The sequence below is a fragment of the Trachurus japonicus genome, chromosome 8 (genome assembly GCF_045865225.1).
Source record: "Trachurus japonicus isolate A0001 chromosome 8, Traja_1.0".
NCBI lineage: Eukaryota > Metazoa > Chordata > Actinopteri > Carangiformes > Carangidae > Trachurus > Trachurus japonicus.
The window spans coordinates 15,441,289-15,729,646 of NC_140914.1; the positions used below are offsets into that span (position 1 = coordinate 15,441,289).

At 41.6% G+C, this 288,358-nt stretch overlaps 10 protein-coding genes and 2 long non-coding RNA genes across 13 annotated transcripts in view; 5 read left to right on the forward strand and 7 right to left on the reverse strand.

The window, feature by feature from the left end:
* The first annotated feature begins 51,083 nt into the window (after window positions 1–51,083).
* On the forward strand, window positions 51,084–53,567 carry LOC146982913 (somatostatin receptor type 2-like). Its single transcript, XM_085784199.1, has one exon. The coding sequence runs from the start codon at window positions 51,131–51,133 to the stop codon at window positions 52,241–52,243; it is 1,113 nt and encodes a 370-aa protein (XP_085640325.1). The 5' UTR covers window positions 51,084–51,130; the 3' UTR covers window positions 52,244–53,567.
* Window positions 53,568–57,373: 3,806 nt separating this feature from the next.
* On the reverse strand, window positions 57,374–83,138 carry LOC146982914 (ubiquitin carboxyl-terminal hydrolase 22). Of its 2 annotated transcripts, XM_085784201.1 has the most exons (14): window positions 82,658–83,138; window positions 81,706–81,738; window positions 69,369–69,501; window positions 66,543–66,656; window positions 66,335–66,436; window positions 65,048–65,214; window positions 63,299–63,458; window positions 62,569–62,674; window positions 61,209–61,367; window positions 60,007–60,133; window positions 59,085–59,176; window positions 58,532–58,594; window positions 57,933–58,082; window positions 57,374–57,851 (listed from the first exon to the last, which is right to left on the reverse strand). In XM_085784201.1, the coding sequence occupies exons 1-14, from the start codon at window positions 82,775–82,777 to the stop codon at window positions 57,809–57,811; spliced, it is 1,569 nt and encodes a 522-aa protein (XP_085640327.1). In that variant the 5' UTR covers window positions 82,778–83,138; the 3' UTR covers window positions 57,374–57,808. The 2 variants fall into 2 exon arrangements, with proteins under 2 accessions (XP_085640327.1, XP_085640328.1); XM_085784202.1 differs by lacking the exon at window positions 81,706–81,738.
* Window positions 72,210–191,548, forward strand: LOC146982915 (uncharacterized). Its single transcript, XR_015036282.1, has 5 exons — window positions 72,210–72,236; window positions 164,946–165,044; window positions 178,575–178,747; window positions 178,865–178,925; window positions 190,456–191,548. It is a non-coding gene; the product is annotated as an uncharacterized LOC146982915 (long non-coding RNA).
* On the forward strand, window positions 89,984–90,847 carry med9 (mediator complex subunit 9). Its single transcript, XM_085785408.1, has 2 exons — window positions 89,984–90,118; window positions 90,349–90,847. The coding sequence occupies exons 1-2, from the start codon at window positions 90,039–90,041 to the stop codon at window positions 90,566–90,568; spliced, it is 300 nt and encodes a 99-aa protein (XP_085641534.1). The 5' UTR covers window positions 89,984–90,038; the 3' UTR covers window positions 90,569–90,847.
* Window positions 92,510–93,942, reverse strand: LOC146982917 (dexamethasone-induced Ras-related protein 1-like). Its single transcript, XM_085785410.1, has 2 exons — window positions 93,559–93,942; window positions 92,510–93,435 (listed from the first exon to the last, which is right to left on the reverse strand). Exons 1-2 carry the CDS (start codon window positions 93,827–93,829, stop codon window positions 92,912–92,914), a joined length of 795 nt encoding a protein of 264 aa, XP_085641536.1. The 5' UTR covers window positions 93,830–93,942; the 3' UTR covers window positions 92,510–92,911.
* On the reverse strand, window positions 104,739–134,794 carry LOC146982918 (uncharacterized). The gene is made up of 3 exons (XR_015036349.1): window positions 134,703–134,794; window positions 128,945–128,995; window positions 104,739–104,990 (listed from the first exon to the last, which is right to left on the reverse strand). It is a non-coding gene; the product is annotated as an uncharacterized LOC146982918 (long non-coding RNA).
* On the reverse strand, window positions 151,263–155,104 carry LOC146982919 (transcription factor Sox-8). The gene is made up of 3 exons (XM_085784200.1): window positions 154,378–155,104; window positions 153,836–154,071; window positions 151,263–153,691 (listed from the first exon to the last, which is right to left on the reverse strand). Exons 1-3 carry the CDS (start codon window positions 154,791–154,793, stop codon window positions 152,931–152,933), a joined length of 1,413 nt encoding a protein of 470 aa, XP_085640326.1. The 5' UTR covers window positions 154,794–155,104; the 3' UTR covers window positions 151,263–152,930.
* A 9,443-nt stretch (window positions 191,549–200,991) lies between the features above and the next one.
* Window positions 200,992–258,367, forward strand: LOC146982920 (ras-related protein Rab-26-like). The gene is made up of 9 exons (XM_085784205.1): window positions 200,992–201,456; window positions 203,388–203,498; window positions 223,265–223,306; window positions 226,445–226,511; window positions 232,424–232,476; window positions 254,299–254,364; window positions 255,197–255,253; window positions 256,150–256,226; window positions 257,730–258,367. The coding sequence occupies exons 1-9, from the start codon at window positions 201,262–201,264 to the stop codon at window positions 257,827–257,829; spliced, it is 768 nt and encodes a 255-aa protein (XP_085640331.1). The 5' UTR covers window positions 200,992–201,261; the 3' UTR covers window positions 257,830–258,367.
* Window positions 258,350–272,396, reverse strand: LOC146982921 (arf-GAP with dual PH domain-containing protein 1-like). The gene is made up of 11 exons (XM_085784203.1): window positions 272,001–272,396; window positions 269,832–269,962; window positions 268,993–269,084; window positions 267,948–268,030; window positions 262,688–262,800; window positions 262,165–262,311; window positions 261,721–261,804; window positions 261,326–261,388; window positions 261,161–261,232; window positions 260,695–260,923; window positions 258,350–260,598 (listed from the first exon to the last, which is right to left on the reverse strand). The coding sequence occupies exons 1-11, from the start codon at window positions 272,089–272,091 to the stop codon at window positions 260,570–260,572; spliced, it is 1,134 nt and encodes a 377-aa protein (XP_085640329.1). The 5' UTR covers window positions 272,092–272,396; the 3' UTR covers window positions 258,350–260,569.
* A 1,196-nt stretch (window positions 272,397–273,592) lies between these two features.
* rnps1 (RNA binding protein S1, serine-rich domain) lies at window positions 273,593–278,511 on the reverse strand. The gene is made up of 7 exons (XM_085785597.1): window positions 278,501–278,511; window positions 277,550–277,726; window positions 276,689–276,874; window positions 276,494–276,599; window positions 275,567–275,720; window positions 275,332–275,473; window positions 273,593–274,058 (listed from the first exon to the last, which is right to left on the reverse strand). The coding sequence occupies exons 1-7, from the start codon at window positions 278,509–278,511 to the stop codon at window positions 273,953–273,955; spliced, it is 882 nt and encodes a 293-aa protein (XP_085641723.1). The 3' UTR covers window positions 273,593–273,952.
* Window positions 278,512–278,655: 144 nt separating this feature from the next.
* LOC146982923 (uncharacterized) lies at window positions 278,656–283,213 on the forward strand. Its single transcript, XM_085784219.1, has 4 exons — window positions 278,656–278,882; window positions 279,816–280,479; window positions 280,615–280,728; window positions 282,068–283,213. The coding sequence occupies exons 2-4, from the start codon at window positions 279,838–279,840 to the stop codon at window positions 283,049–283,051; spliced, it is 1,740 nt and encodes a 579-aa protein (XP_085640345.1). The 5' UTR covers window positions 278,656–278,882; window positions 279,816–279,837; the 3' UTR covers window positions 283,052–283,213.
* An 888-nt stretch (window positions 283,214–284,101) lies between these two features.
* LOC146982924 (cytochrome P450 2K1-like) overlaps window positions 284,102–288,358 on the reverse strand; it is a 4,474-nt gene continuing 217 nt past the window's right edge. Inside the window, exons 2-9 of the mRNA XM_085784222.1 lie at window positions 287,957–288,116; window positions 287,655–287,804; window positions 286,325–286,485; window positions 285,631–285,810; window positions 285,297–285,438; window positions 284,681–284,862; window positions 284,375–284,516; window positions 284,102–284,289 (exon numbers count right to left, since the gene is read on the reverse strand). Coding sequence (XP_085640348.1) covers window positions 284,102–284,289; window positions 284,375–284,516; window positions 284,681–284,862; window positions 285,297–285,438; window positions 285,631–285,810; window positions 286,325–286,485; window positions 287,655–287,804; window positions 287,957–288,116 — 1,305 coding nt within the window. The remainder of the gene's footprint in view (window positions 284,290–284,374; window positions 284,517–284,680; window positions 284,863–285,296; window positions 285,439–285,630; window positions 285,811–286,324; window positions 286,486–287,654; window positions 287,805–287,956; window positions 288,117–288,358) is intronic.

Below are 288,358 nucleotides of genomic sequence, written 5' to 3' on the forward strand. Positions count from 1 at the left end.
TAACAAACTTAAGCCTTTGTATAAAGGATGAAAAATTATCCTGAGTGAAATTTGCCTAACGGGACCAAAAAAACTCCACAAATTGAGAGAAAGAGAGGGAGAGAGTATACGAGTGCATGTGTGTCTGTTTTTCAAAGCTGTTTACTTCATTCTGGATTCATGCTGGATTCCTCCATCATAATGCAAAGTAAAATGCTCCATTTCACAGTGCCAGGGAGTTCTGACCACAAGAATGAAAGGAAAGTTACTCTTTAAAACCATTTTCATCCAGAGAACATCTCTTCGAGCGCTGAACAAGACAGTGTGTTGACATATCAAACCAAGGGCTGTGCTCGGCTCACACTTTCTGGGACAACGTTCATATTGGATAATTCCACTGTGCATAATTTACTGCAACTGCCAATGTTCTGCAGCAATTTCAGGGAGTAGTGAACTGAAAAACAAAGTTTGGGTGGTGATGGTGGACGGTAATGTAACATGGTCGACTTTGACCCTCTCAGAGACCATCAATCATTTTTGACTTGCACCATTTCTTCATGACAGATCTTTTTCTCACCTCAACACCCACTGTTTCAGTCACCTAACCAGGGTGTGCTGGCAGGGGAGCACCACTGCCTATGTGAAAAAAAAGTTGTGGCCATGTAAAATTGGTGCAGTATCTGATGTGAGTTCAATATTGACTCTCTTTTAGCTCAACCCCTGAGGCAATTGTCTGGTACCTTCGCTACTAAACCCTCCACTGTGTTGACCATCCAGTCACTAACTGTGTGTCCATGCTGTTTTGGTGTTGTACCGTTGGTTTCTCAAAGCTTTTTCACTGGAAACATCTGCTGTAGCTGAAAACAACAATGTGAAAGCAATGAGAGTGAATCAAAACATGAATACTGCAGGCCGGGTGGCTGAACAATGTGCTGCACTGGCTTGAATAATACTGTATTGTGAGTTCACTGTCACAAGACTGAGAAGGAATAAAGAAATCTATGGGGTATATATCACTCACTGAATCCCTTCAGTATTTCCATTGCTGCACCTGGAGGAAATTAATTTAGCTAAGCAAAACAGTCAAACCCAATAGTACCTTTCAGCACCATTTTATCTGCCAGACTACACTATTCATACTGGACTATTCACAGCTGTGATATCTCTGAATCCGTGCGTGGAAAGTGAGGAAATCTCTGACTATAGGTTGTATACAGAAGACAACAGTGCATCTGTGTAAAATGATGTTCTCAGCCAGGTACATCAACACACTATTCACACCTATACATACTCACTATGCCTTCGACACCTGCCACCCATTCTGCCGACAAGACCAGGACGAAAGCAGAGTGGGCGGCAGGGAGAGAGGGAAGAAGGGAGGGGTGCTATTGTTGGCAAACTCCTGCAGTTCTGTAGGCTGGGGAATGTGTAGAGGTGGAGAGGGGAATTAAAGAGAATAAATATTATTCTTACACAGAACTGCTTTGAATCAGCACTGAACACCATATTTAAAAGCTCAACAGACTGGATGAGATCATGCGATGAAAAATGCTGCTATGGTGACCAGTACAAAAAGAGAAAAGAGGGGAGAAAAAACTCAGTAGTAACAGGATAAAGCAGAAAGGTCAACAGTAATGGAGACAGAGAGAGTGAGCAAGTGAAACATCATGTTGAGACAGTTATTTCGCCCTTTGTCAGGAGAGATACAGGGAGCGGTTTAACTCGGGTTTGTACAACTTAAGGGTTCTGTCACAGGTTCATTGAATCTATTAGAGGATAAAGTGATTTCAATAGGGAAACCTGCAATGGAACGTTTTGTCACGTCTCGCCTTATATTTAGACACACAATCATCATTTATCAAATGCACAACAAATACAGGTGTGGCAGCTGTTGCTAGCAATGAAACACATGGGATAAACAGAACAAGTCTATAGTCATATGGTAGAGAGATCTAGCAAATATCTTCCCAGATTTGTTTTTCCTGGTGTGACATGGCTGAAAGGAGTGCTCTTCTGCTGTGAGTGTGGACCGTAGTATATAGTAATACTATACTGTACTTCTATAGCAAGTAATAAGTCTTGTCAGTGACTAAATAATCTCACTGCTCTGGGACTTTTGATCATATGAAATGAGCTTCATCATTAGATGGATCATTAGATAAAGTTTACTCAATCATCATGGATGATTGAAATAATGCGACTGATAACACTTCAGAGCCCGGTTCCTGAGGGTGTGCCGTGCTGTGTAGTATATCCCTGCTCCCAACCTTGTTGGCGACAGACGACAGGTCATCAAAACAAAACACAATGTTGGCCTGTTTAGAAAAAGTATGTGAAATTGATATAATGTACACCAAGCATGTCCAAACTATTTCATAAAGGGCCGTGTGGCTGCAGGTTTTTGTTCAACCAAGCGCACACAATTAGACCAACCAACTGGATTAAATTAAAAATGAGTCACGTCCGTTGTGCTGCTACTTCGTTTGGAAAGAAAACCTGCAGCCACACCGGCCTTTTGTGGAATAGTTTGGACATGTCTGATGAACACCATCCGCAATACAAGTAAAAAATGATCAGTATGTGCCGACCTCTCTCACAGATGATCAGTATCAGTAGCAATCGGCATCAAAAGTTCCATGTGTTTAATCTCCAAAGAGATTATGATTATTAATAAGTCAATTTAGTCAGTTTCATTTTCAGTTATTAATGCCAAAAGAGGGCAAACAGAGAGTCCAAATGTTAAAAACAGCATTTCTAATCTGCTTCTACTTAGACCAGTGCTTAGCCTTTGCTAAGCCTAAAGCTTCTTCTAAAGCCCAGGTTGTTATTATAGCATAGCTGTTAGTGTAAAAAAAAATCTTTGATTGTTTGCTGACCTGCTCAGTTTCCAAAGTCAATTTGAAGGCTGGTATTCAGCTTATTTTTCCTCTTAACTGGACAGACTGGTCAGTGGAGCCCCAATAGACGCATATTAGATTAGTCATGTACAAGGAAGGGAGTTTGACTCTCTTCTTGAACTAATCAGGGATGTGTAATTTAATTCCTTTACCCTATGATGTAGGACCCATGGACTTGACTTGGGCTTTGAGTGCTGCCATTCAGAACGTAAATCAGTCATTTTCAAAGTAACATACAATTTAATTTGATGTGATATTTGTTATGTCAAAGCACTATGATACTGTGTGTTGTAAACTTCAGGGCAAAAGGTAGTAAAGAGTAATAAAGAAAGGAAGGAAAATAGGAAGGGCAGTCATTTTCAGTAACAAACAGCAGCTGAGAGGAATAAATGACAACGCTTTGAAAAAAAATAAAACCACACCATTCCTCAGTGTCATCACGACTCTTCTACAGACTATAAAATCATCACGCTGCTGATTCATGCTTGATTGACTCTTTGATTTCTGTTGCTTCTGTTTAAAGTGATCAAATCAACCACCAATCTTAAAGGATTGAGATGCTAAACCATTGGACCCCCGACATGAGTTCAGATATTAACAACTGTGTTTCAGTTACAGTAGCCCTGACAGTAACTGGCTGCAAACCACTGCATCCACACACTTCCCCATGCATGAGACTGACCAACATGCAGACAGAGGTGGACAGTGAGGCAGAAGTTTTGGCTTATCTGGTCATTGGTGGGGGGTGAGTGGGTGGGGGGGTGATGCCATCCACAAAGTCCTGGGTTACAGGGCACAGAGAGGGCAGTGTCTAGGGGAGAGAGGAACTGGTGAACGGGCACAAAGGGACCATTGGTTTGGTTGAGACGCAGCGGGAATCCAGTTGGAGTTCCGTGGGAAGAGTTGTGCTCAATGAGAAGGATCTCTCTCTCTCCCTCTCTCTCTCTCTCTCAGTGGGTTTGTGGCAGAGAAGTGGAGATGGAGACATCAACAAAGCCTTCACAAGCAGCCCTCAATGACTCAGTGCAGGCATTATTTCAATCTAACATGAGATATGCACCATTACAATTCTGCTGGCGGGGATGTAACGCTAATGAAACACAAGTTAATGAACACATAACATTTAAAAAGAAAAGAAAATGAGGTGCACTTCTGGAATATATTATCTGTAATTATTCACATGCACTTTTAATGGAGGTTTATTCATTATCTGTAATGCTGGACAGGCATGACAGAAGAGTAAAAAAAAAAAAAAAAAAAGCCTCACTCCCTATGGCCCAGTTCTCCCTTAATTTTATCTGTATCATCACCAAAGCCAACACATGTTGCAATCCAAAGCATGAAATAAAAGCATCAGTCCGGTCCAAAACTACTACAGAAATCCCATTGTTCTTCACCATGCAACACCGACCTCCCACAATCAAGCTCGACTGGGAACCTCTGCACTCGCAGAAATACACACATGTACCAGTCCAGCTGTACAGAGGTGGACATGGACAGTGGAGAAGACACTGAACACAACAACAAGAAAAAAGAGGGCAACTGGTGATGATCGAATAGAAGCTCAATCAAAACTGTTACTGTTGATAATGTTTCCCTAAAGAACACATTATGTAGCATATTGTGAGTGTATTTTGACTTTTTCAAATAACTTTTCATGCTGTCAGTCATGATGTCCAGAACATTTCTCAGCTGTTTTCATCTGTCGCTTCTTCTGTCTCCAGGGGGATGTGTGGATGACCCTTGTACGTTGTTTTCCTTGTCATCAAATGCCATGAGGGGCTTTTCTGTTTAGAGCAGTGCAAATGTCTCTTTATGTACAGTACTGTGCTCCTGCTGCCACGCGTGGTGCCAAGCCTAAGGACACTATACGTAGTCCACACGGTCCAGAGGGATATCTTCTAAACAGAGCTAATTCTCAATTTCCCCCCCAAGCCCCTTCTAGTGGGCATCCAACCAGCCTGCACTAAAAACAGAGGGAATGTCAAATCACCAGGTTGCTGAGTCATTAGACCCTCACTTGATTTCAGCTAAACTATGCACTGGTTGTTTTTTTTGCCTAAATTGATACTAATGATGACCGCAAGCCTCCATCTAAAGTTAACTGCTCCCCTCCTCGCCTCTTGCCCCCTGCAGCCTTCCTGTCCCCCTCGACTGCTCAGATACCTCCATGACCTCCTGGAATCTCCCCTTGCCTCCGTTCCACTGCACCTCCCCACCCTCCTGTGCCCTCCCTGGCACCTTTGCCCCACGGCCCGGCCTCATTCATCTAGCCACCCCTCTCCGGCCAGGGGAGCTGAAGGCCCTCTTTGTATGCGCTCCCTGGGAGATATTAACCCCCCGTCTCCACGCTCCTACCAAACAAAGGAAGCACTTACTAACCGCTAAAGCCTTAACAAACAGCGCCTTTCAAATGAACCCTGCTCCATGCAGTGCAAAGGGAGGGGAGCGCCCAGGAGAGAAAAGCCCAAATTATTTGCTTGTTTTCGCAGATTACAGAAAACCTGGTGGTGCTGTACTCGGATCCTGTCGGGATGACTTAGTGCGCCACTGTAGGATGTCAACTTGAAGTGGGAGTGGACGGAGAAGTCCACAGTCATTCCTCCAGGCTCTCGCACACCCTCCAGGTATCCGTTTGTCTTGACATGACAGTCCGTTGACGTATTGTCTGTCACTGTAAACTAGTACATCCTTAACCCTGACCATGAAACTCATTACAACTGCAACCAAAATCCTCACATTAGTATTTGCTGATTTACCTCCCCACTAGCTTCAGCATCAGTGCAGCGTTCCCTCAAGAAGTCCAAAATACAAATCACAAAAACCCACAACAACTCGCAACTTCTCCCTTAACCTCCACTTTCCGGTCATTTCCCCAGCATATGTCAAGTTGTACAGTAACTGCCACAGAGATATTATTATCATTATGTTCTGATATGAATTGTCGTATTGCCCAACCCTAAACGGCAACAGCAAGTTAAGATCGTAGAATTGTATGACACAACGTAACAGTGCATGTTGGAAAACATCTCTGGGAAGCATGGAGTTAACCGTACCAACACTACTTGTGTTGGTTTTGCTCATCACGACCCATCAAGGCAGTGAAAACACATAGCCATGTCTTACACAAACAGGCACATGCATAAATGCACAAATACACATACACACACACACACACCGAGTCCAATGAGTGAGTTTCTGGGCAAGTGTGTAATGCGGTTGAGGTTCACAACACAAGCCAAAAAACACCCAAACTGCCTCCCAGGTCTGAAATAAATCCTGCAATGACCTTTTATCCCCTCAGAAATGTGCACTTAATATGATGGGGGAAATGACTTTATGATGACTTTGCCCTCAAACGTGTTGGCGAGTGGACTGTTCTACGGTTCAGAGCGAGAGAGAAGGAGAAAAGAGGGAGAGAGAGAGAGAGAGAGGAGTCACAGAGGGAAGTAGATGGAGCGATAGAGTCCAGATGCAGCGTAACTATGGAGATAAGATTGTTTTGGCGCTTTGTGAGACTGATGACACTGCACACCTGCGAGGAACAAAGACACTGAAGAATCACACACATTATTTATGGATGACGTATTTCACCAGCATGTAGTTGAACTTCAGGTCAACAACCTCGGAGCGTTGCTGAGTTTACAGCAGGTCTCAGCAAACTGAATTGCAGGCATTCGCTATAATCATATTGTGCAATTACAGCAGGATAATCAAGTACAATATGGGCAATAAAAAAAAAAAGAAATTGTTTAATTTCATGATCAAAATTATGCCCAGTTTGACCTACATCTAATATAGCAGCAACTGAATCAGGGGTCAAATGGGACACTGTAAACTAAAGGTGGTTGCAATAAAGAGCTTTACAGCCATTGTCCTGCTGAGGTGATAACCATTGTTTAAGCTGCGCGGTATGATCCTTAATTGCACTGGTACGTGAAAATTGGTTTGCATTTCTTTTCTAATGGACTTCATGTACTCTTATTTTTCTCTGGAAGGATTATAGTATTAGTAATATTTTGTGAAGCTCAAAGTTTCACTTTATTGTTGGCATCTGTCTTTCCCTTCTCCTGAAAAGGTGAGTCACACATAGGCTCAGAGGACTCGTGGGTAAGCTGTCATCAAAAGGCTGCCTGTCCTCTGAAGGAGTGCCATCACCTTTCCAGCTGTCAGAGCTGAGCCTGCCACTGACTTCAGGCTTAAGGCTGGATGGTACAGTACAAACTGGTTGGCCAAATACAACATTAGCAAACAAGAAGATGAATAGAAAGGTTACATGTATCCTGTAAGTGATCCAAAACATACACATCTGTTTGACGCGCTAATAGAAAAGTTTCATTGTAACAGCAGACAATGAATGCGTTCAGTTGTTCTTTGCAGCGTGCAGTGTATTGTTCATCTCTGAACCGACGTTAATTGATATTCTCTCACATCAAAAAGTCAAATAAACTTTGCCTCATTGTCAGCACTGTCTGATGGAAATAACCTACTGTCTACACTCGTCAGACAGGGATATGGCACATTGTGTTAAAGTCCACCTTCCCACTGTGCGATCCAACATCCTTCTATCCACCCAAACACATGGTACACCCCCCTGTTCACAGGACAACATGAGACCCAGAAGGAGTGGACCGGCTCAGGTCCAAGTCACAGGAATCTTCCCACATCTGAGCTTTCTGCCAATGAATGAGGCTTTGTCTGCAGAGGAATGAGATCCATATCTCCCATTTGGCATCGCTCATGTCGTCACTAATCAGAAGCAGATGAGCAGACAAGTTGTGCTTTGCACCGCCTGTGTGTGTGTGTGTGTGTGTGTGTGTGTGTGTGTGTGTGTGTGTGTGTGTGTGTGTGTGTGTGTGTGTGTGTGTGTGTGTGTGTGTGTGTGTGTGTGTGTGTGTGTGTGTAGAGCTTAAGTGGGTTTTACTGCTGAGCTATGGAACATGACTGGGGTTAAAAACACGATTTATGTAGAGATCAGAACATGCTGATGTAAAACATGCACTCTGGTCTGTGTCACATTTTATGACCACTGTCAGCAACGAGAAAAAAGGGAAAAAAGGAGAGAAAATAAAAAAGTAATAAAGTCAATAGATGTGGTCCAAGCCATGTATAGGTACAGTATGTCTGTGTGTCCTTACAGCAAATAAATATACACACAGTAAAACCTTTGTAGGTTTGGCCTCATACAGTTGGAGGCAAGTGATGGTTTCTGGTGTCATCCAGTACAAATAGCCACAGTTGAACTGCAGCACCGCCACAGTGGAAGAACTACAGCTATCTGCCACCCATAGGTCATATGAGGAACAACCACAAACCATTTTCTCATGGCTCAAGAATGGAGATGGTTTTAGGGAACATGCTGTGTGCACTGTGCAGTGTATCGTGCTGCGGTTTGCTGCATAAACAATGTAATAGCAGCAATGTAACATGTGTACCTCATGCGAAGAAGCAAGTGAGGAAACAACTGTGAGATATTTTCTCCTCTGTGCACAATATAGAAGCTCCAAGTGTGAAAAATAAAAGAACCAGAAAAGTAATGAGAACACAAGGGGTTCAGATACAAGAACGAATGACATTAGCATCCAACAAAAAATAAGTGGAAACAAAATAATCCCAAAAACATGTTGGATGAAAAAGCCCAGATAAACACGCTCAGTGCCATAGCTCCATTTAAATATCCATTGGGATATATTTACAAAAGTGAAGGTTAGAGTGCCTGAAAAACACACTAACTCACAAGCAATCAGAGTTGAGCTGCAAGATTAAAGTCAGTCAGCTACGCCACATTATCAATGAGCTGTGTTGGGGTTAACTGTCTTGCTTAGAAGCGCTTCAGTAGGGCAGATGGTTGGAGGCAGAACGTTTTAATAAAAGGGTATAGTGCTTATATAACCACAGCTACTGCCAAACATCTCACTGCGCAACACAATGGCGATGACTGTAAGGCTGAACCTGAAGACATTTATCATTCAAAGTGCATTCTGTGGTTGGGTTTTCCACACTGACACGGGGTCAGCCGTGGTGCGGAGCGACTGACTGTCAAAGGTGACGCACAAATGGCCGACCTCAAAGTCCTATGTTGGAAGTAGATGGTTTCCAACCAGCGGGGCTTTTTAAAAGCAACTTTTCAGTTGTTTCTCAAACCGTGCCGTTCCCAAACTTCTCATGGCCACATTCATTCTGTACAAAGGATCTCTGTTCGCACTGGCCTCTCTCAGTATCCCTTTGTGAACTTAGTCGGCTAGTCCTCCGCACTGGAATGCTTGTTCTCGGGGTTAGGAGGTAAAACGCACACAGAGACACAAACACACACATACACACTTTCCCACATACTTTCAAAGACACACACATTTAGACGTAAGCAAAAGCCAAAGACAGGTCACTGGGCAAAATGGAGTCTCCTCTAATTGATACCTGCGGCCCTCATTGTCATTCCAGTTAACCGCAGCTCGTAATGTTTAACGATTATGTGATTCTCAGGGACTTGGATGGAAGAACATTCGTTCCAATGGAGAGAGAAATGGAGAGTTGGAGAAGGGAGGGAATATCTGAGAGAATGACAGGAGATGTGGAGGGAGAGAGAGAGGAGGCAGAAAGGAGTGAGAGCTTGGGAGCTTCAGACGACCTCTTCACCAGTAGAGACTGTATGAGGGGGGATGAATGTAGTCCTTTGTGCTGGGCAGACTGTGGGCTCCAATGTACGTGTGTGTGTGTGCGTGCATGTGTGTGTGTGTGTGTGTGTGTGTGTGTGTGTGTGTGTGTGAAAAAGAAAGAGAGCTAGGCGGCCCGGGCCTACAGATGTCTGGAGCTGCGCCGCTCGCCCCCAGCCTCCACAGGCAGCAAGCAGCTGTTGTCAGAGAGAGACAGGCCGCCCCGGAGAGACTGGGAGGGGGCCAATGGGCAGAAAACAAGAAAGAGCCTCTTTCACAGCCTGGTATGTCCTTCTGGATCCCCACACAATGTATCCTTTGAGGACCCAGAAGAATAACATTTAGATTTAAAGTTTTCTCATCCTGGGAAGTTTGGGTCAACTCGCCCAGTCCTCTTGCTCTCTAAACTGTTGAAGGGTTGAGGTGAGGGTTGGGGCTTAGGGACACGTGTGGCTGGAGCTGTGGCTGCAGTCCTCAGTCCAGCACCCAGAGATACTTCAGGACCCTTTGACTAATCCGGACAAGGAAATGTCAAATATGTTGTCAAATAAAATACAACTTTGATGATTCAGAGTGTTGTATTTCCATTGCCAAGTATACACATGTACAGTACCAAAGTCTTGACCTTATGGTGGCTATACTGGCAGATGACAATCCAGACAGTCTATCACCAACTCTAACCCAGACAAACGCAACCCGGTGTCAATCAGCCAGGGCTCTGAGTTCCACACACTCTAAACTCCCAGCAGGTGTTTATGAAATGTGCTACCAGCACCTGCAGAGTCAAGGGAACTGAGCCACTCTGTGTTTCCACCGCTCAAGTCAAACAGGGCACAACGCATTACTTGTTGTAGTACAGAATGTGTCTTGGCAGTTTTGTCGAGATATTTCCATAGAGGAATTAAGGAAGTTAAATACTAAGTGTGTCCAGGGAGGAAAGGTTTTCTCTGCGGTCTCTGTGAACAGGCTTTGTCAACTGGATGGGGAAAGGAAGGAAGCAAAAAAAAGGACTCTTTTTTTTCCCCCACTGAACTGCCGTCACACAAAAATCTGACCAGTTATTTTAATGAATCAGCCGAGTCAAATAAAAAGATTGAACTCACCAGTAACCTGGTAAAGAATATAATACATACTCTAGAAGCATATATATTAAGGATCAAATGGAGGACACCATAGGAAGACAATAGCACAGGTGAAACACTGTCATTATGCTGTGAATCAACACCGTGATTCATGTCCCTGACAGAATCACAAGCTGAACCACGAGATGAAACATAGAAACTATAAATAACTGTAATGTAATGTACTATAGGCAGGACTGCTCATAGCCGTCCATGGAAACACAAGAAACTAAGACAACAAACCACATATCTGTTCTATATATATATATGACATAATATCTTTTTTTATTATTGAGGGCATATGTGGAATATACTGTAGCTGGGCAAGGCTGACTGCTGTAATAGTAAAGGGCAGGGTGGCAAAAAAAAGATCATACAGTGTGAAGAACCCTGCCAAGACAAACATGAAGCAGAGTTGGGAAGTCACAAGGCTGCCTGCCATATATGCCCAGGCCTGACCAAAAAACACTGGCATGCTGAAGCAGGAGTTAAAGCCAGTGGATTAAGTTAAATCCACTGATTTGGTCTGGCTGTAAAGGAGACAAAACTAATAAATGTTGTCAGACACAATCCCAGAAAGTGGGATATGGATGTTAAACCAAACTGATGGATATGTCTTTTGATCAGATCTGGCTATTGCAAACACAGAGAAAATTTTGAGTGTAACACATAACTTTGAAAACAATCTGTGTCTCTTCCACCACATCAGCTCAAATATATACAGTATATATGACCAATGCTTCCAGGAGAACACTTTCTGATTTCTAAAATTCATTCTGCATCATAATAATGTGTGTATTTCATTAAAAACTGAAAATATCTCATGCCCACACCATGTGCTCATATATCTCTGCACACTGGAGGCATTTCCTACATTTGAACCCCTAAAAACTCACTCTCATTGCTTCTAATGCATGCTGGGCCCACCAACAGGCCAGTGAGTTTTAAGAAGTGCAATACTTACAGTACTCATATCATTACTTTTATACAACAGAAACACACACACACACACACACACACACACACAAAAATGTCCAGAAAATGACCCTGCGGTATACTGCTAATACATAACAGGAGAAAAGTGGTCCATGAAATATATATTAGAGAGTAAGATATAAAGACAATAGAAGAAAGAAAATACAAAGGGTATGCATGAATGACATTCAAATAAGTATTGTGACTCAGACTACTGAGTGAGTCATTGTCTGGTCAAGTTTCTGGGAACCGAAGTGAAGGAACTGTTCAGAAGAATTCAGTTATTCATATAAGGGTAGGGATACAGCAATAGGAAAAAAAGAGAAGTTCTGCCTTCAAATGTCTACTGTACCTTAGATAAAAAAAAGTATAAAAATATTTATAATAACTATAGGTTAAAACTGCATTATTGGCTATACATGTTCACCCTCGTATTTGTTATGGCCCCTTATATATTTACTTTTCTCCTACTGTGTTCACATTAGTAATAATTTAATACAGCTCTATCCACAATAAAGCTGTTTTCATTTACATGATTTTCAGGCTTGGATGTTAGACAAGAACACAAGTTTAAAAAATATATTAACTTCCAAGCTGCTCCCCTGCTGCTAAAATGCTGAATTTATAACCACAGTGTTGTCTAACAAAACCACCACTCATAAGTTACAGTAACAACAATGACTGCTGTAACTTCAGCTATATTTACTTTGGAAATGATCACTCAGAGACACTCAGGTCTAAGCCAGCTCCTGTACAGTCAGCATGATGAGGGGAAAGCCCAGCCTCCTGCATGCAGGGCAATACAGGCAACAAGATGTGGATGGTGATCCTAAGTGAAAACCGCCACCGCCATCATCTAACAAATCAGGTGGCATGGTTTCTGAGACTGTCCGTCTCTTGTCTCTAAACACACGCACACCACATGTTTGCCTGGCAGTGGAAAGACATCAAACATAGGTAGCATTGTAACCATGGTGTCATGTTTGACTATGAATGACTTGTCAAACATGAGAATAAAGGACCAGTTGTGTTCACCCAGTTTCATCCTGACAAACAAAGGATGCGGAGTAAAAACAATTGAAGCAATAATCATATTGTGGGTGGTATCACTGAACCTGTAGTTTACCCGTGCACGAAGGGAGACAACTGTAATATGTTTGCACAAAAAGTCATAATAGGCATATTAGAGGTTAAAATCCTGCTTCTCTTTGGGAAGCCAGCATTTTCATCCTCCTTTTTCTTTCCACAAATCCATTCAGTCAGCATTGAAAACGTGTTAAATAGGCTTCATACATTACAATCCAAGACAGGCATCTATCTTATATCATTGAGGACAAGCAGTAATAAACAGAGGAGCTGTGGAAAAGACAAGTGGGCAAACACAAGTCAGGGAAAAGAACAAGAGAAGGAAGGAGGAAGAAAGTCTGGAAAATATCTGAGACAACAGGAGAGAGTGAACTATGGGAAAGTAGAATAGCTCGACCACAAATAGGCCCTTTCACTGGAAGAATGTATAAACATACGATTGAGTTTCTTGGGAAATCTGGCCATTGCATGAATAGATTGTTTGTTTGTCAGCCACTGAAACGATGTGGGGAACAACACACACACTGTCTCTGTAAGAGACAGTAGTAAAAACTGAAAGCTTAATGTGGGGGGGGGGGGCATTCTATAAAACTGCTCTCCTTACATAGGAGTGGGCAACGGGACCTTGAATCAATATTGATTCTGTCACAGTGTGCACCATATCCTACTGAATCAGGTGGAGAGGAGTTAAAAGAGAAAGATGACACCGTCTGAGAGCAGAGTGATGTTCAGTCTAACTAGGGAGAATGAGATGAAGCCCTCCGTCACCTCGTGCTTCCAAACCCCACTGTGCAGATCTGGAAGCAGAGCTCAGGGCCCAGCGAGGGATCAGGACTGGTCAAGAGAGTACAGCAGCAAGAAAAACACTTTGCATTTCCATTTATGTCTAGTATACTGTAAGTTGTCGGGTCTTCTTTTATGTGTGGGTTACAGCTATTTTGACTTGTAGAAAACATACATGGAGTTAAACTGAACAATATCTGATATAAACCATTCTTCCAGAATAAATCTAACTACAGGTACAAGTACAGATATTTTTCTAACAGGACTGAGACCTGGTGTTAGGGTTATGGCTACAATCAGAGTCTAGGGTGGGGTAAGGCTTGTTATGATGGCTAAAGGTAGGAGTGAGGATCTTTGTGACGCATTGAGGAACAGATGTGTATGTGTGTGTGTTTTTATTGTGCAATATGGCTGAATGCATGAGACAGGACGTGCACTTGCACATGTATTTTGAGATGCATGCATAAGTGACGAACGTTGCCATTTGGAACCCAACTGAAGATGGAATGAGGAAACCAGGCAACAGGAGGTGGAGGAGAGGAAAGAGAGGACCCCTATGAGCTTACCAAACAGCCCAGGAATGCAGTGGTAAAAATGAGTTGGGCTCTCTGGCACAAGATGGCCCGTGTGACTGGGTTTAGATGATGGCCGTGACAAAGACTCCTTTCTTACTGACTTTAATAACTACAATACGCTGCGGAGCCACACACAAGCAACCACTTGTTATAGAAAATACGGATACACACTGACAAGCCAGTACTCCTATGCACACACACACACACACAAGAAACACACCCTTGGTGTACAGTAGAACAAACTTTCATTTCTATGTAGAGAGCTCACACCAACCAGAGTATGATGATCAATACACATAATAGAAGATTTGTTTTATATTTTCATGTCTATGCACTGATATAGTACAGTGAATGAATGCACGTGCTGGGTGAAGCAAACGGAAAACAAAGAGACGTCAGCTCTTTGCTACTTAACTGCAGCCGACTGATGCTTTTTCCAGATGACCAAAGTTGTGAGACAGTCAATTAGTCAAACTGACTCTTGGCTGCACTGGTCTATAAACACTTTCCACCCTCTAAAAACTGTCCCCCGGGGCGGATGGACAGAAATGTGGGACCTTGTGGTAGACTACAGGCCTCGACCTCACTTATTATGAAATGCATCCTGTTCAAAAGACATACTTGTTCTCTGACAAGATTTAGCCATTCAAAGAAAAAACATATTGACATTTCAACACAGTCTCAAGACCAGGTGGTGATGAAGTCTGGACTCATTAAAGTTGCCTTGGCTCAATACTGCATGCATCAAAAAATATATGGAAAATTAGTCGAGGTCATTTGACCTCATGTAATCTGAATGTTAAAGGCATCCTGAAGCGGATGTCAGAGCACCACTCAGTTCTGCATAATGATGATGCTGATGGTATATGGACTTGTCACAGATATTGATTGCTGCAGGATTTACAGTTTGCAAAAGAAATTCGAGAAACTATTTCATTTGGACGGAAAGTTAGAACACCCTGGAGAGCAGGACAAGTCTTCAACCATTAGTAATCATTATGCAGAAAAGAATATACATTGATTTTGTTGAAAAAATTGTTAGATAACATTTTCACATAAGTTAATTATTCATGGGGATATAGGATTAAGGATAAGAGGCGTCCTAATTCGAATTAAATCAACATATCACAACATTAAAAACTCATGATGCAACACTAAGAGCTCATGACGCCAAGGAAATGATTTTTTTTGGCACTGAAAGTTCTCAGGGTGTGGAGTCCATTGTCATGATTTTATTGCTCAATTATCCATCACTGTTTTATTGCACTGCTGCTTAGCACACACCACTTCTACACTGTACACCACAGTCCCACACCCACCGCTACCGCGCCCACTCCACATCCCCACCCACATCCCCCCACTCTCTGTCTTACCTCTCCACATCTGGATGGCGGTTTCCGGTGCATTCCACGGGGTCCCATGCCTCTAAGCCACTCTATTCACATCCCCCTAACTGGCTTGCGTGACATGCACCTTACATATGTGTGAGGAAAAAATTCCCAGACGTCCAAATGTTATTCCATGTTTTTCCCTGTTTTCAAAAAGAAAGATCTGAAGCTCCCAGCTGCTGGCCGTCTAGTGCACAGGGCACAAACCTGTTACAAGGGGGCTAAAATAGCTCTGTGTACTTGACCAGGCTTTCGCTCTAATGTATCCCATCTGGACTGGAAATAAAGAAATACCATTCACTCTTCATAAAGTTCCTACCTGGATCTATTACAGCTGATTTTAGTGGAACAGCTGTGAGAGCCCTGCGGCTTTCAGAAGTTTTAAAAGGTTTCTTATTTGAAAAATATGACTACGCAGTGAACTTGAAAACAGTGCTCTGTTCAGAAACGCTCTCAGATCTGAACATGTTGAAACTTCAGGCTCTCTTTGAAAACTTTGCTCCACTGACAGCCTGCGAAGCTTTAATGGGACATTATATCTGGAAGCAGTCGTCTGTCAGTCTTCATAAATCTCAAATTGAAAGTATTTACATAAAGAGTCAAGAAAATAAGATTAAGCTGTTACAGTCTTTGCCGCAGAAAGTATTGCATTTTCACAGAGATGACTTTAGAGATCTAAATATGAAACACAGTCAAAACACTGAAATGTATGAAAAGTATTCAGTAAGTTAAATATAGTCAAACACAACTAGGATATAAAAAGTATGCCATAAAAATGTGACATAAAACTGGATAGAAATATATATTTGACCTCCAAATTCCAGATTTCTCTTGGTATGAAAAGTGATGGAAACAACTCAACAAAATAATAATCTAGTCTGATACGTTTCAATGTGGAAAAGTTACATATTACACCTTTAAAAGATTTACCAGAAATGGAAATGTGTACGCCTGTCTTAATCCATCTTTAAAGCAGAAGTAAGCGATCCGGTCGTTTTGGCTAACTTCTTGTCAGCCGATGGAGTTAACAGTCCCCGCCCTCGTCATGGATCTATTGGTCCTCGTCCCTACGTCACCACATTCACGCCTATCCCTTGGCTGCACACACAGCCCTTCATGCCGTTCTCTCTCCTCATTGGATAAAGGTTGTAGGATACAAGGAAAGTTTTCTCCTCGGCTTACAGCAGAGCAGAGTGACTGATAGACCCATGTTTCGGACCAAACACTCTATATAAGTGATTGCCGTCGGAAGATAGAACTATTTAAGACTTATATTAACACAAATATTCCGCTTACTTCTGCTTTAAATAAAGTTAGAAATGAAACAGATCTTCACTGCTGCACAAAAGCTCAACGCCGACGTACACGTTTTACCTAACGTGCCTAAAAAGTAGTCTGACCTGCTGTATCCTCTCTATCATCAGCCCTTGCTTTCAAGTTATGGACATTTTCTTTTGCTGCCCATTTGAGACAGAAATATCAGAAGCTTATGGACTTTAGCCAGAATTCTTCCCGACATGAGCCTCTTTCCATTTCCTCCTGATCACTTTCCACCTCTGCTACCAGTTCGGGTGTTACCCTCAACAATAGTCATCTTGTCCAAACTGTCACCCTTCACATTCCTAAACCCATGTAATCCCAGCTCCACTACATCATAGTGTTACCACAGGTGACGAATATCTCCAGCAGACACAGTGCGCCCTTTGTTCCCGGTGTGTTTGGTTTTCCTTCTTAAAAACATGGGACAGCCAAGAATGGACACAGGCGCTGCTCAGCTACACGGGTTGGGATTCATTAGGAATTTGAGTCCAAGACAGGTGTAGAGCTTCGAGACTGATCCCCAGCACCTGTCGAGCACAGACCTATCAACTCGTCGGGCCTAAAGTCACAATATCTCATAGAAAATTCAGTTTGCGTGCCAGTGAATTCACACGTGTTAAATGTCAGCATCTTATTGTTGCCTTTATCAGCCACGTCATGAGTCCACAGAGGCAGCTCCAAATGGGAAAGTGCTATAAATGACTCCAACAAAGGAATTCTTTGTTTCAGCGCAGAGACAACGTATCATGTGCAAACACACTATAGATCTGTGAGGCTGAACGACTAAGATCTACACAAGTTAAGGGCCTCGTCTCGGATTTTATAGCATTGCCGATAAGAGGCAGGCGCTCAAGTTTTATTTTCTTATCAGGTGCACAGCCAGGATTTATCCAGTAGGTGGCATCACCACACTGAGGAGGGGGACTATCACTTATTTACTCACAACACACACTCTCACAGCCACAGATTTCTTTTCACGAGTGGTCAAACAGAAATGAGGAGTTTTCGGTCTTTGTCGTTCTATTGACGCACACACAGTTGTCACATGGGAAGAACTGTGTATGTTTTCCATATTCAAGCAACAGTGGAAGTGTCTACACGTGTGATCAAATTCAGACAGCAGTTACTGATGTGTAACAGGAATCTAAAATACATAAGGGTCATCGTAATAACATAACCAGTTTGTACCTCTGTGCACGGGTTACTGTGACTTATCCATCAAACATTAAAGCAACAAAACAGGAAATATACCCAATAGCCTTCTCACTCTCTCTGGACTCAAGTCTATCAACTCAGCCTCCTCCATCATTTATATTCCAATATTTCTTTCGACAATCTTCCATCTCTCTGTCCCTCTCAGATGGGGGGCTCTGATGATTTCCTCAGTTCTGTGTCATCAGAGTCGCTGTGCCATTGTACTCTGATAAATCACCCCTGGCTGTGTGAGCTCTGAAGCCTCCTGCCAGCATCCTGCTTCATTCATGAGCAATTGCTGCCTACAGTCCATTCCTTATAACACAACACAGCCTCGGTTCCCCCTAAAAAGACACAGTAAATGTTTATGGCAAACACTGCTGTTTATATCCGCAGGTATGAGGAGGTTTAATAAAAAGGAGGGAAGGACTGCAATCTGTAGTCAATCGTACAAGCACTACATACTGTCTATAGCACCCCCTGTTGAGAAATTCTATTATGAATGCATTTCTTCTACACCAGTTATTCACAAGCTTGGTATACCTGCAACCAAGGATTTTGTTTTGTCACAGTAATTGTTTTGTATTGTAAAAGCAAGACATCCTCAGCTCAGTGTGAACTGACTGTGTCTTAAATTAAGGGATACACATTAAATCAAACACTGACTTCACGGCTACAGTCAGATGTTAAGTTCCCTCTTTAGCTTCGCAATCTTTTGCACCAACACTCTCCACCTCTGCACTGGCTCCAAAGACGCCTGGTAAAACAGCACCACCACCGCCAGGGGCCATCTGTGCCTTTCTACATCAGACTTGCGTGCCAAGCCCCAGATCACCACACTGCTCTCTAAGTTTCTCACTGCATATTTGTCCAGTTCCTGCTCAGAGGCAGAACGTGTCTCTGGGGAGAGAAAAAAATAAAGTGGAAAGAGTGTCTAAATAATTCAACTTAAAAACTTCCATTTTTTGTTACATGAAAAGCTTTTTTTGTTACTTTATTTACTGAGATCCCCTGCAGGCGGCAGACTGAGGTAGATATGTGAAAGATCATCCCACGTTCAGAGGGATTCACCGGTTCAGTTGGATATCACAGGCAACCCGGTGAAGACATCCCACCCTTGTCTGATGCAGAGCTTAAAGCAGATATCAGCTTCACGGCCGTTTCGGCTAATGCTGCGTTCAAGGCAGGCTTTTGAAACCGTAAGTTACAGCTTCAAGTCACAACTACGACTTGGTAGCGTTCCAGGTAACCCGTAGCTCGTGTTTTTACCGTCCTGTTGTCTGTGAAAGTTCCCTATAACGGCCACTCGTAACTTCCGACCCGTGAACTCGTACCAGATCGAACTGGTATGACTTCACAGGAAGGAAAAACACAAAGTACGAGTTTCCTTGAACGCACCATGAGTTAGCAGCCCCCGCCCTTGTCAGGCATCAATTGGTCCTCGTGCTACGTCACCACATTCACGCGCATCCCTTGGCTGCACACACAGCCCTTCATGCCGTTCTCTCCCCTCATTGGATAACACTTGTATCCCACAAGGAAAATTTTCTCCTCGGGTTACAGCAGAGCAGAGTGACGGAGAGACTCGTGTTTAGGCTGAAATACTTCATGTAAGTGATTGCTGACGGAAAATAGGACTATTTAGGACTTATATTAACAAAAACATTCCACTGATATCTGCTTTAAAAAACACACAGAGGGGGACCAGTTTGTTGATAATCTCATAAATCTTTGAGGGCAGGCTGTGAGATCTGCGCCCCCAGATTGAGCAGTTCTCCTAGATAGATCTATAGGGCTTTTTAAAGCCATCTGCCTGAGGAAAATAAAACTGCTCAAGTGAATAGTGTTACTTGTTATTTTGAAATCAATACTGCCATAACTAAACATAACTAGGGATATGTGCTGTGTGTATCATGAGTTATCATGATATACTCCACTTGATACAGGCAGTGTCTGGGGAGCATGTGTGGTGTCTTCACTATTTATTTGCCGTTTCATCAGCTGACACAACTGCACCGGATGGAAGACGGGGAAGCAAACGCAGATAATGGCATTTTGATGGAAGTCTGGTTGTGCGGAAGCGCTAATCACACATCTCTGCATGTGCAGCCGAAGCTCAATGACGGTCCATCATCTGTGGCATCGTCAAAGTGCACTCCAAAAACACAAGTGCAATATAGCTAGCAAAGAAATTAAGGAATAAACAACCACATTTTGCATGAACAATGTGCTTCTGATTTTAAACGACAATGAGGAAGCAAGCTACATTGTTAAGTTAGACTTTCCATGTCCACTTACAGTATTGTCCACATGGAATTAACATGATTGAAAGAGAGGGAAATCTAGAGGGACGATATACTCCAACAAGCTGCAATTATGCAGTCTCCTGAGAATTGATCCAAGTAAATATCCTGCAGCCAAAACCACCATCTGCTTTTCTTCCTACAACTCCTTTCCCCTTCTGTTTTTATTATTGATTTTTAACAATAAAGCCTGGAATAGCCATGTGAGCTATGCTGATTGTATTGCAGTCAAATCTATCAAAATTACTCTGCAGCTCTTTGTTCATTTTGCAGACTGTTTTTTTTCCTTCAGGTCTCCAATCCCAAGGTTCAATGACACACAGAAGCTGAGGACCGCAGTCACTGAGAAGGGACGTCAAAGAAATATAGCAAACTTTACAGTAATTTCACAGCACGAAGGTTTCATCTGGGTCGCATGAATTATTCCTTGGTACAGTCCTTTGCATTTTCGGGCAAGTTTGGAAAAGACTTTCACCTCTCATAGCTGTGAATGTGTGATGGCTGCCTGTGTGTATGTTCTGGCCTCGCACATGGTGACCTGTACAGGATGTTCCTCCCCAACCAGAGCCTTGCCTTTATCAGCAATGTAAGTTATCATGGCTTTTAGTCCAATATCAATCTCATGCTCTGTGAGTCCAGCACTTTGGTCCCAACTGAATTATCTCACCTACTACTGGGAGGATTGCCATGAAATTCTCTACAGACAGAGGATACAACCTACTGACTTTAATGGTGAACTTATTTTTTCTCCAATACCAATGTGATTTTGACATTTTTGGCTTATGGTGAAATATTAGATAACCCATCATACAATTTTATAAATCCACTGTCCTCAGAAGATGAATTTCCTGGAGCAATCCCATTAGCCTCAGCTGCAAAGAGCATGCTAAACTGAGATGGTGGTCAGAGTTGTACCTGCATGCTCAACATCAACGTGTTAGCATTGTCATTGAGTGCATTGCTAAAGTTAGCTGTGCCTCAGCGGAGTGTCACAGAGCTGCATGCATAGCTGCAGACTCTTTGTCTTGTTTAGTCATCCACAGGAAGAAGAAAGAGCAACAGGTCAGACCTGTGGTATTCAACAGAAGCTAATGAGCAGTGTTTCGTTTTAATGACCCAACTTAATATAGCCTCCCTTCTTGCCTGGCATTTGGGTTTATAGCCAAGTAATTGCAAAGCTGTCACATTCCCACAGACACAGCAGACACTGTCATAAGCAGAGCTGGTAGTCACAGTCTTTCCTTTTGTCTGTTATAATGTAATACTCACAATGTATTAAAAAATCATCTGGATGAGCGTAAAGGTTAAATCCCACAGGAATATATCTGGTGGGAGTTCATTTGTTCACATCACTGAAAAAAATGAATGCAGGAAAAATTACTTCCTTGTTCTTATTCCTCTTGATACCCCCTCGCCCTTTCCCATGATGAACAGTTTGTCTATTGTGGATGTCATGTTTAACTACAGTTCAGCATAGACCCTTTTTTTTAGTTCTTCACCAGCTTAAGCAACAACTGTTTGCAAAGCCCCATTATCTGCAAAGAGGAGAGAAAGGAAAGCTTTTATTCAGCCCTGATTCTGAAAGGTTTGTGTAGCTCTCCCTACTCTCACTCTGCACATTGAGCTTTTACATCTAACTCACCTCTAATTACCACCCTGGGAGTATAAGTGAAACATGACATTAAGTGTGAATGTAATGTGTTATTGCTATTTACTGGTGTACCATTTAAATCACCCAGTTATTTAGCATTGACAGCAGTTGTAGAAAGACTGCAACAATATTGCTTTACCCACATTACAGTTGTAATTACCTGGAGAAATACAATACAACTGAGTATGAGGCAGTGGAGCAAGTGTATTCTATTAAGTTAAAATGTTAATATGGTTTATAATAAGGTTTAAATAGGAATTCAATTTTCAGTTGTTTAAATATGAAAATGATTACAGTATTTATTAATAAACCACTTATATATTATCAAATCAGCCTGAAGCGATAACATTAAAGTAAAGTTGTGATCAGATGCTTATCAAAAGAAAATTCTGGATTTTTCATATCAGTTTGACCTTAACTTGACCTGTTGCTCTCCCCAAACACAATATGTGCTTGATGATAATATCTCTCTTGCTTTCCAGCTTCACAGTGAGGGTCAGAGAACATTTAAAAATAAACAGCTGTCACGAGGCTGCCTTTGAGTTGGAAAAAGTCAAATGTGGATGACTAATGATGACAAACCAGGGCACTACATCATGACGTTGAGGCATTTGGCATTTGGCACTTGGCATTTACCTACCGATACCAGGAAACAACCCAAGGGCTTCGCCAAAGCCATTTTATCTACAATATGCAGGAAAGGGCTTCAAATAAAGTTGATAAAAACAACATTCTTAATACTCACAACTTTGCCTCAAGTGGCATTCCGTGCATCGTGGTTGTCAAACGTGATGAATTCATCAGGTTATCAGTTTCAGTATCAGTTTTTCCTCCAGGATTGGTTTACTGTAGCTGCGTTTGTCAATAGTGTCACCTCTCTGTTTATTGTTTTGACTCGACTTCAGGCAATAAGATTCAGACAAGATTCAATAAAGCGTAAGAGCAGAAGAAAAGATGCATTCAGGCAAATAAAGTTCCCAGTCGTAAAAGCAGCCAAAGAAGCTGATTGTCTGAATGCTGCGTTTCTGGTAATACTGAGCTGAGCTTGAGTTTGTCATCTGCTGGCAGCCTATTTGACACCAGGCCTCGTTTTTTTAAAAAGAAATTGAATGCAACAAAAAAGCAGGCCATAGGGTTGTGCTGATGGAATGATTACCGGTTGCTTGAGCCGTTGAAAATGTCAATCAAAACCCCAAATGTGATTGGTGGGCCTAAAGCAGTCACCAAAGCCATTTGGATACATCCTCTGGAAACCATGACAGTCTGTAGAAAAAGGAAAAGCTATCTATCCAATAGTTGCTGTCGACAGAACTTAAGGTCATAGCTAGGTCAAGAAGGCCATAAGAGATTTTAAGAGATTGCAGTAAATGTTAATAACTGAACAGTTCAGTGTGCTAGCAATTTATCAAGACATGTCAGGAATGGGTGTTTCACTGGTGGCCAGACAAGCATTCACGTGAAACCGTAATCTTACAAATGTAAACGTTATTTTCACAAAGTCAGCAATAATTTCTTAGGATGTCAGAATTGAACGACTCCTTGGGGCTTAGTTAATGAAAAAGCTAATTAGGTCAGTGAGGATGGAAGCACAGCAGAGCTCTATAAAGCATCACACGAGCGCCCACACAGCAGCTCGCTATAGGTGGCAGAGAGCGACAATTGTGTGCATCTTTGTTTGTGTGTCAGTATTTGTCCTCCAAAGTGAGTCATTGTTTAGACTGGAGAGAGTCAGCCTGAGTCCAACAACACACAAACCACAAATTCAGGCCAATAAGAAAAGAAAGTAGAGACAAGCTGTATAAAACAGAGAGAAAGCCAGTAACAAGCAGCCCTTTGACTGTTTTTGTTGTTGTTGTGTTGCTTTCTTTTCTTTTCTATTTGTAGAATAGACTGCCCACAGTCACTTTAGCCAATAGGCAAATGATTCATGATGTTATAAATCTTGCTCTGTAAAAAGTGGGACCACATTTTTTTGTTTTTATACAATGAAGTAGGCTAATGGATTTTTAGTGTCAAAGTTTCAGTCAATTAGGTGACAGATTCCACCATACAGCCCTTTATGCCATGTGGCAGCTTGTGCAGGCCTGCTGCTCTATGGCTGACTGAGCTACCAGAGCACAGTACAGGACGTCTACCCTGAGAGGCAGCTGGCTTGACAGGGAGAGAAGGAGGTGAGAAGTTTCCGTCACTTGCCAATTGACGTCCTTACAAAAAAAACACAGTAAGTTCCTGAATCCTGAATGTCATGGAGTTACCATGGTGATGACCCTGTGATGTCAGGAGTTGTTTTTTTTTTGTGGGGGGATTTTGGCACACAGTAGAAATCAGCAGCAAAGCTGTGTCTGGAGGTCAATTGTGAATACAATGGTGCATCCTGGTGGCTAAGTTGGTTAAGACACACAATGCAGTGTGTAGCAGAGCCAACCTGGATTCAGTGACATGGTGGATCTACTCTGCAACTACAAAACCATCCAAAAATGTCACAACTACTCTGGTTCATTCCTGGGTCTAAAGACTGCGCTATTTCTTCAAGATATGCAATATTAGAATTTAAGCTATAGCTTGACCTTAAGGTGATTAAACTCTTCGAGCCTCTTCGAGCAAATTTATCTGGTAATGAAGTCAAACAAATTGCACGAAGCACGGTTTCTTCCATTAAGTATCTGACTGGCTCCAAATGAAGAAGTGTAGCTCGCTCTTTCAAAATATTGATTTTTCTCTGCGGTGTGATGGGGTGGCTCACTTGCTGTCAAGCTGTCTCTCAGTCAGGCTGACTGCTGAGTAATGCAGTATGAGAACTGAGGATTTATTGGTCAAAAAGAGAGAATGACAGGTGTGTCGCTGAGACTGGTTATAAAGACCTTGGACGGTGTTGCACCAGGAGAAACTGTGGATCCACCACCACACCTGCAGAAAACACTTTTGGGATGGAAAAGCAAAATTAAAAAAAACAAAAACATTGCAAGCAAAGCCATGGGCTTCAACTCTACTGCATGAAAGATATAAATTATACTTGTGCACAAACTTTAGGAGAGAATAATGTTATGTATGAAGGCATGTGGACATATACGTATGTTGCATAATAGAATAAAGCTTTATTAGCAGATTAATGCAGGATATTACTAGGAAATTGCAGACCAACATCAAGCCTGCTTCTGATATTCTAAGCAGACGTTTTTAAATCTTTCCTTTAGCCAGTCTGTCACCTGAGATGCAGCCACTCTGCGATCTTAAAATCTCTAAGGGTTGAGAGGTATTACGATTTTTGCAAAATACTTGAATGGATTTCTTGAAGTGATAATTGTATTCTGTAGGTTTGCTGAAAAAAGCAGGGGGCATGCTGAAAGGAGATGACCTCAGCTATGACCTAATAGCAGTCCAGGTCAGCCTATCATGGGTTATGTGTCAAATAGAGAGAGGGAGGGCGTAACACCTGGTGAGAGGATACAGACATACAACAGTGCGCATGATCATGCACGTCTGTGTTTGTCTGTACAATGTAACTGTGACAATGTGTTCTTACTCTTGATAATTATATTCTGTTTGAATAATTGCACATCCACCATGTTCTGACTTTTAATATGACACCTCTTAATGTGCAAATTAAATCTGAGACCTGGTAGCATCAATCTACAGATAATCAGTTGAGATATTCAGTGATGGTCACTAGTCTTAGACTGTTACAGCTCATTCAAGTTTCTCAAAAAATACAGAAGATCCTGAAAATGTATAAATGATGAAAAGAGAATTTCTCTTTATGAACTGAAGAAGTGAAAGTTCTCGTAAAAGCCTTAAATGCATTCAGCCTTAAAATATTAAAAAAAACTAATACCACATCAGTATTCAGTGTAAAAGTGAATCTCAATAACAGACCATTACTAATTTGCAATAAGCAAAGATCCTCCATCACTACTTTGTTTATTACTCTCCTCACCCACACCACCTGGTTCCTCTCCATTCACATCTTTCCCTTCTTTTTTCTTTTTCTTGTTCCATGGGGTTCAATAGCTTTCTTCTGATTTACCCACACAGGAACAGATAACAGATCGCTACGCCCCATATCAGTCCAACTGGATGATAGCCTGCTGCTTCTGGCTCACTCACTCACTCACACCAACATCCAACAACCACCACCTGTACAGTGATGTGCACCATTAAGGAACAGCTCTGGTAATTGATACTGAAAGTGCCAATGTTGTACAAAATATCTAAGGATTTTCTTTTTTCTTTTAATTTTTTTGATTATATTTCATTATCAATTCCTTATATCCATAACCATCTCCCGCTTTAAATAGTGCCAAATCAAATAACACCATCACATCAGTGCATATTCTATGGATGAATGTCAGGCCATTCAGCTGTGGCTACATATCAACTCACAGCAGCACCATCATTTGGCACCTTTCAAGACAGTTTGTAACTCATGAGAGCCCAGGTTGATTCATCCTATGTTGCTGGGCAGCAGGCAGTAGATCATCATTAAGGTAAAGAGCACCAGCGTTTTGATTCTCCAGACTAGGGCAACAGCCAGGAGGGAAGATTACAGATGCTACTGACACAAGAGAACCTGCAACTTCTACGGGATGAAAAAAAAGTAATTGGTGCAATTATAGGCTAATTAAACAAATGAGTTTAGGAATCATAACAATCATAATAATCAGCATTTTGTGATTGTGAAAGTGCACTTAAAATCTCCAGAGAGGATTAAGCTACTAATTGATTGAACAAAATATTCATTCATGTTTATATTAAAAATATGTGTGAGCAACAGAGCTCAGCTGATTGTATCTACTATCAGTGTTTTTGGCTGCAGTTGGTGTCAGTTGCAGTTACACCAGATCCTCTGAGATGCGTTTGTCCGACTCCTTTGTCTGGGACTAGCCAGTTGTGACGGGTAGCGCTGTGGATCAAGTGCCTGTGAGTGAAAACCTGCCCGTCTACAATAATAAATGTCAAATACGTGAATATTATTTTGAAGACAAAGGGGAGACCAAAAAGTCTGAGCAAAACACCCAAGCAGGTAGAAGGAAAACTGCATCCGACACAAAATCTTCACTCTGCTGCCGACTGAACATTTGTCATTTAGAAAGAGAAAATCATTACAGGTGAAGAGAGAAGATGAAAATGGTAATAGTGCGACGCTATCATCGCCACTTTCAGAAAGCGTTATCTCTGCAGCCCTCGCAGATCAAAGCCCATTATTACACTGTTGGCTATGAACATGTTTGTGTTCTTCTGCGATCAGCTGCACAGCTGACTGGAGGCTGTAATGAAAGTGATTCTCATCAGGCCTTTTATCTGCTTTCATAATGAGTGTCAAGAAACACACCGTTAACCCTTAACCTTTCAGACACAGAGAAAGGAAACTGTCACCATTTCTCTTGCTAACAAAGACTGTATTTGTCTGTCCGGGGCCCATTCAGCTCCTGTGGTGGACAGAGGATGACGGCCGCTTAGGTTTGGCCAGTATCCTTTCCTTATGTTCTATGATCTTTGATGTGTGATAACATGGTCGTCCGGGATATCCGATGCTATAGCTGAGCCAAACACAGATGGAAATCACTGACAAGCATGAAGCCAAAAGGAGAACAACCAGCAAGAACATCTTTCTGCTGATATCAGTGTAGCAACAAGATAAACCAACAGTGTAAAACTCTGATATTGACTTCTACTGCTATTTTGTACCCACATCATGTACACCTATATAAATGTTAACTGCATGTTAAAGAAATAAGGTCTTATCTTATTCAATCTGGAAGCTCAATACTGTATGTCTTCTTCTGAGGAGTCCTCGTCTTACATATTATAGCAAAATGAATTGTTAAGTAAGGACAAATAACACAATGGATAAATTCTGTATATTCAATAGCTCATCATTTAATTTCACCTAAATACATTCCAGTCTATCATTAAAAAAATTGGTATCAATAGATTGAAAAATCAAAACACGATCATTTGAGGCACAGACTGCAAGACGGCAAGAAGCACATAGGCTACCTATTTTATGAATCTCCACTTCACTGTGACTTTGCTAATCCCCCTCCCCGTCAAAAGAAGAAAAGCTTAATGGATTGAAAAGCATTAAGAAACCATTAAGAGAAGCAAAGACAGCTCATTTATCCGTCCCCAACTTGTCAGACTGTCGTACTGAGCAGCAGCACCTCTCAGAGTGTGGCGAGCAATGCTTTTCATCAACGCACTGGGTTTTTACCCTCAAGACGCGACCCCCCACAAGACGACAGGCTCGGATCATCTCTGTCGTCATGGTTACAACAATTAACAGTTAAGGTTGTGGTAAGGTCACGGTTCGGGTTTGAAACTAGTACTTCCTTTAGGTTGGAAAACCTCTGTTGTCATGGTTACAATAATAAACACGCAATTAAAGTTGTGGAATGGTCATGGACAACAGGGAAAAAAATGGTAAAGAAACTCATCCGCGCCCTCATAACGCCTCTGTCGCTCTACACACACATACAACATCATGTGACCTCTTGTGACTGCTGTCATAATTACTACACTAGCCCTCGTCTACCAATCAGATGTAACACTAGCCCTCGTCTACCAATCAGATGTAACAACGGCTTGTAATAACCTGCTTGCAGGGACAACCAATACGGTTGTTTATCTTAATCACCTGCATCTATCAGGAGAGTAATAACACCCTCTAGCAATAAATCATTGGTATGTGTGTCAAGTGAATTTAAAGTGATTTGTCATGTTGACTATAAGAGATCAATTATTATCACATATTGATCAGTACCGTAGAGTAGGCCTACAACTGTATCAACTCTATTAATCATACATGATTTTTTTTTGTTCTCTTATAGTAATTAATCTAATTTAATATATATCTTTCTTTTTAATATTGTATCATGATTTTGTACAGTTTCCCCTACATACACAGGGTTCCTACAGCTTAAGCCAAGTTAAATTTAAGACTTTTTAAGACTTTTTTAAAGCCACTTGAAATGAAATTTAAGACCGACTTCATAATAAACACAAATGCAGAAAAAAGAAAAAAAAACACCACATCAATTACATAGGGTTAGGGACAATTTTACCCACTTTCCTATGTGATCCAAGGTAAAGTGACTGCTACGTGAACATTGGATTGTGTCTCTTTCCAGCTGTCCTTTCAAAATAAATGCATAAAAAGTCCGGAAAAAAAAAATAAAAATCACTGACTCGGGAGCTGGTGGCGGTGAGAAATTTAGCGTTGACGGCCGGATTATTTTGAGATTTGAGACTAATTACAACCATAAAATACCATTTACCATGTGTTAACATTTTTAAGACTTTTCAAAAATGGATTTAAGACATTTTAATGCCAATTAAGGCCTTGTTTTTAGATTATTGAATTTAATGCCTTTTAAGACTTTTTAAGGATCCGTAAGAACCCTGATACACACACTCTGCATCTCTGTCATAATAATTAGATTTGAAGGATCTTTGCCGAAAACCTCTGTTTTTATGTAGTAAATATCAGCAAATACACTTTTATTGTCTTTTATTTTAAATTGTCTCTCTTGGTTTTATTGGCCTTGTTCTAGTATCCATTCAATCCACACATAAATTATTTAGGTGAGGCAGCATGGACTACGCCTCTCTCTTTGTCAATATAATTTGTGAATTCACCCAAGATGCCCACTGAGTCAATCTTTGGACTTCTGGCGATCATCTGTCTGCAGCATAAACATTGAGCAGCCCAGAGCGCACTATAAGAACAGCAGCGAGCTGTATCATCTCTCCCAGATCACTACACAAATGTCTTCTGAAATCTAATGACTCAAGTCTGTCTCAACAGGTGTACTCCAGAGAAGCTAAATTACGCCCTTGGCATCCAGAGATATTGAGTTTGGTCATGCAGAGCACTACGTGAAATACATCTACGTAAAATATATAATTTGTCAGGCCATTAGAAAGATAGAAATGAGAATTATAATGGTATTCCGTGAAGACAACACATTTGTGTCTGAGGCTGCTGCACATAGCGTTTCATTTGAGACAGTTAAGACTGTAATAGAGCTTCATTTCACATCAGCAGAAAATATATTTAATGAAGTCTTGGTCTTTCTTTTCATATATAAAAAAATGATTAAAACTTTACTCCAGTTCATCTGAGTGAGTTGTTACAACTGTATTAAAATGCTGCATGTTAAAGAGGAACTAAGCAGGATTCTTCCCGTGGTTATGCTACAATTTATCTTAATTAAAAAGCTCTGGAGTAATTGTGATAGTTAACTACATGACTTGTGACTTGTTACGAGTGAGATTGGAGGCTCTTTGCCTTCCACCTGGCGTCTCATGGCTGAAAACCAACCTTGCAACATCAGTGAAGTATTTGGCCACCGCCCCGGTGTCCCAGCTCTCTTCTCTGTGGCACTGCGACACAAACACGCTCCGTAACCAATAATCTTTTGTTTATGACAGTTAAGACTACACAGATACACACGTCGTAACATCGTATGTGTTATATAACGTTATCCACCGCTCCATGTATTGATTTTTCTCCGGCTTCGTTGTAAACAAATGCACATGGCCGAGAGGAGGGTTAGAAAAACAGCAGAAAAGCGACCAGACTTGCATAGTTCCTCTTTAAGACAACAGGATGATTGTTGGTTTGCTGCTTGCACCAGCAAAGCATCACTCAGATGGGAGTATTCATTTCATTATAAATCAAAAACACTAAACTTGAAAATCATTTACAAATCTAAGAACAAATAAACAAATAAATAAAAAGAGGAGCAAGAAGAAGAGATGATTTCTATGATTCAGTACAGCTATCTTTGGGATGATGAATGAACAAATAATGCAGCAGCTGAGTCGTTTCCTCTTAGAGCAACCCACTGTCTCCTTCTACCTTTATTATCTGCCTCATCAGTCAGTCATCTGAGCTTTGTCACCTCTGTCATTTTAGATATGACCACGTTTTAGGATACACACTCTGTGTTTTGATAAGAAATGCCACAAGTAAAACTAAGGAGGATACATAATAATAATTATTATTATAATAAGAAATGTAAATAGTGTACACCCTCAAAATGGACCATCTGTTTTTTTCTTTTCTTATTTGTTAGCTTGTTTGTTTGTGTTTTCTTAACTAAACCAGCACAGCCTTTTAGGAATTCTGTTGGCTGGATGGAGTCTGGCCTTTTGGCTCTACATCTGCTGGACTTGATTAATGATGCCAAACATAGGTTTCACTCCCCTGAGTCTGAGCCTATTTCTTCTGACACCTTAATAAACTTCTCACCGAACACAGAAACATGACCGCTAGTAGTGCAAACACACACACACACACACACACACACACACACACACACATATACATATGCGCTGTATACAGGGAGGCGCAACAAGATTTGTCTCCCAGCAGGGGCAACCTCATTGGTAATAACATGTTTGAGAGTTGTCAGGACATGCCACCAAAGAGGTCACTTACACAATTTTTATTCTGCATGGACGGGGAAAAGTAGAGCACCCGCCTGCAGTCCCTCTAACTCTCAAAGCAAAGCAAAAAAAACAGACTAGCTGGTGGTTTTAGTTCAAACCATAGACTTTAGAACACACACAAATGAATTATTTCACTCTATGGACTTGAATATTTTCCAGCAAGTCACCTTATGCACAAGTGAGGTTCAATTGGACTTATTATCCTTTCAACGTGCGTGAGAATTACATCTGTACCAGTCAGACTAGCATGAAAGCATAAACATCAAAATAATGAACTTGAAATTCAACAGCTCTCAGACGGCAGAGTGTTCCTTAACCCCAGAGACATCTCTTCTCTTCCCACACATATGAAAGCAAAGCAAAAAAGCCTGTTGACATTTCAGAACTTTACCGTGGCTTTTTCTGTTTGCAAATAGAGATTGGAGTATCTCTTTTCATTTCAGCTTCCACTGAATGGGCTGTTGTTATAAAAAATGTTTTTAAAAAAAACCTCAGTGTCTGGACCCCTGATGAAAAGACGGAGAGCAGGGGCAGATCCACTCTGAGCATTGCAATCAAGGGGGCAGCACATTTTTCTGCTGAAGAGCCGAAAAGCATTAATAGAGTTGTTCCTGTAGGTAATTGGGATCAGAGGTGATGTGGGGTTATATGATGCGGGGCTTCATGGAGGCCAGCTTGATTACACGGATACACAGCAGTGGGAAACCGAGTCAAAATGTTTTCAAGCGCCAGAAGGATAAGAGGGACCTGAAGGAGTCGTATTGAATTCAGATGCAAATGTCCTCGTCGTGCAGGCTGCGTCCCCCTGTGATATAGCTTTATGCGCTGTAGAACGGCACAGTGCATGAAATATCTGTTTACAGTAAATACCATTTAACCAAGCGTTGTTCCTTCCCAACACAACGAGCAGTCACTAAGAGACAAGAAATTGAAGGCAACCACACAAATGACAATACAATTTTCTACTAAACAGCTTTCTATAAAAGCCTCAGTTAGGCCTTTATTGGTCATCTATCTTTACTGATTCTTGTAAAATATTAAAACAAAACGAATGGAGTGGCATAAAGAAAAACTCTCTGTCTGATAGTAATGCAGCTATGATCAATGTTAATAATTCAGAAATGTTTCTCATTATCTCATCGAGTCTACATAATAAATGTTAATTAATAAATAAAGGGCTTCCATCAAGTTTGCAGTTGTAGTCAATTAATGATCTAAAATGAACATCTAGAGCTTTAGTGAATTACTTATTGACAATGAACTAATATATTAGTTTCAGTTTTCAGTCACTGAAGAATATAACAAGTGTCTTTAGCCATTGAGGATGCTGAACAAATGGTAATGCTGTAGGTCTACTCGATGTCATATGTTTTCTCAACAGCCATATTTCCAAGCATTATTCCAATAGAAAAACATAGTGAAGAACCACTTGAAGCAAGCACACAGCCATTACTGCCCCTGATTGTTCGACTCCATGTCTGACCTTAATGATAAACCATCTGTGGCGATTATCACCAGCAGACCTATTACCCATCACCGCAGAGTGCATTTGCAAACTGGTAACACCGACTCCACTGAGACCTTATCACTGCCTGCAAAGAAAGAGGCACCGTGTTGAAAATAATACTCAACTACTGGGATCTAACTGGCATCGTGTCTTCTCCACAAACCCGTTCTGCTGATGAGGAAATTAATTTGTTGGGAGATACAGTTTACCACAACGCTGATCACTTTCACACCAAAACTCTGTTGCTCAGTCGGCTGAAACAATGATAACTGCCAACACCAGTGGTGTGTGTAACTACCACTAATTAGGCTGCATACACTAAAAAAAGACACAAAAGTGCAGCCATGGGAAGATATCTGAAAACAAACTTACATGCCAAAAGAAAAAAAGTCAGATGAAGTCATATAGAGTCTTTGGTGTTGGTATCACTGCTTTCACTCCCAATAGCTCATAATCTCAGCATGCTACCCCTCGTCTCTTTAAGCCTTTATAACAGAGACTTACACAACCCCTGCTAAAGCCATAAAACATTCTCTAACTCTTCAAATCTTCACCACATCGACTCTCTTGGCAATAAAGCAATTTGAGTTCCACCTCAAACCAGTGGGGGGTTAAGCTATGCATGCTGTGTCATCCCCAACCCATCAAAATACCAACATATTGTCTCCCCGGCCGATTTATCCATCTCGCTTTCAACAGCAAGCTTGCGCTCTCCTCCTCTCTTGGTGAGACAGAAATCCAGGCAATTCTGTCACTCTTGTTTTTCTTTTATACAGCCCATATGGTTTCATGATACTTGTACTCATTCATCTCAATGACGCAGGTTTATGTGTCTCACTGAAAGAAGACTCAGCCCTCCGCTCGCTGGCCTCAGAGCTGCTCTGATATACAGTATTTGTCACCATATGTGTGTGCACTCTGTACGCCAAGTCCTAAATGACTCTTGACGCCTGCTGTGATTTGCTATGTCATGGCGCAGTAGTTTTCTGCACTGATGTCCTGTTATTCATCTCAGTCACACATGAAGCCTGAATTGCACAGATACATCTTTTAAAATGTGTTTGAAAAAAAACAAAACACATTACATCCTCATGGCAATGCATTAAATATCTTTCTTTTCAAACAGATTATGGCCTTTTCTTTCAGTGAAAAGCTATACCTGAAAATGTTTAAACCAATCTAAATGGATGCACGAGAAACAGCAGAATGATATCAGCATGATGCCAGGGCTTAAATCCTCCGTCTATTCATTATGAAGGAATCCAAAAAACTACCCATTTGAGCTGCTATTGTTGCCTCAGGTTAATCCATGGACCATTACACTGGGGCAAATCGTGAAAAAGATTAACCACCACAGAGGATGGACATTGCAAAGGTCCACGGTAATGTGACCCTGGCTGTAATCCAAAGGAAGATGAAAAGCGGGACTTTGGATTGGAGCTACTATGAGCAATAGTATCCAACATTGATTCCAACATGAAGCCACAGTTTGACGTCTATTCTTAATATTGAAGATGGCACGGAGAAACAAAACAGAACACAGGAGATCACATTGGTCGTGACCTGCCAGGCTGTAACATGAGGGTGTCGCCTCCTTCTGCTCAAGCTAAACACATCACAGGCTCATCTAACCGACCTTTTATGCTATGGAGTCACCAAGGTCTCCTGCACCTAATAAATAGAGCAGGGTCACGTCTGGTGTTGTGTTTTCTTCTTTCAATTTCCACTCCTGAAGGCCCACCCATCCACATCATTTCACCTCAACAGAGGCAGGAATGAATGTCAGAGCACAAAAACTGTCACAGAGAGTTAGGTGGACATGGGCAATGAGCTGTTGATTCTTACTCAGCCGGTTCATGTGACAGTGATTTGAAAAGATTCTTATTGGGTAACATTTGGTCTGAGACGAGTGGGCAGACTGTTTCAATACAGAGGAAACCAGACAGCACTCACCACTACACCATATATCTCAGTTTCCTGTTGTCGCTGTTTACAAAGCTGTTAGTCGTGTACTGCAACAACACTACACGGATGATTGCAATTTAACAATTTAACATTTTACGCAACGAGCTGCAATTAAATGAAAAGTAAAGATGATGATGTTATTCATTTCAAACCAAACACCATCAGCTACAGTACAGCGTGCTTGTAATCTGTTTTGTTGAATATCATTCTAGGTTATTTATATTTCATTACAGCACCATTTACAAATCTCCTCCTCAATTACACAGCCCAGAACACATGGCAGGTTCCAATAGCAACAATGCTTTTGGTTAATTCAATATTAAAAGACTCATTAAGAGGCGGGGCGGGGCCTTATCGGAGCAGCGTCTGTTGCCCGAGGCGGCCGAACCCACCATCTCTGTCACTTGTGTATATGACAACCCACACCACCGCTGCCACAGGAAAGCAAGCCTTCTCAATCTCATGCTCGTTCTCTCTTACGCTCTCTCTCTTTCAGTTTGCCACTTGCCATGTTTCTGTATCTCCTTACACAGCCATCTGTTCCTGGATCGCATGTTTTGTGATCTGTGCTGCTGAGCAAACATGACGCAGACCTTATAAATATAGTTCTCCTAAATCCTAAGATGCTTTTGGTTTTGCATATATGAAATGAAACGAAACGAAACAATATATAATTACCTGTTCTATATAAAAAATATAACTCAACATACAATCAATCTGTATTAGGCTGAAGAATAATACTCCCACCTGACATATACGCACTCAGCAGGTTCAGCACTTTCATGTAAGAAAGAGGAAAGAGGATGCCTCCGCAGGGCAGGCGACAGCCAGAGTGTATGTGCACAACACTGTGTGGACTGTGTATGGCACGTACAGTAAACACATCCCTAATCTCTCCCTCAAACAGACGAGCGGAGCCGTTATAAAAGTGAAACCGAGCAGAGATCTTAGAAACAGACCGTCTGGGTTTATTTTGTGTCAGATGCTAAACGCTGACAAGTCTGAATAAAACAAGGACAGTTTTGAAGCAAAAAACATCCAACTGAAAAAAAAAACTTGTTCAGAGACTTTTAGAAAAATTAGCCCAATGCCACTCATTAAAGGAGAAGGAGAAATCAGCTTCAGATAGTTGTGTTTGGCCCCAAAAGTTGGGTTTCTCTTCTCTCTCTGTGGACAGATCTCATCTCCCTGCAGGATTCAGTTCTAGTCAAAGCAACAATTAGACGACCTTTTCACATCACTCAGCAAGTCACTGATTACTTTGAATTTTATGGATGAGCAATTTGAATAATTTTACTTTCACATGAAGTGGCAGACCGACAACGTTTAGTGCAACGAACTAATTCCCTAATCTCTCTGGTACAGCCAACACCACAGTGCGAATGAGCTTCCAGCAAAACCAGTTTCGCTGATGATTATTTGATGGAGCAGCCACATGTCATGGAGCCAATCACATCTCCAGACAAAGATAACATCCACTCAAAAGAATTTATGAAAGTAAACTTGTGCAACAGTAACTCAATGAAAAGCAGAGGGTGTTTACTTTTATAAACAGAAGCACAACTAAGTTTTTATGTTTTAGTTGGAGAAAGTAACATTACTCATGTGAGGCTTTATGGAAGTGTATCTTTGTGTGTTTGTGTGTGTGTGCTTGTATCTGTGCATATGTGTGTGTGTGTGTATGTGTGTGTGTGTGTATGTGTGTATACACTTATGGCAGTGGCATTTAAGCAGGATTAATATGCACATGCATGGCACCGGAGATAATCCCCATGGGGGCCACTGTGTGCACATTGTAAGCATGAATAAAGCCAGAGATGAAGACGACTCATCACAGCCGCACAGGCGGGCAGGTGGACAGACAGGCAGACAAAAGACCCTCACTTACGGCGGGATACTTTTCATCTAGCTTATTAAACTGGACACTCATAAAAAGCTCTTTCTTTCCTCTGCTGAAGTCCCTCTCCACCACCCTGCTTCTATGCAGCTTATGACAATTGGCTCGAGGTTTATTATACAAGTCTATAACATCTATAACGTGCTGGGAATGTCCATGTTACACTATACAAAATCACCCCGACATTTTCAACAGACAATTTCCAGTTAGGTAAAATTCCCACCCTATAACATCCAATTAGCTTTAAATGAATCTGTGTGTTAAAAGCCTGGGGAGTCGAAACTACAAAGCGAACATAAAAGACATTAAAAAGAAATGAACTGAATCATTACAAAAAGAAAAGTTCGTCAGTTCATCACAGAGGTTCCTGCTCCCATCTGCAGCATTTTACCATAAAGATGAGACAGCTAGAACTAAATGTTTAATTTAGATGCTGTCAACTCCGAATGCATGTATAAATGTGAGACAGATTTGTTTGTTATTACGTATTAGCCTTATCATTTTCATCAACTTTACTCTGCATCCTTCAGTGTTCGGCGTATAGGCTTTGCTGAATCGTGGCCCCTCGAAGACCACTTTCTGTTGCATAAACGGTAATGACACTTCGCTCTTGTACCTGTTTTTAACAATAATAATATAATGGTACAGGGTGATAGCTGCAGCTGCAGTTTTGAAGGAAGAAGAAACTGTTCCAGTGGTGAGTGAAGAGTGAATATGAGGGGGAGAACAAAGGGGAGGCATGATTTGACCAGGATGCTGGGGAGGGGATCAAGCTGAGGGTCGAGGATGAGGCGGATGAGGTCAGAGATTTGAAAGTCGTCAGGGAGTTGGAAACTAGAAAAGTGCCGACAGTGTGGCAGAGGTGCTGGTGAGAGGAGAGGGAGTGCAGGTGAGGGGGAAGTGAGTGAACCTGAGTACAAGTGTTGGTGGATGTTGGAGATATTTTCATTAAAAAACTGTATTAGGGAGTGACAGGTGGCAACAGGTGGAGAGCTTTATTGAGCAATGTGAACATTTGATGTTTCTTTCATTGGAGATTATTAGACCGGAGTAGTGGTTTGTTTTGGCTTGAGTGATTGAGTCCTTGTAAAGTGGGTTATGTAGGCTACATTTCTTCCGAATGGTGAGTCCAGTTTTCTTTTTTTTCCCCCTTTTCTATTTCTAAATTGCCTGGTTGAGTTTGTGATGCTGATGTTGTGTATTTTTAGCAGTTTCAGGCTCAGGGATGGTGCATTGAATCATGGCCATTTTTCATAATTGAAGTGCCAGTGGGCAGGCTGCACAAGCAGTCACACAGGCTCCGTATTCACTCACTCAACAACAGAGGAGAGATGAGGAAGGAAAGATGGGGTTTATGTTGAATTGGATCCTCCCAGGTGCTTCAGACAATCTTGACCCATTTTGTACGTGATACCAGCTCGGGTAAATTGTTACCTAAACACAGTCCTCAGATTTCAGAGGACAAGGCACAAAGGCTGGTAAAGGCTGCTGTTGTGAAACAGGAGTGGAAATGTTGGTTCTCTCAAGAGAAAGAGGGTAGCAGTCACAATTTTTTTTCTTTCTTATAGGTTTTCATGAAGTTTCTATTGTGTTTAGCTCAATTATTTAGATTTGCAGTGGTGTGGGTGTATTTATGTACTAGTGTTGTAATGGTCTTTGTTTGAAGTTGTTTATTTTTCGTAGGATAAGCCCCTTGAGTTGTAACAACTCGTTTACGAGGGGGTCCTACACACATAACATCAAGACATAACACAACTCAGCACAATACAATACAGACAATAAAAAGACAGACGTACAAGAAACACTTAGACAAACTGCAACCAACATTTGTACAAATGTTAGCTGGGATATGGTGACAGAGTCAATGAAAACATGAGCAAGATGTTTCAAGATAGGAGGATAGGACTTGATTAAAACAGCTTAGCGATTGAGATGATCTAATACCCACAGGTAAATGGGGTAATTGTATGATGTTGCACTTTTCACAAAGCACTTAATGAAATTATATTCAATTTTGTGTTTTGGGTGTGGGCTCCTGTTGTCTTTGATTTAGATTTAGATTTAGAATGATGTTCATGTGGTCACGTGTGATTAGCTCTTCCATGTCTCATACACTCATCAAAGGTTACTTGTGATATGTTATGCAACAACCCTGACAAAGGCCACACACATGGGTCTAATTAGGAAAACCTTTTTGCCTCCATGTTATACATGCTTCTATATTTTGCATTACAAAGGCATTTGAAGCAGAGTGATACATGCTTGACCAAAGACCACCACACTCAGCTCAAAGCCTCTTTTACTGATGCAAAGTTCAGGTTTTATGAATCTTGCGAGACCCCCAACAACATTATTGTCCTTTTCTTTATGGTGGAGACATTTAGCATGGAACAATGTGGAGTGACTGGTGGATGAAGCTAACTATAACCTTTGAAATACTGTTACAATAACAAAATGGACCAAGATGTCCTCGGGCATAAAGTGCAATATATTTTGATTTCTTGTATTACAGTATGGCATTTCATTACAAATGAAGTACAGAAAAGACGAAGTGGCACACCCTTAGGCAAACACATGACGGCTTTAATTCACAAGCCTATGTGCATATAACTGTAAAGACACAGAGCACGAGGTTTGTGTTTTTTTAAGCTTGTTGCCAAATACCTCGTTCTTCATGCGAATGCCTCGAGGACGTTCAATGAATCAAGATCAAATGCCCGAAGACCCGTGTTGTGCAGTGGGAGCTGGGGCTGCCTGAACTGATGATGTACTTTCTGAACATTGGCAGGTGTGTCAGTGGTGGTTGGTAGACGAGAGGTCTGTGTCGTGCAGATGGCTGTGCATTCTGTTTACACCTCTCCTCCAGAACAGTGCCGCCAGTCTGAATGATAATATTAATGGTGCCACTGCCACAGTCTCCGAAACACACACACACATACAGAGAGACAGACAGACAGACAGACAGATGGTCCTTTCAGGAAAATAATTCACAAAATCAGGAGTTGCCACTGCTGTCTTTACAGTCTCTGAACCCTGTGTCTTCAACACAATTGCTTGTTGTGAGATTTGTAATTTAAGGTTATTTAGAGCAATTATATCTATTATACAGGCACCAAACAGAACCATTTTTATTCCTTTACTTTTTATGTCTGTTTCTACACTGTCCTATTCAAAGTGATATTGTAAAAATGATGGGCTTACTTACTGTCAGATCAATGAGAGGTACAAGATGTTTTGAAAAGTGGAGGATGACAACACATTACATGCAGTCAAATGTGTTATTGTGGTGCTCAGTGAGGATTAGTGAGGATCAGAGCAAAAGGAGCAAATTTATACACATCTTAATCCAGTCAGTGACTACAAAAAACAAAAACCGGGTTGCACAGCATATTTCCGCTGCAATGCTGGGGAATGACCATGAATATGTGAGACGCATTAAGGTCTTCAGATTCAGGCAGTGTGACAGCAGCTAATTTAGTCAGTTTATCTCAGCATTTATTATTTTAACGTGAAATTAATCAGGATTTTTATTTTCTCTGTTTAAGTGTGGAGTCAGATAAAATCCAACTGCACAAAACATAACCAGTCCCAGTCAGTGCTTTATCATTAATAACATTTACCAAGTTTTAATCCATTTTCAAAGCAATGAACACAATTTAAGAAGTGAGCGTTGTATTATTCACTCCATTACTTTTACCCAAGGCTATTTAAGAATAAAATGTAGAGTCATACATCTTCATTTTGAGCCCAACAACAGGAAGTTTTCTAAATGCAGCACAAACAAACTCATCACACTGCTGAACTTTGAGAGAAGCCCAGCAGGTACCGGGAGAAAAATGGTTTTACTTTGCGAGACAATTAGCAATCTGTGTCAGAAGAAGAGTTCCCGCTGACAGTCAGAAAGACTGTCAATGAAAATAACTGGAATGTGAGTGTAAAGTGACTTTCCAGCATTCAGTGCACGCTCGTACAGTTGCAAAAGGCCTTTAATGGTCTGTTTTAGATGTGGAAGTGGAGGTGTGAAGCCCAAAGCTGCAATTTTCCATTATTTACTGGAAGCGCCACACAGCTCGTAAATGTGATATTTGGACTCGGCTGAGCTGGGAATCTAAAATGACACGTGAAATAAAAACAAAAAACACAGTCTGAAACAAGGAGGATAATCCACAATGAGTCTTGAGTGTAACATTACAACTCCTGCCTGGGGGGGGGGTGTTGTTGCTAGACACTGGGCGCAGAGTCACAGATGGCCGAGCGAGGTGGTCAGTGCCACCAACGGCTCATTCAGAGAGAGAGCACCTGAGAAGTGTGAGACGACGCCCGCCTCCCTCCCTCCATCAGCTGTTTTATCTATCATCTCCAGGCTCTGAAAAGGAGACTGAAAACCAATTTTGCCTTCATGAGATTAGAGAGCAGCTCATAGTGACCAGGAGCTCCACAACTCATCTTGTGCTCTTAATTCTCATTTCACATGTCATTGCCGTGTAGACTTGATATCTGCTACGTTTGTGCATTTACATGTCACAGGCTAAAGAAGACTTGGAGGAGCGAGCCCTACAGAAACTTAACTGAATGATGTTAATTTAGTGCAGTGATCCTATAACCCGAACCCTGCAGGGTGATGTTCTGGTCATATCTTATCATCTCATCATCTCATCTTCTTTTGGTGTGAATTTACTTGCAAATACTGGCTGTGGATCAGTGTGCAGATCCTTTACAACAATATTATACTAGCAATGCATGGAAGTGGTAGAGGAGAGATGTTGTTAAGTGTCATATCTAGGGATGTCACAATTACTTGTTTTCACAATTAATCGCGATATTAAATGCCACAATTAATTAATCGTAAAGATTCTTAAATACCGTCACTTTCCAAAAAAGATTATTTTGGAAACACAGAGGCAGATGTGCACAAAAGTTAAGGTAAATGTAAGAAATACTGGTCAATTTACCTAACGTAACATGGTAGAAATTTAAATGTTAGCGTCTCATTTGTGATAAAAAACAAACAATTAAAATAAACTTAAACATTTGGTATAGATGACAATTAATGATTTGAATATTTAAAACACTTCCCCTGGAGGATTAATAATTGGTTACATATGAATAGTAGATACTTAAAATATTTAGTGTAAAAATTTGTAATGTAATTATATTTTGACTGTATTTGATTTTACACATTCATATGTTGTGAAATTAATTAATGCGTAATAATCGTGATAATCGTAATACCGTGATTATTTCTCTGACAGTAATCGTACAAAGAAAATCTATAATCGTGACATCCCTAGTCATATCATATGCCAGTTAAGCTGTAGGAAAGCTGTTAGCTTACAGTAGCTCTGCATGAAGGCTGGACTCAAGGAGAGGCAGCTGGCCTGACTCATATTGCAGATCAATATAGGCTACTATATCTTGACTTTTAAATCTGTACAGAGCCAAAATGTAAAACAGTATCAGTACCATCAGAAAAAAAACTCTAGCTATCAAACATCAAAAGTGGTCATCATGCAGAAGAACGGCCCCTGTGAGGGTTGCATTAACATCTTACATGCAGGGGTGGCGGTCGCTGTAATTAGTGGCAATTCCACTGTGTTGAAAGTAATTTATTTAAACTAAGACTTCTTTCTCCCAGTATTTTCTTCTGTGCAGAGTGTCACAATATTTTATGAGAGCATTGTATTTTGCATGGCATTGGCAACTAAAATCCTTTTCAAAGTAACTTGTAAAGCTGTGAAATCCATGGAGTAAAATGTATGTCTTACTCTATTGTAAAGATGTCACGATTACTTGTTTTGACAATTAATCATGTTATTAAACGCCACAATTAATTAATCGTAAAGATTCCTAAATACCGTCACTTTCCAAAAAACACGATGGTGGAACCTTATCGGCAGATGTGCGCAAAAATAAAGGTAAATGCTCAGATACTGGTCCATTTATCTAACGTAACATGAATTGGTAGGAATTTAAATGTTAGTGTGTCATTTTTAATAATAATTTTTTTTTAAAAAAGCAAAACAAAACAAAAAACGATTAAAATAAACGCAAATATTTGGTATAGATAACAATTTATGACCTGAAACATTTCCCCTGGGGGATTAAGAATTGGTCATATATTAATAGAGATACTTGAAACATTTTGTATAAATAATGAGCAGTGTAATTACATTTTGACTGTATTTGATTTTACACATTCATAGTGTTGTGAAATTAATTAGTGCATAATAATCGTGATAATTGTAGTACCGTGATTATTTCTCTGACAATAATCGTACCAAGAAAATTTATAATCGTGACATCCCTACTCTATTGTTACAGTAGGCCTAATATTAAAAAACATCAAGGCACAAGCATTTTAATGAATAGTTTCATCTTAATAAAAAAACATTTATTTCAGTGATTAATGTCTCTACTACAACTAGCCATTAATCCTTGAAAGGGTGTGTGAGCCGGACAGTGTCACAGCTTTTGACTAGGAAGTTTGTAAAACTCTCTCTAAAGCCTGGCATGAGAAGTGGATGAAAACAATTTCAAGGTCTGTTAAATCCATAGCAAGACAAAAAGACAGCGTTGAGTACATTGGAAAGGAAAATGTGGTTCAGTGCTCTATACTGCTGTTAACCTTGGAGACACACTGCAGTAAAGACTTTGTGATGCCAATCCGCATACATCTGAAGGTTGTGAGCTGGCTGCCAAGCTCAGACATGGCACCGATGCTGAAGTCTGAAAATAGTCCAGAGCATTCAAAAGGCTTCATTTACATTTTAATTAGTATGTTCTAGTGGAAATAAAAACATATGTATCCATAACAAAAAGGAAAATCAAATTAACATAGCAGGAATTGAAACTCAAATAGAAAAGCACAAAGTGCCACCCGAAATAGAAATGCAGCCGAGCGTCCACAAGGTACCAAGCAGCACAATAAACATTGATTTCATGTCATGTCTTTAGATGTTCGGGTCTCTAATGTGTCTTACTCATAAAGCGCATTCTTCTGTTTGATCTTTAATGCTGTGAGGATGGATGTGATGAAAAAAGATTTGCTGCCTGCCGCTGTTACAAAAAGAGAATTAAAGAAAGCTTGGGATTGAATCTGAGAGCCTGAAAAAGTCAAATGGCTCAACCTGCAGCAAACACAATCAATCACACTTAACTGCCTTGGAACAAGCAGTTGTTTGAGCTCCCCTGCGTCGTAAACAACATATACAACAACAACGACAAAATGCTGTGAGCAACCACGGCTTTGCTTTGCCCGATAACAGGTTGTGACGTGGCCTCTGAGGCTCTGAGAGCACGGACCCAGCCGGGGCCAGGAACTGACCAGCTGTCAGCTGTTATACACAAACAGGCGACAAGAGGTAGAGCAGCAGCTCTGTACGTGTGTGTGTGTGTGTACATGTTGCAGAATTTAGCTCTCCTCACTGTGAAGTGTTTGTGTTATTGCTCACAGCATGATCAGGAACAGAAACATGTGTTCAATTACACTCGAGATGCAGCTGTGACACCAAACCCCTGTTCAGGATAATTAGCCATTTTGAAGTTTGCGCTGTCACTTCAACTTTGCCCACGAATTCAATCACAGGCTCGTTTCTAATCCAATTCTACATGAAGTGCAACCACCATACAGATTAAATGTGCAATTCATTTGGATTAAACACGCCAATTTGATGAATGTCATTGGCACATCTATTATGGGAAACACGAAATTAGTATTTCTATCAAACGCTCTTTATTCCAGTGAATCTAAAACAGATTCCTCAACATCTCTGCTCGTCTGAAAAGGCACAGACCCACACCGATTGATCCCAGTGTGGTCATCTCCTTCACTTTCACATCTGCACCTGCTAGAGACAACAACAGCAGCAAGCCTGTGCTTCATGAACTGCTTCAGGAAATCACCACAGCACACATTCCCAATCTTTTGAACTGACGTTTGACCGCAAAGTAAGCACTCATGGTGAATGACATTTAGCAAAATCAGATTATTCTAAATGGGGAGTGAAATAGTTGCAAAATTCACAATATGGCCAAAACAAAATATGAAATTAGACGAATTACAAAACCACAGACTATATATAAAGATGGACGTAGCCTCTGTGGCGTCAGCTATACGTTTCTGAGGAGGGGCTCAGAGTCATCATCCATTGCCGCCTTGTTGGTGGATTGTGCCCATTTTTGGATGAGCTGGGAGCTTGGCAAAGAATAATATGTGTGTCTGAGACTTCTGCTATTTCAGCCCCAGGAGGTTGCTGTTTGCTAAAAACTCACCATAAAATCCAAACAACACTGTAACACAGCCTTGACAGAAACGGTGCACCATGAACATCTCACATCTGGCGTTATCGTAGATCGTAGTTGTTTGAGAAACTACAGGAAGTTATGTCACGACGAAAAAGGCAAAAAACATCTAATAATGATTCACCTACAGATCAAGAGAGATATGTAAAGGGAAGGTTTTCAAGGGGCATGTAACAACAACAAATATATGAGGACCGTACCTTCCCTTCTTGCCTTTTGTTTGGGCCATCTGGGGAAAAACACCAACAGAGTGTCCTGATCAACATCCTCTAGAATCACCCAGTCACCACAACTGTGTTTCCTAGGAGCCTCAGCAGGCTTTATCACAGCAGCCAGCCTCATTTTATGTAAATAAACAGCAATGTGTAAAGAGTACACATAGGGAGGCTGAGGCTTATGACGATGAGACTGCTTTTATTTCTTCTTTTACTTGATAACAGTCACAATGAAGCAGCAAGAATGTGGGTTGTTGTTGTTTTTGCACCGTTTCTGGCTGGGTGACAAATTCAACTTGGATATTCTTCAAACATATTTCTGGAAGTTTTGCTTTCCTGAATTACTGTGCAAAATATATCAACCTGCAGGTAAACATAGCAACATGAATGCTCCTGAACTATTCTTGACTTTAGCAAGATATTTTTAAGGTATTGGAAAGTTGGACAGGCAAACAAGTTACAACGAGATGTCACCTCAGACAATACATCAACTGTATATAATAATTTACATACAAATCAATGAATTCAATCCATGACAACTGCAAGCCTTAGCATGAAACAGAAAAGACATATTGCTTTGATCCACCGAAGCAATATCCCCAACATCAAGTTTTATTCCTCTTGATTAATCTGAAAATAAGAAAAAGTTCCCTTGAAGCCACAGAAGGAACTACTTTTTCTTTTGTGCTTGCATATTGCGGCAATATCTCCCAATAGCCCTGCCTGGTTCATTTCTCTCTTGGAAGAATCATTACAAAGAAGCCAAAAGCATCAGTGGGAACTGCTGAATATTTTTTTGCAACCACCTCAGGCTACTAATTGTCAATTTAGTCCTGACAGGACGTATAATCAATGCTTTCAATTCAGGGCCTTGAACCAAATTGGTACTTGATCAGGCCTCGGTAATTAGAAAGCAAAATACAGACCTGAGCTTCGAGCCCTTTCCTGTATTACATCATCACTAATAAACAACCCAGGGCACCATCATGATTCCACTCATCATCATTCAATGCCAGTGTGTATTGACATGCTTGTTCCACTCTGGGCGAATCCTGATACAGTATGGCTCTTTTTTTTTCTTTATCTAAAAACTGCATCAACATTCCATCATGCCAAATGAAAACACACAAGTCTAGGTAAAATGTCAATGTTAAAATGTCACGTTTAAATCATTATATCGCTTTAGATTAGCCATATTGTACTCAACACAGAAATCAAGTTAATGGGATATTGATTGCTCCTCGTGGCAAAGGAACTTCTAATAAATGACTGTTTTCCCTACTTGATCTGTTTAATTTCCCTTGTGACCTTTTCACCTGCTGCACGCGGGGTTCGTGTAAACACCACACCTCCACACGATGGACCAGAGAAGCAAACACAAGCTCCCATCAGCGCATGCAATTGCTCTTCGGCAGTTAAGATGTACTTAAAAAATAACGTGGAACTAATCACTGTTTATTTGGCCCAAATCAGTTATTAAATTGAATAAGGACATACAGGTCCAGGGTGACACTTTTTCTAGACATATTTTAAAAAGCAACTCTTCTGTCAGTGTCTGCTAACTTACTGTACATCAAGGCTTTACTGCCTGACTTTGTACAAAAAACTAACTTGATCCCAACTAAGGTGACGAACCGTGTGAGGAAACTTTACACTTTTGATGCTAATCTGGAGTTTGTAGCGAGGGCTAAGCAGCAGCTGCCATGATCTGAAACATTCTGCATCAGTGGACTCATCACCAAGCTTGAATACTCACGTACGTGCAGGTACTGCTCTGCTTTTAGTTCAGCAGAACTCAGAAGACATTTGTATAGCTCATTTACAGTACTTTACTAACAGTTAGTCTCAAAGGGCTTTCTTTACACTGCATGATTACAACATCATCTGCCCTTGAGACCCCATATCGACTGAGGAAAAACACCCAAGAAAACAAGGGGAAAAGAAACGTGACTTTATGCAAGTCATGGCGTGGTCCCGGTTTACATTACATCAAGTTGTATTTGAAGAAACCTACTGCAAGCACATCAATTGTGGAGGTGAAACCATTGACAATTTACTAATTTAAAAAGATGTGTCCCCCTCTTGTATAAATAAAGTATATATCTATTTACCTATCTATCAAAGGACATAGCAGACGTTATCTGGTCAATGTGAGGTCAAAAACCAGCTGGAGTAAGACAACAACAGACATAAGGCCTCTGAGGCCTGTTGGCTCATCCACCCTCAACTTTATGCAACCATTAAAAAGCTTGCACCACACTAACGCCATCAAATGCTACAATCTCCTGCCTTGCAGTTTATCATCATAGCCACTTGTTGAGCCCTGCCGGGGTCATTCCTATGTTCCCACAGCCCTATGTTCCCACAGCCTCATGTTCCCACATTTCTAACTTTTGTTGTCACTGAAAATTAGGCCCTATGTTCCCACAGACCAGGTAGAGGCTAGACAGGCCAGATAGATAGAGTCCAGATAGGTAGAGAGAGTCCACTGGGAACATAGGGCCTATTTTGAGAAAAAATCTTAGAACTGTGGGAACATAGGGGTTTGACAATTAGGACAATAGCTGTTAAAATTAATCAAAAAGATCTCTATCCGTCAACATTAACACAGCAGTAACACAGCATGGCCTTCCCTCGTGCAACAGGGAACAACATAGCACATTCGCCATCATCCATTGATTCCATCCAATGAACTTTGCATGCATGTAACTGTCAATGCATCAGACTGGAGGAAGGAAATGGAACTGACCTCGCCACAGGTGTTGTAGAGAGGAGGAAGCTGCAGTCTGCCCTGCAGGTTTAAGCCGCTCCTGGGCGAATGGCTTCAGGTCTGGTTTGGTTCGTCTGTTGCCATCTTTATTAGCTGTCTGAAGAAAATCTGTAAAAATCCAACTCTTGGATGAAGCTGGCGTGGAGAGAGTGGCAGCCCCCACGACTCAGTCTGGCAGATGGAGAGACTGAACGGACTCTCAGAAAGTTATTTATATAGCCTACTTGTATCTTCTTGCTGACAGGACTCAGATGGCGAAGGGAAAGTTTCATTTGGTGCTTCATTTGAGGAACTCTTCGTGCCAGGGCGCTAGGTGGTGCCTCTAGTGGCGTGAGGAAGATTTAAAGCGTGACCGTGTAATACAGCTCCTCACCACCTGTGGCAGAGAGGTGGGCCTGGCCTGGTCCTGGAGTCCAGGAAAGGCCTTGAATGCAAAATAGTCCTGTTCTTACTTGGATTAGTTTTTATACAGGCGCAAAACTGGGAGATGTTTTGCACATACAAAGAAAAGGCACATTTTTGTCATGTGTGAACAATTGGTCAGTTCAACACATTTTGATGGAAGGGAAAATGAGTCTTGGGAGGTAATTACAGAGACACGTTCATCAAGTCAGTGTGAAATTTGCCAGACCAAATCAATTCTTCTGTAAGACCTGCTCTGCCCCGGTGACGTTCATTTGTTATTTGGTCTGTCAGCTTGAATTTGGCTCTTTAAAAAGAAAAAGAAAGAAAGAAAGACTTGGTGCCGACTTAATTGTCACCTAATCAAACTGTTCTGATGTAAAGAGTCTTCTCCTCCTTCTCCTTGGGCTTTCACTGAGCTTCAGTAAATATTAAGGTGCCATGTAAGTGCACGCTCCATGTAAATCCACTCTTATCTGTATGCAGAAGTGGACCATGCATCGGAGGAGAGGAGACAGCCTGTGTCTTCGTTCAGAGGTGTGAGCCTGCAGCACCTCCTCAGCGCAGTTCATGTGAGTCCTTTAACATCCTCGCGCTCTCTCCAGCTGGAGTCAGTCAGAGCGCGCGTCTCGGCGCCGGCGCGTCAGTAGCGGAGCGGCTTTACCCAGACCCCAGCGACAGGCGAGTGTGATTTTTATTCACTTGTCCGGGCTTTTTGTCCTCTTCTCCTCGCGCGCAGTTCACATGGTGGAATTATTAATAGAAAATGGAGAATTCACATTATAAGAGAGCTTTGCCACTTCGATGCCGGAGAAACAAAGTTGGGAAGAGGAATATTTGAAGATGGAGAAGAAGGAGCTCCTATAAATGCTGAAATACTTCAATCCGCACAGAACCGGCGTCTTTGGAAAATAGTGAGATGCAGCAATTACAACAGGTACAATGATTAGTTAAGTTGACTCTCATCAAAGTGAATGGAAAACTGTCAGAGACACACACGGTTAATGTGATTATTCCATTTCTAGTAATTTGATCATCATATTCTCTGCAGTGTCTATAGTGTCCAAAATTATAAAGGTCGTGCATGTGTATTGAAATGTGATGCCATAAAACGCAGACAACAATTCTCAGCTGGATCTCTGAATTTGTGCTCAGTATAACGAGAAGCTTGACCTCAGTCTGACTTTATTTTTCAGTGGACTAAGCTGGATTTGCATGACTAACAATGAGCAGGTAATGATTTATTTATTAAGCTGAAGATCCATCTTCTGCCCTGAAAGCAAAAGTTAGAGCAGAATCCATGGCCTTGAGTTCTGAGAGCGCAGGAGAAAAATGTTTCAGGAAAAAAATAGCCCAAGTTAAAGTGGCTCAGTGGGGTTTTTTATAGTGAGGCTACCTGTTGCACAGTGGGCACAGTGCTTCAACCACAGCTATTCAACCAGTCACAAGATAATATTGCATGATGGACAATAAAATATCATACCTACCAACTCTGATTTCTGACAGATTATATGTATGCTTCACTTTAGGATAAAAAGGAGGCATTCTGTTTTGGGTTTTTTTTAGTCTTTTTCTGTTAGCATATTTTAATGATATGCTTGTTTGTCTTATGCAACACAAGAAAAACATGTTTCACCCAATGTGTTTCCAACTGTTACATTATGCAATATTCTGTTCTGTTCACCTGACTCAGACAATGCAGACAACACGGGCAAGCTCAACCCTTTACTAACATGTATGTAGCTATAGCTATGTTAGTAAAGGGTTGTAGCTGCCTGTTCACCAGACGGTAGATGGTGAACATGATAATCCGTCATGATAAAACCTCTTCTGTTAAGTTGTCAGGCCATGTTTTTGCCTCCTGTGCATTGGCAATAACAAGCACTTCAATCTGACCGCAGCAAGGCTATTGGCAGTACAGTGATTTCCTTCATTCAATTACTTAGGCTGGGATTAATTTACATCCATGCACACCCCCTAATAAATTACAAAAAAATGTGTCAGCAAAGCATTCAGTGGAACCAGTCACAGCTGATTATTTAGCAGCATGAGAGGGATGAGCATTTCCCCAGGGTGAGCTTATGGCTGCAGGGTTTGTAGAGTTATTTCCCACGACAGCAAATAAACACACAGGGAAGGTCTGGACTCAGGTAGAAAACACAGTCTTGAATTCTGGGGTGTCTTTGTTAACACATGATATCAGTCAAATTTGTTGTCAGGAGGATCGAGATCTGAGATCTGTATAAAAATCTATAAACGTAAAAAGTAAAACTGTTATTCTGATTTATGGCTCCACAGAGATCATCATTGTGCCTCCTCACCCATGCGCTCTGTGTTATTGCGAACACCATGTGATAGCCACTCGTTACATTCCGGCCATTCGGTCCAACATACAACATCTGTTAGCAAGGGGTCTGAACAGACGACAGAAGAGAGATCACAGTCAATATCTGATGAAGCTGATAACTATGGAGCTTGCCTGTCTTCCTCTGGAGAGCATGAAATCAATATCAAAAATCAATAATTCAAGAGGTCTGTCTGCTCGACCGTGACTGCCAGGACTGTTAAAATCATTTATAATAGAGAGATCATTTTGAAGTATTTCACTCTGTTACTGACGTGGCTCTTCACATTTGCAGGTGGGATGTCATAACCAGTGAGAGAGAAAGACAGAGCGAGAGAGAGAGACTGAGGCATCATGGACTCCTGGATCTTCCCATCATCCCCTCCCAACCTGTCGGACCACCTCATGTATGAAAGCTTCATGCAGGTTAACGAGTCCGACCTCCATGGGAACTACACAGACCACAGCTTCAACAAAATCAGTACAGCGGTCATCACCTGCATGTACTTCCTGGTTTGCACCGTGGGGCTCTGTGGAAACGCCCTGGTCATCTACGTCATCCTGCGCTACGCCAAGATGAAGACGGTCACCAACATCTACATCCTCAACCTGGCCGTGGCCGACGTGCTCTTCATGCTGGGCCTGCCGTTCATCGCCATCCAGCTGGCTCTGGTCCACTGGCCCTTCGGCCCCGTGCTCTGCAGGGTGGTGATGACGGTCGACTCCCTGAACCAGTTCACCTCCATCTTCTGCCTGATGGTCATGAGCATCGACCGCTACCTGGCCGTGGTGCATCCCATCAAGTCCACGAAGTGGCGAAAGCCCCGCATGGCCAAGACTATCAACTTGGCGGTGTGGGGGGTGTCGCTGATGGTGAACCTGCCCATTGTTATCTACAGCGGCGTCATCACAAAGCACGATGGCTGCTTCTGCACCATCGTGTGGCCTGAGCCCCAAGAGGCCTACTACACAGCGTTCATGTTCTACACCTTCATCCTGGGCTTCTTCCTGCCCCTCATGGTCATCTGCCTTTGCTACTTGTTCATCATCATCAAGGTGAAGTCCTCGGGCATCCGCGTGGGCTCGTCCAAGAGGAAGCGCTCGGAGAGGAAGGTGACCCGGATGGTGTCCATCGTGGTGGCGGTGTTCGTCTTCTGCTGGCTGCCTTTCTACATCTTCAACGTCACCTCGGTGACGGGCACCATCAGCACCACTCCCATCCTGAGGAGCACTTTTGCTTTTGTGGTGGTGCTGGGATACGCCAACAGCTGCGCCAACCCCATTCTCTACGCTTTCCTGTCGGAGAACTTCAAGAAGAGCTTCCAGAACGTTCTCTGTCTGAAGAAGGTGGGAGGGCTGGATGAGGTTGATCGCAGCGATAGCCGGCAGGATAAATCTCGTATGATGAATGACCCGACGGAGACCCAAAGTACTCTGCTGAATGGTGACCTGCAGACCAGCATATGAGAAGAAGGTGATTGGACTTGGGCACATACACACACACACACACACACACACACACACACACACACACACACACATGCAGACAGCCATTTCTCTCAAATTGGAAACAGTCACAAATGATGTATCTGTGTGAGGTCACATCAGAGGGGAGATTATTAAATATTAAAACAAGGGGTTAAGGTAGAAACATGTCACTTATTAAAGAGGGCAAAGCACCAACAGATAAAAAATCAAGAGGATGTTGAACTGGACGTTTTCATTCTGCCTTTGGCACATTGTAGGGTCAATTTGCAACTCCATTATCACATAATCACAGGTTCATACAAATGTTTGCTTTGTGTTGTAAATGAAATGAAAAAGAAATCTGTTTGACTGTTTGTCCTCAGTGTGTTGACTTTGCAGTAAGGTAAAATGGACACTAACACCCACTTGCAAATGGTCTCCTGGGTGACCTGGAGACCCAGGATTAGTTTACAGCAGAAGGCCAGTGCCGAGTTTCGCAACGTTGTGCTCGTGTGCTTTCGCCGCCATCTCATCTGCGGGTCATTTAGCCTGGAGGCTGACACGGCTGTAAATAACAGCACAGAGAATGGAGGAAAGAGACTGTGTACAGACAGACATTTATATTTAGTGTCATTTAGTTTTCAAACTCTTGTAAATAAGTAATGATGTTTTCAGACATAGAGCATATTGAATGTCAGTGCCATTGATTCTTACGTTCTGTTTTCTAATTTAACAATTTTTGTTTTTTCATACAAATGGAAATGTGAATAGCAATGTTCAGTCAGTGGTCAAATGTCCAGTGCCGTGTCTTTTCTTTTCACTGTTTCATTATAGCTATATTCATAATTTATATTAAGTCAATGGCTTGGTCAGTATACCAAGCTAGCCACTAACCAAAGTGCTGCTAAGATGTATAGAAACTCTTCTACTATGTTGTACAGTGTTTCATGAAATGTTACAGTATGCCTGTTTCTGCTGGACTGTATTACTTTTCTTTACCATGGTTCATTTAACATTATTTGTGTATGTTATGTAATATTTTTGTCTGTAAGTACTTTTGTCCAAAATGCCAGGCTGCATGATTCTAAATTATTCAGTGTCAATGCTGAGCCGTGGCTCAGCCTCTTGTTTTTATGTCATCTGAGAGCAGACAGCCTGCTCAGATAACATTTCATGATTGATTGTTTAACTCTGATTTCCTGTGCACCAGTCGCCCTCGGGTAATAGTGCGTGCCAGAGGTCAGAGGTCACCTGGTGACTGACACACAGCTGTATTTTGCATAAAGTTGTTATACGATCCTAGAATTAGCACAGGGGGTAAGTTTTTAACTTAAATCGGATTTAAAGTCATTTTTAAAACAGATTTTGAGTTTGGTGTTGTTTCACTCTGCTGTATAATGCAACACACTATGTGGTAAGTGTCTGTTTGACTTCCTGGTTCCTCCTCTCGAGAATATGAGGGACTCCCCACAGAGAGCTACTCATACACACTTTTCCTGCTGACATTGACCCAACCTCCTCGTCTAATCTGTGGCATTTAGGAGGCCACATTTCGAGGGTGGTGTCTGACAGATGTGAACTTGTGAAGGGCTAGAACACTTATCCTCAAAAGGCTTTGGTGTTCCTTTATCATCCTCGTCATGATCGTCATCATCACTGTGCTGCCGAGTCCACACTTCATCCTGTCATCTTGTGGCTCCCTATGTGTTGCTGTAATCAGATTACTATGTGTATGAGTTATTAAACCTTTACCCGACATGTGCAGATTCTCCTTTATATGACGGAGCCAGTGACAAATAATGATTGTGCAAAGTATTCGGAGTGTGTGTGTGTGTGTGTGTGTGTTTGGACGAGGTAATACCCATGTTATGAGTAAATAAATCGGTTTATGGTCACATTACAGACTTGTTCAGGGACACATACATACACACACACACATCTCTAATATAATAATTCATAGGACTAGTAGAATATTATTTAATGTATTCAACACACACAAACAACTCTAGGCATGTTGTTTTAAACATGTGCATATAGTTTCATCATGTAGGACATGTGTATGATGTATGTATAAGGTGCACACACACAGACACACATTGCCCCCAGCCATGACTAATGAAATTCCATATCCAATTTCTGTCTCTTGTGATTTGGCCTGTAACATCTCATTGTCACTGAAAGACATGACACACCTTTAGTGTCCTTTATTTCCATAGCAACAGTGAATAAAGAGTGTTGGTCCCATGGTTAAATTCATTTGCATAATAAAAGAGAGAGGACTCGGGACATGAATTATGAATATAGAAATTATGGGAAAACAATAATACGCACATCAAGACCACTACCTAGCAGTGTAAAGTGTACAGTGAGTGTTAGTGTGCAGTAGAAAATATGAACCAGAGCAAACCAGACACCTTGCTTTAAGTAGCAGATATAGGCTATTAGAGAAAACTGGACAGTGTCAGTGGTTACTGTTAGTTAATGCAGACTGGATGTAGATGTAGTTGCAGATGTAGTCTTTTTAATTCTGACAAATGTCGCTCCTGTTTTATTTTTCATTTTTAAAATAGCATATTGCAGATTTTCTACCTGTTATTGGTGCAGTGATTTTTTTTTCTTTCTTTTCTTTTTTTTTTTACACTATGGACCTCTGTTAAAAGGCAACATGTGACAGTCATTGTTTAGACTTGCATTATGCATGTTCTTCCAATTTTGGTTCTGTTACATAACACTGAGACACCGTGTTTTCTGGAGCAAAGATTGTGCGTCGTTGTGTTGATGCTAAATAAAGAATAAGAAGCAAACAGTCAATTTTCTTTTGATGGAATATTGTGGAATGCCCCTATGAAACAAATGTATAATAATAAATGGTTGCACATAAAATCCAATTGAATATATATTTTAAAAAATCTTTTAATTAATAGTAAGATATGTTTACAATAAAGTTTGGATTTTTCACATCACAAATAATTCCAAAATAATTACAACTGATTACAAGTAATAAATGTACAAGTTTAAGCTTGTTCCATGTAATCTTTTGGGTTGAATTACTATGGAAATGTGCTTCTTGTTACACCAATTGTATGATAACATGCTCTAATAATGAGGTTGTTTAACTCGAGGAATATAAATTCCCCTTTTTCACATTATTTTGAGTCTGAAATGAAACAATCGTGAAGGTAAGCTAGATATTTTCCCAGACTGTGTTGTGCTTTTTAGTTAGACCACAGGGTGGCGGCATAGTCAAATACATAACTACAGTATATCTTCTCTAGGGGCCAGAAACACACCGAGCCTGGCTGTGTTCAGCCTGTCGGCTCCTGATAAACAGAGGTTGTATTCCCTTTACTGTGCTCATCGTTCCACCATGACAACACAGCGACTGCACAACAGACATCTTCAAATGCCACTCATGGAGCTGGTATGGCTCAGATACACTACTACAGGACTTCATGTCTGGGAAGTACACCGTCCCAATGAAGGGAGGGGTAAATGGAGACAAAAAAGAAAAAAGCACATACACATTCCAGTTTTGTTCTGAGTTTAATCACTGAAACGGATAATGAAGCTCTCCTCTTCCTTTTCGTTTCAGCTGCGTCCCTGAATGTCCTTGGGTGGCCTTAGCTGCTCCATGATACATCAAAACCATAGTGCGACCATTTTCACAAGTCTTTGATTTTACTGTTCAGAAACCCACTGTTGTCCTCTAGCTGAGGTTCTGCAGCAGACCAAAGGATATGCATGTTTGTGTCCAATTACAGAGCAGCTAAACAACCAGGGGTTGTGGCTTCTTTTCTTTTTTTTTTAACGTGGCGTTACTTTGTGATAGGTTAGGGCCCTCATCTTATACATGAGTGAATATTTTTATTCTGTATTCTTTTTAAAATACATACACAATCAGTGATATTCAAACAAAACATACCACAACACCCTGATGTGTATGTGCATTATCTAAAGTCTGACTTGACAGGATACTGATTGAATAGAGCACTGGGTTTACTGCACTGCAGAGGCAAGACACCACGAACCACACCGGTCTACACCAGCCACACAGTTGCCATGGAGAAGATTTACACAGATGGATTCAGAGCCAGGCTGTGGCTGCACAGTGCCCATATGCGTGCAATGTGTTTTACCCTCTATATATCTCAAATGATCGCATTCCCCATCCCCAAAATACAGAACAAGAGTTTGATGGGCAGCAGGCCTTGAGGCATTACCGAGGGCAATTCTTCACATTTTATAAGATCATGAGCCCAGTCGCATGCAGTGTTGTTAAATGGGCTTTTTTTTCTTCTTTTTTTTTTTGCACAGAGCATTCAAGGTGTTTAATGAGGAGAGACCACAGCATTCTCACATAATGGAGGACCTCATCTGGAGTTCATGTGTTGTATGTTATGTCTTCTCTTCAGAATGCCATACCAAACCCAAAGCTCACATTCAACATACAATTCATAAACAGCAAAGGTGAGCCAATTTAATCACCACCATCATTATACCAACAATTCCACAAGAATGAAAGTATAATACGTCCAAAAAACATTTCCAGTACCAGGACAGCGAGGGACATATGACTGTACTGAAAGTAAAAAAAAAAAAAAAAAAGACACTGAAAAGAACAGTAAACAAAAACTCAAAATTCAATGAGTTGCTAAAAAAAATAGATATTCCCTGCCCTCAACCAGACTTAAAAATAAAACAATCAACACAGTAAATAATGGAACATGAGCACACTCAGGTCCAAATCTGTTTAGTTTCCATGGCAGCGCTTCCCCAGCAACTGGCAAAGGCAGCGTCTCTAAGCTCTCCCATGTTTTCTTTGCTCTTAAAAATAGATGTATACTAGATTCATACAGTATTTCATAACTAAATTCACAAATGATAAGAATCATAACCATACCTTTAAAAATGTTCTTGCAAAGTTCATAATACGTTGATTTTATTTTGTTTTTTTATTTTGTTTTTTTGATGTTTTTTTTCTTTCTTCTTTTTTTTTCTTGCGTTCAGTCCCAAGTGCATATGACAACAACATGTCTTCCATCATGACTAAGTTAAATGCTTGGTCAGTTGAAACGAGAGCACCATGGGAGAGAGGTGGAGTAGGTGTGTGGGGGTGGGGGGGTGGGTGGGTTGGTTATAGGGGTTCAGAATACTGTAAGAAAAATCCAGATGTGCCCAATCAACATGACAGTCGGTCACGCTCAGACTGCCCCTGCAGCAGGAAGGGAAAGGAGGGGAAGAGAGTGAGGGGTGTGGGGGCCTCTTCCTTCTGCCTAAGCCTGGAACTGACGATGCCCGACTCTTCCTCCTTCTCTCCTCTTCATTCAGTTTTGTCAAGTAGATGCCAAGAAGTAGCTCAGTGCTTGTTTTTTTTTTTTCTTTTGAAAGGTTGCATGATTTCACACGTCTTTTTTTTTTTCTTTATTTATGTCCTCCAGAGCTGGAGGAGCAGACTGGTAGTCAAAGAGTTTCAGGTAGGTTTGTGTGTTTGTGTTTCATCCTGTCTCCAGTCCCTTGGCTCTCTCATTAGAAGCAGTGGTTCTTCGTGGTCAGTGGTCACAAAGACTACTCGTACTCGAGGAACTGTTTATGATAGAATAAGAGATACCTGCAGGACAAGAAAAATGCAGTTTAAGTTTCATACTGTAAAAACCTGCAGGTGTTGTTTATGGCTTGACTCTATGCTTACCCTTCACTATCGAGTACATCCTTAATGCTGGCCTTGGTGATTATGGCATCATCACATTTGAACCACTGGTCTTTGTGCTGGCGGATGAAGCTGGTGTAGTGGCCACTCTCTAATGTGCCTTGGTGGTTGACCACTGCAAACAAGGAATACCTGGGGGGAAAAAAAGGAAAAATAAAGAGCCCTGATGAGCTATGTCGATATCCTTTACTTTCATTTTGACACATGTATCTCACAAAGCCCATCGTAGTTCCCTTCTTTTATTTGCATGAAACCCTAAACAGTTGCTCTTTTCAGGATGCCTTGTATTCTGCCTCCTGTCTTTACCACAAGCAACCTGTCACTGGTATTAAGACAGTAAATTCCTGGCAAATGTCCTGGAAAATGAAAGCTATTGTAACAGCCATGGATGAGGAAAACTAAGCAGCTTTTAATAGGCTTCAAACTGATTTAATTTGGGGAAGTCACAGCCGGATGCCTCGGGTCATTAGCATGTGCTGCTGTGCAAGAGTAGAAATCCTGTGATGACAGCGCTGCAGTAAGAAAGTGACAGAATGTTAATAAATCACTTTCCTGTAGTACACATTTCCCAAGGTACTCACTTATTGTCGTTGTTTAATACATCGACCGTCTGTTGATACTGCCCGTTCATTCTGCTCTCTTTACTGCAGGTGACAAAAAAGAGGAAAAGACAAAGACACTTTAAATGCATGTGTGTGTGTGTAAACATGCTACACTGGCACATGCATCCACTAGGTGGCAGAGTTATCCTATCTATGAAAGCAGATCTCTTCCTGCCAGCACCACTAATGATCTTTCTGTCTCTGAAAACAAGTGAATGGATGCTACAGCCAGGGGTGGGGCAAGACTGCTGCTGCATGCTCTACTGACACTAATATATATTTATAGGGAGCATTCAATAACACTGTGTTGACATACATGCAAATGGGCACAACCACTGCAATTATACTCTATGTATATAGCATAAGAGCGTTTATGAACGCAAGCAAATTGTAGAGGTGCCGTTAGATACAATTGTGATTTCTGAACTGGTGGTGACACTGGTATGAATACATTTAGTATATAGGAAGATAAGCTGAGGGGCTATTTGAGAGGGGGGAAAAGAAAACAATATGACTTCCAAGGGAGTCTTACCTGGATGCCATGAAAGGCGTCATGTCCAACTCTAGAGGGAAGGAAACGTATGTAGTGATCTTCCTCCGCAATTTAGCAGAGTGCTCAAACCGCTGGAGATGGACAGAGACAGAGGAGAGGAGAGGAGAAGAGAGGAGAGGGGGGAAGGGGCAGCGAAATGGGAAGGAGAAGGGGGGGTGGGGGAGGGGAGAAGAAACATATTTAGAAATAACAGGAATCAGCATTACAACATACAAACTCCAACACATCTAGGTAAAAGATGGAAATGCATGTTTTCCGCTCTGGCTGTCACACATTTACGCCTTTGTAACAAGACAATAAAAGGCTTGGATTGATTTAGGACTATCCTCTTGCAGGCTGCTCCTATGAATATCATAAATACATTATAGGCCTCCAATACTGTATGATAAATAAAACATGGACAGTGGCGGACTGTACAAGTCATTAAAATCATAGGTGTCCTGGGACACTGTGTGAAAGGACTACACAGTGGGAGGTAATGCACCAACAACTGAATCATATTATGAACACACCTACGCACAAGCAATGTACCAGACAGCTAAGTCACTGCAAAATCTGAACTTTGCCTCCATCAGATGGAAGGCTGCATACACACACAGGGCAAAATGTATCAATTATTATATTTGCATATTGCATTTGTACATAAGAGTGCAACATTACATCAGCATGAAATAGAATAACTGTGAGAAATCAGGAAAGTATCTTGGAGGATAACATGAGACAAAAAAGAAAAAACACACCCTATTTAAAAGACGCTGCTATATCTGCTGAAGTGATGACTGACAAAATTAGATGTGCGAGGGATAAAAGCTTAGTGTGCCCTTAAATAACCAGATTGTCAGATGGTGGCAGACAATGTAACAAGTGATAATTGGCAGCACGTTGTCGATGGCTGACTCACTTTGAGATGGAAACATGCTACAATGGGGAGCTTCTTCATTGTCAGCTGTTTGGTGGATTCCTGGTAACTATGGCAACCGCCACACTTGATTTTGGCACTGCTTCCTAGATGCTCGGGCCGCGTAAACCTGCGGAGAGAGGATCGGAATGAAAAAGAGAAGAGGAGAGGATGTGTAAGAGCAGAGAACATGTGGGTAAAAGAAAGAGGAGAGGAAGTGAAAACTGGGAGAAAGAGGAAGAACGCCGTTTTGATTTCTGTGTTTTGTTATGTTTTTTTTTTTATGTCGCACATGTCCTTTAAATTTGCACCCAAACACAACTGTCTAGTTATAAAGCTCTGGCCCCTATTTGGGATACATCTGAGGGTCCTAACATCGAGCCTTCCTGGTTAGTTTTGGTGCAGCTACTCTGTATGTCGGTGCATCCAGCCCAGAGCTCTGCTGGTGATGCCAACGCCTCTATCACCACGGCAACAGCACCAACCAGTCCTGTACCTTTAAGAGACTTGCTGCAGCAACTAGGGGTGTGTGAGGAGCTGCAGTAAAAAAAAAAAAAAAAAGTCAGAAGGAAAGGAGGCGAGAGTGAGTGAGGGTGGTGGGGGGTGGAGGGGGCATGAGACGAATGCGAGAGGTAGAGAGGGCACGGGGGAAAAGGAATTAGGTGGAGAGGGGAGGGAATGAAATAAGATAAGGAGAGGAGGAAAAGAAATTACAAGAAAGAAGAGGTAGTGAAGGAGGTACGTGGGGTCACACCTGCTCTGCCGATGCGGTGATGGGAGAAGATGAGATCCTGAGATAACAGGGTTGTTGTGCATGAGCAGGCGCCATGTGACCCGATGTACAAGTGAAGGGATGAATGAAATTTATTTGACTACAAGTGGAGATATTCGATACACATGAATTTAAAGAGGCAGGGGAGGGGATGTGGGAAAATAAGCCTGCTGAGGTAAATTGGATAGAAAGTGGAAATACTGCTTTTTATATTTATTCATGAAATATATTCATGTTTTTCCTTTCAGAATGATGAAAATGATTCCTAATTGATTTCTGTGTTATTGTACTTTAGCACAACCGTGTTGATTTAATGGTTTTACATTTTCCAAAAAATGGGGATGATGAAGGGGAACACTCTTTTGTTCATTTAGATAAAGGCAGGGAAAAAAAAAGGCAACCGTACGGGTGTCAACTGAGAGTAAAGGTTTACCTGCGTAGGCAGTCTGTGAGCGTAGTGGACCCTGACAGGTGGCTTTCTCCATTGACTGTGCTGCCATCCCCTCCTGGGCTGAGGGGCCAGAAAGGCGTGGATGAGCCAGGCAGGTCCAGACTGATGTCCCAGAATGGATCTATCGTTGTGGAAACACCACTGGAGAATAGAAGGCAAAACAGAAGGGAACCCAATTATTACATTTAATAAATGGTGTGTGCTTGTGTGTAGGTTTGTGTGTCACCAAGTGCAGGCCATGATGAAAGGATGATGACACAGATGGCAACACACGTGCCTGAATTCGCACAGCCTCTCCAGATTCTGATCATGTTTTTGTTTAAGCCGGCTGGTAGATTGAGTGTGTGCATGTGCATAATATCCACGCTGTTCTGCCGGGCCCATTTGCAATTCAATGAAGTGTTACATCAAAGTAAATTGGCTTTACATAAGGAATTTGTATTATTGGAGTCCGATGACTGTGATGGACTGCAGCCTGGGGAAAATGGAGGCTTCCCGTGTAGAATGCACGCAATACACATAAATATATATGTATACGCAGAGGGAATGGGGCTGTCGCACATTATTACTGTTAATCAGATGAGTCATGGTGCTGAAGTACCCAGTAGTACCAGCAGGTGGCTGTTACGGCAAGTGATCATGCATTTGTGATGGTGAGAGAGCTGCCCTGCAGCAATATAGCACCGTTAAGGTCCCATTAATGTTTTTTTGCCTTAGGGGATGCATTTCATGTTGCTTCTTGAAGACCTTACCCATTAGTAATAGGTAGCAAACATGGTATTGTGTAATGATTGTGATGGGATTAAATTTATGGCAGAATGATACAAAAGATACCATCGCTAGCTCCACATCATCAGTCTGTCAGTTTTCTCACTGTGGAGGCAAGAAACGTTGCACTGGGCTGGGCAAGGTGCTTTGCAGTTCAGTGCAGCGTGCTAGTGCTAATGTGACAGGACAGCTCTAGGGGGCAGGCAGGCAACGCCTGGGTTCGCTGCTGTCTAGACAGCCCCTCTTACAGCAGCTCCGCAGGGACTGGGCCTTTAAATAAGAGCAGTGGAGACCAGCGGTTCGCTCACTCTGGGACCACGGGTGAAGTCCGCATTGATCAACCCAGTGGTGAGAGGTGACTAGAGCATCAGAGGATGGATGAATGGATGGATTTTGGATGAGTGAGTAAATGTAGAAGAGGAGGAGTGGGGGCGGGGATGTGATGGTCGAATTAAGATCAAAGGACAGCAAACATCTCGGGTGGAACCATCTTTCGGTTGATTTTCCTTTGCTTCTTTGATAAATAATAGTAAAAGTCTCAGTACACAGCAAACTATAGTGACATCCAACTTACTGGCAAACTTGACAGGTAACATCTGATTGCAGGCCACCAGTGAAGATTTGGTCAATGATGCAGTTACAGTGGTTTGGATTGTTGGCCTTCTTCCCATTGTCATCTCCTGTGGATCACGGACAGCAACAAAAATATCAACAGGCGAGTACACACAGAGACAGCCCTAACTAGTTTCTAGCACCTCTAAAGGACTCTGTCTGGCCCCTCTTTCTCACTTAACCGCTCCCCTGTAGCGGAGCTTCTCTGCACCCTGCACTCCACTTAACAACCCTGTATATCCAATCAGAGCAAACCTTACTGGAGGGCGTGTGTGGATGAGTCAGCCTGTCATTGCACTACAGCAGCATTGAAATCACGCTCACACACTGCTTATATGCTCACTGTCCCCTTGGTGCACTCCACTGTCAGACTCCTTCACTACGTTTCCAGAGAAGCAGTGAGACACCGTGCTCGGTGGGTAGATCTAAGGTACAACTCCACATCTGGCATCAGAAACAGTAGGTGGTACACTCCCAGACACACTCCACCCAATCTCTCAACTGACTCTCTGCCTTTTTTTATGCGATTCCTATTCAGAGTGGTACAAGGTGTAATCCCAGCCTGAGTGAGAATATTCAAGAATTCACACACCGAAAAAGTACATGCTTCCAAACTAAAGACGACTGATGAAATTATATAAATGATTAGGATATCAAATGTGATTGGTTACAGAGAATTAAGTGAATCTTACTGATGGTGTCCCCTTTGCAGTGCCTGTGTAGTACGTCCAGCGCTGCGATGAGGAACTCGTGGGCGTCTTGCTGCTCGTAGCCTGCGAGGTGACGTGCGTGAGTCCACACCAGGTGCAGCAGCCGGAAGGGAATGTGGGGCGAACGATGGCCCGAGTAGAACTGAGAGCACCGGGGAGAGAACAGAGAGGCGGTAGGGGGGGCGAAGACGAGAGGTGGTTAGAGTCCTAGATTTTCCACGTCGTTACTGGGTGCATTATATTGTATCACCTCTTTTTCCAATATTACCGACACATTGCATCATCTATAATTCATCGCTGAGCCTGAACACAGAAGTTCGAGGTGTTTATGTGACTCTTAACTGCTGATTTCTCTAGGCCGCGTCGCATAGGAATGACTTTCATCGCGTCACCTAACAGCTCCAGCTCTAATGACAGCACATCCTCCGAGAGAGAGAGACAGAGAGAGAGAGGGGGGATGTGAGGTGCAAAAAGATCCATGTGTAAAGCGCTGCAGAGAACTTTGTGCTGCCATGGGAATCAATGTGAGTGACAAGCCAGGTCAGGGTCATGGAATGTGGGTAAGAAAAGTAAGAGAGTTGAGCGGAGTGCGGGAGTTGGCGCAGTGCAAACGCTACAATGAAGATCCAACCGGAGCTCATTAATGCCGGAGAGAGGGCTCTCATTTTCCAACACGTAGCTGTCGCTGCACACCTCCACTTTATTCTCCACAGTTCCCTCTGAAGTCTGATTGAGCTGTGAGTGGGGAAAACATGCCACGCTGACGTCTCTTTTGAATCTTACAGACTCTGCTGCTTTTTCTGCAGTTTGAAGGTGGTTGACAATCGAAAATGCGCTACAAGATGAGGAGGAAACGGGGGAGGGGGAGGGAGGGAGAGAGAGAGAGGGAAGAGGGGATTCGAGCAGGGGATCAAAGCAGGCCGTGCCGCTCACCTTCAAAACTAAAAAAGCTGTGTGCGTGTGTATCTGCAGTCGGAACACAGCTTTTGATGACAATGAGTTGGAAAGAGGCAATGAAAATGAAAAAGTTGGGGGACAAGGTGAGGTGGAAAGTGTCCTGAATTTTCTGTCACAGGCACCGTTTATTAATCAATGACTCCCTCTCTCCGCAGCGACGGTGAATGGCTCTGTCTGTGTCTGTTCGTGTGTGTGTGTGTGTCGTTTGTTGGAGTGGGTGGGGGTTGGAGGGTGGCTCAACTCATCATAGAACCACTTACCATCTGTAGGCCCGTATATATATTGGGAAGTGAGAGGGTGGAAGAAAACAGCGAGGCAGTGTGGGAGCAGACCAGGCAGCCGTTACATAACATCCAGGGCCGATGAGTTTCTTAGATGTAAAATGCCAAACTTTTGTGTGTCAAAGAGGTGAGATTAAAAGGCTATAAATGGCTGCGCAACATAACTCACACTCACTGATCAGGTTCAATAAAAAAAAGGTGCAATTACTGCATTCTGCTCATTCATTTGTATGTGGCTCTGTACATTCCTTTCAGGCAGGATTTTTCCCTCCTCTCTGCCTCCCTCTTTGGACATGATAAGAGAGCGCAACAGTGACTCAGCCTTCTGCAGTCGGTTACAGTGTGAGAGAACATTCTGTATTATATAGCTGTTAAAAAAAAACAACTCTCAAATTACAGCTCAGCTTTGACCTAAATTATATGCTTTTCTTTGTCTTTGAAGAAGATTAAAGAAATCTATATGACAAGTTCACACAGGCAAACTGCATCATACCTCCTGAAAGAGCTGCGACATCTCACACACCAGACAGGAGTTTGATTGCATCTCGCACTTGTGTCTGTCGGAGAGGAAGAAGTCTCGCAGCAGTGGCGTGTGTGTTAGGGCCTGAACAATACAGTTCATGAAACACGTGTTGCCCAGGTTTATTAACCCTCGTAAACCTGCAGGACAAGAAGAGAGGAAGTGAGGAATGAGAACAACATGGCAAAGATTAAACCTGACAGCGCTTCTGATTCATACTGCTGTCAGTGGAGGCGATCTGAATCACCACCAAAGAATCTGAGTTCTGAGTGTTGGCCGTAGTCAGCTTGCTTATCACAAACAAAAAAGAAAAATCCTTTATCAGTTGCCAACAGAATTAACACATAATTAAAATAGACAATCAATCAGCATTTGTGTGATCAGTTGACCAGTAAAGTCTTTTATCAAGCAAAAATGCCAAATGTTGCCCAGTTACTCAACCTGGGTCACAAAATAACAATTGGCAGCTTAAACGCTGAGGATAATAATTGCTGCAGCTTTATATGGAATCACACATGGGCGATTGTTAAGACATAAAAGCCACTGGTGCTTTCAAATATTCTTTTTTTGTGTGGCTGGAAAGTTAACAATATGGTGTTGGGTCAGATCTGCCAGCAAAACCATGTGTATCCTGGAGCAGACCCCAAAGCTGTGAATGGATTCATTTAGAGTGAGAAAGTAAAGCTACGGCCCTTCCAATGGTGGCCAGTAGAACAGGTGAGACACAGTGAGGACTTGGGTCGAATCCAACTGAGCTAGGTTTGGTTTGGGAAGAGAGGACTCAGTGAGAGCTTAAACACTTCAGAGTGGTTCTCGGTCTACTGCCCAATCAGTGCTACCAACTGAGCCATTTGAAGATATTAAAAAAAAAAAAGGGGGTGAGGGATGGCGGGAGACAGTGGGCAGAGGGGAGGGTGACATCAGCAAAAAAAATGCATGAACCAAATCCGAGACATAAAAGGAGATAACTGGGGAGAAATCAAAGCAACAGACGACTGAGAAAATACAACAAGAGAGTCGACAAGCTCTGTGGAGACGCACAGACAAATTCAGGACCCGCCGTGGTGTGCATCTATCAGAGAGGGAACACTGTGTTCTACCCACCCAGTGCACTGCCTGTGGGACTGCCTGGTCCTGGGTATCGCACTTCAATGCATGAGCGATCCCCAGTGCACAAGTCGCACACATGTTTATGACACATAAAAATAAACTGGGGATGGAAGTGTAGTGATTAAGACACGTGGTCTACATGATGCCCACCTATGGTACAGTTCGTAGTGATTTTCCTCCGCTTTGGATTATGTCGTAACAACTCTAGCTCCCTCTTGGTCGGTTCCCACGTCGTGTATTTCTCTCCTATGCCTGTGGATACAATCACAGACAAATACCGTGTTGGGCACTGAGACATTAGATTGGCCTTATTTCAAAAGCTGCATTAAGTTCTCTGACAGAAAACAAAATGTTATACCTTGCAATTTCCAGGCTTTCCTCTGCTCCTCTTTGGCAATCTGCTCCATGTCTTTGTCGTATATGTAGTCTTGACACACAAAACAATATATTCCACCGTATAATAAGTCTATCGCTGGGAGCAGGAAGGATGGGAAAGAGAGGGAGAAAGATTGCACCATAATTACAAATAGATTTTTGGTTTCCAGCACAGTCACACACAGTGGGTTTTATATTTGACTGTCCAAACTAGCTGGAGCAGTATGGATGCGGTCAAGTGGCCGCCGCGCTTTTTTCCACCTGCATTTTTCACTCTCAACAGTATGTTTATATCTGATCCCTTTGTGCTGAGCACCCAGATGTGAGGGGAGCAGTGATGGAATAGGTGTATCTGTCTCCCACCCCCACCTGTGCTTTCAACTAACACACCACCCCTCTTCCATTCTCCAACTCCACGGCAACAATACTTCAGCTCTGTTGCCGTGACAACCTATTTTTAGCTTAACCGGACATTTTTCTGTTTTTGGTTCTACCCACACTGACAAAGTGAGCGAAGACATCATGTAGAAAATCTGACTGGTGTATGTTACCCTGTTGTCACAGTGCTATTTTTCTGTCTGTCTGTGTCTCTGTGTGCGTGTGCGCGTGCACAGTCTAGGGAAAAATATTGGGAGCCTCTGAATTGATCATTCAGATTATGTTCAGAAATGAATGCAAATGAACTGATTTCTAATTTTTTTAAAACGTATAACGAGGATTTTAATAAAATGGTTACGGAACAAAAAGGGGGAAATAACACAATCACAAAATGTACCATGGACACTTATTATTGATCACCTTCAGTGTTATTTGTTTGCAACAATGACAACATCTAAAAGCTCTTTCTTTCTTTTCTATATCGCAGTACAACTCCTCCAAAGGTTCTCAGTGGGATTTAGGTCAGAGCTCATTGCTGGTCAATTTTTCTTTTCTTTTTCAGCCATTCATTTGTGCTGCTGTGCGTGCACTTAAGGTCATTGTCCTACTGAAAGACCCTAGACCTTTGCCTCAAACCAAGTTTGTGAAATTAGGTAATACATTTTGGCCTGAAAACGCCTTTGTTGTCGTCCTATTCCTATTCTTGGCTTCATGTTGTCACCAATAAAAAAACTGTTCACAAATCTGCTCACAGAACACAGAACAAAGTTTTTGCACTCTTGCCATTTTTTCCTTTGATAATGCTGTTGTTTTTTTTCTATTTAGGATACCACTTCAGCTCTGAACTGAGACGGCTATAGCCAAGGAGGCAGAGCGGGTCGAAGGTGGTTTGATCCCCAGGCTTCTCGGGTCTGCGTACGCAAATGTCCTTGAGCATAACACTAAACCTAAAACTGTCCCATTCTAAAATCGGTGTGTGTGTATGTGTGATAGAAAAGTGCTGCATGAATGGTACCTGGACTGCACCTATATAGTCCCACATTCTCATCCATTCACCATTTCTTGGCCTTTGCCACTAAGTGTTCAGCATGTGGTTACAATCATCCATTGGTTAATTCAGGTCGCATGGCCGCTGAAAATTAAGCAGATCTTATTTGTTTTTCTATTTTTGTTTGAAGAACCAATTTAAATTCAACAAGCAGGTGCTAATAATTGTGTCCTCTGAATATTCTGATAAAATTGGTTCATTTGCATTCATTTCTGAAAATTGTTCTGAATAATGTCCTTAATTCTGCCCGGGACTGTGTGTTTGTGCGAGGCAAATCAATTAGCCTGAAATAAAATGATCATCTTTTCATGTAATCATCACTTTTACGGGTAAAGTACGGCCAATTTAGGTAACTCTGCAATGAATAGGATGCTACTTTGTGAACAACAGCAACCTGTTAATGAGAAAAATGAGGGTGACATCCAGAATGAAAAGAAAGATACAGTATGACTATGGCACACGACATTGGTGGGAATTCATGAATCTTGCTCACTTGAGTGAAGGACGACCCGTAGAGTAGGAGGACAAACGTTTGGAAGGAAAAAGGAGAAGATGTGAAAGGGATTCATAGAATGAGAGAGTGAAGTAGCTAGAAAAAAAAAAAAAAAAGAACAGGAAGAAAATAGAAAAGGAGGCCTCTGGAGTGAGGTTGTTAAGAAAAAAAGGTGAAAAAAAGAGGCTGAGAAGGGAGCTCTCTATCTGGCTGTCTAGCAGACAGGGGAGTTTGGATTAATTTGATTAGAGGTGGAGAAGAACAGAGTGCCAATGTCAGAGAGGCTCCTGTGGAACACTTAAAGCTAATTAACACTGTAGCCGTGCGCTTGGGGTATGTGCATGTAACCAAACTGTTGAAACACATTACATCACTTAAAGCCATTCAGACAAGTACCAAGCCACCCCGTTTCCTTGCATGTCCCATGTCAAGGTCATATCCAAACCATGCTAATTAGCGCCATTGTCTTATTTTTACTTAATTGGCATGCGTGTTTGAGGCTGGGCTCTCTGGTAGCTGTGGATTAGTAGTGTCTGCCCCTCCCCGTGCTGCAGCATAAAGGCGAATGTTGTAGCTTAAACCCATGACATTTGACTGGCTAAGGAGCTCCCACCAGAATGGTAATGTGCTGCGGTTAGTGTGAGGTTCAGCTCCCTGTCTGCTCAGAGGAGGAAGTTGCCCCAAGTAATGCTGTAATCCTTCACTGATAATGGCTGATGCTGCAGTGGACCACAGGGGTGCATGTGAATGGGAAGAATGACGTGATGCGACTGAGCCTTGGACATGATGCAGGACAATAAACTCATAGCTCTGTTGTGGGGGGGGGGGAACAATCTTCTTTTGCACGATAAAGCACTCGCTTAATTTTAACAAGCAGGCGCGTGACTTACCTAGATTGTGTCTCTTGTTTTTCGCGTGCTCGTGGATGTGTTTCTTCGTAAAACAGCCGAAAAAGACGCAGTAGAGACAGGAGTGGAGTCGGTTCAGGTGTGCGCCACACATGTGACAGATACACGACTTGGCCTGGAGAGAAAGACACACGGAAGGACAGGGGATTGGGGTGGAGGGAGAGAGAAGAGGAGGGTATTGGTGAGCAAAATCCTCTGCAGCAGGACAGAGCCCAGAGCTGTAATGTAGAGTGGCACAGGCTGACAGAGTGGAAGTCCCTGCCAGCTGAGTTAGATTTGTATCTTCCAGTCAGTCACACAAAACACTTTGGAGGATACGGTACTTGAATAGATCTGATATGAAGACAGACTAAAGACTTCTGGGCCTGTTGACAAATCCAATGCAGCTGAATAACAACATATTTCCACACTGAGTCTTCCGCTCTCTAACACATGCAGGGCATGATGGGATTTAATGCTTGGCGGGCAACGCTGAAGACGGAGAGCAGGATCTGTCTGAGGCGCGCGCCAGCAGCAGCTGGAGCGTGCGTGCGATTGGTTTGACAAGAGAACTCAGGGGTGACCGGAGAAATTGTGTTTTAGGATGCCTGACATCTTCAGCAAATCTGCAAAAAAAAATAAATCCCACAGGAGCACAGGTCCACACCTTATGCAGAGCAAAAACTTTACAACTGTGGATAAGGGTAGTAGCCCTGAGAACGGTTCGTTGTGCATGAGTGCCCAAGGTATTAAGACAAGGGAGGGAAAATACAAGTGTGGGCATGGTGTGCAGTGTCAAAGGTTCTGGGAAGACAACAGATAGGGATGAGTCCTGAATTTGGTACTTTTATTGGTGCCGACCGAATTCCCACAGTAATCCCAGAGTATTGATTCATGTAAAATCGAACGGTACCACATTTCGGTACCTGAACGCACCCTGAGACATAGTGTCTGGCTGATGCACAGTGCATTGTCCCTCCTTGCCCTGCTCTCTATCTCACAAACACGTTGACAAAGGAGCTGTCTTAATGACCTATTCGACTGGATTCGCTGGTTCGGGCCGAAAATGATTCGGGTCCAGTTGGGCCTTCATCTTCCTCTTTTTTTGGCCGGGTTCGGGCAGGGAATTAATGATAGAGAGTCTGGCTGCGTCGTTTCCAGGCTTCAATACTAGAACTCCACTGTGAGAACACTCCCCACCCAGGTACCAGGTATCAGTACCGTACCGTTTTAAATGTGAAAGGTACTCATCCCTAGGTACAGATGCTGCATATTAGTACAGGTACACATATGATTGAGTCTTTATAGCTGTGTTATGAAAGCTTTAAGAGGCATCTTCAAGCTTTCAAGTGATTGCACAGGTTTTCATTGTAAAACTATCCAACACTCATTGAACACGGTAACAATGGGTACCACAGGCATACAGGGCACATGTCAGCCTGCTTTTATGAGAGTACAACAGGAGAGAGTTTCAACAGCTGCTCTGTTGGTGAAAAGAAGAAACAGCTGCGACAAACAGCAGGAACATCTTAAGATGTGATGAGGTAAAAGAAGCGAGACACTTGATTCTACTTGGGTCATTTAACAAAAAAAAAGCAGTACATCAGTAAATGCAAGTCTCTTTTGGCAGTGAATACACACCTCTTTGCCTGAAGAGGTGTGTTGGTAAGATGAGTGAGAGTGCAGCAGAAAGTTGTCAGTGTGCCTGCGCTGAGAGAGAGAGAGTGAATAACAGAAGGGATGGAGTGAGAGGAAACAGATCTAATCAAAGCCTTTCAGGGTGCAGACCTGCTGCAATGAGTCGCCCACTCATAGAGAGAAGACAGAAGGAAAGGAGGTGTGACGCAAAGGTGAATCGACGCAAAATGAGAAAATAACTATTGGCGGGAGAGATTTACCAGTTTTCAGTTTCATGTACACTCCCACATAGCTGAAAGCACTGGCCATGAACTCTGTGGCCCTGCGCTGCATTGTCTGCCTGTTGCCATCTTTTAACAAGCGATACAATAGTATAACCTGACACCATCTGAACAAAATTTAAGCTCACTGTACCAAAGAAAAAAAGAGGCTATACCAGTCAGTTTCACTTCCTTCTCTTTGGATGACACATAACACAGAACAGTCTGTGTAATAGGATGACTACACAGCTAAAACCGAAACTTCATGTATTGAATGATAAAGCATTGTTGATCACATTTAACCCATGGAGCTATATGATTTGACTCAAACCCTCTACACTTCTTTTTTTTCAACACGAAGCTTAGAGGCTACCTCAAATACCAACTCAAATCCAAAAAAAGGAAAAAGTTACCATACGCAATCATACACTGACCACTTTTACAAGGTGTACCTAGTGCCTTAACTCCTCATGGCGTTGATTCACATGATCCATATAGACCTGATAGCATCAACATTCCTGCAGATTTGTCAGCTGCACATCCAGGATGTGAATCTACTGGATGAGATCTGGTGACTGTGGAGGACGTTTGAGTGAACTGTGGAAGGAGCCATCAGAAGAGGGGTGAACTGTAAACCATTTGCATCCAAATGTATTGTGAAATAAAGCACAAGTATGTTCACATTTACATTAATAGCAACATGCAGTGCAGTATAGTAAGAGCCTGGACACTTCTCAGCCTTGCCATCTCTGCCTTATAGTGGAAGACTAACATTGATAAAGTATGATTCAAACATTTGAAAACAGCGACCGAAAGGAGGACAGGTCGCAGGTACTGACAACGACCTCATTTCCATGTTGCGTGACACGGGAGGCACACACGGGAAATGATGTTCATTAATTTTTAAAGTGAACAAAAGAGCAAGAGTTGACAGGCGGACGACAACCGTGGTCACCTGTTGCGGTCATTTCCGGTGAGTGCACAGAGACAACACTATTCTGTCAAGATCCATGCACTGCCCTATTGCACACGGTGCAATGTTAGTTTATTAAGTTATGTATAACTATTACAGCAGATCACAGAGCAGTGCTATTGTTACAACATTTGGTATCTCTTGCAACAATGATAACATTGTAATACTACTGCCTTAAGCCATTTCTTTTAACTTATAATTACTGCTAAGTAGGTTTCATTTCTACAGATGGTTTAATAAACAGATGACAAAGTGTGTACTGCTTAGAATGTGTCTCATTTTCCTCATGTCCTCAAGTGAGACAGATTTTCAAATGAAGACTTGACTGTGCCGGGACCTGAATCTGCAGAGCTAGAGGTGACAGAACGGCGGGAGTGGACCGAAATGATCAGAAATTCTGATCAAGCATGTGAGTGCAAAGCTGAAATAACAGCCACCAGACAGGAGCGAGTCAGGATTCACTTGTTCATTTGCTCACATCGTGGTGCACTTGGGACGAGCGCGGCACGAAAAACTCCGGGCCTACGTTTTGGCTGAGCATTAGTGGGCGTGGGCTAGATTGTGATGACACTGCAGTAGTGGGGATATTCAGGGTCGCGGACACTAAGCTCTGTTTTTATTCAAATTGGTCTGTTAGCCAGGCAGCTCCGAAAAAGAGAAGGGACAGCGACCGACGCTGGGAGGGAGCCTTTTCCTAAAGGGGGAAAATGGTGAGTGATGGAGAGAGGAGAAGAAACAAAGTGTTGACCGACTCTTAAAGCAATATCAAGACTGACATCTACAGCAGGCTCTTTAAACTTTTAAAGGCAGAGCTCGTTTCACTGGTACCCAAAGAGAACAGAGGGGCACAGAGGAGTTGGAAAGGAATAAAGAGTCAAGCAGATTAAATTAAGTAAAATGTATAAAGTGAGAGTAGATATTGTGGAAACTAGGGCTGTAGCCAATATCTGAGTACTCGAGTACTCGCTCAGCTTGGGCAACATCCGAGTGCCATTTCACTACTCGGAGAGACACACACACACACTTGTTGGCCGTCGACAAACAAGTATTTGAGTACTACTCGAATAGTGACCCCGAACATTCGGATATGCCACACGTTGTAGCCCTAGTGGAAACACAGCTGAGTACATCTGAAATCCTAAATGCATGTTTTTTAGTTGCCTCTCTAAGCCTGTCCTACCTAAGCAGTGATGCCATTAATCCCCCTCCTCCTTCATTGCACCAGGACTCCAATTCAAAAACAAGAAACCCTGCCAATGCCACGCCTTGCCCTCTTCCTCACCCCCCACCCCCCTCCACCTCCTCCTCCTGCCTTAACACCCCTTGAGCGGGCAGAAAATCTATCTCTGCTCCAGCACCCACAGTTCACAGGCTGTCTATTCCTCAGTGTCAGCACTCTTGCATCTCGGTGCACCCAGGGCTTTTAATGTTCTATTAGATCAGCTATTGATCAGCCGCTGGCTCAGATGACTGGAACAAGTGTCGGACAGGTAGCAGGCTCGCGCTCGTGCTGCGCTAGGCTGCAACTCCCATCTGGGATGCGCTCTTTGAGGCCAGATAGGCTGGGGCTCCGTGTTCAGAGGGGAATGACCCACCAGTGTTACAAAGCTCTTGATTGATGGAGGAACAGATGCAGAGAGGCATTAGCTAGATGAGCAGACCCGCAATACATCTTTAGGTGAACATAAGATGGCTTTACATGCTTTGGGGAGCTCCGTGTGCCTGTCAGCTAACGGTGACCCAGGTGGAACAGCAATGAATCCCCCAATCCTGTGGTAGATATAGCTGCAAACATGTTCATCTAAATGCAGCAACAGCCATTTCTTACACCCCGTCTTCTCTTCTCTTCTCCCCCCTGCATTCTTTCAATCTGGCTGCGTTATCCCTCCTTCGGCATTTAGGTTAATGCATTCACATGTTCAAAACGGAGCCAGTGATGTGACGAGCTGCAACCGAGGAGGAGAGAGAATGACGACGATTATGATGTGGACAAAGGTCTGGCTCGATTGAGCACGCTCTTTGCTGCTGCAAAGAACAGACCGGGGAGGGGACGGAGGGAGGGAGGGAGGGAGGGAGGGAGGGAGGGAGGGGGGGTGGGGGGAGTCAATAAAGAGTAGAGAGTATGGCTATATGAGAGCAGTGACTCACCATGCTGCCTCACACTCATAAGCCTGTGTGCAGGCCTCAACGCATACATACTCATACACCATCAAACCTAACAATGGCTGACATGCGCACTGCAGACTATAAATAAGCATGGAAAGACACACATAATCTCTCAACAAGAAGATACTGTACACACATTGACTTTGGTAGACATTGGCCTTGAATGCTCAGACACATACATACATGCATACAGTCCTTTCTGATTCTATATTTAATATGAACAAGCCAGGGGAGGCTGGGGAAGGAGACTGATGGTAATGCTCTGGAACCGCGCTGCCTACTGACCCCGTGGGGCTGCAGCCTGTCAGTGCTTTGGCAGGATGATGTCGTTACCCCCACCCCCCTAAACCCACATCCCCGCTATCTCCACATGACAATGCCTAGCATGCGATATGCAGTCCCAATAAATAGCCCTGGAGACACAGTCACACACACACACACACACACACACACGTACAATGTAAATCTCACTATTCTCTTTTCAGAATTCCAGCTCTTTGTAACCCCTGTTGACAATGACATGCTGTGTGGTCTTTTTTTTTGTGAGAAATGTATTCCCAACTCATCCAAATGAATCTGAGTTATGTGTAGTTTGGCCTCATACTGTCACACACTGCTGTAAGGACATTATAGCTCAACCTGAGCCCCGGCCGATGGAGTGTAGCTTCTTGCAGAAGGAGGGGAGGGTTTGCTCGACTTGTGTAGGTTGCTGGGATAAAGTGGAGTTTGCAGTGCTTGTGATGGAGCTTTATAGGCGCCGTGCATGTGTGGATGTGATGAAGGAATCAATTACAAAGAGAGAGGCTGTGCTTGTGTCTTGATTTCCAGAGATCAAAAGATGTAGGGGGGAAAAAAAAGCAGAGGCAGTGGAGGGGTTTCCACTCACAAAAACACAATAAAAACCCTGGTTTATGTGTTATGGAAAAGAATCATTTCGCCCAAAACCGACTATAGACACATTTCAGGAAAGGACCAGTCAAATACACACGTGCTTGCTGAAGATGTGGGATTGTAGAATGACCAAGGCCATGAAAAAAATATAATGATATTGACAAAAGTGTAGAGCATGAGGACAGATTGTGCAGATAGATGGTCCGTGTTTGTCTGCACAGATGGTAAACAGTCTAGCAAAACAAGCTAAACAAAAGGCTGTGTGATCGTTTGTCAAACCTTAGAGATACCAGATGCCCACAACCACAGTGCTCCAACAAAACAACACACACACAGATGAAGGACTGTGCATGTGAGTGACTGACAACCACAGCAAACGGAGACTCCCCTTGGACTCAGATCTCATCAGATCACATGTTGATTACTTCTCTTTCCCCGTGGCACCAATCAGGCTCCACAAAGCCTAAAACCTTACCCCCAGGAAAACCAGAAAGCAGTTCTTACAGGAGAAGCACACTGGGGCTATTAGTGTGCAGGTCTTTAAAGTGAGTAAACCTGAGGGATAAATTAACTTATTTACTAACTACTAACTTATTTCGCCTTTTTCTGGCAGGGACAGAGATTCTTTTCCTGGCAATATGCCTTGTATGACTGAGAATTTATGCAAAAAAAAGGGGAAAAAAACTTCTTTTTTTTGACAAATTTTGCATAGCCTACAAGTAATTTACTGGCAATTTAAAACAGAAAAAAAAAGTAATGCTGTGATTTTTGCCAAGGTCATACAAGAATATTCCTTAACATGCGGAGAATATAATTAGCAGCTCTTGCAATTTGAATTTTACTCCGAACCATACTGTAATTTAAAAAATATTTTAACTCCTCGGACCTAATGTCTAGTCCCAAAGAAAAGCAGTCACATTGATTCAAGGATTTAACAATAGGGAATAATTGAGTGTCGACACTACAAGAGATTGATTACCTCTTGGTTTTGGGCTTGGTCGGCCCCTAGAGAGTGATTGACAGCTCATTAGCCAGATGGTGGTACGAAGGGGGGGCTGGACAGCAGCCTCATTGGCTGGCTCAGGCCATGACCAGCATGCTTTGTAGCAGTGATGTCTTTCCAGAGGCTTTTGGACGGTCAAATGAGTAACATCTCTGGGTGAAAGGACAGCAGCGAGGAGAAATGGTCAGTAGGAGGGAGGGAGGGAGGGAGGGAGGGAAGGAAGAGGGACTCAAAAGAGAACTTGTCTGAGGAGGAGGGGCTGAGATTAGATGGATGAACGGATGGATGGATGGATGAGCATATTCAAAACACAAAGTCAACCTCATTCTAACTCACACACATTTCAACTGTTACCAGGTCTCAGGTAAACTTACATTTTCATTTTACATACTCTATTATGTTATATTACCCCCCTTCAGAGATGAAACAAATGCCACTTTTTGATGAATACACCAGCCTGGTATTCTTCTCTACGTTACTTCTTTGAAGACAAAGTGTAACACTGTTACGCTGCCAATCAACAGTGTCCTGCAGCATCCGATGCAAATGCCTGTGCATATACTTGACCAGGATTGCTCCCTTGTGTAAGCCTGCCAAAGCATAGTTAGAGACCAAGCTCTCAGTCAATAGCAAAAAAAAAACTGTCTGACCAAATCTTTTCATCTTCTTAAGCATCTATTATAGGAAAATGCACAGCAAGGATGGAGTAGTAGTCAGAGTAGTCGGAAACTGGGAGGCGATAGCATGTGAAAGGGACACCACAAGGTGACACACCGAGCCCCAGATTACTCTGGGAGGAGGTTGCAGACCTTGTGCCATTTGTTTAGTCTGAGTCACTGAGCCACTGAGCCACAACTGACTGACAAACCAAAAGCCACATTAGACAAAACCTGGGAGTGACAGAAGGCACACAGACATGGAAGAAATAGGCCTGGATGAGAGCCAAAACACCAACGTCTGACATCACCAAACCTACACAGTGTTGGCTAAGAGGCTGTGATATAGGGAGGGAGGAAAAAGGAGGGGAAATGAGAGGATTAGAGGCTAGGCTATACATTTCACAGGATCTAAGAAGTCAGATGCAAACCTCCATGTAAAGGAAATTATATTTCAGTGTGCTAAATAACACTACAGTGAACAGTTTATGTAATTTAAAAAATTGTAACAGCAACAGTATTATAAATATCACAAGATAAACAATGCTAGCAATTTTGTACAAATTTAGTGGCATACTCAAAAGGTAACAAGAATCGGAGGCTGAACTAGGTTCATGAATAGAAAAAAAGGGAAAGCAAGCAAAAAGGAGGAAGAAGCAGCATGGGAGTGAGAGCAGAAGAGGAACAAGTGAGGCCTATGAAAAGGCTGGAGGAATAGATCCCGATGCTACAAACGTATGCTGATGAGTCAGGGAGCAGGCTTGTGATGTGATGGAGGCTGATCTGACAAAGAGATCTGCTCCCAGCACAGGAATCAGGCACTCTCTGGGATGGGCTGTGCCTCGGTGCTGTGTGTGTATGTATCTGTGTGTGTATGTGTGTGTGCATGAAGTGGGAGAAAAGGGGTGACAGAAGGAAGTATGTGTCATCCTTGAAAATCTTCCTCCCTCTGACATTCCCAACAATATCTGGCAAACGATTTCTCTCTCATCTTCTCTCATCACAGGCAGAGAGTGGGGTTTGAACTTGTGGGAACGAGTGGGGGAGGGGGTTGTGGCTCCTCTGATCATATATGATTTATCAAAACTAGAAGATAAAAAAAAAAAAAAAGTTGAGTTCAGTCAGCCCCTCTAATCACGACCCTTACCCTTTTATTCAAAGTGACAGCAAATTCTTCAAAGCAGTTATGGCTGTGAAATTCTACCAACCCCACCCACCCTGCTTTCATCTCATCCGATTTCCACTCCATCCTGAGATAATAGCTCTGGTTTAACTGAATGGCGGATTTCTTCATGGTAGCAGTGTTTAACTGGACACAGAACCTTCCCTTACAAATGCTAAATCGAGTCCATCCTGCTGGATGAAGCGGCACACAAAATAAATAAGCATGACCTTCATGAATATTTACACCATCCCTCCACCACCACCACAGCCATTCACAAAATATAAATTATGAATATGACTGAAGTCAGGGTCAGAGGAGGAATGAATTCAACTGTTAAAAGCAAATGCAGGTTTCTATCCAAGAGTTGTGCCGACATCCTTCTGTGCAAATCTGCTTTAACAGCAACTGGGGATCTAGTGGAACATGAATCTCAATTAAGAGAGGAAACATCCGAAATCTGTTCAGACAGAAGCAAACTAAGGCTCACGTGTCTTCCTCAAACAACGATTCACTAAACTCAGTAAATATCGCTGCAAAGAAATACTTTGGTTTAGAGAAAGGAGTCAAAGTAAGGATTCGGGAAGCTAGAAGGGGAAGTGGAACAGAACAATAGTTTCTCCTCTGACGTGGCGCTGGTTTTTGTGACATGATACAAACTGGCAGTTTATATGGGTGTAGCCCCTCTGGCCAAGTGGCAAAGCCAATCAGATCCTGCCTGCTAAACTGACAGCCCCCGAGATGCGCTACACCTTGACCAGTACAGAATATAATGAAGCACAGAAGCCCGAAAGGGAAAATAGTACAAGTTATTAGCCTGGATCTAATCCCCATTAACACCAAAGAGAAAAACACTATCACATACTTGTTCATGCTTGCCATCTCCCTTAGCGGGACAATTTTAATACACTGCTCAATTTGCATTTAATTGTTTTCTCTGTAGAGCATTTGTGTCATATACAATTATGGAATGATTTAGAGATAATTAGTGTTTGTGCACAGAAGACACGGCGGAATGTTTACACAAAGACCAGAAGGAAAACAATGACAAATTTAACGAGTTAAACCAACAGTTTATGGTTAACGCTAGTGTGCTTTTCATCAAGGACTAACCTGGCAGAGGGATTACTGTCCTAATATCTGAATAAAAAATAACAAGAAGTCCCAAGCCACACTGGGCTGCAGTTTCATCTCTGGTAATTCGTAACTACGGCTTTCATTCAGCTATTTGTTACCCATGTGGGTTTCAGTTTGTGCGTGCGGAGCAGGTGACAGATTTTCCACCAATGTTGCTTCACAATCGCCTGGGAATTGATTTTAGCTTGAGGTAGGGAGTATGACAGCTTGCAGGGAGGCTGCTGAGGACAGACGACGGCAAAGGAGAGAAAGACACAAGGAAAACAAGAGAAGGTGAAGCAATTCGGCATAAAAGGCAATGGCTAATGAAACCAAGACTGACTATAATGCCTGATGACCGTTTCCATCCCTCGTCACTGAATGACAATGTCTTTAAACTCTCCTCTATGCCCAAGGTGCCTCTTTACTACAGTGTTTTCTCTGTTTTAGTCTGTTAATGCACGACTGAAAGGCGAATATGCAGTAATCTATTCAAATACCCGTTCCAACGTGGCAACAAGGTCGGATGCAGGATTTGTAAGAATTTATTTTCCACAATGTAAAGACACGGGGATGTTATAGAAGTCTTAGCGAGTTAAAAATCACGATTCAGAGCTGAACAAAAACCCAAGACTGCCTCACCTCATGAGAATACGCTGCCTGTGTACCACTGGAGCAGCACAACACCTGCTCTGCATGTCAGATTAGTTAGGTGGCAGAGAGGCGGAGTGAGGCACAATACTCACACTCCCATATAGACATCCTGGAGGGCAATTAAGGAGCAGGGAGCCACCGCTGTCTCCTTTCTCTCTGTATCAGTTACCTGGTCCATTATTGTCTGGGTAGAGCACAACCACTAAGCACACACACTGTAACAGATGTTAGACAGCTGTTCCACAACAAAATCATGTGCAAAGCTAAAAGGATGGTTCTCGTAAGCAAAACTACCTCTTTGATGCTTACTGTCAAACAATTGCTGTTTGTCCACAACTGAACTGAGAAACACAATAGCACGATATAGGGCACGATCTCTCAAAGGAAGCACAGACTGACAAAAGAAATATGAGCAGTTACATTTCTGACAAAAACAAATATATGGAGAGGTTTGCCCTCACTCTTTTTACTTGCACCGCAGCCAAAATAGAGTTATTATTATTCTAAAATGGCACAATTTGATAAAGTGCATTATTACACAGCAGTTTTCCCATGACAGAGACTTAGTCAGGCTTATTTTCAGTTATGTAAGATTACTTTAAGATTCTGAGGCCACAGGTGTATTGCGACACAGTGGCATGTGAGAGGAACTAGGTGGTGCTCATTTCTAAGCCAAAAGAAAAAAAAACTGTGGACTGAAGGGAAACAGAGAATTTAAATACATGCCAGTATAGAACTATCAGTGTCTTTTAAACCTTCTCATGACAGTATAATCTAGAGGGTTTTGTAAAATGTGTAATGTCTCTGAATGTTTTCTAACCTTGAGGACTAAGTAAAACAGGAGAGAGAAACGTCTGTGTTTCTCTTAGCATGGCAGAAACCTAACAGGTGTTTGTCAGAGATGAATCTACAGTGAAAAAGTGATGGCTGGTGGTCATGGAAGACGTGACATTTGCAAAACGGTGTGAGGCTGGTAGTGACGGTGCTGCTGACACTGTGAGGCTTCCAAAAAACCAATACAGAAATGGTTCACCCCAAAAGTATCAGGGCAAACCAGGTTCACAACAGCTTAACACGCCCAGGAGGCTGGGCAGAACACTGTGAATCATTATGAAATGAGCATTAGAAAGCACCCCACCAGTCTTATCCGTGACAGACTGACTGTGCTCCTGCTGGTTCTATTACTGCGAGGTAGAGTGTGAGAAAGAAAAACACACACACACACACACGACAAATTAATATTCATTCTTGCTGCAGTGTCACCCACTACACTGTCTGATAACCTTTTCAGACTGTCTCGTTGACTTTTAGATGTTCTCAGGCACATTGTTATTCTGATGTACTTCAGGGGAAAAAAAGCATCAAATAAGACAATGTGAGCACCATGCTCAAACCGAAGCATGTCACTACAAGACTATGTGAGCGAAAGGGTCAGTGTCTATTCTGGACAAGCCATTTGCTTTGACATGTATAGGGACCCCCTCGAAAACGAGATGCTGCATCTCAAGGGGCTATCCTAAATAAACTTAAACTTAAACACATGTCCTCCTCAGTGTAGCTGAATTATGTTTTTGACCCGTCTGTTCACAGTCCTCCCTCCTACCAGGTAGTCTTACTGGCTGTATCACAGCAGATCCGATGTTGGGGCTGAATTGTTCCGCTACATAGTTTTACATCTAAAATTCAGTCCATTAAATGGAAAGGGACTGAGGCACACAGGGAGGTGAGCAAGAGGAGAGAAAGCAAGCCGGCTCTTGTTCATCTGAACTATCTACAGTCAGTATGTCAGTGAAGATGAGGAGGGAATAAGCATCAACTCACCAGCTCTGTCCATCCTGCATCACTCTGACGCACCTATTTTAGCACAACGACATAAAGATGTATGACATGTATAAGAGAGGCATGGATTTCTTGTGACAACAATCAAATTATTGCTAATCCACAGTGAAAATGAAGCTAGTAGTTTCAGACGTTTCATCCAAAAAAAAAAGAACATTATAGTAGAAAAAAAAACAATTCAAAAACAAGTTTAAGTTGACAATAAGGAAGAGAAATGGTGGGAAAGTGAGAGAGACTGCAACACAATCCAGTGATGACTTCACACTGTAAGAGAGCTATTCGGAGCTGTGTAGGCCGAGCAGGTGTGGGATGAGCTAAAAAGGAAATTGGCAATAAAGTAACGCACTGACTTCTCAGCATCCAAACTCCTGAGTGAATGACCAGTGCAAAAAAAAAAAAAAAAAAACCTCTGACCTGGGATGCCCAGGAGCGAACCGCTCATCTGTGGACCCAGTGTGTGCGAGAGGAGAGACACAATGGGTCCATTTGGTGAGGTAATGTTAGCCCCATGGCCACAACTCTCCTCAAACCCCAACTTTAGCCATCCTAGCTAACTGTACAGCATCTACCAAACAGGGCTCAGCTAGCCTAGCCGATTAGCTGGTGACAAGAATCGCTGAAAAGCTTTTTGCTACTGGAGACAAATCAAAGGTTGCAGTTTAAAAAAATTGCAATGAAGTTCGCCGCACTTCGCGAAGCAGAGTCTTGGCTAGCTAACTTACCGGTGATAACCTAGCTGGCTAGCCCTGGTACTAGCAACACTACTGCTGCTGCAAGAGTAGTTTCACTAAGAGCGTAGTTTTGTTCAACCCCGTTCAGTGATTGTGCTTCATGTGGGACATCATTTGCACCACAGTCCTGTGTCTGTATGTGCCACATTCAAATTATTTGACTGTTGTTTCTACAGCTAACGTTGCAGTTCCTGTGTTTTTACCTTGCGTCTCCTGGTTTCAGCAGTACCACTCCAAACAAAGCATTGGTATATGACTCGAAGATTTTGTTTCCAATTATCCACCTTATAACCGTTCACATGGGAGCACCCGGCCGGACTCATGACAGACAAAACATTCAGTTTGGGTTTTTAGGTGACAATGAGAAGTCTCCTGGATGATTCACTTAGCTAGCTGGCTAGCACGAACTGTCTGTCCAGAAATGGTTTCCGTTTGGAAATGGGACAATCGATGTAGTATCCAAAATGCTCCTCGGGCATCTGAACAAACACGGTCTTTGATTAACTAAGCTAGAAAACTGTTCATGTAGTCGGCTAACAGAAATACTACTTCACTAAAATTTCTGTTCCCTTTGCTGTTTTGACAGTTGCCTTTTCCTTTAACGTTAGCTCCACTTCCACTCTCACGATTAGTTAGCTTTCTTTCTCTAGTTAGCCTGCTAACACTCAACTACAGCTTCACAATGCCCGCCCAGCGTACACCGTGATTTGCCAACACAAAGAGATTACGTCACTACGTTGATTTTGGAGCACGTTTGGTGCGCTCGGTTTCAGACCCGGCGCGTCCCGAATGGGTGAATTTGGGATTTCAACTACGGGATGCATCGATGACGTTGCCTTGGCAAAAAAACACCTCCCGTACAAGCTAGACAGGAATATATAACCCATCCAAAAATTTACAACAACGTTATTCTGAATGGTGCAAAGCTGTGTTTTTTTTAAAAACAGGCGTATTGCCGACAGGTACCCCACTGTTATTGCCTTAACCTAATGTCAGTCATTATTTATAGATACTTTTGGGAGATATTCTTCCGCTGTTTCATAGATGCAAGTATTTGATATCACTAGTTATCACGTAAACATTAGTGTTTTTTTTCCCCCTGCAGTTCACTTTTGACACCTAAAGGAAAGATCTTAACCAGCAAGAATCTCCCCTACTTAATTGAAGGTAAATTAATAAAAGTGGAATGTCTTTGTATCATCAATGAAAGCCTACCACCTAGTGGTTATATTGTGTAACTCACAAGGCCACCCTTACAGTCAACTGTATATCCTCTATGGATAGATAGGACACATATGGCAATGAGACCAAGGCTTGTGTTGGCATCTCTCACCATAGGAGCCTCGCATCTCCACTGTGACTTCAGGTCTGATTAATAGGCCTACACTGGCATTAAATAGGCTACCACTTGATTAAAGGTGTCAGCCAAATCAGAATGAATAATAGCATGATGAAAATAAATGAGGATCGACCTCCTGCTGAATCACAACAATCTCATATCATCAGTTTAAAATGATACAAGCAAAACAAACTATTTTGAGCACTCTCATCAATGACTGGGTTTACATGGAAAACAAGCACAGAACAGTTCTTCTAGTAGGCTTAGGCTATATTATGCACTATAGAGTCTCACTGGACTTCTGAATGCAATTTCAGTGTGGCAAAAGGCAGCGACACAGTCTTACACACAATAAAACATTATGTTGGAAAGAACCGTAAGAAAGCTGGTGAGGAAACACAGATGTGTAAAATTACTGACGTTTGTCTAATTTGGATTATAGTCAGTGGACTGTAAAATTCATGTGGGGAAATCAAATTCAAATTGGTCAGATTTTGGCTTTGAAAACTAGTGTTAACAGTCTAAATCAGTATTAAACATCCCTGTTCCCCTACAGGAGCTCCTTCACATTCATCATTGGCTGGAGGGAAATTGGTGGAAATTTTATAATGGACTAAATCTCCACCTGAGAGAATGATTGCCCAGAGCAAGCAGATGGCACGAGTTTCTTTTCTTTTTTTATGATTCCCAGGCTGATTTCCAGATATTTGTGTCTGGCTAGCATGGTTTATGGATTTTCCCTCAGCATTTACTTGCTAAAAAAGAAAGAAAAATTGGTGTTTGGCCTTGTTCATCATGGGATACATTCAATGTGTTAGTGCTTTGTTTTTTCACTTGGGGGCAGTGTAAGTCTGCTTATCTGTGTTTTTGATCTCCAAGAAGAAACATTTCCAGCAGTTGTAATAATAACAGACAATTGGCTAATTTTATCTGTGAAATGACAACTGAGCCGCATATAGTATATTCTAAATGTACTGTAGGATGTACTTGTTTTAGCAAGTATGGTAGGCTACATAAACAGTCAAGTAATTGCTGGCAAGCAGGATACATCTCCATAATCTTCTTTTACCATAATTCAACCTTTGCGGGAAAGGACAAGACCTTTAATCAGTAAGGTCACCTGTTGTTGCAATGAAGAGAGGCACAACATGTCTGTCTTAAGCTCCGGTCCATTAGAATGGATGTGTCTCAGATGATTGTGTTTATTATCACCTGAATGAATGAAAAACAAAAAAAAACACTAGTCTTAGACAGTCAGGGAGGTTTAGGACAAGTTTGTTGGGTTTATCTCATAAAAGTATCTCTCCAGGATGTTCACATATCTTATGTGGAATTAAGAATAATCATAGCACTAAAATTGTCACACCGTTGTAGCTATGACTGTTTCACTGCTCAGAGATCTATGCCATTTAACAATCCCACCATTGTCCCTTATCTGGAATTTCAACCTGCATTCACATAAACATTAATTAATTAATTACATACTGTATATGGCTTTGCCCCTTTAATTTAATTTCATAATTTGAACAGTCAGTAGCTACACTGTTTGTTCAAAGCATGTGCGACTCCTTTGCAGGAATAGTAGCAGCTGTAATGCAATTATGGCACCAGAGAGGTCTAATAAAAACCAGGAGGTTATCAAGGTTCCATGGAAGAGAGCCTCTGCCTTCTAGGAAATGGCCCTGACAGACACTGGTGATGAGTATGAGCTAGTTCTATGGTAATATTCTGGAGTAAAATGAATCACATGCAGTCGTTCAGGTTGGTGGGGAATTATCCCATTGGTTTTTCTAATGTTTTTTTTTTTTTTTTTCAATAAAACTGACAGAAAGCTGCTGCACAATTGTTAAACCATGCCGTAACTGACCACACTGAAGGTAACGTATGGACACAATGCATATAGATTTTGAATGTCCAAGACCAGCTGACCCAATTATAACTTGACTCTTAATCCATTTTTCCCACATAAAGGACTTCATGACCAACTGACCCCAACACAGCCTCGTGTCTTTGCACTAAGTTGTGATTAGCAGCTGACAGGCTTCTTTATCAGTGGTAAGTTTCTTTCCAAGAATGTCTGGGCACATGATTGGAAAACTTTCCCTTGTCTTTTGTACAGGCACTCTAATTGATGTTAATTCTTATTATTTATTAGAATAATTTGAGTAAAACTAAATGAATAAAGTTCTTCTCCTGTCAAAAATTCTCAATTTTTAATGGCATGCAGCTTCAGTGACTGTGTTAGATCATCTTTCATATGCAACACACGCTAAGATTAAACCACAGATCATCAGGCTGGACATCTGCATCCTGCCAGTTCTGTGCTGGAGATGCTGGGAGGTGACACATCTGCTGGAAGCTAGCAGTAGCCCTTTTACGTCATCACAGAGCCTGGGTGGGGCGAGGCCAGCCACTTGGGGAGTGCTATGGAGGGGTTCAAGTGGAAGTGTCCTGAAGTCACCGAAGCCCAAAAGCTATCTAGAACTCCCCAGTTAGTCATAAAGGAGAAATTTAGTCTGAGCTTCACACGAGATTGTTTCCATCTAAAGTTCATACATGGGAATTTCTGTCCGGAGCCAGGACATATAAAAACTAATTGACCTTTGACCTTTCTCACAGCTTTTACTGTTGCTTAACAATTTTTTTTCACAAGATCTATACAAAATATCAACAAATAACTGAAAACAGACATGAGTAATATCATTGTGTTAAACAAAACGTATTGATATCAATGACACCTGCAAACTAGATCTGTGCATAGACTTGAATATTATTCCAGTAAAGTTAAATATATATATATATAAATATATAGTACATAGCTATATTATCAAGTGCAACAATAATCCAGAAAATCAATTAGACATTATTAAAGCAGAAGTAAGCGATCCGGTCGTTTTGGCTAACTTCTTGTCAGCCGATGGAGTTAGCAGTCCCCGCCCTCGTCCCCACGTCACCACATTCACGTGCATCCCTTGGCTGCACACACAGAGAGGACCGCCCCTTTATGCCGTTCTATCTCCTCATTGGATAAAGGTTGTAGGATACAAGGAAAGTTTTCTCCTCGGCTTACAGCAGAGCAGAGTGACTGACAGACCCGTGTTTCGGACCAAACACAAGTGATTGCTGTCGGAAGATATAACTATTTAAGACTTATATTAACACAAACATTCTGCTTACTTCTGCTTTAAGATTAACAGTAAACTTCAATATTACCATGTATTTAACAAGACACAAGTATTATATTTATATTTTATATCCAATACAACTACATAATAAGATTTTGGTGAGATACTTTTTGGCAAATGATTTCTTCCTTCAAAGGGTCAGTATAGCTGCACAAAGTAAACCAGTCAAAGACATACGTATCAGTGATTCTGAGTAAAACATAAGCAAGTTAACAAGCTTCTTCCTGTCTTGAGGTCAGTTCCCCAGGTAGGCTACCCCAGGTGGAAATGGGTCAAAGTAACCCTGAATGCATCTGGGTGAGACAAAAGGCACGATGAAAAATGTTGAGTGAAACAAAGTCTCATGTGCACATACTAATCGACACTTAGCTTACCTGAACAGGAAATTTTTACAACATTCAGCCACACACGTCATTTTACTCGGTGACACAGCTGTTATGTTCTAATATCTGTCCAATTACAGTAACAATACGCAAGTTATTCCAGACGAACATGGTCAGCTGTTTGTGTGGGATGAGATTGCTGGGTCATGAAATGACCCACTTTTCCGAACTCATAAATGTGAGGTGTCAGAGCTTTCCGCCTGACCCACATGATAAAACACTTGGGCTACATAATGCCACACAAACTCTCAACTGGGTCACATATACTAACTAGTTTTAGCGTGAACATTGCATGATGATTTAAATTTCAGGAAAGATAATGTACAACAGTACTTAGCTGGAGGTGTAACCCAAGAAAATATTTGAAAAGCCTCACGTCTCAATGTGTGCTCGAGTCTCATTAAAGCTACTCTTAATTAAGTCTTCACTGGCTGTGTCACGGCTCTGGTGCCTCTGCTGTGATTACTAACCAGAATTTGTCCCTACAGTATTTACCAGGTGTGGGTAACGTGTCTGTGGGAAGCAGAGGGGATTAACTTTCGAATCAATCATTTGATGATTCACATATAGCTGTGAAATATAGGTCAATGGTCTTTAGTTCAATGGATAAAATTGAATCCTTTAAAAAGAAAAGACCATGGCCGTGTACCTTAATTAACATTTACAGATTAATTACCAACATCATAAACATAATGTGTCATCTGTGACAGCGAGTGACCCTCCATTTGGAGTGAGGTGATAAGCAACTCAATAAAGACTACGCTAAACACGGTCATTACAAATATTACCTTACACTGACTTATCAGTTAAACACTGAGAGAACCTATTGCAAGGTAATTTATGTTGCAGGCTAATGTGGCATGTGAGTGGTAAAAAGATATAAAATGTAGGCTAGATTATGTCTGATATCACAGGATAGTGGGTCGATGAAAAAATGGACCAGGCAAGGTTTATATTTACTTTTCTTATTGGCATTCGGTTGATGCCCAAAGAAAGATAGGCTGATGCATTTGTGCATGTCTGTAGGCTGTTGCTTGGAAAACCAGTATAGGTACAGGAAGCTGCGGTGATGCTCACTCAGCTTTTATCCTGTAGCCCATTGATCTAGTTTCAACAGGAGGCAGTCATGTGTGTAGACAAGGAGAAGGGATACCCAGATAAAAATGCATGACCTGATTACAGCTCTTCACTGATCCATAGACCATGCATTTAGGGTAACTCATTGCGGTCAATTAGACAAGATTTTGTGCCATCACTCCCTCTAATATTTGCACAGCATACACGTGTTGCTCTGCATGCATGCAAGTATTGTGTCACACGAGCAGACGCAGGAGTCTGTACGTAGGTATAGATGCTTAAGGTTGCTAAGTAGTAGGATGTTAAGCATCTATTCTAACCCCACGCAGGTCAGGTTTGTTTGATCTGTGTATTATTAGATTGCCTGTGGCCTATTTCTCAGGAAATAGGCTATAGGTTATCTGGGGTAAGGGGTTTCTTTCGAAGGAAAATTCATTTGGGAAACCTCCCCAAATAGATTTTATTTTTTGGTCAAATTATTTGAAAATTGTCATTTAAAGTGAAAAAACAAACAAAAAAACAAACTTATACTTGTTCTGCCATTTGTTTTGTTTGTTTGTTAATTTGTTTTTGAAAAAGAATGCGGTGGACTATACCTCCCCAAATTGGGAACCATTAAAAACTATTGAAAAACTGATATTTTTGGGTCAAAATATTTTAAATACTATAATTTAAAGTAAAAAGGGCTTAACAGAGGTTGAAACATAAGCACTAGCTACTAGGCTACTTGATTTGTTTATTTGTTTGTTAATTTATTTTTGAAAGGGGGGGTGGAATTCAATTCACTAAATATTTTTGGAGTGCATAACGTAGACCTGTGTTATAGGCTACACGTAAGAGACTACATTCTAATCCAAGTCAACTAAGGTGAAAAAAGTTAACAAACTATAAAGTAGTCCTCATTTTTTAAATTTAAAAAAAAATCTTTTTAACAACTTTATTATTGCTTTACAAAATACATAAACAGTGCATAAAACCATATGATGAGCATCATATTAATAACAATTGGATAACAAATAGAGTGACAATAAAATAAATACATACATAAATAGAAATAAATAATAGCAAAAAAATAAAAAAATAAAAAGGAGAAGAAAAAAAGTAAGACACACCAGGGGATATGAGCAATGTAAATTAAATTGAATTAAAGATATTAAAGTGGGAGCACAGATTTACAGTTTTGATAGCTTTCTTGTTATTAGCAGAGGAAACTGACTTGAAATACACCTCCAGTTCTTTCATGAAAACACAAAAAATGGGTTTTACTTTGGCAAATTTACACTTGTGGATATAAAACTTTGCAAGAATTAAAATGAGATTAATCTGAATTTTTAATATTCTTTTTCAGCTGGAGCGTCACTCTTTATAAATCCTCTTTTTTTTTTTTTTTTTTTTTTTTTTGCTTTATTGTAAGCATAACATACTTATCCAAGCACATAACATAGCGTTAACATTATGCATTATACAGAGAGATAGAGGTGGACACAACCTCTTTATAAATCCTCAGGGCAAAAAATTATTTATTCAGTGACGCTTCCCGTGTCGTCATCGTGTCACTTCTGACGCAAACTATCTGCGCCGTCGGTCGAGCTGGTTCGTGATGGCGGTGTCTCAACCAAAGCTAGAGAAAGAGAGTGAGGATTGCTCCTTGCTTCCTCTGGTTCATGATATTATCAAATGGTGAGATGACTGACGTGTGTTAATATTTCATGTTTCCCTGCTGCCCTGTTGCATCTCGTTTACCTCATCTTCTTTCAGTCGTTGCTAAGGTCGGGTTGCTAAGCTTGTTATGTTAGCTAAAGCTAAAGCTAACGTTAGCTGTTGAATCAATATGCAAGTATAACATGTGCGCTATAACTCACTGTTGTCTTCGTTTTTGTTTTGTTTTTTGGTGTTGTTGTTTTTTAAAGTATGGACAAGGACAGTCAGGATGTCCACCAAGAACTGGCTAAACTGAAGGCGAAGATCCAGGAGGCCCGGGAGCAGATCTCCAACATGCCCGGGATAGACAGCAGTCCGGCGGAGCAGCAGCAGCAGCTGGCCACGCTGCGGGAGCAGGTCCGCACCAAGAACCAGCTGCTGCAGAAATACAAGAGTCTGTGCATGTTTGACGTGCCGAAAGCATCGTGAGACCGAAGGCTGGATTACTGCAGCAAGGACTCTGTTAAGATAATAATACATCCTCACCCAATGGGACAGATAAATAAAGGTGAGAATCAAGAGGACGAGGAGGTTTTAATGGACAAGGACTGATGTTTCTCATCGAAGTGGATGATGTTTCTGACCGTCACCTCCTTTCTATTCTTATTTTTGCAGCGTGGCATTTGTATTAATGTAATGTTTTTGGTATGTCATTTTCTTGAATTGTAACACTCCCACTTTGTAATAAAAATGAGTGATTAAGAACTCATCAACTTTTTTTTATGATTAGACTTGATTTGATTAGACTTGACTAGAAAATCTTCATGGTCCCAGAGCGGCAGTTTGGTTTATAGCAGTAGGCAACAACACAATTGGTATACATAATAAATTAAGGAATACATAGAGACTGACAGCTATGGATTTTAACATTATGAATTACGGTAAAATGTGAGGCACCAAAAGTCCATCAATTTAAATATTTGATACAATTAAGTTATCATTATTTACATCCATACAGGGGCGTTTCTAGACACTCTGGGGGCCCCAGGCACCTTGGAGGCCACAAACATTAGCCAGTAATTAATTTAAAAAAATCCCAAGCCATGATGAATCAATTTTGCATACTATGCACATAATCTGTGTAAACAGCCATTGGCAACATCATGTTGTCATTGATAGTCATAGATATCATGTGACCGATTCGCCTCGTGGGCTGTGACAACAAGTCTTGCAAAAAGAGTGGCTTAACATTATTTTATGACACAGCTCTTGAATGCTGCATATGATTACACTCTGATTCTACATTTTACAGTCTTTTATTACTGTATAACAGACCATTGCTAAGTAAAACAGACCACTGCTAGGGACGCCACTCTGATCAGAGCAGAAGAACTGTGCGGGATATTTACCTGATGTTTCATTTTTACTGTCATTAAACAGCTAATGGGAGAGTGGTGGCTCTCTGCCTTCCACACCGCTGCTGAAAACCAAACCTGCATCAGAGCCTCGGACCTGGTGTCATAGCTCTCGTCTCGGGGGCACTGCAAGTCCGCGACACAAACGTAAACTGTAATCTCTTGTTTGTGACAGATACGACTACAAGAATACACACATCGTAACCATAGACTGTAAAAAAAAAGAGATCGTAACATGTATATGATAATCCAAATATCCACTGATTGATTATCAAAGGCTTCATTGAAAACAAATGCACACAACCGAGGAGGGTGAGGAAAACAGCGGAGAACTGACTGGAGTTGCTGATTCGCCAAATAATGTAATTTATAAATCGTTGAAAGTCGTATTTTGATCAACATTACGTCTGAATTTAATTATTTCACTCACTAGCTGTGTATTGTAATAAGCATAATGTAGAGTTAGTCTGTTGTTATGGAGAAATAAAGACTAAACATCCTTCATCGTGATAGCTGTGCCTATAGGTCCCCGGTAGGCGCTCACAACGAAAACGTCACGTGACTGAAACCCGTGAACAGACCAATATCAGCCGTCTTTGGGGGGCCCCTTTCTAGCTTGGGACCCTATAGGCAGTTGCCTGTGTTGCCTGCCCTGTTGCAACACCTCTGCATCCATAATTCAGTGTAGAGTTATTAAAACATGAATTGTTGATAGAATAAAAGTATTCACATTTAACAGCTGGGCTCAGAGGGGCCAGAAATTGTTAATAAATAAATCTGAGTGAAAGTACTTGAACAGTATGAAGAGCGTGTTCAGGATTTGCAGGACTCTCAGTTCAGTATGTTCTGGTTATATAATTGACAGGAGGCATAATGTGATGCAAATATAAAAAGAGGCAATGTCTGGTAGAGGATAACTATAATAAAATCTACAGGACGGTTAAAAGCCAGAAGAGTAATTTGTGTAACTTCCCTGTGTTTTGTTTATAAGGAAAGAGAAGATGAAGACAGATTATGAAAGTAACAAGTCTTTTTTTATTTTATTGTCATTATTTTTTTCTTTTCTGCAAAAAGGTGACATAGATAAAATAAATACACATTCAGAATACAATTTGTTCATAAAGCAACAGACATTCAAGTTCAAGTTTGAGAAAAACAAATAGCAAAATGTAAACATTTTTTCTCAAGTGCTGCTCTTGGTAAACTACTGCAGAGGCAGATTTTTTTTACAATCATCTACTGCATCACTACATCACTTATCCCGGGCGTCTCAGCCCAGTATGAATCACAGTGAGCCGCCGTCTTCTCGGTGCTGCTCTACTCTGCAGTCATTGGGCTTGTGTGGGTCCTGTATTCAGGACGACTGGCCTCTGTTTCAACTGTGGAAAGTCTCTCAGAAAGTCTCTTTGAAAAGCTGTCAGCATATGATGCAGCCCTTCTCTTTGGTCTGGCTGCCTCCTACAGCTTTCTCCTTTATGTACATCAAGTCACTGTGCACGCTGGGTCTCCGCGCAAACGGCGCCACAATCCCATACGCGTTCCCGTCTTTGCACTTCTTACTTCTGAAGGACTTTCTGTGGAGAAGCTCGCAGTACTGCAAAGAAACTTTACAGTGGCGCCCGGGACTCATTTCGTTGGGCAACTTGGCCATGGTAAAAAGAGTCTGAAACATTTGGTCTACGTTGGTGTCCTTCTTTGCCGAGATTTCAAAGTAGGCGCAGTGCTCGTCTCCGCCAACCAACTGTTCGATCTCCTCCTCCTGCACCTCGCGGTAGAAGTCCCTGTCACACTTGTTTCCGCAGATGACCAGCGGGACGTCCACGTTCTCCTTGGTTTTGTTTCTGAGGCAGGACTTGGTCTCAAAGATCTGGCGCTTGAGACGCTGCACCTCCTGGAAGGAGTCTCTGTTATCCAGACTGAACACCAGGATAAACACATCACCTGTAAAAACACAAGAGAAGACACGATTAATACAAAGTCATAACATATTGAAAGCAATCAGTTAACAGCACGCAGTAGGCATTTCTTTTTTCTTTCTTTTTTTTTTTTTTTAGCTCAACTTACCGGTAAGAATAGAAAGCCTCCTCATTGCAGGGAAGGGGTGGTTTCCAGATGTGTCCAAAATGTCCAGCTGGTAAACGTCTCCCTTGATGCTGTAGAATTTCCTATGAAAGTCCTCAATAGTCGGCGTGTACTGATCATCAAACCTCTCGTTCAGAAATCGAGAGATGATGGCTGTCTTCCCAACTTTCGTGGAGCCCAGGATCACCATCCTGTGGCAGTTCTTGGCCGGTATGTCGAACTCATTCTCGGATGGGGACATTTTCTTTATCATGTTTGCAGCGGTTGCACGCGGCGGTGGACGATGCTGTGGGAAAGATGTGGTTTTTTAATCCTGTCAGGAGGAGGGGATGTGTGAGGGGTGTAACCTCGCTACCTCTCTATGGAGCTGGAGGAGAGCAGGCTGGCAATTTATGGGGGCAGATTGCCGCGCCTTCCCCGTGCGTCATGCGTCAATCTCCAGTTTGGAGAGCTGGAGCAAGACCCGAAATCATAATGTTACTATGGCTGTTTTTGTGCGTCAGCCTTGCCAACCCCTCATCAGCAGATAGACGGGCTTGTTTTCAGATATCATGCCTCAGTGTTTAATAATTTCAGCGTTATATTTCCATGCGTATGTGTGGAATAACTGTTTTTAATATGCAGATAATATTGTTAGAAATGTTAAAACCCTAAACCAAACTGGTTCCTTGTTGTGTTTACTTTATACTAAACCCAAGAGTTTAAACGGCATTAGACAAAACCATGCATGCATCTCACATTATACTCTGCAGACATCTTTCCTTTGCATCTAAAACCAGCTGAGGCAACACTCAAATTTCTTATACCAACGCAAGCTTCTTTATAAAGTCACTAGTAAGTAAACAGAGCAACTGCAATATCTAATGGGACCGGTAGGGAGCGCGTGTGTACATAGCACATCAGGCATATTGAAGCAGGGGAAGTGTGTGCGTTTTGCTCCCAGAATCCTCACATCACACAGTGTTTACCAACCTGTACTGTATTACTTCAAGTGTCTGTTGATTGCTTTATATTCCTAATTGAAGGATATGTTATTATGTAATCCATGCAGGTCTGCAGCAGTTAGATCAACATAGCTCATTTCTATTTTTAGCTCTCTGATTGCTGATTTTAATCTGTTTTACTCTTCTTATTTTTAGTCCACTCTTATATTTCATTATCAATTTCGTCATCACTGCTGATGCACTTTGAAATGCCCTAACCGTATGAGAGGCACTATAAACATAATGTTTGATTCAATTTGATCTAGATTATATTGTTACTCAGATCATTATATGCCATATCCATGAAAACATTATCCAGTACAGACGTATGAAGAGGTCTTAAGAAGATATTTAATGGATTCACCCAGTTTACCTTCACTCCCCTTCACTCCTTTCACCTTCTAAAAATAAAAGGTCGGTCAGAATGTCAGATCATCATCAGTGTGATAGCCTACATCGCACAAACGTCACAAAGAAAAAAACAACTAAAAACTACAACTGAAGAGGGGTTGTAACTGTGTAACTAGAGCCTGGAAACCATCCAATCCAATTTGTATCGACACTCTCATACGTGTTAATCGAAGTACCCCACAGATGGTCTAAAGATAGAAGTCACTGGTTGTGACTCAAACTAGGCTCATCCACTTTGCCACCTTAACCACTTATCACCTTTCTCTTAGCTTCTCACCTGTAAATGGGAATAGAGACGATTGAACCTCTAAGCAGAAAGTTTTGTGTAATTGTGCTCCTGACACCTGAACATGAACTCTATTATCATTTGCAGTAGAAAAGATCTACTACTGTATGCAATTAGATTTTATTAGTTCTGTCTGTTTTCAGATTTGTGACAGAAACCTGACCTGATGTCCACTGAGCCTGTTTTTTTATTATTATTATAACTGTGCTTATTATTATTATTATTATTATTATTATTATTATTATTATTATTAAGTTACACGTGTAATAAACATTACAATTTAATATGTATGTAAATCAAGCTTACTTCTGAAAGGACAAAACTAGATAACGTTTCTGATATATCTCCATTTTTGTTTTCATTTAATTTAGGGTGCAGTAACAGTTAGTTGACTTTGTGCTCTATTTATGGTTTAATTAGCCAAATAATTTTGAAATGTCATATTTTCAACAGTATCCACAACAGGTCATATGTCTTGGTATTTACCTTGGGTTCATGTGAAACCTAAAACTTGCCAGCATGGATGGCCTTTTTCAGCCCTCTGTGGGGCATCCAGGTTGAAACTAGATAGGTGTACTTAAGCCTGGTTGTTCAAGTCCTGAGCATTGGGGTTTGTGTAACCAGGGTGGAGCAAACCGGTGCTATACCTTTGACTATTGGTCAGTAACTAAGCCAGTGTGTTCCCAGGATATGTATAACAGGACACGTGCAGACTGGATCATCCAGCAGGGTTTTGCACTACTTGCAAGAAAACATGATGGAGGGAAATGTTCCCACCCGCACGACCTTACTTGTCTCTGTCCATTCTAGGTTGTTTATGTTTATGTCAAGAGTTTTGTTGAAGTACTTCTTTTTTTTTTCAAAGGAACATTTTTAAAAAAATCTTCTCATGATTAGGGTGACCAGATCCCCCCCAGAAAAACAAATATGGGACAATGCAGTTTTTATAGGACAACCATTGCCAGTGAGAGTCTAAAATGTTGATTCTTCCAAAAAAAAATAAACACACAGGCTGCATTTTCAAAATGATTGCATTGCAAGGTTGAAAATTTCCTTTCCAGAAATTTTGAGAGTGCCATGGAGGGAACTGCCAAAATGGGAATCAAACCCATAACCTTAACATCAGGAGTCACACATTGTACAGACAGAGCTAATCAGACAGACACATGGTCATCTGTCTGGTCACTGAGCTGTCAACCAGACTGTGTGCATTTGTGCGCATGGCCTTCGCCCGACGCAGACCCCCTTGGAGAGCTGGAGACAGTATGGCCTTGGTCTCAATTCATTTTCATTTTTATTTAATCATTTTTCACACCTCGGTAAGAAAAGCCTTCTGTTTTAAGAGTTAGAGTGAGATTATATAAATATGTCAGTCTTGCAGTGATGTCTTTTGAAACTAGAGCCAATTATGTTCAATGCTCAAAGCTGTTCAGTTCTGCGCAAAGCAGGACAGGTCACTGAATCTACCTATGGATACAAATAAAGTTACCTTGACCTTGATTCTACTAATGACGTTAAAGGCCATAAATTAAGATTAAGATGCATTTTACTGACCCCAGGAGGGGGAATTACTGGTAAGTGATTTCAAAGAATCCTGTTCCCATACTGGGAACCTCGGTGAAACACAGTAGTTTGAAGTGCAGTAAAAAGTATTACCACAAAGAAAACATAGATTTTAGATTTTAAATAGAAATTTGAAAAATGTTTCAGTTTCACAGTAACAGCTGACGTAGAACAGGTCATGGCGAAAATTCAGCCGGCTTAGTTTTTCTAATGTGTTTGGTCAGATGAAGAGAAACATCAACATTTTCACGACTAATTTACTTGAACTTCGAGGACAAAACCAACAAACCCTGACTGTGCACCTGAGAACTGGCTCAGGGTCAGTCAACACAAACACTCGCAGCATTGTATAATACATCTTTTAAGCATCTCGGTCTGAGAGTGTGTGTGTGTGTGTGTGTGTGTGTGTGTGTGTGTGTGTGTTTCTCGACTCATCAGTCTTGAGCCATATTTGTGTCCCAGCCTGTTGTGTTACTTAGCTGAACCCCAGCACATACACTGTCCTGGCAACGTGGCCCTCAAGCAGAGTAAACACACCAGCTGCAGTCCACTCAGGCCACAGCCAATCACACACATTAGACTCATTTCCTTCTCAGCCTTGTTTGCCTTCATCAATTAGTAAAGAGGACAGAAAAGACTGGGGGTAAAAAAAATGTTGTGGCCCTCTGTTAGGACACAGTGGTTCAGTTGATATGAAAACATTTTTTTTCGATCTGGTAATGGTAATGATGTTCCAGTTTTCAGTAGCCTATAGAAAGTGGGTTTGGATATATGCACATGGCCGTGGGTGCTGGGCTTCATATTGAGTAACAGTAGAGGGACGTAGAGCCCGCACACCAGTATCTGTTTCAGACTTTTATTATTAAGACAAACAACATTTCGATCAACAACGTGATCTTTGTCAAGTTAAAACAATGTGATGTGGTGGTCTCCTATACTGTATATAGAGGATGGTTCCCTCCACCAAGTGCAAGCCATTGGCATGATGAGATGGCCTCAATTGGATGATAGGCAGAGCCATTAACCAATATACATTGAGAAACAATGAAAGACATTTACAGAAGCATATAATATGCATGATACACTACATAGATCCATCTAGAGTCTCGATCATTATAATAATAATAATAATAAATTTTATTTATAAGCGCTTTTCCAAAAGCTCAAAGACACTTTACATACAATAAATGCAGTTAAGAACACAAGACATTCAATTAAAAGCAGCAAAGACAGTATAAAACATAGAAAACAATATAAAACACACACAGAAATTATGTATTAAAAGCTGATTTAAAAAGGTGTGTTTTTAACATGGTCTTGAATGTTGGGAGGTGAGTGCAGGTGTGGATGGGTTTGGGGAGTGCGTTCCAGAGGGAGGGGGCAGTGATGGAGAAGGCTCTGTCCCCCCAGGTTCGGTGCTTGGTCCGTGTGGGTAGTGACAGGATGTTTCCTTCGGATGAGCGGAGGTCGCGGGAGGGGGTGTGGTGATGGAGCAGGTCTGTGAGGTAGGGGGGGGCCAGGTTATTAAGTGCTTTGTGTGTGAGGAGGATGATTTTGAACTGTATGCGGTGAGTGATGGGCAGCCAGTGCAGGTCACGGAGGACGGGGGTGATGTGATCTCTGGAGCGGGTGTGGGTGAGCAGGCGTGCGGCTGAGTTTTGGATGTATTGCAGTTTATTGAGGAGTTTGGATGGTGAACCATAGAGGATGCTGTTGCAATAGTCCAGTCTGGATGTGATGAATGCATGGATGAGGGTTTCTGCAGCAGAGAAGGTGAGTGAGGGGCGTTATAGAATTCTGTAAGTTATACTGGATATGGGAAAATACTAAAGTTTCTCAATGTATATTGGTTAATGGCTCTGCCTGTCGACCAATTGAGGCCATCTCATCATGCCAATGGCTTGCACCTAGTGGAGGGAGCCATCCTCTATAGTCCACCACATCACATTGTTTGAACTTGACAAAGATCACGCTGTTGATTGAAATGTTGCCAGTTTTCATTCTAGCTAAATATTATATTTTTACCATTGAAAATATCATAGAGTCTGATGACGCAGATGTGTCGGACCATGGAGAAGCACTCTAATCTGTAAGCAGAGAAGAGCCATAGAGATTTTTATAATGTGTTGTGGGTTAAACTCATTTGCATTTTTACAGCTGAAGCATTATGTGGCCACAGCATGAAAACCAGCTGAAGAAACACACTGACAGATTTCATAAATGGTCCTGACGTTTACTGGCAGTATAGCACATATGCTAGAAACCTGACAGCAGAGAGCAACAGAAACTGTTTTGGTATTGTGTCATCACCACCGTCAATGGCAGCTCGCACATTACCCGCCACGTGTGCGTAACATGCTTGACACTTCATCAGCTCCTGAGAAGTCTAATTAACAGTCGACAAGAACATATGTGCATGCATACAGTAGGGATGTGTTGTGAGTGAGTGTGTGTTGGTGGAAGTCTGTGGAGCTGATTAATAAGTTTTGTTTGCTGCTTCTTGCTCAATAATTCAAAGATAGATGCCATACACAAAACACTTCAGTACAGTCCTTGTATGTAATACACTTCACTTGTGCAATTGCAACCAAATCTGACAGATGCACAAAAGCACTTCTAATCAGAGCTGCACAATTTATAAAACACATGATGAAACATGTTGAATTGAAATGTTCATCCATGATAAAATTGTTTTTTTTTTTAAATTTATTTATGTGCAGTTTCACGAAGAGAGGATTTTGGAATTATTTAAAAAATAAAACACACACACACAATAGCAACAATCACTGAATGGACAATGATGTCAATTACACCTTTTAAAGACTTTTCTATTCATGATATGACCACATACCGTAATTAAAGCAAATCACAGCCATTGACTGTACATGACTTATCTTATCTACATAATTTGATGTCAGGGATTTAAATGCAGTATGTAGGTGCAGTTTTTTGTGAAACTATTTTTGAACGTGAGGTTTTACTTCCTCAGGATTAACTACACTTGCTGATTCCCTGGTATAAACACCAGATAAGGTTAACTGTGACAAAGAGTTGGGGTTTGTTTTGCTCTCCGTTTCCTTTCTAAAACTCTCATCACACAGTGACAGCTTTCAGAAATCTTTGGCTCCATGTTTACATGCCCAACTTTGTTTGCAGCTAGCTTAAAACTTGATCTTTGCCACCTCTGAGACCAGATATAATTGACTAAATGTGCAGTGCCACACTGGCCTGCAAGCCTAATTGACAGTTTTTATTGGAACGTCCAAGAAAAGGGAGTTCTTAGAAATCCAATGCCTTACAGTATGTTCCACAGAAGGACAACATGTTTAAACCTCTCGGCAGAGTCATTCATGGTTAGTGGATTATAAGCGAGATAAGATCTTCCAGTAGCGGACTCCTGGTGTAAGGGAGACCATCTGATCTAGTACGCTGAGGGAAGCAGGGGTCATGCTGTGTTTACATGGCGTGAGACCTGTGGCAGTTGCGTGTCAGGCTGGGCCATGGTGCAGGGAGACTGTTGAATGAAGCATGAGCCATGCAGTTTCCAATACAAAGGCTTCAGGTTTCAGAGCCAATCAGAGTCCCGGCCTAAGCCCAGGTTTCGTTTGCAGACCACTTGTATGTTTTGATAAAGTGACAATCTGTCAACTGTCTTGTTATCTGCGACATGCAACATGATGTTGTGGTCCCTGCATGACGTACAACACAAAGTTGTAAATATGTGACAGAAAACATCACTTCGATATGGGAACCATGTGCCTCAAGTCTTGTGTTTTTAGTATTTCACATCGCTGACCTGTTTTTGTCCATGTGGCTACAATTTCATCTCACAGTGAAGGAAACAGACACAAAATATGATCCATGATGATGTGTCAAGGTAACTGTTTCCTTTGCAGACATGATGGTGAGGGTGTGATTTTTATGCAGTTGTTAAAACCATCAGCAGAGTATTTTTCAGCCTCTCTTTGCTGCATCAAATGATTTGACATTGTTGATAGCCTCACATACACTCAGCAGATGGTGGTTCAGGGGGCTAACCAGGAATTCTTCAGGTCACATGGTTGTTTTCCTGAGAAGAGCAGAGTAAAAACAGGGAAACATGTAAGCTTACATTGATTCTTGGATCTGAGTTTACCTAACAACCCTGCCCAGCATGCAAACAGAGAAAAGACTAACTGTTGGCTACATCTGGAACGCAAAAGTACAGCTGATCTAATCATGTATTACAACAAATGGCACATCAGTCCATGTGAAAGGGCTTGCTAATAGTGACAACCCTACAGAGGACCTGCTGTTCTCCTCTGCGCAACAGAGAGCATCATTATAGCAAAGCTCATTCTATGTTTGTACGTTTTGGACTCGTCTCAGAGATTCTTAGCCTCAACCACTGCACACAACCTTCCTAGCACAAAACAACTGTCTAAAATTAGCATCAAGCTACTAAACATATAGTAGCACTAAACATCTAAAAAAAAAAAAGTGGATAGTAGATAGACTACAAGCTAAAATATCCATCTTTTTTGGTGAAGTTTTTTGCAACATGTTCGCCATATTTACACCATAACATATTGTAGCTAGTTGTACTGCCCCCAAGTGGCCAAAAGTCAGTCAAGAAAGTTTTCATGATACACTTCCTGTTTTGTAGTACTTGTAGCACCTGTGTTGAGTTTCAAAATAACAACAGATCAAGAAGTGACAAGCCCAAAAATTTAGCAATGTGGTTAAAAAAAAAAAAAAAAAAAAAAACTAAAATTACAGAAAATGTAAAAAAATATATATATATTTCTAGTAGATGAATATGAATATTATTCTGTGAGCTTGAGTTTCTCCCCAAATAAGGTGCTATACCTCAGTTAACCTGTATGACAGTGGTGGATAACAGCAGTAAATGTTGTTTTTTGTGGATTGCTGTGTGTGCACAGATGGGGCACTCTCACTAACATGCGCCACCCTCCAAATGCAGACCGGATCAGACCTGTATGTCACAGATGTAATATAAGATCATTTGTTTCCGTGAGAGTCTGAAGACAAAAGAGCCCAGTGAAAAGCACTTTTGGAAAATTGGCCTTGGGTGCGTTACCATGTTTCCATGAGGCATTCGGCAGACTTGTATCTCGGGCAGTGCATGGTCAGTTCCAAACCTGTGTTACTTCCCTGAGCTGTAGTATAGTTGGTAAATGTGACCACCACTGAGTGATCTTATAAATGCTTAACCTTAGACGTCAGTGGGCTGCTGCCCTTTGCAGCACTGTTTACGTAACTCTAATAGCTTCACGCAGAGACAAAAAAGAACGGGAGGGGGAAGAAAGGAGAGAGGGAAAGGTAGCAAGTCTCTTGGCTAGGATTGATAGTCTAAATTCCAGCTCACACACACACACACACACACACACACACACACACACATACATACATACACACCTTTAATAGCAAATATTAATAACATCAGCCAAGCCACCCTCCAGGCTGTTATGTCAACATTTACTCTCCCCACCAACCTCTTGTCCCTCCTTGCCAACAAATATTACATAAAATCCCCACCTGGTACCTGAGGTATAAACATTTTGAGATGCTGTACTGGTGCTGTGTGTAAAATCTAATTAAACTGCAACACAGAACTCAATTTTATCTATTTATGTTAGCAAAAAAGTAGCTGTGCTTTGGAGGAAGAAATCGACACGTTAGACAAGTCTGAGTAATTCTCAAGTGCTGACTGTAATGGCAGCTAATTGACACTCGAAATGCTCCCCCTCAAAGCTTGAACCACGCAGCTGATAGCAGGTTTCCAAAGGTTGTGCAACAGGCCTGCATCACGCACTTCATCATGGCTTAATGCATACCATGTCCCAATTAGTAGCTGCTAAAAGCCTGCTAATCACTGTCTGTATCCAATATTACATGTGGCTTGCATACAAGCATGCAATGGGAAAAATCATAAATAGATAGTCACTCGTCGTAATTATGCAATTGAGGCTATCTGATGGGCAATCTGAGATATTATTCAACTGTTTGAATAAAATGCTTAGTTTCATCAGATTGCCAGCAACAACATGACGACTTGTTGCTGCTTTCCATCAGCAGTGATTTACAATGTAAATGTTCACATTCAGTGCCCTGTGTGAGAGAATATCTCTCCAGGTGCTGTCACTCAGATCAACAAAGCAGGATTTCATAACTCAGGATGAACACATGGCCTGTCCTGTCCATTTTCTCTGTTTTTGTTTACATCTTCACCGTGTAACCGGTGCCCATTCTGACTCAGTGTGAAGCCAATCCCACCAACTGCTGAGAGGGTTAGTGCTCAGTGGCCAGCATGGACATTCCTACTGTTTGGCTAATAAGGCTTATATGCACGTTCTTTTCAAATAATTGCATAGGCAGTATGCAGAGGCATGCTCACTACACCGGTACAGTTGGACTTAACAAGCTCTGTATGTGTGTGTGTGTGTGTGTGTTGATCTGTTGTGGCAATTTTTGCCTTTTTTGTTCTTTTTTTTTAGTTTTATCAGATGTGTAAACAGGAAGCACTCATAATTAGAACACACTCATGCGACACACACACATTTGCACACTAAAAACAAAACAACATAAAACTGTGAGTGACATTTATTTCCCCAGAAATGTCTGAACATTTGGAGCTGTCATATTCAGAGGGGAAAAAACACAACAACATGACCACTGGGGAGTGTAAGCAGCAGGGCATTATGTACAGTATATAGGTGCATATGGTAGGGAAGACTGGGTGAGAGGGTTGCAGGTGACTGCAGGGGCAGAGCAGCCAGCAGGTGGGAAACCAGTCGGTGACAATAAAAACACAGACGTGGCAGAAACAATGGATGGTATTGGATTTGGGAGGCTGACAGCGACTGTGTACATGTAACAACCTTCAAAAGGCCACATGTGTGCACAGAGGAAAGGCTGAAATAAACATGATTTATTTTCTGAAGAAAGGACCATTTAGAAAATGCACCGTGTTCAGACACATTACTTGAGGAGAGCATACTCTGAAACCCCAGAGTCATAATAAAAACAGCATCCTGACCTTTAAGTTTGTGACCAGTGTATGCACTCCACCATTAATGACTTATTTTGGTTAGATGAGCAGTTTGTAAAAGTACTGCATCAAGGAAACCACTTAGAAACTGCCCCTGAACTATAACTAATCTTGGTGGACTGTGAAAGCTGCAGTGTATTACTTTGATTTATTAAGCTGTTTCAGGTAAGGGTGATGGGCTGATGGATACATAGTCACTGGTAAATCTATTTTTACACTACATGCTCTCGTAGTGCTTATGTGATCAGTATAACAAATTACTCCGAGTCACTGTGATGCCAGCCAGGACTCTATTGATGGAATATATTATTGATATAAAGGATTAATTGAATGAAAAAGGCTTACCTTTAGGATGTATATGTAAGCTACATACAGTATATGTCACCTATAAGGGGACATATCATCACATAGCCTACTATGGATTGTATGGGTATATGAAGATATCCATTTATAAGATAAATGGAAAAACCCAGAGTAAAATTTGTATTTTAAATACATTTTAGGTCTATATGGTATATGTACATGCTGCAATCATGAATTGGAACAATATCTAAAATGTTTAATTTTGATTTATATAGAAATTTGTACATGGCTTCTGTGCTTTTATCAGTGGGGAGCATTCATGCATGAACAAGATCACAGGTAGCTAATGTGTTCAAAACAGCTTGAGACCATATGAAGAAGAGCCATCAGGGTATTTTTAACCATTTTAGTCAGCAGGCATGTGTACATGTTTGAATTGAATTATTGTGTTATATTTAATGTTACACTTTTAAAAACCTTGATACTATTTATTTAACAAGAACTTGCAGCATATATGTTTTCATACTGTAGCTAGATTAGTAGCTAGTAGAGTCAAATACTCAAAATATGAGTTAACAAGTAGAGAGTGAATGGGAAGGTGAATTCTTAAGAGCAAGGCTTCTCCCTCTGGCTGGCAGCTCTCACATGCAGGCCAGCTAATTAGTCCACAGCGAGGAAAGCTTGTCTGCTGCTGTTCACAGCAAGACTCTTCACCTTTGTACCTCCCTTTGTACCACCGGCATCGACAGACCCCCAGCGAGACACTATTTGCCTCCTCAGCCGATCCAGTCCTTTCCCCTGTCCAACAGCTGGTTTCCTGCCAAATGTCATACAATAAATCATTTCATGTACTTAATTTTGTGTGACTCTAGTCCCCTTGGCTGCTACCCACCTTTATTAAAGGGATAGTTCACCCAAAATTCAAATTGCACTCATTATCTACTCACCCGCATGTCGACTAAGGGCTGGGAGAATTTTCAGAGTTATCCGTGGCTTTAAAAGCACTATCCACCGCCATTATATGAAAATCTGTTGCCAGCCGGACCCCTCCTGGAACTCCAAAAGCATTTTGATGACTCTCCAAACCCTTCCTTGTCATGACGGTGAGTAGAAAATCGGTGAATTATTGATCTTGGGTGAAATATCCCTTTGAGAATCTAGAGAACAGGGAGGGGAAACAATCTATTTATAGTGAGCCCATGTCTAAACATAGCGATACAGAATGGTCAGGTGAGTAGGGGAGAGGAAACACCACAAACAAGATCCACATAACATTTTTTTAAAACTATGAAACATGTACACATCTAAAACCACAAAATGTGGGTGTAAAAATAGATTTAGACACAGATTAACCCAGGAACACAGGACATGACCTTGTAGTCTCTGAGGGACAAGGGCCCTGCTTCGTTAATGTTATTGACAACAACTTGTTGGGTTTTCTCACGCCTTCCGTCGAGGAAGCAGAGGCTGAGGATTCAGAGGTCGATTCATTCATCACCCAAGCTGAAATCACTGAGGTAGTCCGGAAGCTCCTCAGTGGCAAGGCACCGGGGTTGGATGAAATCCGCCCTGAGTACCTCAAGTCTCTGGATGTTGCGGGGCTGTCGTGGCTGACATGCCTCTGCAGCATCGCGTGGCAGTCGGGGACAGTGCCTCTGGACTGGCAGACCGGGGTGGTGGTCCCTCTCTTCAAAAAGGGGGACCGGAGGGTGTGTTCCAACTACCGGGGGATCACACTCCTCAGCCTCCCGGGGAAAGTCTATTCCAGGGTGCTGGAGAGGAGAATTCGGCCGATAGTCGAACCTCGGATTCAGGAGGAACAATACGGTTTTCGCCCTGGCCGTGGAACGCTGGACCAGCTCTACACCCTCCGCAGGGTGCTCGAGGGCGCATGGGAGTTTGCCCAACCAGTCCACATGTGTTTTGTGGACTTGGAGAAGGCTTTCGACCGTGTCCCACGTGGCATCCTGTGGGAGGTGCTCCGAGAGTATGGGGTCGGAGGCCCTCTGCTGAGGGCTGTACGGTCCCTGTATGACCGGAGCAGGAGCTTGGTTCGCATTGCCGGCAGTAAGTCAGACCTGTTCCCGGTGCGTGTTGGACTCCGGCAGGGCTGCCCTTTGTCACCGGTTCTGTTCATTGACGAGTGAGGGGAGAATGGAGCGCGAGATCGAAAGGCAAAGCTCTCGATTTACCGGTCGATATACGTTCCCACCCTCACCTATGGTCATGAACTCTGGGTCATGACCGAAAGAACGGGATCCCGGATACAAGCGGCCGAAATGAGTTTCCTCCACAGGGTGGCGGGGCGCTCCCTTAGAGATAGGGTGAGGAGCTCTGTCACCCGGGAGGAGCTCGGAGTAGAGCCGCTGCTCCTCCACATCGAGAGGAGCCAGCTGAGGTGGCTCGGGCACCTGTATTGGATGCCCCCTGGACGCCTCCCTCGGGAGGTGTTCCGGGCATGTCCCACCGGGAGGAGGCCCCGAGGAAGACCCAGGGCACGCTGGAGTCACTCGGCTGGCCTGGGAACGCCTTGGGGTCCCCCCCGGAAGAGCTGGAGGAAGTGTCCGGGGAGAGAGAAGTCTGGGGATCCCTGCTCCGACTGCTGCCCCCGCGACCCGACTCCGGATAATGCGGTGGACAATGGATGGATGGATGGATGGGTTTTCTCACTGTCAAAATATCTTCTGTGACAAAGGCCTGTGTGGCTGCAGACAGTAGACCAGGGCTCCTCACACAAGGTTATAGGAGAAAAAAGTTTGGGACTGAATAATGATCTGTTATTTCCCTCTCAAATTAAAATGATTTTTGTTTACACAGCTAATTAGTTTTCCAACCGAGAACATTTCTCCAGAAACAAAATGTTATGTAAAGTCACACCACGTTTGCAGCCCCCTGATTCCACAGAGTCCACTGACTGAATTTTAATTTGTGTGCAAAGTGATAATGCAATTTCTTTAACATAAACCACAATAACCTAGAAGAACATCTCTCTTCAGGCCACTCTTTATTGACCTTGCACTTGATGCCTTTATGTACTTTTTGACTGTGTGCACAGATCATTTTCACAAAGAGTTCACAGAGTACAAACTTAACATGGGTTACTGTTTCCAAGAAATAGTCTGTCTGGGTGAATTCAGGTAAAAATGGTTGTACTTCAATACACTGCAATTATAAATGAGAACTGTTACCATTATTTCCTGGAGATCCACTTTTAACCATTTTTACCCATTAGATAAGTGACACACTCCGTTGCATTTGATAGTTTCATCCAGTCTGGCACGGATGGTGAAAGCAGGATACTGAAGGCAGAAGAGGAGAAGCAGCAGAGAGTTAAGTGATAAGAAGACAAGGCCATTTCTGCCTGTCAGCCTCTCTATCCTTACTGCTGATAAATGCAAGGACAAGACCATGTAAACACAAATAAGTGCACAAATGCACATAAGGGCATATTTAGAGAGGTAGAGGGAAGGACAGTGTTGAGGGTGCTTGGAGGTGAGGGAATCAAAATAATCCAATATGTGGAAATGACCAAAATAGAATTTCCCTTTATGTTCCTGTTGCTAAAAACAGCAGGCGGCTAATGTCTGTAGATTCTTGGACCATGTGATAAATAAAGGGAACACAAGGCCATGTCCCACAATCTGTGTGTCACTGTCTAACTGGGGCCCATGGGTCCCAAACAGCCATTACCAACAACGGGAGCACACAGTGTGCTGTCTAAATGACAGACTGGGTCAATATTGGCTGCCTGTTAGCCTAGCCACTGCGCGAAGCTAATTATATATAATTGGTTCTTTGCTGCTCTGAGTGCATTAGTGGCTCAGAGTCCAACATAACTCCATGGATGAACCTTTTGGAGGAATTGATGTTGGTAATATGAGACTGGACTGAGGGGTAAACAGGTGCAAACATACAGCCATGACATGTACAGATGTACATATGCACCTATGGGCCTGTATGAACTCATACACACATGCAAATATTGAACCTGAGTGCACTCCATTACCTCAGCTCTGATCCTAACCCATGAGCCACCTGAGTTCGCTCTGCGTCATAGCCGCTTTCGTGTTCAGACTATCCTTCATTTCTTAATTTGACCAACCATGTTTATGGAGAATGATAGTGATCAACAACCCTGATGAGCAACACTGTGCATCAAGTGTTTTCTCTGACCTCGGGGAACCTGGCTACCTAAGCCTTACCGAGCACAAAGTGTACCGCATGTATCTCGCCACAGTGTGTATTACCTTGGAATACCTCATTGTTCCTGCCAAAGAGAGGATTTAATTACTTTGCTTTGAAAAATATGAATGAAATTCTTAGCCATGAATGTTCCAGGGATCCATTAAACCTGAGTATCTCAACAATTTTCAATTCCAAACTTCCCCAGATTGATGAATATAATAAAACCAACTTCAAGAAATGCAGTAACATGAAAAAAGAAAAAAATTACACGGACAATTTTGTGATCCTAAAAAAGAAGAGTGGAGGCAATAACGGTCCCTTCCAAAGCTTTGCTTTTTCTAAATAACCCACCTAAGCAGTAACAGCTGTTTGCTTTCAGTTACTTATTCTTAATCCAGAAGAAGCACGGTGAGTTCGGTGTCAAACTCAAACCCTTAACCCTTCCGGCTGTCTCAAGTGTTGAAAAGCAGCCAACCTGTTAAAGGACAATTCCAGGCGAATTCAACTCAGGGGTGTATTTTCTTATCATTTTAGGTCTAAAAGAAGGAATCTGAAGATTTTCAGTTTAATCGCTCCTGTTTTGCGGTAGTTGCGTCTGTCCCCGCATCGTCACGGCAGCAATGAATGGGAGTGGATGTAAGTTCCGCTGTTTAGGCTGTTTCCAGCCCTCAAAGCCGCAATTTTTTTCCACAGACAGCGTCAGATGGCGACTCAAACATGCACCGACAAGTTTATTTACTTCAAGCAAGCCGACATGTTTGTAAAACTAGATCTAATTCAAAGTCTCCCGGAGTCTCGCGCGAGCCTGAAGTTGCAGTGCTGGTGTATTCAGGCGCAGTAGGAGCTACCGTTTGTGTCATAAACACAGGAATATCAACTCTTTACTTGCTTCAAGTGTACATTTTTTTCCACAGACAGCGTCAGGTGGCTACTCAAAGATGCGCCAAGAAGTTTTTTTTACTTGAAGCAAGTCAAGAGTTGATATTCCTGTGTTTATGACACAAACGGTAGCTTTTCCCACTGCTCCTGAACACACCGAGCACGGCAACTGGGTCTCGCGCGAGACTCCGGGAGACTTTGAATTAGATCTAGTTTTACAAACATGTCGGCTTGCTTGAAGTAAATAAACTTCTCGGTGCATGTTTGAGTAGCCATCTGATGCTGTCTGTGGAAAAAAATTGCGGTTTTGAGGGATGGAAACAGCCTAAACAGCGGAACTTACATCCACTCCCATTCATTGCTGCCGTGGCGATGCGGGGACAGACGCAACTACCGCAAAACAGGAGCGATTAAACTGAAAATCTTCAGATTCATTCTTTTAGACCTAAAATGATATGAAAATACACCCCCGAGTTGAATTCGGCTGGAATTGTCCTTTAATGTTATCACAACTTTTCTTCCTCTGAAGTAGAGTCTTGTAACTTTATGATACAAAGTCACTGTAGCGTGAAGAAGGAGTTGTACTTTTCAAGTCAAAACTACAGTAGCATGGTCCTCACCAGTCTCTTGCACTTCATATCATTTGTCCAAAGAGACTGGCCACTGCTCTCCGATAACCCTAACCCATGTGCTGAAACTGGCCCAAATGCAATGAAGCTATCCCCTATTGCAATGAGAAGAACATCCAACTTCACCGCCATTACTGAACTACAACTTCCAACTTAGCACTTAACATCAACGTCATTGTTCTCAGCCACTCTCCCTGTTAGCTGATTGGGCTGTAGATATCGATGCAGAGGAAAAGCTGCAAAAGCATTTTAATCCCAGGCAGAGTAAGGGAAATGAAAATTGAGCAGAAGTATGTAGGGAGGTGGAGCCAGGCTAAGCCAAGGTGAGACCAATGGGCAAGACTGGTAAAAGAGCTACTAATGCTAATGCTAAATACCTCAGGAGCACTGTTATCTTTTGGGGTCCCAGAGGTGGTCTTATATTGCGTGCACAGTAGAATTATTCTTGCAACTTTCACAATTTAGACTTCATTTTTAGTTGTGAAAGTTATGAGAGAGTCAGAAGGTTACATTATTATAATATTATGTGAAACTTTATATTAGAAAGAAGTTCTCACATTTTTTTTGGATGTGCCTACATGGAACATATATTTTTCAAGAAAAACTTTCATATTAAGTTACGCAATGTGCACCGTTTGCCACAGGAACACTGTCTGGATACAGATGTCAATGGAAAGACAGGTGATGTAAGGCAGATGGTGAATTTGAATAAAGCATGTCCTCCCTCATTGTGTTAAGTGTGACAGCCCTGTTGACACTTTTACATGCAACATGTATGTACGGTCACGTGGTCGATTTAATGGTCAAGAGCACTGAGTACGTACCACATATGGACAGGTCAATTAATGTATACAGCAAAGAATGAACCACCCACAGTCAGAAATTTAATGACTTAATGACACTTGTTAGTCCATTTAAATAAGGTGTCAGATGTTATGTAATCTAACAAGCGAAGAGGTGGCAGAAAGTCACAATCAGTTTTTTTTGAGTCACAGTGGCAACAGCTGCTTTGTGTTGCTTGGTGACAGCGGGAAAAAAACATATTTGTGGATTAGATGAAAGGATGCAGCGATAAAGAGAGGTTGAGAGACAGAGAGAGAGAGAGAGAGCATGTTTGATGATACACTTACATGTGATTATCATGGCTATTTTGTAATGGTTAATCAAAACTAGCTGTGTCACACCTTCATCTACTTTCATTTCTCCTGGATTTACAGGGAGTCTTTGAAGATCAAAGAGATGCTGAAGAATTACTTTTTGTTTGTCTGCTTATTAATGAAAAGAAAATTACATAACTATTCAATGTCACATTGAGCAAAAATAAATAGCACTCCCACCAAGAAAATGATGAAAACATTCTTATATTTAGCATTTGCTACACATATCAATACTCTTTTCTGGTGTGTGTGTGTCTGTGTGTGTATTTTGTAAGGATGATGGATCAGCAAACACTGTGTTGTATATTACTTTAGGCCTATGTGTCCTTGGTGGCTTAGCTCTTGCAGTAATAACAGTTTGTTGCAGTGCATTTGAGTGGAAACTATTTCCAGGGACTGTCTGTCCACAGTGCTCACAATGGACAGACTGGAAATTAATGGCCCTGAACTCTTCTTTTTTTGTGTGTGTTTAACTCTTGCACTCACTCCTATTCACTTTTAGCATGCTGATTGCCAATAAAGGGGGGACACTACAGGTGAATAGTTTCGTCAGATGTTATGTTTAATATGTAAATGAGGCAATATCTAATGAAATATGCGCTAATTTCCAGAACCAAAATCTGAACAAGTCTTCTTTGTGTTCATGTACCAAAAGCTAAAAGAAAAAAAAAAGCTTGCTAAAACAATTACTTCATTTTAAGCATAACAGTGTCAAACTAGGCTGTGTTATTATTTCCTTAATGAAACACACTGTCATTGAAATAGCACAAAATTCAAAAAAGATATCAAACAGCAATAGAGTTATGAGGATGAAGTCATGGAGGGACTGACTAATTATTTCTCAGGCACTTGGCAAAAATAAAAGTGGCCCTAATAATAACATTAACAAGTACAATCTATACAACAACAGGTACCTTGAAATATTTTGATAGTCTTTTATGAACCTTTACAGGACATAGTCATCCTCAACTTCACTGTCATCTCATTGCACTGTTTATGTTTGTTCACTGCATTGCTTGTACCGCAAGTGCAAGCACTGTTATTGTGAGTCCTCTTGACCACTGCTTGTCCAAATTCTGTTTGTCCAGGGCAGTTTGGGAGAGAAAGGTGGGGGTAATGCAGTGAACAAAAGAACATAAACAGTGCAATGAAATGAGCAGAGTAGAATAACGGCCATCTGTTTTAATGGTCAATACTTTATTAAATACCATTCCCCCTACAAACAATATCCTGTCAGAACAAGAAGACACACAATAACAATGTGAACAGTATTTTTCTGCTTCACAAAAGGTCATTAGTCCGTTAATGTTGCATAATTTACTACATTTGTGTCTTCCTTTAGGATTCATGTTATAATATTTCTCTGCACAGCGGAACAAACATCAAGACAAACACTTACAACACACATTCTTATAACAGCAATCCATCCTGATGTATGGGATGCATGTGACAAAGTTAAAATGTGTTCTTTTATGTGCGCACAAGATGTACCATAACAATTAGCAGCCTGGGTTTGTAATGAGCTATGATTACACACTATACATGCAATGAGATCTTGTGCTAATCACCGTAATGACACTCGTTATCACTCACCAACCACAAACTGTGTTTTTAGCACATCTGCTGATCATGTGAGCATTTAAAATCTTCACAGGCTTTAATTAATGCCACCAGAACATTTAGCTAAATGTATCCTTCTCGACATGTTTTAATGCCATGGTATAATGACATTAACGGTGGGAATTGGGATCCGTGAGTAAAAAAAAAAAAAAACACACAAAGGCAAAGAAGAGAAGGATATGGCAGTGCATGATGTTTCAAAATTTTCTAATCCTTTGAATATCAAGTCATTCTCCAGAGATATATATATACGAAAGCTTGGTGTTTCTACAACTAATCCAGACTATGGGGTAAATTGTGACATTTCATTGTTTGCATATGTTTTTGTTTGTGTTGCAGATATCACATTTACATCATTTAATAGCAGACACGTGTAACTACATTGTATTAAATTGTGAATGCACTGAATTAAAATAGCTCCAAGATATAGACAGAAATGTGAAAAAATGTTGCAACCATCCCCATTCCTACTCACGACACCTGTACTTTTTTTTTCATTTTCCATTGCAGGTTCTCATTTTGTCCCACTTACATCATGAAACAATGATCAGTCCAAGCTATTTATGTGAACAAGAACACAACATTTGGGTGCTGATATTAACATTAATAAGGACTAGGAATAATGCAGTGGCTGGAACATACGCAGGAAGCGGACGCAGCCCTGGACACAGAGTTTCAGCCTCTACGGCAGCAACAGCAGCTGGGAGGGAGGTCTTTTATCCATGTAGCCCCTCAGTACAGCAGCAGACAAGGACACACCTGCCATCATATAAACCTCCGATGGTGTATTTCTGTCAGAAAAGTTCACTAAAGTGAAAGAGGCTTAGTATGCATTTGCATGTTTAAAGTCAGGCATGTTATGCTTCACTTCCCTGTTACAAAAGCTTGATAGCCCAGTTAACAGCTAGATTTACTCATGTCATTTAACATGAACCATCTAGGTCAAAAGCTAGAATATGACTGGACCTCATTATAAGCCTATTGAATTAATCCTCTCTCCTACTCTCTGTTCTTTGCAGTAGTTTAACAAAGCTCAATTCCCAATGCAGCTGTTGTCATGTGCATATTTTTCTGTTTAAGAGGTCATTAGATTTAAAGGTGTTTAATTGTCACAAAGTCATGCTGACAATCAAGAAAAAAAAATCTGAAAATTTAATGTAAAACACAAATCAGTAGATTATTTCTAGAGTATTTCACAAACTACCTAGGCTGTGTGTTTGTATGACTGGCTCTATTTAAACTTTATGCAAGAACAGTTGCTATTCTCACATTAAACTCTTTCCACTGTAGCCATGGTAAATTTAAAAATCAAATAAACATACCCCTTATTGTGCCATTACGTAACAACGGTAAACTGAAAATTAAACATAATATTTGTGTGCTCATTGCTGAAAATCTGTTTATCCATTTACATGGGTGGCACATTGTTATTGTGATCTTGTTATTCCAAAGGTTATATACTGTAAAAAGGAGAACGTTAGAATGAATCCACTGTTATCAGAGCTGCAATCTAGTGAGAAATACAATGTAAACGGCTGTCGCCTTGATCATAACACTCTGTTCTGAGAGGATGCAGCAGAAAGCACGGAGAGACACGGACAAATGAGACAAGTTCTGATTTTTCATAAGCCCAGTGGCAGTATCACAAGACCTTCATGCTAAGGTCATCACAAGCAAAGCATAATTAAAAGAGCAGAACATTATCCCAGGCGCTTAGCACGGCCTGGACCAAAAGTAGAACCTGTAGTGGAAAAGGTTAGGAGGAGAGGACGCCTAGATCTGGCTAACAAACATACACACAGAGAGAAACACACAGACACACACACTGGACAAGCTGTTCTCTCGCCTGACTCAGCAAGCCAAACAGCCTGAGGTGTGTAGGTGCGTGCACTCTTGTGTTGTGCTCGTCTTGGCACCTCGCTGATTCCTGTCTCCAACTGTGCTTTTTTTTTTTTTTTTCCTTTTTGTGTCTCCCTATCAGAGCACACACGCACGCACACAAAGACAACATACACATACTGTTCTTGTTTGCATTCAGCACAGGCAAAATCCCTTTTTCCATTATTGAGACAAAAAGGAAAACTGCAATGTCTGTCTCTCACTCGCTGCTCCGGACACCCACCTCCCCAGACTGCACACTCAGACCTCTTTTAATCCCCGTCAGTAATATGCAAGGACAGGTAACATCTCTGACTAGGTTGTTTCTTGTTATTCCCATTAGCCAGGGGTAGAGAGTTCGATTGAGCAAATGATAAAAACCTTATGTCTATGTATGAGAACATGCTATTCCTCTGCTTCAGTGGCTAAGCCTGTTGAAGTGTAGATGAGTTATTGGTGGGTGGCATGGGATACAGAGAAACAACTAATTTCAGACAATACACAGTCTTTGTTCCTCTCACTGCTGGGCTTCATTTGCTTGACATGTATACACTTTCATTGTTTAATATGAATATTTATTCTTGTGCCCATTGATTAAATCTCCAGCAGGTAGAATAAGCATCCGTCTTAAGGCATCATTCAGTCCTCTTCATCATGAGAACTGGTTCTTACATGTGATTACACACACACATAGACAAGCACGCATGCATGCCAGTGGTGCACGATAAAAACAAAACTTATCAACCAGCGCATCCAGTGATTCTCATTAATTAACAAGTCTGTGGCATACTCATACTGCAAAAAAGAGCAATGAGAATTATTCACAGGGTTGATTGTGGGGCACACACCAATGACTTATTTTGGAAATCTAAAACTCTAAAATTGTTTGATTTGGTGGAGCATAAAACAGCCCAAGTATTATATAAAGCAAGGAACTATCTGCTACCAAGAAATATTCATGAAAGAGAGCAAGGTTATGATTTAAGAGAGAAATCAAATCTAAAGGTTGGTAGAGCTCGCACAACAAAGAAAAGTTTCTGTATCACCATTTGTGGAGTAAAACTGTGGAATAATATGAGTACTGAAATCAAAAACATTTCGAGTGTAATCATGTTTACAAAGAGACATAAAGAAATGATTCTCCAGAGGTACATTGAATAATTCACACATGGTGTTTGCTTACTTACTATCTGGATTAAAATGTGTAATGTGTAAAATGTTTAATTAGAACAGGCAGAAAAAGAAAAATCAGTTTTTGAGGTAAAATAATGATATGTATTTGTCAAACATCTACTATGAGTCTAAGATATTAGGAGCCTTCGCACATGGTCCAGTCCAAGCTATTTGGATTTTTAAATTTAGAGGCTTGCTGTGATGCCACCATTAGGACAATTGTCTTGTGTTTCGTGTTGAGGACATTTGACATTTTGATTTGTCATCATCATCATCACCCTGGCTGGGTCTCGAACTCACAACCTCTGACACCAAGAACCAGCGCTTAACTCAGTGAGCTAATTATCTGGAAGTGAGACATGGTGTGTGTCTTCTCAAATAGACTCAGGGAGTCAGTGCCCGGGCAGCTGTTGTGAACGCAGATTTCTGTTATCTAAACAAAAATCTGTTAATACATAAATTGCATTTAGACAGCAAAATAGCTTGAGGACATTTGACATTTTGATCATCATCACCCGCGCTGGGTCTCGAACTCACAATCTCTGACACCAAGAACCAGCTCCTAACTCACTGAGCTAATTAGCTGGTAGGGAGATCTGCTGTGTAGCCTCATTTATCCACTCAGGTGAGCCAGTGCCCGGGCAGCTGTTGTGATGAAATGGTCAAAATGTCAATAATTCAGTCATCTAAACAAAAATCTGATAATACATAAATTGCATCTTGACAGCATGGAAATGTTGGTGATTTGTTTTTAATGATAAGTGTTTTGCTTCATAAGAGAAAATATGATGTTTAAAAATTCCACACTCACATTGACTGCAGTTGTTCCCATGAGAGCAGAATTCAAAATGTTCTCAAAAATTCAGTTTTTGAATTAAAATTCTGATATTTGCTAAACTTCATCAACCATGACTCCAGAATATTGTCATTTTTTTTCAGGAAGTTTGAAAATGTATTTAGCAAGAATTTGATGGTATATGTTTATAGTACTGTTTACAGTCAAACGTTTTCATGCACTGTAGGCTCAATTTTTGCTTAATCAAAAATCCGAGAAACAAGTTTTGTGGAGGACGGTCTGGAGATGCTCTGTAGCAAGTTTGGTGACAATTGAGCAAAAATTGTGGGAGGAGATACATTTTAAAAGTTTTACAGTTATTGAAAAAAACAGAGTGATGGACTTCATAATTTGTAATAAGTTTAAGTGGACAAAAGTTTCAGCAGTATTGAGGCGACATTGTGGTGAAGTTTCAACACTGTAGCATCTACCGTTGGTTTGGTAGGAATTTTTAAAGTTTTTAAATTTAAACGCTTATTGTGCCCCCCCTGGGAGGGGGGGGCACATGTCCTTGGAGTTGAGTGAATCTGGCATGGGACTGAACCTTTGTGCAAAGTTTGGTGAGTTTTCGCCCATGGGAAGTATGACTTCCTTGGAAGAAGAAAGAAAGAAGAAGAAGAAGAATTCCTAGGAATACAATAGTGTCCTGGCAGCTGCGCTGCCCGGACCCTAATTAGATAAGTTTATACTTCTTCCTACTCCTTTTCGCTCATGTAAACTGTAAGCTTTTGCGTATACATTTTTGCTGTTCACTTATTTCCTTATTATATTATTTTATCTTTTTTATTCTTTTTTTTTTTTTTTTTTTACATTGTCGTTTACATGGTCGAAATAAAGATATCAATCAATCAATCAATCAATCAATCAATTGTCTACACAGCACAATTGATTGAGAAGAACAGGATGACTGTAATATGGTATATATATATATATATATATATATATATATTTATTTATCCCTATTTCTTTTTTATCTATCTGACATGGGCTGTGCAATGACCACGTGAACTTCCTCTTTGAGGATAATAAAGTTAAACTTGAACTTGAACTTGATATAACTAAATACAATACAATAATGAAGCAACTTGTTGGTTTTGGCTAGTTTTGGCTCTGGCTGGCGAGTAACTTTTTTCATCTGGCCACTTGGCTAGTAGGTCAAAAAGGTCATTTCAAACCCTGATCACAGGTATTTATTTTTTAATTTTTAATTTTATTTAAACCTTTATTTTAACTAATTGGTCACTGAGGTTTCCCTCATTTACAGGGACGGCAAGTTTACAAATAGCAACAGAGCATAAATCCAATTACATTCAATAACAATTGCAGGATGATTTACAAAGGTCAGACACCATACGTAGTCACTTATAGCGCCATCTTCAGACGAACTCAGGCCCCGTCCCACTGTACTATAACACCCTAATTTTTTGTCAGTCAATATTTACTAGCTACATGGGACTGGGGTTACACAAGCTAGCATGTTTGAGATGTTTTGCCTCCAGCTAAGCCCCGCCCCCCAAAATATGTCACACTGTTTGCAAGCTGTGAAGGAGTCTATTGAGCGTTTTCACGTTAGAAATGTTAACATGAAGTTCATTCAGGATTATTAAGCCAAAATGTGCAACCAAATCATATTCCACCTCGAATGACATTTGCAGTGGAGGATGACACGCATGACAACTTCTTTCAAAAGCCTGACTCACAGATCAGAGGGTGAATGCTGTCACAGAAAATCAGTTATCAAACGATCGGGAAGAAAGACAATGTGTTCCTCAGACTGAGGCTAGATTCTCTGTTCACATAAGCGACTGAGGAGCTGTTCAGAGAATAATCAGAACGTCTCACATAGGCCTACACAGAAACACTGATTAAATCCTCAGACAGACTGAATGAGGTGGAGCTCTGCTGCTCCAAATTAGAAAAACAAACTACAGAAACATGTTTAGTTGAAGGGAACAACACATATTGGCACCAATATTTCATCATTTTGGGAATAATTATCATAAATAGGTACTGAGTAAACATCTGAAGAGACCACAGAGGTATGTAGATTCGACAGGTTTTGACTGATGAAATATTCATTTACAAGATATCGCTACACATGTTCCCCCAAGTCGTACTGCATTATTTCTAATAGTTAAACACCGGTCAGAAAATGTAAACAAAAAGCTTGCCTGGCTTGCTCATTTGTGTCACTCAGTTTTTCCTGCTTATTTTGGCTGCTACCAACAGTTGTTATGTTATCTAATACAGCCCCCCCCCCCCCCAGCTGAGCTACTGATGAGGCTTTTGGGAAATCTGCAAGCCTCCCTTTTCTTCATCTCTGTGTTTATCAGAACATGCCAAGACAGATTCTTTGAATAGATGAACTCCAACAAGTGCTGTGACAATCCACAAATGACACTGATTTACATTCAATAGCTACATTCCTCTTCAGTGCATGCTTGTTGTAGTTAAAGCTATTTTCTGGGAAAACTGCGTCCTGAGGGTTGTTTGTCCATTCTGCAATAAGGGATTTCCACTGTTCTGAGACTAATTTGACACGCTTACAGAAAGATACGTAGTCTGAGTTCTCAATGACTGACTGATAATCAAAACAATGGCTAAATGAATGCTGACCGTGTGAAGTATAGCCTGCGTGGCCTCCATGCTCATTCACTGCTTATGATTAGTATTGCATGTCTTGAGACGTCTTGTGCTGCTGTTCCTGTGATTGTTGTTGCTGGTGCTGCACTTGACCCATTATGTGCCTTGTTAAATATAATTTGCATATTCTCAGCTGGTAATGAGTCAAGATGGCCCATCTGTCTGCGAGAACCAAACGTTTCTATTTGTGATTAGTGTAGCAAATATGCACAGAGACAGATAGGCTATGATTTAATGATGTAGAGACAAACAGGGGTTTTTTGTTTGTTTTTAATTGGGGGCGAGGTGGGTGGTGGATGTCCTTGCCTTTGGTTGAATGTAATTCAAACAGCTCCTTTGCTTTTAGTTGAAATGTTGTTTAACTGCAACATTGGTGTGAGCGTATCCACAGGCAGCCAATTCATTTGTTAGCAAATGTAAGCTCTGCTGACACACCCACTCTCGTGCACTTAACCCTGCAGCATTTACAGTGCAACAGGTGGTTATCGTGGCAGAGCCTCTGTGTGAATCATCGTCGTTTGAAAGGCAGAGGAATACGCAGCCGGGAGGCAGACCCTGGAGCAGCTGAGTGCCTCACACCACAGACACAGAGTAAAACATACAGTCAAGCACATGGAAAGTAACGTTGTAACTCACTGCCTACTGAGCTGCTGACGTCGATCCTGTTCTCCAGCTCACACACAAGGACACGTGTCTGGTACGCACCGAGACTTCCACTGGGAGATACACTCAGGCACACTGACACACAGACACACACTCGCAGAATATACACACACACACACACACACACAAACACACGTGCACACAAAAAACAACCAATGACATACAGTAGTTAAGCTTTGCTTGTGACTGATCCATTCAAAGAAACACATTTTTTGGTTGAATGAACTGAACTTCCACAATTCGGTTGAGCTCTCAGTCAATTGTAAATTCTGTCAAAGCCACAGATAATGGTGAACACACACACACACTTTGGCCATGTTTTAATTCATGGGGTGGTACTGCATGGCTGCAGAACTGCTTTGCGCATAACTAATTTACAGTAGTTACGTGAAAACACAGCAGCTTAAGGACATTTATAATTTATAATTTGCTCTTATAATTAGCAATCTGGAATTAGCTCCTTTTACCAAATGCATAAATCATATTCAGCCCTGGTCTTATCATTAGCGTCTGACTTTTTTATATAACAATTTTCCGAATAAATGTAAAATAATTTTGTCAGTTATTACAAGACATTTCCAGCGGAATCAGTGAATTGTTTTAAACCACACTTGTGAGGATCTCAAACATGAACCTCAAGTGGTAGAAGCAGGCTTACTCACATGGCTTTGGCACCTGTAGGCCTATTCACACATATAGCCAGATTTCAACAAAACCTACCAAAATATCATGTTGGTTTTAATTGTTGGTTTGGTGGCTGTAATTCTGGTCTGTAGTCAACTTATTATCCTTTAATGCCGTCTTTGTGCTGCAGCACTGGGAGGATAAAAAGAAAACTGTGCTGCTTTTCCTCTTCTAGGAATATGGCCTGATAATTAGACTTAATACTTGTCCCAATGGCATCAGTATTGTCATGGGACATCTGGTGATGAGAAATCATCATGACTGTGATCAACTTAAGGAACAATTGTTGAAGCTACTCAAAAGATACAAAACACTAATGCCATTCAGCTGAGTCACAACCATGCCGCATTAACAAGGATTCAAACCCATTCTGCTGTTCACCCAATATACAGCAATGAGCAATGAGAAAAAAGTAAGTCAATCAAATCAAGGATGCTGCTTTGTAATATATACTGCAATATTACTGAATGATTAGTCAGCATTGGAGGCAGACTCATTCAAGACAGACTTGGCTTATATTGGATACTGGCTAAAAGATGTCCAGGCATCAGAACCACCATGCTACCCGCACCTTATGATTCATTAAAGGTTTCAGAAAGAGAGAAAGGTCCATCTGACCTGGCCTCTGCTCGGCTTTTTCACATAAAGGGGTTCTTTCAACAATCTCTCTAAAATAATGATACATTGAATAGATATTTCAATTGACTTTTTATTTTTTTTATTTTTTATTTTTTTTAAATCTTCAGTTAAAAGTGACTCCAATGGGCTCCATGCACAGCTCCACTACTTCCTGAATTTAAGGCAGCTCTTTTATTTCCTGTCTTACATTATTGGACAAACTGATTAATCCAGGTGTGTCTGACCATTGTGACTACTCAGACACACCTGGATTAAACAGTTTGTCCAATAATGTAAGACAGGAAATGAAAGAGCAGCCTTAAAGGACAATTCCAGGCGAATTCAACTCGGGGGTGTATTTTCATATAATTTTAGGTCTAAAAGAAGGAATCTGAAGATTTTCAGTTTAATCGCTCCTGTTTTGCGGTAGCTGCGTCTGTCCCCGCATCGCCACGGCAGCAATGAATGGGAGTGGATGTAAGTTCCGCTGTTTAGGCTGTTTACAGCCCTCAAAGCCGCAATTTTTTTCCACAGACAGCATCAGATGGCGACTCAAACATGCACCGAGAAGTTTATTTACTTCAAGCAAGCCGACATGCTTGTAAAACTAGATCTAATTCAAAGTCTCCCGGAGTCTCGCACGAGCCCGAAGTTGCAGTGCTGGTGTATTCAGGTGCAGTAGGAGCTACCGTTTGTGTCATAAACACAGGAATATCAACTCTTTACTTGCTTGAAGTGTACATTTTTTCCCACAGACAGCGTCAGGTGGCTACTCAAACATGCGCCAAGAAGTTTTTTTTACTTGAAGCAGGTGTTTATGACACAAGCGGTAGCTCCTACTGCACCTGAATACACCAGCACGGCAACTTCGGGCTCGCGCGAGACTCCGGGAGACTTTGAATTAGATCTAGTTTTACAAACATGTCGGCTTGCTTGAAGTAAATAAACTTCTGGGTGCATGTTTGAGTCGCCATCTGACGCTGTCTGTGGAAAAAAATTGCGGCTTTGAGGGCTGTAAACAGCCTAAACAGCGGAACTTACATCCACTCCCATTCATTGCTGCCGTGGCGATGCGGGGACAGACGCAACTACCGCAAAACAGGAGCAATTAAACTGAAAATCTTCAGATTCCTTCTTTTAGACGTAAAATGATATGAAAATACACCCCCGAGTTGAATTCGCCTGGAATTGTCCTTTAAGTTCAGAAAGTAGCAGAGCTGTGCATAGAGCCCATACAATGCCATGTGCATTTTCTCCTGATGCAGTTCTCAACATCTGTACATTATCTAACTGCCTGTCAGAGCAAAGCCTCTCAAGAGAAGGGCTAATTAGACACAGGGCTATTAGGAGACCATGTGGACCTGGAAACAGACGTCTACTGTCACGGAACAAATTACCTCAGTCACACTTGCAGCGTACTCACACCTATGCTCATTAAACACTGCTTAGGCTATTTATATAGCAGCACATTAACAAAAACTGAACTTCACCTCTTCTCGTTTTGCTGTCTTTCATCTGATCCTCTCTAATATCATCTAATCTCATTCAGTCTTACCTCATGTTGTCTTGACATACAGTATGCCATTTTACCTTTTCCCATTTCATGTCATCTCTCCTCGTCTTGTTTCATCTCATCATCTTGTCTCATTTCACCTTTCTTCATCTCATTGAACATATCGCCTCTCATTTGATCTCATGCCTTCTCATCTCATTTGATCTCATCTTGTTTCATCTCATTAAGTCTCTACGGGTCTCTCCTCATTTTATGAAACAGGACACCATGTCCCACTTTTTGATTGACTCTTTTGATGAGCAAAGAATTGATGTCCACTGGGCAGTCTCATCTCATCTCATCTCATCTCATCTCATCTCATCTCATCCAGATCTTCAACAAAAACAAAGACAGTCCCATCAGGCATTTGTGCTGATGACATGCAATCCTAATTAAGTAGTTATTCATTGTAATCACTATTCCCTGGCCCCCGGTATGATAGGCAATTTTAATTGTCTGTGGGAAACAGGTAAGCTTTAAATCCAGCAGCCAGTGGAACAAACATTTTCCTGTCCAACACTACAGCCATGAGGGTAAGTCGTCATTCTCTCAAGTCTGTCTCTCTAAGTAATTACTTAACCTTTCAATCATCTGTCAGTGGTGACAGCTAAAGTAGCTCAGTAGTCCATATCTGAACATTTTTCCCACCTATGATGTAACTGTTAATGTCATCTCTGAATCACCAGTTGAGACCAGAAAAATAAAGGTAAACTTTTAAAGTATAGTACCAGACGACATTTCCAATATTTCCAGAAGTTGATGACAAGGCCTAATAGGCTATCCCCCAATTCCAATCCGCCCCCTAAAGACTCAGGCCCTGAACCCTCACTGACTAAAGTGACGTCAGCTCTAAGTGACAGAGTGTGAGAGTCTGTGAGGGTCCAGATGCTGTAAACATGAATGGAACAGCACTTACCCACTCTCACGACACGTTACCTTGACAACAAAATGTTTTTAACTCTGCCCTTGGACCGATAAATTTACTGTACTTTCAATACGCACAAGGTGTGTGAGGTGGACGGACTCAAAACTAAATGTTCCTGGATCAGATCTGATCAAATCATCATCAATAATCACAAACTGCACGTTAACACTGACAGTAAACTTCTTCTTTTCTTTTTATTTATTCCTTTTTTTTGGCTCCTGTCCATTAACAATAAAGAGACTGGCGGAGCTCTCTCTGTCCACGTGTGTTAATTTCTTTTTTTTTTAACACTTGCGTTCCGACGGCATCCCATGTGTTATGGTTTGACTTCACAACGCTATGAACTGTGGGTAATTCCCCTACCCAAAGTCAGCATCGGTGCTGACTTACGGTAAGGGGGCAGTAAGGGCTCATTCACTGACTCACTGACTTGATGATCTGACAATGGAACAGCCCTCACACACTCACAGACTTCCCGTGAACGCGCCTCTAAGTCAGTGAGTCCGTGAGGGGTCGGATTGGAATTGGGCCAATATATTGTAGATGATGACTTTAATGGTGTTTTTAAACTGGGCAGAAGCTAGATACATAGGAAGTAATCCTTCAGAGTAATTTACCTTTACGATTTTCTAGGCAAACTAAACTAATCTTAATCGGTCAGAAACCAACCCTAAATGACTGATGGTTAGCCTCATATTTGCTACAAGTTTAAATAGGGAACTGTTAACATATGCGTTACAAGAACTTTTGACCACTAAGCACAGGATTGCTCAGATGTTTCATTATGCCATGTGCGGCAAAGTATGACTGCAATGACAATAAAGTTTGATTTGATGGAGACAGATGAAGATGTTTTTTTATCATGATTTTATGGCTTCTTAATGTGTGAATTGTGAAAAGTATCCAATATCACCAGTCTTTTGTATTGCACTGTATACAAACAAATAAATAGCCTAGATGTCTATTGTAGGTGTAGAGTTACATGAAGTACATATCAAATTCTTCTGACTGAGTATTTTCCTGTAGCTACATTAAGTTTTAAGTTGCATAGTGACCTCAGTACATAGTGGTCTCACACAATTGGGTCCTTAAATGAGCCTTGTTGAACATCTGTTGACCAAATGCTCAGTTACCATACAGCTGCAGGAGCGGTCCTATTCATCACAGGCACGTGAGTGTGCTGCTCTCAGTGACATACTAATACAACTAAACTCAAAAATCAGACCCGATCAAAGACCCTGTACTGTACATGCGGAACACATATGCACGTGCATGTCCGTGCAATTGTCTGCATGCACTGCAACACCTACATACACACAAACACGGCGGCGCAAGTAGGTGGATCTGCAGGTGGGTCAAGTCACTAACAGCAGGTATACAGCTGTGTCACATGAAGAAACCGATACGACACGTGCAGAGCTGGTGGTCATCACAGCACTGGAAAACGTTAGAATGTGTACAGTACTATATATATATATAAATGCGTGTGTGTGCATAACTCTGTTGCACTCATCTCATTAGTTATTGTCTGTGAGTGTGTATGTATGACTCTGTCACACCAGCATCACCCGCAATGTGCAGTGAGTGACAGTAATAGTGACAGTGGGTTGGCTGTGCAATGTGTATTTGTAAATTACATAAACTACAACATGTACGGGGTAAGCCCTGTCATTATGTCACAGTCATAAAGAACATAATGAATCATGTAATGAGTAATGGTGTTCTTTTAATGGAAAGCTTTCAGGCTGACATTTGCTGATCAATGTGATGTAAAAATGGAAGTTGCATTCCAGATGGATGACAATCTGTCCTGATGTTGCCTAACTTACAGCAGTCCAGACCGCACAAGAAAAAGAGATCGATGATGAGGAGGGACTAAATAATGAAATAATCGGACTTGCACGTGCAAGGAAGGTGTTAATACATGTGCATAACCATTTTGAGGGCATCACGTGCCAAACAGAGAACACCGAGGTTAGAGGAAGTAATTCATTAGACTGTGCATGGAAAAACATTCAGATGTTCTGTCTGGGATAATCAGCTGAAACTGTTATATTTGGTCCTTTAAGGACTCAATGTCAGAGCTTTTTATTTAGTTTAATTAATCCAACTACTAGTAGACCAATTAAGATGAACCATGACAATATTACAGTATGGGTAATGTCCATAGACTGTGGTAATGTCTAGAGATAAAAGGGAAATCTGGAAAGTCACTCTTTAGGTGGAACATGCCGTAGAACTCTGGAAATGTATTCACTGTGGCTTAATTACTTGTTATCGCATACAAAAAAAAAGGCAACTTACACACGTCATTCTTTATCATTTTGTTCACATAAACAATGTTTTAATTAATTTGTTACTGCTGACTGCTGGGTTCATAACAACAAACAACAAGCATCATGCACGTCAACATTATCTTGGTAATCATTTTTTATCGAGTGCCTCCCATAAGCAAAGCAAATCAAATATCCACAATAATGTTTGAGACACTGCTTTTTGTGCTGTTTTTGATCATCCTTTTCTATGCCAGTTCACTTGCAGCATTCTTTTATATTGTGAAGTTATATAGAAAATATTTATGAAGTTGAAGCTGCTTGTATCAAGTTGTTACCACAACAGTTTCTTCCAGTCAAGCAGTTGCACAAACTGCTTGTGAGCCACTGTTAAGCTTGTATTTCTAATGTATTTCCAGTTAGTGTTAACAGGTAAACTCTTTCCTGGCTAAGGCATAAAGCCACATTGTTTACCCTGCTCTACTTGAAGCCATTAGTGCTTTTCTTCCTGCCCCATCAGAGCACACATACCACACTACAAATGCTGCTGCAATTTTTCTGCTGAGGTATACACATAGAAAACATGAAACTATACTTCAGGGAGTGTTCTTCTCAGAGATTGTTTTTCCCTTTGAGATCAAGTGCACAGCTTTAATGCAGTGATTGACTGTGTCTCATTTATGAGACAGCTGTCTGCTGTTTGTGTTCTCTTAGACGCCGAGGCAGCAACAAAAACAAAAACAGCGTGATACTATTGATGGAGGGTTTTTATTGGAGAAATGTTGCAGTTGTGTCATTATAAAGTCAAATACAAATCTTTTGGTCTCCACTTGCACAACAGAGACAAGTCATGTTTCTTAAATTTCATATTGATCTTCACTCTCTTTCCAAGAGACGTGTGAGATCTCCGTGTTTATGCAAGGTAACTCAAATGTCCACTTGAGGCTGGCTCTGGTAGACTCCCATATTAAAATGCCAAACTTTACAACAGAAAAAAAAAATTTGGTCTCAGTAGCCAATTTTCTCCTTCATGATAATTACGCAGGGAGTTTTTTTATTTTTTATTTTTAATAAACTCACCCATTACAACCTGACTAAGGTTTAAAGTGACAGGGTGTCACCTTATGAGATGGGTGCCTCACCTAACTGCCAATTATTTGGCTCAGACAGAGGCAGCCCACTCACTTTTGAAACTGCTCTTTAGAAACCTGTGGGTCACATCAGGTTATGTCCATCTTCAAATAATCTATAAAGTAAAATTTTCCTGCCTCAGCTAAACATTAATGTCTATTCTATTCTACAAGTAGCCTATTTTATATAATGTTGTCCCTTTTCTGCTGATTTCATTAGGTGGAACAATTTTGGATAAAACACTATCTGATGCATTCATTAATGCTCAGTGCTGAAATTGAAAAATTGTCAATGGGCACCATAGGGCTATCAGGTCACTTTAATTGGGTTTGTGACACTCTTTGTGATAGCTGCAGGCACTGGGTCATGGATAATGCTATAAGCCATTTCGAACTGAAGTGTAATTTGATTAAAAAAAAACAACAACCTACAACTCTACAGTGGGAATACAACACTGGATAAGTGGTGGTGACAAATGACACACATGAGGGAAAACAAACCCTTAGTAGCTGTGCTCATGCCCTACATGTATGAGAACCTGTATACATCCCTGCATGTGAACCAGATAGATACACCTAAATATTTATTTTTTTTTTTTTTTTTAGAGACAAACAATATAAGACACATGTGGTGATGACGAAAGCAAAACAAAACAAAACAAAAAAAAAGCATGCAGGCTAAATACAGTATACAATCGAGTTATTTTATTCACATTTGAGTTCCATATAAATATAATTATAATCTCAGCCAACTGTTCTTCACTATTACAAATATGCTGCACCTTCATTTGTTGTCATGTATATAACCAATATTAAAGGGATAGTTCAAAATTTTGGCCCATTGCCATAATTGCTATAGTCATAGTAGTAGGTTTGTTACCTTTATTTGTCGGCTTTGTCGATTTTTTTTTTAATTCCAGTATGTTGTAATTGTTGCTACAGTACAGTAACCCAGTTTTTAACAGTAACTATAGCTGTAAGTACAAAAAAGGAACCTGAATTAATTTCTTTAAAGGTTCAGTGTGTAATAATTGGCAATGTTAAATGGCAAACTACTATATTACGCATGAATATATTTGTATAAGTGTATAATCGGTATAAAATAAAATTTGTTTGGTTTTCATATCCTTATAATTCTTATAGCAAGGGTCTTGAGAGAGCACGTTTCGAGTTTCACGTGCATAAATAAACCAACGAAGAATAAGGCAGAAAGAAAGAAGGAGTCGGAGGAAACAGCAGACATATTGTAAAATGGTTTCCCTCCATGCTCCTGAATACTCCCAGTCGTTCTGGTAAACAAGTTTTTTTGTCCTTAAAGGCCACTGTCACTTTGCTAATGGGAGGGGTGAGAGCCAGCAAGCGAGTGAGCGCTGCTGCTGCAAACTAGAATCTGAACACTACATATCATGGTTTTACCCCCATATTACAACACTGGACCTTTAAATACATTTGTGAATTATTCTAAGTGGTATCTCAGAGCTTTTTCACTGAAGTACAAAATATGAGTCTGTCACAGCCTCAATCAATATCAACCAGTTATTCCGTATATCTGCTTTCATCTGTGTTGACAGTGCAGTGAGACAATGAGCAGTGTGACAAGTTGTTAATTAATTTTTTGTCACACCTCACGTAGAACTAAAAGAAACTATTTAAAATGAAATCAGCTGCATCTGGTTTCATAGCCTGGTGCAGTTTGAGCGTCAGTTGTTTGTCAGTCACTGTGACTCACTTTGCTCTGGGCTCAGCAGCAGAGATAAAACTGCTTAAGTAGAACTGCTAACGTCTTCCTGTGCTTGGGAAAAGACAGGAAAATGTATAAGATGACTCATTTCTCTCTTACAATAGGCCTCTGAAAAAAAAAATTAACAGGAAAGGGCAATACAGATGCATCAGAGTATAAAGGTTAGGAACAAAAATGAACACTAACCATGTTTTCGTCTCCTTCGTCCCCCCTCTGCTGTCTGTCAGTTGGCCCTCTCTGTCAACACATGCATCAGTTTTAGTACACAGTTAAAAATAAAACTGAACTGCAGGTTTTAATGGGAAACTTCCATGAAAAGTGAGGTTCTCGTTCTTTTTATTATTGTCTTTAAAAGTAATGCAAACAATTTATTGTATTTAAGTGTTGTTATTTTGTGAATCCCTCTTTTTCACCATCTACTTACTTGTTGATTTGTTTACAAGGCTTCCAGAGAAGTACATACACTGAGCTCAAGTCAAACAGATTTGTAGTCTCCCATGGGATCTCTGGTTTGTTCCATTCAACAGTGCTGGAGGACAAAAAAATGCAATTGCCTAGCACGCAGTATCAAAATGCCATCTAGTGGCGTTGGGAGCAATAGCTACACATTAAGATGCATGATTTGAGGGAGAAGGTGGGAATTCATGTTAGAGACATAAAACTATCTACATCTTCTGTACATAGATACAAAATGAAGTTACCTGGATATGTAATTATTCCAAACCACTTGATTTACAATAGAGTGGTGTTTCGATAAAAGCATATTGATACATTCAATCAGTATTGATTGAAAAGAAAAAACTTCAGCATATTATACTCTATTCATTTGTGGAAAAAAACAATTTACCTATTTTTAGGTTCACGAGTTTCCAATAAAATCAAAGTAGCAGTTTCCCAGATGTTGAAAATACATGCCCTTTATTTACTTTTTCCTTTACCTTTTATTTACTTATCAAGGATAGACTGGAGAGCCAAGATGGGAAGAAGTCACACATCTTCAAGCCTAGATCCTGTGTCACTGGTGAGAATCAAGCAAGGTGCGTCCCTGCTGTGAGTCACACACAAAAACAAAAGGGGGTTATGTTTTCACCTTTGTCTGTTTGTCAGCAAAAAGTGCTGTTCTAATTTAAAATAAAAAATATCTTAAGAATTTAAAAAAAATATAAATATATATGCTGCTTGCTGTTCTGTATCCTGGAAGCATGTTTGTTTATTTCTGATCTGTTGTGCTCCGTTTTGTTGTATTTTTTTTGTTTGTTTTGTTTTGTAATTCTCTTTTTCTCTCCTCTAAAACAACATGCCATAGCTATTCTTGAATGTATGTATTTAAATGCTGAGTGTCTTGTAAGCCCATGTGGGCTGGGCACAAAAGATGTGCATGACACTTAAATAAAAAATAATCAATCAATCAATCAATCAATCAATCAATCAAATATATAATATAAGAAAGTCAGGACTGACATCAAATAACTTTTTTGGGGGGGTTGCACGTGCATCAGTCAGGGCCACATTAGAGCACAGTGCTTCACTTTCTCAAAGCCTCTGAGCATCCTTGGATGGCAGCTGAGGTTTATCCTCTCAGGTACAAGGTGTGTGTGTTTGTGTGCGTGTCCATGTGTCCACACCACAGGGGGCTGCAGTCACGTGTTGATTAAGAGTTTTTAAACCTCTTGAATTCTCTTGACATTCATGTGAGGGTCATTCATGCTCTGCTTCACTCAGGATCCCTGACAAAGGCAGAGGCTGGAAAAAGGCAGCACAAATGAATTTGTAAAAGTGTTTGGCTCATGAAACTTGAGGATTTTAAGGATGGGCCAGTTCGCATTATTCAAAGAGATCAGCACCTGCATTTCAAATCGAATAATAAACACGATAAATGGGCTAGTTAATATACCTTTTACACAAAATACTGTTGCTTAAAGCAGAAGTAAGTGATATATTTGTGTTAATATAAGTCTTAAATAGTTATATCTTCCGACAGCAATCACTTACATAGAGTGTTTGGACCGAAACACGGGTCTGTCAGTCACTCTGCTCTGCTCTGAGTCGAGGAGAAAACATTTATCGTATCCTACAGTTTTTATCCAATGAGGAGAGAGAACGGCATGCAGGGCTGTGTGTGCAGCCAAGGGACGCCGTGAATGTGGCGACGTAGGGACGAGGACTGTTATGGTGCGTTCAAGGAAACTCGTATTTTTCCGACCGTGAAGTCGTACCAGTTCGATCTGGTAAGACTTCACGGGTCAGAAGTTACGAGTGGCCGTTATAGTGACTTTCACAGGTAAAACAGGTCGGAAAAACACGAGTGGGTTGCCTGAAACGCTACAAAGTCGTAAGTTGTGACTTGAAGCTGTAATTTACGATTTCAAAAGCCTGCCTGGAACGCAGCATTAGCGAAAACGACCGGACCACTTACTTCTGCTTTAATGTTTTCCTCATTTAGCTATCTTTTAACTGTGTTTTTTTTATCTTTAGGCCTACATACAGTTGCCTACAGCTTATAAACATCCAACATCCAGTCTACACCAAGAGCAGCTGCTGTTTACTCTCACCTGGAGCAGAAGCACAGTATTGCATTGGGAGTTCTGATATAACAGTGCTATTATATAAGAGTCAGCAGGTTTCCCTACTTATCACATCTCCCCAACTCTGGAAGTGGCAAATTGAAGGTATGGCCAGGTACGATGGCTGTGACTTATGACTCACTCACAACAAACAAATGCTGTGAGTTCCCCAAGGAGAGGAAATAACTGCATCAGCTCTGTTTTGGTCTTCACTATTGATCCTAAACCAATAGCATTGTTTTTATTGCAAGAGACTTTGGGCCATGTTACATCATGTCCTATTCATTCATCTTGTACCTTTTGTTTATATTTCAAAAAAATATTGTTTTATAAAAGAACAGAAAGACGAAATGCACACACAACTATTTTATATAATAATAATTCGACTGAGTCATCTCCTTGCACAATTCCGCTGGTTATTTATTAAATTATTTTCCTGAGTCTTTTCTACATTACATGCTTAAGAAACGTGTTGTTTTCCTTTTCGTTTTGTTTTTGTTCCCGTCTTTTGTCATTAGTCATTAGTCAACATGTATGCAACTATGCATAAATGATATAGGCTAATTAAATGATATACAATACAAAATACATTATTGTGTAATTGTGTTATAGGTACAAATACAGTTACATTCAAATGTTCTAATAAACAATATGAAAACATAAGGATCTCATGCACCTGGTTGCCATATACTTTATACAAAATACAGATGTTTTGAAGATGCGTTCACACCGGACCTTTTATTTTTGTCGCTGGCGACAAGTTTATATATTAAAGGAGCTTGAGGCAGGATCAAGGAATAAAACTCATTAGCGATACGTCAGGGTTACTGCAGCCATCAGCCAAGCTGGTGCGGGAGCGTGCATCAACTCGACACAGCAGTGCAGCTGATGATGTGACAGTGACACTGGCTGAATTGGAAACGGCATAACGTTACTATACCAGTGTTTTCCATTAATCAGCCGCCACAGTTTCGTTTGGGTCCGCCGCAGCAGTCTCTCACAGAAAAAAAGGACAGCTTTCACTATCTCTCATCTCTGCCAGTCAGCCCCTCTACCTAGGGCTGGGCGATAAATCGATTTTATCGATTAATTCGAATTTGTACTTTACGTCGATTTATTTAAATGAAAATCGATTTTCTCTTCAACATCCACCACCAACGCTCCCTGCTGGGCTCCCGTAGTTCAGAGTGCGCGCGCCCCCGCAACATCTCTCCCGTGTTGTTGCTCGCTATGAAAGGAACAAGACCCAAACACTGTCACCACCATGTACCAGCTACTGCTAATGACTGCTAATGACGGCGGCACCAGTTGCCTGTACCCGACGTGGTCCGACTCTCCGACGCCCGACGGCCGGGCCAGTGTGTTCCTGGCTGGTGCGTGGCGGCGGCAACCGGACTGTCGGTGCGGCGGCGGCGGGCATCCCCAGGACAGGGCGCTGTGCGTCAGGGAGAGAAGCAGGGAGACACGGGGTCTAAAGCTTGCGGAGCCGCGGTGTGCACTGTGCAGAGCGACCGCTCAGGCTGCGGCGGTGGTGCTGATAGAGCGGAGTTTATGTTGAACAGGTAGCCTAATCTTTGTTTTTATTGTGGAAGTTGTGAATTCGATATTTTACTCCGCATTCAAAGCTGGCGCCGCGTTTTCTGCTGGCAGCAGGCTTGTTGCTCTGCTCTGCTCTGGGGTCGGGGGTAGGGGTGTCAAACCTGCGGCCCGCGGGCCAAAACTGGTCCAGCAGGGAGTCCAATCTGGCCCTCAGAATGAATTTGCCATGTGTGAAAATTACATAGAAGGAAGAAGAGGCATAATATTGTTGAAATTGCATGTATTTTTGTCAAAACATTTCAGATTGTTCATAATATGTTTTGTAAAAGAATAGTTCATTAACTGTAAACATCTTATAATACAAAGGAAAAAGTTCTTTTTATTTATAGTACCATATCATGCTATTATTTTACTGGTCCGCTCACTTGAGATCCAATTGTGCTGTCGTAGACCATAGCTTTAGGTGAGAGAGGGGGAAAATCGATTTAAATCGTGAATCGGATTTTTTGTAAAAAAATCAGAGATTTTTTTTTTAGGCCATATCGCCCAGCCCTACCTCTACCTGCTGTCTCTCTCACGACACACACGTCGCGCTTGGCTCTTAATAAACAGTAAATGCGCCATGCCGCGCTCATTGTACAGTGCGCAATTTACCGCGACACCCGGAGGTTGACCGCCCAGGCATCAGGTCAGCACACCGGCCTCTAAAAACCTGTGGGTAACTTACTCGGCTGGTTTTCTTCCCTGGGAGGAGAACAGAGGTTGCCCGGCCGATGAGCTCAGCTCCCCGGCTGCAGCCTCTGTGACGAGCCGCTGCTGCCGCTCGTGTGTGGCTCTGCACTCCTCCGAAAAATGTCGGAGCAAATCTACTTACAGACGTTATTTGGATAAACTGACAACAGATTGGGAATCTAAACTGTCACTTTCTCGCATGAAAAAATAGTAAAATTCAAGAAAGTGGCGTTATTTCTCTACTCGCTGCTCACATAACTGTTCAGGCTGCAAGACATCCGCCGACCGCCGCTGGTCGCAAGTGGTGGAAAGCCAAAGCTGTCGAGAACGCGCATGCAGCGTCGTTGACGTCACATCCGCGGACTGCGCGGGAAATTCGGACCCAGAATTGCAGCGCATTATGCAGCACACAGCCTGTTCAAGGCAACAGAGAGATACGCGAGTGGGCTCATTCTTTTTGGTTTTGAACGCTTCATCGCCCATTAGCAGTAAAAAACTTAAAACGCATGTGCATTTCTTCACAAATCTTGCCTCATGAACCTTTAAGTCAATATCAATCGCTCAGGCGGAAGATCGTTGGGGCTCCAAGCAACAGCGACGAAGCGATTTTTCCCAAGTCTCTGGCCGTCAGTCGCTTGTCGTCGCTTAGCGCTGATTGGCTGCCGTAATCTATGCGTAAGTTAACTATGACAACTACTGAAATCATGGAAACGTAAACTCCACCGGTCCAGCGGAGCAAAACCGGATTCACTGGAATCGCTTGGATGACGTCAGAGCTATCTGTTGAATTGCACCAAACTGACGAGTGACTGCAGCTGAGTGACAGAGCGATTTTTTTTGGAGTGACACGAGCGACAGCGACAAAAATAAAATGTCCGGTGTGAACTCAACTTTAGATGTGTGTAGCTGAGAAGCACAAGGATTTGCATTCTTAAATAACTCGATCTGGTTGTCCCTGTGTTGACTTTGGATTCAGAATGCTGGTAAATACTCACTTCTGCATCCCTCTGCTTGTCGCCATGACAACAGGGTTTCGAAAGGAAGCTGTTGCTAAGCGCTAATTTCAGTATACGGTGGCCTGAGTGCCGAATGAAACCTTTGCTCTCTACCTGTCTGTGTCATGCCTCCTCTCCTCTTCTCCTTCCTCTTCTTTCCTGAGCTCTCCTTTTCTCTGTGATTCAGAACACGTCCTGCATGAGCTGGAAACACAGAGCAACAATAATGAAGCTCACTTTGTTCATGACATCAGAATGTTTGTTTGAGAGCAAGACATGAACAATAGTGCACCTTTTGTATTTGCGGTAAAAAGGGTACAAAGTAACAGAAATTGTAGGCTACATGATTTTTCACATTAACATGCATTTTGCACTGCTAACCTCCATTTCTGCTCTTCTTGTTTCCACCATGTTTGCATGCTTGTCCCACGTTTTAATTGGTAGCCTATCATTTCTTGTGAGTTTGTTTTCTTGTATGTGCTTGATTCACTGCCCTGGATTTAATAAAACATAAGGTTATGAACCAGAGTTTACCTTTCATTATCCTCCCCTTCTCTTTCTGTGATTGGAAGTTTTCTTTTTTTACTTTTACAAATCTCCTCATCCAGCCGCCTAATAACAGCCATCTGGTCGGCATCGCAGGCCCATCATTATGGAGCAACCACATTAACGTCCGCACTTGTGACTCAGCTCACATTCAATAGGGCCGCCCATCATCTTCACTGTTATTTGCGAAAATGAACGAGCCTTTCTCCACAGAAAACCGATCCTGCTTCATTCATTTCCTCGTCTGAAATGGCGCTATAATAAAATATGCCCATGAATTAGGAAATGAAATCTCTGTTTACTTATGGTAGTAATGAGCATACTTACAGTAATTGTTTTCTTTGGATTCATGTCTATGTTTGGCATACATCAGTATTTATGCATGCTTCAGCACTGACTGCATGGGCACAGAAGTGTTTAAGTTGTAGGCTATTTTACAAAGCAAAACTGCAGGAGTGAATATGTTGTTGAGAATCTTATTTCTCAAAACATGCCAGGATCCAAAAAGTAAGTCGTTCAATCAAGGATATTTTGGATTGACTTCTGGTATGTTGTTCATATTTGTGTTGATTTAAACAATAAAATATTTTTTACAATAAACAAATGATTAGCTCTGTAATTCACCAATTACTGTTAATCTGGTAGGCCATTGCTACCCACTGATTTGGCAGTTGGTTATAGCATCACAGTGACAGAGGAAGTAAATGTGCTACATGGCCTAAGCCAGCAATGTGTGTTTATGAAGGTGATTTGTTTTACCATAATGCTGCATTACCTTGTGTGAACAGAGCCTTTGCATGTGTAAGTAGCTGCCTAACAAACAGCCTAAGGCCAAGGCTCTGAAACAAAGAGTGAATAGATGTGAGAATGCGTCATCGCCAGCATGTCCTAAGCACAGTAGTGGGTGAAGTGAAATTAAATAGATTTTGGAAATGATATCAAAACAGCAGTGTGGTCAATATGGTGAAACAGATTTTTTTACTTTTGATAATTCAATAAAGTCAATAAAGTCAATTTGAGAGGCCACCAGAGCTACTGCTTGTTGTTGATATCCCGCCTGTCTTTACACTGCACGGTTCAAGTGGCCCAATTCCGATTTTTTTCTCTCAAGTGGCTCAGATCGGATCTGTAACATGAATGTGTAAACGGGACAAATGCGCATGGAATCGGATATTGTCAGATCAGATTCAGGCCCCCGTTATATGTGGAAATAAATCAGATACAAATCGGATCTCTGCCAATGCGTCTGCAGTCTAAACAGACAGATCGGATCTTCCCTGGCAATGCGTGTCATACGTCATCAATGATAATATTAATTCACGTGCTCACGCGTCTCGCTGAACCTCTGTAGTCCGTGATTGACACGTGGGGCTGACCTGGACTACCGTGGCCAGCTGTGGCCAGCTGTAATCAGAATTTAAATGTGTACACAATGTATATGTGCAACTATGTGAGAATACCATGAATGAAATAAATCAAAATGAAATCACTGTCACAGGCGTTACAGTGTTTAATAAACTCGTCGTCCCTGTAAATGACGGAAACCTCAGTGACCAACGAGTTAAAATAAAGGTTTAAATAAATAAAAAAATAATTTTTGTGGTGTCCACGCGTCTGTTTTTTCCCCCTCACTAGTTCTTGTTTTCATATAGCCACTACAGTAACATTCATTTCTATGCGGATCGATACGAGGGAAAGCGAGGGAGCGCGAGATAAACACCAGATTTCACGTTTCACGCAGCCACTTCACTAACGTTATTTTGTAACGTTCACTTTGTAAGTGACGTGTTGGATATAAACTCTGAACACCAGACTCACCTTTGTTTAAAAATATTCTTATATTATTACGTGACAATTTCCTGAAATCACTAGTTTATTTCCAGCGGGTCGTTTCATGCAAGCACAGCAGGTGTAAATGCAGATTATCAGATCTGGGTCACTTCTGATAGAACATGTAAATAGACCGTCAAAAAAATCGGATATAGGGTGAATATGGGTAAACTGGGACACTTTCTGAAAATCTACCTTCAACATCCTTTTTGATTATGAACCAAATGTCTTAGCCCATCATATGATACCATTCTAAATAGCTTAAGATCTCTCCTATACTATGTAGAAGAAAAAACAAAGAAACATTAAACACTGGATGAATGACCCTTCACCCAAAAAAAATTGACCCAAAACCAAAATTTTGAGGCACTATTGGTAAAGTGAGACACCATATATTGGCAAACTGGGACACCTCCATTTCTATTTAAACACAATAATATAAACAACAACAATTAATTTCTAATGAATAGAAATATTAACGTTTTTATTAAAAATACAATTTTATTTTAAAATCTTTATTTTCCTTGTCCCTGTTCTGCTCTTTTCTGCCATTGGATTCTGAAATAGGATTAGGCCAATTAGCATTAGCCTACTAGCTAGCTAGGATAGGCTAGCTAAGCATCACAAGCATAATTTTCATTGTAGCTACCTTGATTTATGCAATTTAAGTAAATTTGTTTATATATCTAGCTAGCCATAGCTAAATTTATGGGGGATGAATAAAAGTGGAACTTATTTCTACCTTTAGAATGACTTAAATGATTGTCCCAGTTTGCCAATAACACTCTGTCCCACTTTACCAATAGCACATTGGTAGACTGGGACAGTAGCAAAATGCCACTTTAAAAAAAATGTAAGACTCACATGGATGTGATTTTTAAAAATTATGAATCACCATTACACCCCCTAACAAAATATATCACAATTACAAACTATCCACCAGTTTGCTTATTTCTAGAACACTAACATCTTTCAGCTAAGAACGCTATGTCATTTTAGCTACCACCCTGTTTCACTGTGGAGGTAGTTGAATATGGTGAGCCACGCCCCTGGAAGTGATGTCATGGACACAGAACCACTCTTTTTTAATCTCATACATACCTATGATTAGCTCAATGATGATTTTTAGTAATAGAAGTATACACATGTAAAGATAAACATGATTAAGCTTAACTGTCCCACTTTACCCATTGTCCCACTTTACCCATATTCACCCTAGGCAACAAATCGGAATTGGGCATCAAGACCTGCAGTGTAAAGACAGCCGACCGCCTGGGCGTGGCACTGCTGTCTTCTTGCAGTTGTTGGGGTCCGTTGCACAAACTGATTAATCCAGGTGTGTCTGACCTCACCACACTGGTCAGACACACCTGGATTAATCAGTTTGTCCAATAATGTAAGACAGGAAATAAAGGAGCTGGCTAAAGTTCAGGAAGTAGTGGAGCTTAGGTTGAGCAACTGGATATGACAGCATGCCAATAAACAACAACAGCAACTTTATCAAGTCGATTTTAGCTAGCAAGCTAACGTTAACGCTAGCTAACAACTCCAAGTAGAGGTGTTTAGCATTGTGTTTTGACTTTGGTTCCAAAAGCAAGGTTGCTTGTGGACATTAAACCGGGAACACATTTTGTGGACAAGGCCTCAACTCAACTTCTCTGGTGACGCTTTGGTCGCTCAGGTTGCCGGCTTTCATTGAAAATGAGTTAATTAGCTAATTCTGGCGTTTTTTAAGCTTGGGAGGCTTTGGGTGTGAAAGCAGTTAGAAACAGAGTAAAATAGCCACTCATTTATGTTTGATACTTGTGCTTAGTTTGCTTGTATGGTGTATAGTATGCCAAACTCATTTCACATTGATTGTAGAACATATGATTGGGTCCTATCCATTTCTGTTAAATAGGCTACTTTAAAAATGCACCATATAGCCTCTTGCTCATATGGTTGAACAATTTGTTAGTAGGTAATTAAGAGGAATAGGTCTGTTACTATGTTGGAGGCCAACTTCAGCAAACCAGTGCTTATTTCATGCAGCTGTTGGTCACATTGTAGCTACGATGTTGATGGTGTTGGTGTCATCCCCCCACTTAGCAGTAATTTATAACCATGCCTTCAAATTAATTGCAGTTGAACTGAATTGTCTTTTGGAATAAAACTTATATGTTGCTAGGTTCAGCAACAATGTGCAAACAAGACAGGTTACCAGGTTTCATTGTGCAGGCAATTTGATAATATAAAAGTTTAATGAGGCATCATCTATCATCACTGACATAATTTACCCATTGGAGCCCAGGAAATTAATGGATCCTATTTTTGTTTGGTAAATGCTGCTGAATAATAAAGAGCTAAAAGACAGGCATTTCTACAGGGTAATGTGCAGACAGAAATATCTTCATTTTATCTTGCGGCAATCTTGACTCAAAATGTGCCATGTATAGAACCCAGTTTGATTGCTTTTGCAAATTATTTGGTGAAAATTAATCATTCAACATGCATGTTGCACTCACGCACATGTTGAATTGGTGTTTTAGTCAAATAAAAACATTTTTCATAAAGAGATAGGCCTATAGATTGTTGTACTTTGCATTTTTTATTTTGACTGTTTGAAAGTAATGTCTTGTGATTGACATACTGCTGCCTCCACTTCAAGGCCTTTAAAGGGGACATTTGAAGCACTTTTGTGGTTCCAGAGGGAGCACCATGATTCATCAGATAATTTGGCTCAAGTTAAAAATAATCAACCCTATACCAGGCATCTTTGACTTTGTTCCTTATCTCTACAGGGTAGCAGCTCACAGCTAAATTGGCCTCATAATATCACACAAGTAATCTAGGTGGGGCAGAAAATATCTGTCACCTGCTTCTTGATTTTTTTTTGTTTGTTTTTGACAAGGTACAGTAATGTATGCCATCTTAGGCCCAGTAGGCCCATTCACTGTCAGTGCCAATATCTTCTCCTGGCTGAACGCTTTTGCTGCACCATCATACAATGTTTTCTACCTAAAATCCAAACATTTCCACTTTTCTGTTATTGCACTTTTCAGACCAGTCTCAAAACTCTCAATTAATCTGGGGGATGCTGTTTGACTGTGTCTTTAAGTTTCTTTGAATGCAGGAAATCGTTTTTGGTTGCTTTGGGGTTTTGTGTTATTAATTTTCCCATCTGAGTTAATTGTAAACACTTTTTGTCAGAGATACTGAGCTGAGAGATCATGTGGTATTTTGGTTGCTTGACTTTTGGGCTGGTCAGTGTCTGTAACGTCTGTAACCCGAGTGTGCAAAGATGGTGAGAGTAGGTGAGGAGTGTAGGAAGCATAATCACCTCCTGAGGTGGTTGTTGTTGTTTTTGTTGTTGATGATGATTATCGATTATCCCTGCCGTTTCAAGTCAGGTGTCAATTTGTCTTCAGATGTAATGAAAACTGTTGAGGGCTGAAACATGGTGCAAGAACTGTTGAGCTCAGTAACTGACCCGTAAACACAGAAGAACATTTTGCTGTATTTTACACAATCAACTGCTTAAACGATCCTCCAAAGTAAGTGAACTTGGGAGGAAAGGAAGTTGTGTGTAATGCATTCTTCTCAACACAGGGTGGAGCAACAGCTTTCAGGACAAAAATGAATTGGGTGGAAGTGCCACAGTGCCATCTTGTGGCAAACCCCTCACTGCGCGGCCACAGTCAGTGCCCAAGCCTTCTGAATGACTCCACTCATCTTTATGAAGAACATTTATCATGTACTTTATACAACATAGTCATGTAAGTACATATATTGTTGTCACTGTTCTGCCACAAATTTACATGAACCAAAACGATTTACAGCTTTGCTATGTACATGTTTAAGAGGGTCATGTTACTCAGCTGTGACTGATTTCTGTGGAAACTGGGAGAACAGGTGGAACTTGGCCTCCTTTGGGGAAATCGCCTTCTGCTGAGTAGATTTAACCACCTGTGGGTCTTATATTTTCCAGGAGAAAGTGAAGATGACACACAAATTCCCCACTTTGAGCTGTAAGCTGATAGTTTCTTCTGTTTGATTCTCCTCTCCCCCTGTCCGCAGAGAGGAAGTGTGTGTGCGGGAGATGGGTCATGAGGTGTAAAAGATACACTGGGTTTTGTGTGTTTAGCTGTTACAAGAGACTCTGCTATTACTTCTGTGTATAGTTTGAGTGAATGGTTTGAGTGGGTTGGGTTGAAGAGAAATCTGGGAATTGGGATGAAGAAAGTGAAGCCTTAGTCTAATTTTAGTCCATTTCCAGTCATTGTTGAATAGATGTTTTTTCAAAATTAGGATCATTTTAGATGGAAGTGGGGTTAAATGATTGTTCAGGGGAAATAAAAAGCTGTACAAAAATGTTTAAGGACAGTTTTGAGGGGATCGTATTTTGGAGGTTATGCCACTCACGGCATGGAGGTTTCTACCAGTCAAGAGGCTGAGCCTCAGCTGTTGTTATGAACTGAGGACCTGGGTGACCGGACAGCTGCAAGAGCCAAGAAAGCAAAAGTTATTACTGTGCGGAGCAGTTGTCCTGTCTTTGGCCACTGAGTGTTATTATAGCTGAAGGTGCTGAGGACACAAGTGAGGGCAGAGAGCTGCGTCCTTTAGGTCCCTCATGATCTCACTCACACGAACAGTACACATGAAGGAATAATATGTAAAAGAAAAACTTGGTCATTGTGATCAAATAGTTTGTGCAGGAAACAGGCAGCACCTTGTACCAATGAACACAGACAACTTCACTGAAATTAGATTTGTATTGCTAAACTAAATATATTAACTTTAAATATTTGATTAAACAAGCATGTGACATGCATGCACCTTCCCATCTTTTCAGATGCAATTTTAAGATATTACATGACTGTGGGTTGTATTTTGACAGGGACGCCAGAGATAAAGTGTAGCCTGCAAATGTAGGGGAAACCCCCTCGACCTTCATGCCAGAATGCGGCTTGTTTTGCGAGTCAAATCAGCTGCCCTGGAGATATTTCAGAGAAGAGAGGGAGAGGCGAGGAGGGTGGCAGAGAGTTTAGGATGAAAAGCAAGTGATACCTTTGTCATGGCAGAGCCAACCTGCCTAGTGATGAGCGATCATGAGTGATGTTTGGAAAGTCCCTGCCTGCAAAAATCTTAACGCGCTCCTTTACCTCGGAGGAAATTAACATCACATTTTGATGATGATTTTGTTATGTTCATTTTATTTATTTATTTTTTCCCGTCTTGTGATGGGGAAGTCCTCAGGACAGAGAGGGTGATTGGGCTTCGGGATGCAGAGGGAGTCTAGAATTATGGGCAATTGAAAGCTTTTCTGGACTGGGTTCAAAAATGCTGACGAAGCAAGACTAAACATCGCAAACCGCAGTTGAAAGATCTGCACATGTGCTGGCTCCCCCTCTACTCCTGCCACCCCGGGATTAGGCCCATCCTGGGAGAGCAGCTACATTTACATGTGCACAGGCAGGCAAACACACACACACAGACACACACAGACGCACACACACAATATTGGTGAAGGAAAGCAAAGCTGAGAATGAGAGAGGTAAGTGTCAAAAATGATTTTAAAAAATTAGAAATTGGAATCATAAAATTCCTGAGCGGCCACAGCAGCATAATAAAGTCAGGATCAACAGTGCAAGCCTGTGAAATACTTGTAACTTAGTCTATAAGTGGACATGAACCAAAACAATACAAAAATGAATTAATTTAGAAAAGGATTGTGTGGGTGAGGTTAATATTCCAAATGGATTTGTGAAGGCATCCAACTAAAAAAAGAAAGAAAACAGCTACTAAAATTAGATTCAATCACTTAATTGGGCAGAGGATGGTGTTTGTTGGTCAACATAGGAACTAATTCAAGTCATATTTTAAAAAATCAGTGTAACTGATCAAATCTAGATTGCAGTAGCTAACTTTGACCAAATTTTTGATACAAACTGTGCCACAGTCTGGATGGTTCACCTCTTGTGCTCTGGTCCTGGGTTGTTTTCTTGGTGTCTTATAAGCCCATGCGGGCTGGGCATACAGAAGTATGCATGATACAATAATAAAAGTCATTCATTCATTCATTCATTCATTCTGTGATGTCACTCATGTGTTTCTGTCACCCTTCTGAAAGTGTCTGACTCCACCTAATTGTTGAGTAATCAAAAAATTGGTAAATTAAATTGGTTTGGGTGTGTGGAGCTTAGACTTCGGCCCTTGCCAACTTGTGGCCGACCTTCACTCACCCACCTATTGCACGCACAAGTGGCACACCCTGAATTATGCAAACTTAATAACATTTCAGAAAATGAAAAAAGGTGAGATATGTACAGTAGCTACAAATCCAACAGTTGTCAGGAAAAAGAATTTTGCTCCAGAAAGCTTTTGGTAGTATGCTGTTAACCTGTTTTTGCCATAAATTTGGCCATTTTAACATGAGAGTATACAGTATTCAGGGATTGGCACCACCCTCAAGTGGTCAGTTGAGGAAATGCAGTTTTTAGCATTTAGACGACAACTTAATTGTTCAGCCCAGGAAACTGCTGCTTGGTCCTATTGTACTTCTGCAACTGTTTATTATTAGTTACACATGTCTTTGACATGTTGAAATTTTAATCAGTGTACAACATGTTTTTTGACATGAGTCGTATTCTAAACAATGGGTCCTATGCAGGAGTAAGCAGCTTTGACTCTGCTATTTCAACCATTCACATCCCCACACCTGCTACTGAGGTTGCAAAAAAATATAAAAATGTTCTTTCACAACCTTAATGTATTTTTCTTACATAACACTGCAGCCAATGCAAGTGCCATTATAAATTTGAAAAAAGAACTGACCGTCCGCCCGCTCCAGTGATTTCCTCTGCTTTTGTGTGGGTTTCTAACCTCCAGTAACCTTCACCATTTAGGTCTTGTTGCCCTGTGCCGTCTCCTGTCTCCCTCCCCTGCTGCATGGAGAGAACTTCTTCTCAGGGATATCACACCACAAAGCAGCAAAAGGTTTGTTTTATTAAAAAAGCCATCCTTCACTTTCGATCATATTCCTGTGTACCTTTCTACCCCCTCTATAATGCTGCCAGTTACTGAAACTAACTTTCTGGCGACCTTGCTAGTTCAGTTTGTTTATGCATGCATGTGTGTGTTTTCTATCCCTAGCTCTCTGCTAAAATGTTTTGTCTGTCATTTCACAAAGGAGAAGAGGGATAATGATAGCTTTTCTAACTTAATATAAAAGAGTACAAAGTTAAACAGGACCTTGACTAAAGCACAAACTTAGTGGGACACATTTCTACTCAGATCATTGGATTAGAGCAGAGCAATAACCAGAGCTCTGTTTCAGATGATTTCAGTCACCATGCCATGCACTAAAATAGAGTATGAAATCCATTTCTGTATCAACATATTCTCTCTTGTTTGTTGGAGCTTGTTATTATTTTTCCATCCAGCCCATTCCAAGAAACTGTAAAAAAACAAAACAAAAAAAACACGAGCAGGGGCAGTATAGCACCAGGCCCCCTGCCTGTAAAGGGTCAAAGGTCAAGCTCATTAGCTGCTACAGTGAATAGTTCGTCTTTCTGGCACAACCAAGGGTTTACTACGTCACCCCTCCTGCATCCTGGCAGGGCCCAACTCGGTCGTCTGTCTGTCCTTCGCTTTCATGTTTGTGTCAAACCGTTCAAATTTGACACTACCATTACTTCATTACCATGTGACATCATGGCCCTGTCACCAAGACAAATTAGCAGTGTTTTCTTTGACTGAAGAGTGATGCATCTAGTGGGGTTGCGACATGTGACTGGAAATGGGCTCTACAGGACAACTCGAACAATGGAGAACGGAGGAGGGGGGGGAGGGGGGCGGCAGGTCCCTTCTTTTAACTCTTGGCTGAAGAACATAGAGGAGGCTTGTGAGAGAGACATTTATCTTTGGTCCTTAGGGACTTTTATTTTGAATAGAAAATTGTGATGCTTCCAGTATGTAATACATCAGACATGAGATTTAGATTTTTTTTATCTGTCTCTTGTTGAGTTTTTTTTCTGAATACACAACCAGTTAGCTGTTTAATGACTGGTCAGCAGACATTGATCTCCAGTTTATGTTGATTTTGAACCTGAACCAGGCGGTTTAGTTCTCGGGGCTCTGGCTGTGGGTGTCCTTACCGAGTGTGAGTTATTCCTGGCCTTCCTGAAAAGTCAACACTGCGCTGTCAAAAATCATTGCTGTTTCTCCATGAAATATCATGAATGTAATTGTAATTGTTGTCATGTCAATTCTCAACATGGGAGAAAATGATGGAGCAGAGCCAAACTAAACATTACCTTAAGGAATAAGGGAATAGAGAGAAGATGGTTGGAAACCACAGTCTCCAGTATTAGTGTTTAGTGGTCAAGACTGACCATCCCAGACAGCAATGCCACCACTGACCATTTACTGTGTACCTAGACCCGGTCCTGCCTTCTTTCTTACATCACTGACATCACAAAGCACCAAGTTTGGAGAGGCAGGCTGGCAACAAGCTCATATAATATTTTCATTCATTCAAATCATTGTAACCTCCGCCTGCTCCAAATATAATGAGCTGTATTTGCATCAAGCAGCATTTGGCTGCTGCAGTCAAATCAATGCTCATCCCCAGCACAGCTAGTGACAGCCATCACAAACTCTTCCAACGCCTTAAAGCCACAGTTCAGGGCCTATATATGTTCCCCGCTGTGTCTCCCTCGTCTGTGGGAGCAAGCGACGGTCAGAGACCCGGTGCTGGGTTGTAGGCGCCAGAGCGTTGTGCAGCGGGTGACCTCTGCAACCACACTGAGGTTTTGCTGCTCCCACCATAGCTTGGCCATAATGAACTCAGCAGACCACTAAAAGGCTACGGCTGCGTCTCGCTCTCCGTGCTCAGTCCCAGCTCCCCAGCCTCACTGAGGACACTCAGTCTCAGGAAAAAAGGGGGTCTAAGCTGTAGCAGAAGAGCAAGACAGAGGATGATGGTAAAAAAAAACCAGTGTCAAGTTCGCTTTACGTCCATCTGTATTTGTTGTGGTCCTGTAATGATGTTGACTGAATGCGAGCGACTGATCAAGTTCTTGGGTTTGGTGTGTCGAGTCTAAAATGTTGATGTTTCCTGTTGTGTAAGACAAAGCATCGAGGAGTAAGGAAGAAGGTTCATCTATTAGAATCTGTTAAGTTTCTGGGAGGTGGTACAGTAATGGCTGCTATAATTCAGCATAGGCTTTGTTCTTTCTCTTGTACGTAGTTGTGTGAGTGCAGAAAACAAGAGAATGGATGAAAGGATTTGTTGCTAAATTCTCTAACACAACTTCAGCAACTGTAAAGTGAGAAACCTGTTTGGAGATTGTGTTGCTGATACAGCGCGCGGCTCATTTCAAAGCCGGAGTAGGGAGCAGGAGCACTTCACGGTGTCAGGGCTGTGAAAAGGTGAGAGAGGGTTGTGTAAATTCCCCTTCAGCCACTTGCATTGTAGATCCTCTGTGGTCCACAAATGCGCGCACACACACACACATAACACACCTCTCCCACTGGCCCCATATTGTTTTATTCTGTGACAATAGATTCAGTTACATAATGAACCCCATCCATATCAAAGGCTGGATCAAGGAAAGACTGGCGTGGCTCCAAGCCCCTTAGAACGGGCCAAAACCACATGGGAGAACAAACTCTTCCCTCTTTTCCCCTCTCCCCCTCTCCCCTGCTCTTTGTCATACCACAAAAGATATCAAGTGTGAGAGGATGGACATGTGTTGCTGATCATATGCGTATTAAACAAATATTGCAATGGTCACCTAATATGTTGTGGTGTTCTGTCCGTTTTAGTGTGGCCCAGAAACCAGAGAAAGTGTGCATCGCAGACATGGTTTTAAAATGCATTCCTCATGGCACTATGCTATAGAAGCTTGTGAGAATGGAGCTTGTGAATATAGAAAATCCGACCGCAGCTTGTGGGGTACAGTATATATGCACCTCGAGGGTAAATGGGTTTTGATGGGCTCTACTGTTTTGTCTGAATCGCCATGTTGCGCTGCGCGACAAGATTCGGTGCTCCCACAGAGTGCACTCGCACACGGCTTTGCCAACACTGAGCTACATTTAAAACTCTGGTCCTGCTGTCCCCGCCGCGATCTCTGCCAAGGAGCTCCACGAACAACAAGAGAAATGAGGGAGAGAGATTTTTATTCATCCTTTTCCTTCTACCTGAGCGTCTCTCTAGGCTTCCGACCATTTATTAACTCTTTATCATATTTTGGCATCTTTTTTTTCCTTATCGCATTTTCTCTCCTTCTTTCTACCTCTGTTACCTCTGCATCAGTAGCATGGAAATGTGTGGCAAATGTTCCTCCCACACTCCACATTCCAGGGTCTTACAGGATCCCACATGCTGGTGGCTCTGTCTCTCTCCCTCTGTCAGCAGTGAGACAGAGGAGTGCAACTTGTGTGGGTGCTCGGGGTAGCGTAACAATGTGAGTGTGTGTCTGTGGAGGGGCAGTAATATGCTAATTCATCATTCTTAATTACAACGACCAGGGGAGACATTCCCTCATATTGTCCAAGAATCTTGATAGAAATGGTTTCTCATGTGCAATGACCAGTTCATTTTAAAATACACGCGGAACTACATAATTTCAAATTTGAAAAAGATTTACTTTGGCTTCATTGTTAACTTGAAAGTGGACATATAATATTATATAAACTGGTGTTTATCATTGAAAATCTCCAGTCTGTACCACAGTAGAGTGGCTCTATGGTGGGTAAGAAATCAGACAATGTGGAGCGAAAAGGGTTGAGAGAAGTTCATGTAACGATGGAGAAAGTAGATGATGATGGAGCAGTGCCACAGTTCAATAAAAGCAGAAAGCTGTGACAATGGAAACACAGCCATAGTTACTAATCAACAAGTCTTAAAGCTGTGGAAAGAAGATGAACAGCTACGTTGCCACCCCATTCACAATTGAGATGTGCCAAGAAAAAGTGAAAAGGAGAGAACCAATGAAAAAAGAAAGTGAAAGACTGTGGACAACTGTTCAGAGAACAGAACATGACCAGATGTCAAATTGTTGCTGTATTTTTCTTTCTCAATTTCTTTTCTTGTTTTAATTTATGAATTTATTTGAACCTCAGATCTCTCCACCTGTGGCGACTCTTCAATACCATCACTAAACACGTGTTATGGTGCATTGAATAAATTAGGCTATTTCATGTAATATTCAACCCCTTTTATGTGATTTTGTGATGATTAAAATGTGAATTTTAACAAATGTGAAATTTATAATGAGTACCAAAAAGTTTCAATAATCAGAAAAGTTGCAAAGTAACCTGACACTGTGACTTTCCCTGGTGCAGTAATCCCTCCCCATCTGGCACTCCAAGCAGGTTGAAACAGACACTGAGAATTATTTACAAATACTTTTAGACTCAGGTCTGAATATCTTGTCTGTAAACAACCATAATCAGTCGCTCCATTGGGACAGATTTACTTCAAATTTGATATTTTTTTCTCTTCTTTTTTTTCATGCCTGAAGCACCAAAATTTAAATGTCATGATCACAAAGTTTTAACAAAGATTTATTTATTGATCCCTCCAGATTTTTTACCGAGAAACATTTCAATCCTTAAAGTATAAACAAACAGCAACTTTATGGACAGTTAAACTGAAACTGCTCTAGTTTGGATTTGCACCTTCAGATAGTTTTTACAAAAGTTTGTCAATCTCCTTCAAAAAAAAAAAAAGAAAAAGAAAAGAAATCTGCATTGGCTAAACTGGTTATAATGAGTGATATGAGTATCGTGGACCAATTGTAGATGACCTTAGTGGAGCCAGCATCAATTTAGTGGCTTTTGAGAGCCGGAGTGTTGGCAGTCCTCAGCTCTGCCTTCTCCTCTGTGCGGGCCCATCTATGAGGAATTGGGCAAGTCAATGTTGGTTCTGTCTGCCACCCTGTTTTGCTTGGCGTGGTCATGCCAGCAAACAGTGTAGACACCAATAATAAAATTAGACTGCTTTATTTAGTGAGAAGAAGAGAAAGACAAGGCAAAATAGGCCTCAGGAAGTCATTTGCTCGGGCGGAGCGGCTAAGATTTAGTTGAGTGTGTTTGCTTTGGAAGCTGCATGAGATACTGAAGCAAACAAGAGAGGGTAAGGCTGCATTTTTTTTAAATGGGGCTGTACCGCTTCAGTGTCACCGTTGTATCTCCATACACAGTAAAAGAAGTTACTTAAAATAAAGTTGTAGCTTAATAGTATCGCTAATTGGTGTGGTTGAAATATAAAAATGAATTTATATTATTGTTTTCTTGACTAGGAAATATGTATTATTTGTTTTAACAGTAATACAACGAAGAGGAGATATCGGCTGAATGCAGGAGGAGTGGGAGGACTCAGTGCATCAAAGTGGGATCAGGAAGAGCCGATTCAGTGACGGGCAATAACCATGCTTTATGTCCACTTCATTTCCCTTGCAAATCAGCCTTGCATTCTCAAAGTTTTCACAGTTCCCAGCTCCCTCTTTTTCCCCCGAAACATGCCCTGAGTCAGCCAGGCTCATTAGACTGGATGAGACTATTACCGGGTGAGTTATCCCACTCCTAACAATGGGATGTGGTCAGGTGGTTAACACACCAGTTCCACCGGGTTCATAGTGCCTCACACCCCCCATCCCCTCCCTCGTATCCTCTGGGTCCAAGACCACGACGCCCTCTTCGTTCTGTAACTCCCTTCCCTCCATCATCAGCAAACGTGACAGCTGGAATGTATCACAGCCTCCGTGCAGCGGAATGATCAAAATTTTATTTTTCATTTGGATTTCTAATTTGTGCAAGTATACTGTGCTAGTGTGGAGTGAGAGGGTATATGTGAGCGTGTGAATATCTACGCTATGTAGTGTATATGTAGTGTTACAGTATTTTGTAGCACTACATTTGAGTACATGCTCATAAATGAACCAGTTTTCTCAGACAAAGTTGCAGCGGCGGCGTAAAAAATGCTTCTTCCTTCCTTCGTTCATTCATTCTTTCATTCCTTCATTCAATATAATGCACTGATGTAACTCACAGTGAAGCCCCCCCTTTCCAGTTCATTGTTTTTTTTTAGGTATTTACAGTAGGGCTTTCAGGAGGCCCAATCAGAAACTGTGGACAAGTTCCAGGGAAACAGGACCCAAGCACCCTGAAGAGCCTTTTTGCCTCACTTTTATTCACTCCTGTTCTTTCTCAAGAGTTCCTCCTGAAAGTATTTGGCAAACACTGGTGAAAAAAAAAAAGACTTTGAGAGAAGAAAAACAACAAGTCGTTCTTGAGCCACCCACACCCCATCTGCTGTGGTATTATCTTCTTTTATTATCTACAGATTATGTGCACTGATATGATTTCTACAGTTTGGTCTGGTGGTCATTCTTGTTGTTTTTTGTTTGTGGAGCGTTGTGATATGAGACAGCGAGGGAGGGGGAAAAATCCTCCCCCCATGTGCATCTAATCGTCCATTCAGGACCCTCTTAATGGCTTGTCAGTTCCCCTTGCCCTTCCATTTTCTGTCCAATTAATTCCTTTCTAGCTCTCCGGATAAAGGGACACAATGGGGCCCCTCCACAGCATAATGAATCATTAAAATTCAGCAGCGCGGCCCTGGCACTGGGCTGGTTAGAGACGGCTGCTTGGCATGCATGCCAGGGCCAACTTGAGCATTCTACCCACTGGACCAGAGGAGTTATGATCTCTACTCATTCCTCTTTTTTTCATTGGTGTGGCAAAAAAAAAAAAAATGTAACTTTACTATTTTGATATGCAGAAATGTAGCTCCACATCAAGTGTCATATAAAGCCAGTCGGGTCGGAAAGTTCTGGAAGAGGCAGCAGGAATGGCGACAAGCCGTTTACAGCGACATCTTGCAATTTGGTTTTTGACACCTGTGTGTTTTTCTTAAGTGAAAATGCTTGCAGCAAACAAATAATTTAACATGTACTTTGCAAAATTTGACAGACTCACATATTCATGATTTGAGCAGCATCTGATTAAACTTGCCGCGCAGGTTTAATTACTGTCACTGTGGAAAACTGTTAGGACGGATGCGAGCTGAGAATAATTCCCCAGAGGTCTAACCAGTCTCCAGTCACAGCTGTAGCTCACACTGCAGATGTTTGACAATATGCACAGCTTGTATCCAGTGCAGAGGCAAACCCATCAACACAGATCACTTCAATTCATCTCAGTTTTTTTAATTTATTATTTGACAAATTATCTCCAAATATATTTAAGAACAAATGTGTTGTTCTTAAAACGAAATGCGGACATAAATAAGAGAGACAAAGACAAATGTCAAGAAAAAGTATCTTTTTTATTTTTTAAAAATGGCCAGCGAATGGGTTAGCTGTGTATGTGTGAATGAACTCTAGTTAATAGAACAACAATAATTTTCACAGCCTTTCTCAAAATTATACACCAGAATAATATACAAAATACAGTTCTGTGGACAAAACCTGGAGCATGTGGCTCTGTACGCTTCTCATACAGCATCTCACAGAACATTACAAACCGAGGCGGTGAGGAATGACATCAAATTAAGGATACAATCAGGGTTAACTGCAGGAGTGTTGGGTGTGGATTACTGATTGTGTGCTGCCTGAAGTTTGTTAATAATTCAATTTCATATTGAAATACTGACAAAAAGCATTAGAAGGCACAAAAAGAACGTTTTGCGCGAGACTGAAGCCGTGAGTTGGCAAGTGACGGTTGATGAGATCAACTTGGGCCTATACTCACACAGAATTTGCTGTGTAACACCTAAACACTCTTGTTTGAGTAGCGGATAAAGTTCAAGGGTAATTATCAGTAAAAGAGATGTTTTAGGTATCATCGGTGTGTAGTAGTTATGGGATGCGTATTTCTTACTCGAGGAAATGGCTCTCGCATACAGATGCAGCGTATCTCCCTGACACGCACACACAGAGGCATGTACGTACACATATCTGTGTGTTGTCCATCCACATATACAGGAGGTCCAGCTGACATGTCACTCAGAATGAGTGGTGTTATTTTACCCCATTTCCTTTAACCCTAGATCATGACTAATCGCAATTTGCCAAGCATAGCTTTCAGACACCTGTTCTGTCCTGTGCGGGTCTGTTGGTCCTGCTCTGTTTTCTGGCAATCGGGAATGGAGACAGGAAAGTGTGGACATAGGACAGGAAATTGGTCTTCAACGGAATGATATGAAATGCACTGAGCTTGTACTGTCCTTCACTTCATTTACCTTGTTTTTCAATAAAAGTAAAACAGTACTGTAAATAACCAAACCCACATTACATGTGTTTATCTATGTAAGAACAAAAAAAACAACAACAAAGAAACCAATAATGCATGAACATAAATACATATAAGACTTTTATGCCAAAATGACACTATAAGATTCATATGAGCCACTTAGTTAAGACTGATCCACTAATGCAAATGGCCAAAAATGCTGCAATATAGCTCTGGCCATTCATGTAAATTTTGACTGCAAATTCACATAATTGGTCCCACGTACATTCTCCAAAGTATCTGCTTCTCCGTCTGCTTCACAGCAAAACCGGGCCAAACCCATTCTCTCCTACACACCTCGGTGGCAGGCCTTTGCTTTTACCTCAAGTGTGCACACACATGCAACCTTAAACTGGAAAGATGGAGAGAAGGGGTGTGGGTGGGGGGTTGGGGGGGGGGGGGGTTGTACAGGATGTAGGCGTAGGTGACATGTCCTCATGGAGGAGTTTGGCTCACCAACAACACAATTTGTCTCTGTAAAAAGTCTAAGTGTGTTTTCGTCGCAACAATATAACTTTGTATAAAATCAGCAGGCACTTTTTTCTTTTGTTTGTTTCATGTTCAAATGGTCACAGGTAGCCTACTACCCCCTACACACACTTCTCCACCTGCACCTCGCGTCCTTCATTAGTAGTGCATCGATCTGAATGAGTCTCTGGTATGAACTGACTGTTTCTTGTCCCCTTAAGGTCGAGACAGCGTGGTGTAGACGGGCTGGTCCCAGCTGGAGGCGGTGGGGCTGTGGGCGGGAGCCATGGACAGACTGTTAAGGATGGGGCTGCTGTAGGGCCGCCTGGATGAGTGGAAGTAAGGGTACTGGTAGAGGCTAGAGGGGTAGCCGGAGTAAGGGTTGTAATAGTTGGAGCTCTGCAGGTCAGTATAGTCACACTGGGAGCTGGAGAAAGAGGCCGCGGCCGAGGCGGCCGACGTGGCCGAGCTGACGCAGGCCTGGCTACTGTAGGAGCCGTAATCGGAGTGCGAGGGTGACCCGTGGGAGTGCTCGCTGTAGTGGCTGGGGCTCAGTTGCTCCGTTTTGATGTGGAGCCGGTGCTGGCCCACCACCTCACCGGCAGAGGAAGAGGAGGAGGAGGACATGGCGCTCTTGCGACTCCACGCTGACCCGTTGGCGCCCGCGTGGCCGTACGAGGAAGCGTAAGAGCCGCCGGGGGCCGGAGGTTGCCCGTGGCCGTGGTCTGAGGACAGGGCGGAGGGGCCCGAGGCGTGGCCGTTGAGCGGGAGGTACTGGTCGAACTCGTGCACGTCAAAGGTCTCCATGTTGCTGATGACATCGGTGCTGAGCTCAGAGATGTCTACATTGCTGAAGTCGATGTTTTGCCTGTTGCTGTCAACGAGACGACGGCCTTCATGTTTCAGATCCTGCTTCACCCCGTGGTGCAGATCTGTTTTGGGAGTAGTGGGTGGTGTAGGGGGACCGTGGGGCTGCCCTGAGGAGAAAATATATATTGTGTTCATTATTCCAAATACAAAACACTTGAATTGAATAATTTTTAACATTTCATAACTGTCAAAAAACCCACAACCTGATTGTGTTTGATACCTTATTTCCAGTATGAAATGTGACGACATACCTGCATGTTCAGGGTGGTGGTGCCCATCAGTCATCCCTGCCAGTCCTCCCATCCCTGGTTCAGCTTTATACATGTGATGTGCCAGTTCTGCTCCTGAGTCTGAGTCGCTCTGGCCTGGCTTCACATTCTTCCGTCGCCGAGGCTGGTACTTGTAGTCTGGATGATCTTTCTTGTGCTGAACCCGTAGCCTCTCTGCCTCATCTACAAACGGCCTCTTTTCACTCTCTGAGAGCAAGCTGTGGTGGGAAGGAATAAATAAAATTTCAAAAGTTATTCTAGTTCACTAGAAATAAAGAAAAAGATAAGTTACATCAAAACTTTTATAATTTTTAGTTAATAAGTCAGAAAAAATGTAAATTTTCCTTTCTTCTTTTAAATAATTTACATTCATAGCCAAAACTTTTTAGAAATATTGTCAATTTTATATTTTGCCAATGCTGTTTAAGTGTAATATTATTTATTAAATGTTGACTATAGTGTTCAGTGTTTAATTTTAATTATTCCCTGCATTTATCCCAATATTAGATGAAATGTTTCCTTACCGCCACAGCTTCCCCAGCGTCTTGCTCAGCTCGGCGTTGTGCAGGTGTGGATACTGATCCGCCAGCTTTCTGCGGGCCGCCTGTGCCCAAACCATGAACGCGTTCATGGGTCTTTTGACGTGGGGTTTACTCTTCAGGGATCCGTTCCCTCTTACGGGCATGGGCACCAAGGACCAGTCGTATCCCTTGAGCACCTGAGAAACGGCGTCCCGTATACAAGCCGGGAACCGGTCGTCATCCTCGCAGTCTAGTTTCTTGCCCAAACCGGAGAGCAGGGATCCCTGGCCGTCGGACCCCGTCGGTGAGGACGGAGCGTCGGAGTCGGATTCGTCCTGGGACATGGAGCTGTTGGTGCCTGACGGACTGCAGGGCTGGTCGCTGACAGATTTATCATGCTCCTCTGTCATTTTTAACATTATCTCTTCAGTCCCGCGGGGGTGAAAATCCAAAAACAAGTCGTAATCGTCAATTTAAAAAAAAAGTAAAACAAAACAAAAAAACACAGATCAAACTTTACCACTGAATTCAAGCGCGCAGCGATGTGCCCGGTGCGCTTTTTACGCACGGTGCGCCACAGTAAATTCCTCAAACAATTTCAGTCGATACGAGTCCGTTGTTTCCCTCTGCTTCCCTGTTTGTTTGTCTTCGGTTGTCTTGTTTTCCAAGCCTGTCATGGGAGGTGCGGTCGTGAAAGTTGTGGTGCACAATGTGAGCTGAGGAGGTACACGTTACAGCAACTTGAGTTGGAGTTTTAAAATCGTCACTCCACCTTCCGCCTGGGATTGGCTGGAACAAATCAGCACTTCAGCCCCATTGGTTTAAGTTTAAATGTGGGCTTTATTATTATAATGATTTTTTTTTCATTAGTGACACAGTTCTGTTTTTATTTAAGTTGTACACGTTGTATCACAAACTAATATTAAGCCACAGTTTCCTAAATCTGTTTGGAAATAAAGACTAGGTATTTTATCATCTTCCTATTATTTATACAGTGTACATACATAAACATATCCACTCTAAATACAAATATAGAATTTAACATGATTATTGCAATATTAGTCTATAATATCTGTGAGAAAGTAAGCAGGTTTTATTTTTATAAAATACATAAAAAATATATTTTTACTGAGATGAAGACTGATGGTTAATATAAATGTACATTGATGTTGGCCGTTAGGTAGTGTTGTGGTGTGTAAGGTCAATATTCAGGCTTTCATTTTCTCAAATAACAGTACATTGCATTAAATATTAATCATCTAAAACCGTATATGATATAGTTTGAGTGGTAAGGTCTGAATGATGAACTTCAAGCAGGGTTGAAAACAATAACAAAAGTACAATAATTCATATCAGTTGTCACTGTCGCAGAGAGAGGATGATCCTTACCTATAACAATGTAACAGTGTTTTAAGGCGAGTTCAGTGTGCGATACTAAGCCTTGCATAAACTTGCATCTTTCCTCTATTTGTTTATGATTTTTTTTTTTTGCTGAATTTGAATTCAAACAAATGATCGTGACTGTGAAACTCAAAGTTTTACTCCTGAACCGACTCCTGACAAAAAAGAGAAAGTTGTTTGCTTTTCTGAGAAAAACCTCCAACTCTTCAGCCCCGTGTGTGAAGCCCAATAACAGCTTTTGATAAATCCAAATTTAGATGAGGAAGTTAATTTGTCCTATAAGCTGTGTGTGATCCAGAAGCCACTTCTCCCCACCAGTGAAGCAGGCTTTTTTATGACACTGAAGATATAAAGAGCAGAAGAGATAAGAGGCTAGATTGAATCACTGCCTTTGTTAATAGTGTCTTTGTGTTCATGTATTGTGGGATGATTTTTATCACCGGCCTCCCCATGAAAAGACAAGGTATGTTTGTGCTGGACGGCAGTTTGCTTCGCCCGATGCACACTGCAGGTGGCTGAGCGGAGAACAGAGTGTGTAATGTGGAGATAATAGAAACTGTGAGTTGCACATAGAGAACAGGAGGTTTGCACTGGAAGGTAAGATGGTTGCATGTTTCCTTTTTGATTAACGCTAGGCTGAAGAAGACACAGGGCTTGAATGTGGATGAAACTGATTCATATGTTGTGAAGGACAGTGTCTGTTGTTAATTTGTAACATAAACTAGGTTGCTGCTGTTTTATTTAAACAAAAAGTATGAAATGAAAGTGCTCACATGATCCGTCTTCCCTTCTAGCAGATTAGCAGCTGCTCTCAGAGCACTCGGTTGGGTCAAGTTCAGTGCGTGTGTGTGTCAGAGTGTGTGTGTGTGTGTGTGTGTGAACAGACAGTGGAGAGCTGTCAAATATGAATCAGTCTGGCTTCATTTGCGTCCACATGGAAAAGTATTTACCATGTGTGATGGCAACATATAAGACTCAGATGTGTGGGACTGTAGATCCCTTCCCAAGCATATGGGGACTTACTTAAATTTTATTTATGAGAACAAATCCAAACATTTTGAAAATGAGATGACACTTTTGCTTATATGTGTTGTGTATGTTACTTACTTTTACACCAGGACATTGTTAATCTTGATCATTATTTTTTGCTGTAACACATGTAATTTGTCACTTGGACATAAATTAAATTGATTTCCTTATCCCATGAATATCCCTCTTGGAATTCGCAATTAAATCTCTTTGTTCGTGTCACAAACAATGTTGGAAATCCATGCTCTCAATCACTATTAAAAATGAATCAACTCTTCCTGGCCCACATCCTCCTCTCCCCACTCCAAATTACATGGAAATCCTTTCGTCAGGGTTGAGGTATCCTGCAGACAGACAAGCAGACAAACAACCGAATCAATACTAATGAAAGCAGTGTGTCACAGTTCATAGTGCTGCGTTTGTTGACCCTTTACTGGAAAAACCCATCTCAGGTAGAGTGACACTATAGACTTGAGTGACGGCTGTCGTCTCGCCCCGCTATAAGACTTTGAGACACCATGGTTTTGGGGTGGAGGGAAAGAGACAGAGAGAAGGAGACAGACTTAAAAAGACCCCAGCCTTTCCCCGTCATGCATCTCTGTATTGTGGTGAGAAACTCTGGCCAGAGTTTGTGGACTCTGGGCTCTTGATTAGAAAAGGAAGGAGCAGCAGAGAAGAGGTAACCGCGCATGAACCTTAAGTGTCCCAGAGACTGAAGGAAGGTTTTAATTTTCCCATTTTTGCAAGATGCATCTCAAAGGAAAGAACCGGGTAAAGATTTTCAGCTTTAGCAGAGCATGTTAGCCCTTTTTCTCCTGGGCCCTAGTCACTTCTACTCCACATGTAAATTATACTCTCTGGGTCCTAATGTGCATACAAAATTAAATTACACAGTCACCCACAGGAATCTTGCCCCCTTTGGTCTCTGCTTCTGTGTTTTAATACACTTAGGCACGTTTCTTTGCTCCAGCCAAGTTATTAAATAGCAGTTAAATTGGCATAAATTGTCACAGTGTTGTGGAGTATAGATAAGAGTTTAGATGTGTTGGAATGATGTGAACCTGATGGGGAGTTCTTAAAGGTCATCAAGTTCATAAAATACTTGCGTTGCATAAACGTCTGCTATGCATCCAACAAAATATTACATGCAAACCATAGATTTAATATTTAAATCCATGTTCTAATGCAGGATGTATGAATTCTGCCACCACAAGAACCTCTATAGAATTTATACAAAATTCTCCACATGAGGAACGACTTTGGAAACCTTTTGTCCGTTGTCACCACAGCACCCTAACCCAAACAGCAGGCCCTCACTCTGCTAAATAATGTTACTGATTGCACACTGAGTCTGTGTAAACTTGGTGAACTGTGGAGACTGGCATGCCCTCCCTCTCACCCAGACAATCCCAACCACTGCCTAACCACATGTGGAACAAGCTCCCGGGCCGCTAACAAGCCGTATTTCACCCCCGCACCACATCAACCAGACCACTTCTATCTTTGGTTTCACACACTCAGAAAGAAGGTAATTAGTGCAAAATTTACAATTGCAGGAAATGCAACTGGAAGGGAAAGGATTCAGGTTACAGTTACTGAAGAGTATAAATTTTGGAAAAGCCCCGCCGTGAAAATTATGCCTGGATTCACAATATGTACTTTTACAGTCCTGGTAAAATTGTGGGACTCGGTGTTGTTACATCTCTAGGTTAAAAGTTTCAGAGGATTTTCCAGTCAGGTTCATGCACATTAAAATGAACTCTCACTTAGGGCTGGGCGATATGGCAAAAAACGTTATCACGATACTCGATATGTATTTTTTGCTGCCGCTGCCAGTTCAAGCAGCATCCTGACTGAATCCTGAAGAAACCAGAGAATGTGTTCAGTTTGGGAGGATGACATGAGTTCACTTTAATGTTCATTAAGGGTGGAACAGTTCAATAATCCACAGTTTGATTTGATTTACATTGTTGTTGCTGTTGTTTTCTGTTGTCTTTTTTCTACCATACATCAGCTCTAAAATGTGTCAATCATGAGGCTTTAGTCTTTCTAGTTATTTGAACAGGTTGTAGACAAATATTTAGCTATTTAGCTGCTCTGACACCAGGCTTTATGCCGAGCCCACTCTGATGAATCCAGGTGTGTCTGACTCTGACCTCAGTAGTCACAACAACTGTCAGACACACCTGGATTCATCAGTTTGTCCAATAATGTAAGACAGGAAGGAAAGGAGCCTGTTTGAGCTCAGGAAGTAGTGGAGCTGTGCATAAAGCCTATTTATTGATCTGACTCGGTAACCACGAGCGCAGTTCACGTCAACTCAGGTGATCTGCAGGTTGTTGTTTCACTTCACCGCTCCGACGCGACGCTCCGTGTGTGTGTGCGCGCGGCGCTGACAGAGAGAGAGGGAGGGAGAGAGGCTGTCGGCGCATACTGTGAGTGGATTTGACTCCGCGCGCACTGTCCGCGGACTTTTGCGGTTTCATAGGCAAGCATACAGTATCACATTTGAAACAGATTGAGTCCGCGCGGTCATAAAAATTGAGCTTTGCACGGAAGGGACCGGCGAACGCCCGCTTTGGGTCCTCGTCTGCCTCGAGTGCGCGCGGACATCCGCGGAGTCAAATACGCCGGAGTATGTGGGGGCCTGAGCCTAGCGCATGTTGTTCACACTGTACATGAGCAAACAGACATGTTACCGCAGAATAAACGTCACAAGCAGCTCCGTGTTTCCTCCACTTTCTGACCGTGGTAGGCTATCATCAGGTTGCTCTGACTCCACACTGACAGGCTTCTTTAGCCGGGACAGACGAACTGATGCTCCACACGTTCACAATCGCTTCAGTTGCCATCGGCTCCACCTCCACTCATTTCCTCCCTCTTTTACAACTTTCACTTTATCACAGCTTGGGATCAATAAAGTATATCTATCTATCTATCCATCTTATCCTTCCTCCCTTTAGCTGCAGCAGCTCAAACAAGCTCTGCATGCTCAGGACAGGAGGCGGAGTATCAGACGGAAGTGTGGCCGGCTGCTGTCGGGCATATTTACTTTCATGTGATATCGAGGAATAGGGCCATAGCTTATTATCGAAATCGTTCAAAGATTTATCGCGATCCCGTATCGAGATCGTTATATCGCCCAGCCCTACTCTCACTGATGGATCATGTACCTACTCCTCCTCCTCTCTGTTCCATCTCTACTCATCCCACCCCCTCTGGAACATGGACAGTGGATGTTTTCCATTTTGGTCTGCGGCCAAATGTATTTTCCAGGTTGTCTACTTAGTGAGGTCGAGGACCTGGGGATGTTTGACTCCACTGGTTCTAATCACAGTCCAACCCCCATGACAGCTGCTGCGTGTTAGGACCTCCCATTGACCCCTGACCCCGCACTATCCTAAATTCATTCTATTAAAACACCATAATGAGGGGTTTACTGGACCAATTGCAGGTTATATTTAAACCTATTAGTAGACGCAGAGAGGTGGAGGAGGGAGGGGGCTCGCACGGTGCGGAGGGGAGGAAAGGAGGTTTGAGTAGATTGAAGGGGGAGTTTTTGAAACTGAAGGAAACAATTAGCCCAATACGTCTCAGGGTGTGTTTGGCCTTCAGCCATGTTCATTTTTAATGCCAAGAGTATAAAAAAGCTCAAGTGTTCCCACATTATTCGTTGTGTTTTTTTTCCCTGACACATGACTATTTTGCGAGGCAGTGGTTTTGCTTGTGATAGTTCTGTATGTCCGTATGAATTAGGCGTTGGAAGCTGTTGTAGTAGCAGGTTGGGAAGAATTATGTTAAGTCAGGTCATGATTCACTGGCTTTTCAGTAAAGCTTTGATCCACACACACTGTCAGTCGGTATCTTGGCTTCTGTAGCGACCTGCATGAATCCACTTGCAGGAACACTGTGTGTGTACATTTGTGTAGCACCTAATGGTTTTAGCTGCAGAGGCAAAGTTTCTGTTTGAAAGACGCCTTAAGGCAAAGCTCAGGGTTGATTATTGGAAAGCAGATCAACGAATTTCCATTTAATCCTCTGTGTGTGCAGTGGAAATGTCCAATCCTGGTTACTCTCTTCTGACATGACAGCATTAATGCTAAGATGTTCAGCAAGGAACGACACTTCCCATGCTGTATCTGCTCCCAGAGCCGTCCCGAGAGGAGGGTGGGTGTATGTGGGTTCTCCCTTATTTCTTTTTATTTATTTATTTTTTTACACTTTCTGATCTACAACCCTTTCTTTCAGTCTGTCTTCCCTCTCATCTCCACGGCATATGTTCTGCATAAAACTTGCGGTGTGCTCAGTCTTCCACATTGTCTTACTTTTTTGATCCTTGATTCACATAAATCATCTCCCTAATTTGCCTGTGAATTAGATGGTGTGGGACATGTAGACATTTAGGACAGGGCTGAGGGGCGGCGAGAGAACAGAGAGCCCACCCCCTTGACTTTACGGGAAATGGGAGGCTGCTCCACAAAAGCAGGACTATTTTGAGGTCTTCTCTCGCTGTGTTATTGTGTCGACCGTGCCTCACAGAGCTGAGATAACTGTGGCGCATTGTTTTTATTGACAGATAATTAAAACAAGAATATAGCACAAGTTGCGCTGTTTCATATCAGTGGACTTTATGAGCACCAGCACTGTGAACGTGCTTCATATGTGTAAATGGTGTGTATATACTGCATACAGACCAGCACAATGTGAAACCTACAGTAACTCTCCTGTGTACAATTAATATATTACAGGATAATTTACAAGCTATTAAAATGATTATTGGTGAAGTGGATCAAATTCTGCAATTAGACTTTAAGTGTACCAGCCAAGACTTTCAATGTTTATGAGCAGTTGTTAGTCTGTCTGTCTCCAGCCTGTCTGTAACCTCGAACAGAAACACTACACACTGAAAAAAAAATGTCAGCACACCTGCTGCTAACCACATGAAGAGGCCGAGTGTGTTGTGATCATCAGAACGCATGCTGTAATATTTTATATGACGTAACTGCTGTGAAATTATTTCCATGGGTTAATGCACCATTGAAACTTGATAGTTATGTAGGTTTCCATCAAAGGTTACTTCCCCATCCCCCAACAGGCTGGTTGTAAAAGAATATTGCATCACTTTTGTATATATTGTAAACATAGCGTATGCAAATTTACAGCATAACTGTTAAAGATTAACTATTAATGCTTTGGTTTATGGGTAGGAAGAGGGAGGGTGGGTGTTTAAAGCTACAGAACTATACTGCATCTGTATATGCAAGCATCTGTGGTCAATGTGGATCATTGTACTGCTATAAACACCCATCAGGCTCTGCATTAGTGAGCAGGAAAAAAACAAGCATTGCAACATCAACCAGAGATTAGCACCATGCACAGCTAGCCACAGAACAGAGCCTTAGATCTGTTGTCAAAAAGGCTCCGATAAATCCAGCGTTCCAGACATGTCATCAGCATAGGAAAATCAAGAAAATAAACACTAGTGTGTGAGTAAAGTTACTTGCTCAACTGGAATTTACCTCCTTTTTTCTGAGCTTTTCCTCCACACTTTTTTTTGTGTGTTTTTTAATGACGCAGCCTCTGTGTTAAAATGATGATTAAGACACCGACTCATTGACAGTAAGCACGTGGGCGAAGCTGCAATCAATCAAAACGTAGTTCAGTAGGGAGTGAGACTGAGAATGAGAGTGGGCCGTGCAGCCCGCTCCGATGGACAGATCACCACAACACAGTCACGTCTATCTCTCTACCTCTCTTAATCTCTTATTACTCTGTCTTTTTTTTAATTTATTTTTTTTTAACATTGAGCCACTGGCCCACTTTGCGAAGCACCCTGCTGATCAGGAGAACTCCTTGTTCTCCCATTGGCCACTCTTTGTCATCACTACCAACTGTCACAGAGACATCAGGTGACTCAGGCAGGGAAAGAAGGAAGCACTTGCTAACCGTTTCCACCGGTTGTAGGTACACGGTATTTCCTGGTGACCACTTCACTATTTCCAACTGTTTCCCTGACTGTTGCAGACATGCAAAGCAGCAAAGAGTAAAGATTGTCTCATGTTGTAGCTTTCAGGCATTTTATACAAAGGAAGATCAAAAGCTCAATATTCATATGGCACTTGTACGTAGATGATCATTAAAAATGAAAGCTCTTTTTCTGTGCTGAATTTACTGGGTTGTTGTGGGGAGTTTGGGCAATAGCTGTTGGGTGGTGTGCAGCTATAGGTCACATGGTGTGGGAGTCTAAGGTCACAAAGGTCACTTCCTGTTCCCTTTTAAAGAGGTGCAGGGCTCTAGCTGGGGACAAAAGAGTGCACGGAAGTACTTGTGGAGCATGAAGGATATAAAGAGTCTTTTCAGTGGACCACAAAGTCTGACATTTTCATTCACAGCAGAATGTAACTTTTCCTTGTTTTGGAAATGCAGCACCCTCCTTCACCTTGTGCAGTCTTATTGTGAGCAGTTGTGTTGCTGATGCGATGCGCGGGGAGAAAGTGTTGTTTTCTCTGCTCATTAACTGACACTTGAGCAGAAAATTGTGTGTTGCAGAAACAGACTGGGATCAGTTTGGTTGACAGGATTTCCTTTGGTGAAGTTCGGAGTGTTTAACCGGCCCTGACTGGTCACTGTTCAGCCCCAGAGGACGATCAGCACATAGCTGAAATTACATATTGGCTGAAGATGGTCAACAACACTCACCACAATCACCTTGGGTTACCTTTCTGTGTGTGGGTGTGTGTGGGTGTTCTGTTTTCTTTCCTTATTTTGCGTCTTTGAGGGAAAATATAGATTTTCATTTTTACTGTCACATCTTCTGTTTAACTCCTCTGCTTATTTTATTGAATTAAAAATAATGGGCCCCTTTGAATTAAGGGAACAGTAGAAGCACCTCGACCTACCCCCGCCTACCTCCACCTACCTCCTGTGTCTACTAATGGCCGCCCCTGGGACAAGTTTAGCTGCATTTAACACAGAATGTAAATCTGCTGAGCCATAGGGTCCCTCATTTAACAAGTCGCTGCTTTATGGTGCACTGCAAAAATCAACTCCCTGTTTGGTTTTTTGGGGGATTAATTCATCATCTGTAGTCTGACAATGACATGGCTCTCTGCAGCCAGGCTGTAAAGCATCTAACAGCAAAACAACGCAATCGCATTAATTGGATAAACTGGGAAATTGTTTATACACGTACATGCATGCAGGCGTATATGTTTGTATTTATGAAGCATAGATCATTTAAGTAGCCTGCAAAAGACTCCACGTGCTTTTGGATAAATTGGTACCAAATCTAATCAGAACCCATGACCACCACCAGCCCCAGCCCACCCCTCCCCTCCCAACAGCCTGTTTTTTTGCTCCATGGGTGCATTTATGGCCTCAAACTCAGGTATATATATATTTATGACTACGGGCTGCTGCAGTTAATCTCTTAATGACGTCTCCTTTCCTCTGCCACCAGTGAGTCTGGGTTCGGGCCACAGGGACTGATCGTTGGAGACAAGGCTGGGGGGGGGGGGGGTTCGGGGGTGCAGCATAGCCTTGTTTTGTGGATGCAAATTCATGAGATCTGGGTTTGTGGCTGTAAAACTGGTACTAGATGAAGTCTTTCTTTTGCTGTGTAGTCTGTAAACCAGTGAAATGACATGCATGTGACATTGCATATTCCAGAGGCGTGAGATCCTTTTGCAATTGAGAGTGCCAGGGGGAAATTTCACTAATGGGAAACAAATGCGCCACACTTCTCCGCTCTTGTCACTTTCTATCTGTGAGGCAGCTTGTTGGCTTTTACTTTTTTTTTTCTTTTTTCTTTTTTTTGGGCGTTCATTTGCAAGACTGCTTTGCATACACGTTTTAAACTGCTAAATAAATAACATGTACCTGTGAAAACATACAGTACAGTCTGCTTTTGCATAGATGCATGTGCACAGGTTTAAGTGTATAGTCCTGTCAGTTTCCGCGTGTGAGTGTTTCTTTCTCTTTTTTTTCTTGACTCCTGCTACTTTATGTAACTCTACTTAAAGTTACAGTATGATCTGCCAGTAAACTGGTGTGCACCAAGCAGAGCAGTTACCGCCCTTTTCCTCTTTCTGTCTCCACTGTCCATCTTCCCTCCTCCTTCCCCTCTCCTCTCCTGGTTGCAGTTGTATTTGTGCGCCTTGGGAAGATTACAAAGAGGTGCTTTGTGAGGGGATGCAGCTGCTGAAATCCGACTAGATCCAGCTGAAGAGAGAAGGGAGCAGGTGGGTCAACAACGCTACCCTGCCGTTCCCAGAATATCAGGCTGCAGAGCTGTGCCTCCCTCCCCCACATACACACACACACACTCACACACACACATATCCTGAGAGTATAGCCCCCCCCTTACCTGAACACACACAAACAAACAAACATTATACCACATCAAAATACAAACACAGTAACACCCACAAAACTGCAATACAGCCATATGCACATGTCAAACGACCGCCTCGGTGGTGATACTACCCACTCAAACAAGTGTGCATCATTGGAATCATTCATATGATGGGAGAGTGTTGGCAGAAAGTTAGAAAAGCAACACAAATACAAATAACGACACACAAACACAGCTTTAAGTGCTGCCTCAGTGAGGCCTTCTGATGATACAAAGCTGTGGTCTTATTGTATGACTTGATCAACAGCAGTAATAACAGGGGCAAAGTGCTGCAGAAAGCAGAGGAAGATCCTGTCAGCTTTGTGAAGTTAAGATGTTAACAGGTCCATGTGCTGCCAAAATGTTGGATATCTGCATCGCAGTGGGGACATTGGTAAGATGACCCTCATCCGGCTTTGTGCAGCTCAGAGAGAGGTGGTAGGAGATGGAGAGGGGAAAGGATTGAAAGAAAGGAGAGGAAGTCATGCAGGAGAGCGGTCTTGTTCTTGTTGAGGCAGATCACATGTCACACCATCCTCTCTGCAGAGGACACACTGCTGGAACCAAGGTGACATAAAATGCACATTTGCTTTTTTTTTATTTTTTAAATATATTTTTAATGAAAAGAAAAGGAGACAGGAGTCTGCAGCACTGAAGTTGAAAAACGTTACCACTTTGCTTAATTGTCTCCGTCTTCACCCTTAATCATCTCCAGCTTCAGACAAGCATGTGCACTCCCTCTGGAAGGACTAAAATATGGATGTATTATTTTGGTATCAAAGGACAATCCCAGGCAAATTCAACCTGGAACTCTAGTTTCCTAATATTTTAGGTCTAAAAGAAAGAATCTGAAGATTTTCTCTTTAATTGCTCCTGTTTTGCAGTAGTTCTGTCTGCTCCTGCATCGCCACAGCAGTGTACTGTATAACGGGAGCAGACCGATCTTACGCTGTTTAGGCTGTTTACATCCCACATAACCACTTTTTTTTCCACAGACAACATCAGATGGCTTTTCAAACATGCACCGAGCGGTTTGTTTACTTCAAGAAAGCCGACATGTTTGTAAACGGAGCTGTAATACGAAGTCTCGCGGGAGAGTCAAGTTGACACGCTCAGTATGTTTACAGGTAGAATAAACAATATCCAGTCTTACTCTTACTGCTACAAAGATGTTGTGGCTCTGAGTTGGTATAACTTTGTTGATAAAACAAACGGGAGCGCTTCAGACGCCCTGTCAACATAGTTAGCCGTCAACTTGACTCTTACACGAGACTTCGCGAGATTTTGTATTACAGCTCCGTTTACAAACATGTCCACTTGCTTGAAGCAAACAAAAAAAATTGTATTAATTTATCATCTATTGTTTTTTGATTAGCAGCCAGCCATTGGCCCACCCACAGAGTTTATTTAAGAGACTCCCACCTGTGACTCTGATCCTTGATCCACGCCCTGAAGACGCATCACCTTGTCTCCTGCGCGTGAGTGCCTGAAGTAAGCCTTGTGCTTTCGTCTCTACAAAAAAGTTACCTTTGTATCCACCACGAGCACTCGTATCCCCCCCCCCCCCCCTCCCCCCGCTTTTGAAAAAAAATTGTGGTTTTAAGGGATGTAAACAGCCTAAACAGCGTAAGATCGGTCCGCTCCCATTTATCGCTGCCGTGGTGATGTGGGGATGGACAGAACTACTGCAAAACAGGAGAAATTAAAAAGACAATCTTCAGAATCCTTCTTTTCAACCTAATATATTAGGAAACTAGCCCCAGGTTGAATTTGCCCAGAATTGTCCTTTAACCTTGCATATGTTTTCCCTCTGCCGTCATGTTGCATAAACAAGCTGTTTGATAATCATAAAAGCAATATGCAAATGGGATGCAAAGGAGTAAGCTGTGGGTTCTGTGAACTATTCCTCAGCTTTTAAAAGTGTCTTTTAGTCACTGAAGTCTCTCTGTATCCTTAATGAGAGTTTTGACGCACATCGCCCCCTCCTCCACACCTCAGTTATACCCGTCCCCGTCATGTATGTAATAATTCAACCACATTGAGAATAAGTCCCTCTGTCTGCTCCCTGTAAAATGCGTGAACGTCATTTCATACACAGTTTGCCCTAAAGGCCTGTACCATGAAAGAGCCCACTGTCTCGCACACTTAGTATTCCTGCCTTGGGATACTTGCAGACATCCCTATCACTATTAAAGACAGAGTGACAGTGACAATCACCACTGTTACTGACTCATATGTTTTCTCTTTTTCTAAAGCAAGAAACCACCATCAGGGTTTTCTCAGTAACTCAACATTCAAGATTCATCTTATATTTGCTGTAGGGAAACTATGTGGTCAGCTTCAAATTTCATCATTATCTTGACTCTGCTGCCCTTTGATGGCACAGCTCATTTTCCCAGTACACATTTTCCATCTGGCTGATTCTTCAAAAAAAACAAAAAAAAACAAAACATAAAACACATCTACTGGCAATATGTCGCTGGAATCATCAATTTGTCATTTCTTTCATCGTTTCTGAATGACTTCAATTCTTTCCATGGGTCAGTAGTCTGCTGCCGTGCATGTGGCTGTAGCTGTGTCGAGACACTGAGTTCAGTGACATGATATCAGTTTCATCACAGCCCCGTAACTCGCACCCCACAGGCTTCACTCAGACGGCCCCGCCGCCTCTCATGCACCGGAGGGGGGAGAACATGGCTCCCACTCTTCATGCACTGCTCCAGGTTATTATTCATTTTCTTATCTGTCACCCTGGTTCATCTGATACGGCAGAAACAACACATTCTGGGTCATTCTGGGTTCCTCACTCGCTCAGATTACAGTTTGTGTGGAAGTGTAAAGAGAGATCATCATTAGGAGGTGGATCTCTGAAAAAGCCGACCTCCAGCCATCTGGAGCTCCGTCTCTCCACATGTTTCAGAGTGTGGGAAGCTGCGAGAACGTGTCACTGGTCTATATCAAAATACAAAATATTTCATCTACTCTGCACTCACCCGTGGGTGTGTGGAAGTTATTGTTTGACTGTTTTTCCATTTTTTTTCTTTCTTCTTGTGGCCAATTACTCTCCCATCACTGTCATTTACATTGGTTCATTTGTCATTTTCAATTTGTCTGAGCCCTCCAATCTGCGTCCAACCCACGTTTCTTAAGTTTGACAAAATGAGGCCATATGCTGTTGATATGGCACCGATCGGATGCTTCCAGCTCCGTGCTGCTGCGTCATCTTAAACCAACTCTGGGCAACTGCAGAGGATGCACCACCACCTCTCACCTCCTCCAGATCTGCACTGCGGAGAGTAAATGGACTCCACATTGCCTAGTGAAGCATCATGCCTGATTGCTGCCCTTCTCACATCTGCTTCCTGGAACAGCGACGGGGAAGTCTCCAAAGAGCTCCCAGTGGAGTGTGGGGCATGTGTGCTCACATATGAGGCGAGAGTTTGAGACGGGGGCTTGCCGGCGTGGTTTATTTTCAAAGGGTAGTGCTGAGGATGTGTTGAGAGGTTGAGGAGTTGAGAGAGCTCTCTGCGCTATGGTTTGGGTTTCACCTCCCTGGGACACAGCTGGGGGTGGTGGGGGGGTAAGGGGAGGGGGGGGGGGTGTTTAGACAACAGCACAAACAAGATAGAATATTATTTCTCTGTGTGTATTTGCGTGTGTGTATGAGAAATTGCACCGCTTTGTATATAATGTTATGTTCCTATCACATTTATAGGAAATTGTTACCTAATTCTTTTTCATCTTTTTTTCTGGCCTTAAGTGTTGGGTGAGTAAAAAAAAAAAAAAAAAGCATGCAAACAACCAAACTGAACTCCATAGCAGAACAAGGAAGTAAACCATTTAGGCCACTGGCAGCTAAGCTGTCATATCTACGCCATTCATTTCCCTATTTTGCAGCAGCCACAGAAACATGTGTAGCGATAGGCATCGCTCCAAGTGGGCCGCTTTGCATTGAAAAGAGGCCTGGGTCCTATTAAAAACGCTGAGAGCTGAACCGAACTTATTTGGTTATTCAAAGCTACCACTCTCTCCTCTCTGGCCTACATCACCGTCCACATGCAGTACGTTTTCCAGCTGTCACAGCAAACTGTGAAGTCCTGAATGCAAAATAAGATGCAAAAGTGAACATTTGCATCTACAGTACAGTTTCAGCCAAGGCAGCAGAAGCACCAAAAGCTCCCACAGGTTATACCCGATCACTATTTAACACAGTTTTAAATGCTAACTGCTTAATCAGAAGAAGTAAAGTGTGACATCAAGAATGTTGTTTTCATGCCAATACGTTAAAGCAGTGAAGAGGAACATGCATGCAAAACTGGTCCATCATTAACTCGAGCAAATCTACTCCCAGAAAAATTCCAGTCAAAAGCAGAGTGACAGTGTCAGATAAATAAATGTACTTCAAATAGCCTATATCTGAGTTTACATTTAAGGAGTCTTTACTATGTATGGTGTTCATGCAGAGCATTACAATATGGTCACCATATCTCTCCCATTTGATATTGTGCAAATTTTTATTGGAATTGTCAGGAACCTGCACTATGTAGTAATTTGTCCTTGCTTGTCAAACTGAATCACCTCTCCAGACCTAATAATGTCCATCTGAAAGTGTGTTGCGTGCTTACGGAACACAAAACTTGGATGTTATCTCCACTTTCTGTTCTGTGCTCTCTTGCTGTCATCATTTGCTGCTTAGCAATGTTATCCCCTCTGATTACAACTATTTTAATTTCTTAACCATAAAAATACTACCCCCACCTCCACAGTGAGGAATGTGACATTATGTGGCTCTTCATCTACAACGCAAATAGGAAAGCAGCAGACGGCATCTATGGATTTTTTTTTTTCCTAAGTAAACAATTCTTATGGCCTCTCTGCGTTTGTCTCGTTCATGCCAAACTCTGAGGCTGCCACAGTGCTGCTGCTGCTGCTGCTGCTGTTGTGTTTTTTCGATCAGACTGGTGTGGACCTGGGAAGCAGAGCATGTGCCACAGTGGAATTCAGGTGCCAAGAATATAATTTTCCTTAAGTACTTACAACTGTAAAAACCAAAGTTGATTCCCTGAGACTGAAAGTAATTACAGGCGATTTAAATTGGAGAAAAAGATGAAGCAACGCGCTCTTTAGTTTTTTCAGAAATTGAGAAATGTTATGGGTCTGTCTAATATCTGTTCTTTTTGAATGTTTTCGCTTTCAAGTTGGTAATTTATATTGGCTGCATGTGATTCCTCAGGAGGAAATGCCACTGACTGTGGTTAACCCAAAGATTATAAATCGTGGAAGATGTATTGGACTTTCATATCAATACTAATACACGACATCATCATCTGGAGTGAAACAGACGGTAATATCTAGACTGGTTGTCTAATTACCCTTCCACATACAATGTGAGTAGGAGTTTGATCGACTGCCCACGTCTATCAGCGTGTGAATGATCGCAGAGTTGTCTGTTCGTGGTACACAGACAAACTTGGCCGAGGGATGATGCTCCGAGCATGTCCTGTATCTGTTGTAGTGGAGTTGGTCAGATATGCATGTGTGTGTTGGGGGGTGGGGAAGGGGGGTAGGGGGGTGGTGGTGGACTTCACCCAGAGAGCGTGACGGCGCACCTGTCAGAGAGGAAGGCCTGGCTAATCGCTGTAAGCTGGCCGCAGAGTGAACATGTGTGCCGGGGAGACCCTCAGGCCAGGACGGGAGGAGGAGGAGGAGGAGGAGGAGGAGGAGGAGGAGAGGAGGGGGGGAGGAGGGGGAGGGGGGAGGGGAGGGCACGCCTGACCTAAATTGCTTCAATAAAAAAAAAAAGGAGTAGGCTATGAGGATGGAGAATTCCCCAGATCATTCCCCCACCTTCCCTCTGCTCTCACCGCTCCTTGGGTCTTCCCCTTACCCCTCTCTCACTCCTCTCATCTTTACACATCAGAGCATTTGCACTGTTTTCCTTGTTAAATCATCCAGCTATTGACAGAGTGATTGCATCCCTGCTCATATTTGCTGACTCATCTCTTCTGTGAAACCCGCCTTCTTGGGAATATCTGGCCTGCCATTGGCTCCCTCAGGTCTGATATAGTAGAGACTATTTCTCCGCTCTCTCTCTCTCTCCCTCTCTCCTTCTCTCTCTCCACTCTCACTCTGTTGAGTCATTCATGGGAAAAGCAAATCAGCACTCCACCGAGATTCCAGAGAATACACTCTCCGGTTCTGTTGACGAAGGGTGAGGTTCTTCTTCTCCTCCTGCACCTCTCGAGGCAGGACCACACAATGTGTGTGAAACTCTGGCCCGTGGACACACCTCGGTTTCCATGTGCAATAGAACATACATTTGTTACAGTACGTGTTTTCCCACAACAAATGACTTCACACACAACAGTTGAAAGAGATGCACAATCATCCGCTCTGTGTCACAGGCGCAGTGAGTCAGGGCTACTTGGGGTTTTGTGCGTATCTCTGGAAACAGGTAATAAATGGTTCTGGTTAGCGGAGGCACAGTCTAAACAAATGAAAGCAATCAGAAAGATTTGTCTGGAGTTCAGCCGCATTAGCATGTTGCTGGCTCTGTTTGCCAAGTGAAAGGAAAGTTTTCAATTAACATCAGATGTGAATGTTGAACGCGTACCTGAGTTTTAGCTTATCCCCATGAACCCCAGTTCATTTCAGTTAGACATCTTTTTCGATTTATTGTCAATTCCCTGAGGACTCCAAATTTATATTACATTGAGTTTGGCTAGTCGCGCAGAGATTTGATTTTGTGAACTCCCTTTGTGTTTGCGTGTGTCTGCTATGACTAATTGCATTTGGCCAATGCTTCCAAATGCTTCATGTTTGTCAGTAATCGTTTGAATTGACCACCGTGACATTCCTTGAGAAGTCAAACCCTCGATTTCATTGCGCTAATGCCTCCACATTTTCCACATCGTTCATTTCCTTCAGCATGCTTTGACTGCCAAAGCAGACTAATTTGTGCTACATGGCAAATAATAGATCTTCAGTACTTCAAGACAATCTAAGAAGCCAACTTTCTAAGAAGGGTGCAGTAAACACCGGGCCATCGCTGGCTTTTTTCTTTTTTTATCCCTTTACATAAAATCACAGCTTAAATTAAGTCCCCATGACACAATCTGAGAATGATTAGAGTCTTGGATACACTTTCACTTCAGATCTTCTTTCTCTTTAAGCATGCAGGCTTTAAGTGTAACAGAGCCGATAAAATGATAAATGGTGTTAATGAGCACACAAATGTCATCGAATGCTGTTTTATATTATGTATGGGACACCATTAATGCTGAACCATTTAGTTGTCATACAAGCTCCACGGCCATTACAGAGAAGCAGTGTTTCATTTTCATTCAAGGACTGCCAAATGGGTTTTTGTTTACGATGCTCACAAGTTAACACTTTCTTCAAAATTTGAAAAATGGGACCTATTGTGGGGACCGATCCTTAGAAAAAGCCATCAAGTGCAGTTTCAGGTCCCGAGTGTACAGTCAGTAACCAGTCTTTTCAACACATCCTTCCTAAACACTGGAAGCTGGACTGGACATTAAACATGCAGTGAAGTGTCTGCTGTCTACAGCCTGTCAATGTGCTTCCACTTATACCCAGCACCACCACCTCCTCTCTCTCCTCTCGCTCTATCTCTTCTCACCCCCCCGCCCCCTTCCCAAAGGGAAGATTTTGAAGTGGCGTTTCTTGGGCTTTGTTTCCTAAACGGGCTGGTTTTGTTGTGTCTAGTGTCTGGGCTTTGGCAGGGCCTGAATGCTGAGCTGAAACCTAATCTAACGCTGCACTCGCCACAACGCAAGAGCAGTTTTTTTTTAGGATCCTCTTAGTGGCTGCTGGCTGCTTTATTCTGGACATTACAGGCTTCCAACTTGAGGGCAGTGGGTCCCCATCATCCCAAGAACATGATCCAGTCCGCTCTCAAGCCTAAATCATCCTCAAACAGGGAGTATTCATGTTTTACTTTTTGTTGAGTTGCAGAGCACACTTAGATTTTCTCTGGTTGTAATGGCAATGACGATGTAGATGGTTAGTTTGTTGATATCTGTCATTTAGGTCCCTGAAAATTAAATCATTCAGTGTTCTTCTACATTACCACAATTGCTTCTGGTTGAGCCCACCGAGAAATGGATTACAATGCAGGACCAGTTTGAAATACTTCGGTAGATATTTTGCAACTTTTTCATAGTGGAAAAGTCAAGCTGACAATTTGACAAACATTTTACAGCCAGTGTGAAGACTGTAGAGACTGTGTTTCAAACTCAGTAAATCGATTTTTGGGGATGAAGTGTCACTTTAACAGCATCTAATGATGACAAACACTGATGCTAAACTGCTACTGTAGCTCTCTCTGTCTACCTGCTAGGCCTTACAGACACACACTCACACACACACATACACACATACAATACCGTGGGTCCCCTGGCCTGGCTGGGCTGTGGGTAGCTTGTAACCCAAGTGTTTTATTAGCAACTGGCCCAACACTGCTAATTGCTTCCTGAGGGAGCCGCCTCCCTCCGCTCCGTGACTGATTAACGGCCCACATTATGTGTCTCGACAACCTTGACAATTTTTTTTTTCTTTCTTTTGGTTCCTTTTTGGTCACAAAACTTTTATTACATTGCACTGCTACAAATCTCCAGTCTAAATCTCCTCTCAAACTGATTTTCATTGTGAAGCAGTTAAAGCACTCTGACACATTTTTTGGGGGGGGTAATTAATGTTTATTGATACGATTTAATGATATTTCTGAATAGTGTTTTTACAGCTCACTTACTGGTATGGTTTGCTGCATCATTATTTGTGTCATCTGTCACAGCTTTGCTGTATGAGCAACATATATTTGATATTTTCAGTGATTATATTACTCTCATATATTTAAAACCATATCATGTTCATCTGATGACGACAATCTGTAGAAAACGAGGCAAAATCCAAATTTTCTTGACGTCTTATTGTAAATTTTTCTTGAACCTAGAAAATAAAATGAGATCAGATTTTCGCAGTCTTTGTCATGACTGGTTTGTGTGATGAGTTTTCACATTGCCTGTAAATATTAGCACACTGTGTATGTTTCTTGTTTGACAAAGAAATCTGGGTCATTCAGATTCAATAGAAGTTGTGTTCTAGTCGTAATCGGATTCACCGCTTATTTCTCTCGCAGGCCTTTTATCTTGCTTTTCTGAATTTAATTATTTTCTAACTTTAAAACCACTTGTTCGAGCCTATTAGTTTCAACAGATTTCATGCCTGTCCTCCTCTTCCCCCTGTGTGCGGGTTCACGCGTGGGTTGGCTTTTGCCACATACACGCAACACACATGATGTAAGCATATAATAACTGACTAAAGCCAGGCATCATCTGGTTTTTGACCTGTTAAGTCCCAAAAGGAAAATACTGAATATATGATCATTGGACATGTGAGTGGGTGGACATCAGCTCTGTAACTGCTGAGAATTTCCCTTCATTTATTTATTTTCCTTTTTTTGGAGCAGATATTTATGTAAAATGTAGCTTTTCATCCTCTCTAAAACTTTGTTCTTGAGGATCTTAATAACAAATGCTGAATCTCTGATCTTAAAAAGCAGTCGCTGGTTTCCGGACCCTACTTTTGCATGCTCTTGTCTCATATGTGTCTTTGATGATGCCATTGGGAGCTATGAACAGATGGGTTTCAAAAGGCTGCTTCCCCCAAACAGGATATAGATGATGTGTAGGCCTGGTGCTCTCTGGAGTGGGGATCAAATGGTGTTCTTCCACCCCCCGCTGCTCCCTCCATCTCTACAGGGTGGGGTCCGGACGGACGGCCTGAGGAAGAGAAGGTCTCCCTCAAGTGTGTTTCAAGGTCACATTGTCATACATGCTGCTGCCTCATCACTTCCTGTGACTCATCTGGACATCATTACATCTCCCATTCATTCACGTATCTCTGATAATCAGGTTGATCTTGCTCTTTTTTTCTTTCTTTTTTTACTGTTTCTTTAAGAATCATGCCTTTTTGCATCTAGATCAATCTTTTCCTGTCAGTCCACACCTCCTTTTGACCCCTAGATCCAGCACTCTTTAATTATTGTCACAGATGCATATATAACTGTCGATCAGGGCCCTGAAACCATGTTCAGACAAACAGCGGTAACACATGCATACTTCTGGTTTGGGCTTGGAAGATCCCTTCTTGCGCCTTTTTCTCAGAAGTCCCGATCCAACGTCAAGTACGGAAATACATTATTGACATGGATTTGTTTTGTATCGTTTCTTTTTAACTTTTTTAAATGTCTCTTCCACAAACGTGTCAAAATCGGGGACATCTGTCTCAGAGGGGAATCATCTGATGGGTCTGTCCTCCCAGTGCACTCACATGTGTTTCGGCGTATGTGCAGCTGTTTTTCAATGGAAGACAATGGCACAAGAATTGGCACTGACATCAGGGGAAGCTGGTGCAGGCGAGATGATTCAATTGGTTCCGATTGGTTTCTTCTGCCCATGCACAGTGGGGACTGAGTGGGCAAAGCAGCTGTAATGTGGTTGATAGGAGGGCTGCATGGCCGGAGGAAGGAGGAGTCAATTTTTGCATTAGCAGAATCACATTTTGAGAAAGATGCAGCATTCCAGGACCTCTTTATTTGATTAGCTATAATGTCATAAATGCAAGAATGTACTCTGATAAATGGCAAAAGTAGCTGATGAATTAGTTATTCCCGTCAGCAAATACCCACGCTAGCTTGCCCTCCCCGTTCTCGTCCCACGGGCCACATTGCCTCCTCAATCTGCAATATGGAGCACAATTATACTAATTTCTTTCAATTGCATTAGTGAGGGCCTGGAGAAAAGAAAGGCTGTCTTTCTAAGCAGGAGCCTTGACTATGCAGTCAGCCTCCCTGCACCTCAGAGAGCAAGTACAGGGGAAGGCAACATGACCCCTGCTCACCTCCCCTCCTCATTTGCCTGCACTCCTCTCTCCTCCATCATTCCCTCCAGCTCTGGTCCCTCTTTTCTCATTCCATGTTTTCCTCCCACACCAGTGGCTTCATCTGTAGCAAGCTGAAACTCACAGGAAACAGCATGGCTTCTGGTGTTTGTAGAATCTGAAAAGTCTTTTTCTCATTCTGTTTCATCTCATTCTTTGAGGAGGAAACATGACTATACTATGTTCTGGCTTCTGTTTATACGACATGATGGGGCCTCTAATATCCTTTTAACTTGTAGAAACAGTCTCACGGCTTTACCACACCACTACAACGTGTGCCTGCTATGTTCTGAAATACAGCCCATGCAATGAAGCTAATAACAAGATGTTTTTTTTTTTTGGTTCGTTTATTTATTATTTATTTTATTACGTGGTTCAGGTTTAGATATCTTAATATTTACATTTTGCATCTCTTGCTTTCAGAAATTTTATTTAAGTAGATTGAAATGGAAAAACAGAGCACAGCTGTGATTTTATTTTTATTTTTATCCATAATGTTGCTGTTTTTTGGCTGCTGCTCTGTCTGCCGGACAAACGTCTTACTAAATTAACTTTTCTATAGTGTAATATATAGGCTACAGGAGAAGCATTTATGGTATGACCCCATAGAATTTCTCTGTGTGGGTTTCTTTCCCAAGAAGAACCAGTCCTCCATGACCAGGTCGCATCAGAGCAGCCTGTTGGATGAGGGAATCTGGGGGACTGCAGGGTGCTGGTAGTGGGAACACAGCCTCAGTTATGAAAGACGCCATTGTCCTGTCTGGCTCGCCAACATAGAAAATGAATAAATCAAAGAGGAGAGATCAAGAGTGGAAGAGAGGGGGCTTGGAGGGAAGGGCTGGGGAGTATCTGACATCTGCATTTTCAAACTGGGCATTGAGCTCTGGAGGAATGTTGTTATCATCCTTCCTCAACTGCCACCAAGGTGAAGAATCTTGGATTGAGTTGTTGGCATGGTCTGACCCCTGGTCAGATCTTTACCTCCTCTGCCCCTTAACACTACTATCATCCATCAAGCACATAAATAACCTCCAATTTGTTCATTTGAAATCTGGCCGAATCTGACATCAAACTATCCATAACTATCATGTGCGTCACCCTGGATTGTTGAGCCAGCTATTTTTGCTTCCATATCAGGCAGCTGGAGTGATGCACATATGACTCTATTTCTGTTGATTTGATTCAGGGATTTGCTCTCAAATTTTTCCTTGAAACGGCACTTGTTATTGATGTTTCATAAATTGGTTTAGGTGGGATATACAGTAAATCTAGTTTACATATTAGTGATACAACCCAAAATAGATGGCCTTTTCATTGAACAAAACTAACAAGACATGGATTCATTCTTTTGAAGGTCTGCTAATGTAATCATCAACGTTCAATTGCCACAATATAATCTCCAAAAATGGGACTTTCCTGCATGGCAGGAAACATGGCAGCACTGACAGTTTCTTTTTAGAAGCCAGGGCCCAAATCTCAGTTTGTTAGAAACTACATTCACATACTGCACAACTATGTTGCAACAACACATACAGTATATTAAGAGGGGGATGCAGTGCTGATGGTTTTCTTTAAGCATAATGAGGACATGTTGTTTATTATCATTTCTGGCTAGTCATGGAAATGGTGATACTGAATACATCAGTTAAGTGTTTGGTTTTATAAACCAAAGAAATATGATTATAAATACATGATCATGCAACACAATATCCACACTGAGTGACAATAGCTTTATTACATTATGGTTGTGCTTACGACAATAGCAACAGTTGGTTGAGGTTATGAAAAGATCCTGGTTTAATACAGAAAAGACCACAGCGACTTGAGACACATTGTGTTTATTAACATTAATCTGAAACCACAATCTTTCCCTAACCTAAACCAAGGTTTTTGTCGCCCAAAGCTGATGACAGGATACAAACCTGGTGTCTGGTGTTAGAGCCCTGCGATTTGCATGGCCGCCTTCCATCTGACCACCTGGTGCGATACATAAACATAGCATTTCATTTTCTCAGGAAAAAACAAAAGCATCTGATCATCATCCAGGCAGTCATTTTGGTACAACAATTTAGTAAAATATGAATATACACAATTTCCATGATTGGTTCCCAGGCAGGTAATTAAAACATTATGAGAAACATATTCTGTGACAGCACTGCACTGAGTAAGTCAAAATAGTCATTGTTTTGTAAGTTGCAACCCTACCTGCTGTTATCTTCCTCTCCAGCTTAGGCAATGTGGGTTTTTTTAACATAGTTTTGAAAGTTTGGGTTTGACATAAAGTCAGTCTGTGTCAAGTTTCAAGTTGTTTTACAGAGTTAAGGTGTTTAAACCGTATTATGTCTGTATTTATGTCCTTTCTTGTTGGATGGCATCCCTCTTTTATATCGACTAGCCAATTATCTACAGTTTAGAGAATCTGGTGTGGGGTCACATGGGGTGGCCAGTCAGTCAGCCTCTGCCTGACCTCTGTCGTCTCACAACCAGTGTAGACTGGTGTTACTGGTGGATCCCAGTGACAGCAAGACAGCAGCTGGCTTTCTGATTCAGTTCAACACAGTGGCACTTTGCTGCTGCTGCTCATCCCAGGTGTGTGTGTGTGTGTGTGTGTGTGTGTGTGTGTGTGTGTGTGTGTGTGTGTGTGCGCAGAAATGGTGTGTGCACAATGGCCGCCCTGTGTGACCCTGTGCATCTGTGTCTTCCCAGACAAGCTCTACTGTCCTGCTTGCCGCTGGGTCCTCTCTTCAGTGTTGACAGCACGCTACAGGTGCCCAACACATCTGGCGCTTCACACAGCCAAACATACACACACATCTGCTGAGGCAATGATTAGTTAAATGAAGACAGTCCTCAAAGGAATACACTAACACAATCAGCAAGAACATGACAACGTTGCTACTTTGAGAAGTGAGAGAAGTTAGGTTACTTTTTTTTTCTTTTTCTTTGCAGCACCACAAATGCGTTCATTATTTAACCAGGCCACAAGTTCATGACCAGACCTCTGGTCATTAATGAAGGTCTGTGTCTGGGGTGGGATTCTGAACAGTCTTCACACTGTTTTTTCATCTAACACACCCCCACCCCGCCACCCCCCCACCCCCCACCCCAACATCTTTCAGTACCAAACACATCCTGCACATAATCAATGCTCTGTCCCACAGCAACCTCTGTTTTCAAACTCTGGACAAGCAAAAAAGTTTGGTTGAAAGGAGCCATTTATAGACGTTTTTGTAAGCTAAAGGAACATTTGTAATTCATTTGGTTGGTTACTTCTGAAACACAGTGCCCACCCTGCAGTTGCAGTTGTTCATTCGTGCTTCGGTCTGCAGCTCACTGTTGAGCCCGGTTTAGCTGCAAATTGGAATATAAACAATTTACTGTGCTCAAGCAAAAAAAACAAACTCCAGCCCATTCCAAATGTGTGCAAAGCTATGCAAATACATCATGTAAGTTAGCGTCTAAGTTCTATCAAACAAACCAACAGCGAGTCCGTCAGCCTTGGTGTGAACCTACAGTATTGGCAAGCAAAAGCATAGTGAATACGTGCACTTCCTCCTTCACCTGACAGGATATTTGCATGATCATCTGAGGAGGAACCATCTCCCATGCCACCTGTCATAATGATCAGTGACCAAAGTTTGTGTAGTTGTTTGAAGTGAAATCTCTTCCTCGTAACGCCTGTAATGTTGTTCCTGAACACACTCACTTAATATCACGTTTCTGTGACTTGTCCCCTGAAACACGCATTCAGCATCAGTTACCGAACATGTCCTCCTCCTGACTGAGCTAGATTTTCCCACTCTGTGTGTGTGTATGTTTGTGTGTGTGTGTGTTATTATAGCTCTAGGTCTGGCAGGTCAGGTCACAGGACATGACAGTTAACCAGCAGAGAGCAGCCCCTAGGCTAAAGCGAACCCCTCCACCCCACGCCTACCTTCCCTCTCTCGTTGGGTGGCCTGTGTTTACGAGATCCAGGAGCAGGTCATCACTGTGCCAAGAACACGGCTGCTGCAGGGGGACTGTTTCTGGGTCAGTCCTAGAGGAGCAACCAGGGGGTTTTTTTTGTTGTTGTTTTTTTCTCTTGCTGTGTGTGCCTGTGCGTGGCTGGCTGCACATGTGTGTGTGCACGCCTGCATCTGTGTGTTTGTGTTTGCGTGTGTGTGTGTGTGTGTGCGTCGATTCGGATTTCCTGTGTGCTGAGGTGCGGGGGAGCAGAGATGGGGGTGAGATGACCCTCGACCCTGACCACATGTCCTGGTCCGCTAGCTGATCACCCACACTTCCGCCTGCAGGGCCTCTCTGCTCTTCTCTCCGGGGCTGAGAAACCTCCCAGTTCATCAGCACTGTAGTCACGTTGCAACATTATCCCAATCGCCGCCACCATCATCATCATCACCACAACTTTTTTCCTTCAATTTCAGGAGTCAAACACACTGGAGAAATTCTGAGCCAAAATGCTTGAGCCTGGTTATTTCTCTACTAAAAAGGAAGAAAGAAAAAAAAACAAAGTCAAACCTGAATGATTTATGTTTGTTAGTATGAACTGACACTTCTCTTCTGAACTGACTTAACCCTGGTTTCTATACACCAGAGGAGCATGAGTGAGATCACATTACAACTATTTTTCATGGAAAAAACTTTTGAGTGAAACTTTATAAACAACCAAAATCACATAAAGTCAAAAATAAGTTGCATTTTCTTCGGAAATGTGATGATTTGAAAGATGGTTGCTTTTATATGATTATTGTGGACATTGTGGTGGAACATGTTGTAGTGCTGAATGAAAATTGATTTTAAGGTGGTTTTCTAATTCGCCTCTCTTGAAAAAGGGAACAGGAGTTAGCCAAACTTGCTGACAGTTCTACAGAATTCACTGTCCCTTAGTTATTTCAGTTGCTGAGTCATCAGCAGCACCTGCATTTGTTCCACCTTATGCTGGGATTTCCCATTTACAGACAATCAAGGATGTGCGTGCAGCACTGGGTTGGAAAAGTACTTCCACAATGTCATAACAGCTTAATTACATAAATTTCTGTTCGTTAGAAATAATTGCTGTCAGGAAACACGTGAAATTACTCTGTGGAGATGAATACTAATGCAAAATATGTTTCATGTTCCACAAAACAAACGTAAAGGAATTATAGATTCATATCTTTGCATGTCTGTGTCACAGTATAATTCCTACTTTTCTCCCAGATCGTCTGGCTGCATTTTCAAGAATTTACACAATCCACCATGAGAGTCTTGACCACTGGTGACCTTTTAACCCACAACTTCTCTGGGAACGCCATCATTCCTGTCCTCTCACTCACAGAGCAGTAGTCACCAACTCAGGGCAAACCCACCACAAGGCTTTCTTTGACTACCCCTAATGAGATGACTATGGTACGGGATTGCAACCAACAAGGAGGAGAGGTTTGCTTCCTTTACTCCACTGCTTATCGGCCTGTGAATCAAAAATTATTGAATTATATACATCTCCCCTTCCCGCAGATTATGTCCACTCCCGGTAGTGCACACTATTTTACTAATGGGGTTAAATACAGTTAAATTACATAATCACAGTGGCTGCAATTAGTGCAGTATGCTCGTCGATAAAGGGGCCAGTATGTGTGTTGGCAGAGTGCGCGCTCGTCCGAGATCCCAATTCTGGTAATTAAATGTAGGGGTCTGTGTTTTGGTTTATTGGATTTATTTTGACTGATTAGCTCTGGCAATGACTGATGGGTAAGACAGAGGTGGTGGTGTGTTGGTGGAGACAGACAGGGGTCTGGCATCATGTGTGTGTGTGTGTGTGTGTGTGTGTATGCTATCCTGTTGCTGCTGTTTGCTCATAAGAAGCCATCTTGAAAGTCAAAGGTCAGTAAACACACAATCAGTCGGACAGCTGCGTTTCAATGTTCACAACTGCATTTTAAACAAACACAAAGAGCAACTTGCTCTTGCACCTGAATCAAATATCTGCTTTTCCTCTGTGCCTCAGTGAGCAGTGGCTGCTCATGTGCAAAGCCAGCATTAGTCTCTAGTGTGTGTGTGTGTGTGTGTGTGTGTTTGGAGTGGCGTTCACTGTGTTTATTTGGTCAGGGGTGTCAGACAGATTAGCTGGTGTGTTACAGGTGCTATAAAAGTTGTTGCTTTGGACACGGCTCATGAACAGCATAATGACTCCAGGCTCATGTTAATCTCACTCTGCCTGGCTCCGTCTTGGGGTGCTGGCCTGTTTTAGCTGCCGGGCTGGGCTCAGGACTAACAGGCAAACAGAGACTACGCAAAAGAGGAGCAGAGCGTTCCAGCACTACGCCTACTGGCAGAGGCCGGGAAACAGGCCAGAGAGAGGAAGAGAAGGATAGAAGAATTGAAGGAAGGGTAGAACGAGGATGGAGTTAGTTTTTTTATGATCGCAAAGGTGCTGATTTGTTATCGGAGCCAAAAAACCTTCTATCTATCTGCAATTATCGCAGTTGCTCTCTCCTTGTTTATTTACAGATATGGCAGGATTGAGATGACAAGAGGCGGAAGGATCTAGTGCAGAGCAGAGAGACTGGGGATATGCAGGGGTGAGAGAGAGAGAGAGAGAGAAGTAGAGAAAGAGTGACAGAGTCGCTCAGTGTGTTCTCCTCAGGCGGGGTTGGTGTGTTGTGGAGTCCACGCCGTTTGTTTTATTGGCCTTTGGGGGGAAGAGGAACAGAACATTTGTGCTGGATACAAGGAACCACATGGGCTGCAGTTTATTTGTGGATGATCTTCAACTCTTTGAACGAACGTCATGAGTCACAGATCTCTGTCTCTCTGACTGCCGCTCCACTTCTCTGGCGCATTTGTTTTTGCCCCAACCTGTCGCTTCTTTTTACTCTCAGGAACAGTCTGCTGCTGTTGCCTGTTAACAATCTCGAGCCTATTCTTTACTTTGCCGTAGCAACCGATTCCTTTTCCAATAATCTCAATAAAGGGTAGTACTGCATGAAAGCGTCTGAGAAAACCTGCGCTTTCCTGGTTGGACAACGGCCAAGCTGTCAGACGTGGTTCTCCTATGAGGTAGTTCCTTGGCTGTGCCAGCAGACAGGCTCAAAAACTCAGGTGTAGTTTAGAGCCACAGTGTTTACGAGGCACAACGCTGGTGTAATCCAAGTAATTGTTTATTACAGGCCTCAACCTGTGTTATAAGTAATTACTTTCGGGTGCCCCTGCCCTGTAAAAATCAGTTTTGTTTCCTGTTGGGGTGGATAACACCACAATCTGAGCCCCTTCCAAAATCTCTGCATTTTACCACATTTGGTGAATGATATTACATATAATTGTGGGTTTTCTGTGTGAGCTGCACAGTTGTAAAATGCATGCATATGCTATTAGGGATCATTAGAGCTTTGATGGTGCAGGGCTATTCTTCAGTGACACTCCATTGCCTGTGCCCATAAAACTCCGTGCCAGTGGGGGAGGATTTTAAGTATGGTACGGTGCTCTAATAGCCACTTCCTTAATCAGACGGCTGGACAAATTGTAATCATTAGCACTGTAGTGAGCAACGTGCATGACAGGGGTCTCAAAACTCATTAGAGAGAGTTAGCTGGAATGGGGAGAGATTGAAGGAGAAGGAGAGAGGAGGGTGCTGTCACACACTCACCTGGGTCTGTTTGCAATCAGGCAGCTGAAGGAGGCAGTCCAATTAGAAACTAACCAAGCACCGCACCAGCTCAATCTACAAGGCTTTCGTCATCCCCAACCACCACACATGGATGCAAGGGCTCCTCCGACATACGTACTGTATGCGCGCGCACACTCGGTCAGACGTGCGCGCAATAACCCACACAAACTGTGATTGCCGTTATAACAGTCACACATGCGCATATGTACACAGTGGGGAGCAAATACAGCTCACAGTCTGATTCACTTTGTGGCTTTGTTGTCCTTCTGGTGCATGTGAAGCAGTCTTAACCAGTGACACCTGTGACTTCCTGTACTTCCCCTTTTTGTAGCTGCCACAAAATTCGTGTCCAGTTTCTCGTCTGGTATAATTTGATCTTCATGAAGAAGCAAAAACACTGAATGCAGAGATCATCCTGCCTTTCACTGTAACCGAGGAAATGAGAGTCTACAGTATATGACTCTGGTTACGTCACAGACTTTTCAGCGTCATACCTAACACACAAAAGATTACTTCTGCGCACGCTTACAAATCGTATCGTACAGACCACTGCGTACACAAAGACACACGTGTGCATGTCCACACAGCTGCACATGCTTGAGCAAAGCATGCATCTGTCCCAGATACATCCGTCAGTGCCTCCACATCTGTGTGCTCCAGCTCAAGCCTTTCTCCCTGGCCCCCACACCCCGCACACGTTCCCCTCAACTGGGCTTGGCCCCGTGCCACCCTCCCTCAGTCCTCCAGCTGAGTGATACATGCGCTAACCTCAGACAGCCATACAGTCCTGTAGCCTATTTAAAGTATTCCTAAAGGGAATATGATATGGTGGGTTTTATTTGAAATGTATTTTCTGATTGAGAGGGAGATGGGACAACTGCCTCGCTGCACTTCTAATGGCCCTAATGTGGAATGTCTTTTCACGGTGACACATGTTCAAAGCTTTTTCTGGCATGCTTCCTGAAGCGGCAAATGCCGCCAAACAATCCCTCATCTGTCCAAAACGTGACTTTTCTTTGTAACGTCCTCACGGATGGACATGAGTTGAGGGACATCATAGAGGCTGGCCGATGAAAGCGTTGTGTACTGTGACTGACACAACACATGCTATTGGTTAGCAGTTTAAATATGATAATTAATACTGTATATAAATAATAGTTTACTGTATTTTTGTCGTTTTGCGATGTGTTTTTGCTCGTGTTGTGAAAATATTGTGTTTTTGGGTTCAACAGAGGCCGAGATCAACTCGTGCAGTGATGTTGTTGTTTTGGTGTCTTCAGTGACAGCATCCCCTCCCTCCCTCCCCCCACCTTCACCCCTAACTTAACCCTGCCCCGAGGTCATGAGTCATATGCATGGAGGGGAGGGAGGATTGTGAGCGGGTGGGAGGTGGGGGTGGGGGGGGTAGTGCAGAATGGATCCTATTGTTTGCCCCACAGGCCAGAGGGTGCTGTCTCACCCAGGGAAGTATCGCCATTTGGACTATGCTTGCAGCCAAGTGTGTTTTGTGTGTGTGTTGTGTGTGTGTGTGTGTGTGTGTGTGTGCCTGTTTTTCTCCTAGTGCAGGCACGTGTGTGTTTGTCTGCAAGTGCACGTATGTGTTACTGTGTGTCTGTGCCGAGTCGACGTGTCACCACGGCAACTGCTCTTTTTAGTTGTTCATTTCTGCGTAGCATGTGATGTGACACCACATGAGCATGTAAAACTCGTCACAAGCTAATGTGTAAACTTTCTGTTTTCTATTATTTCTCATCACTCTAAGCTCTGAGGGTATTTCCTCGTTAGCCTCTCTGTGCGGCCCACAGAGCCTGTATCCACTGTGTACATGTGTGGGTTGCTGGGTGGGAGCGTTCGCCAGAGATGTCTTGTCCTAATCTGTATTTATGTACTTGCGGTCAAATTAATACAGATTACCATAATCATATCTGGCTGTGACATGACATTGATTTCCGGCCAGCTCGCATTCATACATCTTGGAAAACCCATTCTACTCCGACTGCCTTTTAAATTGGGCCCAGATTGTTAAGGGTCTATCCAGGGAATGAGCACACCTTGTTTCAGGAGACCTGCGCCAAGGGGAAAATCAGCCTTTAATAAGTTTGTAAGGGAAAAGACTCACCCTGCCAAAATGGCAGCCGCCCTGTACACTGTTCAGCTGGCAAATGGACAGCCAGAGAAGGAGGGATGAGATTGGAATCCAAGCAAAAGTAAGAGTGATTTTTCTCACAGACCTCCTGTTGCAGAGCGACAGCATGTAAGAACGTGAGGAGAGGAGTGTGAAGAGGCTTAACTAAACCATCCAATTCTTTCTCATCATTATCCTCCTTTGATACATTGTGCCTGTCGACAAAATGAGTAATTTCTCCACATTTATGTGTGAACAAAACCATCTGTACAGTTTAGATCCTCTATACAGTATCTAGACCTTCACAGGTTAGAAAAACTTCGCACATCAACAGTCACATTTGGTTTTACCAACTGCTTCAAGCCCCCAGTCTGCAAGTGGTTACATTAACACTGTGAACCAGACCTATCTCCGTGTATGCCTGCCCTTCCCTCGCTGTGCTTTACAGGGTGTTAGCTAGTTGTATGTTTTGCTGTAAGTTGAGTCTTGAGTCTGAGCAGAACGGAGCTTGGTAGGGAGGAGGCTCCCAGCATGTTGGAAACCACAGCACCACCAGCGCCAACTCCAATGAGACATGAGTTATAGCTCCGGCTTCCCCGAAATCAAATAAATAATCTCTCCCTTATTTATTTACTCAGGCTCTCATTATGATTTGCAGGCTCTCGATGATTCTGATGGGGAAAGAAGACTTGCTTGCTCCCTTGTCACAATTTGCTGTCCCCAGACGCACACACACACACACACACACACACATAATGTTTGATTTTCAGACACACACCTGTCGCCTGTTTTTTCCATTTAGCTACATTTCAGTCTGGGTATTTCATCATTAAGTAATTGCAGCAGGGCTATTAGTGTAAAGTCATCGTCCGAACACTTATGAAGCAGCAGGGTTCACCATTCCTGATCACCAGCTCCGACAGAAGCAAAAACATTCAACCGGCCTCCTTATAAACACACACACACACACACACACATGAAATGAGTCCTTGGTAGCCACAGTGTTGCAGCTATCATAGCCTCTTGGCCATGTGTTGAGTGCAATAATGGTAAAGGCTCAGCCCATACTCTCAATAAGGCTCCCCAAGTGCTAGGTGTGGAAAGGTGTCTGGCAAAGCGCCTGACCACAGCACTCAAAGAGCACTTTGTCCGCGCACCTCACACCCACCGTACCTGCTCAAGTTGTGGAAACAGCCCAATGTTGTCACACAGTTGATTTAATAAAATTGGATCCCCAAAATGAGACTTCTAGTGTTTCAGGGGCGCAAAAGTCGTAATGGAAACACATATGCCCCCCCACCCAGCCCTACTTTTGGCTTTACAGGCATCCTTCCAGAGTCAGAATATAAGCGAGGGAGACCCAGGGTAAATGGATACTTCCCTACTGTGAGCCCAGTAGTCTGGGTATGGCAAGGCCACCCCATGTCCATCACAAGCTTATATCTACCCCACAAGTCTGGCTGTTGCTGAAGCTTGCAGACTTGTTAAACGATGATTGCGAAAACAGAAAAAGTCAAAACGGAAAATAAAGGTTGTGCCAGTGGAGCTGAGGTGCTGCTGTGGTTTTGTAAGTTGGTTTTGAGATCTGTGGGGAGTTTCCTGTAGCACAGGTCAGAGAATGATATGACATTTTATAATCATGTCAAAAATGCGATTGGATTTATGTATATGTACAAAAAAGAAAAATAGGAGGATGATTGGTTTTTACTGTACATCAGCCAGTGTTGGCCAAAGGCTGGGAATGCAGGAGGATAATCAAATCACTAAAAAGGGTTGGCAGTTAAATGATGGGTTGAGCTTGGAAGCCGTGGAGGTGGTAGCTGAGCCTACACTGATGTCTTGAAGAAAAAAATGACGCATTCTTAAAGGTCTCAAAGCAACAAGTGGTGTCTTATCTCTGTGCCAAAATCCCGATCCCAACTCCTGGACACTTGTTGCTCAGACTATTTCAGATATATATGCATTTATTACCTGTCCTAGATTGTAAGATGATCTGATCATTTTTTCTGAACACGATGACTCAATTTACACCTATTGTAATGCAAAGTGTTGCAGATATGAGTCATAAAACCTAAATGTTAATGTCTGAGCACTTCTGGTTCCCTCATCCCCAGGTGAATGGGTTCTGTATCGGCTTTTGGTGCAATAGCTAAAATAAGGTCTGTGACTGACACAAGCTCAAGACATTTGCTAGTTTTATTCTACAATATAAAATATGTCAGTAAATACTCCAGTGATTTATTTGATCTTTCAAATCTCTTAAAAAAGGGCAGTTGCAAAAAAAAGTGACTAAATGGGAGTACACAGGTTGTTGGGAACACTGAACGTCATCACAGCGACCACACTGGCAACTGGCAGCTAGCTGCTGATATACTCGGTTTGATTACAAATTCCTGCCAAAATAGTTGTTGACTGACAATGCAAAAGGCACTTACACTTTTGCTTAATGTGCACGTGTATCTCTGGATCACAATCTATACTCAGTGCATCTTGGGTGCATTTACATGCATACATGCGTGGTTCTGTCGCCCAGAACACACTTCTAATACCAGGTGAATTTGCACCAATGACGCATTTCCTGTTCAATTTTCTGACAGTGGCATTGTGAGCAGATGGTAATCCATATGTGTACGCACACTCCTATTTTTATGTACATACTGGCATTTGTCTACATCCCTCAACATTTATATATACTGCATACGTCTACTGTATATGCAGCATATGGCTATTGGTAGACTTGTTTATGTGAAAACAACACACTTATTTCATTTTGTGCATCAGTATGTTTTACACACTGTACTTGCAGTAACTCAGAAGGTATTTCCTTTCCTGACAAGTATTTTTCTTATGGTCCCCTGTGTAGGTTTTACTTGTTGAATGTATTATTCTACTTATATCAATAGTAACAACAATTTCAGTATAGCAATGAAAAAGCTTTTAGCTGAGAAGCATTACAGTCAGATAGCTCCCATGGGACGGGGGGTAGGGTAATGGGCACTGGATAAACAGGTAAACACCCTGGTGGCATGTGTATTTGTTTACCCAACAGCATGTGTGGACACATGCAGCTACAGTATTGCCAAGGGACTCTCAGGATAGGGAGGGGTGTCAGAGGTGTTTGTATGCATTTGTTTGTGTGATGGGGTGGATTTCCAGAGCCCTTAAAGAGCGAACACTGTAGTTAGAAACTGGGTGTGACAGAGGCTTATTATTAATATAAGGGAAATTACCTTCCCTGGTAGCCTCAGGTGATGTAAGAAAGATTATATCACTTTTCTCTTTACATGCTCAAAACAACATCATTTGTAGATCAGTTAAATTAAAATTGGACGCGTTTGGCAGATAATATGCATAGATCCATTCCCGTTAGTCAAATTAGAGGCCGGTGCAGAGGTGAGTCCTTGACCACATGGTCATTTACGCGAACATGATTACAATGTGAGTGTGATTCCTCTGGCCGCTTGTTCCATAAATGGTTTCAGCTCCCGGCAGAATTTGCTATCTTTAAGATGTGCTCTTCTTAAACGTAGTCCTAGATGATTGTTTTGGCCTTGCAATGTCTGTGTGTGTGTGTGTTTATGCAATCATGTCCATACATCACACAGACATCCATCGTTGCAAAATGATTTAAACAGGTTTTGTGAGGTTAAATCTCTTGGTCAACAACGCAGAGCTTTACTTCCATAATTACACTTTGCAGGGTTATTCGTGTACTTTATGGGTCTGAACTTGTGACCTTGGATGCATCGTGGAACAATTTATGATTTCTTTTTTCTTCCCCCTTGTACATGATAAACATCTGCAAACCTCCCCAGAGCTGACTACGATGACAACTTACAGCGACGGAGTTAAAAAAATAAAAAAAAAACACCAGAAATCTCCCCTTTCCTTTCTACCTCCCTCAACCCTTCCCAGATCCTTCTGCACATCTGAGGTTTATTTGGCCTCCCCCTGGGGAGTGCGGTGAAGCTTTGCATCTCAAGGAAATTGCCAGCTCTTTCTGGTCGACTTGGCACACTCTCAAACACACTCTCGCACAAACACACGTACACGCACACACACACACACACAGACACACACTCCTCGGCTGGCTTAAGTCCTCCTTTCTCACCGTCACAGTGGCAAAGTTTGTCCACTTTTCTAGCCCTCGGTGCCACAATCCCTTGGTGGGTCTTTCCATCCGTTGCACATTATTTCACTGTATATTCCCTTTGTCTCAACATCAACAATGTTGTCCCAGTCTGGCAAGGCATTTTTGAATGATAATTTTGATACCAAGCGGGCCGTGACTTGTTGAGAAAAGTGCCTTCTAAAAGATAATGCTAAACCAGCTTTTTCCATTCAAAGAAAAGTTTGAGTGCCTGAAGATTGCATGAATGAAAGAACACAGAGTTTTCTTTGTTTAAGCAGCAGTTAATGAGGTAGGCGACTGCTGCATGCTTTCCCTTTTTGTCAGATGGACGTGTTGGATTGTGACCAGGCGTTGTACCTCATCCCCAGACTCGTTTGTTTCATGCTCAAGACTCCCAGCTGGTGAGAAAGAAGAGACAGAATGATGCCACCTCTTCCCCTCCCTGTATCTATTTCCCACCTGGCTTACAAAGAGGTTCACCTCATAGGGAGACGATCACAGACAGGTGGTTCCTCCTGTGACCCGGATGTACTTAGACCCTGATCCCTGGCAGCCCTGACAGGAAGTGAGTCCTCAGCCAAGTGACCTCCTCCGGTGGCCCTTCTTGTCCCCGTGTTGCCTCGCAGGAAGGAAGGATGCGGTCTGTTGTCCTCAGGCGTCGCACACTGGCTCTCCCCTCCTCAGCCTAACTGGAGAAACCAGATTATTGATTCCAGGCTCGTCTCTCCTTGTGCTCACTTTTCTTTATTCTTCTTTTTGTCTGGACCATTTCTCATCTCCTTCTCTCTTGTCTCAGCACCTAGTTTATCCTCTTTTGACATCATTTCTTTTTTCTTTCGTAATCCATTCACTGCCGCTGTGAGACGTAAGTAAACACTGCGGACATTGGCAAACCACACTGTCCCCAATCCCCAATTAATTACACCCGAGAGGCTACCAAGACCCCGTGATTTATAGTCCCCGTTTTATTTATTTCTGACACTAACTTGTTTATGTTGTTATTGTTTTTTTTATTGCCCATATGTGTACATTAAAAATGGCAGTTATTTCATGTGGCAAAGAAATCCCAAGGTCAGGCTTCTGGGTTTAGTCTGCTCTCAAATGATGTACATGCACATTGTGAATTAAAGGACACCATTTGGTGGTAGTTAGGAAGAGAAGGGGACTTCCAGGCAGACAGAGAAAGAGACCTCGCTAACAACATCAAACGCTTTTTTTTTTTTGTTCTTCTGGCTTTAGCTTAAGAACAGGAACTCAAACCAAAAAAAAAGGTGAGAAGGTCATGAAAAGCTTTTGCTAACTGCGCAGCTTTACTGGTGTTACTTGTAGATGTTAAGAGGGGTTAGTGTGATGTGCATGAGGGGGAAAAACTTGACCTCTCGTGGGGCTCCAGTGCTTATCCGTGTTTTCTGTCTTGGTAACATGAAAGTACAACATTAGTGACACTGTCATTCTCTCCGTTGGATGTAATGATGCAGACAGAGCAGTTGGCCCGGTCTAAGTCCTGGTCAGTGCTGCCACGACACATGACGACATCAGGATTCAGATTGTGCTTTTTGCATATTTTACTGTCAGCTCAGCTGCATGTGTTAGCAGGCACGGACACAGGATGGAGATATGAGCATGCAAACTACAAGTATATTATTACTTTACTATCAATATATCATGATATATTTTATGTCAATATAAAAAAATGTCAAATAACAAAATGAAAATGAAAACAAAAATGTGATCAATTTCTATCAGTAAAGTATTTTTTTTTTCATATTTCTGATCGACAAATGAAAATACTAATCTAAAACGTTTATGCACATAACAATTTGTATTTGATATATTTGTACTGTATACCAAAAGGTTTTATTCTGCAGCTGCACTGAGCTGTGTGTCATCATCAAATAGGTACATTTTACTTTCCCAGACTGTCTTCTTCTTGTTAAATACAAGAGATTAGATTTAGAGAGCATTGACTTTACAGTTATGTCATTACTTTTACAGTGAACAACTGTAGATTTATGCTTTTGTGCCTTCCATGAGTTTCCACAATTATAGTTTATTTTCGATTATTTGCACCATTGATTAATTTGAACAAACTAACACTGGATTTTGTGATAAATCAGAGAAGAAAAAATGATGCTGTTTCAGTTTGATCCTGCCAAATTACGGAAAAGAAAAAAAACTGATTGATTTACATGGCTTGCGGCCTCTTACTCCACATCCCCTGAGTGTGGAGAACTCAAACAGATCCTGCTGTTAAAAGTCGATCCAAGTCTTTGTTTTCTAAATGACAAAATAACACGTTTCAAAGGATTTTGGACACATTGGCAGGGACAGCACGGAGGGAGCGGGAAGTGAGATGTTGTGATCCCACAGGTGTTTCTTTCTCTATCATGTGAGTTTGTAGCTGCATTGCCACCTAGTGGGAAAGGATGTTTACTGTCCTCATAGACTCCTGTGGTTTAAATTAATGTATATTCAAAGGGTTGCACGTTCTGTCAAATCTCAGGCAGCATCTCTTTGCTACAGCTGAATGTATAACTGTGCCCAGAAGGTGCTCAGACCAGCAGTGTGTCGCCATCATCCTCTTTGTCAGCAGACTGTTGGTTTGTGACTGTGAAATTTTCCAGCTGAGTTCCTCCACCAGTCCTCCAATAAACATCAGAACCAAACACCGAGCCAGTGAGTTCACATCTGGAGCTTATGTGAGAGATAGACATCAATATGTCAGGCCTTCGGGCCGTAAGTTGGGGCTGAGTAGAGCATCCCTACTGTTGCAAAACATCAAGAACACTTATAATGAATAGATGACTTATCAGAAGCTCGGAAGAGGCCAAAAACACACTTAATACTTTGTCTCAGGCTGCCACGTATGGAGAGAGAGAGAGAAAATGAAGGGCTGGACGGATGGGAGGGTATGAAGAGAGAACATGTTGTAAAAGCTAGGGAAGGTTTGTTTGGCTGTGTTTTGCTAATTGGTCTCAGTGGTACAGCTAATGGTTTTAGGTTTATGTCCAAGCTGAGCTGAAAAATAAGAGAAGGACTGGCTGCTGTGTTTTTATGCGTTTTCATCGTTTTGCGAGAGAGAGAAGGAGAATATAACGTGCAGAAAAAGTGAAAATGGAGACTGAAGTCACCTAATTTAGAGCTACACGAAGCACATCCTGTTACTCTTTCATGCATTAAACAGATGTTAGGTAGAGTGAATTTGGAACTGTTTCATCCATTACAAGCTTTTTTCTTTTTGTTTCTTTTTCTTTTTTTTAGGTTTTTCACACTCCCAAAGTCAGGATCATACCTAAAGATCAACAAAATGCTTTCATCCACTTTGATATTGTCCATGTCTGCTCCCTTCTTTCAACCCTATCTGGTTATAAGTGGTCCTTCTCCTGACCCTCACCAGTCCATTTTGTCCATCTTTCATCGACCGTAGCTGAGGCATGTGGCAACAAAGTTCTGCTGTGGTCAAATGGCATCTGTCCCTTCAATAATCCTGGCGTTATCGCTGCACATCAAAGCTTTAAAGGCTTGCATAATTGAGTTAACGAGTGTGTTTGGTTCGTAACCCGATCCTTTATTCCCCGTGAGGGCTGCGGTCACAGTGTTTGACCACAGACAGAGACGAAGAGAGGGAGAGAGAGGAGAGGGAGTGACAAGGCCCTAAAGCCCTGCAACAACTGTGGGTTCACGCTGTCGGCCTGGCAAGCCGCACATCACCCTGGGCCAGTATAGCTAATGAAAAAACAACAGTGGGGTAATGCTGGTGTGGAGCTGGGACCGTAGCACCATGCCCACTGCACAACTGCCCCGGTCAGCACTGGCACTGGCCGCAGCGCCAGTTGTCACGGCCTTAATCCTGCCTGCTGAATGACCTCATCATTGCCTGCCTGCCTGCCTCTCTGCAGCGGCTGCCATGGCTCGTTACCGCAACAGCGAGAGTGACCTCACCTACACAACACGCACAATCATATGCAAAGTAAGCAGATACACGGGTGCAGAGTCCAAAATATGCAAAACATTAAAGGATAATTTCACACAAATTAAAAAAAAAACAAACATTATCCTTCTACCAGTTTTATCAGGGCATGCATATAATTTCATTTCATTTGCTAAAATTTCTGTCTTAACCCCCGCATGCAGGTGAATGGAAACCTGCTGTGATGCTTCAAGTACTGAAAAAATAGCAACTCGACAACTTAAAAACATGTTTCTTGCCATAAGAAATGTCCTTGTTACCATATATGATCCACAGACCTCAATACGAACTGTGTTGACAAAAAATTAGACCTGGTGAATACCGTTCACGATGTGATCTGTGGACTGTAGAGCACAACCAGGACATTGTTTCATTCACTTTAAAACTTTCAAATGTTATTTTTTCAATGCACTGGTCAACACACTCTCTTTCATCTCTACTTCACAAGGTGTCAGCCATACTTCCAGAGGTGAGCACCTCAAATGCAGCCCAGGATCCCAGGGCATTATGTCTTTGTTATAGACGATCTTGCATGTGGTGATTTATGTCCAAAGCCAATATTTAGTGCCAGTACAGAAAGTAGTGTGTTCTCCGCTCCATATGCAGAAAGGCAGAGGGAAAGAGTGTGAATGTTGGGATGTTGGATGGGAACGTAGAATGTCTGAGTTTCTGGAAACAAGTTGGGTTCACATCACAGACAAGTAACGTTTGCAATTTATTAAGCGTAACCCCTTTTCTAAACCATAACCACATTCTGGTTTGTTTTTATCGCCGAACACTAACTACGGCTCTGTCGTAATTTATTCGCCATAACCATCATCTTTTCCTGTAACCTTGGCCATGCGGTAGACGCTGTACTGCAGAAACCAAGAGCCTCAGTAATGTTTGTGTTGGGGTTTTGCAGAATCGTCCAATACGAAAACCTCTGAAAATGAAACCAAGACTGTAATGTATAAATAAAAACAGAAAGTAAGACCGTTCTTTGTGATTTGGGTGTGTTGACGCGGAGCTGCCTTAACACTGGCAAACAAAACAAAACACAGATGTGTGATGTAAACATAAGGCTAGTTCATATAATGTTTAATGTATATGTATGGATGTTCCATAATTCCCCTCACATCAAACAATATCAGGCCGTTCTGTATGTACAGAGCAAATTACCATGAATATAAATATTAACAGGAACAAACACAGATGTACATACTGTTCATGAACATATATCCACACACAGACACACTTGTGTGTGATGAAAATAACACTTGTGTGTGATGAAAATAAAGAGACACTTGCTCTGTTGGCACCTCCTCCAATCACACACGCCGCCTCCACTCCTTCATCCCAGCTGTCACAACTGCAAAAACTCTACAAATACACGCGCACACTCTCGCATATTCACACTCACCCACACACACCACTTTTCCTGCTCACACCTTTTCCCGCTCACCATGGCTCTCTCCAGTTGGTGCTTGTGTGCCCACTCTCTGCCGCAGCTTGTATGCAATGTATGTGTGTGTGTGTGTGTGTGTGTGTGTGTGTGTGTGTGTGTGTGTGTGTGTGTGTGTTTATGTGTGTGTCATCGTCTTTTATTGCCACAGTTCCAGCTGAGCTCAGACGTGAAGAGCCCACCTCTGGTCTTGCAGCCTGAGAGAGAGAGAGAGAGAGTGGACCATGAGTCACGTTTTATCCTGGCCTCCTTTAAGCTGTGAAAAATTACAGCCACCTAAAACTCAATCTGTTCTGCGTCTGAGAGCGGTGAGGAGATTGAAATGGCACTGTGCAATTTAGGCACGCCTTGCAGTGAATCTCTGCTTTTTCTCCGCTTTACACCCCCCTTTTTTGCTCCTCACTCCAACTGTCTGACTCGATCTGGCGTAATGTTCGGCCTCCGAATCTCCGGATCAGCGTGTGAAATGACTTCTGTGCTTACTCTGCATGTTTTGGTGTGCTCTGCGCGCTTCACAGCAAGTGCTTCCTGTTTGACAGCAACACCATGTGTGAGGTCATAAATCTGATCACCACAGCAACAGAATACGGTGACATTGACGCTTGCAGGAAGCACCCAGGATTAGCGAGGATTTATGGCTAGGCCTTGGATAACACGCCCATCATTTGCGAGTGCACCCAGTCCCCTCTTTCTTAAGATGGAAGTGTTTTGCACCTTTAATAAATCCATACAAATACAGAGCAGATTCAAATTAAATTTCAGTTTAAGGGCCTATATCCAAATAAATAAGGAGACTGAAATAAGGAGCAGATATTGGGGGAAATTGGGCCCCTGGTAGTGATTATTGCCGTCGTAGAGTTTTTCCATCCTGGTACCCTGGCTCAGACTCTTACGTCTGGATCTTTTAAAGGGTCCAGGGAGGGTTGGGCATGTATTATTTTCAACACTTCAGATTAAACCCTTCTATGGCTCTTTGAGGTCTTACTAATGCAGACCCCCTGCCGGGTTACAGCGAAATTAAAAATGAAGAAAAATTACAGCAGTGACTGTGAAAACAGTGTTAAAACAGAGGTGGAAATTAAAGGGTGACACTGAGATGCAGTGATGACGTCTTTGGAAAGGTAATAATGGTGTCACCTTTTTTACGACGCAAAGGAAAGAGAATTAAAAAATTGTGTATGATGACAGATTTGAAGTCGGGGCTTGGCTTCACCGGTTTAGCACATTAAAATATGGCAAGATTGAGTGAAGCAATCACACCAAGGCATTTTCAATCCACCAGAACACATTGTTTTTGCAAAGGCTCATTTCTTTCCATTTTCCCCTGTACTTGGGTTAGTATTAAAGCTTTTGCATGGTCACATTAAAAACTTTTATTGTGAGAAATGATGCCTCACATTTTGTCTGGGTGAAATTTAAGAGCGGGGAAAAGTTAATAAATCATTGCATCAAAATCAGTTTTAAACTGTTACAGTTTGTTTGTGCATTTACAGCAGTAGAAATAAAACAGCATCTCAAATCCCACTGAAATAAAAGTACTTCATATCAGACACATAAAAAAACGCATGTTCTCTAATCTAATATGTCTTTATTATTTAGAGATTGAATTTATTTTATGTATTTTCGTAATAGCATCCATTTGAACCTTTATAACAAACCACAAGATAAATCCAAAAGGGTTAAGGAGTTTCTATAATGTAATTCTATGTTTATTGCAGACTGGGTAGTTGTTATTATGTTTCTGTTTCATATACAAACATGACTTTACTTATCTGTCCAGTATTATTTTCAGTTACTTTTATTCTACTTAATTGTACACAATTGCAGGCTTTTCCCCCATGAGCTCCTGTAGGAGAAGCTGTTACTCATATAACAACTAATGGGGATCCAGATAAACAACAAGGGGCTGCACATTCACTGGGGTCGTGAGACAAAAAGTTTTGGAGTAGGCCTAGGTGTATTGCAATAAAAAAAACTATTCAGCGGTGAAAGTAATGTAATGGTCCAATGACGTCTGTTATTTGTTAGTATTTGATAACCATTGATAACTGGGATATTTCAACATCATTATTATTATGGGCTGAAATATTACTTTCCAGGAAGTATTTTCAGCTCATGATAAACACATTGTCGTGATACTGTTAAGATTTCTTATTCATTAAGACATGCCCTACATCACTGCATACGAATCAAATTTAGTACGCCATAAACAAGCAGCACCCTTGCCACCCATACCCCCCCCCCTTCTCTCCCTCTCTCTCTCTCACACACACACACACACACACACTCTGTTTCTCTCATTTAAGATGCCTCAGGGAACGAATAAGTGCCAGGCAGCGCCAGTCCACTGATGGTTGCGCTCGCCAAGGCCTGACAAACAGGGGTGTCGGCTGGCTGCCCCCACCGACTCCAACCCCCCACCCCACACACACACACACACACACACACACCCCGGCCGCCCCTCCTCACAGCACTCAGGACGCGGGCAGCTGAGAGGAAGAGCGGCCAACAGATCAACAGTTGCTGTGGCTGTGGTTGAGCGACTGGCCAGGCTGCTGCACGCCACCCAGTCCACGTTCGGGGCACCTGACTCTGGGTAAACTGACAAATGCCTGGCCTTTGGGCGTGCCCGTAGAGTGATGTGACCTTAACCTTACAGTACTGGACACACACACACACACACACATGCAAGCCGTTATACTGTAGCCACCCTCTCACAGCCTGATGCTCCCAATCACAATGTTTTATTTTGGTTTTTTTGCACCTACCAACTACAGTGGGCTTGTCACCCACACTTTTCAGACTGTTTGACTCTCTGTCATGGAAAGGGCACAGCTCTGAGGATGCTCGCACCCAGGAAAGAGTGTCGTAATTTGCTCCTAATTAACATTTTGAAATGATGTGATTTGATGCATTCTTGACGAATGAATCATGCAGCTGCTTTACAGAACATGACACAGAGAAGACAGCTTGCCATGTTCAGTTAAGCAAAGAAAAAGAACATTGCATGATTACATTTCTCTTAACTGCTTCAACAGTTGGTGTTCATGCTGCTGTATGTGTTGGCACAGACACCCACAAACACATGCAAGCCAATGGAGCACAACTACAAATTGTAACCTTATGATGTACAGTACGCTCACTGGGCATGTTTAACTCAGTTTGACAAGGCTGTTAATTTATGTAAAAGCAGGGACAGAGTCCAACGACCCGCTCTCTCCAACGTCGCCTATTCCCTCCAAAATGCCCAGCTGTTGCCGCAGTTGACAGCTGCTTTAGGGCCAGAACGAATCTCAGCTGTCGAGCTGAGTTGTGTGCGGGGGTTGGTGGATTTCGGGGTTTGTATTCCCTCAAACCAATGACGCGCCACTTCCTACTCTGCACTTCTCCAGGAGTTGGGTGGAGTGTAGAAAAATGCTGACCAGACAGCAGATTTAAGGACAGAGACCAAACTTAATAACCAAACATCTCAGTACCTCTGAACCAGGGTCAGCTAAATGTCCCCCATGAAGTTTATACTATAACCTCAAATTCCTCAAATTTGGCTGTGGGGAAATAAAAAGAGGAGTAGAATATGCTTGGTGCTTTTATATTAGATTACGTTAGAATTTAATTTTTACATCAAACGTTTACCCAAAACAATATTTACCACATAGGAATGCTTTGAAAAATGATGTCTATAAGCCCTTGCCAAATCCAGTAAGAGGCTATATGTATCGACACTGTTCACCCACTGCACAGAAACTCCCATTCACATGACTCAGAACCTGTTTATTGCTCTCTTGTTTCTTTGTGAATTGATAAGCAATACATTAAGCATCCTCCTTGAGATAGCCTCGTGTTATTCACATCTCAAAGGTCAGAGGTAATACAAGCTTATTTCAGTCTCCTGTTCTGGGAAGCAAAGAGGCCTCTGGGCTATGATCTTTGAGCGTATTCTAATGAGCCTGGACAGCCTGGCACATGAACACAAAGGCAGTTGTATCATACACAAATTTCATATTGCATAACAAACTAGATTACAGAGAAAGGGGGGAAACAACAGCATCCCATTACTGGCCACAGAGGCTCAGGCTCTAATCAGAATATGCTGCAGTTCTTTTGTTGCAAATGTAGACAATATGTGGATCCTGCTACAGAGCGACATCCTCCGTATTATAGAGAGATGTTCGAGTTGTGTTTTGAATTATTACTGGCGTGGGTAAGAGTCACAGAAAGGCCAGTGGCCAGTCCCTTGACTGGTTTGTTCTGACTACAAACAGCCGTTAGAGGATGGAGTAAGCTTAAGAAAACAACTATATCCCATACAGATGCCCAGTATTAATAATAAACACACATTGTCTGTATACTACACTTTTGTCATGTTGTTGCACTGTCCTTCAGGGCCACAGCTATAGGCAGCTTCTTTTCTCATTTTTAACAATTAGCCTACATTATCATAAAAAATAATTCCATATTCCTAATTCATAGCATTGAAAAAAAAGCATACACCAAAAGCATCACCAACTTTATAAATGAACTTTAACTTCATCCTGTTGATCAACTTTCTGTTTTATATTCCCATGTCCCCCTCTTGTGGTGTGCAGTTGAAATCACATTTCATGCGCTCCACAGGTGGCTGGGAGTGTTGTAGCTATTTTCCTCCACATAAGAGTAAAGCTCAGTGTAACAGAACCAGATCATCTGCTTCTCATTCGAGTTAAATCAGTGGAGAACACATATTATTCTGATTGTATTCTAAGTTTATTGTTTTAATATAGTCCCGTCACCCAGCTGCACCTCATACATGTAAGATACAATATGAAATTTACAGTAAGAATACATCAGTAAACTTATGGTCGCCTTTTTGTGAGCCAACACTAGGCAAGATATTCAAATACTGACCAAATAATAGAGACTATAAATGGCTCTTTAAAATACAGGTTTGTCTAAACGAATAGCTTTTGCTGATTTTTGGCAATACATTCATAATTTTCTGATGGATTGGAACACGCTGTCTTAATTCCATAACCCTGGTTATTGCTGTGAAAATTGACCTGAAGTAATAAGACAGAGTATCCAGAGATGGAAGGAAAAATTACACTTGGCACCACAGTCGTATAGAAATCACAGTCTCACAGCAATGAAGATTTAATGAAGTGGAAAGCTTCTGTGTCAGAGGGAGGAATTGGACCATAACAATGCTTGTACGGATGAAGTCATTTTTCAGCACCACGGAGAGCGTCCTGTGGCCTCCACACACTGACAGTCCAACTACAGTGGCCCGCGCAGGTCATTTACAGTTGGCACCTTGTCAACAGATAACGTTGACTTGAGTCACGTGGTGTGTTGTGTTTCATCAGTCCTCGCGGACCACAGTTAGTTTAGACCGTGAACACAAAAGGTGGGGGCTCCGTTGTAAAGGAGCATTGGGGCTTTTACGCAGCGCAAAGTGCGTCCGGATTTGTTTTTGCGCTGGAGTTTTCCTGCCACATCACATCCAACTACACTACCGCCGTTCCACCGCTCAGAGCCCAGGCTGCAGGAAGCGTCTCCGACACAGCGGAAGCGACAGCAGTTTTTTTTTTTTCTTCCGGCAATTCGGGACAAATTCACTTGTACTTGGAGTGGTGAACATGCGTCCAACGCGCAGGTGATAGCTCCATTTTACCAGTGCAACTTAGTCGCGGCTGTAACTTTTCAGTCCTACCTTGCACTGTTTTGTTTTTATTTTGTTTTTTCTTGAGGTTTCATTTCATTGAGATTTGCTTCAGCCGTGATTCACAATAGTTAGTTTGAAAATCTTGAGCGATGTCTCGCAAGAAGGCTGCCAAAGGCAAAGCCGCCGCCAGCAGCAGCAGTCCGTCTGCGGGCAGCCCCACCGCCAAAGGCACTCCGGGGAAAGCTGCGAGGAGCAGCCCGGGCATTGTCCAGATGAACGGCGTGGTCCATCCCAGCAGACCGTCCATCAGCAACAGCAGCGAGTTCTATGACATCGCGTTCAAGGTAAGACACAGAGAACAAAACTGTAACTCCGATACAAGTGGGGTTTGTTTATTTGATCGATGCACAGAGATGAAGGAGGGCGCGGTGCAAACTGAGAGAGGTCACCGTAAACTAACCGCAGAGTAAATCATCTGGTGGATCAGATCATACAGACACTTTGCTGGCTTTTGTTTCCCTGCAGGGCGAGTATAGGTAGAGATGGAAAAACACACAGTGAACCTTGTTTGTCCTCCACTTTACCCGCTTCCACTATCTCCCGCTTTACAACCACCCCTCTATTCATTAAACATCAGCGAACCCCCCCTGACACCAGCTGTGTCAATAGAGGGATCGATAACCTGGAAAGGTGCGCACTGCCCTGCGACAGCCAACAAACAAATCATTTGCTCGCGTCTGTGCAACTGGTTGAATGAATGAATGCGCGTTTGGTTCCAGAGGCACAGGTCAGTGGGGTTTGGGGTTTGTTTTTTTGCGTTGGCACTGAGCAGCTGCTGTTAGTGTGTGTCTCTCTCTGTCGATCCACAACGTGCAGCACTTGTGAGTCGAGAACTGTCACTCTAACACAACACAAACACAGCTTCACGCCCACAGATCCTCAGTGTGTGTGTGTGTGTGTGTGTGTGTTTGTGTGTGTACTCCTAGCATGGCTTCAAGGGACTCGTGCCACCTACTCCATGGTTTTTGAAGCAGCTGTTTGATGCAAGTGCACTAATGGCTTTGTGTTGCTCTTCTTTTTTGTTTGCAGAACAATTGAACTGATTATTCTCTCCAAGCCTCTTCAGCCTGTGAGCAGTAGATATTCTTGTTGAATAATTTGTTATTGGATACATGCACTGTCCTTCCTGCAGTACACATTGTCTTCACTGCCATGAAGAACTGAAAACATGAAGAACTGCAGGCACAAAGTCTTCTCTCTCTCTCTCAAGTATCCATTTGGGCTCAGCAGCCCATACACTGCCTACACTGACATATCTTTCCTTAAATATTCATTATACTTGTACTGTTCCAGTAATAATTCCTTTTAAATAACTTAAAAGCCTGGATCAAAATCCCTCTTTTGGAAGACTTCTTATCATAGAATTTGACCTCCTGTCTCTATAGTGCATGCCAATTGGAGCCAGTTGCACCATATTTCATCTTGCACTGTTTTCTCTGTAATTTCATTTTTCTCGATTGAGGAAATTGATTGCATTTTATTTAGACTGACCTCAGGGCATGGGGAAGTCCAGGTGCCTCCTCTTGCACACTGCTGCAAACACAGAGATCACACAGAGCTGTGTAAAGGGGAGGGCATGAGAGACAAAGAGACAAGAGAAAGGAAAACAGAAATGGGAAGTGGATGAGAAACAGAGGGCAAGATCCACAGACAGACATACTACCCGCTTTTATAATTCTGTACCTGCTACTATACATCACTTTATTCCACCCTGTCTGTTTTTCATCTCCTCTCTGCTCTCAAGAGGCGCTTTTGATTTCCATTGCCCACAGTCCCCCAGCTAACCTCATAACAGTGATCACATCATGTGCAAGCGGAAATGCATTGACTGTCTGCTCAGCCCCAATGAGACAAACAAGCATGTCTGTTGCACATGTGCACAACATGCATGGCTGGATGTGCAAACACAGAGCCACACGCAGGATCTATACGGACATCCACTGGTGGTCATAACGAGCAGCCACACACTCATTCACATACAGTACACCCTCTCCTCTGGCTGAGAACCAGGATCCCAGGACTGATTTAGCTGAATGATTCAAATGTTCTGAGGACAAACAATCAGACTTCTTCATGCTCCTACGTGCAATTTTCTTTGCTAATTATTTCACATTTACCCTCATTAACTATCAGTCTGAAACTGTATCCCTTTACACCTCTGGTTGTGTATTTTTTGTGCTGAGTTTTTTTTTATATATCTTGTTTTTCTGAACAGGTTATGCTGGTCGGAGACTCTGGCGTGGGGAAGACTTGTCTACTGGTCCGTTTTAAAGATGGAGCCTTCCTGGCTGGCAGCTTCATCTCCACTGTGGGCATTGACTTCAGGGTGAGTTCAATCAGTCAATGGAGAACAAGCAAACAAAAAACTCACAAAACAAACAGTCAAATCAAATCTCAACACAAACATGCAGACTCGATCATACAATCAGGTTTTGTTCCTTTTTGTAAAATAGGGCCATAAGTACTAGTGGGATTTTTCTTCTTAAGCTATTCATTGACTTTTTATTCCCCAGAGCTACAAGTATTTCCTGTATTAGAAGTCTCACAAGAAAGGATATTGATTTCTTAAATTAGTTTGACATGCTTTAGATTTTTTTGGCTCCCTGGGTGATCACAGTGTCTCTCATGGACCAGTTTTGTGGTTCTACGTGGGCAGGCAGGGAAAAAAATCTTTTCTCATGATCACACTCATATGTGTGTGTCTGTCCATGAGATGCAGACAGACAGAGAAGTGACCTCTAAGACCCAGGTCAGTCCAGGGCTTATCTGGTCAGTATCATCTGCTGGCCATGTTTTTTTCTCTCTCACTCAGTTTTGTCAGGTTAAAAAGTTAAATCCTCTCACACGCACGCACACACAGCCAAATACCACTGTATTGTAAATAGACTATGGGTCTTATTGGGTACCTTTTACAACATAGTATGGTATGTGAGAATCCTACTTTTGGATAAGGGTTTCAAATCATCATCTTTGTTATAGATTTTTTTTTTCTGAAAGCCAGGGGCCCACATAATCCATGAATCTCAGTTCAATCAGAGATTCAGGTGTGTAAGTACGAGTAGCAGCAGTAAAATACTGTATTTTCATGTCACTAGCCTCAAGCAGACATGAGGAGTGGGCCACAGAGGTCTGGTGAGCTCACTTCTTTGTTGCTCTGCACCTCCAGATTTTTTTATTTTTTTATTTATTTTGTGCGTTTTCGAACTTTTTTTATTTTGTTATTTTCAGATCCAACCAGCACTGTCTTGAGTGACATCACTAGAGGCAATGTATCAGGCTTTGCACAGCTCTCTCTGGAGCTACAAAAGACTTTTTCTCCACATACACAATATTCCACCCCAGACACCTGTGGACAGACTTTGTTGTGTAAAATCTGTGCCGTAGTAGTGTGTGGGTTTATTGTAGTTTTGAGAAATGTCAGTAGATTTAACGATTTTATCAGCACAGATCCATCTATCTATGAGTTTACTTTGGCTTGTTCCCCCACGCATCGTGGTAAATTCACTCTTTTTAAAGGCTCTTTAAAAGTTCCAATGTTGACACCATTACATAAAACGTAAGTGCAACATTAGATCCTTTAAACCCGTGAGAGACAAACTTGCATGAGCTGCGACTGTTTGTGTGTTTAACTAAAGTATCCAGCCATTCTATAGCTGTGTGCGTGGGTTGCAATAGTCTGTGGGTGGATGAGCGGTTGATTTATTTACTTATGTAACATCTCTTATAACAGAGTGTCTGTAGCTCCGACGTACATTAAGGCCTATCTAACCAAAGCAGAGACCTTCATCAGCCAACTCGGTCCACTGCATTTGCTACTAATGGAGACGAAAGTGCAAAACTCATAAAGTTTGGTGCTTAGTTGGCTGTTCTCTCATATTGACTTATTTGATTTCAGTGTGGCACAGAGCTGTGTGAAATGAATAATTTCATTATCATCCTACCGCTCCCTCCTATTCTCTTCTGTGTGGATCCTTGTGCAGTGAAAGTGAACTGAAACAGACCTTCCCAAACTCATGAAGAGCCTTCTGGAGTCATCCTGTAGACTAAAAACGGCACTTTTCCCCACACTGAAGCAAATTCGATCAGGAGCAGACTCGGTGCAGTTTATGAATACATGAATACATGTAAAGTTACCCATACACGCAACTGCACAAATGGCATAAACAGTGAGTGTTTGTTTGAGAAGTTGAGACTTAATTGAGTTGGAAAACATGAAGGTCCTTGGTGTTTGTCTTCCCATGGAGGATCCGCAGAGACGCATATAGACGGGGAGTAATCGTTATTTTTAGGAAAGACAGTTTTGATCCCTTTTAGTTGGTGGGAAAGAGAGGCAATTTGCTTCGTACGGGGATTTGATCCGGTTCCCACTTCAAAGCTGCAGCGAGATGCTCTGTTTTCTTCCTCCTCTTGTTTATTGTGGTCTCATCTCTCAGCATGTTCTCAGGATTACAGAGATGCACTGGAACCTTGTTAGGCTTAAAATACAGAGTCTATAGAGAGCCATAAGGGCAATAGATTCACAGACTGAATGTAATCACATTAATTGTACATCTTGTTTGTTGTAATATATTTTTCAGTCTTACTCTGACAGATAATGACTGCCAAACACTAATGGGAAACAGAGTGCATTCTATGTGATTCCTTTCCTTTGGCAGGTTCATGGTATTTCAACGTACTGTAGAGCAAATCATGGTTAACTAGATATGACTTCATCTTGATAACTCATTTGTGGGTCATACATTTGAGCTGCTTTTTGCTCAATTAATGTGTTTTTAATATCATAATGAGAAAACGGAAACAGATGAAGCAATGTTGTGTTGAGTTCACAGAAACTCTGCATATTTTAGGCGTGATTAAAACATAGTAGAATGTACAGATTTATAAGTTAAAAAGATTTAAGGCAATGTCACATCTAAAGCTACAAATACCTCAGTTTCTGCATGCTGTCTGAGAGATGTGAGCAGACTTTGATGTGTAAAATCAGCGGAGTTCCTCTTTAAGGTCAGTTCACATAGCAGTGCAGTATTCAATCAGATACCCTTTCTACCCTTTTGGATTTTTCCTCAAACCAGGTATGGCTGTAGAAATTCAGAGAATACAGTGTACTTCAGTCCAGATCATCTGTTGCCATGGTAATACAGGTCCAAACCGATGGGCAGGTAACTGGGACTGACCAGAGGGCAGAGCTTGTGCCTTTGTGTGCGATTGTGAGGCGAATCAAGTCTGGAAGAGTCAGAGTGCAGGTGATTTTCTCCTGTGTTTCTTTCTTTGCATCAATCAGGAGGTCGTCAGTAGAATGTGAAAGGCATCGGCCAGGTGGAAATGACTCCTGCTGCTTTATCCTCACGGGGAAGAGGACCTCAGATGTAGTCTTTATTCTCTAACTTGCTGTTTAATAGGACATGCAATTTTGCAACTCGCATAGAAACACAGGAGCACAAAAATCACACGACACTCGTGTGTACTGAGGACATTTTCTACTCTACTTTCTCCGTTTCTCTCAGCACCTAAACACATCTCATCACCTTGTGCCACTTGGAGGTCTTCATGCTCCAAGGGATACAGGGTTAGGTTCTCGCCGTGCCTATGGAAAGACAGCAGCTCTAGTCTCTTTTTAAAAAATAAATCTGCAGGACCTTCTAATGGAAAACCAGCATTTTCCTGTTAAAAGACTCTGCCAAGCTTGATCTTTATATCAGGGTCTGGCTCTGCAGGGCACAGATTCATGTCTCAGATAAAAACTCAAACATTGAGACAAACCGCTCTATTTTTTTTCCCCCATAAACCTAGCTGCTGACTTTAATTTTGTCTATAATTAGACACATTCAAAGCATTTAACTCATCAAAATAAGAAAAGAAATGTAATCAAAAGATGGATTCTGAAGCCATTAAACAAAATTACCCCACTGTTGCCAAATAAAGAAAGAATGAAAACATACAGCGCTCATATTCAAGCTGTATGAGATGCTATCAGACAGAAATTAGACACAGTTGTTTTACAATCATTAGTTTTCCCATTAGTCTGAGACCAAGATGGAAGCTTTAATGCTGTTATTTGCTGTGTCTAGGATAATTATTGAGAAGCATGGTGCTATTCAGTATTTTCCCTCTGACCAAAACAATGCATTAGTCATTCTCTTAATACTTTCTAACTCCTCCACCCTGTCTGTGACCCAAGCCCACTGATTCATTCTGAAGCTACTATATACTGTAAATTCATAAATGTGTTTCATTTTTAAGGCTAATACATTTTCAGCTTTGGATTAATGTACATTTCCTCTTAATTGTGATATATGGCATCAGGGTGTTTTTGTGTAAGAGAGACTTACACAAAAATAAACTATTCATTTATATCGTAGTAAAAGTAAAAGTAATTAATGAACATGTAACCCAGTGCAACAGTGAGGCTCATTAATACTTTTGGGACATGCATGGCCCTCTATGGCTCAGAGGAATAAGCTATATCAGGCTTGGTTTCTGACTTGATTGCAGAAACAAACTCTTGCCACACTTGTCTTTTAAGGAACATATTACAGTATGTGCTATAGGCTCAATGTGTGTGCTGTTGTATACTTCCACTATAGACAGCTGAGTCTTGTACCGACCTGGATCTAGAGTACAGTCTGTGGTGGGAGGGAGCTGTCCTTGGTGCTGAACACCTCCGCCAGACTGGGGTTCCACAAAATGCATGTGTAGCATTTTGAGGCCTATCTGTCACCAAACTCTTGTAATATTTGATAAGACAGGCCAGTCTGTCTCAGTGAGCTGCAATTACACACTGATGTCTCAGTATCCGTTTTCCATATTGTAATTGTTCCCATCCATCATACTTTAAATTGTCTATCCCCCGACTTGCTGTTTTTCATTTCCACTAAAAAATAATGTGTTTTGTTTATTCTTTTAAATGTTGCAGCCTGAGGTGGGCAAGTAGTTGTTCTCACTTTCAGCTCAACCCCATCATTAGACATATACCTGCAGGGTTAGTTGGTGAATTCATCTTTGAGGCGCAAATAAAAATACCAATTACTCTTTGCAAAAACCGTCTCCATCACTGGGGTCAAAATGTCTCGAAGCTCAAAAAACTAATTCCATAAGAGTCAAAGAGAGAAACATTTAGAGGTGGAGAAAGATGAAGAGGGAAAGTCGAGGAGGGAATCAAGCAAAGACGCTCAGAGGGAAGCCAATTAACAATATTATTACAACTATCTTCCTCTCATTTCCGACAATGGGGAGAAACAACTTTTTCTCCTCACAATCTACCTCACCTCATGACACCAGAGAGCAGTAATCCTTCAGTCTCCTCGGTTGACGTAAAATGCAGCGGTGGGGGGGAGAAGGGCAGCACTTCTCACCTCTACTGAGAGACATGGGAGCTGCACCCAGCTGTCCTCTTATACAAGACCTCTTATACAACCACAAGTTTCACCTGCGAGCATCATAAAACAACGTTGCTCATCTGTCTTTGGAAGACAGATCTTGAATTATGCCTGTAAGGATTGAAACATCCAACCTATTCATCTTTTTTTTTTTTAATATTTAAATGTTATTAGGGGTTATACAATATATGAACAGACGAAGGACAGCACAGTACAAAACATTACAATACTAGGACAGTTTACATAAACAAGACAAACTCAAGGGAGGGGGGCCCAAACTGAAATATCTATATACGACTTCAGGAAGGATTATATGAAATTTTTAACAGATTTAACAGGGCTGACCGGTTAATCGTATTTTCATTGTTATCACGGTATGAACATGCATGATAAACACATCACAAAAGGATGCTGAAAATGTGATATGTAAGGAGAGGTTCCAGGAGAGTTAATGTTTGGTTTAATTGATTTATTATTCATGTGCAATTTGTTCCATAACAGTATGCTCAAAATATTTTTTTCTATTATTATGTTCAGTGTTTCAGGGCACCTATTGATGCAGAGAGAGTCAGGAACTCGATGGTTAATATTCACACTTAAATATTTGCTTATTTATCGCAAGTCATTGTAATTGCAATATTGAACAGTGTCATCGCACATTTTTCCCAGACGATGTACCCTGAGGACTTTGCTGATCCTGTGACTTTTCCCGTATCGTCACCATGAGCTTGACATTTGTTGTTTGACAAGCCTCAGGGTCAGTTCCTTCCCTGTTTTTGTCAGATTTGTGAGCAACATGTGCAGTATTTGAACTCAAATTAATGTAACATGTGATGTGCAGCACAATGTTTAAATTTCCCTAATGAGCTAATCACAGACAATCTGTCTCCTGAGGAAAAAAGGGATTTTATTATTTTTATCATATGTTACGTTCTGGGGATGAAGCCGTTTACCATAGACCAACTTGCCACCCAGAGGAGATGAATCATCGCAGCACTGGCTCCCTTCTCCCTTCTATGATTTACTTAGAGTACTCTGTCCAGGAGTGGTCCATAAAATGCCTGCGACAGGTTTAAGAGACATGGATCACACCTGGCATACTAATGCATATCAACCTGTTTGTAGTGTGTATTTTACACAAGACCTTTATTGTAATGATTTACCTTTGCAGTGGTACATCAGGGAGGGTGTCAGCATGAGATACAGCTACAATGGATGGACTTAGGTTTATCACTGAGCAATAGGATGAATGAGAAAAAACCTGAAAGACTTTGCTTCACCTATCAGCTTCAGACTGGGGTGAGGTTTGTTCTTTTTTCTGTCATGCCAGTAGCTTGACTTTGGAAATTACAGTATCTCAATATCAATGGGTCCAAAATATCTCACCTTTTAGATGGACTGCCATGAAGTTTAGCACAGTCATGGTGCCCAAAGGATTGACCCTATGTACTTTGTTCTGGCTTTTCCTTTAAGTAGAATTCACATTGTTCCAGTGGTTAACACTGTCACCTCCCTGGGGATTCTGGGATAGTCCCTGGTCCTGGGGCCTTTCTGTGTGGAGTTTCCCCTGTGCCTGCACTGGTTCTCTCCTACTTCCCCTCATAGTGTAAAGGTTAGGTTTATTGTAGCGTGTGAGGTTTCACATTCACAGCATGATTTGTAGTAACTTGACTTTTAATCTGGCAGCACTATCAGGACAAACCATTAATAGTCCAATATTGTGTTTAAACAAGTATTTTCAAATTAATGAAATTCATCGAAGCCTACTAATTAACAAATATCCACATGCCAAGGTGCAAAACCAAGACAGTAAACATGTCAGACATTATACTGTGCCTCAGAGCTGCTGAGATTAATGAAGACAAGAATAAAGGGTCAGAAATAGTAAATGCTGGTGTAATATAATAAAATGTCCTAAAAATTTTATTTTATTTTTATTTTTCTTCTTTTTATTTTCCCAAACCCTCCTCAGCAGGGAGGTCACCCCTCATGTTCCCATTTACACCAATGACACCCTGACCCACTGTGTGTCACAAATAGGACCAGAGGTTTCACACCTTGTTGGGTCATGTAAAAGTTCCCATTTTTAAGCTCAGAAGAAGGGAGTTTCACACATACTGTAGTAGACGGCCCCATTGATTCAGATTTCACTTCTCTCTGATGTTATTTTTGGGTGTACTTAGTATGTATGTGGGGGTGGGGGCTATGAATCAGGCAACTGCAAAAAAATTTCACTCAACCTTTCAGTCGGCTGATTTTAAGATACAGTAAAGTGGTTATACATGTGGGTGCTCAGCTTCTGCGTTGAGGAAGTTTGCAGCTGTTAGTCTGAAAGATGCATTAAAAATAAATATGCAGATATTGGACATTCACCTTTCGCTACCCTAGGGTAACACAAAGTGTCAAACATGTTCATTTTCATCCCAGTTAACCAGGTTCCAAGTCAAATGATGCTGATGAGAGGTTTTGCTGTTGTATTTTGTACAGTAATCAGAACTGAATCTCCCTTTACTTAATGCAGCTACAGAAACATGGGAGTTGCAGGTTGAACCGCCCAGTCAATCAGACATCGAGTTCAGGTTTTTTAGGTGGAGACCGTTATATTTTTAGACATGTTGCAGATGTCGTTATCGTAAGAATGTAATATAATGAGAGAAAGGTGTTGAGAATATCCCTGCATATTTCATGAACCCAGTCACCTTAAATGAGAGTAACAGGCTTTTTCTATGTATCTCATTTACTCAGATCCATTGCCACAGTAGAAACAGGCAAGAGACTCCATGGTCCAATGATATTGGAGTCTGTGAATTTTGCACTTGCTCCATGTAAATGTGAGTCTGCAGTTATTAAACTATGGAAATTCAACCTACAGGATATGTATCAACTAACCAACCTATATGTAGGTAAGCAGGGCTCATCACAGCTACATGGTTGAACTGCAACTACTGATTATTATCATAATCAGTTGGATCGCTTTTTCTGTACAATAAAAAAAAAAACATCTGCCACAGAGAAAGATATTAATGAAATGTGGTTTATTTGGACTGCACAGATAAGAAATAGGTCATTATAGATCTATTTCAATCATTATTATCTTTTGATCGATATTTATCTATTTTCCATCAATATTGGTATCCACCTCTTAAATCCAGTATTGGCTCAGCAATTCTCTTGGCAATTCACACAATTTGCTTAAGAAAACCTACAAAAGCAGTGATGCATTCAGTGTATCAAAGGCAGTGAGCATCCCTGTTTGATGCTGTGTGTCTATATTGCTCTGAGATTGCTGATGTCCTTTGTCGTACCACAGGAAATTGAAGCGGTAAATATTGACTTCTCTCCTGACCTTTGGCCCCCATAATGCCGAGCCAATCATCCCACACAAGAGTCGTAATTCATCATGGAGGTTGTATTTTATGTGGTTTTGTCAACCTCTGGTAAACAGTGCTTCACAGTTGCACAGAAAGACTGAGCCCTCATCATGTGGTCAACAGCAGTGACAAGAGCTTAGCAGCCAAATGGGCTGAAAACATGTTGGATAGTCAATTCACTGATCTCCACTGAGCCCACAGTGGGACAAGGATGAGAAAAAGGGAGAGAAGTTGGTTCATTTTGATGAATATGTGATCATATGTGTGTAAGGACGTTAAACATTCAAAGTCTCCTATGAAACAGAGTCTCATCGTCGTTAGATTATTGATGGGGGGATGACTGTCTGTCTCATTTGTGTTAAATCATGAGGTGAGATACCAGTGTGGTTTCCGTTCAGTTTCCTGCAGTCGCACGTTCAATTACACATATCGTGGTAATAACACACATAGTATACACACACACACACAAACACGTATGCACTACAGTACACAAGCTTGCACTGATAACAGTGCTCAACAGATGTGACAACTGTTAATGAACCAGGGGAGATCCAGACACAGAATCTCTGTCTCTTTCCTCTGACTGTAACCTGACATCGTTAGCCGCCGCTCTTACATAAGTGTTGGCACATAACATAGTGAAATATGCTGCAGTCTGCTTAATTGTCACTGCATTTTGTGATGCAGGTAGTGTGTTTTAACACAGTTAATTTGCTCTCATGCATACAATAAGATGGATAAAATGATAAAAAGCTGCAATGGAGTAACCTGAACTTGTGTCCTTGTGTGGCAAATAGCTGTTATGAGTCAGTCAGTTATATAATAAAATAAATATTTATTATTCCAGGTTAAATTTCCTGTATTTTCTTTCTTATATTATAATTAATTGCAGTGGAGGAAACTACATTTACTCAAGTATGGTAGTGAAATGGGGCATAAAGTATTTTCATTTTAGACTTGTTAATACTCAGACTGCTACAATTTAAGGTGATACATTATACTTTTTTCCTTGACAGCTATAGAGTCATTATATAAGATTCATAAAATCATCACGCTTAGTTAATGGAAAATTTTGTAAATGTTAACGGCCACAGCATTAAAATGATACTTGTACATTAATGCACCAGCATAATAACCCAATAGTAATAGTGTATAATTATACTGGGAGAGGAGAAATCTGCTTTTTATCATCTGTCTTCTCTAATGTATTGATAGTCCCTCAATTCATCAAAAATGTAATGATGAATTAATGAATTCTCCGTTGCAGCCTCGTATGGAACTTACCAGATACAATTTGGTGTGGCCTTGGGTGGCACAGGCCACGTGCACATGTGGGTACAGAAAGTGTGCGCGTAGACACTCATGCTCAGGCTGAATCGTATCGTTCTAAACCAATATTGTCCTTGAATCGTATCTGCAACCATGAATCATGATTCAAATCGAACCGTTGTTAAAACGAATCGCTACACCCCTAGGGCTGAGCCAAGGACTCATGATCAAATCCAGCCTCGGCAAAGGCACTCTAAATTAAACAAAGACGAGCATGATATGAATCATTTTCCCTTCACTTTCATCTCAAACTGGAAACGTGTGTGGACTTGTAGTGTTTGTGTGTATACATTAAACACCCCCAAACATTCACTGTAGATTGCTTTTGACTCAGAGCCGAGACTTTTTTCGAACACATTATCACACCGTAAATACACAGTGTTTTGAAGTGTCTATGTAATGGCTGAAAATCTTTGTTCAGAGGATCATGAGGTCATCTTCTTCAGACAGCATGTTGCTGAGAGCGTGACTCATGCAACAAGTGGATATTAGTCATCACACAATTACCGCCACTCAGTTGGAGACAAAAACTAGCTGTACTTTGGCACGAGTGGATTTGCATACTTTTCATTTTATTTAGCTTTTTCCCATTTTGCTGCCCAGTGGGTGATTTTTCCTTTTAGTGCAAAAACACAGTAGTGTTGCATATCAAAGCACTTTCATATATCTCACATTTACGTTGCTTAGGATAAAAGCAGCTCTCAGATTAATGCATGTAAATGTATAGTAGCAAATCATAAGATGCATTCTGTCAAAGCACTCTTGACTAGTAAATTGGAGACCTTACAATTATAGATAGAGACCCAACACTTCCCACTGTGAACAAGCACTTATAGAGAGACAGAAAAAGCACAAACCTCCAACAGAGTTGGATGTTTTCTAATGGACATTGCAGATCAACAGGAGTCAGGTTGACTACGGGTTCCTGAATGTTGTCAAGCTTGTTGCTTTGACAAGTTTAAGGATGCTCTTGGAGTTGTGTGTTTGAATCCCTGCCACCGATTACAAAAGACTGGTCCAGTGATTCATCCCTTTTGTTTCTGTTACGGAGAGAAAAAGTGTGAACATTTCTGTATTTGCTTGGACGGATTTTCCCTGCAGTCTTTATGTAAATGTGATCAATTTTAGGGCTTTAAAGAACTAAATGTCTTAAACACAATGAACTGTCCACATCCCACCATGATATTAACACTGCATGTTGACTTGATAATGAACAGAGAGCTAAGGCTGCATCAGAACTCTGACCCTTAGCTCTTAATTACCTTTTGTGCCTGTTAAAACACTCGCTGAACGACAGAAGAAGTGACACTACAACATATTTGAGGCTACAATATACAGTACCACAGTTTCCACCCTGTCCTTCACTACTATCCGTTTTCGACTTAAAACACACTAGAGGATTTAATTAGGCCAAATTTTGTGCCTGAATTGCCCTGCTCCAATGATAGGGGGTGTGACCTGATATAAGGATTGCCACAATCATTTGTCCAAATTATTGTGCTATGCCAGAAAATCAATACTTATTTTGATATTTAAATATCAAACATGTTTGATTTGAATACCCACAGTGGCTGATGAGAGCAAACCAACCAGGAAGCATCACTCACAAGATACTGTAGTGTGCTTATTGTTTACTGCAGCTCACATACATGGCAGTTGTGCCTTTCCCATCTTTTCACCCATATTCTTATTGTCTTTTTTTGTTTCTAGCCGCATAAAAGAAAATGCACAAGGGCAGCCAGCTGACACTGCTGGTCATCCTCTATATTTGTTTTTCTTCGGGTTTAATCATGTGAGGTTTCTGTCGTGTTTGGGGAATCGCCGCTGTTAAATCGTCACTATGATCATGACGATGTATGTGTATGTTTGGAGGATTATAATGTTAGAAACAAGGTTGAAACTGTCCTTATGTCTATTGTCTCAAGTCAAAAGTGGTTAAGATCTGAAGATGGTCCAATGTGTGGCCAGCCTTAGCTAATGCAGCAATTGGGAGCTCAAAAGAATACCAGCTTGATGTCTTGGTGTGAGAGGAGTCGAGACCTGAAGTGTGGCCACCAATTGACTGACAGCTGTTCATTGTGTCTGAATCACAGAAGCCTTTGTCAGCACCTGTCTGTGCAATATATATATTTTTTTTTTTGGCAATATATTTCAATTTAAGATATTAGATTTAAAAAATGCTACTCACTGCAGCTTTAAGTATTTAAATGTAACTTTTAGAAGGATTTGAAAAACTAAAACCCCCAGAAAATCATGTTGTGAGTCCGGACGTGTCTGTCATGGCCGTTCTAGAGAGCAAGCAATGAAAGGAGATGGAAAATAAGACGGCAGCGAGACAGGCAGGTCTGGCATGTGAGATGATGATAACGGACCCACACACCAAAATCAAGCAGCTGCTCTGTCATTGTGGAAGTCACTGACAGTCCGTCTCCTCACTCATAATGGTCTTTATTCATCTGTCTTTCACTTGTTTCTAGCTCCTATATGTTTTTTATAGTGAGTGGAGGGATGGCTGACTGATTTCTCCATTATCCACTCTCCTGCCTGCCTGCCTGTCTGTCTGCCCGCCTCTGAGTGGGTGCAATTAAAGTGCCAAGCGTCATCACGCCAGCAAGTGGCAGTAATGTTTTTTTCAGTTTGAACAATGAATTGAATTAAGATGAAATAGGAGCTACAATGAGAGGCAGAGGCTGAGTTGGACACACAAAAAGAGAAACTCAATACATTTGCTACATGTAAATGTGAACTGAACCATTTCACTTGTCTCTAATTGTCTCGTCATGTCATGTCTTGTCTTGTAATTAGGGGCGTGATGATATTCAAGTCCCGCCCCTCTCTCTGAATTAAAAGTTGTCAATCATTCAGCTATGCTTGAATGGCGAGTTTGTGTGTGTGTGTGTGTGGACCTGCACGTGTGAACTTGTGTATAAGTGTGCAATGCGTATGTGTGTGTGTGTGTGTGTGTGTGGGAGTTAACTTTTGCCCAGGGAGATGTTTGTAATTAATGAAAAAGCAGCTTTGCCACCTGCTGCCCTAATGTCACAGGGATCTAGAGAGGCGAGCCCACGAGGAGCATCATGAATATTTAACCATGAGCGGAGTGATTATTGGAGCAATACAAGATGAAGCTGATGAGAAGCAGAAATGGTAAAGACACATGAAACAAGAGGAGATGGGTATTACTCATCCAAATTGAGAAGGATTACAGTTGGGGGGAATGGATAGCTTACAGATTTGGACTCTGTTTTATTTAAAGATAATATTAGAGTCTTACCTGAAGCCTTACCTGAGGTTAGTTGATCTTATGAATCAGACTATGGGTGGCATTTCTAATTTGCTGCATTGACCTTTCTTTCATATCTATGTCATTTATTTTAGTCATCATCATCATCTCACAAACTCATTTCAGACTTATTTGCTGTGAAGACGTAATCTACCTATTTTCAGGCTCTTCATAATGGAGATTTGTTTTGTGTGTGTGTGTGTGTGTGTGTGTGTGTGTTTTGCTCAAAACTCAAATTCCTTAATATGTCACAACATGCTCTTTAAAGGTGCCCTCTGGAGTTTCCATTGTTGCTCACCAAAACATATTGTTTATGTCATTTTCCTCTAAAGAAACATGTTCAATGTATTTCCGTAAACAAAACAAGCTAGTTCTCTTTTTCTTCAAGTATTTTCAAAGCTGTGTCGTCTCCAGCTCTCCAGATGTAATGAACATGTCGGGACATCAGAGAGGAGTCTGTCAAGAGGTTGGGTTTGCTTGCTGCCTTAGAGATGACATAGACAGACCTCACTGTCCTAATCCAGCAGACAGGAAGTTTCCCATTTTAATATTGCAGTCTGTTGAATTTAGACCTGCTAAGTGCTTTGTGTTTGTCTAGAGATTTGTCATTTTGAGAAAGAGCTGCCTCATTTCAGAAAATGTGTCCCAGCAGTTGAGAAAAACTAATAAATCTGAGCAGCATATGTGTTGGCAGATATTCATTGTAGAAGTCTGTGATGACACTGGAGCAAAATAAATAACAGTGCCTCTTGGAGAAATATGAGAGGGAGGGCAGAGAGGAGATAGACATTTTCAATTTGGCCACGCTTATAGAAGCTGTGTTTGCATGCACTGCGTGTGTGTGTCTGTGTGTGTGCTTTCTTGACAGAATAAAACATACTGTACAGTGTGTGTGTGTTTGTGTGTGAGTGTGTGTACTTGCATATTTATGTCTACATGGCAGGGGCGGAAAACTGGAGAATATCATAAAAATTGAAGGACAGGCGAGAGATGTCGGAGTTGCAGCCAACAGCTTGCCCTGCAGCCTGCTCTGTCCTGTGAATCAGCCCCATTATTCACCACCACACATGGTCACAACAAATGCGTCCGTACACTGTTGGGTTCCCGTTTTGATTTGTACCAGGCCAGCGTGTGAAAAGATCCTGGGGAAGCGCTTCGGAGAGGTCAACGCTTACTCTCCCAGTATTCTGCTGAATAATGGATCTGTGGTACAGCATCACAAAATGTTCTGTGTGTGTGTCTGTGTGTGTTTTGTTTTCGTGTGTGTGTGTGTAATGCCAAAAGGCATGTTTGGATCCCAGCAAGAGTCTGCGTTGGTGTGAATGTGTTGCTACAGGTTACAGGTAAAAGATCAAACACAGAGCAGTGGCCTTTTCCAAGAATGGGCTTTAATCTGAAACATGGACTGATGTAAAAAGAGGAAAGAGGCATCCAGGTAAATCTGTAAACCTGCTTCCCAGAGCAGACTCCTGGGGGCTGAATAAAGAGGCTCAGTGGAGTTCAATTTAGCCCAAATCAGACAGTGAAATGGTATTCTATCAGTGCCGCATGTTGCAGTTTTATCTTATTTTTGTTTTATATTTTTTGTGTTCTTCCGCCGCAGTACGATCCCTCTCAGCTAGTGCACTGGTGACATAGAAATGAATCAACCAGCCTTGTGTTTTCTGCAGCAGTGCAGTTACTGGGTCTGAAAGGGACCTAAAGCCCTCAGCTCTTCGAATTCAGGTACAGTAGCCCATTAATGGGAAGGTCCCTGAAACTACTGCTGATTACCGTCTGAAATCATGGTTACCACATGAGCTATGGCCTCCCTGCAAACTGTGCATGATCAGCAGCTGTAGCCAGTCAATGATTGGATCCTATAGGTTGCATTATCTGCGGGTCTGGTGTAATGTGATTTATTGTGCTATCTCTGTCACCAGGAGAATATCCAGTGCATCGTAATTGAGAGTATTTGTAAAAGAGTGTCTTGTGGTTTTGAAAATGCTAACAAGGCTGTATAGAGGAGAGGAGAGGAGAGGTTTACAACCATTTCCTGTAGAAAAGATTCAGATTCAGACCCATTCCTTATTGTCCTGCAATACAATAATACAATACAATAACAGGTAGTCATTTCAACATATATGTAACATAGCTATAAACAAAGCACTAACATTACACTATTAAAGACATTATTCTGTCTTTTTCTTATTGTGCTTTTATTGCGATATGGATCCCCTTGGGTCTGAAATAAAGAAATGAATGAAAAACACTATTCACACACATTACCTTCTGCTGAGGTTGTTCAAAGCAATAATGGCCGATGGAAACAAAACCACTTTTCTTGAAAGTTATATACAGTATATACTACTTTGGACACTTCAGTGTCTGACCATGACAACAGTATCTTTAAAAAATACAATAATAGCCATTAACGTCATGATGCCCCAGTTGTAGGTCAATTATGATGTAAACTAAACTAGCAATGACTTTCTCAAAATTAGAATTTGCGCAAGATATTTTCGTCCTGAGAAAGAATTCATTGTGTGTAATAAACACTCAGAGAGCACGGGAAGAAGAAGAGACAGATTTTTAATTGATATTCGTGGGCGATCTGTCACCATCATCCTCCTCATCATCGACCCAAGTTTTCTGAAGAGCAGCTGATGTAACACGTGCCTCTCTGCAGCGCACAGGGAGGGCGAAGGGGCTGAATGTTTTTAGTACAGTATGTGAGAGCGGGCACGCATACGTCTGTGTCAGCATGACTTAGAAAACTTGACAGCCGGGAGTTCGCTCGACTGCAAAGTAGAGCGCCCTTCCTCTCCGTGTGTGCCCCTGCCCCGCACTTACATGTACTTTATTTCCCCCCACTGCCTTGATTTCAGGTGCACGCTGAGGCTTTTGGAGCAAAAGAAGCAACACATTGAGGAGCGGTATAGCAGCATATAGCCGCTTTCTCATTATCAGTAATGCAGGTTTGTGTGTCATGCACATCCTTTTTGTGGCCATCGTGCTGCTGTTCTTTGCCTCACGCCTCTGCCATTAATGTTTTATCGGCTCACACTTCACGCGCCCCTTCTGAAAGCTCCTCATACATTTGTAATTTATGATCCTTGAGAAGTGCTGTTGGAGTCCCTCGGTACCAACTGTACCTACTCACACTTTCCTTAGGGTGTGTGTCTGAAGAGATGGGGGGGTGGGGGGGGAGATGGGCATTAAATGGCTAACATCCAGTGTCTGGCTGGTAAGTAGAGCAGTTTGTATTTGAAGATGTTCTTTTGTTTGGAGGGTGTTTGCTGCACCTCAGGGATTTACACTGACCTCAAAGTGGTGCCAGCCTCTCAAGCCTCTACTCTGCACATTGTAAGCAAAACATAACTACACAGGGAAGAGCTGCGTCGGCTTGAAAAAGGTTGAAGTGTGAGAAAGTTTTGAAAGTAAAGTGGAGACGGGGTTGTCGGAAGCGTGAGTGACAGTCTGTAATCTACGGTAGACTTTGATTCCCCTCCTGTCTTCTCTTCCACAGCCGACTCACATGTATAAGCGGCTGAAATGCTTTTTATCCTGCTCAGTCCGCGCTCCCCAAGCTTATTAAATCTGTCCTGTTGTGTCCTGTTCTCGCTGATTTCAACTGGTTCCTCCTAAACAAATCCAACTTAATTATAGGTGTAATCAAGCCGGGCTTAGCAGTAGCACCCCAAAATCCTCACCACGGTGCAATCATGAGCTTCTTTTTCTGGGTCACTAAATATTTATGAAGCCTCCAGGCACCTTGTGGGTTGTTTTTTAGTGACAACAACAACATGGAGGAAGCCTTTTGAGACTGTGATTCCTATCAGAGCACGCTACAAACTACAAAGCACATTACAAACTAGCTCGCAGCTCGGCTTGCAACGTGAATATGTATGAGATGGCTCCTTTGTGACTCACGTAGAGGTAAATCAACACGTCAGCGAGGGCCGGATCTCTTTCCGAGCGCTCTGATGGGAGATTAGCATTTTGTCGGGGGTTGAGTATCCTCTGGTTCTCCTCGGGGATCGCGGCATCAGAAGGTCAGCGGTGGCTTTCAGGGGAAACTCAGGGGGGATGATGGTAGGGGGAGGCTTTGAGCGTCACTGTGGCACCAGGTGAAGTAATCCATGCTGCTGTATTTATGTAGGTCACTGGAGAACATCTTGACCTCCTCTTTTTCTGGCTCATGGAAAATGGGAATGCATGTGGTTGAAGGAGATGTTTTCATTATGTCATTGTCCAAGAAAGATATGGAGAGCTGCTGTTCTCCATGCTGATGAAACCCTCGGGGCTTGTAGTGCTTCAGAGAATTAAAAAAATTAAGTTTCATAATAATTACTAATGTCCTACTATTCTAAATGTATATTTATTATCTTATATTTTTTATTTTAACCTTATTTTCTGGCAAGTGTGCTTCATGAAAATACAGGTATCTCATCAAATATTTCTTTTTAGTCGTCGCCAGGTAGAAATTAAGTAAGCTGGCTCTGTCATTGGTCAGGACTTGATAATCAGGACTAGGGCTGGGTATTGTGGCCAATTTCCTGAATCGATTCGATTTCGATTCCTAAGGTTCTAAATCGATTAATCACGATTCGATTCGATTCGATTCGATTTCATTAGAATCGATTCAATCTCCTCTTAAAAAATGAAAATGGCTCAACTCTGTTACAAAATACAATGTTCTTTATTTTTTTCTTTTCACCATAAACGATTCAGCTTTTAAGTGTTAACTTAACTAAATTTGACAGTTTAAACTTGAACTGTAAATAAAACTGTCCCAAGTCTCAAAAGGGCAATTTTGAAATTAGAAAGGAATTGCAAGTGAAAGTGAACTTGAACTGCAACATTCCATCACTGCAAATTGCATTAATTAATTAATTTATAATTAAGGCATTGTTTCTTTAAGTACAAAGTGTCTCAAATCAAGTCTGCAGCAGCTAAAGCTCCCTCCCTCCCTCTTGAGGGAGGAAATGTGTAGAAACGGAGCCCATGGTAAATAAAGTGACAGTGAATGTGTGGAGCGGTTCCTGTGACGAGTCCGGCCCGGTCACGTCGCCTATCTCCAGAGTCCGGGCGTCATGTGTTATGATCCGACGGTCATAAAGTGGAGGAGAAAAGTCGCACTGTGAAAACACGGAGCTGCTCGTGTCCTTTATTCTGCGGTAATACGCTCACCTGCGGCTTGAAGAACATGCGGTTCCTGTAGATGTCTGTCTGTGTGTCAGCGCTTCACCGCTGCCACACACAGACACACACAGCGTCGGAGCGCTCTAGTGAAACAATAACCTGCAGATCACCTGAGCTGACGTGATCTCCGCTCGTAGTTTGGTTTGGTTTTTAATCATATCAAACACAGCAATAGCTACATTGCACAGTTACAAAGAGGAAGAAAGAAACTCCGCTCGTAGTTACTGAGTCAGAGCGTCAGACGTAACCGCGCCGCTGCTTCATCACGCACGAGACTAACGGGGGAAAAAAATCGATCTCATGCCCTCTGAATCGATATTACAAAATTTAAATGAAATCGATTCAAAATCGATTAAATCGATTTTTTTACCCAGCCCTAATCAGGACAGAAGGCTTGAAGGCCCCATAGCTGCATATGTTAGTTTAGAGGGTGACAGGTGAATTAACCAATCACATTTTGATTTATAAGGGGTGAAGGATCCCTGCTGGCCTGAGGGGGTTTAGTTTTTTTCCGTCCAGGCAGGGTTTAGCTACTGTACTATACACAGCAAGTCACAGCACAGATGGCAAAGTCACAGGACAAAAACAAGAAATACCCAAAGGCCCCCCAGCCAGAAGGTGGTCTTGTTCAAGGTAAAACATCAATCATTTTCTGATTTGTGCTTCTCAGCAATGATGATTTGCTGCTTTTTTTTTCTTTTCGTTTTTGCTATAAATAAATCAATCAATCAAAAGAGACTCTCTTTGGGTTGATTAAAACAAGGATGTTGAAGATTCCTCCTTAGGCCCAGGGAAATATAAGAGCAATTTTCATTTTCTTCCTAACTTAACATTTATTCAGTTATTCAAGGAAATAATCCTCAGATTAATTGATGATCAACTAAAAACATTGAGTGCAGTTCTAATTCTCTCCACAAAGAGAGAAACCATAAAAAGTGTAGTGTAGATCAATAAGACGTTCTAGTCCAGTTGTGGGAAGAAGAGTGATGTTGATCAATGAGCTGGAGGGCTCCCTACAGCCGAGATATTTCATAACATAAACGAAGTCCTGTCATCATTTTAGACTGACGTTAATTTGATGGCAGGTTGTTGAGCCTTCTTGCTCTCAGCTCTCAAGACAGAGTCGACCTCTGACCTGGGAAACTGCACATCCACTTAGCTGAGCCTCGCTCTCTGCTGCGTGGTGGAGCAGATCGAAGCCGAGATCAGAGGAATGTCTCCCTCAAAATGAAGAGATGGAGAGAGGTGAGGAGAGCAGGAGTGGGTTAATCCCCCGGAGGGAAGAGGCAAGGCTTCATCAAAAGGGGCCGAAGTGAGGTGGAGACATGCAATATTGATAGAGAGAGGAGAGGAGAGTGTGGCGGGAAGATGAGAGGAAGAGACTGCTCAGATAGGTGTCTGACCACAAACACACACCGAGTGACACGCACTTGCACGCACACTCACAAACCCAAACCCCTCCACACAATGAGAAAGTTGTTTGCAGAGCTAGTTGGAAAAATTGGTGACATTTCAACACTGTCTCTTATTATGTCTTTTTCATTTCCAGAATAAAGTCCTGAACATCGATGGAGTCAAGGTGAAGCTCCAGGTAAGTGCTTTAATTTATCATGATAGTCATACAAAAAAAAAAATCATGAACTCACAAATATATCTACAAAAGATATCAAAATTAAAGAGCTTACCAATTAAAGGACAATTCCAGGCGAATTCAACTCAGGGGTGTATTTTCCTAACATTTTAGGTCTAAAAGAAGGAATCTGAAGATTTTCAGTTTAATCGCTCCTGTTTTGCGGTAGTTGCGTCTGTCCCCGCATCGCCACGGCAGCAATGAATGGGAGTGGATGTAAGTTCCACTGTTTAGGCTGTTTACATCCCTCAAAGCCGCAATTTTTTTCCACAGACAGCGTCAGATGGCGACTCAAACATGCACCGAGAAGTTTATTTACTTCAAGCAAGCCGACATGTTTGTAAAACTAGATCTAATTAAGTCTCCCGGAGTCTCGCGCGAGACCCAGTTGCCGTGCGCGGTGTGTTCAGGAGCAGTGGGAAAAGCTACCGTTTGTGTCATAAACACAGGAATATCAACTCTTTACTTGCTTCAAGTAAAAAAAACTTCTCGGCGCATGTTTGAGTCGCCACCTGACGCTGTCTGTGGAAAAAAATGTACACTTGAAGCAAGTAAAGAGTTGATATTCCTGTGTTTATGACACAAGCGGTAGCTCCTACTGCGCCTGAACACACCGCGCACGGCAACTTGGGTCTCACGCGAGACTCCAGGAGACTTTGAATTAGATCTAGTTTTACAAACATGTCGGCTTGTTGAAGTAAATAAACTTCTCGGTGCATGTTTGAGTCGCCATCTGATGCTGTCTGTGGAAAAAAATTGCGGCTTTGAGGGATGTAAACAGCCTAAACAGCGGAACTTACATCCACTCCCATTCATTGTTGCCGTGGCGATGCGGGGACAGACGCAACTACCGCAAAACAGGAGCAATTAAACTGAAAATCTTCAGATTCCTTCTTTTAGACCTAAAATGATATGAAAATACACCCCTGAGTTGAATTCGCCTGGAATTGTCCTTTGAAGGAACTTGGGGCAGGATCAAGAAATAAGACTCATTAGTGACACGACGGCCGTTGTGGCCGTAAGGGGAACTGCAGCCATCAGCCAAGCCAGCGCGGGGGCACGTATGACACTGTGGCTGTATTCGAAACCGCATACTATACTGCTAGTACCTAGTGGAGTAGTTTTAATTTGTGGAAAAGGGGCGTAATATGTCTCCTTTAACATACACCAACTCCAAAGACAGAGACAGTGCTATTGTTAGCCTGACAAACTGCCAACAAAACATATTATTTAGCTCTGAGGCAGCATTATAACATTATTTCAAACACTACAGACAACAGAGGTACCAAATGTCCTGCAGTGATGATAAGTAACCCACCTACTGATGACCTAGTCAACATTGTGAGCTGCTGAGATGACCCCCGGGCTCATGCAGCAGACAGGTCCTCACCACGCTGAAAGAAAATGCTAAAACTAGACTATTATGGGCGAGAAATTGATTGATATCTCGACTGTAGGGAGAGATTGATTGCTTGGGTACACTAACGTAGGTTGCTGTTTTTACAGATTCAGCCTATCACCGCCCCCAGTGGCATTAGTTTGACCTTAGGGGCCATTTTAGCTTTAGCAGTGCTTATTTTTCACTTTGGCTATAGCTACTGCATGCGCCTAATCACACATAGCCTAATGAACTAAAGCCCTGTCTGTGGCCTTATTTTGTGAGGACAGTTAATGATCTGGAGACAAAAAGATACTCAAAGATAATTAGGTCTTATCCATCTCTGTGAACACTTCCCATTAGGCTTGGAGGTTTCTTCCTGTCTCCACACCTCATTCACTTTTTTAAAACTGGCACGCATACTGAGGACAAGTCAACATTATTGTATGTTTGATATTTCTGTGAAACACTGTAAGTAATTATGCAAATCATCCCTAATGATCTTAATTACGGGTTGACAGAGGCTAGTGCAGAGGGCCTTTGCTCTGTGATGTATTCATTTGGGGTTAATTGGCTTAAAGTCAGTTTGCAGAGCAGCCTATAGCCTAGAAACACAGAGGGAGAGTTAATTTTTCCTCCTGTAATTGCCATTCCTCATTACTGCCACTTGGATCCTGGGGGGACACTTGCCCCAGGGGGAAATCAGAAGGGAGAGACATTTTTTCAGGGAGCTGGGGAAGAGAGGAGAGGAAAGTGGTTTGGTTAGGCATGCACAGTGAATGATAATGCCTGTACCTAAACAGGTGGGGCGCCAGAACCAATTGCTGAAAAATAAATAAATAAATAGATAAAGCTATTGTTTTTCATGCAGAATCTAAGTGACTCGGCTTGTGCTTGAGGTACAGGGGAAAATGTAATTGCCATTGCAGCCAAAAAATATGATGAGAAAGAGTGTTGCCTGATGAAGAAAAGAAGCACTTAATTAGTCTTTTTCCACTTCTGTTGGAGGAGCGGTATCAACTGCAGGTGATTTTCATTCAATATCACGATCCAGGCTGTGTTAAGAAATAAGAAGGATGTGAAAAATGAAAGGAAAGCAAAGTTATCAATTATGACTCAGGCGTCAGTAAATTGGTAATTCATGGCGAAATAGAGCAATCCATATTTGTATCTTACCCACCTACAGATTAGTTTTGCATCTTTGATGTGATTCAATCTCACTTTCTTCAACCACTTTTTGCTGTTTTCAGCAAGACACAGTTGGTGTCTGGCTGATGAACACAGTGCGAAATAATTTGATCTTTCTGTCAGGATTTAGAGGAGGCTAAAGTAGAGCTAAAAGTAGAGTGGATATTGGACATTCTTCAAGTGTTCAAATAAGCAAGCCTTTCCTTGTTTGCCATAATAGCCTGATTGTGATAATATATCAGTGTTGTGTTTACAGTTTGCTGTGCTGCCCCCGAGTGACCAAGTAAATCAATTAGTGCAGCTTTAAGCACAGCATCTTCTTCAGGGCTGAAATCACAACACCGCTCAATACTCCTGTCTTGTTTCTCATTTCCATATCCCACAGTCATCCTATCCTTACCTATCACGGCGCTAAACTGAATGGATGGGTTGACAATGAGCTCCAGCAGACTGACAGTGCATGCAGAGGACTTATTAAAAAGATAGAAACTTCCCTCTAGCAAGTGATTACCTCCCTCTCTCATTCTCTGCAGATCTGGGACACAGCTGGACAGGAGCGGTTCCGCAGTGTCACTCATGCCTACTACCGTGATGCCCATGGTGAGACGCTCACACATACACACACACACCAGAACACACTCCTGTAATTGTTGTGATGCAGATTTAGCTTTTTCGTAGTTGGAGAGTTTGGCACAGTTTGTGTTGACAGCAGGTTTTCACATCTGATGCACATCCTGTACTGTACAGTAGGTGTGTGTGTGTGTCCTTTCAAAACCATAATTAACAGTATTTAAGTGTTTGAGGTGAGAGTATACATTGCCGTGCATAAAGGTATAGAGAATCTGTTTCAGGGAATTTTGTTTGGACCCAGAGCACCATTGTGAAAATAAAGTTTTATTCCAGTTATAACTCAAAGCCGTGTTTGTGTCGAAATGCAGGTGACTTTGTTTTTCTTCCACTGTGCAATATTATCAAGCGTTGAGGTCTTTACAGCTCTGCTGAGATGGAGGGAGAACACACTCCTTTTGATGATCTTTAATCAGTCTTCGCCGATACGTTTGTGTATATCTACTTTTTATTCATCATGATGTCCTTATTAGCCATGCAAGTCCATTTAGAAAGCCTTGAGTGGTTACACTCCATCGGTTTCTTGCAAAGCCGGCGATCGAGGCAGAAGTGCTCGTTGGAAATGAATCAAATGCACATAAGATGGTGTTCGGAGCACAAAAACCTTGAGCAATAAAACAGCACATTATGATGTTCTTAGCCGTCTTTCATCTTTGTTTTTTTCTTTTACCATCCAGGTGAGTTTATGTTTGAGCGAGCCGAGTAGAACACACACACAGCATCAAGGCTGGTGAAGCTGTTATATAGGACCAGGTGCACCAGAGAGAGTTGAGGCAGTGTTCTCATGATAGTTTCATGTCCTCATATCGCACAAACAACTGCTTTATATGACTTGCTTTAGGGTTCCTGACAGAGTACTGCTTCTCTCTGAGGGTGGAGAAATGGTGGCACTTGATATTAAGGCAGTGTTGCAGTGTGTGTTTGTCATTTTGTCCCCCAGTATGTGTACTGTATATGGAGAATGCCTGACCTGAAGTGGTCTTTTAATCTCTGGTCAGTCAGGAATCCCTGTGCGATCAAAGGGAAGTTTTACCATCTGGACTCTGTGTGTCTGCATAATCCATTTTTAAGTTTTACGCAACTTAAGCAGCGCTGGGTTTTCTGTGCATGTGTCAGCAACTCCGTGCATACATGATTTAGTGAGTGTAAACGATCTGTGTCTGTGTATTATCCTCATTATGCATGTCACGGTTTGGCAGTCAGCTTGTATAATTACAGCAGGATTTATTTGTGTCTCTCTCCTAAAGGGGACCCTGGAGCGCTTTTAGCACAGCCGGTTTCAGGCACGATGCCTGGGGAGCATATCATCCTCTGAAAACCACATCTCACATCTTTGGCGGATAGCCCTTTTGCACTTGTATCTACCTCTGCGTTGGGAATTTTCCTCGCTTTTCCATTATTACCGTGAAGCCTATGAAACAACGAGTTCAGCTGGGTGCACTGTCTGTACCACAGAACACAGTGCTACATCAAGGAGGTGCATCCTAATTATCACAGATGTGACCTTTTTAAAATGTTGATCACCTTCTCACCTGTCTGTTCTAAGCGCTGGAGTCAGAAAAAAAGTAGAAACAGCCTCTGGCATTGCTGGAGAAAAGTATTTAAGATAGGACAGAGGATACAACTTTATTTTCTGTACATGGAAGAATTTTAAACGCTTGATAGTTTCATTTAAATGAAGAATTATACAAAAAAATATTCTGTGTCTAATTGCAGTGTTGCAGTAAAAGTTGAGTCATCAGTTGAACACCCATGTAGATACAAGGCGTATAAATGTTGCTGACTGTGATTCACTATGACTATGACAAACCTGAACAAGCCACTGTTTTAAGCAACAAGCAGCCGTGGAGCTTTGAAGCCTCTGAAGCCCTGTACGAGCTGCTGGTTTGCCCGACCTTCAGTATTATGTTCAAATGGAAGTGCATACATTTTGATCTGCCTGCTTACCTCCTCACTGTGTTCGCTCCTGACTGTCAGTCTCTGTGAACCTTGAAAAACCTCTGAAAAAACAAACAAAAAGTTTCCATCTGTGAAGCATGTTTTTTCCCTTCCTTGTTTCCCAGCAGTGAATGTATCATGTTACTGCTTATCAAGCAGCTGTTGCAGGTTTTACAGAAGGTCAAAGTGGCTTTCTTTACTACCAATTCAGCACTCTACATCTGTTTACATCAAAGTGCTCTATGAAAAGCCAGCTGACTATAGGCCGTGCAATGAATTATATGGATTTTATGACTTGCTGACCCTGATGGTGCTAATTTTAATGTAGAGTCTAATAATGATATACACCCAAGTGGTATGCAGGAAGATTAAAGCTGATGTAAGTAATACATTTAATTCCTGTATCAGTTAATGTTTAATGATTATAATGTAATTACAATGGTGTGATAAGTTCACTGATTGGTTCCCATTATCCAAAGTGGCTGGTACATTGATACGTTTCTTGGTGTGTTATTGCCATCAGCAGTTGATCAACAAAACTACATGCCTGTGCAAAATACTATAAAAAGTAATATTGCTCAAAACTCTACAGGTGTCCCTTTAACAAGTTATTTAATACCAAGACGAATAGCAGTGACTTACAAACTGTTTTATTTTTTAATGCATTTTTAAATAGTTAAATCCAACTTGTCTGGACCAACTATTTACTGTACCTCAGTGTACCCAACTGCTAATCTATAGCAGTCAGAGACATGCATCAATCAGCATTTTGTTTTGCCACATATCTGGAAATTCATTTATAATTTGTGTTAGATTTACATGGCGACTAGGCCGCTGACACCTGATTGAGAACTAAACTGGTGTTCAGCAACATTTTACAGCTACAGTTGGCAACACCACTACACAATGCAGGTAGCAAAATGATTAAGTCTGACAATGCATCAAGCTTTTGATGAAATGATGATTAAATGAGGCTACAAATCTACATTGTGTTGAATTCCACAACAAGCCACAGTTTAAGTCGTGCTTAGGTCGCACAAGGACTTGGACCTGCCTTTGGTTGGTGTAACAGTTTTATGGTTTTCTACTGTTATATGCAACAAGATTGATGTTTTAGCCGGTGACAGTGAGATTATGGTGCAGTAAAGGATTTGCAGCCCGCTCAGTTTAGAGAAGCCTGACGGCACAACTTTCATGACCCTAAACCCATTTACGCACAACTTGCAACTATAAGCACACACGCGCGCACACAACGAGGGCCGAGGTGGAGAATGATAAATGGAGCTAATTGTCACTGCCATAACTTTTGGGGGGGCCAAAGCAGAGCTGCAGGCTCAGGGAGTCCAGTGCATCCACAGAGAGGATGGATGTAGGAGGGTGGAGGAACTGTGCCTCAACAAAGGGAAGAAGACAGTGAGAGAGAGGCATATACAGTAGAGAGGGTTATTATAAATGATGGTGGATAGTCCGTGGATCTGCTGTGTGGAAGAAAAACAGTTATCAGATGCCCCCCCAAAAATAAATAAAATAAAATAAACATTTGTTTATTATTTAGTTTCAGAAGGAGGATCTGAGCTATATTGGTGATCTCTATGGAAATGGCAGATTTCCCTCAAGATCGAATTGAATGAGATTAAAATGCACAGTATTTGCAAACTGCACATTATTTCCTTTCACTTGGTCTTTGACTTGTTTTTGTTTTCACCTTCCTTTAATCTGGTCGTTTGATGCTTGACTCAGTCAGTCGGTGACCTGGATGCATCAGGAGCAACCTGATGAACCTGGGGAAACCAGAGCTGATCTGTATCAGTAATCTACTTATTCCAGTTCACATGCTACAAGTGATTACATTTGGTAAAATAGGCACATTTATTAAGATTATGCTATATTTAACCTTGAGGATGATCAGTGTGTCCACTAAAACAACAGATTGGACCAGTGTGCTTTTGGAAATGTAAAATCATCAGGTTTATTATTATTTTTTGCTTTAAACAGAATACTAAAGAAGCATATTTGTATTCAGTTGAGTCTGAGTAAACAAAACTATTGTTTACCTCTCAAGCCCTGTTTTCAAAACTGTCTAAAAAGGTTTTATTTCACTAATGTTTAATGTTCTGACCCTGTAATTCATGTAGGCGTTGTGATTCACTTGTTAGATTTAATGAAAAGCGTACAAGGTCGAATTGAAAATTGAATTATGAAATGATTCATGCAATCCAGCTGGCATGAGGAAGTGATGTAAAGCTGGATACGATGTGTTGATGTGAGGGAAAGAGCAAATGTGAAGAAGAGACTAATCATAAAGTTTTCTCCAATTCCCTTTGCTTGACTTCCATCTGCGTTGTGTTTTATCTTTTCTCTTCATGGCTGTCCTTCTTTTCACCCTTTAAAGTGTCTCACCAGTTTAGTTCTTTCTGTCCTCTGTTGTATTGCTTTTTATTCTCTATAATCTACTTTTCCTCCTCACATCAAGTCTTTGTCTATTCCGCACTTGCAATCTCTGCTCACTTCCTCATCCAAACCTCAATTTCCCCTGCTCCATTTGCCAGTAAATCTCACATATAATGAGACCTTGTGATTGAATCCACTGTTTCCAGCACACAAAATAAAATGTATGACCTGTATATTTCACGCACATTACAAATGAGTGACTTGCTTATCTAATTTTTCACAAATAACAATGGGAGCTGGCCTTTTTACAGATACTGGAATGTCATTAATAAAAATAATAAAAATCCCAAGAGCATTGTTAAATAGACCTGGCAGAAAAGGCATGCATTAATCTACACACGCACACACTCGGTAACATCTGCTGCAGTTTATGATTTTTTCCATCTCCTAGCTTCAAACATTGGATGATAGCAGGAGGAATGAGAAGCACCTTCAGGACAAGTTTAGTCTAGAGCTTGGCTTTATTACACAGCTGTCAGTCTGTATCATGTTCTGCCCTTCTAGGCCACATATTTCTCAGCTGCACAGCCCCTCACTGCCTCGTATACCTGTGCTCCAGGTGAGCCGCTCTGTGCAGAGATAGAGACATGGGCTGAGGCATCTGTGCAGTTCAAAAGGTCCTTTCACTCTCGTCTCCTCAATTTAATCCTCACTCACAGTGTCAAGTGGAAAACCTACAAAATACGCACACTGTTAAATTCCACAGTGTATGTATTTGCCAGATTAAGACTGTAAGCACAGAGGATCAGATTTTTGTGTCATGTTCTATTAATTATGATCATGAGTTAACATAAACAGAGCATGAAATTGCTGTGCTGCTTTCAGTGTTTTAATTTGGTCCATTTCAACAAACATCAGTGTGAGCAGATGTTATGTCTCAACACAGGGAGCGACATATGGGCTTGTTCTTGTAACACATTGTTACAGGGACTCAGTGAAGTTAGTCACTGGGGACATGAGCAACAATTCTGACACACTACTAGGATTTTAAACTGCCGCATAATTGTGCACAGTGTATTTATAATTATGATCTCTGTTGCCGAGCCAAGCATCTGCATCACCTGTGAGCTAAAATACATGCCATCTTACAAGATGTGCAATTTTTTTAATGAATTATCTATAAAGCTAAATCTTCCTCTTGCCTGATCCATATTCCTCCTTTTTTTTATTATATTGTTCAAATCATGAGTATTTCAAGAAGACAGAAAAGTTACTAAAAACGTCTTGCAAATATATACAATATATACTTATCTGACAATGGGTAATGCAACTACATTAATTAGCAGCTAACACAGTGCTGGATCTATGTAGTGCACAGCTTCTGCCTTTATGACCAATTGTTGGTGTTGCATTGTGGGTACTGTAGGCACCAGGTTTAGACAAGAAAAGGGGTTCTGCTTCTGCTGTGTCTATTCTAATGCTTTTGTGATTATTATAAGGATGCAGTTTTTTATTTCAATCAAGCACATCAGACAGACTTTCTTTGTGTCTTTCAGCTCTCCTTCTGCTGTATGATGTCACCAACAAAACATCCTTTGACAACATACAGGTGAGTCACTTACTGTAGCTCTGTATTTAATAGTTTCATAGCTGCTTTAACTAGATGCCTGTGAATGATTCTGTGGTAGAGCTGGCATCATCTACATTTTCATTCTCTCACTTATTATTTCTACTTTCTGCGAAGGGATATTGTCGTTCTCTCATAGCCATTTGTACTGAATGTCACGTCTGATGTGGTAATTATTATTTATTATTAATTTAGATTAACTTTACCTTGGCCCATCAGATTCCATTAATTGAAAGGCTGTGGCTAGATCCTGATGACACACATTGTAACAAAAGGCTGAGTAAGGTCTGATATAGCATTAATTATAGATGAATGGATGACTGGATGATACAGCTTTGTAATAGCAAATTGCTAAATTGTATTCAGTCAGTCTCATTGTCGTTATGAACCCACATTTTCATCCATGTGACAGATGACTGAATGGGACGCAAAAGCGATTTGAAGGTCTCTGTATCATTTTGTTGGGCACCAAAGAAAAAAAGAAGAGAAACACAAAAGAACAAATAGGAGCATGATTGAATGTGATTTAGTGTGAGGTAGCACAGTCAGCTTTTAGCCCAAGCTTTATGTTCTGTCTATGGACTGGAGACTATTCAACTGTCCAGTCATCTGGCAGACCTCCAGTCCTTTTCTTCGCCCCTCTCCTTCTCTCTCCACTGAACTCTAATGCCCACAAAGAGGGGAACAGTATAAGAGTTTAAATGTGACTTAGCATGGCTGCCGTCATTCTTAGACCCAAATGTTGGCAGTGAAAGCCAGCAAAACATCATGACTTGTTCAGTAGCATTTAGATTCTGCTCCTAATCCTCTCTAAACCTCTCTAAAGCTATTTGTCCTCTCCCTGACATTCCCCCTGTAGGACCATATACCTCCAAACTTATTAAACTGAAATATAATAGCTTTTATTAAGCAATTGAGTTCAGATAAGTGATATTTTATGAGTCTCCGTGGGGAAATTTGCATTCTGCATTTTAACCATCCTAATTACATCTGAACACGTCTGAGATCAGTGTCTTGGTCAATAGCAGCAGTATTTCTCAAAGGGCTGACTTATTTAAAATGCATGATTGTGGAGTGTGGAGGGAAATTGTGAAACAAGCAAACTCAACACATTGTAGGTACCTGACGTGTTGAACAATGCTGACTGCTGACCGCTGAACCACTGCAGTGCCTGTTCTCACAGACTGCACAGACTGTGAAATGTTGGTGCTTATGCCCTCTGACAACAGGAAGACCGAAAACAGATTAGATGATGGAGGATGAAACTGATGAGAATCACCTGAGCACTCACGGAAAGGAAGCCATTTACTATATCAGAATTTTATTACCTACATCATGTGCCCAGACAGACATTGTACAAAGCTCCTTGAACAGAAACTGTGCACTGAGACCATATAGCTTACAATAAATAAAAAAAACAACTCAGTCTGTCCCCCAGAACACAACAGTTTACAAATCAAAGCACAATCTAATCTTGGTTGACCAGACATACTCCCTGTATTGATTCAGCTAATTAAAAGAAAATAATTAGAAATTAACAACTTGCAGCATGCGTTGGCCTCTATAACAGCTTTCACAACTAAATGTCACAAGATGATGTAATATGCAAAACAGCACATTCATGATGTCATCGTGTCTTATTTGCATTCAAGTGTCAGCTGGTCATCTGTTCGCTTCTCTGCTAATCTCTCGCATACACAGACAAGTTCTCAGTAAACTGCCCTTTTCGTGCTTTCTGTTGTCACCCATTAACTGTACATGTTAGTTTCCAGGCCATTTCCAAGCTGCTGCTCTGCTGTTCACAATTCGACGTTAAAATTGTTACTTCATCTATAGAGAATGATGTTAAAACTAATGTTTCTAGGCACACTGCCATTTTCTTTAAACTGTTGCATGTTTAAATAGCAAATACATTTGAGAACCCATGGTTGGATTGACCAACAAAGGACTGGTGTGAAGTCACTGGGGCAGTGTTTTATTGTTATTTTAAGGATGCATTAGCAAGGGAATATGTGTGCACACTTATCCTTTTATGCACAGGCAGAGTGAGCTGAAAATGAGCTTCAGATGTTTGGAAAAGTCAGGTGGAACATGACAATAGAGTCTCAGATGGTCAGAGTGTTCTTTGTGGCAGTTGCACAAGGTTGCATCATGCATGAGTTCTTCAGGGTTTGTCCAAAGTTTCATAGGGAACCAAAAATGTGTTAACACTTATCATAATATAAAACAGCATCTGTGATTGTTTGTCTCTATAAGTCGGCCCTGTGACAGACTGCCAACCTGTCCAGGTGTACCTCGCCCTCCCCCTGTCAGCTGGGATTGGCTCTAGCCACCCGTGACCCTGCATGGATGGATGAATATCATTAAAGACTATAGTTATGACTCTCTTCTCCTCTAATTAGACAATTTGTCCGAAATCATGTCACCAAAGGGATCTGAAAAGCAGGTAAATACAGCAACAAAGGTGCTAAGTTGTAGTTACTTGGCTAGCCAACACTGGTGGCTTGCTTAAATTGCAGTGATAGCGTTCGGCCCCTCTGTTGTGTCAAGCCAAAAAAAAAAAAAGGAAGCATCATAAATGGGGGCGGAAAAGCCACTGAGGAAAAGTCAAACTGTGAGTACACTTTTCCAATCAGTCAAATTAATAATTCATGTTTTCATCAATAATAAAAACGATCTGCTGTCTCAGGGTACAGAACTGAACAATGATCCTCTTTCCTCCTTGATGTAGAGAGAAACAGGCTGAGCACTGAGCAGCACCACTTGTTCCATTTTATGAATATAAAACCTCTCACATTTGCCTCCTGTAAAAGTCAAAGCAGTCAGGACCATGAAATGGCAGCTTTTCAAAAACATCTATCTCCTCCATTACCATTCTTCATGGTGCCACTGCTGTCAAGAGGGATTGAAGCTGTGCCAGCCGGTGTCACAGTGTCATCATACCTGCTGTTTCGCTCTGTGTAGAAAGTGTGCCCTGCAGCGGGAGGGGTGGCAATTTTCAACTGCTTTAATTGATACTGGTCATCAGATAAAATGGCTTTTTCAGAGCAGCAACGAGGCTGTTAAGGGAAATGGAGGTTATTTTGCCACCGGCCTCTGCAAGAGAAATACGATGTGCGAACCTGCCCTGAGGGATCATTAAAACAGGAGATGGTGCTTCTTTAGCTGCAGGTGTGAGCGGTGCAGTTTACAGGGAGGAAGAATGGATGTGTGTGAGCATGGAGGCATAGGAGAAGGACACGGATATGTTGACAGGCAATAACAGAAGGAAGGATGAATGACGAACAAAGATTTCAACCATTTGAAACGAGTGTAACAAGTGTGTTGCAAAAAGAATATCAGACACTATACCCAGATATCTCAGTAAAACGGTGTTGAAAGGCATTCATACTGTAGCTCGCCTGTGCAAACTGCTTATAATGAACCATAGTTGTATTTTATTGTAGAGTATATGTTGTCAATGTCCCCTGTGAGTGCTGTCTGTTCTGGAGGGTTTGACTCACCTGTAGCTGTGGCTGACTGGGCTCTATCACCCACGCAACATAAAATCCTCTCAAATATTACCAACTGTCCAGAGAGTACAGAACAACAGATTAAGTATTTTTCCCATTTTGATGAATAGACCAATGTTCACCACAAAGAGTGACATGTTGAATTTGTCATTTTTGTTTTTCTGAATATTAAAACGAACGTTGGCTGGACTTGTTTTTAGCTGCTCCACGTCACTTTTGTAACGCATGGTGTAAATATTACCCCAGAGTTGTGAAGCCCCCCCTAAACTGAGATTTTTGGACACAATGCTGGCTCCAGTTTGAAATCTCTGGGGGTTGCATTTTCATCAGAAACAGAGACCTTTGGAAAAAGACAAGTCAAAATGTGTGTGATGATAAAGATCTCCTCCTAAAGATGCCCTTATATACCAAAAGACCACAACACTCCTCTCTGTTCTTCATTCTTTGCTGTGTTGTGTTACATCTCACCCCTGCACTGTTGCAGCTTCACCACGCACTGACACTGTTGAAGTTTATTACTTGAATCCGTTTTGAGTCCCCCAGAGAGAAATTAGGGGTAATCTTATGAAGCACAGTTTGACAAGTCCTCCCCTGCCCTGCTTTAGCCCTCCTCCCTCCCTCCTTCCTTTATCTTCTCCATATCCCTGCACCACATTCACATTCAGTCACTGTCTATTACAGTGAGGATGGCTACAGATGCCTGCTGGCACACTGCTGCCTAACAATCACTAACTCATGTTAATGAACGCTAATGGTGATGAATGCCACCCTGAAGGAGATGGGAGAAATGAGAGGGTCAAATCGTTCTCTCCTCTTCCGCCCTCAGACCCACTCCTCCCTGCGGTGTATCGTTGTTTCCCCAGCCAGGAGACATTTAGGCAAGCAGAGCATTAATGTCATCTGAGCTGTCAGATGATGTTAATGGAGAGAGAGAGTCTTAACAGGCAAAGAGGGGCTCAGTCAAAACAGTTCATCTTATACTCTCACATGCTTCGTGTGAAATATCAGCTGCTTTCATTTGGTTAGAATGAAAGTTGTTTGTCATTTCTTTAAGTCTGTATGAACACCTTTCACACTACAACCTGGGTTAAAGTTATTGAGGTGTTTGATGGTGATCATCAATTTTTTTTTTTTGTTTAAGTAATACACCATGGTAAAGTATTTGTTGGTGTAAGCCATCTGAGCTGAAATACATAAAGCATTTAGTAGTGTGATGAATGGCTTCTTGTCAGAAGTAATGCTTCAGGGAGACTGTAGGAGTCCATTTAGGTCTCAGCTGCAAATCATTTGTCTGGGTTACTCTCTCCAAAAAGCAGCCTGGCCTCTGTGGCGCTATCACTCAGAGAAAAGGAATCATTTGCCGTGGACGGGAATCGAAAAGATTGTCAAATCAGGACCATTCAGTGTGCTCTAAATGTCAGTTAACCTGCAGGTCCTGAAATGCACCATTTAAAAAGGGCAGAAGATTGGTCTGGTGATTAGAGAGATTCTAAGCAACTGAGAGTCTGTCCTCACCAAAACGTAAAAATAAGGCTACGTTTACACGGAAACGACCTGAACAGAAAATGCAAAAGTGGCGTTGCGTTCTCACTTATTTTTGCGTTTAGACGAGCATTTTTGGGGTGGAAATCTGCGTGGATACAGTGGCGCAAAAGCCTGTGGAATTCAATGTTGTATGCACGGCAGGCGCTGAGGTGACAGTGTGGCACACAACACACACCACCACCAAGTCCGCACGCCAGTTTTTTTCCTCTTCTTCTTCTTGATTTCCGGCAGGCTGCACACCATCCATCCACGCTGTCGCCGTCTAAACGACAGGCACATCCAATGAAATATCTTCCCGTTTTCATCAGCGAGCGTTGTCGTGTAAACAGGGCCAAAAACATCAGCTTTGTTCCCTTGTTCACATTGTGCACATGTGCAAAAGATGTCTATTTACTAACTGTGCCTTAATCTGAACAAACTTTAAACCACTTTATAGCAACAAACAAGCTTTAAAAACAAGGTTGACATATTATTATCCAGTGATAACTGTAGCTGACATGTTGGCAAACTATTGCAGTTTACACACCCATCCAAATATGAAGCAATGAGCCTGTGCATGAGTGATAGAGTAATCGAAGTGGGAAATGTGCTACATAAAAACAATCAATTTACCTTCTAATTACACACTCATTTTATTGTAAAAAATATTATTCAGAACCGCTTTAAGGATAGTTGTGTGAGATCACGATACGGTTATTAAAATCATAAAAAACTAGCCAATAGTTTTTAGGGCTTGTTGATCCTTTAGCAAGACATCAGCTCCAGCTTTGCTTTCTCGTAGTTGAACCTCCACTCTCGACTGCATACAAAAAAAAAAAATTCCCTTCAGCATTTTCACCATATTAGAATTGATCAGGCTCTGGCAGTGACCCAGGTGAAGCAGCCTGGGAAAGACACAAACTCTGTTTCATACTGACTGTGCAGATCAATAGCTCCTACCTGGATTACAATACATTCTCCATTAATGTAATAAAACGTTTCTTATTGAACAGTCCGGACTTGATGATGTATTACACCGTATAGCTGCACTTGCTCCTGTGCTTGCAAGTGTGTTTGTGCGCATGTGCATGTGTCTGCTTGTGCTTGTGCTTGATCATGCTTGGATGTCTGTGTTGCACAAACCCAATAGAATAAATGACATGTAGCCCTCATCTGTGTGCCTTCATTCATCTCCCTCAGTCTGGGTGGGGGGGCACATGGACTGGCTTCAAATGAAATGGCCGCCTGCCGACCACGTAGCTGGTACTTAAATGTCATGGCACCACCACACCAGATGGTGATGAGAGAAACTGTCAGTAAATAATACAGTGAATTCAAATACCATTCATTTATAATCAGCATAGACACTGGCATTTTAGAAGTGATTAGTTTGCAGGTGTCATGTAAAGAAACCGTGGTTCTATAAGCTGAGTGAGGTCATGACATGCAGTAATTCTCCGTCATTATCTTGTCACTCATACATCACCTGTAATTTGGAACATTATTAGTGTGTCAGCTCGCTATAGATCGCTGCCTGTCCTTGGCTGTGGTTGTACATGGTCCAGCCAGTGGAGGGGAAATGATTTGCGCCGTTCAGGCAGCTGCTTTCTGTGGACATTTCCATTTACTTTGATGACAGCAGCAAAGTGACAAAACGGACCGTACGCTCACCTGCGCACAAACATGCACTCAAGCGCAAGCACAGTGGATTGAGACGGTCCTATTAGTTGCATGCTTTGGGCTGTTCGCAGCAGTGTTTGATTTGCCGGGTGGAAAGAGGTTGAATTTCCTCACTCGTTGTCCTCGTCTCATGTTTTTTATTTCACTTTTATGGCTCTGAAAAAAGGCTCCTCTTTGTTGTGGAGAGCTTGGAAAAAGGATGGCCATCTCCTCTCCACCATCTCACTGCTCTCTTTGTTACATAACACATCATTTCTGCCTGCTCACCAGAAAAGTGCCTTTTATGTTCCTCTGAGTTTGTTGCAACTCTGCAGAAGGAAGCTCTTTACCTGTGAGGGGGCTGACAGAGGTCAGAGCTGTTCAGACTCTTTCAGAACCAAATATAATTTATAGACTGTCTCTTTCTGGTCTCTTCTTTAACTGCAAAGCTCCGTGAACTATTATATTATGTTGAAAAATCAAAGGCAGCTTTGTCATAAATTGAAGGGCTTAGCTGGTACTTCATTTATTTGGATTTCATGTGCTTTATTATATCAGAGTATCCAAGAAGGACAGGCATATATTAGTTCTATTGTTTGCTCTGCCATTACTCTGAAATATTATAATGAACTCATGGTGTTAGTGGCATATGAAAGGAAGAAATACTCAAGGACAGTTTGAAATCCGATGACAAGGCCGGTTTGAAGAGAAATGTTCTTTTCGAAAAGCCTTGGGTGTAGAGATTTTGGATCTATAGTCCATAAAAAGAAACATGCTGCATAAAAAAAGCTGTTCTGAAACTGAAACAACGCCAGAAAGAAACTATAAAGAGTCTGAAGTCTGTGAAGAGTCTTTTCTGCTTCAGGAAAAACATTTGCTAACTTAAATGCAGGGTTGTAAACAGAAGTTTTTTTTTTAAAGAAAGTTCCCCCAAAGCTTCTGTTTTTTTGTGGATGTTGTTTTGTATGCACCAACTACTTCTACATTTTTCCCCAAATAACATTTCTGATAGAGGTTCATGAGAGCCAGGGGTGTTGCACTATGTTTTGTGTCAGCTCAGTTGGCACAAGATGAGTCATCTGATCATCTACTATGTTGTTTGTCTGTTTCCATATATTTTCTCCCATCAGTCGCACTAACTACTGACACAACAGTCTCAGGATGTGATGCCTTTAGGCTCATACCCAGTCATACTTTTGTTCACTGCCATGTTTTTTTTTTTGTATTTCACAGAACCACTCAACTGCAGCACATACACAAAAACTCTCTTTCTGACACACTCTTCCTCTTTTGTCTTTTGTGAGTGTGTTATCTCTAACCGGCATGGAGAAGAAAAAATGCAGAGGCGTCATTATATTTGTTGTGGTTACTCTGGCATTTTATCACAACCCTGCTGTCTTTTTTATTATCCAGACAGACAGACAGACCTTATACTGTAGGTTTTGGTTGAGATAGAGAAAGTGTGAAAATGGATTTCAATTAAACAGTATGTTCAAACAGAATTCTAAGTGCCCTCTAAAGTGTTGGTGGCTTTTATGTGAGCCCATGAAGAAGGGAAATTACAGAACAAACCCGAACTATATTAATATATAATATGTCTAAACAAAAATGAAAACAACAGTGGCAGCAACCCAAATCTGTTAACTCAAAGCAGTAATAATGGATTATTCAGAGCAGGTATCATATTGTGATATTGCCTGCTTTGTTTTTGCTCTGATGCAGAAGTCTGAGCAGCTAATATCTCGACACCTCTGCGATGAAAACCCAAACTATCTGCACATCTGTGGGACACCAATGGATGAAAGTCATACAGTGAATTTGACATTAGCAGCATTATCACAGATACATTTACAGGTGCAGTGATACACATATAGAGAGTTAGTCAGGGATTATCTCATCTTGAGCTACAATCCTGACCATAGCAGTGTCACTTTGATAAACGTTACTAAAACAACATCATGGTTTGATTAAGTTTAGGTATTAACAGGTGTGGCTAACTTTCTTGAAGGCTAAAACAAACAACTTAAGTGCTATTTTCATATGGGAGTCAAACCCCACACTCTAGTGTCATAGTCCTGTGTATTAACACCATCCATCCACCTCAACCTCAGCCTTACACCAACGTTGTGGCTCCTTATACTACATTTCTTCCTCTGCTCCTGTCATAATTACTACAGTCATAATAACCTGATGCACAAAATAATTATTGGGACTTTCTTTGCGGGACAGCCTCAACACCAAAAGGTTTTGTTCAATATCACAAAGGTTTGTTAGTATGAAGTAAAAGAGAAAACCTAAAACTTTAAAAATGAATACAGAGGTTATGTATATCATTTAGACTGAACCTCTTTAAAGGGATAGTAGCATTTTTTTAAAGTGGGGTTGTATGATCTACAAATAGCCCCTAAGTACTATAATTGCAGTAGAAGACTCTCTGCACTCCTCCCGTTAGCAACGCCAGCCCATAGCCCTGCCCAGAGATTTACAACATACAGTGTTGTGAACAGACCCAAAGAAACGGCCTATTTTCACGGTCTAAAAGAGGTTTTACCTGGAAAAAAATACACAGTTCCATTGTTCGCTATAATATAATTTTTTCCAGCCCTTCAAAGTGCAGGAAAAACACAGTTTTTATTTGGACCTAACCAACTCACGTATCCCTCCGCCCAGGGTTAGCGCCCGCCGATCAGAAGTTGGTTAGGTCCAAATAAATAACTTAGGGGCTATTTGTAGATCATACAACCCCACTTTTTAAAAAAATGCTACTATCCCTTTAATGGCTTATACTCTAAAGAAACATACCCTGCAAATGAATATGAATAGCAACTCACTTGCACATCAACAAGTGAGTAAACACCTGTTGAGGGTTTTCTTGATAGAACTGGGATGATGAACTGCATTATTGCAAGCTAGTAAAAGTGTGTTGTCTTTGTGTTTGCACCAAACATCTCCTCGTACCAGGATCTATTTCTTTAGTGTTAATAAGCCTGCAGCGTGTCAGGACATTAGAGATGCCGTTGGGTCCATAACAGCAGAAGAAGCAGGCGTGGATCAAAGTAGAGGTATCTCAGCAGAGGTCACACTCCTCCCACACAGATTGGCTCTGTATCAGTGTCTTAAAGTCAGTGAAGTCTATATATGACTGGAGGTGTTTTCTGAGCTTTTCTACACTTGTTTTCTAATTTGAAATTTAAAATAACACTCGTCTAGAGCCGATGAATGCACTTGGTGTGAACAGAGATGGGTTTTTTTTTCTTTTCTTGCAAGAGTAGAAGCTGCTTTAGACCAAAATACATCTTAAAGAGAGGAAGTGTGTTTACAAGGACTTGACATGAGGACTGACAGGATATCACTTTGATTGACAGGGAAGCACAGAGCCCCACACACCCCTCTGACACGCAGTACACGTCTCTGGAAACAGTTGGCACACATGTCACAGAGGATATCACGATAATGAGGAGGGTGTGTGTGTGTGTCTCTGTGTGTTTGTGTTTGTGTGTGTGCCTGTGTGTGCCCCACATGTAACAGCGAAGCCTCTGCATCTACATTCCTGCCGTGAGGTTTATGGCTTGTGGATCAATTTATGATAATGAAAATGTAGCTAAGTGGCACATTCTCAGGTTAATGGCTTTTGTTCCTTTTCTCTGCAGCTTTGAGACCTTTCAGCCCCCTCAAAGCGAATCTGCATTTTGCTGGTACTTGACATTTTGCACACTCTATATCTTTCCCTTCATAATATATTGAAAACCCTAAATTATTGATTTCCCTTTTTATATTCATACATTCATAATTTGGAGAAATAGAAATCCATTTAAATTGTTGACATTCTGGCTTGCATTGCCAGGGTTTGTGAACTGATTTCATTTACTGCTTGACTTGACAAATTTCTGCTAATGCATCATCTAATTGTTATCTGTCCTGTGCTTTCCTCATCATCACAGTTAACAGGTGCACAAGTCATAAACATACAACATACAATAAACACATGCCGACAAAAAAGGGAAAAGCTGATATTAAATTTACGTATTGAGTCATTACACAATGGTAGAAAATCGAAGTGCCATAAACAGTCCCAATTAAAAAGTAGGTTTCTCAAACAGGTCAGTGGTGACACACAGGCAAATGGAAGATAGCTACCCGTGCTGAAAATCTTTAATTTTTACACATACGCACGCAGCCACTAAAAGTTTTCCCAAAGTACGAATTATATGTTTTCAACTGTGCATGAGAATAAATTGATCTGCGTGGAGTGATGCTTACATCATTTTACAACAAAGAAATGCCCAAATATTCACTAAACTGCAGTTAAAAATCATATTTCCACCTAAACATTGAAGTTTGTATTTCACAAAGCCTGTAAAACACATTTGAATGTGACATTTTTCACTTGAAAATTAGTAAATAAGTTTGAAACTCAGCTTTTGGAGCTATGCCTTTTTACTAATGTGTCATGCTTTATTGAAAGTGTCTAATTTTCAGGCAGTTGTTCTATTAAACTCAGCATCGATTCAAAATTATGGCTTCCTACACTATGGTATTAGTGTCGTGAAACTAAATTTAAAAAATCTGCCAAGAAGAAAGAAAATCTGCCATCCATGTGTATGGCAATGCCTTCAGCTCGTTAACTAACACTTTGCTAACATGCATATGTTACTAATGCTCATATGCTTTCTTGTAGTTTCAGATCAACTTGGAAACCCAGGCATGATTTCAGTATTTTTTTCTGTTGGTTTGGTTTGTCTCCAAAGCAAAGACCTTCATCTTCAAATGCTGTGAAGTGACCTTGTTTCATCCTCAGCTCATGAGTAATTTTTCTTCCTTTGGCACCGCGTACCAATGTTTCTTTGTCTCTGTGCCCAAACTGATTCTCGCTAATATCTGTAAAGGCGGGACATAAATAAAGAAGATACGGCAGTTTTCTTTGAGGCAAATCAAGTGTACATTTGAGAGGTGAGGTTTCTGTTTCATCAGAACTTTATTTTTACATCCCCTACCACTTTCCACTTAGCAAAGAACCCATATGTGACAGCCTTTTATCAGGTTTACTCAACGCTGTGTAAACTTGTCACTGACTCAAAGAGACACATGGGGTTTGGGGGGCCAGCACTTAACGCTCAACTTCTGCAGCACAAAGACAAATTGGAGGAGAGTGCTGAGAGAAGCGAGGATGGTTCCTCTCTGCACGTCTCACTCTCACCCGTGCTCATATTCACCGTGACCTTAGCTTTTCAAAGCACATCAGTCATCCTGACATGGCCTCACACCCATGTTTGCTGCCAGATAGACGCGTCAGCTGCTCTTTTATAAACATAAAAGCCTCTCTCTTCCCTGTGAGGCCACAGAAACTAGTTTACAAGGCTGTTGTTTTTGTGCTTTTTTTTGTTTTTCATGTGTTTTTCATGTGAAGTTCTGCAGCACAGGAGTTGTTTACTGACCTACCTTTTATTGGAAATATTGTGTGTGTGTGTGGACCTAGATATTGTGTTTATATGTGCATCTATAAAATTGCCAGAATGAAAGCTGCAAAAAATAAATCCCACAAATGTCAACAAGCACATTTTAAGATGCTACTATTACCGTAAATCCTTTTGTTTTGATTGGATCAGATATTGCGTATTGGTTTGTTTCTGCATGCCTGGCTGTTTACCTGCACAAATGCATGAATACACACAGCCTCAAGTGTGACAGGACTTGTCTGGGTCTTCCTTTTGTGTCAGACGGCGACACAGTGTCACTCCGTTTAGCTCAGCTGCCTCGCAGAGCTTAAACCTCCTCTCGGGGGAGAAGTCCTACTTTCTCCCCATGCTCCTCTGGGTAGGCTCAGTCTGACTCTGCCTGTTGTTTGGGAGCAGACTTTTTCCACTCCGTCTGTTGGTGTAATACTCTGATCAAAGTTTGGCAAGAATAGCAGTGTCACCCATAGCTAATCTGCTTAGACAAAAGTGCAACAGAGGGAACGCTGGGTCATGTGGAAAGACCGAGTCTCCTTGAGGAAATTCACGTTCATTATTGAAGTCAGCAAAGTATGACCTGAGTTATGAAAGGATGCATGGAGACTGTGTGTACAGTGAGGAATGCACAGTGCGTTTGGTCTCCAGACCACATGGGGGAATTGAAGGGCAAATGCATCTAAGGCAACTGAGAGATGGTAACCACACATGGAGAAACACAGAGAAATAATTACTTCATAGAGAGGCCTTTTTGGATTGATTTACTTCTATATATACTCACAGTGGTTAGATGATGATTCCTCATTGATCCATGGATTTAGATTTCATGGTGTATGTTAAGATTGTTGTTTATTTCATTTTGCTTATATTGCTGCAACCGTCCCGAGGTCTGGTGTCGCATATTAAATGTGCTGAAGAAGATCTCCCCCGAAACATCCATCCGTGCACAGTAAACAATATATTTTCCGTGCACTACACGTATTAAAAAAAAAAAAAAAAGCAGAAGGGAGACAAGAGGAGGAGAATAAAGTGTTGAATTTTAATTAAAACAGGAACTATGTGATCGAAGACAGAGTAAATGAAACACAAATCTGATTTAATTTGATGATTTTTAGAACATCTTTGAACAATCTGTGCCCGTACCGTAGACAAATTTGTTTGTATCTGAATGCACTGTGTATGTCAAGGACTGAGTTCAACACCCAGACCTGTAGGAACTGATAACTTCTCTCCAAAAAAACATCCCTCACTGGCTTCCCACCTCCCAGCAGTGCTAGTCGTACCTGGCTGTGCCACCTGGACATGAGTTAAAGCAGAAGTAAGCGGAATATTTGTGTTAAAGCAGAAGTAAGCGATCCGGTCGTTTTGGCTAATGCTGCGTTCCAGGCAGGCTTTTGAAACCGTAAATTACAGCTTCACGTCACGTCTTACGACTTTGTAGCGTTCCAGGCAACCCACTCGTGTTTTTCCGACCTGTTTTACCTGTGAAAGTCACTATAACGGCCACTCGTAACTTCTGACCCGTGACCTCGTACCAGATCGAACTGGTACGACTTCACAGGTCGGAAAAACACGAGTTACGGGCTGCCCTGAACGCACCATAACTTCTTGTCAGCCAACGGAGTTAGCAGCCCCCGCCCTCGTCATGGATCTATTGGTCCTCGTCCCTAGGTCACCACATTCACGCGCATCCCTTGGCTGTACACACAGCCCTTCATGCCGTTCTCTCTCCTCATTGGATAAAAATTGTAGGATACAAGAAAAGTTATGGTGCGCTCAGAGCAGAGCAGAGGGACTGAGAGACCCGTGTTTCGGTCCAAACACTCTATGTAAGTGATTGCTGTTGGAAGATAGAACTATTTAAGATTTATATTAACACAAAAATATCGCTTATTTCTGCTTTAAAGTTGAAATGCATACTAAAAATGTGTCTATTTTGCATTTAATTATCAGTTACACCTCATTGTTTTCTACAAGTCGCAATCAAAACAACAGCAGTTCCACTCTTTTTCTTTTAGGTAAAAAAAAAAAAAGTTTCCACCCCCACAGCAGCTGACCTGGCTCCTGTAATGTCTCGTAGCAGTGCACAGCCTTGCTCTCTCATCTCTGTGACAACAAAAGGAAAACAAGGCAGCATCAGAAGTACCCTCACATACATCTGCCAGTGACAACTTGTCTCGCCAATGTCACGATGCAGCCGCCAGCAGCTGTCTGGCGGGCTTTTATCTTCCTTCGTCTCTGATACAGATCCTACGGTCTTTGTCTTGTCTTCCTCTGTCACTGTCTGTCTCTCCATCTTGCTGCCTTTTGGCACCCTCTCTGTCTCTCTGTCACATCTCTCCCTCTCTCTCTCTCTCTGCCTCTGTCACATCAGTCTCTCCATCGCTGTTAACGTCTCTTGCTTCTATGGTGGAGCAGGCAGCCTGGGTTTTGGCACTGCATTGGCATTGTAGCTTTATTCAGTTGAATATTTGAGAGCGAATACCAAGTGGGTGTTATTCATTTTATTAATATTTACTGCCAGCTCGACTGGGAAATCTTTTAAACTTTTAAACTGCTTTTTAATTCGTCAGAGCTCAAGAGAACAGAAAATCAGACGTGGTATTACATTAAAATATGAATTGAGCAGCAGAGTTCCCCCGGTTTGACAGACTAAATGTTTTTTGGTCCTTAGAAACAAAACAAACTTGTAGCTGTATCTGATTTGCCTCACTGTTTGGGGAATTTTGTGCCCTAGCAATGAGCAGAGAAATTCATTATCTTCTCTGCCATGTGCCACATCGACATTTGGCTCCTTGAGCATTTGACCAGAGACCTTGGTATTAGCCTTGAATAAAAGATGAACCTAGCCCAGCTCCTGCAATCATGTCCACAGAGGATATTACACTTACTCTGAGCTCAGTATTTATCTGCTTGAAGCCCTAAATCGTCACAAAAATACATTTGTTTTATTAATTTATTTTGAAAATATACTTAAATACTCACTTTAGATACTGTAATTTTCACTTTAGATACTGTAATTTTCAAAGGCCCAGGGTTGCCGACAGACACAGTACCTTGCTGACACTTTCAGAGAAAACTGTATAAAGAAAAAGAAGTGTTCATAATTATCTGTATTTCATGGTATGTAGATGTAGGTGGACACAATAGTCACAATGGTACTTTTTATTGCAGGGTATCACTAAGAAATTATAATGAGTCATTCTTCACAGCTTTGATGGGAATGACCTGTATGTAAGAGAGACCTCCAGCTCGAGACAGAAATAGTCTGACATTTTGGCCTGGCCAGTCAGCAGCACAGATGTTCAGATTAACTCATTTACATTAGACAACTTTGTAAAATCAGAGTTTCACAAACTAACTACAGTACATTTTCTCCCTGCAGAACTGACACCCCTGTTAACCTCATCATAATTAAAAGAAATGTATGATATCAATGCTAGTAGTAGGAAGCAAACTATAGGCTCCCATGATAAAGTGAGGTAGACTTTGTGGCTCTGGCTATAAGTGCATCTCAATAAAAGTTCATTAATTTCAGTAGTTCAATTCAAATAGTGAAACTCGTATATTAGATTCATTACAAACAGTCTTAAATATTTCATGTCTTTGTTTCTTTCAATTGAAATGATTATGGCTTATACATTTAATGAAAACCCCAAATTCAGTACCTCAAAAAAGTAGAATATCGGGGAAAGGTTCACTATTGTAACTTAATGGTGTCACCCTCTAATCAGGTGATTAACTCAAAGGTTTCCTGAGTCTTTAAAACGTCTCATGGTCTGGTTCAGTAGGCTCCACTATCATAGGGAAGATTGCTGACCTGACACTTGTATTCTAATTCATTGAGATGTGCCTGTAAATGTTATGCATGAAAAAACAACCAACTCACTTTCACATCAAACTTGCCGCCTTGATCCATTTTGTTGTCTGTTGAGTCATTGCACACATCATCCCTCTTCTGCAATGAAATAACAAATGGGTAGCAGCAGGAGAAAGTCAGTCTGTTCGATCATAGAGGTGACAAGTGGCATCATCTATGACCCACAAGGAGAGTGTGTTATAAACAGGGTTTTACTGTAGGTAATTACAAGCTATGCCTTCCATTTACCAAGAGATTGTATTTGGTTGATAAGTTTCCCCATAAACAGACGTTTGAAAGATGCCCCGAATCTAACAAGAAGCAATGGCAGGCAGTCGGCCACGAATGATGGGAAACACTTACACAAAGTTTAATTATGTATGAAGCAAGTAATTAGCCACATGCAACACCATCATTCAGTTTTCTCAGAGTAGCCCGGGGCTCAACCAGACCTTTATCCAAACATTTCTCTAAAGGTGTCCCTCACTCAGCACTCCTGGAGCCCACTGCCTGATAACAGAACCGACTTCTCAGGTCACCCCGCCTCTTTGATCTCATTAACTCCAAAGAACATCACCTGTGATTCAGCATTGTTTAGAGAGCAGCATTGCCCACATGGAGCCTACAGCTGTTTTGTCCTTTTGGGGCCTTATGAAAGTTTTCTCTGGGCTAGCAGCACGTTTGTTGCCTTGCCCGGAGAATGCCCACATTGCCTGCACTGGCCCCACATGGGCCCTAAATGGTCATGTTTGCTGGGACCTAATCACATATGGAAACAGTGATAATTTAGCTAAGATCTTAAAATATAAAAATCAGTCAATACAAGTGAAAAGCAATGTGGATTCATGTTTTGTTTCTGTTTCAAAAACTTTTCTACCACTGAAATTAGCTTGCTAAAACGCTAGCCTTGGTGCAGCCAGATCATCACATCACTTTCCGATACCGAGTCATTATTGTAATTAGGGATGTCCCGATCACATTTTTTTGCCCCCGAGTCCGAGTCCGAGTCATTTGATTTTGAGTATCTGCCGATACCGAGTCCCGATCCGATACTTTGGCAACGCATTAAAGTTTTTAATGTCGATCAACTGTATCATCCCGCTATTTTTCTGTTCTTTGTGCTCTACTAGGGATGTAACAATATCACAATCTCACAATAATACTCTACCTCAATAACAAGCCCATGACATTTATTGCAGTATTGTAAACTCTCAATGTATATTAGCACAGTAGCTCCACAGTATAATATTAATGCCGTTATCCATAAGTCAACAACAAGAACATTTGGTCAAAAATAAAATAGCTTATCATGTCTTTCTCAATCACCAGCCTCTCTCCCCTGATCCCACCCTCTCCTGCCTGTCTGCCCCCCCCCCCCCCCCCCCACCCCTCACTCACTCCGCTCCTTCTCCCTCCCTCCCTCCCTCACCCAGCTCACCTTGCTCCTTCTCCCTCTCTAACTTTAAATAAATACCTGGTTCTGTATCTGCCATCACGCAACACAACGGTAGTTTTTTATTCAACAGTATGAGAAGTTTAAGAATGTCCGCGACATCTGCGCGGTCGGTCCGTGTGTCGGTCTCACGTGCGTTACGTCGGACTCGCTCTCAGTAGAAGCTGCAGTGACTGTTGTTGCTGCAGGTGTGTGTAGCGCTCAAACATCAACAACAAGCTGCTTGGAAGTCAGCAGTGAAACAACGCAGCCACACACACACAAACAAACAGTGAGCTGACACGGTGACACGATCGTCTCTCACACTCTCGCAAGCGCCGTCATTTCATATCGTTACTTGTCCACGACGACGCAGCCACACACACACACACCGTAGAGCTGTGCGCCACAGACCATGCACAAAACACAAGCACGCTGCACCGAATGCGCGTCGCTTTGGGTAATGAGCGCACATGACGAACGTCTACAGTAAAAGTAATACATCTGAACGCCCCCCATGCGGCCCGTCTTCGCTTTAGACAGATAGGAAAACCCTGACATGTAGATATGTAATACATCCGATTCCTGATCGGGATGTAACGTCCGATTCCGATCGAGTCTGAAACCACGTGATCGACCCCGATTTCCGATCACGTGATCGGATCGGGACATCCCTAATTGTAATGTAGTGTAGTGGTGCGAGGCCTGCCGTTAGGAAGTACCAGGGTTCAGAGGACACTTTGTAACCTCTTGTAAATGGTGAAGCTCCAGGCTAAACTGGTAAGCAAATAATTGTTAATTTATTTATTTATTTTATTTAAACCTTTATTTTAACTCGTTGGTCACTGAGGTTTCCCTCATTTACAGGGACGACGAGTTTACAAGCAGCAGCAGAACATAACAATAACAGTTAATAACAACAGTTAACAGTTAATAACAGTTGCAGGATGATTTACAAAGGTCAGACACCATATGTTTAAAATCAGCAAGAGTAGGAATAATCTCCAGCCCCAAAGTATGTTGGAGAATATTCCATGAGTTGGGAGCATCAAAGGAAAAGGCAGATTTACCAAACTCTGAGTGTACAAAAGGGACTTTAAGAAATAATAAACCACTAGAGCGAGTAGAATAAGATCCAGAGCGCCATTCTAATAAAGATGAGATGTATGGGGGCTGTTTACCAGTAAGGGCCTTAAAGATAAACATATACCAGTGCTTCATGCGTCTGTCAGAAAGGGAGGACCCCCGGTTATAAATCTGAGAGCAGAGTGATAAATGGAATCCAGAGGTTTGAGGGTTGTAGCTGCTGCATGTCTATAAATGATATCACCGTAGTCCAAAACTGATAAAAAGACTGATTCTACAATTCTTTTCCTGCTGAGTAATGGGAAATAAGCTCTGTTTTCGGTACAGAAAGCCAACCTTCTGTCGCAAAGTGGAGGCAAGGACATTAATATGCAATTTAAAAGTTAGCTTTTCATCAAGCCAGAGACCAAGGTATTTATATTCAGTGACTCGTTCTATGGATGAGCCATCTATGGTTAATAAAAGTGTATTGGAATCCAGGTTTCGGGAACGAGTGAAAAGCATAAACTTGGTCTTTTTTTCATTTAAGACTAATTTCAAATTAATAAGAGCCTCCTGCAGAAATTTAAATGAGAGCTGCAATTTCTCAGTGGCTAACTGTACAGAGTCAGCAATGCAATATAGAATCGTGTCATCTGCATACAAATGGGCATGACAGTCATTCAGCGAAGAGAGAATATCATTGATATAAATGGTAAAAAAGGACATTTTTAATGCTAATGCTAACATAGCAAAAGCAAAACTTACAAATAGCTCAGCTCCTTTAAAGGCCAGACTGAATTTCGATAAGATCGAAACTGTTAATATTTAAGCATTTTTCTTCTTTTGTCAGTGGTTTTGTTTCTCCTTTAAACACAGTTTAGATGAAGCAATAACTGCACAGAGACTGAGATACATTTGCCTTTTGACTTCAGTCAGATTTTATTCATCCCTCAGTAGGGGAAATTTACGTAGTAAGTGTTACAAAATGTTATTCCAGAAGACCTTCAGTCTTGTCCCTAATGAGCAGCATTTGAACATCCACGTTTGAGTGATTCAGTTTGCGGTGTGATGGCATAGTAGCCGTGTGAAATGCAAATCTTTTATTTATATGCACCTGTGCGTGTGAGCCTTGACATGCAATGCTAATCATCTGATCCTGTAGAGGGCCATGCATCATTCTGTTGGAAGTATAGCTGACTGTTTCAGAGTTTGACTCCAGCTGCAGACTCAAACAAACTGAGAGAAAGTTTTGAAGAGGATGAATAAGTGTGTGGTGTGGATTAGTTTTAGACTGCCTCATGAGAAGTGTTGATAGGCAGGGTTCCTACGCAAGTATGGAAAAGTATGGAATTTGATTTTATACATTTCCAGGTCTGGAAAAGAATGGAAAATGGAAATTATTGTATGGAAATATATTTATCTTAATACTTATCTGGTTTGGTCTTATCTGAAGTTATCTAGGTTTATTATTTTTGTATGTGCTATTGTATATCTATAGCTACAATCTCCTGGAAATGATTTGGTTACATAATGGCATACACATTCAGAATAATGAAAACAAATGATTAATTGCATGATTTTTTTTAAATATAATGCACAACTATTTACTCAAATATCACAAATTATTTGAATTTTTTTTACCGAGAAGTCTGGAAATTAGGGTCTGGAAAAAGTATGGAATTTGGAAATTTCAATTGTGTAGGAACCCTGGATAGGGAGCACTTGTACATCTTCCTGGTTGTGTCAGCAAGCACAGAAGTTACTCTTCTGGAAGCATTTAATGTGTCTTCCAATATGTTTTTCCTCCTTTTTAAAACGTGTAAATATGGGAAACAACCAACGAATTCCCCATAGGCCATGTTATCATAATTAAATTGCTTCTACCCCATACCCCAAAGGTATTCAGTGTACTTTCAGGAAAAAAAGACAAGAAAAACAAACAAATATTCAGTCGATTTATGGTATTTTTACATTTAAATTGATTATCAGAATTGTTACTGTTATCAAACATTATCAAAGGAACAATGCTAACATGCTCATTCAGAGCAAGTTATTCTGTAATAAATCATAGGACAAATTAAAAATGTCAACTTCATTTTGGTACATTCATCCTGAAGGAAACTTGAATGTTTGAAACCACACACAACTATAATCTATCTATGCAGAAGCCGTCATGATGTTGCATCTGTAGGTGCCAACTTCAGACTGGCTGACATTACCATCACCAGAGACACATGGCTTAAAATGTCCATCCTATTTCAGTATTTATCATAAAATCATATGTAGCCATATATTTTCAACTTTTCAACTATCTTATCAGGAAATGTTCATTTCATCTCATAGCTGCTGTTTATATGACTCCAGCTGACACATATCTTCCTTAAGAACACTTTTTTTTTTTATCATCAAGCAGCAGTTTCAATTCATTTCCTATCTCATCTGTTATTTAACATGACCTTTGGCTGGAGGTGACCCCCAGTGAAATCCATTTACAAAGGCAGAGTCATCAGCAGTATTAATTAAAAGGGAGCTGTCAGAGAGGAAACATCTATGGAGCAGGATCACTAAGGAAAAGGCGGATTGATGACCAGCCGGTCAGAAATCCAATGTGGTGTGATTCACTGTGGGCACAATTAAGCTTTGTGCTGAGATGAGGGATATTATTTCAGCAGGAGAGTTTGCAGGTGTCTGTCTGTGCTGATTAATTGTTCATTAACAGTGAGCAGTTGGTTCAGGTGCTGTCGGAGCTCATACAGTCAGAAGTGCTGTTTGTTTCCTTGTAACGCTTTATCTTTCCCCTGTGTATGTGCTGTAGTTGAAACAGGATGGAGCCGACGGTGTTGATTAAACTGATGATGATCGGTTCTCATTACCTCAACACTGTTTCTCACTGTATTTCTCTTGCTCACACACGCTGTCTTGCTTTTAGTCGTTTTATCTCTTTGTCCTTGCCACAGTTTTTCCTCTCTCTACGCCTCTGTGTCTGCGCATTTTTACATCCTTTTGCCCTATTCATCTTCTAAATGCTGTTTGCTCTCACTCTCCTCCTTCCTCTTTATTCATGTCTTTGGATTTAATGCTCAAACTCGTCCTTGTCAAGTCCTAGACAAAGGTTTCTTTTCCTTAAGAACTTTTTTTGTGTGGTACCACACACTTTTCTTTTCTTATTTCTTATCCTAGGTTGTCATTAATTTTTTCTTTTTCTTTTTCTTTTTTTTTTAGCATTTTTTAAAGTCATGTCCTTTTGCTTGTCTAACAGCTGCACCTTCACCATCTCCCTTTGTCCTGTGTCATTAACAGGCATGGCTGACTGAGATCCATGAATACGCCCAACAGGATGTGGTGCTCATGCTTCTTGGAAACAAGGTAAGGCATTATGGGAAGTAATTGTGATGGTAGTTAGAAACCCAACCAACATTTCAACTTTTTTGTATTATATATTGTTTTGTATTATGGATTTTCTGTCTGACATTCCCTGACTTTAAACTAAACAGTGATTCTTTGGAGGACAACTCTTGCACAGTCTATATTTTTAACAAACTAACTGTTAACAGATACCACGAAAAGATCAAAAGCAACAATAAATTGACCAGATAACTCAGTGACTTATTACATGTCTTGCTGGGACTTAATTTATCTCATCCCTCTGTGGTATACACCTTCACTGTTGTCCAAAAACTGTATAAAATGAGACAAACACTCTGCTCTGCTCTGTTGCATGAATGAATGGGCCTAGACGAGCCACAGAAAAGATAGACAGACTAATGGGCTGTGTTCGTCGCATCTGTTGACCATAAAAGATGTAGGATATTATCAGAATAGTCCTGTATGAAGTTTATGTATGAAGTTTCCCTAATACATTTACTTGTATTGCATCTGACGTTACGTGTCAATGTAATTTGCAAATGTCATCATGTTTTCAATAACTGCCATTCACATCCATCCCTCTGCACAGAGAACAGATGTCTCTGCCTCAGAGCTCCGTCTGGTTTCTGTCCCCCCCGCTCTCCATATCAGCCCTTAATTAGCAACATGAGAGTCAATCTCTACTCATTAGCTGCCATCAGTCTTGAACACCAAGAGAGGCTTGTGTGCAAACTGTGGACAAATAGCGGACCAGATTCCCTGCCGTTGATTTATGTATGTTGTGGCTGTAGCGCTGTAGCGTTTGTGACCTGGTTCTCCCCCGTCTCACCAGGCTGATGCCACTCATGACAGAGTGGTGAAGAGAGAGGACGGAGAGAGACTCGCTAAGGTGAAGAGAAAAGGAGCACATACTGTACAGCTTCACTGTCTGAACACTGCAGCTGTTAGGATGAGAATCTGCACCAACATAACCACATCTTTTAATTTTAGTGGAAATCAAAACCCCTGTCTGTGACCAGGAACCGATTGGATTTTTATGGCAGATGAGAAGATAATGAATATTATAGAACAGTTTGGATTATCTACAGATGAGTTTTCGCTTTCACTCTAACTCTCTATCCCAGAGATTGCCTCGCTCTAGGGAGATCTAACACCTGCAAACCAAAAAGATGAGACAAAGAAATGCCAGCAAATGCCGATGATGAACATTTGATGATGAATATTTATGTAAATGCCTTATGGGTCATCATCATCTATAAAGGTTTTTACTAGTTTCTTCAGAGAGATAAACTGTTTCATAGGCCTTAGTTTGGTGATAAACTCCACAGCTACCAAAACAAACACTAAACAGGAGAAAACATTTATTTTCAATTTCCGTGACTATTGTTTCCCAGCATGGCCCACAAAGCAAACAGCAAACAGCCAAGTGATTCTCTCCTGAAGTGGGAGCAATAAAGTGCCACTAAGTAACCTGAGGCTCAGACCAGGAGGGAAAAAAGCATCAGTTATCATCGCTGAGGGCTGAGACTAATTCCTCTGCAGAGGAAACGCTGCGAGACAAATTTATCACTTCAGAGCTGGAGTTATCCATGTAAACAAGTTCTCAGCACAACTGCAGTGCTGTGAAATTCTGCTCTAAATCTTTGTAGAATTTATAATCGATAATTATACTTGATATTATTTTTGATTTAAAGTGTAAACAAGTGTTAGACTCTCATATGTCTGTGTGTGCTTTGGATGAAACGGAGAAGACCTCCCGTAACTGTCATTGATTTGACACTGCAGGAGTTTGGAGTTCCCTTCATGGAGACCAGCGCCAGGTCAGGTCTCAATGTTGAGCTGGCATTCACTGCTGTGGCTAAGTGAGTATCACTCTACCTGCAAGAAAATCTTTAATCATTTAATCAATTAATCAAGTTCATTGTTACGTTAGAAATGTAACAAAAGCAGAAATCAGTCACATTTCAGGTTAAATCACCAAAAAGTAAAAAAAAAAATGTCTCCAAGTTCAATTTGTGAGTGTCTGTGCACTGGGGGTCTTAAGTCTCCACATCACACTTCTGCTGGTTGCACATTGGATCAAGGTTAGCCTTCAAACTAGCTGTGTCAAAAAAAAGTGCTACTCATGCATACACATCATAAACTGACAAGTGAGCACACAGAAAACCTTCCTCCACCTGCAGATGAATGTGAAAACAGCCTTCTAGTGTCAAACTCTGCACTAACATCATCCGTCAGTGAAGGTCAAACATCCAGGTCAGGTGACAATAATGATTAGAGGGGAACTTGACTTGGAGAATATACAGTTATGTTCATAATAATAGCAGTGTGTTTAAAAAGGTGAGTAAACTTCAAAATTCTTCAAATAAATTGTATTTTAAGGAACACAACTGCATTGGGGACACTGCACATTCTATTTCAAACCAAGAAAATTGGAAAAAGTAATTTAATTTGATAATATTTTACAGAAAGTCAAGAAATATAATGTTCAAAAAAATAGCAGTGTTGACATCTTTTTTTACACGCTTGCTGGTGTGTTTGGGGTCATTGTGTTATTTGGCAAATTGTAACCGCTTCATTACATGTATTTTTTTTAACAATGGGACTTTGCGGGGGCTTCTTGCTGGTAGCTTGGCTTCACATAGACGTCGTCTGATTGTTACAGTACTCACAGGCAATCTTAGATCTTCTTTGATCCTCCTGGAGCTGATCATTGGTTGAGCCTTTGCCATTTTGGTTATTCTCCGATCCCTTCGAATAGTCGTTTTTCTTTTTCTTCCTCGCCTTTCTGGTTTTGGCTGCCATTTTAAAGCGTTTGATATCATTTTAGCTGAACAGCCTATCATTTTCTGCACTTCTTTATAGGTCCCCTCTTTTATTAATTTCTTAATCAAAGAATGCTCTTCTTCTTAACAGTGTCTTGAACGACCCATTTTACTCTGTTTTTCAAGGACAAATGCACAGCCAGCGTACGCAGCATCAGTTGCCTTGATCCTTGAATAAGGGCCACCTGTTTAACACCTATTTTTTTCACATAATCAATGACCTCAATAATTGAACCTGGCACTGCTATTTTTTTGAACACGCCCCTTTCAGTAAATGATTCAGTTTCACAGAATCAGCAGCATGCACGTCATGCCTGTTGGGTCTGTTGGTTTTCTATACCTTTACTAAACCTTCTAGAAAAAGTTGAAAAAAAAAAAAGTTGAAATTCTAACAAAATCAGTGATTTATCTTGCAAGTGATGTCGGACTGCTATTATTTTGAACACAACTGTATATGTGCGTGTGTTTGTCTCTACTTATATATAATCTTTTTGTTTGTGGTGAGTGACTCTTCTTTCTTCACATCTTCTTTTGTGTCAGGGAGTTGAAGCACAGGTCCATGAAGGATCCCAGTGAGAAGTTTAAGCTGCAGGAGTACGTAAACAAGGAGATGAAGGGCGCTGGATGCTGCAGGTCCTAAAGCCTGCTCCAGTCACTCTCTGGATCTGTGTGTGCCTGTATGTATGTATGTATGTATGTATGTATGTGTGTGTGTGTGTGTGTGTGTGTGTGTGTGTGTCGCTCATTATCATACTGCATATGTTCATATCTGGTCTGATCAGAGATGAGGAGTCAGCTCCAGCGAGGTATAAACCCTTTTGTCCCTTCTGTTTCTCCACTGCGTCATCTCTGTCCTCAACCTCAAACTGTTGCTATGCACTTGTCTCGCCGCCCTCCTCCATCTTGTGTGTGCTGTTTTTCCTCCCACTGCAGCTGTGACTTTAGCCCCAGGTTATAGTTGGCAGGCAGGACACAAACTTAGGCACTGCACACCTCAGTTATTAACCTATTAATGCACATTTCCTTCCATTTATTGGCACTATTATGGTTTGGACTGTTTGGCCATAGAATCTGACACCCAGCAAATACCTTTGCATTACATTGTGTGGTGGTTTTATTGTGAAGGGATTTAATCTTGTTTTGCAGTAATGAGGCACACATCTTTTACAATCATTTATTTCTTACATCTACTTAAAATGTCAGTGAAATCTGTTTGAATGTTCCCTCCTTGTTCAACGTACATAAGAATGTTCATATACTAAATGTATAGTGATGTGTCTTCTGTCCATGGTTCAGTGTTCACATCAGTAATTCAGGCTCTCAGGAGCCACTTTAGTTCACCAGCATAAACTCTATTGAAGCATTTCCATGATTCAGCTGTGGATATTTGAGAATATGTTCAACATGTTGTAAAAGTAAATGAATCTTGCTCTTTTGTATACAAAAATACTGAGTACAGAAAAGCATCATTAACCACGTTAAACCATATTTTTAGTAGATTTAAATTCATGCTAAATGCAAAAAATAGTTTAAACAAAACTTACAGACACATGACATGCATGGGTTACAGAACCTTGTTTTCAGACACATTATTGGGATTTTTTTCTATTATTGAGGAGCAGTTTTGATTTTTGGAGAGCTCTAATGCAACCTCTCTTCTTAATAATATGTATTCATTTGTTTTGAAATGATTTAAAATCAGATGGTCCATCATACTGTATGATCTATAAACATTGGGGGTTTCAACAGTGTAAATATTTAACACTTTTTTTTCTGCATGTAAAAAAAAGTCTCAGTAGAGGAGAATAGCACTTTAGATGGTAAATGTGGGTGGGATTTGGGGAATAAAGACCTACAGTATGTTGACAATGTTAACTTAAGTATTGTATATGAAAACGTATGTATTTCTGTTTTTAATTTTTCTGTTTTATTTGTAACCAGTGTAAACATGACTAGACTGCTTTGATTCTTGCTATTGTTTTACGTTCATTAATATATAAATGGGGTATAATAGTGCCATGATCTTTTGAAAACATTTGACCAGTTTGTTTCTTATAATCTGTTAACAGTATTTAACCTATTCTTCAGAAAGAAGCATAGGCCTCTTTTTATATGACAGTTGCTTTGGTAGATTTCATCTTACTCATAGAAACCATAGAAAACTGAATACTGTACAGTCTCCAAATCTTGATGTTCTCAGTAATGTATTGGTTTTACTACTTTTCATGTGCAAATTCTTTCTTCTAACTCTAAATTAACCACAATAAAGACTGAAGGAAACGTGGCTTTTACTCTTTTAATAACGACTGGATTTCAGATTTACTCACAAATTCTCTGAGTTTGAGTTAAAAACAATGTGTCGAGTGGAGTTAATGTCCTCAGACGAGACACACATGCTCACAATGTTTCCTTGAAACCAACTCTTTACATTTGACTGAATGGATCGCTACTCAATACTTGCAGAAAACATTCTCATGCCTTTGTCTGATGCACTACACAAATTATGTTCATCTTCAGTCACTGATGTTAACAAATGGGGGGGGTCATAACAAGTTTAAAACTTTCTCTTTGTCTCCCTCTGGTGGATAAATAATGACACGACAAGAGATTGACTGCTTAATTTTATCCAGTTATTTGTATCCTTTTAGAAAAATTAGACAGGAATGCAAGATAATAATACTCACACAAAGCACTTAGCATTCAGCTGGTTGAATATGTACAAAAAGCAAAAGTGGCTGACGGTACCTGCAGTGCCTGGTAGCATTGTATTGAAAGCTGGAAATTAGTTTAAAAAATAAATAAATCAGCAAATAAATATGGTTTTAACTCTGTAGACTGTATTATGTCTTACTGACATATTACAGTCCTGTGTCAGATTATGTTTGAGTTTGCCTTTAACTTAGCTTAATGGCACAGTTTGTACACTTGGTTGAAATCAAGAAAATAGAACAGAGACCACCATGTTGAAATCTCTTCACGTCTGAGCAGCAACAGTTCTGATTCCTACACAAAAAGGCACACATACATAACTTCTGCACATTCAGGCCAGGATGACTGGCCTTTTTCAAGTATGTAAGTTACATCAATTGTCAGATGGGTGCGTTAGGCTAACATTCATGAGCACAGAAGTGATTCTGAGAAATGGATAGCACATAATGTACCGGTAAGTGAAGTTGAGCAGGATAGCGGGTTGAGTAACAGGCGTACTTATGAGAACGGTAATTGCAGTCTAAGCTGTCTCACCTTTTCTCTGTCACCCTTCATTTTACAAGAGCGTCTATTATAAGATATAAAGTACGTATCCCACCACGTCCTCATCTTCCTCCAGCTCCACTTCATTCCCCTCATCCTGCATTAATAGTTCTTCAACACTAAGACGGTCATGGTTTGTGCTTAAAATAGGCCTCCACTGCAGAGAGAATGGGAAAATAAAGATATCAGAGCTTGAGCAATTGGGTAGAAATTGCTGAATTATGTCTAGACTTCATTGGATTGTTCAATTTACCTGCATACTCCTGAGGCAGCATTGGTCTGTTGATAACAGTCTGAAATGCAGCCATCCAATTTTTCTGGTCCTCTTCCGTCTCGCATGCACAAAGAAATTTCCTGTCTGGCGTCACTATGGTAATTCCAAACGGCCAGTGGTTGCCCTGAATGTTAGGAGGAAGGCCAGGAAGCACTGTGTAGCTGTTTTCCTTACTACCAACGAACACCTCACCTCGTGCATAGGCATCCTGCAAGCACAGGGAGAAACCGTTAATCCTCTTTATTAGATTAACTGCCATTTTGTGTCAGTGAGTGAAACAGTTTGGGCATCGTGTACCACAGAACAAATATCCCCAAGTTTTTAAGTTTTTTTGAGGTGTTGCAAAGTATGAACAGACTGATCCAGACAAAAAGCCAGAGCGGCATCTACTGGCCACAGTGTGTTACTACAGCAGCAGCATCCTCAGAACAAGCAGTTTCAGTACCAGTGGATCTTTGAAGTACATGAGCCTCCTGTCGTCCATTGTAAACCATCTCTTCTTGAAACCCTCTGTGTGCTGTGGGACAGAACCAGAGGCTCAGTTCAGAGATAATTCCTTGGCAATGTACACAACAAAAATTGTACCTCTATATATTTAGAAATGCCTCACCTTGGGGCCAGTCTTCTCCATATAACCCTCCTTTATGTAGTTCCTGCTTAGCTTTGGCAACAACTGAACAAAGAACAAAAACCTCACTGATGAAAACAGAGTAAAACTGTTTGCAAAAACTCCTCTTTGGCTCCTCAAGAAGACACTACGTTTCATCTGCAAGGCTTCTTCAGATCTAAAGAGGCTTTTCAGTTCTTTTTAGAGCTGAAAAAGCCTTTCGAATGAGAAGCCAAAACTGTTCATTTTAATTAATTGCAAATTTCACAACATAAAAGGGTTTGAATCTCCTTTCAAAGCCTAACATGATAGTAGATAAATAGTTTAGTTAATCAAATAACCAACTGTGTGTGTTATTTGCAGGACTTGTACATGAATTGGTGTAAACATGTACTCACATCGGAGTTGGGAGCCCCAGGAAAAGCCACCTGCAGGTAGTGAAACCTGGCTGCTCTGATGGCGTTGAACCAGTCCACCATTTCCTTTATAACAGGACATCAGGAAGTACAATGACTGACTCATAGACATCATTAGTTCCAGCAATATACACAACACTCATCTTGAGACCAAATGTTTGTCCTTTTTCTAAATGGTATTTGTAAATGAGAAGAGCTCTCAACCTAAAGTCGATGTGCACCATGTGAGCATATTCTACCACAGTTTTATTTCTCGTTTTACCATACGCCATGGGGTGATTCTCACAAATGTTGTTAAGCCTTTGTACAAATGAACATGAGCTACACTCTGACTTGTAACAACAAACCATTTCCACCAGATGGACACACATGCCTTCTGCTGCCACCACAGACTCACTCTCAAGCAAGAGAGGCACTGTACCTCACCTTTCCATCCTCATGGTAAACAAAGATATTTCTGGTGCTGTTGTCCTTCAGATAGGTTATCTGCAGGCCATGGGCAGTGCCAATTTTAACTGGCTGGAAAGTGGCATTCACACTATTGATTCTCATTATTGCTTTGGGCTCTCTGGCCTGCAGAAAGAAAGACAAAAATTAGACACAAGATAATAATTGACAGTCTTGTCTCCTCATGTCTGCAAAATACTTTTTGTGTAGGTTGTTAATAAAAAGTTGAAAGTACAGATTATGACTGGTCCATGCAGGCATGAATTACTTTTCCTCCTCCTCCTCCTTACCAGTATGGTGTCTAAATGAGAGAGAGCTACATTCAGCAGAACACGTGGAATTTACACGTGGAATATTTGGATTTTATGCAGATAGTTATAAGTATAAGATTTAAATGGGATTTGAAAGGTCTCAAGAGGGAAAAACAGAACATTTCTAGACGGAGCAACATTTACCAAGGGCAGATTGACTGTAACTGAAATACAGATGAGAAAGCACTCACATCATGCTTATTGAAGTACTTTAGAACACCCTCCCGCTCGGACAGAATAAATTTTCGGCTGAGGTACTGTCCATTGTCTCTGCCTCGTTTCCATAGAAACCCCTCTCTGTAGCCTGCCAGGAAGGGAGCCACAATGGTCGCCATTAGCATGGAGCAAGAATACAGAGACGACTTCAGCAGACTTTTACAGAATCTACAATACCTCAAAACACAAGACAAGCATTAATAAATAAAAATTCACAAATGAAACCTTTGCTTAATTAACTTAATTTATATGAAAAGAAAAATCATATAGATGCAATGGCTCTCTTATTTCGGGGCCTTTTGGATGCAACAGAACAATCTAAACTCAACACAGAGAATTCATTACCTTATAATATTTGATACAGTAAACTGCTACTTCTTTACACATGTTTGGCCTCCTAATGAATGCAACCAATATTTTATTTTCTCAATTAGCTAATTTTTTTTGTCTCTACCGACTTCAAAGAAATATCTGGTTCTTTACATCAAGTTCCACCATGTTCACCAGCTGGTCACCAACTCCTGCTTGGTGCTGGGCAGATAGTAAACACAAGGTTTATCAGAGCTTTTCACTGACAACAGCCGCCTGCTGAGAGTGGAAGTGAGAGTTTGCCGGCCAGAAAACTAAAACCCTCAAATGCTCTGTGGAGCTGCAGGGAACAGCACATTACACAAAGGTCGTAGGTGCATTTTATGTAGAGGGACTGCCAAGGGTGAGCTTTAAAGGACATGATATCATGATGGCAGACAAGTGGGCAACCTCTTTGTCACATGCATGTTGTGTTATGTTCTGCTTATTATAATAAACATTTCAAAGGAGGTTAAATCGAAAGCAACTGGACTTAGTTATTTGTCTAGGAAGACGTTTCACCTCTCATCCAAGAGGCTTCATCAGTTCATGTACGCATCTGACCAGGCTGGGACTGGTCCAACTATCTGGTGTGGAGACTCACTATTTAACCTCTTGTGTGGGCGTTCACAAGGGTGATGATGTCACTGGTTCCCATTTGTGCTCCAAGTGCCAACGACAGTCGTTTAAATGACTGCCTTTGATGGAAGGTTGGTTTCGACTTCGTTAGTGCCCTATTGTGTTATAACGACAGTCGTTGGAGCCACTTGCCACTTGTGAACAGTGGTTGTTCTTTGAGGCTAGATTGTTGAATCTCCTGGGAAGGGATGAAAGGGCAGCATTGTAAATTGGAGATAGGTGGTGTCTGAGGCCACCTCCCCTATTGAGGGATGGTTTCTCTACTTTTACAAAAATAGCTTCTTTGACTCCTCTTTCAAACCATCTGTCCTCTCTGTCTAGGATTTGGACATTGCTGTCCTCAAAGGAGTGGGCTTTCTCCTTGAGATGTAAATGGACAGCAGAGTCCAGTCCTGAGGAGTTTGCTCTCCTGTGTTGGGCCATGCGTTTATGCAGTGGTTGTTTTGTTTCTCCAATGTAATGTAATAAACATTCAATTCATCCAGTGAATTGCAAGTGCACCAACAGCAATTTCAGTTTGTGCAACAGTGGTTACAGTCACAGATCTAAAGCTAAGCCTATGTAAACAGAAACAGCACAGGTAAAGGCCACTGAAACTGTGCGTGTGTGTGTGTGTGTGTGTGTGTTTAAGTCAAGTGTGTATGCGCATTTTTATTTATTTTTTTAGCTATGTGGTCAGGTCACCATTCTACACAGCTTACAGAAGTGGTGGAAGGAAGCATCTCTGCTTCTACTACACATAAATATTTCACCTCTAACTGACAGCTTCCTGTACTGTCACTGAAATAAACGCTCTCCATCTCCAGCATAAACACATGCATGAAGGCTTTTTTCAATATAACAAATTAGTCAAGATGAATAGGTCTGGTAAATGCCCTCTATTTTAATGTCTAATGAGAAATAACAATTACCCTTCGCCTACTCATCCTCTTTGTCTTCCTCTCCCTCTCTGACACACACAAACATCTTGTTGGCCCTGCTCCTGACACTGACCTCTCTCTGAGCCAACAGAAACAGCACTGCAGGAAGAAGTGCAAAGTCATTGGCCTATACACACACACCGGATTGCTCCAGATATCTGAGATATTGACATATTGGTATTGGTATTGGTACTACAATGAATCCATCTTCAGTTTGAGCTCCATTTCTCTTTTTCATAAGCAAGTGTTGCCTGATTTAGTGAGAACAATGCCCTCTTGTAGCCACCCTAAACTGCAATATCCACAAATTGCAACAGTTGCACTTCGTACTGGTCTGTAGTCGAAGAATCTGCAAAGTAAGTAAAAAAGTAACTGTACATGACATTTCATTATCGTTGTCAAATGCTGGTACAGTATGAGCAAGAAGGGCATCTCTGCTTTTATAGAGGAAATGGAGCTATAATTAGACATTTTAATGACTGTCTGATTGACCACCTGCACCTTTGGTCCCTCCCTTTTCCTTAAGAGTCCTGCCTCTTTGTACAGTAATAAAATGATCACAGCCTGGGCCACAGACCACAGTAAACTTCCAGTTGAGAAATGGCCTCATCAATTATTCAGCAGTCAGAATGTTTTGTTTCCACCGCTGGGAAGGAGGAGGTCAGACTGTCTACAACATGACACAGCAGAGGAGAAGAGAAGTCACTCAGTGTAAAAACAGGGTGTCAAATATTTGCAAACAGGGAAAAGAAAATCATGTTTTACACCGCAGCATCCATCTTTTTTTCCTGGCCTGAAGTCTATGAGCAATGTTATATAGAATATTTGTACACAAAGGAGACCATTCTTCCGCCATGGCACACACAGCCACATGCCTGTAAACCTCTGCACAGCGCAACACAAGAGGCCATTGACGGAGATGAAGAGACACAGAGGAAGAGTTTAACAGTCATAAGACTCCGATAGTAGTACTTTGTCTTCTCTACCATAAAGGGAAAAGTGAGATTTTACTAGTTTTTCGTTTTTACATGCAATTGTTTATTACAGGTTTTTAGTCCAAAGTGCGATTCCATTTTGCTGTTTTGATATATTCAGTCCCTCTGAAAAAGATGTCAGTGTTTCATTAAAATGTCCCCCTTCCCGCTTTTTAACTTTTAAATAGGGAAGGAGGAGATTCTATTTGTATTCATATACAACTATATTTTGCTCTTTAACACAGTATTGATTTCAGATGTTACCTTCCATCACCTTTTGTGTGATGTGTACTGTAGTATGTGAACCTGACGCTGAGGCTCAATGAATGATCGTTTTACTACAAATTTAGCAAGAAGTTCCCACCCATTACTTACACAAGAGGGATGTGGAGTAACACGATAATGTCTTTGAATATTCTGCCAAACATGGTCACAAACCATGCTTTCTATCACGTTAAACGTACTCGCATTTTGCACAACTTCCTGTTTCCGGCACAGACGAAACCAAGGGAAACCGTCAATAAAACTGGATAGAAAGCGTAGTACAGTATGTAATCGTCATATGTTATCAGCTGAACATATGGAGCTCACCATGTCGGACTATACTGACAGCTTCCCATTTCCCCTTTAACTGTGCTTACTGTAAATTGCGTGAGTTGCACCATCCTTTAATGCACAACTCCTTCACATGTGGTTGTCGCAGTAAGCCAGTGAGAAAGCACACGCAACATCAGAGCCCTGTTTTACCGTAACACTTGAATGGGATTAAGGTTAATAGTTAACAAGTCAAACTTTTTAAAGGAATAAGTGTTCACTTTACCCTTTGCCCCACCTTAGTTTTTATATGACATATATAAATATTTATGGCTTGTATTACACTATAATGTGTTGAACAGTTGAACAAAGTGCAAACTTGTTTTACATTAGCAGTCAAACTTCTGAGGAGTGTTTTTAAAGAACAAAAACAAAAGCAATAGTTTATTTCATTTGAGTAATATTAGAGCAACTAACTTGCTTTACATGGACTTAAGTCAATCTCTTGCCTTCACCATTGACCATAGTGATGGCCCAGTCTTGGCATCTGTGCATAATAGAAATGATTTTCCAATCTTAAAACATAATAGCTCATCTTAGCCTCTACATGCTCATTGCCACCAAGTTTTGGGGTTTCCATTATTGACTGGTCTAGTCTGATTAGCGCCCAGGTTGTGATTGCACCAGGCAATTGGCCAAGAGGCATTTGTCATTTGTGACACATATATTCACTGACACATTATTCAACACAAAAGACAGATAGCGGTTATGTAAGATACACTTGAAGAGGAAGGGAACTTAGGCCTTCCAAAATGATTTCACACAGTTATCCATCACAAAAGGGGTGACACATGCTCTAGTTAGGCAGAAATAGATGTAGGTATACTGTACATCAGAACAAAAGTGGGAAGATAAGGCAGAAAGAAACGAGGGCCCAAAAGGAACAAAGTAACGACAGTAAAGGGTAGTTTTCCTCTCTTGATGACCAGCCATTCTGGCACACTGTCCATAACACCAAGCTACCTAATGAGCAGTCTAACAGTCTTACAGGCCAACTAGCTGGGTAATTGGGCTGGACAATGGCGGTGGTAATGTCAATAGTAACGCTGCCTACTGGGCCATGAGTTACTCATTATTGCATCCTTTGACAGGACCGTGCTGAAAAGGACCCCCTCTAACACACACACAGTGAAAACAGGAGCAGATATTATACAGTGCACATCATCGACTAGTTAGCGACACAAGAGGAACTTTCTCAGCCAGATTACTGACATATCTTTAGAGCCGCAATCTGTCATGGTTAATGATGATGGATAACAACAGTACACACACAGTACTAAATAAATATTTGAGGGTGTTGATTACATTAAATGTAGAATCTAAGTTGACAACTGTTTGGTTTGGAAATACACTACTCACTACAAATACAATTGTATAGTAGAGTTGGGGGCATGCTTTGCCTAGCTAAGCATGAGACTGGAAGCAGGGAGGAAACAGCTAGCCCATCCCTGTCCAAATGGAAGTTCCAGTATTATTCCAGTAGTAAGTTAATTAAGTATTTCCCATACTCCCAAACTATTGCTGCAAAGCGGACTGTGAGATGAGAACTCACTTCCCTTCCTCTTTCTTAGATGCGATCAGCTGCTTCAGTCAAGAATGCTGGTAATGGTAAATGGATGATTCTGTTTTCCTGCTGAGTATTCATTCAAAGCTGCACAGGAGGTGCTGTGTGAGACATAGACAATTACTTGTTTCCCTGAGTAAGCAAGACGTATAATGTGTTTGTGGGTAACTGTAGAGCGACGCATTTAATTCCTTACCTGCCGAGTAGGGTTCCTGCCTCTCCACAAACTGAAACTCCTCCCTCTCGTATTTGGCTCGTATCCACTGTTCCTGCAGCAACCTGCCGAACAGTTGGTAGTTAGATGCTCAGTGTAGCCTGGGTTTGATGTTTACTTCCTGTCTGGAAAACTCATTCACTTACAGATGTCAGGACTGCAGGCTACTTTTCATGCAAACTCCAAAGAGAAGCAATCAAATATCTCTCAGCTCATCATCTCATAATTATCATTTGTGTCTCCCTTTCTACTCCATCTTTCATGATACTGATTATTACACCGCTCATGCTCCACTTTTATCTCTCGTCCATCTTCATTATGTTAATTTCTGTTTTGTTTAACAATTATATTTCATTACATCTTCAGCATGATTTCAACCAAAGAGACTCATTTCAACATTCTCACATACAACACAGAGGTTTGCACACTGCTACCAGGAGCTCAGAGCCCTTAACGCCTAATGGATTCATTTTTTCCGTCTTTTATTTTTCCTCTAAACAAATCACCCCTCATAAAACACACTGCTGGTCCATGTTAACATAACCTTCACATCTTAGTGTTTTCTCACTGCATATTATCCATATTACCAGAAAGTTAAGGGAAAACCGTCCTACTGAACTGTTACTTCCTGTTCACAGAGGAGCTTCCACAATCCTCATGCCAGCCTGGCTACCACAACCATTTATTGCCCCGTGTTATTGCATAGATTCATTTTGTAAAATTGTAATTGTAGTTTTACAGCTTTATGGCACAAAAAAATCAATACTGGTGCAGAATGATTTCACCCATCACCAACACTTTTACCATATGATCAAATCTAGGCTCCTCATTTCATCCTGAACTGTGAGAAAACGTCATGGTCAGGTACAGTATGTGTACAACAACCTTCGTTACCATGCCTGTTAAAAATCAAGACAAAACGTGACAGAAAAACAGTGACTACAGATATATACTTACCCATCCATCTTTCATTTACAAAAGAGACTTCAATTAGATATTAATGAGTGTCAAGGACAGAATCACTTACATGCAGTCTTTGTATGTGGGGCAGTAGTAGAAGGCGGGAACTATCTTTTCATATATGACCTTGGCAGCGTTGTTACCTACAGAATCCATGAACTGCAAAAGCAAAACAAGGAACATTTGATGTTTGTAAGGGATATCTTTGAGCAGCAAGTTGCTTAATGACAAAAATGTACACACATATATTTCAGTAATATTTTTAATTCTTTCACGTTGCCTTCCTCTGGGCAAGGAGAATGGCAAGGGTAATTCTTTAGAGTTTCTTTATCTAAGGCAGTGAATGTAACTGAGCCTGCATTGAAACAGCTGAGAAGCTACAGATCACACATGCACACACACCAAGGGAGAAAAGGGGACAGAGAGAAAGATTTACCACCACAAACCCATTTTCTCTGGCACATACACACATGCAAACCGAGGTGGACAGGAGCATGACATGCAGTGACTTATATGGATGTGTGAAAACAATTCAGCACAACCTAAACCTGTGAGTTTCATATTTGAACACTGCCGGACACACACATACACACATGAAAATCCATACACACACAAAGACATGTTTGTATTTGCCAGCTGCTGGCTAATGGCTTTCAGGCCATGGTGAATTGAGACTGATGACTTGTCTGATTCTTCCAAGCCGAGATGCAGGAGGAGGGGCGGTGTGTGGGTTGTGACAGGCAGAGAGTGATGCTCACAGTGGAGCCTGGGTGAGGCCAGAGGCTGCAGACATTACTTAAAGCCAAGGGTTAGATCATTATCAATGATCTTCTCTTGCAAAAAGACAGGGCTTTTTGTTCAGGGTGTGTGTGTGTGAATAAAAATCCTTCAGACAGCGGTTCTCACCTCCACCTCAGACGACCTCCAGGGATCCAGCAGGACAGACTTCACCTTGCTGATCTGTGCAATGTTTCTATGGAGGCCTGAGCAGCTGTGACACACAAACACACCAAGGGTATAGGATGCCCACTCCGGGTCTGCAATGCAACAAACAGACTCATGTGAAGAGCTTCACGACAACACATATACAGATGCACACAGAAAACCACTTGTCTAAGTAACTCTAAACACACCAAAAGATTTCTCAACTTCCTTGCAACAGGCACACGCAGCTCAGTTGTATTTGAAGCGGGCTGACCAAAGAGAAGAGTAGATAACCAAAACAGAGGTCAACAGGCAGACCACAGCAACACAGAAGGCTCGCCTTGAATTACCCCTGGCAGGGAACTAGTGTTTCTCATTTACACAACAGCCCACATTTACAGTAGCTACTGCCTTACTGCAATACCTGCTTAGAAATGGTGAACTATCTTCAGATTTATTTTTGGTTGAATCAAAGTTCAAGCTCATCTTTTATCAGAAACTTTATTATTCTCATATTGTAAATACATATAATCACATATAGCTTTTGAATGAATTTAATTTTTTTAATATTGTAAATTCACATGACTATCTGCTGCATGTGCCTATGTGGTTAACAAGTAAGTGCTTTATGTCATTCACACCTTTTTTGTTTTGCATACATGAAGAGGTCCAATTACCTCCAACACCTCTGTGCTCTAACAAAACACATTCTCACAATCACTAACAAACTGAAAAGTAACACTTTTGTTATGCATCATCCAGTTAACCTTTTGCTTGTGAGAAGCTCAGTGAAAGTGAAGGTCAGAGCATTTAAGTTCAATATTACTTTGAATTGTGGAGAGAGTACAATGCAGCAAGCATCAATTTCATAGAAATTCACATTTAAATTTCTTTTTTAGAGTAATCAACTTCAACAAATACGTTTAAGTTCAAGTGTGTGGAGAAACCAAAAACAGCAAAGGTGTCAATAGCTGCACACACACTCAAAACACAAGTCTCATTTTCAGAATCATTACTCTCACACAAGGTGAGATGACAGCTGCAATAGCAGTTACTTTCTGAGTGAACCAGAGAAATAGGACAGTGTGAAGTGCACACACAATGTAAAAATGGTATGGGGAGGAGAAAAAAAGTACTTCCTTGTACATAATCTAAATACAGCACACAAATAACACTGTGCATCTGTACCGAAGAGACAAGAGTGAGTTAGCCACTCCCATTTTCTCTTTATTATGAAGCTTCAGTTGGATCTAGGGTCTAAATAAAGCCAGATGGCCAAGAAGCTGATGGAGGTCAATTGCAGATGGCCAGTATGATATGACATGTCATATACATTACACCTTTAAAAGACCTGAATTAAATACTGAATGGATCAGAGGAGAGCTGGTGTTTATTGGCATTTCATACAATATTACCTTGCATCTAAGACTCATCATATTTCAGGATGGAGCTCTGTTTTTTCTTGAATATTAAGACAACCTCAAACACATTATTCTAGTAGACCTCTTTGACCTGGAAGCCACACCTGTTTGCATATGTCCACGTTGTGAACTGCAGCTTTGATTAGTGCAAAGCAACTAGGTGTGACCACAAGGGTGTGTGTGTGTGCACATGTGTATGTACCTATGTAAGTATGTTCATGCTGAAGGAAAACCACTACACTTTTGTCCCCACAGCCTGAAGACATTTGAGAAAATCCCCCACCCTCAAAATATGATTATGAACCATATTAAATACATTTTGTAAATCATTTTCTAAAATGAAAATTGAGTACAAAGATGAAATGAAAATGTTACCGATTTAAATGACAACTGGACTGAACGGATGAAGTTCGTTTAAAAGCTTATTCAATTAGAGCTTATTCATTGTTTAGCTGCCCTTTTATTAAAATATTACTGACTCCCCCTGTCTAACGATTTTCATTATGTCAACTGTTTCATAATGACCATGCCTAGACAACATCGTGACTGTCTGAGAAGAGAAACTAAACGACTTGTCCTCTCTGGAAGAACTGAGCACACTGAAATTGTACTGTAGTGACATTGGTACGGGACAGTCATAATAATGTATTACAAACTGATTCAAGTAGGAAGAGGTCAGTTAAACGTGTCAGGCATCTAGACTGTCAGTGACTCCCCTCCTCCAGCCTACCTGCAGCCCCACAGTCTGCACAGTTTCCATTCCCAGGTTTCCCCAGAAGCTGCTTCATGCGCCGTCGGTTCGTCTCTGGGTCCGAAGCCATAATGCCAGCGATGATGGTTGTGCTCGGTCGGATGCCTCGCCTCCTCCACAGCGGATGTAAACCTCTCAAACTCTCATCTCATGGAAAGTAGCAAGAAACAAAAAAGAAAATACCGCCGGATAGTTAGTTACACTGTACTCGGAGAGTGAAGAAGTGCGTCGCAACGCTGCACAACTATGAGAGAGAGGGCTAGCTGTCATTAAAAGTGGAGGGAGGCTGGACAGCGGCGCATGGTCAGTCTAATGTTCATGCTAAACAAACATAAATGCAGTTAACTCCGCTCTCTGTCTGTCTTGGTTTGAAGTGAGACCCCCAGCGGTCAATATGGTGACACGGAGACACACTCACGACGACACTCCCAGACAACGAATACACCCACATGTAGGCGAGCCCTTTCCTCACTTCTTCTGTGAGTAAACATGCAGATATACACGCAGGGCCGTTGTATAGGGGAGAAAGGTGATGATAATTCTAGGGGCCCAGCGCCCAGCGGGGCCCACAAAAAACCCCTGTAGTATAGTTGTATGACTGATTTATTCTGCATAAGACCCTGATTAATACTCATAGTAATGTCTCAAGGAAATTTAAATCAAATGCAGCTGGACTTGGTTATTTGTTTTTAACCAAGTCCAGTTGCATTCGATTTAAATTTCCTTGAGATAACTATGACCTGGACAAATGAGAATATTCACAGGCTTACTTATAGTAATGCTGCATTAGCAATTATTCAAAACAAAGTAGTAGACATACATAGTCTAAGAAAAAAAAACCGGAAAAGTTAGGGGGTAGGGGCCCACTTTAGTATTCTTTAAGGGGGCCCAGAATTCCTAGCAACGGCCCTGTATACACGGCGTCTGGTAATAATATGTCTAGAAAAAATATTTCATAGGCCTGGTAAGCATTGTTTAGGACGACACATAGGTCTAGGCTGTAATATAATTACCATCATGTTATAGAAACAGTCCGCTTAAACTTGACAGAAGAAGCATTATTACAGACACACAGGTGCTCTCAGGTGTTGTTGATTAGCCTCGTGCTGAGATTGAGGTTGGTGGGCGGGGCTATGTTGTCATTTACAAGAGGTTACTAAAATGAAGCCAATTAGAGGGGCTGAAGTGCAGGTAGTATTTTATATACTTTATATTGTGTCCCTGTCATTATGCACATCTCTCACAATGCAATTTTTGCTCTTCAAAATAATTTTGCCCTAAATGTCCCTTTTGTCATTGCTATGAAAACCAAGCTCCCAGAATTTATTCACATCCCCTGAATCTATTTCTCTTCCCAGTAAATGTTGCTTTTGAAGGGGAGTGTGCCATTACAGCAGCACTGTCTGTAAAAGCACACACATTAGGCTAGTGCACATCAAAAGCCTAATGAGTAAATGTACCAAGGATTGTTGCTGAACTGTGGGCACATGCTGTTTTTATTTTTTGGCTCTCTGTATGTACACATTTGAACGTACAGCAGACACATTATCCAAAGATTGTGTGAGGTTATGTTGAACACATTTATTTGTCAAAATGTTTAAAAATTCAATACAGGGTAAAAAGAAGAAACGCTTAAAAAGAAATATTGGTAGATCTCAGTAGAATCTAAACTCAACCCGACACACCACTGAACCAGCTTTGTAGGACAACATAAAATATTAAAAAAGAAAAAAGAAAAAAGAAAAAAAAAAAATCAAAATCAAGACACAAAACAGATCCACTTCCTCAATTCAGGCAGATGTTCACATTGGCTACAAATCAGATGATTTTATTTTGAATGAGTCCGTAAGGTCTGTCAGAGCAGGTACTCGGGGCAATCTGTTGTCAGAGAATTGAAGTGATCACTTGGAATCCAGAGGCAGGAAACCGGTTTATCTAGAGGAGTTGGAGCTGGAACGAGAGCGGTGACGCCTGCGACCAGGAGACCTGGAGCGAGAGCGGCGGCGCGCTGGTGAGCGTCTCCTTGGGGAGCGGGACCTGCAAGGACACAGAAACCAAGCCGTTGAGGTTTGAAAGCAGACAGAATTGGCAAGAACCGTCTTAACCAAAGGATCATGAAGGTGTCAAACCACAGCAGTGTAAAAATCAGATGTACTGTATATACGTACACATTGTTACTAACTGAAACTCATTCAAATATTTTTTTTTTCGTGTTGAGTGAACCTGAAGAAGCCAGATGCAAAACACTTTACTTTATTTGTTTATTTGGGTGGGATAGTGCACGTTTGGACATTAAAGCAGAAGTAAGCGATCCAGTCGTTTTGGCTAATGCTGCGTTCCAGGCAGGCTTTTGAAACCATAAATTACAGCTTCAAGTCACGACTTTGTAGCGTTCCAGGCAACCCACTCGTGTTTTTCCGACCTGTTTTACCTGTGACAGTCACTATAACGGCCACTCGTAACTTCCGACCCGTGAACTCGTACCAGATCGAACTGGTACGACTTCACAGGTCGGAAAAACAAGAGTTACGGGCTGCCTTGAACGAACCATAACCGCCCTCGTCCCTACGTCACCACATTCAGGCGCATCCCTTGGCTGCACCAGACTGGCTCTGGCTGCACACACAGCCCTTCATGCCGTTCTCTCTCCTCATTGGATAAAACTTGTAGGATACGAGAAAAGTTTTCTCCTCGGCTCAGAGCAGAGCAAGGTGACTGACAGACCCGTGTTTCGGTCCAAACACTCTATGTAAGTGATTGCTGTCGGAAGATATAACTATTTAAGACTTATATTAACACAAATATATCGCTTACTTCTGCTTTAATGAACATATAAAAACATGTAAATGTGCCGGATTATAGCAGCAATGCTAATTTCCATCCGGAGTCCCATAACATAAAGTACAGTGACAATAGACATAGTAATATAAACGACATAATAATGCAGACAACAAGGAGATAACAAGACGACTATAACGAAATAAAACATTGACATTTTGACAACACTTTGATGGGTAGGGGGACCATAAGAGTTTCTGAGAGATAAAGTGCAGGAGTGCATGGGTACCAAGTTGTATTGCACGGTGCCCTAAAGTGCACATCAGATTAAAGTACCAGGTTGTATCGCACTATGCCTGTACACACAGTTGCACATCGTTAGCTCAATAAATTTCAGTAAAGTAATGTCAGTGTGATGTGATTTCTCTTTCATCTAAGAACCAGCACCTGGTTTTCATTTTGGCTGTGCATGGGTACATTTTGTTAACGTCACATAATATTTTCATTGTGGAAATGAGGTTTTGAGACTGACCTTCTCCTCATGCGTGGTGGGCTGCGACGCCACATGGGTGGTGGTGGGGGCATTCGGCGAGGCGGAGAGGGTCTGCGAGGTGGAGGACGGACTCGCTGGGTCAGCACAGCAGAAGCAGAGATTTCCTGTCCGTCAATCTGACCTAAAAATAAAAAACGCCACAGACAATTATTCAACCTGAATGCCCAGAGTAATCCCATGTGACAGAGGCACTGAAACATTCACCCGGGCTTACCTCCATCCATGTGTTTGAGGGCCTTTTGGGCCTCCTCAGGAGTCTCAAACTCCACGTAAGCGTAGCCCCTGGACATGTGTGGGTGGAGCCTGTCCATGGGCATTTCAACCATTTTTATTTTCCCATAAGTGGAAAAGATCTCTTGGATGTGATCCTGTGAAAAAAAGAAAGTGTAAATCTTTGATAAATATGGGGACAATAATCCTTCTGTCTGTGGCTTGTTGATGACCAAAACACTTAATAACATATGAAAGAGGCTGCTGAAAATAGAACAACATCCATTTATTTGATCATAATGGCAACATTTCAGCAATTGTTTTACCATTCCACATTTATTCATTCTTACTCTATTTGGTCAGTGCCATTGTGCCAAATGTTATTTTCTATCTAGTACAGTGTTTCAATGGTAGTGTCATAATGTTAAATTATGATTAATCCTGTGAACAACCTTTAAAGGGACAACGAGGAGTTTCTATTCGGTTATAAAAAAGTCTCACGTTAATGTGGATGAATCTCCGCTACCCACACTTGTTAATGGGCCCATTTTCGATAAATATATCGTTCTGTCTCTATCGTTATTTTGTTATTATTAGTGGTGGCGGAAATGCTGGTCGAGCCGACCAGCGTTTCCTTCGTGGCGAGTCATGAGAATAACGCCGCCGAATCGCCGTTTATGGTCGGAACTACGGTGGTATGTGAACCTCTTTGAACCTCTGACTTTAATTATTGATGAATGAAAACATGAGTCTGTCTTGCGCCGGTCAAAGAATTTTACGGTGCGCGGAGGCTCATAAATGTAGTGTGAAAACGCTTCGCTTTTCCAAAACTCCTCGTTGTCCCTTTAAAACAAGACTATCAGGTTGAAAGCAGCAGTGTAACCCCTTATTTTCCCTGAGCTATAAAATGTGTAACCATTTCACTGCTGACCTTGGTGACATTCCTGGTCAGCCGCCCCAGATGAACTTTAGTTGGTTTGGGGCTCGGGCTTCTTTTCCTTCGTTCCTTATCGTCTCCCCTCTTCTGAGTCTTGGAACTGAACAATCACGAACAACAAAACACAGATTAATGTCATCCTGATTCAGAATAGTAAAAATGCAGTTGCTCTAGAAAAAAATCAATTACGCTGAGCGTGAGCGTCGGCGGTTGTCATGGCGTCTGCGGCTGGGGCTCGGGGAGCCAGAGGAGCTAGAAGAGGAGGAGGAACGCGAGCTGGAGGAACCAGAGCGGCTGGACCCAGACGAGCTGGACCCACTTGACGACCCTGAGCTGGAACCAGAGCTGCTGCTTGAAGTAGAGCTGGATCTGGACCTGGCCATTGTGAAAACAAAGAAAAACACATTTTATTACAACGCATTAGGGCTGGGCGATATGGCGATATTAGATCGTGAAGGATTAGAGCGTGTAGACGATCTGCCAAAGTGCAGAGATCGTAGGATCGTCTGGGGCTCATTCTATAAACTGCAGTTCTATGCTGCAAAGCGCAAACAAAGGACATTTGCAAAGTTTGCTAAAAGAGATAACAACAGTTACTTTAGTTTGTATTTTTATTTGACCCTTTTCAATCAGCTATTTAGTGTTTTGATACACTTAAAATCCTGTTAAAATGACTGTGTTGAATAAAACAAACAGTAATGTCTTCACTGATATTTCACTTTCATGTTTATTGAAAGCTACCTTTTATGTTGCAAGAGTGCACTTTATCAGAGTGTTGTTGTTTACCTTTCACTATGTTTACGTTGTTTGCACATGTTGGCAAAACTGCAACTATTTAGATTAAAATCTATTCAGAAAGGTTCTTTGGCCTAAATTGTCTATTTTTCCTTTTTTCGATTTAAGATCGTGATGAAATCGAAATCGTGACTTCATTTTTAAAAAATCGTGATATGATATTTTTGCCATATCGCCTACCCCTACAACGCATGATACAATTTGAGGATGAATGTAAAATAAATACAAATAAAGAGGTGATTTAGCGGAACAAACCTGCTGCTGCTGCTGCCAGTGGAAGCACTGCGGCGTTTCCTCACTTTGTCGCGTCCTCTCTCCTTGTCTCCCTCCTTGGTACCACTCTTTTCTTTGCCTCTGTCTTTTGTTTTTTCTTCCTCCTTCCGCTTTGTGGGTGATGGTGCCCTTAAGTCAAAGTCAGACAAAGTGCTGTTACTGTGAAGTCATTTTCAAGATCATAAGTTTTCACGTTTATTCATTTCATCTGTAAAATCATCAAACATTGAAAATAATATCTTCATATTGGTATTATGTCTCTTAAACTCTCCAAAACACAAGATGTAACAAACAGATTCACTCTTTACACAAAAATTACCAGGACTTATGGCTGATGACTCACATTATTAATCGATAATAAATAGTAAAATAATGTTTCACAATCAAACTAGTAAAACCGATTTCTTCAAATACATGAAGATGACCCTACTTTTCACAATACAGTACGGCTGCACGATTTGCAAAATACATAATAGGCCTATTGCAAATATATGGGCAGACATTGTGGTGTACAATCTAAGTTGGAAAGAAAGAAAGAAAACGTAAGACTGATGCTGTGATTATTGTGAGGCCAACACACTTTGCCTTTCTCAAAATGAATGCAGCTCTTGCAGTTTTGCTAACGTTATTGGTCTTAGCAAAATTGTGATTCCGATTACATTTGCGATTTAAAAAGGGGTAAGTGGCCGAAGAAACAAAATCTGTAGTAAAAAATAAATAAATAAATAAAAAATAGACCTAAACACTTTGCTTTACACCGAAAATAGTGTTATCACCAAAACATTAACCCACTTAACTTCACCACCAACAGCAGAAATCCGCCGCCATTGATTCTCATTCTAAACAAGGAGCCTGTGACCGGCTGTTTATCGACAAATACTCTCTATATTAAATGACACAGACGATCAGAAAACATGATTATGTTTTCCGTACGTGACGAACATCGTGTTGCAATTAAAACGAGATCAAAAGCGCCACATTAAAGGGCTAAACTTACATTTCTTCTTTCAAAACGAGGTGATTTGCGCTTCGACCACTTGCGGCGGCCTGGAGAGAAAACGTCCCTTGGTGATGACGTCGAAGCGGACGTTACGTAAGAAGCTGCGCGCCACTTACAACTCATTTGTTTGTTTTAGTTGTCGGTCAAGAAAAAAACGGTAAAGAAATGCGTGTGACTGTGTGTGAGAGTGTGTGTCTGAGTGTGTGATTAGGTCGTAGCTATGCAAAGACGAAATGTGTCATCATGGTACCTGAAAATATAACCGAATAGTAAACAATAATCTTTGATCTCTGTTCGTCGACTTGGTCTGAGAAGGTAAGCCCTTTACTTTATTAACGGTGCTGGTGCTGCTAGCTCTGTTTTCGTTAGCCACTTCAGCTAACGTAAACAGTGTAAGTTAGTAAAGGAATAGATAAACTTATTATCTTAACGATAGCTACATTTATTAACGACGTATTCTTACCACCACCGTGAAAAGCATTAGCACCAATTTCCAACGTAGTTTAACGTGTAGTAACTAAGCATACTCTGATATCGATGTAGCAGGTTTCCTCCAAGTTCATTCTTAACTTATTCCTAATCTACACAAACTTGACTTACTAAAACCACCTCGCCTTATTGTTGGTTATTAAGTAAAAACTAAAAATACCATGTCATTAATATCTTTTCTGATGTGTGAATCTTTTTAGATAGATAGATAGATAGATAGATAGATAGATAGATAGATAGATAGATAGATAGATAGATAGATAGATAGATAGATAGATACGTTTATTGTCATTGTCATTTCCACAACAACGAAATTAAAAGTGCATCTCCTGCAGTGCAAAATTTCATAAAAACATTTTTTAAAAAGCATAAAACACATATTGACCACTCATCATTACTCGGTGGTGTTAAGTGCAGTCACTGCTTTGGGGTAAAAACTGTTCTTAAATCTGTTTGTGGTGGCTTTAATTGTCCTGTATCTCCTGCCAGAGGGGAGTAGCTCAAACCGACAGTGGCCAGGGTGTGTTGTGTCTTGGAACTAAGCATGAACAAATAAAATATATCATGGGGGAAATGTTACCTTACAAAGGTATCAAAGGACCAAAGCAGATTTTTTTTTTTTTAAAGAGAGAGAGAGAATATACTGCTGTCTTGCTAGTATTTCTACATACAGGAAGACAATTATTCATCCCTTCTTTATCTTTCAGTAAACATACAGCAAGTGTAAATTACAGTTTTGTTGTTGTGTGACTCTTACAGACATCATCTGGTTTGAGAGACCATGGGTCGGCTGGATGATGCCGCCAAACACAAAGTGGTGGAGCTGCGGAAAGCCGGGCTGAGTTTCCGTAAGATCAAAGCAGTGCTGGAGCTGGAGAACATCAAAGTGTCCGCCCAGGCCATCTACCTGTTCCTGAGGGAGTTCCAGGGGAGACCGCCGGGCAGGGTCAGACCCGTGGAGGCTGGAGGCAGCAAAACAACAGCAGCAGCAGCAGCACAAGTGCAACCACGAGCCGGGTCGATGCAAGAGAGCTGGAAAACCATTCGTCTCCAGAACCTAATACGAGAAGCCTCTCACCATGCCGGCTTTACAGCGGCCGCCGATTTCGCCCAACAGTCGTCCACAAATCCAGAGGCTGGTGCGAAGCCATCTGGGTATGGGGGGACCAGTGGAGGCAGCAGACAAGAACACCAACACGAGGGAGATAAGGACGAAAATGAGATCCAGATCGTAAGCGTCACCTCCCTTGCACAGAACAGCCAGCAAAGAGACCTCCAATCCACTGTAACAAGGGCAGAGATAGGCAATGTATCTTCCACTGGAGCATTCATGAGGAAGAGACTCACACCTTCTCCAGCCACCAACTCCATGTTAGCAGCTCGTAAGAGGCTCCTGGATAAAGCACTGTCACACAGGGTGAAGGTACCTGCCTAAATTCCCCTCCTCATAATTTTGATTGTTAGATTTTGTAATTACCTTTTACATGAGCTGTGTCAGATCCTATAAGCATCAGATCAGTCTTTTCAGTCTTAACTTGCATAAATTGATTTTTAACAGTCATACCATCAGATGGCGTCATTGTTGAGAAGAGATCACACAAGTGTCCAGAGTTCTGACTTGAGAAGTGTCATGCCTCAGCAGCCTGAAACCTACGATCTGACCACGGAAAAGGTGAGAAAACAGCAAACTGACCTGTCACAATTGATGTCAGGCTTGATTGTTAACTACAGTGTGTTCTCCAGCACTTATGTGATAAATGTTGGTCACCTCACAATACTAAAATTAATTCTGGGGTTATATTTGCATGTGTCCTATCTATGAGTCTGCTCTTAGACCAGGTTTAATCAGTTTAAACTATGATAATATATAATTCAGGGTTCCCACGCGTCCTGGAAAACCTGGAAAACATTTGACCAATTTTCCAGTCATGAAAAATACATGGAAAATAAGAAAAACAAGTCGAATTTCCTGGAAAAGCTTAAGTTGATTTGATTTAAATGATTTATCACATCATGACATCAGCTAACAGAGCTCTATTTGACTTTTTCAGACCCTGCTAAGGATTTTGTTTCCCCCCCAAAAAAAAAAAATGCATGTTTGTGCTGTTCTATGATACATTTTTCATAATTTCTTAGCATTTAAGAGATTATTTCATAAATAAGAGCCATAGACTGCACATCTTTAAATCAGACTTCTGGGAGAGAGAATGAGAGAGAGGAATAAACATAGAAACAAACTGATGTACAATGTACAAATGTACAAAATAAGGTACCATTGTCAAAAAGAACACTTCTCCAAAGCTTGAACGGGACAGGGGATGAATCAGTGTATGCTAGGGCTGGGCGATATGGCGATATTAGATCGTGAAGGATTAGAGCGTGTAGACGATCTGCCAAAGTGCAGAGATCGTAGGATCGTCTGGGGCACATTCTATAAACTGCAGTTCTATGCTGCAAAGCGCAAACAAAGGACATTTGCAAAGTTTGCTAAAAGAGATAACAACAGTTACTTTAGTTTGTATTTTTATTTGACCCTTTTCAATCAGCTATTTAGTGTTTTGATACACTTAAAATCCTGTTAAAATGACTGTGTTGAATAAAACAAACAGTAATGTCTTCATTAATATTTTACGTTTCATGTTTATTGAAAGCTACCTTTTATGTTGCAAGAGTGCACATGTTGGCAAAACTGCAACTATTTAGATTAAAATCTGTTCAGAAAGGTTCTTTGGCCTAAATTGTCTGTTTTTCTTTTTTTCGATTTAAGATCATGATGAAATCGAAATCGTGACTTCATTTTTAAAAAACCGTGATATGATATTTTTGCCATATTGCCCACTCCTAGTGTATGCCATAAAAACTAATGTCTGTCAAACTGTAGCAGCTGAAAATGTCCTAGAAAAGTCGTGGAAAACAATTTCAAGAGAAGAGTGGGAACCCTGATAATTGTGTAATAATCCAAGTTGTATGTTTTTGTATTGTATCATAAATTTCATTTTTATATTGTGCAGACTGTTATGGACGCCCAGCCCGGAGGAGGAGGCGGTGGCGGTGCCTCCAGGCGTTTTCTGACACAGAGACCAGGTCTGTCTGTGCGTTCCCCTCACCCCCCTCCTCGCGTTGGCATCCGTCTTCCCAATCGACCTCCGGCTGCTTTAACATCCTCAGCAGCTCCCGGGGGTGCCATCATCCGCCTTCAGGCCCCCGGAGGCCAGGGTGCTGCTGCTACACGTAGTGAGGGGGGGAACCCGAGCCCCCAGCAGGCGGTCCATGACGCCGGAGCGAGGGGTGGTGGATTGCATGAGCAGATCCACACCCTGGGCTCTGAGGTGCGCAGCCTGGGCCTGGCGGTGAAGATGCTGGTGGAGCAGCAGTGCCGCCTGGAGAGGGAGCAGTCGCAGCAGACCCACATTCAGAAGCAGATCCTCAGCACTCTACAGAGCCTCGCCTCCAAAGTGGGGCAGTGTAGCGCTTCTCAACAGCAGCAGCAAAACAAAACCCCATCGCCCTCTACTTTGCCAACACCGTCTGCATCTACCTCCTTCAGCCAAGACACCTTCAGCTTTGGTAAAGGCACATTCACTCAGTGCAGCCAAACCCAACCAAGCTACAACTCTTTAGAGGGTTTGGAAAGTGTCGAGGCCTTTAAACTGCCAGGACTGAGCCCTACAAGCATGAATGGGTTTCCACCATGTAGCAGTGCAGAAAACCTCCCACTTACGCACACTTCCCCTCAGACACAGCCATATGCAGCAGCATACACACAACCGAGCAGTCAAACACTCATGTCATCCTACACACCATCCTACACCTCTTCATACACCCAGTCACATTCCCAGAGTTTCAGATTATCAGAGAACAAACCATCTGATTTCCCAAGCAGCTGTTCAGCAAGGACTCTCCAGGACTGCGGCGTTTCCACTGAGCTGCTGATGAACTCCAATCACTCTGAACAGGATCAACAGATTAATATTATCAAAGTGGAAGCACCATAGAGGACTCAAGTGTTTTTGGACTACAAAGGGCTTGGATGTGATGTTTTCTAGTGTCTCATTAATATTTAAAACACAATTAACGTATGCTGTAGCATTTTTTAAAAAACTAATTTATTTCCAAATTACATTTTAAGAGAATACAAAAAGCGGTAATACTTTACAATAAGGGTCCCTTAATTAACTTTAGTTAGTATATTATTAAGCATTAATTGGTATCCATTTGCAACCGTTATATGGACATGCACTGCTACGCCGAGACCCCCTGTAACTCAGAGAAGCCACGGATAACTCTGAAACTTCTCCCAGCCCTTAGTCGACATGAGGGTGAGTAGATAATGAGTGAAATTTCAATTTTGGGTGAACTATCCCTTTAACTGTTTACAGATATATTAACAATCATTATTATGTATTACTTAGGATTACTGTAGGAAACACATTAATGTTGCCTATTAGTAAGCAGTTAATGTTTACTACTCAAAGTTAGTTAAGTAATAATAAAAGTTGAATAATGTAATTAGTTATCATTATGTATGCATTACTCAGCATTCATTAACACATTACCTTATATATTAATGCTTAATAATGTACTAACTAACGTTAATTAAGGGACCCTTATTGTAAAGTGTTACCCAAAAAGCAATAGGATAAAGGGATTACATTGCTTAAGTAAAAATGTAGTAAAATTTACACGCAGGTACCTTGTCATTTTTTGGTGAAAACCCATCATGTTAATTTTGTATCAACTTATTTTGTATCACTAGGCCTGGCATTATGAACTGTTAACTTTTCATATCTCTGTGCTAATTAATAAAGAACTAGTTATGATCCAAAGCATGTTCCCATTTTTAATATGTAAGGTGGTGGGAGAAGTTAACATTGAGAGGTTTTCCAGTAAAACATACCTTGTCATAAAGTATGATAAAGTTGTATATAAAACTTGAAGAGTGAGATCAGCAAAGCATATTGTCTACAGCTGAAGCTTGCTGTGTAGTTTATCTTATTCCCTGCTTCACAGTTGTCAGTGGCAGATAGCAGTGTCTTAAATCTGTGTCAGACCCTGCTGATAGCACAGAGCTCATGAGGTGAAGGTTGGAGAGGAAAGCCCCAGACTGGTGTCAGGTCCAGTTCATCCTCTGTAAGTCCAGGCGGAGGAGTGAAACGGAAGAGCTGGAGGAGAGAGGTGAAGAAGAGGAAAATCTCCATCTTGGCAAGACTCTCTCCAATACAAGACCTTGAGCCTGAAACAAATGAAGGAGTGTCAATAGCTTCAAGTGAATTTGTTCAGTAAGATTTCTTGGTAATAATAACAAAAAACTAAGATACCTGCAGAGAATGGTAGAAAAGCATCCCTCTTTACAAAATGCCCTTCCTTATCCAGAAAATGGCCTGGGTTAAAAGAGTAAGCCTTTTCCCACTCATCTTCATCCTGGAGAATAGACGACAGGAGAAAAGCCACTGGAGTCCCCTAAAATGTGTGAGGGGTGGTGGCACATTTTAGATTTTATTGCAAAATGTTTTTCATGGTTTCAGAATTTCAGTCACAACTGACATCTGTACATTTTTATGAATGAAAATAATCTAATATCAAGAAACCTGGTCTAAGTGCAAGGTGAAAAGTCAAGGCACCACCTTCTTGATGAAGTAGCCCTGGAAGGTGACATCTCGGGAGGCACAATGTTCAATTATAGGTACAATATTTGCAAATCTTTGTATTTCATGGATGACGGCATCAGTGTATGGCAGCCTCCTTCTGTCCCCTACTCGGACCTGACGATTTCCTACCGCTCTGGCCAACTCTTCCTGGACCTGATCTGGTAGATAAATGAAGGGGTAAAATAGTTGCACACTGCCCATACTTTGTGTCTGTGAGATCAAAGCAAGCAGGAGTTGCCCAGAAAATAAACAGCAACTGGAGCAATACTGAAGCTGAAGCATGAAAAGTTCTGTGTCAGTGAGGGAGGGACTTAACTCTGCTTGTCCATCTGTCAAAGTCATGACATGTCACTGCTAAAGAGACACTCAAAAAACATGCACATCCTACAACAATATAGCTGGACCACAATAAGGAATGGATCAAAAAATAAAATAAAATGAATCTGCACACTAGAATATAAACAATGAACTGAAAATCTTGGGTGGGGCAGGTTTGTGGGGATGGCTACCTCTGTGATCTGATGGCCTTATAAGGAATAAAGGGTGAGAGTTTGACACAAATCAAGCCTATACTCATGTTCCTACCTCTTACCTTGTATTTCCGGGTACTTGGCCATGAGCAATAAGCCATATCTGATAGTGACTGGTAGTGAGTCAATGCCAGCACTGAACAGGTGGACAACAGATGTAAGTAGGTAATCTTCAAAACAGGGAGAATTCATATTCTGAGATGCCTAATAGATATAGAAAATGAATGTCAGTAATAGTTGCTTTTGAAAGGTGTAGTTTTACATTCAACAACCCCAGGCAGCAGTCATATATTGTGTTATATATGAGAACAAATATTTAAAAAAACAAATAAACTGATGGTCTTTGTTGTGAAAAAGTTTCTGTTCCCATAAACCAGGAAACAATTAAATGTATACCTTGAGCCGTGTCTTGTGGACAAGAAAATAATCCACGAAACCTCTGCACATTTGTGGATTGAGGGTCTCCTCTAAGCTCCTGATCAACTCCATCATCTTTCTCCTATTTGCAATTGAAGACTTCATTACTTGCTTTCGGGCTCCAATCCATCTGAACAACCTTGGAAAGTTGTTGTATAACTGTTAAAAAAAAAGAAAATACACAAACATCACATTATCTGTTTACTGGAGGGATTGCTTTTGCTATATAGCCAACATTAGTGTTAACTGCTGTTAATTTACCAGAATAAAAGGAGTATTGCAACTTCATCCTCAAACTTCAGAGATGTTATGGCTAATGTTGGTTATTCAGCAATAGCCAAACTTACCAAATAACTCTTTTAGAGATCAGTTTAACCTTGGCCAAAGTCCAAACCATTAAACCATTCACACAGTAAATGATTTCCTCTTTGACGTCTTTCTCCCATCTCAGTGCAAGGTAAGAAAATTAGTGGAATGGGACTCTCTCTTGTTACTTGTACACGCTGAAGTGAGTAATTGTTGCAGCATGTGATTAAGATGTTTGATTGAAGGACACATTTGTCAAATTCCACAGATTTGTTAGTTGTGTCTAAACAGACAGTAAATGGGATGACCAGACAAACATATATATAGACATGTGCACAGATTAATACAATATAAAGCACTGAATTACTTGAATTGAAGGGAAGTTCATCATCCGTAAGTTCCGTCTAGTTTCATCCACCATAGATTTGAAATTTGGGTCGTCATATTCAAATCTGTTCCCATAGATAAATGAGCAGAGGATATTGGCAGCAGCATAGCTCACTGGATTAGTAGTGTCAAAGGCTTTACCTAAAAGAAAAAAGCTATTTTTCAGTGACTAATTCGTCATAATTGAAGCATATGACAAGTTCATGATATAAGATTTGATATACAGTATAGCTACTCAGTGACGGACTGGCCATAAGGCAATATGGGAAAATGTCACAATGGTCGGGTAATGATGCGGTCGAGTGAAAATGCAACCGAGGCCATTTCATGAAGATGCAGCCATCAGTGGTATGAGCGGCAACTGCAGCGGCTATGCGGAGGGCTCGCACATTGAGTTTATGCTCGCCATATGAAACGTGCTATATAAATAAAATTGACAATTGTTTTCAACCGAAGAGTCGGCTTGAATTATGCTACTTAAAGGGACAACGAGGAGTTTTGGAAAAGCGAAGCGTTTTCACACTACATTTATGAGCCTCCGCGCACCGTGAAATTCTTTGAGCGGCGCAAGACGGACTCATGTTTTCATTCATCAAGAATTAAAGTCAGGGGTTCAAAGACGTTCAGTTACCGTCGTAGTTCCGACCATAAACGGCGATTCAGCTGCGTTATTCTCATTAAGGAAATGCTGGGCTCAACCAGCATTTCCGCCACCACTAATAATAACAAAATAACGATAGAGACAGAACGATATATTTATCGAAAATGGGCCCATTAACAAGTGTGGGTAGCGGAGATTCATCCACATTAACGTGAGACTTTTTTATAACCGAATAGAAACTCCTCGTTGTCCCTTTAATGTTTGCCTAATAAATGTCAATGTGCATGTGCATGCATATAGTATCAGAAGTTTCAGTGGCGCCCTAAGAGGAGTGAAGAGCAGAGGAGAGGAGGAGGAGGGGAGAGTCGCATTATTTGCTGGTGTTTGTTGCATCAGACTTCTACAGCATAAACAATCAGGCAACCCAACGGCCCCCCTCCAGTAATTCTCTGGTGCCGCCACTGCTGAAAAATGAAACAATGTATCATCTTTGCATCTGATGAACATGTGAAAACACCATGAATCATGAATCGTTTGGCTGTGTATCAGTTCAGTGATTCAGACTACACAGACATGGAATGGCTATTTCTTTCACTTGCCAGAGTGGCCTGTTAGCCGACTTCATTTACCAGCCAAAGAGTCTTTTTTAAGTCTTCTTGTTGGTTTAGGCATAAACAGAAATTAAGCTTTTGTATCAAAGGTTTCTTACCTTCTTTCTGTCTCAGTACTTCAATCAGGTACTGACTCTCCTTTATAATCATCTCTTCATTTTCTCTCTTTCCCATTCCACATTTTCTCAGGTGAGTCAGTACAAAATGCCTCACCTCCTTCCATGAATCTCTGTTTAAGAAATTAATTCCTGGAGATGACAGGGTTTAAGCTTTTTCTGTCAAAATACATTTGGTAAAGCAACATGGCTGGAAAAATAAATATACAATAAAATACACATATAAAACAATTCTTCTAAAAAAGTTCAAAATTACGGTACATAGCATAAATGTTGTTCCTCACCATGTGCTAATTTCAGGTCAGTGACAATTTGTGGAGCTTCTTTGTCTTCAAATGCATCATTGTTGACCAGCGCCTGTTTGATTGCCTTGAGTCCAGCCAACATCACCATTTTTTTGGGTCCAAAGTGAACAGTGATTACTGGTCCATACCTTTTGTAGAGCTTAAATGTAACAACAACATCACACAAACACATACACACAATTAGTAACCTATACACAACACCTTAAAAACTTTCAAAAGTCATACAAACATCAAATCTACCCTTGCACTGTAAATACGATACGATTATGCAATACGATTATGTAGCTGTTAATGGGTTTTGTTTGTAAATAGTGCGATAATATTCATGTAATGTCTTGCCATTATAGCTTCATGGCTCACATTTAGTGTTGTCTTTGGCAT

What these genes read in the sequence shown, in the direction of transcription:
- LOC146982913 (XM_085784199.1), top strand. Translation starts at nt 51,131, where the DNA reads ATGGACTCCTGGATCTTCCCATCATCCCCTCCCAACCTGTCGGACCAC.
- LOC146982914 (XM_085784201.1), bottom strand. Translation starts at nt 82,777, where the DNA reads ATGAGTCCGGCCGGGTGCTCCCATGTGAACGGTTATAAGGTGGATAAT. An exon ending in CTGCAAAGGGGACACCATCA is followed by an intron (nt 62,675 to 63,298) that starts GTAAGATTCACT and finishes CGTGATCCACAG; the next exon opens with GAGATGACAATGGGAAGAAG. An exon ending in GTATTAAACAACGACAATAA is followed by an intron (nt 58,083 to 58,531) that starts GTGAGTACCTTG and finishes TTTTCCCCCCAG; the next exon opens with GTATTCCTTGTTTGCAGTGG.
- med9 (XM_085785408.1), top strand. Translation starts at nt 90,039, where the DNA reads ATGGCGGTGTCTCAACCAAAGCTAGAGAAAGAGAGTGAGGATTGCTCC. An exon ending in GTTCATGATATTATCAAATG is followed by an intron (nt 90,119 to 90,348) that starts GTGAGATGACTG and finishes TGTTTTTTAAAG; the next exon opens with TATGGACAAGGACAGTCAGG.
- LOC146982917 (XM_085785410.1), bottom strand. Translation starts at nt 93,829, where the DNA reads ATGATAAAGAAAATGTCCCCATCCGAGAATGAGTTCGACATACCGGCC. An exon ending in GAGGCTTTCTATTCTTACCG is followed by an intron (nt 93,436 to 93,558) that starts GTAAGTTGAGCT and finishes GTGTTTTTACAG; the next exon opens with GTGATGTGTTTATCCTGGTG.
- LOC146982919 (XM_085784200.1), bottom strand. Translation starts at nt 154,793, where the DNA reads ATGTTAAAAATGACAGAGGAGCATGATAAATCTGTCAGCGACCAGCCC. An exon ending in ACGCTGGGGAAGCTGTGGCG is followed by an intron (nt 154,072 to 154,377) that starts GTAAGGAAACAT and finishes TTCCCACCACAG; the next exon opens with CTTGCTCTCAGAGAGTGAAA. An exon ending in CCACCACCCTGAACATGCAG is followed by an intron (nt 153,692 to 153,835) that starts GTATGTCGTCAC and finishes TTTTCTCCTCAG; the next exon opens with GGCAGCCCCACGGTCCCCCT.
- LOC146982920 (XM_085784205.1), top strand. Translation starts at nt 201,262, where the DNA reads ATGTCTCGCAAGAAGGCTGCCAAAGGCAAAGCCGCCGCCAGCAGCAGC. An exon ending in CTGTGGGCATTGACTTCAGG is followed by an intron (nt 203,499 to 223,264) that starts GTGAGTTCAATC and finishes TTTCATTTCCAG; the next exon opens with AATAAAGTCCTGAACATCGA. An exon ending in ACGGAGAGAGACTCGCTAAG is followed by an intron (nt 255,254 to 256,149) that starts GTGAAGAGAAAA and finishes TTGACACTGCAG; the next exon opens with GAGTTTGGAGTTCCCTTCAT.
- LOC146982921 (XM_085784203.1), bottom strand. Translation starts at nt 272,091, where the DNA reads ATGGCTTCGGACCCAGAGACGAACCGACGGCGCATGAAGCAGCTTCTG. An exon ending in GCAGGAACCCTACTCGGCAG is followed by an intron (nt 262,801 to 267,947) that starts GTAAGGAATTAA and finishes CCTTCCTGGCAG; the next exon opens with GCTACAGAGAGGGGTTTCTA. An exon ending in AGTACTTCAATAAGCATGAT is followed by an intron (nt 262,312 to 262,687) that starts GTGAGTGCTTTC and finishes TTCTTTCTGCAG; the next exon opens with GCCAGAGAGCCCAAAGCAAT.
- rnps1 (XM_085785597.1), bottom strand. An exon ending in ACTGGCAGCAGCAGCAGCAG is followed by an intron (nt 276,875 to 277,549) that starts GTTTGTTCCGCT and finishes CACAATGGCCAG; the next exon opens with GTCCAGATCCAGCTCTACTT. An exon ending in CCTCAAACACATGGATGGAG is followed by an intron (nt 275,474 to 275,566) that starts GTAAGCCCGGGT and finishes TTTTATTTTTAG; the next exon opens with GTCAGATTGACGGACAGGAA.
- LOC146982923 (XM_085784219.1), top strand. Translation starts at nt 279,838, where the DNA reads ATGGGTCGGCTGGATGATGCCGCCAAACACAAAGTGGTGGAGCTGCGG. An exon ending in CACTGTCACACAGGGTGAAG is followed by an intron (nt 280,480 to 280,614) that starts GTACCTGCCTAA and finishes GATTTTTAACAG; the next exon opens with TCATACCATCAGATGGCGTC. An exon ending in ACGATCTGACCACGGAAAAG is followed by an intron (nt 280,729 to 282,067) that starts GTGAGAAAACAG and finishes TATATTGTGCAG; the next exon opens with ACTGTTATGGACGCCCAGCC.